This window comes from Arvicola amphibius, chromosome 2 (genome assembly GCF_903992535.2).
Source record: "Arvicola amphibius chromosome 2, mArvAmp1.2, whole genome shotgun sequence".
NCBI lineage: Eukaryota > Metazoa > Chordata > Mammalia > Rodentia > Cricetidae > Arvicola > Arvicola amphibius.
The window spans coordinates 145,612,966-145,901,323 of record NC_052048.2 but is presented as its reverse complement, the minus strand read 5'-3'; the positions used below and the strand labels follow the sequence as shown (position 1 = coordinate 145,901,323).

The following is a 288,358-nucleotide window of genomic DNA, read 5'->3' as shown; positions in this document are numbered from 1 at the left end:
GAAAAAAGAAAGCATATTAAACAAATGTTGCTGGCATAACTAGACATCAACATGTAGAAAATGAAAATAGATCCATATCTATAACCATGCACAAAACTCAAGTCCAAATGTATCAAAGACATCGACATAAAACCAACCATATTGAGCCTCATAGAAAAGAAAGTGGGAAGTATACTTGAACACATTGGCATAGGAGACCACTTCCTAAATATAACCCTGGTAGTATAGACACTCAGAGAAAAAAATTAATAAATGGGACCTCCTGAAACTGAGAAGTTTCTGTAAAGCAAAGGACATAGTCAACAAGTCAAAAAGGCAGCCTACACAATTGGAAAAATCTTCACTGACCTCACTTTGAACAGACAATTTATCTCCAAAATTCACAAAGAACTCAAGAAATTGGTCATCAAAAAACAAACTAACAAACAAACAATCCAATAAAAAATGGGGTACAGACCTAAACAGAGAACTCTTAACAGAGGAATCTAAAAGACACTTAAGGAAATGCTCAACATCCACTCTGTAATTCTATCTTATACCTGTAAGAATGGCCAAGATCAACAACACTGATTACAACTTATGCTGGAGAAGATGTGGGGTAAAGGGAACACTCCTGCATTGCTGGTAGGAGTGAAAGCTGGTACAGCCCCTTTGGATATCAGAAAATTAGTAAACAATCTACCTCAAGACCCAAAAATACCACTTTTGGGTATGTATGCAAAGAATGCTCAATCATACCACAAGAACATGTGCTCAACTATGTTCATAGCAGCATCATTTGTCATGCCAGAACCTGGACACAACCTGGATGTCTCTCAACTGAAGAATGGATAAAGAAGATGTGGTACATTTACACAATGGAGTACTACACAGCAGAAAAAATAATCACAACTTGAAATTTGTGGGCAAATAGATGGAGCTAGAAAACATATTGAATGAGGTAACCCAGAAAGACGAATGTAATATGTACTTATTCACAAGTGGCTTTTTTATATAAAGCAAAGAAAAACTAGCCTACACTTCACAATACCAGAGAACTTAGACAACAAAGAGATCCCTAAGAGCAACATACATGGATCTAATGTATATGGGAAGTAGAAAAAGACAAGATCTCCTGAGTAAATTGGGAGCATGGGGACCATGGGAGAGGGTAAAAGTAGAGCAGGAAGAAGGTAGGAAGCAGAAAAAATATATAGCTCAATAAAAAATTTTTAAAAAGAGAGACATGAACACATACAAGGGAGATAAGAATGTAGGGGGGGGTGGGAAGGAGGAAGAAGGGAGTGAGAGTTGGAGGGAGATTGGGACCAAATGCGGTGACAATGCACTTGATACAAACATGAAGCTGACCAAAAACTGAAATACTAAAAATAATGAGAAAGGGATGGTGTGGAATGCCCTCTTGTAGGCTGCCCATATGTGCTGCTTTTATTGGTTGATGAATAAAGCTGCTTTGTCCTATGACAGGGCAGAATATAGTTAGGCTAGAAAGCCAAACTGAATACAGGGAGAAAGAGGGTGGAGTCAGGGAGATGCCAGCAGTTGCTGGAGAGCAAGATGTGAGGTAATAATCTCAAGCCTTGTGGTAAAATACAGAATAATAGAAATGGGTTAGTTTAAGCCGGGCGGTGGTGGCACATGCCTTTAATCCCAGCACTCGGGAGGCAGAGGCAGGTGGATCTCTGAGTTCAAGGCCAGCTTGGTCTACAAGAGCTAGTTCCTGGACAGGCTCTAGAAACTACAGGGAAACCCTGTCTCGAAAAAACAAAAAAACAAAACAAAAAAAAAATGGGTTAGTTTGAGTTGTAAGAGCTAGTAAATAATAAGCCTGAACTAATAGGCCAAACAGTTTGTAATTACAGTTTGTAATTAATATTAAGCCTCAGAGTTCAGGAACTGGCAGGCCGGAGAGAAACCTCCAGTTACAAATGGTCAAATATGTGAGTTTGATGCTTGATATTTTTAATATTCTGATTTCTCCTTAAACTTTTGCCTCCTGATGTTGGACACAGTCACGAGAACCCATCATCCTTCTCTGCTGAAGGCAATGGGTTCTCTCATTCCAATAAGTGAGAGGAGCCGTATGCTTGCTGCCGAGCTGGAGGTTAGAGGGGTTTGAACTGCTGGGGTCAGGAGCTAGAACTGTGTCGAGGAAGGACCAGGAAATGATCTTTCTGGGTCGCTTCCAGGCAGAAGAGAGTTTTGTCCTACACATGTCCCCCACACTGAAACTACGAGTTTCCTCGGTCTTTGAAGCCCAGAGCTGAAATGCAGGGTGAGGTCTCCTTGCCACTGTCTATGACTGTTTCTGTCTCACGGGGCTCATGCCAGGACATTGATTCCTCACCTCACCTCACTCTGTTCTGGGCCTGGTGGCATTATGCCTTCCCTTCTTTCTTCAATGTATGGATGTTTTCCTTTTACAAAGACTTCTGTGTCTGTACCACTTCCTCATCACAGGAAGCTGACAGCAGCTCCTTCTCGGGAATGGGGGCCAGGCCGAAAGGCATTGTACAAATGGGCTTTGCTCTGTGAGTCTTGCCTCAAACTGGCCCTCTCTTGGGAACAGACCTGACAGGGAAGTGATTCCTGTCTTCCCTCAGTGTTGCTTTATGTATCTAGTGATTATATACCTGGGTGGAACCACGCTAAGGAATGAGGTCCACAGAGAACCAGTAAGTCAGACTGGGAACCTCAGCACTCCATCTCTGAACTGGTGGCCAGTTATGCAATGAGTTGGGTGGTGTGCAGACTGGCAACCCACCAGGAGCCTTGCTAAGCTGGAGGCAGAGCCACTTCTTGCAGATTTCAGAAAGATCCACACAATGAAGCTGTACTTGACATGGCCCAGGTGGTTGACAATGACTGTCATACTGTCAGGGTCTCCTTTGTTGTTATGTGCCATCTGACTGGAACCCATGTCAAATTCTAGAAGGAGTAAAGCCTCTGACTCATGGCTAAGACCTGTGTTTGGACTCAAATAAAACTTGGCCGATCTGTGAAATTTGTCTATCCAGTGCCCTACCCTCTGTGACCACACCTGGGATTTGCCTTGGCTATAGGAAGTCAGTGGTTCAGTAATAATCCTGAGGCTGGCTCCCCTTGCAAGTATGCTTCCAAACACTGGTCTTCCCTAAGCCTGGCCGCCTTCAGGCTGACTCCCCCCTCCAGCAGTACCTCCAGTTCTTACCCATACCCAAGCCCTCCAGACTGTTCTGTCCCCCAAATTACGATTGCCCAAAATAGATCACATGGCCTCCAGCACAGGAAGCAATCTGGAGGAGACCAGAGTCCCTGTCTATTTACAAAACTCCCCTGGACAAATGCTGGCTCTGTTGCTGCTATGCCCACCACGAAGGTTCAAGGACAAATTATTGTCATTTAGCAAAGGTGCTTAGTGACCTTTACAAAATTAATTTCTTGGTTGTTGCTGTGAATTCCCAGGAGGTGTGTTCAGATATCATAACATCATGGCCAAGCCAAAGCTACTGGGGGAAGGGCTGGGTGTCGGGGCCGGCGGGGGGGGGGGGGATCGCCCACAGTGAGGTGCTGAGTCTCTGAGAAGCAATGCGCACATCTGTTCACCACCCTTTTCTGCTCCCCACCCACCGACAGTGAGGCTGAGAGGGGCATGAGGGTCAGAATCTGAAGAATAGCTAGCTCTGGAACTACATGAAGTTTTCTTATTCTATCTGTGCCTGTTTTCCCACATGTAAAACATGAGGAGTATTCATGTTAGTGTGTGTGTGTGTGTGTGTGTGTGTGTGTGTGTGTGTGTGTGTAGATCAGAAGGCCAGAAGAATGACAACCTCAGGTGAGCTTGTTCAGACACCTCTTCTTCTTCTTCTTCTTCTTCTTCTTCTTCTTCTTCTTCTTCTTCTTCTTCTTCTTCTTCTTCTTCTTCTTCTTCTTCTTCTTCTTCTTTTTCTCCTCCTCCTCCTCCTCCTCCTCTTCCTCCTCCTCCTCCTCTTCCTCCTCCTCCTCCTTTTTCTAAGACAATGTTTCTCACTGGTCCCAAACTCACCAAATAGGCTAGTTTGGCTACCTAACTAGTCCAAGGGATGCCCCTGTCTCCACCTCCACAGAAGGACGTGCCACATGACCAGCTTGGGTTCTGTGGGTTCTGGGGATTGAACTCTGGTCTTTGTGCTTGTACAACAAGCATTTGCACTTTACCCACAGAGCCCTCTTCCAGACCAGCATTTTGCATTGCTATAACAAATACTTGAGAAAGATAAGTTAAAGAAAGTATTTATCTTGGCTCATGGTTTCACAGGTCGCAGTCCTGGCTTCGCTGATTCTGGTAAGGCATGGGTCTTACAGCTCATGGTGCTAGAAGTACGTGGAGAGAAGATTACTTATTACTTCATGGCAGACATGTTGTGGAGACCTCCCTCCACCCACAGACCCTCCATTAGCCACCTACTTCTATCCAGACCCCACCTCTCAGAGTTCCCAGAACTGCCCACAATAGTGTCACTATCTGGGAAACCAGTCACCTACTTCCATTAACCTGAGCCTCATAAAACCAAAGCGAGAGCTTTTTATGTCAAGCCATGGAAGGAATGGGTAACCCCAGGTATGAACCCCTAGGGCTCCTGCTTGCTTACTTGCTTCAGATGTCTGCCTCCAAGTCAGGCTGGGACCCCTGCCTGGACCAGATCAGAAGCCAGCTGCATCCAAAGACACCTCCACCTCACCCCACCCCACTCCACCCCTTCTGTGCTCTCTCACTTGGTCATTCTACCTCCTCTCCTACAAGTCACCTCATGGGTCCTGACTGGTTCAGTGAATGACTCCATTGCACGTGACAATGACTGAGACCTGTGACTACATGGCCTTGAGGTCACAGCTTTCCAAGAAAACAAGAAAATCAAGGCAAGTCCTGGGGCTTCTTGGAGGCTTTGTGTTTGTGGGTCAGAGAGGGAGATGTATAAGTCCAAGGCCTAGTCAGCGTAGGCACACTCATGTTTATATCTCTGTAAAGCTAGCATGTGTCAGGAACCGGCTAGAGAAGCAATGACTTAGCCCAGAAGTGTCCTGACCTCTTATGAGTCAGGCTTGCAGCTCTGTGCAGCTGGACATCAGTCAGAAAACCCGATTTCTCTGTGGAGACATGCAGCGGCACCTTCCATGTATCGGCACCATTGCAGCTCTCCGTGTTTCTCCTGGGCATCTGCAGCATGGCTGGTACAGGGAGGAGCATGCCAGTGACACAAGTGTCCTCAGCCTCTGTGCCCATCCACAGGGCCTCAGGGCCATCTACCAGCTCTCTGTACCAGAGGCCTCTCCGCTGGACACTGGGAGAGGACAAGCCCAGGACCTCCTGGCCCCACGATGTGGAACACTGTGTCTGCTGACCTCTGGGTGGTTCAGCCCCACTCTACAGTCCTGTTGCTAAGACCAGAGCCTTACACAACCACATGGCTGCCACACACAACCGAGCCACACTCTTTAAGATCAACACAGAATCAGTTCATTGAGAAAAGAGATTTGCAGGCCTTCTTTGCACCCCCAAATCCCCAGGGCCTGTGGCTACAGTGGGAAGAGGGAGGAACCACCTCCCTGCTCTATTCCCCGCGTAGTCCTTATTCACTGACACATCCCAGCTGCACTATGAGACAGACGGAGAGATGACAGGGCAAGTCCCTACCTACATGGGCTATTACCGTCTTCTGCTGTTGATCTAGATGCTTCTCATAGTGTCAAAATCCACACAACACCAAATTTACCATTATAGCCGTTTTTAAGAGTGCATCTTGGTACTATCAAAGCTCATCCATGTTCCTCTGTGTGACCATCACTGCCACACAGACTGCAACTCTGCACTCTCCACCCCAGCTTGCCACCCGCCTTTCTGCTCATGCTTCTGACTGGCCACACGAGGGTCCTCTGTGAGTGGAGCTGTGCTGGCTGACCTTTGTGTCCAATCAGCTTCACTGAGCAGCACAGATGGACTGGAGTCCAAGCCCAGCAGGATGTGGCCTAGGACGGGGCACCCCGTACCCCACTCTTGCCTCAGTTTCCTCAGATGTACAGGAGAATAGAGGGGTATGTTCTCTCTCTCTCTCTCTCTCTCTCTCTCTCTCTCTCTCTCTCTCTCTCTCTCTGTGTGTGTGTGTGTGTGTGTGTGTGTAGACATGTGGAGGACAGAGATGGACATAACTCTTCTGTTATAATGCTCCACCTTGCTTTTTGAGACCGAATCTCTTACTACGCCTGAGCTCCCCAGTTTGGCCACATTAGCTGCCCCAGAGATCTGCTTCTCTCTGCTTTCCCAGAACTGGGAGTACAGGCCTGTTTTTCACACAGATGCTGGGAATCTGAATCCAGGTTCTTGTTATACAGCAAACACTTCACCGGCAGAGCCACCTCCCAGCCCTTAGGGTAAGATATTTTCATAAAAAGCTTCAGACAGCCCCCACTCGGTCTCCTGCCACCTTTGTTCTCCCGGGAGCCCTTAGCACAGCTCCAGAGCTGCCACTGCACAGGGTTTCCCTCCCCTTTCCCAGGAGACTCTCCTGCAGCCTTTCCTGTCCTAGGCTAAGAAGACACGGTCTGCCATCTGCACCCTCACCTGAGTCTCTTGACACACACTGCTAGGACTTTGGTCCTCACTCTGACTCTCAATGTGGAGGACTCACCTTGACTTGAGCCTCGGTTTGCTTCCCAGAGGTTCACAGTCTAGTGCATCACACCTGCAGAGTAGAGGTCAGTAAGGGGTCAGGCCCCATTGTGCACACTCACCTGTGCTGATCTGATCTGAGGTCTGTTCCTAGAAGCCCCACCGCCAAGGGCAGTGTTTGCGTAGGAATTGGTCTCTAGCAAGGTATGCTGGTCATCAAGGTGAACCATCATCCTTTCTCCTGAAAGCCAGTCTTTTGGTCCAGGCACATGATGCTCTGCGGAGTGGTGGATGAGGTCTGTGGTTCCGCCGGGTACCACAAAAACTCCTGCCCACCTGGACAAAGTTCCCACACTGTCAACAGGTGCTCAGCCATCTAGGCTTCCTATATGCGGCCGGAGTCACCACCCCGGGCTAGGTTTTACTAATTTTTTTGCCATGATATTAGTGGTCATATAGAGTAATAACTAATTCTAGAAAAAGGCTTCAAGCTACCTTCCTCTACATGATTTCGGGTTTGAATCTCTATCAGTTTTCTGCAATGAACCATGAGCACACCTAAAAGCAGCCTATGCGGTCTCCAAAAGAAGGATGGGACCCCAAGACGATGACTCCACCAAGCTATGATAGCACCACTAAACTGAAAAACACCACTAAAGATTGGCTTTGGACTACAAACTGCTCAGGACAATTCAAAGTGGCTCACTGAGATGATCCAGCCTCACAGACTACTCTAGCCAGGATTAGAGACAAGCCTCGCACTTTCCCATTCCACAGAGACTGGACAACAAATGATACAGCTACCTCTCCAGGACTTGACAATTAACCCAAATTTTTCTTCTCAGGATCCCCTAAAGATGCCTTCACACCTAGACAACAGGAAATAAATTTAAGAACATGACGCCCACATTCCCAAGAGGTGAAATGGGTGGCTTATGGTCATTCGTCGGGTTATGGACAGTTGTCATTGTTTAGGGGGGTTGGTTGCAAGTTGTTAAAGATAATGGTCAGTAAGAAAGCTAAGTAGAGGAGATTAGATTCAGGTTTCTTGTTTTGAAAAGAAAGGGGGTACAGCATAGGATAAAAGGGTAGATTATTGAATCTACTTTTAAAAAGCAACTACTGGTTTTAAGTATTTTACATTGGATTGGATTTTTGTATATTGTATACAAATTTCATATATTAATACAAATTTGAGATTAATTTTATTAGAACATATTGCACATACATTTCTACTCTTATTCAATGTATTGGACCTAGACAGCTCAATTAACAATTTGATGCAAAATTTTAATCCTTGAAAGTTATTATTATCAGCTGTTTAGGATAATAAGGAAATGCAGGTTAGTAATTAGTCACTTATTACAATCAAACTTGTAGTCACATTAGGTGTATTTTCAAGGTCAAACAGATATATTTTAGATAGACAGGTCATCTTCAGACACTTCAGAGATCTACAGAATATGGCATTTAGGATGTTTTAATAACACCATTTTTTTTAATGACAATGATACATGTCTGCTCCTGGCAGCACCAATCTACTTTGAAGAAGATGATAGATATCAAAGAAACTCCACATGAAGTTTACTTTCTTGTGACAAGAATAAACCACTGAGCAAGAAAGTGCCCTTGCTTTGATTGCTGGCAGTACACAGTCTAAACAGGACACAAAAAAAGTGACTGTTAAACCTTGTCCAGACAAGGTGGGACAGCCCTTCAAAAATCCTGCTTCATGGAAATGTCTGTTGAATATTCTAGGCCTGTAGGCTGAAGATGAGTGCTCCAACGTTGCAGAGGAACCTTGGCTGACTGTCCAGGCCGCCAATTGTTTCTTTCATTTCTCATAGTTATTTTTTGGAAGTTGTTTGCTTGCATTTCCGGCTTATTCAGTAAATATTATTTCCTTCTTGGGTCTCTGAGGGAGTTGACAACTAGATAGTTACAGTTTTCTTTGTTTATCAGACTCAGAAAAGAAATTCACTAAAAAAAGAAAAGTATATAAGGTTGAGAGACATAAAAAGACACTTTTGAGGGGCTGAGAGATGGCTCAGAGGTTAAGAACACTGACTGTTCTTCCAGTCCTGAGTTCAATTCTCAGCAACCACATGGTGGCTCACAACCATCTGTAATATGATCTGGTGCCCTCTTCTGGCCTGCAGGGATACATGCAGGCAGATGCTGTATAAATAATTAATAAATCTTTTAAAAAATTTTAAAAAAGATACTTTTGAGTTGGTAATGCGGGTTAGAATAGAAAGTGAATTAGGTACAATACTTTGAACTCACCAGCATAGGACAGATATGAAGTATTTTCTCTGAATTTGTCAAATGTAAATGGACTAGACATTGTTGATGTACTTACAGCCTATATATGTCACATATAGTCATTGTACTTATTGTAAATAGTTTTTCTTATATTAGTTATAACCTTTTTTATTTTAGACAAAAAAGGAGAAATGTAGTAATATTTTGTTTGTGTTTTATTAAATAAAACTTGTCTTAAGATCAGAGTGCAGAACTAAGCCACTAGAGGCCAGGCGGTCGTGGTTCACACCTTTAATCCCAGTACTAGGGAGGTGAAGACTGGAAGGGATATGGCTGTGCAAAGAAAGAATTATGAGGAGGGAGGAGACAGGAGCTAGGATGTAGTCTGAGGTTTGGTGAAGGGAGTTGTAGTCTGAGGATGCAGTCTGCTGACAGGATCGCTCCTTTGGTCTGTGGATTCTGTAGAGGTGGAAGGTCTCTCTAGTGGCTGACTGCTCTGCTTCTCTGATCTCTCAGCTTTCCTCCCCTAATATCTGACTCCAGGTTTTTATTATTAAGTGCAATTAGAATCCATACTACATGTTCCTGTCCCCTCCTTGATGAAGGCATAGTGAGTGCCTGGACAGTACAGGTTACACCCTTTGGAACTGTCCTGGGTCCCCAATGCTCCTCAGATATGTTCCCCCAAAGTCAGCTCCTTGGTTTGGGAAGGAGTCCCACGGGCACTGGAACACCAGCCTTGTGGTTCCTTTGTGGTAAGTGCAGGTCCTCAGGATGGACTTTGCTTCTGTCCTTTCCCACTAATGTGGGAGCAGCCCCCAGTCCTGGGAGGGACTGAAGGACAGAATTCCCTGGAAGGGATTCTAGTACTTATGCAAAGCACACAGAGGGTGGAGCAACTGACTGGATTTTCCAGAGATTCTAAATGTATACATTCCTGCTTGGGATCCTCTTGCTAGGAACTGCTCTTGAATCATCATCATGGCAGAACTTGGGGACCCTCTTCTGTCTTGGCAAGCTCCTAAGAAGTCCCTTGAAACCAGGGGTGGACATCTGTAGAAGTGGCTATAAGATGAGGAGCAGGCACCTCTGGGCTTCAGGAGAGCCATTTAGCGGACTGAAATACCAGATGACCTAAGATACTAAGATGACATATAAACACAGGGATGGAGAATGGCTTGTTTGGGTGACATCCAGAGCCATGGGCTGTGTGGAGCTAGGCCCAGAGGCCTGCTTCTGGGGACCATAGTAGCAGATGAAAGAAGAGAGAGAAAGAGGCAGCCGCAACAGGATGCTGGGAAGAAAGGCTGGCACAAAGCATGGTGTCTGAACTCAGAAGCATGTGACAAAGTGGGGATGCTTAGCTGCATCCCTGCTCCTCCGCTGGGAGAGAGGTCATGTCCTGGTGCCCCTTCTCATTTGCTCAGGGAGCAGCATGGGACACCGGACACCCTGGCAATAAGCAAGGATGGCATTTTGTGCTGTGTCACTGGTGTACAGAGCCGCTTGTGAGCAGGCTCTTCCCTCCATGGTCCTGGCTGGCTGGGACACTGTGGGCTTGTGGAGACAGAATCTGTGGGGATGGGGTGCTAAAAGCTCAGGGTTCCTTCCCCACCCTTTGCCAAACTGCCACGGTCAGTACTCCTGCCTAAGAAGCTGCCCAAGCAGCGCCGGCTCACAGAGTCTGTGCAGGACCCTGGGAAGAGCCAGTGCTGAATGATTGCTAGGCCTGCATGCATGGCTGCGTCTTCTGTGTTGTGTGTGACTTTAACAGAGGAAATGCCACAGCCCACAGAGAAAGGGAGGCCATCTCTGGAAGTAGTTGCATCCGCTCCCACAAGAGTCAGGACTGGACTCCTCCCCCTCCCCCTGTAGGCTTGGCGGTGATGGTGAGACTCAGGACAGCAGTTCCAGGGTAGGGAAAGGCTAAGACATCCATGTTGGGGAAGGCCTGGGAGGCAGTCTGACCATAAAGGACATCTTACACCAGGGAGCAGAGGCCAGCACTTCCCCATGTGCCTGTTCTTCATTCAGACATTAATATCTGGCATCTGTGTTCTGTCCATTCTCAGCTCCAAGTGTCACTAATGGCAAGGAGGTGTTGCTCCATGTATCTGAAGTTCCCAGTTGTCCCTTGGGACTGCCCAGCTTTATAGTCTCTGGGGACTTAGTACCTAGGACTCTGAAATAATCTTCCTTTGTTTCCTGGGAGCCCCAAGCTGCTCCTTATTACCCCTTCCCCAAGGAGGGGAAGCTGAGGCAGCGGCTGAGCTACAGACATGGAGCTCCCCTCCCATGCCTGTGGTTGCCATGGCTGGCTTCAGGCATCTGGCACTCACAGGAAAGAAGGCTGTGGACTCTGTGCAGAGGCCAGAATGGCTAAGGTGAAAGACAGAGATTTCTTTAAGTGAGCAAACAGTGTAGAGAACGTTGCAGAAACAAAAGAGGAGTGGGCAATGGAGATACTCTAACAAAGCTTGGAGAAGGGGGGGCAGGATTCTGGGGCAGTGAGGAGCAAGCAGCAAGAAGGGGGAGGCTAAAAGGCTTATAGAAGGGGCTCCAGGGACTGGGTGTGAGCCCCACTAGAGGATGCAAAGGGGTGATTAGGGGCAGAGGCGGGTGGACAGAAGGCCAGAGTGGAGGCAGGAACACAGAAGTCAGAGCATAAAGGGCAGCTGATAAGTGAGGGATAGAATCTCAGAAAACCCATGGCCAGGTTTCTGCCTGCCCATGGGCAGCCAAGTACTGTGATAAAGACAGCTGGAGGAATAAGGGGCAGTGCAGGGAGAGGGGAGCTGCCCTGGGAGAGACCGTGCTGTGGGACACAAGCAGTGGGGGCAGCACTTGCTGAAGGTGCAGCAATTGGAGCTTCAGGTGTCCCATGCGCTTATTCTGTCCTCACTGAGGCTATGGCCACACACCTGGGGTAGGCGATGAAGAGGCCACCCAACCTCTGGTAGGAAGATGGAGAGTAACCGAGTCCCAAACAGCAAGGCCATAGCAAGGCCACAGCAAGCATCTCCTGGGAACAGGGGAGAGCCATGGGAGTGGTTTGGGGAGGGACTCTCACAGTACAAAGGATGCAGAACAAAATGCTGAGACTCTGGGGAAGGCTCTCCTGGAAGGGCGAGAGACTTGCCAGGCTGCCCATCCCAGCACCGCATAAAATCGGCATGGCGCTGCACGCTAAAGAACTCAGGAAGTGGAGGCAGGAGGCTCGGAAATTCAAGGTCATCCTTGGCAACACGCAGTCAAATTATTGGTTGAGGGAGTAACCATCATGGACAGCCATGTTTTGTAGATCTTTCTAGAAATGTATAGTCTTAAAATCTGTGTTTTAGAAATCTCCTTTCCCCAATTCCTCTTTTTTTTCCTTTTTTAGAACATTGATTAACATATGAGCCCAAGACCCAGGGTCATACCTTTTTTTGCCCCCTGACTGTGATAAGTGGAGCCCACTGTTCACTGGTGATAAATATTATTTTCTTTCCCAGCTGGTTGCTGATCTGAGACGTTTCTTCCAGCAAATCCACTGCTTATGTATTGCCCTCCCAAAAAGGAGCGCTGGGGATCGCATTAGCCAGCCTTCCACAGCTAAGAGGCAGCTTCTAAGTCCCTGTAATTGGACAGGTCTCTACGTGGTGTGGATGGTGTAGTATCAGTTATTCTTGGGCATCTTAAAAGTCTTTCTGGATCAGAGCATGTCACCAGCAGCCTGCCAGGGCAGCAAGGGTGTTGTGAATTCTGTTGGCAGCGTCTGGGAGCAGTGTCTCTGCACTCTTGTTTGTTCTAGGACGGGCAGCTCCTCAGACCTCATCAGGGAAGTTTCTTTGTGCAGTGCTTAACACAGAAACTGAGCGGGACCCACACAGACCAGAGACTAAGTGCCCTTGGATAACGACCACCAAAGGGACACTGTATCTATCACCACTTCCTCCCAAGGTCAGGGACCCTTCGTCGGAGATAGCACCGAAAGATTGTAGGAGCCAGACAGATACTGGGGAGGCCTTGACTGAAGCGATGTCTTCTGGGCATCCCAGGACTGCTACACTCAGGACCGGTCCGCATTTCAGTGTGGAGGCGAGAGGGGTGCCCAAGCTGCCACCCCCGAGCTGAGGAGCTACGGACAGTTGATGGCTTCTTTAAAGTCGATTTTCTTTAAGAGTGTGGCCCCCTGATAAGTGGCCCACACTTCAGAAGATGGTCCTACACCTAGGAATATGTGGGCGGCACCGAATGGACTCAATGGGCTATTTTAAAAAAAGAAGAAAAAGACAAGAAGTTGGGAAGGGTAAGGAGATCTGGGGTGATCTGGGAGGAGGCAGGGAGAGGGATGGGAGGGATTATGACCAAACTGTATGCAAGTTTGAAATTCTCAAAGAATTAATAAAAAACATATTTTGAAATAAAAACTGAAGCAAGATGCAAAGTTCAGGGGAAGGAAGTCTAAAAGGATTGTGCATAGGTAGAAGCCTGGCTTGCTGTGTTATCCTGGACAGCAACAGATGGCCTCTCTGTGCTTCAGGGCACATAGGATCCCTAACCTCTAACAATTCAGGACAGGGCTCTTTTTTTTGTTTGTTTGCTTTTTGTTTTTAGAGACAGGATTTCTCTGTAGCTTTGGAGCCTGTCCCGGAACTAGCTCTTGTAGACCAGGCTGGCTTCGAACTCACAGAGATCTGCTTGCCTCTGCCTCCTGAGTGCTGTGATTAAAGGCGTGCGCCACCATCGCCTGGCCAGAACAGGGCTCTTAATGTAGGTTTTGAGAACTTGGGTTGGGGGGATTCCTTCCTGATCTTTGCTAATTGCTCTCTAACTGATCCCAACCAGCTTTTCTCATATGGAAGACATCAGGCAGGGGAGGGACTCACAGTACCTGTGACACTGACTAATGTATTCACAGGTATCTTCATGTATCAGCCTTTATCATGTGGAAGACATCAGGCAGGGGAGAGAGTCACAGTACCTGTGACACTGACCAGTTTATTTACAGGTATCTTCACGTCCCATTGCAAATGTCTTGAAAGGTCATTTTTACTTAAGCCCAGTCAGAAATCTGTTAACTTCAAGACGGTGGCTAGATCTTGTTCTGAGGTAAGGGAGTGGAGAACGTCAAGGAAGGGTTTCCCCAAGCTGCCGTGAGGAACCTTAGTATTCAGGAGGGTTGAGAAGGTTGGGTGTAAAGGACAGCTGAACAGCAGAGGGAGGTTTACTGAAGGGATGGTAGGCTCTCTAGTGCAGTAAAAGGAGAGTGCCCCGTGTAAGCAGAACAATCATTGAAACAGACACACCTGACCTGTTGGAGCACCCTAAAATCATTTTATTTAGGGTGGTCTTTCCCTGTGAGGGTCTGTTTACCACCACCTGGTCATATAGAGTCCCCCTGACTGTAGCCCTCCTGCATGTTCCAACCAATCATGGAAGGATACAAGTGGCATTATCTCCGAGTCTGTCTGGCCTTCCTTCCTCTGGTCAACACACAGGCTCAATCCATCATTTTTAAGAGTAATATGTCCTACGGACAAACCCACAACTGATCTGTTTTAATGAGTGTTAGTTCCCCATTGTTGAGTTCTCAAGGGAAACCACGGGGCCAACATGAGGACTCCTGATGTCTCAGTGCAGGTATCCCAACACTCACGAGTCTCACAGGGACACCTGAGTGCCCCTGCACTTACAGAGCTGGGATCCTAGAGGCAAGGGGCAGGAGATCCTAAGCCTGGAGTCTCTTTCTGAGAAGGAATGCCCAGCTTTGGTTGTGACTGTTTATCTTGCTCCAGACCCTGGACGCTGTGTCCACGAGGTGATTTTAGTGGTGTTTCCATACAGTCTTGTCATGGGGATGAACTGGGATAGTGCCATGGAAGAACCTTAATGTCCATGCTATCTCTGTGACATTGGGAGCCTAAGTACCTGTAGGTGCTCAGACCCACGTGATGGGAGCTTAGGGCTCTGTGGCAGGACCAGGGCAAAAGGTTTCCCAAACAAGGGAGGATTTGTCCAGCTATCCTCTTATAGGGGTGCTCTTCACTAACAGGGCTACCATGTACACTTGGAGGACTAGAATGACATCATGGGTTGACCTCAGGCTGGGTCTCCAGAGAGCTTTCTAGAACAGGACTGTAGGACCTCTCCTGCCACACATTTCCAGGCAGCGTCTCCTCCTTTGTGATGTCATTTGAAGGGAGTTTCTAGAACTTGCTAAAAATCTGGGTACAAAACATTAATCCCTTCATTGTTCATAAGAAGAAAACATTGAAAGCAACCAAAGCGAATGAAGTAAATATGCCGGAGCCAGTGCAGTTTGGTTGTAGACGGCACTGGGAGTTAATTTACATACACCGAGGAAACGGCAGGAAAGGCAAATCTAATTCACATGAGCACACATGTGTGCATCCGTCTATGGGAACATGATGGGACAGTCTTCTGGGTTGTAGGAGTTAGTACAAATTTTTCCTTCTGTTCAAAATCTGCATTTTCTAAAGTTGTACCACTTCTAACAAAAATAGGTAAGTGTCTGCTTTTCAATTTTTTCATTTTGTTTGGTCTGGTACTATTCATTATTTGTTTGTTTGTCTGGTCTCATACTTGAAACGCCCCTGCCCCAACTTCCTGCTGGGATTACAAGAGTGCACCATCATGCTGGGGGCTTAGTCTAAGTTTTTTTTTTCTTTTTTTGCATATTGTTTAAGATTTTATTATTACTTTTTAAAATTTAGATTTATTTTACATGTATGAATATTTTGCCTGCAAGTATGTATGTGCCTTATGTGTGTGGTGGACAGAGGGGGGCATCACATTCCCTGAACTGGAATTTCCTACAGTTGCAAGCCACCATGTAGGTTCTGGGAACTGAATTCAAGTCCTGTGAACCTGCTTACCATGGTGGACACTCTTATGCTAGACCTCAAGGAGGACAAATGACACAGACATGGACATCAGACAAGCTGCTCAAAGGGTCCTGTCCCGTCTTGTGTACTCTCCCACCACCAGGCTGCAAACATTAGGAATGAAAGAACCTCTTCATTGCCAGCCGGCAGAAGGGGTTTAATCCTCCCATCCACAGAGCCTGTGCTCAGTTTGGAATTCAAGCAAAGCCCACTCAGTGCCTATGGGCCACCAGGAGTACTGCCTAGGGGCCAGCCAGCCCCGTGGGAGCTCTCTGCGGGACAAGGGGTACATTTTACATTTTCAATGGTAGACACCTGAAGTCTGTGTGGGGAGGGCTGGATGATGAGAGAGAGGCAGTTATTCTGAATCAATCAGCCACCAGCCATCATGACTAGCTAGGTCCCGAGGTGAGCTGTCCACCACCTTGAGAGGCTGAGCCCCTTCACCCCTGGCTTCTGCGGGGTGGGTTACACTCACAATTTTAAAGAGAAACCTTTCTCTAGATGTGGCCGACTGAAGCTTGGGTTTGCATTCCAGCCTATGAGAGGTGCCAGAGCTGTGTGTCGAGCATTCGAGGTGTAAATCAATGAGAAAGTAATGGGAAGGGACCCAGCCCCCAGCTCATCACTCATCACACAGATAAGGCTTTGTCGGAGACACACTGTTCCCTTGGGATCCTTATTGACTGTCCAGGAAAGCCCCTGCTCAAGGGCATAGGCTGCTCAAAGGGGGCTGGAGGTCGGTGAGGGTATCCAGATGGCCCATACAGCAAAGGGGCTGACCTTACTCTTTACTGTGCTGTGGGCAGGGCTGTGACAGATCCCCAGGTATCCTGACTTCCTGTCCTGACTGCTGCACTGTAGGAGGAAATGACCTTGTCTGGGCGTCAATCAACAGGAACTATAGGAAAAGAATGGGAGTGGAGATCTGCCTGCCGTGAGACCCACTCACCGGGAGAAGGAAGAGCAACACTGAGAAACAGCGTGAACCTGTACTCTGTCATTTAGTCCTATGTGCCCTACTGCTACCCCTCCCCCCTGAGCTCTCCCTCCTCTCTGCTGTGTCTCTGCTTGAGAGCGTGGGTGTCTGCATCCAGCCTTGTGCTGTTGGTCTCAAGAAAGATGTTTCCATCCCGCTGGCAGGTACCCACAAGAAGCTCGAGCCTCCTAGTTGGCTACGAGAGAAGCACCACTGGCCTGTGATCAGGCATGGCTTCAGCCCTAGCTTGGGTCAGGTATGGCTTTCCAGGCTAGGACTCCATCACCCACCGGGGGGAATGATGGAACTAACTGGCCATCTTTTTTGCCCACCATTAGGGAGTGTCGCTTTAAAATGCACACATGCACACAGGATATTCATAGTTAATCAGGGCTTTGATTTCATTTAAGGCAGTTGAAGCATCTGCTTTTACTCTGATTATCTGATATCCTATGTAGGACCTGCATTTGTATCAGAATTTCCTATCTTAATAGACCTTGCATTAAATAGGACCACACAGTCTCTCTCTTAGAGTTGTGCTTCCTTCCGTAACCCAGGGGGTGGGTAAGTGACTCACCAGTGTCTTCTGGTGAAGATGCCACCAGAAAGATGGTTCGCACCAGACTGGTGATTGAAATCTGTTACCACAGTGTCGCTTTGGGATCACAGTCTCCCGTTATCAGCTGATTTCAGACAATGTGCTGTGGAGACATTCCAGCTCGTTCGGAAGGCTGCTATAGGGCAAACCCTCCACAGAAAATGCCAGGAGGACCTTCTGCTGCTTGAGGCACCAGCCTTGCTTTCAGGAAGTTTAAAGTTAGCACCAACATTTTCACTTTGGCCTGACAGGGTCTGAGTCCCATCCACGCTCAGTTAGCAGACACTGGGCCCAGGTATGCGGTGTTTACTCCTCAGGCCTGGAGAGATAGACTGTCTCTAGAGGACATTGCCACTCCCTCAGTAGCTCTCTGGGAAGCAGTGTGCACCCCCCATGTTCTGGCTCTTTCCCGCTTAGTGACTGGAGGGAACAAGACCACCCACTCAGTCACCGGCGCTGCTGGTAAGGCTTCAGCTTTGTGTTGCGTTTGGACGAGACAGCAGACCAGACAGAATGTTCTAGATCTGTGTCCTGTAAGCCTGGCACATTACAAGATTCTACCTTGCACAGCACTTTGGTTTTCAGCAAGCTAGTATTTGAAAATATTTTGCAGCTCCCTTGGTGTTGTAAGATGGGATCACTTCTGTTGTAATTTCAACTACTTTTCTTTTTCAGAAATGATTTTGAAGATGTGGAGCATAAGAATGCTGTGCTTTCTGTAAGGAGTTAAAAAAATTCCAGAAAAAAGCTCCACCTGCATTTCCCATGTCTAAATTTTATTTACCGCCCTCTGTGTTTTAAACTTTGTATCTCATTTTTTTTTCTACTTTTCTATCTACCTATCCACCCACCGACCCATTCATCACCTACCTACTCACCAACATCCATCCATCCATCTACCCATCCACCCAACCATCCATCCATTTACCTACCCACGGACCCATCTATCCACCTACCTACTCACAGGCCTATCCATCTATCCACCCACTGATCCATCGATCCATCAATCCATCAATCCACCTGTCCATCCATCCATCCATCCATCCATCATCCACCCATTCATCTATCTATCAATCTACCAAGTATCTACCCACGACCCATCCTTCTACTCACTTCTGGACTTTCTCAGAGAATCAGGAGCAGAGTGAACCTGACTGACATTTCCATATACTTCCCTTCTGAGGCAAACCTTCTGCTGGTGATGAAGAAGCAATAGGAAGAAGATCAACTAATATTACACAAACACCATCACTATTATCTTTACCACAGGGCAGGCAACGACAAAGCTTGACCACAGCCTCACTGGCAGTGGGACAATGCCATTTCCTGCAGCTCTTCCTAGGTGATTCTTGGGCAGATCAGTTATATTTATTGCATTTGATTTTTTCTATTTACCCTTTTCCTTGTTCTAAAAGCAAATAAATTTATAAAGAGAACTACATTGTAGGCAGGAAGTCATAATAAAAACACACTGGGTTCTCATAAGTATATTGTTATTGCAATGATTTAATGTACTTACTTCTTTACTGTGTCCAGGTACCAAATGATGCTACATGCTGATTGGCCTTTAACATTTCTTTTTTAAAAATATTTATTTTATGTATATGAGTGACCTGTCTTCAGGCACATGATGTGCCACAATATGGTTGCTGGGAACTGAACTCAGGACCTCTGGAAGAGCAGCCAGTGCTCTTAACCATTGAACCATTTCTTTAGCCCCAGCCTTTAACCTTTCTAAGTCTCCAATTAGCTCACAAGTTTGCATCAAACTTAAAAGCAGACCACACAAGCATCAAAGATTGGCTTTTCCCCAATATTCCACCGAATCTGAGTTTTAAGACTGATACACAGCTTAAACTTTGTTACATGGAACTATGCAAGTAAGAATAAACACAATGCCAGCTGAGAAACATGACTGAGCTCCCTCTCTGACAATGTCTTAGGACTTGTCTAAGTGTTCATGTTTCCTGTTGGGACTTTGGTTTAGTTCGACTCTGTACTCTTTCGTGAAACAGGTTCAGGAGTCTTGGCTTGTTTTTAGCAAATAGCGACCTGCAGAGCGAAGATAAGAATCTTGTCTTGGCCAGTTTAATTTGTGGCTTTTGAGGATCCAGGCTCAAGCAATGCTTCCATAAAACCCTAACTCACACTCATGGGACCGGGTCTCCTCTTTTTGCCTTTTACTGTTCACCCTCTCTTCCTAGGAATTTTAAGATTATTATTTATTTTTGAGCTAGATCTATCTTGATTTTTGTCAACTCTCTTTCATCCTGCAGTTTGGGTGTTTTTGTTTTTGTTTTTCTTGCTTTTAGTGGTGACGGTGGCTCTCACTGACCTTGCATCTCATTTTGTATTTGGTGTCATTTTAAAGGCAGGAGAGTGGCCAAGCAACACAGTTTCTCTCCCCTACTATTATTCCCCAACAAAGCAAGCACCTCAGAAGAAGCAAGCAAAGAGACCCAGGGCTCTGGGTAATTCTCAACCAAATTGAAGTTTAATCAGAAACTCAGTAAGCTACAGGCACTCAAATAAGCTCAACAAGCTTGATATAAAAAAAGAATTACGAAAAAATAAGAGTCACTAGATACCAAAACTACTGTAAGATCCAAGATCCTGTTTGGTGAGAAATTCAAATTTGGAAAATTTGAGCAGTGAAGAGTCTGACTGCATAAAGGCCCCACAGAAAAAGGAGCCTGAGGTGGGGCATCTCCTCAGAGTCATTTCTCAGCCTTGAGCCCATGAAGGCGAATTTTAAGAAACAGCATCCTAGTGTACATTTACCATGAAAGTCCAAGTAAGAAAATGCTAAAAAAGACTTCCTATCTCAAAGGCCAAGTTAATCTTTCAGGTTACAGAAATAAGATACAGGGACAAAGACACCATCCCCCTCACTCCTTTGTGGCATCTCCCACTATAGCTCAGGCTATGCTTTAAATATCATTTTCTTCCCTGCTGGGCAGTAGCATCATCATCTGTCCTTGTATCTCCTCTTCCTTGTCTGTCTGGAGCACAGAATCTCAGGGTTACAGTGTGGACACAGAATCTCAGGGTTACAGTGTGCAGCACAGAATCTCAGGGTTACAGTGTGGACACAGAATCTCAGGGTTAGTGTGCAGCACAGAATCTCAGGGTTACAGTGTGCAGCACAGAATCTCAGGGTTAGTGTGCAGCACAGAATCTCAGGGTTACAGTGTGGACCCTGACAGAATCTCATGGTTGCAGAGGGCCTATAATACCGCTAGCCACAGCCACATTGCAAAAGCACACTTTCTCAGATTCCAAGATAAACAAGTGATATTAAGACTGAATAATACTAGGGGGACTGAAAAAATAGAAATCTCTTTCCTTCATCTTGGTAAATTTTTGCAAAGGTAAGGATTATTCTGGCCGAAGAACCCAGAGAATGATCTGAATAGTATAATTTCTGGATGGTTTTATAAACAACCAGTTTAGATCTTCCAGTACAAAATTTGCCTGTTACCCATGCAAGTCTCACTGACAATGAAAATTTCATTAATTAAACAGGTGTAACCTGTATGCTCACATGCTGAATAATTAAAGTTCAATTCCACTGAATGCAAATTTAGCAGAGACAATGAGAACACGCAGCAGTAACTGTTGCTACATTTCGTTACACTGTGGTAAAGGTGAAATTTCCTTCTACATCCAAAAATAAATACATAAATAAAAGTCCCATAGAAGAGTGAGAAATCAGGAGGTAGGAAAATCTCCACACTATGATTGATGAGGGAAAAACAAACCAAGAGAGAGTCAAGCAAGACAAAAAAGAAGGCTCAGTGCTATATCTTTTGAAACCCACTACGAGTTAGCCTTGGGAATCATCTGAACGCACAGTGTAACCAGGAAAGACGGCATGATGGCCAGTCACCATGGCTCTAGCCATTCACCCTCCTCCTTTAGCTGTTTACCTGAATCTTTTCATTTATTTTTAATGAATTAACCAACTTTTTTTGAGACAGGTTCTCTGTGTAGCCCTGGCTGTCTTGGAACTCACTTTGTAGACCAAGCTGGCCTCAAAGTCACTGAGATCTGCCTGCCTCTGCCTCTCAGGTGCTGAGATTTAAAGGCTGGCTTATTCTACTAATCTTAGGGATAAAGTTCTAAAATTTAAGAGTATCTAGATCTGTAAGACCCATTCCTGGTTGAGAGGAGTGGATTTACAAGTACCATACAGAACCTTCCAGAATAACCAACCCATGGTATTAGTTGCAAGTGGATGCCTTGAATTTGTAGTCGAGCAAATATTTGAGAAATCATACCAAGTTCTTTCCAGACAGCAAACCGTATAAGGATGTGTCAGACACATTTGCTACGAAACACTCATACCCACTCTTAACTCCCTACTGACTCTAAGAAATGGCTTCACCTTTTTTCTTCTCCCACAGCTAAATGTAATGCTCTATTGCTGACCCAGCTTCCATCCAGATATGCAGAGGGGTGTTTAGTTTTATAAACTCCTTTCTACCTAAGAGATGACTTGGGGTTTGTCATGATGCCAAGTCAGAGATTTTCAAACCAATATCACGCATGAGACAAGTGCAGCAGACATGAGATGAAATCCCTTATCACGGCAGTCACACGACGGTAGGCACACAGTGACCTTCGGGGCTGTGACTCCACTCCTCACTCCTAGGGTTCAGGATCATTGATTGGAGTGCCACACAGATCTGGAAAAAACGTAAGAGGGTCACTAAGGAGTAAATCCCAGGTCTCTGAGTCATTTTTTTCCTCTACAGAAGGCCCACACCGGTGGCAGCACATTTTAAAGCTTTCCTTGTTAAAAAATAATAAATGTAAGTACACGGAAAAGTAGAAAGGAGCACATATCCAACACCCCCACTGGATCCTGAGCCCAGCTTCCAGAAAGATTCACAGGCCAACCCAACAACTTTCATCTCATCTTCCGGTCTTTAGGACCAAGCATCTCTTGAGGTCCCCCACAGGTGCGGCAGTACTGTAGGGAGATTCAAGCAGGTGTTTCACAGTGAGAATGAGTGAGGATGCTGGCAGAGACCTTGGGAGGCACTAGCTGTTTTGACTCACATTGCTTTAGCTATGTGACTTATCTGAAACATGCTAGCCTTTGAGAGTAATGATTTTTTATGTGATGTTAGAATCTAAGTTTTCCCTCTCGGGTTGAGAAGTCATAAAATTAAGGATATTCATCCACTTAAATGTTGGCTGACTATTTCTAGATCCTTGCTATATTACACCATGGTTAAGATGTTTCTAAGTGTTGTGGTTGGATATTAGCACAGAGTGATTAATATAGAGCACCCTTAGGTTTCCATTTAGACCCTTCCATCTCCAGGATACCAGGGTAGCCATTCACTTGCAATCCACAGCCTTGTGCCCTCTACCTTGTATGGACACAGTTGGAGTTTGAATCACGTTCTATATCATATCACGATTTCAGTCATCTTGATTTCAAGATATCAAAATGACCCTCAGGAGATGCAGGTGTTTTAGGCCACAAGAAGATGCATTGGAAAACATAGGGAAGTTACTTCTTTTTCCTTTTGTTTATGAAAAAAGAGACACGAGGACTAAGCCTGGCTCCTCTGCCTTACACCAAAAGCAGAGTGTGCTCGGTGACCTTTCTTCTAACCAGTGCATGACAACTCAGCGGCACCCACTTGAGATCTTCCCCACCCATTAGGTAACACCAGCACTTATGAGGTTCTCACTGTGTGGTACTTCATAATTCAAACCCGGCCACCCTGTGACATGGACAGGCCTTCTCCATCATTCCCCATGTGTGCCTGCACATGAGGGCGAATGACTGAGCCTTGACACATTGAAGAGTTGGACTGTGTCCTCATCTGCTCTGCTCCAGAGAAAGGGAGGGAGGCAATCTAGACAGAGCAGGAAAGAGTAAAACTCATACGGACAGTGTGTATGTGTTAGGTATGGAAAGTAAGCTTCCCGCAAATCTCTAGCCCTAGAAACATCTATTTTCTAAATAACTATTTATCGCCCTGTGAGCAATAGATGAGTGTTTCTTAGTTCTCGGGATGAAGTCTTCCGTGTGGTGTGCTCCCCACCCCATATACACACTGACATACAGAACACAGCCCTGAGACCCAGTTTACACTGCTGAGACAAGACCACAGCAAAGCAGTGGCCTAACACAGGACACACCGGGTCTCTGGAATACAGCTGGTCCCCTGCTCTGGTAGAAAGGCCACTGCACTGTGCTGTAGATGACACTTTAAGGCACCGGGAGTGAGTGTTTCCATGACACAAATGTCACCTTTCATGCCACGGGACTCTGAAGCGTCCCATGAGTTAAATCATAGCACTTCTTTGTTACGTTTGCATTCACTGCGATTTATTTGCTAATTTGTTTTTCTTGAGACAGAGTCCACGTAGCCCAGGTTAGCTCTGCGGTGTGGTGAGGTGTGTGTGTGTGTGTGTGTGTGTGTGTGTGTGTTTGTGCACGTGCGCACGTGTGTGTGACATACTCCCTGTGTGTATGTTGGACATTAGGCAATTGTACACTAGCCAATAATGACTCCATGAGTATACACTCCATACAAGATGCTATCTTCAGAATAGGGGAAACACTCACCTACTGCTTTTAGGGAGACAAATAATTATTTAGAGAAGAGATGCCTCTAGAACAAAAGATTGGGGTGGCAGCATGGCCTTTGTATCATTGGATGTTGTTTTAACTTCTTCCGGCAATCATTTATGCCAGTCTGAAAGAACAGTCTACCTTGCTTTCACGGTGTTAGCCTGCTTCGGTAGGGTCAAAGGTGCTCAGACTCTGGTAAGCATGAAGTTGCCCCAGTTTTTGGCTTAAGTATAAGCTGCTGTATCCATCACAAGCTTCATGAAGAAGCCCAGCCAGAAAGAGCTCTATCTATATACCAAGCACAGCAGTGGCCTTCGGCTCTGCACAGCCCAGCTGCTGGCAGGAAGGAGCTGAAAAGCGACCAAATGCAGTCGTCTGGTGTTCACGGTTACATTAGCAGCCCGACATGTCTCTCTTAGGTTTATCCTCCACGCTTATATTTTCATTTCTATTTCCAATTACACCTATACAGAAAATGAAGAGGGGGTGCTAACATTTCTGAAACTGAGTCAGATCACTGGACCTGGGAGTAGTCTTCCCTCCCTAGAATCTTAATTCAGGACAGTGACTCCAAGAGACAGTGGCTGACACCCCTCACGTCTTTCTGGAATGTCTAAGTCTTCATGTAGTCATCTCTGGTGTCTCTCATAGGCGACTTGGGCTGTTTCAGGTATTTATAGGGAAAACTAGCAAACAGATTCCAAGCCTTGTTCATCGTATGTGCACTACTAGATAACATGCACTTAACACAACCGAAATGACTGGAAGCCTTTCTTTGGGAAGTATGGCTTTGAACTTGTGTGAATGTCACAATTCCATCATTATATAACAATATGAAACATCTCAGGCTATCAAACAATCCTCTCAATGTTATTTTACTGCATTTTTCTACAAGCTCCCACAAAAATGGACTTTTAGATAGAAAGCAACCTTATTGTCTGCTCAAAGAGAGAAAACAGTCTCGTTAGTGTAAAGTATGTGGCCCTCTTATTTAGAAACCTTTAATGGCATCAACATATAGCTATAAGCACACAGTAATATTCCTTTGATATATCAGTGGCAATATGTCTCTGTGAATATCTGCCGAATTCGACCTCAAGCTTTTGCATGGCTTACAGGGCACTATACTGGGTCAAACCCTTGTCTTCATATATACTCACTCCTTTTCTGCCTAGGACAGCTGAGAAGCCCTGTTCAACAGACTCACTCTGTTCTCATCTCTGTCTAAACGTGTCAGAATGAGGGCTGAGGTGTGTTTGAGCAGACGGAGGAAAGGCTGGCCATCACAGGCGTCACCTTGGTATACAGTAGATAATGTTCTGCTCATTTTTTTTCTTAGCTTCTAAGTAGGCATACATGTGTCTAAAATATGAAGCAAGTATTATTTAAACATGTCGAGACAGGAAAAAAATGTTTTAGGTATAGATACTTAGGTGAAAGAACCTGAAAAAAAAATTCAATATAACCCTCAAGCCAAACAAGCAAAACCTTTCATGCTTTTTCTTTCAAAATAAAAATCTCACCTTCTGTTGTTAGAACAAATACTTAAGCTATTAAAAGCACATCCCTTCCTGGGCCAGGAAAGAAAAATCTAACGTCTAGGACTTTAAAATTAAAGCCATGGGCTTTGGGGGTCACCCAGCTCTGAAAAAAAAAAAAAAAAACAGAGAAGGAAAGTCAGCAGAGGAGACTCCAGCCTGGGTTTTAGTAGCTCTGCTTTCTGGCACAGGGGTCCTGTTCCCAGAAGCTGAGTGGGAGCTGAGCCCGGCTGGCAGGGAGGCAGCCTGGCGAGGCTGCAGATGAGCTGTGCTAGGTGGAGTGAGAGCGGGCGAGTGAGGCTGGGAGCACGTGTTACATCAGACACAGTACCTGATTTTTCACTGCACAGCATGTCAGCTAGATGGTGTGCCTCCTGGGCGATAAGTGCGAAAATCTCATCCTCATACTTTTCAATGATGGCTTCGCACTGCAGAAACACAATAGCAACACGTGTGAGCAGGGGCACATGGGCAGGGCCCCTGATTAGCACAGACTTAGCGACATTTTAGTAGTGGAACACAGGAAAGCATGTAACCAAGAAAGTTCATTTTCCTCGGCCCTTTTGGTTTGATACATCATTGCACAAGAGTAACCTTCCTCTAGGAATGCTAATTGTATCATTTTCCTGAGACTTAACTAAATGATTACTCTGTTGGAAAACCTCAGAGGAGGAGGAAGAGGAGAAGAAAAAAGGAAGAAGGAAAGAAAATGGCTGGCTATGTTTGTTTCTATTCCTGAAGTCTGGAGAGCAGTAGACAGGAAGGAACTGAAAGTTTTCCTCTCCTATTTCCTTCAACATTTGAAAGACCATGTCTCCTGGAAATGGATGAATTGGTTTTCTTACAATTTAACAGAATAACTCACTTTGTGGTTTGAAAATTTGAGATAACTGAGGCTCCTCAGCCATCATAACAACTGCACCTCCCATCACTGGAGAAGTTTCTCTGCAGACCTTTAGGACTGGAGCTCAAGTCGTGCATTTGCTTTCCAAAGCAAATAAAAAATAAAAATAAAAGAAGTTCACCCTTCAGGCAGGAGGAAGCACGAATTTGCTGTGGGGTCTGAAAGTGTTAAATTCTGCCTGGAGTGTGTCTCTCCCGTCAAGAACTATCAGGCAGCCTTTTTTGGAACTGTGGGTTACTGATGGCCATCCACTGGAGACTTGCAAACCATCTCCGAGTTCATTAAGCAAGATGCGAAGAATTTTAAATGGCATTCAAAAATATTTAAATTCCACTATAATGTGTTTATTTAAAACCTGTGAAAGACAAACACACTCCCATCACCATCCGGGTTCCATGGGGCTTTTAGCCTTGAATTATTGCCCTCACTTTTTAATTAAAATGAAATCTCCAAATGTCAGCTACAGCCCCATGTTGGGGCTGCAGCATGCCTGACATTTTGGCCACTGTGTGAACTTAATGCATTTTATTTAAAAAAAAAAAAAAAACAAAAAAACAGTCCTGCCCATCACTGTGTGATTCAACAGCATTAAGTAAGGGAAAATGCATTGTAACTTATTTTGCCAGGGACACCCTACTAAGCCAGAGGCCAACTTTTTTGTAAAATCAACTTTATGCTGAAGGAAATGTGGGGTTGTGCTCTTAACCCTAAGGCTTGATGTAGCCTAGCCTGAGCAACAAAACTGGAATTAACTGGAGGAAAACATTCTTCCTGAGAAGCCTGTGGGGGTTAGAGGAGAGGATCTTGTGGGTACCACTCCAACACGGAGCTATAAATACTTGAAAAGGACTCTTGGCCTCCATTCGGATTTCAGCCTAGAAACCACAACCTCTGCCCTTCCTTAGGTGAAAGTCTGAGACTCAGTCCCTTCAAAACAAGACAGGCTGAGGTCACCCCACACCAGCAGAATGTCCTGATAAACAATGTGCAAATGTTACCAGACAGGGGACACAGGGCACCGTCCATAAAACCCCTTTCAGTCTCCCCACTGATCACTGAAGGCTGCCACGATCCCTGAGATGACTCCCAAGCCAAATCCCTAAGCTTTTAGTCAAGACTTAAGCAGTGGGGCAGCACAGGACACTGGGGTATGTAAATGTACTTGAATGTCCACTGCTCATCAACAGCTCAAGAGTAGCCACAGGCAGAAAAAGGAGACCCCAACAGACTCTTAGGAGGGTGCTTACCGCGAATTTCAAAGGTTTGAAGGCATCAGAATAAAAGAAGAACTTTTTATATTCTTTGTATATTTTGTCTCCCTTTCTCGGAGCGTATCTCCTGAAATACTTCTGCTTGGTCACTGGGTCGTCCTCCAGCTGGTAATCGTTCATTCGCATACACACTTTATCCAAAAGGTCCACGAGGAACGCCTCGGACTGGGCCAGGGGAACCTACAAGAAGAACAGAACCAGCCAGTACACTTGCCTACGCACACTGGAGTCCAGTGAATGCGTGGAAGGTCGGCTTTCCAAAGGAAAGCAGCTGCACCGTTCTTTATGTAGCTTAAAGAGAGCTTAAATTCTAGCGAGAAAAATAATATGCTTGTCAGTGGACAGTAAGAAACTGAACAATCTAGAAACTGTACGTATAGATGTCATTTTAAAAAGTTGAGTAGAGGCTGAAGCACAGAAAATGGGAGGAGATGGGGGCGTCGATAGCGCATCAGTTCTGTGGGGAAGCCACACTTCTGCCCATCCCACGTCGCGCTGCCCCCATCGCCTTCCGGGAATCTTGCGGCTGCTGTGCCCGCTGTGCCGGGTCTACGCCGAGGCGATCGTAGGTAGCGGGACCCGGGGCGCCTCTCATAGGCCCGGGCTTGCTCTGGGAACAGCTGGCGCACGTCCCGGGCGCCCCTCTCCCTCCCGGACCTGCCGGGGCGCGCCGGGCTCCGTGCCACCACCTCCACCCCGGGCGCGGGTCAAAGAGCACCCCGCGCCCTTGGAAACCGAGACAAAACCTCGTGCGGCGTCTAGACGGGTCAAGGTGCAGGAGGCCTGGTCCCCGCGGCTCCTTCCGGAAGGGGCGTGGAGCCGCCAAGGGCGCCCGGCCGGGCCCGCGGCTTTGCGCGCTTTCTCCCTCTCCATCCTCTGCTGATCAAAGAAGGAAGTTTGCATGACAACCGCGCTGAAAGGGGCTGCATGACAAATGAACTCGATTTCTGCAGTGTTGATATATCCAGCCCCCTTTGTCCCTTTTCACACGCAGTGTGAACCCTTCCGGTGCCAACGACTGCGCGACATTCACAGGCGCGCTCAGGGCGCACAAAGGGTCCCGGTGCTTCCCCGCCATCTGGCCGCAAAGCCGATCCGCAATTAACATGAAAGCGCGGGCGGCGTGGCCCGTGAGGAACACCCCCAGGTCGCCGCTACCCTCAGTGTCCACCAGAAACCGACCCTGGGAGTGCGCTTACGCAGAGCGCAGGAACAGCTCCAGGACCGCGCCCGGTCACCGCCCCGCACCTGCTGCGGCCCAGGTGAACCTCAGGCGGTCAGGAACTCTTAAGGCCCTGACTTTGCAAAAGCAATTAATTGAATACGTCTGCGAACTAAAATGAGAACACTCCGCAGCAGGTGTCAAATTCTTCAAATTCACCAAAATATATACAAATATATTGAGAAAACGAAAATTCTACAAGGGCACTTTCAATCACAACTGGCATTTTATTTAAGTTTTTCAAACTTTGTCAGCTACAAAAGAGAAATTCACAGGTTTACTGACTCAACTGAAAATCGAGTAGCTCATGGACACTTCGGTAAACTTGGCGTGGGAGTGGGGCACAGGGAAAGGCAAGAGATCTGCAAAATGGAATTCTTACGTTAATGACTCAAGGCGGGCCTTTAACACAAAGTCTGGCCGGCGTTTTCAGTGGTGCCAGTGTGCTGAGCGTCTTTCCTTAACTGACACAGATAGATGGCAGTTTCTAGTTGTCCACAAAGAAGGATTTTTAAGTCACAGCGAAGGGTGGGATCGTTTATAAATACAAAACAAAACAAAAATCCTAATAGCAATCGGGAAATTCACCTCCTTCCCTACCCCTTCAGAAAAGAAACAGGACTCTATGCATGGGGGTGGGGCAGGGCTTTGGAGGAGGGCCCAGGATGGGGAAGAGGACCCTGGGAAACCCAGTCCTGTTACCAGGCCAAGACGGTCCTCACACACTAACGTTTCTAGTCGCTTCCCTAGAAACTGTTTTGTTTTTCTTCCCATTTCAAATTGACCTAATACTCTGAGCTTGTGCAGAAGATTGCTGAGCCTTGTAAGTCTCGGGCAAAGTCATGGAAGCCTCCTACACGTTACTTTTGAGAACTTTGACAAAATTTTCCTAGGTTGCATTTTTTGTAAAAAGTCTTCCACAGTGTGCAAAACTGTGAGTTGTTTTTAAAGCACAACCTTAAATCTTTGGATGCCCTGCTTTAACACGAATAGGTTGGGGTGTGTGTGTGTGTGTGTGTGTGTGTGTGTGTGTGCGTGCGTGCATTTCTACAGATTTTTTTTTAAAGGCTGAAGATTGACAGGTTTTGAATAGCCTTAGCTAGCTAGTCCTTTGCAGGAGTCTTTAAAACCAGGCGCAGTTGCTGGCTGAAGTCTTACAGGACACTATAAGCTCCTCTGGAAAATGGAAGGGAGCCTTCCCAAAATGAGGGTGCTGAGGTTATTTTACGGAAGAGTCTTCAAATTTTTATCTTAAAATCCCTGAGCACCGGACATTGGAAGAATATTTTTAAAAGATGTTTCTCATCACAGTTCTTTATACATGCATTAAAACCTACAATAATATGATTCCACTCAAATGAACCACTACCTTTAGTAAATTTAAAGACTGTTCATAGAATAATCGACCCCCCAAAAAATTTGTTCCAATTGTAAGAATGCATTAGTACTGAGACAAGTGGAATAAGAACCAAGTCTTTCTTTGTACACAGTGAAGGTTTTGAATGGAACTTGTCAATAAAGCGACTCCCTTTGTGATCTTCCAGGAACCTCGCCTCCGCCAAGCACGGACTGTCTCAGAGATACTAGCCTCATTAAAATATGAATGGAAAGGGCCGCTGTCACCACCCCTGTGTCAGTAGAGAACCCGCTCAGGCTCAGGCTTCTCGAACAGTTTTCTTGCTGATTTATGGCGACTCCCATAGAATGTTAGAAATGTAAACGTGATCCAATATCGTGTCCTCACTATCCTGGGGAACCTGAAAGTAAATCCGACACCTCCCAGTTTCACCTCTAAGTCCCGTGTGGCATATGCACTGCCCAGACACCACCCCACCACCTTAGGCTTCTCCTAACCACGGGCCTGTGAAGCGAGCAGGGGAAGAAGGGGCATAGGAGGTGCCAGACCACAACTTTGAAACGGAAGCAAAGTTCTGGCTTGGGTTTCTCCAGGAGTCTGCAGCGAGGGAGTTCCTTACAGACTTCTATGACTACACTTTAATAACGGCCAATTACAGCATGCTCCATGTTTTTTCATTACTGTGTCTCTGTTAATCTTGTAGCAAATTTCTTGCTTGATAGCTATCACAACCAGGCAGGAATACAATTATGTCACAGCACAATGGACGTGGATCCGCTAGTAGCGATGCGTCCCCTCTCTGCCTTCACAGCCTGACAGTCGCCAATAAACTTCATTCATCTTCATGACTGTTTTTGTAGTTTTCCTTCAGATGTGAAGCTGGCACTTAACCTGCTTAGTGGCTGATCATTTCTTATTGTTGCAAAGGTTTTCCTTTCTCCAGGGTTGGTTAATGTAGCAATTATAAGGGCTTTGTAGCAAACATTGGATCCAGTTTAACTGCTAACTTTTCATCCGTAAAGAATGGAACCACCAGTGGTATTAGCTTAAAGTCAATATTTAGATGCAAAAAGTTACAGCTGCTCACCTTAGGCTTGGATTCAGAAACTCTTGTGGGCTGATGAGACACATAATTAGCTTTTATGTTAATTAACTGCTATGAGTTTGTTGTATGACACTCCTTCATATAATATGTAAATTGGTCTACTGTTTGGTTTCATTAGACAATATGATTACAAATCTGAAGGAATTCAGTTTGATGAGAAATAATAAAAGTTGATGGATTTTCAGCTATATATATGTATATATGTGTGTGTGTTATATAAACATATATATAACTGGAAGTTTTATATGTAGATATATTGGGGGGGGGGGTCACATCCAAGCCCAACTGATAAGAGAGCTTTTTTTTCTGGTAGCCTAAATTTGAAGAGTAACTGGAGCATCACACATTTCTCAGCACTGGTGCTTCAAGAGTCCTCAAACTTCCTGACTGGACAGGTGGGCCTGTGAGCAACTGCTACAGGATCCTTGCTTTCGAGAAAACCATTTCTTACCATCTGAATGATGGAAACAAGCCATTCTGATTTGAAAGGCTATTTTTGCAAGTGTTTTCTGTCCTTATCATTAGAGTATGTGGGTTACGGATTAGTAACATATTCTCAAGGAGTTGAAAATTAGTAGCAAAATGAGAACCCTGTGATTTAGGGGAACCTCCCCTCCAGACTTCAGGCACATTTTTTACTCTGGAGTTATCTTCAACTGACAATGACAGAAGAGAATAGAAAAGAACCACACTGTGGGTCAGCATTAATGATCACGGAGTGGGGGAGGGTTTATCTAACTCAACTTCTCAAGTTAAAAAAAAGCATGTTTCTTTCATTATGAAATATTAAATTGTCATCACTATTAGGTTTATCATTTTTTAAAAAATACTCTGCTTTAAGAATAGTTATTTTAAACCTATTAAGTTTTGAATGTATTATATAAAATGAAAAGCATAGCTACCCATACAAAATACGGCCAATTTCCAACCTCTGTGAAGTCCTGTGAGCAAAGGCTCAGGCACAATGTCTCTATGCGCCTCACTTTGTCCTGCACTTAGTGCAGTATGGAGAGTCTGCTGCTTCAAAAGCTCCTGATTGGAGAAAGCCAGAGCATTCACCAGGGCAGTTGCAGACCAGTGTAGGACAAGACTCAGTTTATTTAAGGCTGAGGAAAGCTGGAAACCAGCCTGGGATACACAGTAAGTTTCTGGGTAGCCTGGGCTACAGTGCTTTGTCTCAAAAAATCAAAATTTAATAGAAATAATAATATTTTTATTCATTTACCAAATAATTACTAGGCCTTATCTACGATGTAGACAAACACATTTGTCAAATACAGACTTTTAAAAAATATATTATTGCTTTATTTTATGTGTATAGATGTATGCATGTCTGTGTACCACATGTGTGGCCCACAGAGGGCAAAATTATGAGCTGCTATATGGGTCCTGGAAAATAAACAGAGTCCGCTGAAAATGCAGCCAGTGCTCTTGACTGCTGAGCCATCTCTCCAGCTCCAAATACATATCTTCTTAAAGACTCTTTATGATTCTGTGGTGTGGGAAGTCATCTGTTTATGGGTTGCTTTTATTGGCTAATGAATAAAGCTGTTTTGGCCAGTGGCTTAGCAGAATAGGGCAAGGGGGGAGTTCCAAGTAGAGAGAGGATAGAGAGAGTAGGTTGAGTGAGCGAGAAGCCATTTAGCCTCACTGGAGACAGACGTCAGACACAGATGCTGGATAGAACTTTACCCAGTAAGCCACAGCCATGTGGCAATACACAGATTAATAGAAATGGGTTAATTTAAGATATAAGAGCTAGCTGGTAATATGCTTAAGTGATTGGCCAAACAGTATTGCAAATAATATAGTTTCTGTGTGATTCTTTCGAGTCTGAACAGCCAGGACCGAAGGAACAGCTCCTGTCAACAACTCTGAATCAACTAGAATATATTCCTAGTGGATATCAGCTGGTGGTAGTGTGGCCATGTCTATGGTGTGGCTGCCAGAGATTGCCTAAGCACTGTTGCTGCTCCTTAACTTACAGATGTCTTCCTGTAGGCAGAGTGTCTCTGTGTCCTGACAGTCACTCTCAAATAACCACACTGAGACTTATTATTAATTATAAATGCTCGACCAATAACTCAGGCTTGTTACTAGCTAACTCTTACACATTAGATTAACCCATATTTCTTAACTACATTCTGCTACCTGGCTTGGTACCTTTTTTTCAGTAGGGCAAGTTCATCTCCTTCTCTCCTAGTCTCCTTCTGATTCTCAGACTCCTCCTCTTCTTTGTGTTCTCTTTTTGTCCGTAAGTCCCACTTCACCTCTACCTGTCTAGCTCTTGGTCAGTCAGCTTCTTTATTAACCCAATTACAGTGACATATATTCACACAATGTAAAGGAATATTCCACACCTTCCAACTAAAACTTGTCTTTCAGTATTTTGTTACTGCAAAGTTCTCTGTGGTTACCCAGCTGTCTGCTAACACAGCTCTGCCAAGTGTGATCCAATGTAGACAATGGGCAGAGGTACAGCTGGGAGTCTACTATGGCATCATTCAGCTTTGTCTTTTGCCTGTCATTGGCACATGGCAAGGAAGTGGTGAGATTGCCTGGTGAAGAATGGGAAGTCTAAGATGAAGAAGGTCTGGGACTTGAGTGATGAATTAAAATGTGTCGCCTCCACATAGGGAAAGCATATAACGTCTATGCACATATCCATAGACATGCCTCACACACATGTAGGTATGCAACACACAAATATACATGTGCTCACACATATCCAACACATTTGAACACACACACACACTCACACGCACAAATTATGCAGAGAACACCAGCTGGCCTCTTAGCTGACAATAAACCTGAGGGCACTGCGAGGCTGGCTTTTGGGTGATGCTAGTGACAACTGCAGGCAGAATGCTTGCGGCAGACTGCTGGAGTCTCCCTCACACTGAGCAGAGTCCCTGATCACCTGGCCTCCACACCACCATCCTGGCCTCAAGCCCTCAGTTCACAGGGCTCTTCCATATCTAAGAACAAGCCTGTGTTCTGTGAATGAGTGGCTAATTCCCAGCTTCCAGCTGAGCCTGAGGACACCAGAAGTTGGAACAGGGCCTTTTTACACTCCTTTTTATTATGTTCCTGTGCCATTCATTTCCCTGTCCAAGGGACCTAGGGACAGCAGGGCTTCTGGGTATTCACGTCACTAACATGAGCCCTGATCCCCTTCACACGATAGGAATCTTGGTAGGCAGACTGAGCAACTTCCCTAGTCCACCCACATACTAATCCTGCCTCTTGCAGACTATCTTCATTAGTAAAAGCAGAAAGCAGATGGAGTAGAGGGCTCAGATTGGGCTGAATTGAGACATTTCTACAGTATAGTAGAGTTGGCCTCTTTGCAAAGGCCAGCCTTGTGTCCTGATTCCCGAAGGTCATAGAAAGAATCATTTCTCTCCTTCCTTCCTTCCTTCCTTCCTTCCTTCCTTCCTTCCTTCCTTCCTTCCTTCCTTCCTTCCTTCCTATCTATCTATCTATCTATCTATCTATCTATCTATCTATCTATTACCCATCAATCCCTCTATCATCTATTTACCTATCACCTATCAATCAATCAACTACCAATCTATCTATTCATCTAATCTATCATCTATTTATATATTATTACTTATATATTAATATTTACTATTTACCTACCACCTATCATCTACCTATCGTCTAGATAGATATCATCTACTATCTATCATTTATCAATCACTCTATCATCTATCAATCTATCATCTACCTGTCACCTATCTAGATATTATCTATCTATCTATCTATCTATCTATCTATCTATCTATCTATCTTTATTTCTTAAAATTTGCCTGTACAGCCTGGCTGCCTCAGCCTTCCAAGTGTTTCTATTTCAGTTCTAGGCATCAGGCCTGGCTGAGACAGTTTTCTTTAAAAAAACATATTTTTTTAAATACAAAGAGTAACACTTCCATTTTATTCCTTTTCAAAAATCCAAAAGGATTAAAAGCATAAAAAATGAGGAAACTAAGGTTAACCCCTAACCCAGACCTCAGGTCTGAAGACTCCTCTAGAAACCTCTGTGATCTGATTGAGACAACTGTGACCTCTACCAAAGCCATGGCTGTGTGGGAGTTCCACGGCTTGGCCCTCAGTGTGGTCAGACGTGTCTGCCTCAGGAGATTCTCTCTCAGGAGGATGACCTGGCAATTCTCTCTGCCCTGACAGCACTCCTGCACTGTGGTGGCACCTTGTTGTCTGGACATAGTCCAGTGTCCTTGAGTTCTGTTTCTCAACCAACCTCAGCAGCCCCTGTTTCTTGTCATGCCCTATTAAAGGGCAGAGTGGGTCTTAGGTGAAGGCTAGATGGTGTTCTCCCAAATTCACACCCCAGGGCCTTAAAACATGACGCATCTATAGATAGAATCTTTGAAGAGGGAACCAAGGTTAAGGGATATATTTGGGGGTGGCCTTTCCCTGCTCTGTATATATGTTTCCTTACAAGAAGAGGAGATCGGAGCCAGTTGTGGCGGCACACACCCTTAATCTCAGGCCCTCAGTAGACAGAAGCACGCGGTTATCTATGAGTTCGAGGTCAGCCTGATTTATACAGTGAGTTCCAGGCTACCCAAGGCTACCCAGTGAGACCCAGTCTCAAAAAATAAAACAAGATGAAGAGGAGGAGAATCAGACACAATGCACTGAGGGGTGACACGGAGAGAAGACAGCATCTGTAAGAGAGGAATGTCAGCGGGCTAGCCCTGCTGCCCTCTCAACTCGCACTTCAGGAAAGCTGACTAGGGACTTTGTTATGGGGACCTAGCTAAGGCACAGGGATCCTGAAGGCCCAGCTCCCACCTCGCTGATTATAACCCAGGCCCAGCACACTGAACAAATCCAAGGGGCAGGTGATAGTGGGCTGAAAAGACTCACAAATGCAGAGGTAGCTGGCTTTCCAGGCCAAGTCCTAGGAAGGCGCTGCTTGCCTCATGAAGCTCTGAGATCAGTCCTTAGTGTAGCCTTGTGGGGAAGGGGCCTTGGGCTGGGGACTGACCTAAATACAAGAATCTAGTCAGACTATACTTACCAAACTGTGGATAAGGCTGCCAGGGACCTTTGGTCTCCCAGAATTCTCTCTGTCAGTGGGGCCATAGCAACACCATTTTGTGTATCTGATGAAACATTCAATTAGCCAGGTACACTGACAAAGGCAGAGTCTTGACAGTCTCGGCTGAGGGCACAGACTGCCTTAGAATTTGCACACTTTAGTGACACGAATTTCAGGAGAGTGGGGGGCTTCTGTGCTCTTCACAGACAAATGGTAGGGAGGGGATGCCATGCCCTGCATCCTGACAAGAACAGCTGTGGGTGAGCTCTAATGAGCACACAGCCACCCTCTGTGCCCCAAAGCTCTCACTGGGAGTGTCTTCTCCCTTCCTCTCTAGCTTCTCAGGGTGTGAGAGTTTCTGGGATGGGTGTCAATCATTGGTTCCCAAGCGTGTTCTGGGACCAGCATCAGCTTTCCGTGAGGTTCTCAGGCATATCAGTCTGTCAGAGCAGAAGGGTAGGAGAGGCTGTCTCTGCTGTGCCTTAAAAATATTGTGCTATGTGTATGTATGTGCATGTTTTCTTGTGTGGATGCACACACACATGGGTAGCCACGGAAGACCGAGGAGGGGAGCGGATGCTCTGGAACTGGAGCTACCTGCTCAACTTAGTGCTGGGAACCAAACTCTGGTCTCTGGAACAATAACAGCACTTTTAGCTACTGAGTCATCTCTCTGGTCTCTGATGTGACTTCATTTACTTTTTTTCTTTCTTTCTTTCTTTCTTTCTTTCTTTCTTTCTTTCTTTCTTTCTTTTTTTTTGGGGTTTTCGAGACAGGGTTTCCCTGTAGTTTCTAGAGCCTGTCCTGGAGCTAGCTCTTGTAGACCAGGCTGGCCTCGAACTCAGAGATCCGCCTGCCTCTGCCTCCCGAGTGCTGGGATTAAAGGCGTGCGCCACCACCGCCCGGCTTCATTTACTTTTTTTCATGTGATGTACCTGGAAAGAGCAGGCCAGCAAAGCCTGGAGGGAGGGCCACTTAGGTCCAGGACCAAGAGGTCCTGAATCCGAACCTTGTCTTTTGGACACATGAAGAAAGATGTCTCAGTTTTGAGAGCAGCCCATGTGGAGGGCCAGGCAACCTACTGTTTTGTGAGTTTGACTCAGGTGAGACACCATAGCATGAGTGAGGTGATCAAAACCAAGAACAAAGAGTTTAGGGTGGCAAGATGGCTCAGAGGTCACAACAAACCTGAAAGCCCGAGTTGGATCCTGCAACCTCATGATAAAGAGAAGTGACTGCTGAGAGTTGTCCTTTAACCTCTATACACATACTATGGCACACGTGTGCACTCATGCACATGTACACCAGGCACGCATGTTCATAAATACAATAATAAAAATCAATTAAAATTTTTTTTTAGAACTTGGGTGTAGCTGGTAGAAGAATATTGCCCTGGATGAGCCAGGGCTTGGGTTCCACTCTCAGAAAGTTGTAAAAGAACAGACTGGGGGTTACTCACGGTTGAAAACAGGAAACAGAGGCATGGGAGGGGTCTCCAGCAGTCCCTGGCCCCTGCAGTGACGTCACTGGTGCCGTTACAGAACTGAACATTCCAGCCCTGTCTGACCTCTCCTCATGTCATCCTGGCTCCTGCCAGTGTCTCGGCTTCTCCAGAGACCACTGCCCTGAGCCGAGGCGCCCACGTGACTGTGCCTTCCTACTGTCTTCAGGAAAGGCTTCTTAGCAGACTCTGTCCTTCCAGACGTCTGGACTTGAGACATGGGTTTGATGTTTAACATTAGGTGGTCATGTCTCCTCTCAGTTCAGACGTTTGTCTCAGAAAGACCAGTACATGAACAGACAGGTTCAATTCCAGATAGGAAAGGGTGGGTGTCACCACCTGGGAGCTGGTGGGTGGATTATTTGTGCTCTCTTGGGCTCTCATACTATTCTAGAAACCATATCCTCTGGTTTGCATAGGGTGAGTGTGAGGTATAAGGAGTCAGCTGTCACACACTGGTCCCAGCACTCAGGAGACAAAGAAAGGTGAATCTCTGTAGATGGAATGCGGGCACATAGACACTCCTCCATCAAATCTCTATTAATTCAAGGCCAGCCTGGCCTACACAGGGAGACCCAGCCTCAAAACAACAACAAACAAAACAAAACAAAAAAAGGGACAAGCCCAATCTATGTCCATGTCCCCAACAAAAGCTAACCTGTCTTCATTAAATAACTTTTGTCTTTGTTGTTTATCTCTTTGGGGGCCATTAGTGATTATCTGTCACACAGTCAATGTGTTCACTACCCAAGAATTTAAGAAAACACAAGCATTACTGCAGTAATGGGATTCAGATTATGCAGTGGTTTGAATAGGAATGGTCCCCATAGGCATATGTATTTGAATGGTTGGCCCATAAGGAGTGGCACTATTAGGAGGTGTGGCCTTGTTGGAAGAAGTGCGTCACTGTGGAGTGGCCTTTAAGGTCTCATATGCTCAAGCTATGCTCAGTGTGGCATACAGTCTCCTTCTGCTGCCTATGGATAAAGATGTAGAACTCAGCTCCTTCTCTGCCTGTGGGCTGCCATGCTTCCTGCCATAATGATAATGGACTAAACCTCTGAACTGTAAACCAGCCCCAATTAAGTGTTTTCTTTTATAAGAGTTGCTGTGGTCATGATGTCTCTTTACAACAATAGACACCCTAACCAAGACGGACATGAAGGGAAAAATCCATTTGAAACTTTAGCATCCTGAGGAGCCAAGCTGTTCCTTCTAAGGCTTCACCTGTAAGTACAAAGTTCCACCCTCCATCCCACACAGAAGCAGTGACCCAGACACTCCCAGCATTCCACAGTCTGCACATGTATCAGCAGAGTGCTTTGTGAAGACCTTGGGCTGGTGAGATGGCTCAGTGGGTAGAGATCCTTGTCACTAAGCCTAACAACCTGAGTTCAGTCGTCTGGACCCATAGCATTAGAAGAGAAAACAGAGTCCTTTGACCTCCTCGTGTGTGCTATGACACGTGTGTACCGAGCCACAGACAGACAGACACATACACACCACAAACAAACAAACAAACAAAAACCTATGAGATGCCCCCCAATAATCCCTAGCTCATTACCCAGTGCCTTAATTTGAAGATATTTTAGTGGGATGATAACATTTAAAAGTTATCAGTAACACTGCTCTGAGTGTTCTGTGCACGCGGTATGTCTTACTGCTGGGCTCTTTTATCAGGGACTATTTCTAGCTGTAGATACCAAAATGGGGGCATCAGTCTCACATGCATTTCCACTTGCACTGCCTCGCATGCATTTCCACTAGCACTGCCTCGCATGCATTTCCACTTGCACTGCCTCGTGTGCTTTTCCACTTGCATTGTCTCGCATGCATTTCCACTTGCACTGCCTCGCATGCATTTCCACTTGCACTGCCTTGCATGCATCTCCACTTGCTCTGACTCACGTGCATTTCCACTTGTGCTGCCTCGCATGCATTTCCACTTGCACTGCCTCGTGTGCTTTTCCACTTGCATTGTCTCGCATGCATTTCCACTTGCTCTGTCTCACACGCATTTCCACTTGCATTGTCTTGAATGCTGTCTTTCTGGGTGAGATATGAGAAGGAACTTGGCTAACAGATGTGGGTAAACAAACGTAAACCAAAGCAGTGAGCAGGTCCTTCCTGATGGCTTCTCTTCGCTCTGGAGAGGAACAGGCACCAGCAGGTCACTGACTGCAACTCCCTAACCCTCCATCTGATCTAGCCAATCAAGCTGAGAAGGGGGAGGGATATGGAAGGAGAGAGAGAGAGAGAGAGAGAGAGAGAGAGAGAGAGAGAGAGAGAGAGAGAGAGAGAGAGGAGAATTGGGTATCATTTTCCATGCTGGCTGGATGGCGGCATGGCCTCCCTGAAGACCTGTCTCAGCACCTCTGGGAAGTGGCCCGAGGTCACTTTCTTTGTTGTCACCCAGCTCCTTACCATGCTTGTTTGAATGTTGGTCTCTTCAGCTGATTCTTCAGCCCTAGTGACCAGTATCGGCTGTCCCAGCAAAACCGAAGTTTAACTTTAGTGGTTTATTTCAGGCAATAGATGTGAAACCATTGTCTCTATTCAAACAACATGCTTTCTGCACTATTTAAGGTTAGCAACCTGGGAAATAATGTTGACTTTTTTCGTGCTGGTTGGTGTTTTGACAACTTAACACAACCTAGACATATCTGGGAAGAGGGGGTTTTAATTGAAGACATGCCTCAGTAAGATTGGCCAGTAGGCAAGTCTTTGGGGCATTTTATTGATTAATGATTGATGTGGAAGGGCACAGCCCATTGTGGGTCTACCCTTGGGCAGGTAGACCTGGGGGAGGGGTCTAGGAAAATGAACTGAGCAAGCTGAGAGGACCAAGCCAGTAAGCATTGGTCTATGGCCTCTGCCTCAGTTCCTGCCCAGGCGCCCTTTGGTGATGAATGATGATGTGCAACCCTGAGCTGGAATAAACCGTTTTCTCCCCACATTGCTTTTGGCCATGGTGTTTTATTACAGCAACAGCCTAGGACATTCTTATTTCTTAACGCTGCATTCGGACAAATGCAATTGCCTTGCTAGCTCATACTCCAGGTAACTTAGTTCAGGTGAGAGAATTCTTGGTTGCAGGTAGAATCATGACTGAAAACACCAAGTGCACTGGATAAATCTCCACCAGGAGCTCTGTGCTATGGATGATGGAGACAGAGATCAGTATCACATTCCTACTGGCAAGACCAAACTTCTTCCCGTGCCAGGAACCAAAGAGTGCGGGGGCAGGGGTGGAAATCTATTCTGGATAGAGAGTCAACCCCAATGAGCCTGAAGGTCGCACCTGGTCACCGCGCTCTGAGCAGGAAAAACATGGGTTAGACAGGAGTCACGGCAGTGGAGAAAATGAAGTGAGTCCTGTCCCCAGCACCATGGCCTGGGCCTGAAACCACATGCAGAGCAGTGGCCTTGAAGGTGGCCTGCAGAGCCCTGGTCGCAGACTGCTTGTGGAGAGCCCTGGGCTAAGAGTAGCCTTTTGTGTTTGGGAAGTGTGCAAAGATCCCATGGTGGCATGGAAGAGGTACTTCACGATAGGAGAGCGTGCAGAACTTACATTTCAGCATTGAAAAGATCTTTTTTGAGGCACTGGGGATTAAAGCCAGGGCCTCACATATGCTAGGCAAGAGTGCTACACTGAGGTACGTGTCCAGTCCACTCAAGTGCGGTTATGTTCACTTGTACACTGCCCAAGGCTGAGAGGTGCAGCGGGGTGTGTCTTGTCATGGTGACACTCTCAGTCTCCACAGGTAACGAAGGCTGAGAGGTGCAGCGGGGTGTGTCTTGTCATGGTGACACTCTCAGTCTCCACAGGTAACGAAGGCTGAGAGGTGCAGCGGGGTGTGTCTTGTCATGGTGACATTCTCAGTCTCCACAGGTAACGAAGGCTGAGAGGTGCAGCGGGGTGTGTCTTGTCATGGTGACACTCTCAGTCTCCACAGGTAACGCTACACACACCGCTCTAACCCTGTGATCCTCTTCAGGGGACTTCACATTCTGCACCTCAACTTCCCCTTACCCCAAGTATAACACGGCCTTGTCCCATGTGTGAGGTCATCCTATCGTCCTGCTGCAGTCTCCTGGCCCCTCTAGATACCAAACAGCAATGCCTTCCTGGAAAACACACCTGTCGCTCCACATGTGTGGAACACACACACAAGTACCTGAGAGCACCAAGCTGCTTATCTTGGCATGGCCTAAGGAATCGTTCCCGACAGCCACAGGCATAGCCCTTAGTATACCTGGAGAAGTGAGGGTCAAAGACTGTGTCATAGACCAAGAAATCAGAGTCATGTTACTGGTCACTCACTCCCCTGGGTGGACCAATGAGACCCTTAGTAGTTTTATTCCATAGACTCTTTCCTTGCTGAAGTCCCCTGCCTGTCTTTTGGGTATGATAGGGGACTGGTAGGACCAGGGGCCTCTGAAGGTCTCCATCCTAACCGTTCATCTTTCTTCACAGAGGGGAAACAACCTCTGCAGCCAAGTTTCTTGCCCATGGTCACAGGCCTAGTTTATATACTAAAAGCAGAAAATGAGCCGGGCCAACCAGATGCCAAAGACCCTGAGCATCAGAGGCCACAGCGGAGAGCACCTCTGCAGATTTGGAAGAAGGCGCCGGGTCCCTCTGTGGAGTGTGGAATGCTCCCTGTGAGGATCTTCACTGCCCTGTTCCCTTCTTGGGCTAGTCACGCAGCAAGCCAGTCCCGGCCATCCTAGTACACTTGTCCTGTGGCCCCAGCTCTAGAACGTCATTGGGGATGCATTCTTCCCTCAGAACAATTAGTACTCTTGTTTCCCTGCAAACAGGCAGATCCAGAGCCAGACTACATCTATTACATGCATATGTGCCAGGGCATGGTTGTGCCCATTGTGCCACACAGCTCCTTTTACCCCGAGGGAGAAACAGGCAATCCTTTAAATGTTTCCCCATTATCCTCCGTTCTTTACCCGATTTGTGGATCCACACGATTCTTATTCTGTGGATAAGGAGCAATTAACAAGACTAGGGATTTATTAAGGATAAGTCATGCCAGACGGTTTTGACAGCTTGTTTTAAGTGTGACAGAATTACCAAATCTGAGGTTAGATGCATTATGTATTTAGACTTTAGTGCAGTGTCTAATGCCAAGCCTGCAGAAGCATTTCTGCCAAATGGCAGCAGACAGTCATGTACCAGAAACAGACTCAAAGGTCAGAGATAAAGGACACATGACATGCAGCCACACACCCAGACAGGTTAGGAATGGTGCGGAAGGGAGTGGCATTTCATGAAGAGTCATCAAGGTCAATGTTAAAGTCTGTTCCCCATGGGGACATCATCCAGAGGGAGGAGGGGTATACTGTTGACCAGCAGAGATGGTGGGAAGCCACAGCCATCATGAGGCAGTGCTCACCCCACAGTACTACAGGAAAGTCTGAGCAGCAATGGGTCTGGGTTCATTTCCCCCCACCTCCCACCCAAGAATACCTTGCAAGAATACACTGGGAGATGAGCCCACTCAGCCCCATGGAACCAGTGTACTGTCTGGGTCATCCAGCTCTCTGATAGAGCATATGCTCAGGTCTTGATGTTTACACTCATGGGTGCACCTGCTTGGGAAAGGGCCTCACTGGCATGGTGACATCGAGGTCCTGTGTTAGGATGCGTTCTGAAGCCAACGTAATGGGTGCAAGAGTGGAGCCACATGGACACACAAGGCCACAGCTATGTGATCACTGGGATGAACCCAGGCAAGGATCCTGCTGAGTAGGGGCTAGAAGATGCTGGGCTAAACTTCCCTTCCCTCTGGGTCCTCCAGTGAGCCACCCTCAGCTCTAATCTTCTGCTTCCGGATCTGGAAGAGGAAGGTGCTGCTCATCTCATTCCCCTTTGCTGTGAAGCTCTGGAGGACAGACAACCCCCTGTGCCCAGAGACCTACACACCTTCTCCACAAGGTACAAAGCCCTGAAAAGCCACACCTTCCCAGACAGTGACAGGGAAGGGGCTTCTCCTTTCCAGGGCCCAAGAGAAGATTTAGGTCAGTGGAGCTGAGCCCCGGCAGCCATTCACACAGGCAGGGCTCAATCACAGCCTTTGTTTGTATTTATAAATGAGAGGCACGCATCGCCAGCATTTGGCTAGTTAACCCTAATTCTGCGCTAAGCTACGATAATCTCTCATTCTCTCTCACTGTTTCAGGCCTGCCGATCATTATTATTTTTATCTGCTCAGGAGTATTGAATCATCTGTCTTTACCGCCTCCCTGAAGGCAGCAGAGCATCTAGTCTTTCTACATGCTCAAGCAGTAATGCCAGGTTTTGTTTCTTAACCAGAGCCCTTGGTTAATGAGGACATTGTGTCTTCAGTGTATAACACACGCCATTACCAGTTTTTATGCTCAGGTTAGCTGATGTGATCCTGGCACCCTAGCATGTGTAGGGATGTGCCCTGAGGTCCTTCTCAGACCTACCCTCTGACAGCAGGGCTCATCATAAGGCAGAATTCTTCTCCGGGACAAAAGGGCTCATGTAAGACTGCGTCACTGCACCTTGCTCATGAACTGGCACCTCCAATCTCACAGGTGGCTCCCTCATTACCCTGGGCATCCCCAGCTAAATCCAACTCACAGCAGCTAGTCACACAGCTGACCTGTGGCCCCCTCCTTCCCCATGATTTGCTGTGCCTTTTCTAAACTTCACAATGGAGCTAGAGAGGCTTCTCAGTGGTTAAGAGGATTGGCTGCTTTTGCAGAAGACCTGGTTTGTTTCCCCACTCCCCACACAGCTGCTCACAGCCATCTGTAACTCCAGCTCCGAGAGACCTGACACCCTCTTCTGGTTTCTTGGGGTACTAGGAATGCACATAGTGCATAGACATACACATAAAGAAAACACCCATATATGTAAAATAAAACATTAAAACCTAGGCTTCACACCACAGTAGAAGTAGCCAGTCCCAAAAGACCTTCAGAAACTGATAAAGAAGTAACAGCCATGTTAACCATTTCTTCCTTCATTGATTTATCTGACAGAACTAGGGGTGCCCTATGAGCAAAATGCTGTGTACTCAAAGTATAAAAATGCACTTAAAAATTGGCTTCTCAGGGCTGAGAGATGGCTCAGCAGTTAAGAACATTTCTGGCTCTGCTGGAGGACCCAAGTTTGATGCCTGACATCTATATTGGGGTGACTTACAGCCACATGTTACTCCAGTGCCAGGGGACCCACAACCCTCTCCTAGCCTCTACGCACCACCCACACATATGGCATATGTTCACACAGACACACATATACATATACATTTCTAATAGATTTCAGGGGGACTGGCTCAGTTGGTAGAATGTTTTACTAGCACATATGAAGCCCCATGTTCAATCCCTAGACCACATAAATCAAGCATGATGGCACACACCTCTAATCTCAGCATTTGAGGGGGGAGGTAGGAGGATGAGAAATTCAGGATTTGAAGCAACTTGGGCTACATGAGATACTGTCTCAAAAAAGCAAAACAAATAATCAAAATTGCAGTATACAAATAATTAGAATAAAAATATAAAAATATCCACAGCATGAGAAAAAATGTGCACAATTCCTCTCTGTCCCCCAGAAACTGAACTTTTAAAGGTGACAGACACTGGGCTGGAGAGATGACTAAGCAGTTAAAAGCACTGGCTTCTCTTCCAGAGGATCCTGGTTTGATTCCCAGCACCCACATGGTAGCTTATAGCCATTTGTAACTCCAGTGTTAGGGAATCTTCTTCTGGCCTCCCTGGGTACTATATATGTAAGTATTGCACAGACATACATGCAAGCAAAACAGCCATAAACTCAATAAACATTTAGTTTTTAAGGTAACAGTAGGGGAACCAGGCTGATTTAGGAAATAGTGCTGGCACAGAGGACTTGCTGGTCACCGGGGAAGAGAGAGAGCTGGACTCAGACCTATGGTGCCCTGTTAACAGATACGCTCAACACAGCCACTACAGGAAGCATAGAAGAGAAGCAGGAATCACGGGAAGAAAACTCCCCAAATGCCCTGTGAAAGGGGTGGAGTCTGTGTGTGAAGGAGCCCAGCCACACGGGCATCATAGTCCTGGAACGACACTGCAGCAGTGGTTCACACAGGCACTGTCCCTAAAGACGCTTTCAAAGTAATAATGTATAAATAATAATCTGATGGAGAGATGGGAAAAGCTACAAATAAGCAGGCATTGCAGGCAAAAGGCAGCTCACTGCCACTCTGGGAAGGGAAATTAAAACAGGAGTTGAAATGGCATTTTTTTTGCTCTTACTATGTTACTCAAACGGTATTTTCCACAGTGGGCACAAGTAAAACAAAGCAGATTCTTTCCTACATTGCCAGTGGACTACAAAATGCTGAGGTCAGACCACTGAAGAATCTAGATTCTATATCTAATCTATTCTATAGGTGTCAGGTAAACAAGGTAGAATGGCGGTAAAGTGCTTGCTACCTAGTACAAGGTTGTGGATCCTCTCAAACACTGAAAAAATGAGAAGAAAATTAAAGTTATATTAGCAATACACAGGACCTTGATTCCAGGAGATTTGCTGTAACTGTGTTGTATGGTTAAAAAATCCGGAAAGAACCAGAATGCACACCTGCAAGGGAAGGAAGGGTCTGAGTTACTGAGGCACATTTGAAAGATTTTGGTAGGTCTCCCGTCAGCTCTGGGAAGGTGGCACGCATGTGTCTACCAAGTGAGGCGGCTCCATCACCACATCCCGCACTGCAGCACTCACCAAGTTGTGAGCCTTACAGTTTGCCCCATTCTCTCCTGGAGGTCAAAAGTCCCAGATTAAAGTTTGGATGGTTTCATTCCTAGTGACGGATCTGTGTCCACAAATGGCAGTGCCAGCTCTGGGGTGTCTTCTTATCAGGTCAGGATCCCACCTGAGGCCTCTTTAGCCACGGTCCCTCCATTTACAGGCCCTTGCCTCTAACTACAGTCATGGAGGCAGAGCTCTGTCCTATGATGTGGGGGACACAACTAGGCCTGTCCCAAGAGGAAAGTATGCATGTTAACAATAAATCAAACTTTAACAGTTCTACATTCTTCAGTGGATGAAAAAATAAAATTTTACTGCAGTTAAAAATGACCAAACACTGAACATCTGTCTGCATGGAGCCAGCTAGAAAGGTGCTGATACTCAGAGAGGGTAGATGAACTAGGGTAGGGTGGGGGCAACTTGCAGAATTTTTCCATGAATAGTCAGCTCCCCTCATTTACAGAGGTGTACTCCAAGACCCTAACCAGACGCTCCCAAACCACAGAGAGTGTTGAATCCTGTTTTTTCCTTCGTGTATGTATATATGAAGAAGTTTAGATCAGGTGAGGTGGCTCAGTGTATAATAGTAATTGCTGCCACACCAGATGACTGAGTTCAATCCCCAAACCCCACATGGGGGAAGGAGAAAACCAACTCCTACAAGTTGTCCTCTGCTCTCTGTACACACACATACACACACACACACACACACACAAATATATGTAGTAACAATAAATTTTTTGAAGTTTAATCGGTATATCACTTGAGTATGAATTAACAGCTGAAAATGAACACACTCCCATTCCATGAGCTCCCTATAGCAAATTACCAAATTGAGGAATCAAAGAGCAATCAGAAGGGAGCGCTGGGTGTTGTGTCACACCTGGAATTCCTCCTACTTGGGGAAGTGACATTGGATCAAAAACTCACGGGCAGCCTTGGCTACACAAGGAGACATCTCTAAAATTAAAACAACCTTCGTGGAGTGGCTCACACCATCTCACCATTCAAGAGGTCAAGGCAGAGGACTGCCACAAGTTCAAGACAGCCTGGGTTTCATAGTGGAATCAAGGCTAGATTGGGCTACAAAGCAAGATCTTACTGCAAAAAACAAACACAAGGGGTAAGGGGTGAAGAGTTAGCAGAAGGAAGGCACATAAAAGCCCATTTTGCTCACAGAAACTACACAAACTATAGAATTTAAAAGATTGCTTTTAAGATAATTCCTCGTAATTTTGACTTCAAAGAGATGTTTTGGTTAGTTCCACTGCTATGGTACAACTCTATAGCCAAAAAACCAAAACCAAAACAAAACAGCAACAACAACAAAAAACTTGGGGAAGAAAGGTTTATTTCATATTGCAGTTTGTAGTTCATCATCCAGGGAAGTCAGGACAGGGGCCTGGAGGCAAGAAGTGATGCAGAGGCCATGGAGGAGCTCAGCTCAAGGCTTGTTCCTCATGACTTGCTCAGACTGTCTCTTTACAGAGCACAGGAGCACCAGCCCAGGGATGACCCTCACAGGACCTTTACCTGCGGTGGGGCCTCTCTCTCACACCAGTCATCAATAAAGAAAAAGCGCCACAGACCCATTCGGTAACAGGATCTTCTCAACTGAGGTTTCTTCTTCCCAAATGACTCCAGCTTGTGTCAAGTTGACATGAAACTGACCAGAATAATATACTAAACAGTTAAATGGTTAAGATCCAGTAAAAATGATTTGCTAAATATCAACGTTTGAAAATGAAAATATTTGGCGTTTTCCTCAAATTATAAGCATTAGGTATACCATTTTGTCTTTATAATATTCCATGAGACACTTCTCCCTAAATTATTTTCTGGAATTTTCTCTCTATTACTTTGGAAACTCAGTATGATAGCAGGAAACTGAAACTTTTGTAATTGGAAGTATAAGAGGGATGTTCCATCTGTAGTCAATGTCAAAATATACTATTATGATTTTAAAATGTCATTTTGTTTTTATTCTATATTTAAAAATTTTTCTGGGGGATGTTGTGGGGGTGAGGCACAGATATAGAGAGACTGGGAGGTGAGAGGGATTGGGGTGCATGATGTGGAATTCCCGAAGAATCATTAAAAATTAAGTTAAAAAATATCACTGAAGCAACACTTGAAAATCCCAAATAGAATCAACTTTAATCCAGTTCTGGGAAGCAAAGATAGGTGAATCCTTGAGTTTGACCTACTGAGACATTTTACCAGCCATGGCCAGACCTTTTCAAAGGGGAAAAATTGGGTTTATTCTATGCATAAACCCTAGATAATCAATTTTTTTTTCTCTATGCTGAATATTTTCATTGTTAAAATTAAATCTCAAGTAATCAGGTCTGTATTTGCTACCAGGCTTAATACTAACCTAATTCTGGGACCTCTTCACCTCAGATTGTGTGCGCTAAACAATAAGCAATTAGACTAACAATGGCATTTAAATTCGGAAGGGCAAGACAAGGAACTCAAATTTAAAATAAATGAATGAAGGCTGGTAAAATATCTCAGTAAAGGCACTTGCCCAGCAAGCCCCTGGCAACCTGAGTTTGATCCCTAGAAGTTAGGGTGCTGACTTCCACATGTCCACATCCTACCCCAATACATATGCACTAATGGATAACAATAATGATTATAAAATAATAATAGTAATAATAATAACTGTATGAGAGGCTGAAGGTCCCGAGTTCTTACAGCTAGGGCATGCTGGGGCTGGGGCCCAAACACTGTCCGGCTCTCTCCACTGGCCTGATTTCTATCTGTCTCCTTTCACCAGGCCCTCCTCCCCAGCTTGCTCTAAACATAGGATGTCAGCACTTCCCCCACAGATGGGAGTATAGAGCAGGGCAGAGTCGGCATTGAGCGGGGATAATTCCTTATTTGTGTTTCTGCTTCCTGAGAGCTGCTCGCTTGACCCTTTGGGAGCTCTGGCCTCTTTCAGACATGGACAATCACACAGGCAGACAGTGAACAGGAAATCCCTGCAGGAATGTCAGGCTCAGGAGGGCAGGCCCAGGGCCAGGGCTCCATGGAGAGAGGATTCTTTTGCTTCATCACTTCCCCTGAGGGACATATGGCTGGGCCCTGTGACCACCACATCCCAGAATGCCCAAGAGCAACAGCAAGAATCTGGCTGAGGATAGGCTTCTCGGTGTGGTTGGTCCTAGCCACCATGTGTGTCCAGAGCTGCGTGTGATCCAGACAGACTTGGGAGCCAGAAAGACCCTAGAGTATGCACACTGTGAAATGTTTGATCAAAGTGACAAGCAAGAATCAGCTTCTGCCGAGGTCTGGATATGTGTTGTATGGTAGAGCTGACACCAGAGTTTAAGAGCTTCTGAAATTCAGGTGACCCACGACAAAGAAGTTTCTGTCTATACCGTTCACAAAAGAGAGTCAGTGAGGTCCCTGTGGGCTGTGTCTCCCTCTAGGGCTTTTTGAGACGGGGTCTCTCTGTATAACTCTGGCTGTTCTGGTCCCTATGCAGACCAGGCTGGCTTTGAACTCACAGAGATCTGCCTGCCTCAGTCTCCCAAGTGCCAGGACTTCACCATCGTGTACACCTTAGCAATTTTTTTAATGGTTATTTTTAATTGTTTGTATGTATGTGTGATGGGGTGTGTGCACATGAGTGCAGGGGTCCACAGAAGCCAGAAGAAGGATGTCAGATAGGTGAGCCACCTGACATGAGTGGAATTTGGGTCTTCTATGAAAGCAGTAGATACTCGACCCCTGGGCCATTTCTCTAGACCCCTCCCTCTAGGTCCTGGCGGTCCCACTCTTGTGGAGTGCTCTCCCTCTCCTCACACAGAACATGTATCAGTCCGTGACATCAGTGGCTTTCTTCTGTTGCTCAAAACCTTGCTTTGTGAGTCAGTGTCACACTGAGCCTGAAGCTCGTGGCTTTGCCTAGACTGGCTGGCAGCAGGCCCTAGGGATCCTCTCTGCCTCCCCAGTACCAGATTACAGGCCCTGCTCAGCTTTTATGTGTTGCTGAGGACCTCTTGTGTGTGCACAAAAAGTACTTTAGCCACTGGGCAGCTCTGCAGCCCCAGAACGCACAGTTTGATTTTACAATACCTTCTGCTTCCTTCTCAAAAGTATTCTGGACTTAAAAAAATGAAGTCTAGATGTACAACTTGAGGTATAAACCCCATGCAACCTTTAGGAGACTATCCCACACTAAGGTGGCATGCAGCCTGCAGCAGGCTGGCTCCTCCGGCTGGGAGAACACTGTAAGCAAGGTCGAGCTCAGGGGAACCAACTCACCCACACACCCCGTCTTCAGAAAACAGAAATCGCTTCTTAACTCCTCATTATCAGATCCCCAATATCCAAACTAGCACCACACATCTTCTTACAAGGGAAAACTGTGATATCTCTAGAGAATGTCTAGGGCGGGTTGAACAGCCACGAATAAACGGCACAGGGATGGCCTTCTATGCACACAGTGTGACAGGTGACTCAGAAGCTGTCTCCAGGTGGCTTCCCTTGTCTGCTGCAGTCATCCTGCGAACTCAGGAAGTTCCACACAGGAGCCTGGCCGAGGACGTGGGAGGAGAGAGCCAGGTACCCCACAGAGCCTGACATTTTTAGCAGGCCAACAAACTAGGCTGCCCTGAGTCTTGGAGTGTGCCATTCTTGAAAAGGGGGAGGTTTCAGCCATTTTCTGGATGGAGCAGAGGGAGGACATGTGGGGTCTACAAAATCAAAGAGGACAAGTGGGGAAGTGAGCATCTTTGACCAGAGAAGAGTATCGGGGGATTAGGGAGTTTCCTCAGAGGAGTTCCTAATTACCTGTTTCTGGTGGTGAAGCTCCTCCCCACGTCAAATGGACAAACTTTGGGATCTGACTGTCCCTGCATTGTTTCAATGCCCATGGGGGGAACTAGGACACTCTTTCCCTTTTAATTCGATGCCCCTCTCTTCTACCCATGGAGAAGGCACAAATGTTAAATTCCCTTGATTTAGGGAGGGGGAGGAGCTTGCTAACCCGTTGAGGTGATCCAGGATGGGAGGCCCTGGGAGAAAGATCCACCTGCTGGTTCTTCCTGGAACAGCACAAGTGTTGCAGGACTATGCTGAGACACCATCCCATGTGTCCTGCCCAGTAAGCAGGAAAGTCCTGGGCTTCCAAGAACTTCCTAATCAGCCAAACTGTCACCATTGTAGCCAGCACACAGCACCGCACCATTCACAGTGATGCTCAGATTGCTGCTGCTCCCAGAGGCAAATAGAAAACCTGTGTTTTTGGTGGTTGTACACTTATTCACATGTGTGCATGCACATACGTGTATACAGAGATTCACTTATACATATGTAAAGAATTAAGATATGCATACACACACTTATGCATGTGCACAGACTCACATACACATGCATGCACATATATACAAATGAGCATACATACAAGGCACACTCGTATGAATATTCAGACTGGGATAATTCATTGCCTGGAACCCCTGCTCTCACCAATTTTGGTTCTCATAATTACCTGTCTGGTGACTTGAGGCTTGCTAGTAAGAAGCTGATCAGGAAGGGAGCCTGGCTGCTGGGATACAGGCTAACCCTGTACTCATCTCAGTGTGTGGTCCAACTGCATTGATTTTGAGGCAACCCTGGTGCCAGGGCCTCGGTACTTTGGAGGTTACCTTTGTGTGATAGCAGGAGATTGGCATGGAGACTTGCAAGTGATAGGACTCTAGAACCAGTGTGGAAGGTGACAGGCACCCCACAGCTAACAGGCTGGACAGGTGCACATGGCTGTGGGTACAGTGTCAGCAAGCACGGGGTGCTCCTAAGTCACAGAGGCCGGCTGAGGGATGAAGGCTGCAGGGAACAGCCTCTGCCTCTTAGGTATTCTTTGGAGGTGGACATGAAGATGCTGCTAGGGGTGTGGGAGGATGGGGAAAAGCCTGGGGTAGCCCTAGCTGAGGAGGGTGCCAAGCTGACCTAAGCAAAGGGATTAGAAGTGAGTTCCCTGTGTTGATATCAGGCATCACATGGATACAAGGTTGGATACTGGTGCTGATCAGTTAATGAGCTACGCCTGTTGGGTCTCATCCAGATGCTGAACACATCTGGGCTGCTGTAGTGGACTGGAGGAGACATCCCTGCTCTTGCTCCTGTTCCTGGTGTGACCACATTGGAAGAGAGGGGATTGATTACAGGAACATCTCTTGGAGGTGGGGAACCAGAGCCTGTAATTCCCATAACCAAGCCCAAAATAAAAGCCCTATTATCTCTGGCATGGAGAGGCCACTCAAGGTGGTGACAGAGGGGTTTTCCCAAGGGGCTAGAGGACAGCGCAGACCCTGAGGGTGATTTTGCGCTCTCTCTGCTACCCATCTTCTCTTTCTTGTCAACTGATGCTCATTTCTTTTGTTCCTGAAGGTTAATGAATATGGAGGTGACATTAGGCTCTTGCACTACCCTGACTTCAGGTGGAACACAACCCTGCTGAGACTCAAGCTCAACCACTTGAATTGCTCACCTTATCTCTCCTTTCCCTGTCTTGTGAGCAGTGGCTGCCCCTGGCTCATCCTAGAGCTGTCTACCACGCTAGGCCTCTGGTATATAAGGAGAACAGCTGAGGAATGAGGAGATGGACAGGCTTTTCTTTGGGTTTGGGGTTGTTCCTGGTTTTTGTTTTGTTTTTGCAAATACAATGACCAAGGCATAGCCCCAAGGCAGATATCCTGGGCCTGAGCTCAGCTCCCTGGCTAGGGCAGGCTACCTCCTAACTCACTCCACGGGCTGTGACAGAGCCTCCCAGGGTCTAGTGGTGCTGGGTGAGTGTCCTGCCCCATGCAGTTTTATGCCCTTCTGCTTATTTGCACTGGGATCTGCCTGGGCAGCCTTTGGGGCAGAAATGACTGACTGAGACCTGAGTTTTCTCCTTGGGACATACAAGGAAAGAACTGAATCCTGCAAGTTGTCCTCTGAACTGAACATACATGCCATGTATATTCTTTTTTTGTTCTTCCTAATCAAACGAACAGTACAATTAAAAATTTTGAATGTTTTCTGTGTAAACCAAGCCAAGGAAACAGAAGCTTTACAATAAAATTCAGTGCAACATTGTCAAATAAGTTCTTTTAAATATTTGCGTATAACCCAAGTTTTATAGTCTTGGAGGTCAGGGGTATTCATCCATCCATTCATCCATCCATTTACCCATCTATCCATTCATTTACCTATCCATACATTGGTGTAGGAGGTCCTTCTGTATTTGTGTTGCTTTTATTGGTTAAATAAAGAAACTGCCTTGGCCTTTTGATAGGGCAGTACTTAGATAGGCGGGAAGACAGAACTGAAATCTGGGAGGAAGAAGGCAGACACAGAGAGCCGCCATGAAGCTGCCAGGTTAGACATGCTGAATCTTTCCCCATAAGCCATGACCTCGTGGTGACATACAGATTATTAGAAATGGGTTGAATCAAGATGTGAGAGTTAGCCAATAAGAGGTTAGAGCTTATAGACCAAGCAATAATTTAATTAATACAATTTCTGTGTGGTTCTTTGGGGGGGGGTTAAGTTAGCTGGGCGGCTGGGAGCCAGGCTGCGGGACACAGCCAGCCTGCTCCTCCTGACAGCAATACATTCATTAATTTACCCATCCATTCATTCACCTATCCATCCATTCATTTATCCATTTACCCACCCATCTATTTACCCATCCATCCATCTATCTATTTATCCATCCATCCATCCATCCATCCATCCATCCATCCATCCATCCATCCATCCACTGGTGTTTGCCCTCTGTGAGGTGAGCAGGAGGTGCAGAGTCAGGAAAAGGAATGGGTTATCTGCTATTTCTGGCTACAGAGAGTCTTGCTTATGCCATGGAAGGTGGCTAAGAGGTGTGGTCATCTTGATTGAGAAGAACCCATCCTTCACCATCTGGAGTAATGGAAAGAGGTGTCCTGATGTCAAGGAAGGCCCCGCCCTCTCTTTTTTTCACAGGACTCGCCAAAGACAACCTATGATCCATTGACCTCCGAATACTTGCAGAGGGTGACACAGGGTGGGTACTAGCTTTCAGCTTCACTCAATAATTGGAACAAGTCAGCACCCTAGCCTTGGCTTAGGTCTGGGTGGTTCTGAGATGGTCATAACAGGCTCCACACTCATGGGTTCTAGTGGGTCTAGGTGTGAGGGTGAGGTTTTCTTGACTGAGGAGGCTGGAGCTGGGGGTGGAAAGTGAGCGCTGATGTCCCACTATTATAAAGGAGCATAAGACATTGTTCCTTTTGCCATAACACTAATGTCCATCAAACTGCCTGTCCCTTCCCTAGGCCATCCTCAGGCCCCTCCAGAGGCCTGCTGTGGCCTTCTGCAGCATGGCATTCACACTAGTCTTGGTCGTGCCTGGGAAGCAGAGTTCAGACCTCAGTGGTTGGTATGAGTCTTTCATGTGATCTACAGTTCTCGGTCTGGAAATCAACTTATGGAGACTTCGAGTCCAGCCCCAAGGATACAGCCACAGGAGCCTGGAGCCAGTGTGGGCCCTGCATGTGGGTGCCCAGTCTGGGCTCTGTCTGTATAAAATTACAGGTCTCTAAACCCAAAGTCACAGCTACCAAAGTCTCTGTACTCAGAGAAGCCTGGAATTTTCTGCATAGGCAGCCAGGAATGGGTATGGTGTTGTTCAGTCTTCTCAAACAAAGTGTCTTCAGGCTATTCTCCCATGCTGGGGACAGCCACCTGCTTTTGTGGCTTTTGGATTTTTAGACTTGGTATAATTTTTATATTAATACTTTATATACAATAACAGAATAGACTTCTCTTTTTCTAGAAGATGCTTTCTGACATTTATATGTTTTCTTTTTTTTCAGAATAGGAAAATTTATTATTGTGTTTCCACTGTCAAAATTTAGGATCTTGGTCTCTCCTTCTTGCCTTTGTACAGAGCCAAAAGGGACACATTGGCTACTTTAACAACCTTAAAGCAGACTCCAGGAATATCACCTACAGCGTGACCCTTTCGACCAAATCCAGCAACCAGAACTTCATTATTTTCCTCAATGAAGTTCAAGCAACCATCATTGGGGACGAAAGCTGTGATCTTCTTGCTGTTCTTGATGAGCTGCACCCTGACACACTTCCTGATAGCAGAATTTGGCTGCTTGGCTTCAACTCCTACTTTTTCCAGCACGATTCCCTTGGCATGAGAGGCACCTCCAAAAGGATTGGCCTTCAGGGCTGTGCCCAAGTGGCCTTTCTTGTATTGTTTATCATGCCACTTCTGGTCCTGTCGGTGGCTGTGGAGCTTCCTGGCAGTATGGAGACCATGACACTTGCTCATCTTGCCGACGCCACGGGCCTGAGAGAAAGCTGTATGTTTTCTTATAACCACCGCAGTGAGCTGATTTAAGGCCCACTAACAGCTGCTAAAGTTCCTGATGGACCGAACCCCCATTTGCCTCGTGTCTGATCCATAATACATGCAATAGAGAGGACACTTTGAAGTTACTTTAAGTCCTGGCAAATCAAAAAAACCTCTTTGGACTAAGCCTACCAAGGTGGGTCAAGCAGGAGAAGGGAGTGGTAAATTGAACTCCTTTTTGATATTAGAAGCCCAGGAGGGTGCAGCGTTCATACACAGACAGCCTTTGGTGAAGTCACTGCAGGATGCTGCAGGAGGGTGAGAAGGGAGATAGATGCTCAGGTCATTACATCCGACTCCCTGAGCAGCTGTGTATCTGGCTTTTCCACGGTGGTCAATATCACAGGGTCTTATTTTTTTCTGGAAGGACATTTCCAGGATTAGAAATTGTTTAATGACTGGGATACTGTGTCTCCCAACAAACAGCTACCCATTTCCTCTAACCCCCTCTAGCCTTGTGCCCTTTGCCTGATCTTCCATGGGACAGTAGTTGCTTCCTTTACTTTTCCTCAGTTGCCCCAATTACCCCATTAAAAAGATCCGTTCTATGGATCCAAGTTATCTAACGACGGATTAGTTAACCCTTACTCAAGTTACTAAAACATGAAAGCTGCTTTTAAAGCAATACTGCTAGCATGTGACCACATGCGCACACACACACACACACACACACACACACACACACACACACACACACACACACACACACACACACACACACACCTCCTGTGGCTGTTCAGCTTTACCTGGACTGGACACCATGCAGGGCAGCTATTCTAAGCTCCGGAATTCACTGTCTGTGCTTGGAAGCAGTGGTATCTCCTAAAATATCTGACCTCCCCTCCAGCAGCTGGCCCTCTTGCATGCAGGTCAAGTCCACTCTCCCTTGCAGCACCTGTCGCTGCAGACCCTTGGGGAGAGCCCCCTTTGAGTAATTTTGAAGGAGGACCTTTCTTTCCCCAGAGCCATGGGCCTGTCTAAGCAGAGAGGAGCATGCATCCTGCTCTCCCCGCGCACTGGAAATCTGTAGGACCAGGAAGGAGGAGGGGTGGAGTGCCCAAGAGGGGCCTGCTCAGCCTTTGAGCATCTGCCCTATCACCTCCCAGGGCCCCCTGCTGGTCTTGTCCAAGAACCATGGACTTGCTATTTTTCATTCTGATGAACGACGGAGCCGAAATGTCTTCCAACTTGACAAAACACAAAATTTAGGTGCTGAGAGAGATACTTCAATTTCAAGCTTAAAGATTACTTTGGGTCCCCCAGGACTCAGAAGCAATTTAGAGCTGACACCCCGAACAAGAGCAAGGTTAGAAGATTAAGACCAACTGCTGTTTGGATAAATGGCTCGTAATTGCCCATATCCGCAATTATATACTGGCACATAATTCCTTTTCCGCTACCTTTTTCCTCTCCTGTGTCCCGTCAGGCCTGATTCGGTAGGAGCCCACCTTGGTTTTCTTCTGTCGAGCCTTGTTGATGTCATGTTCCACCTCATCCATCAGGGCCCTGCATGCTAAACAAGACAGATGGTGTGGTCAAGGGAGGGGAGCAGAATGGGTGGAGGAAGCGCCTGCTGCTCCCCTGGGCACAGAGCTCCTGCGGCCACAGATGTGCATGGGCTCTGGCTGAGAGACAGAAGATTCCTGTTCTGTAGTTCCCAAGACAGCTGGACCATGCTACCCTGGATTCTTTTTTTTTGTTTGTTTGTTTTTGTTTTTGTTTTTGGAGACAGGGTTTCTCTGTAGCTTTTTTAGAGCCTGTCCTGGAACTAGCTCTTGTAGACCAGGCTGGCCTCGAACTCACAGAGATCCGCCTGCCTCTGCCTCCCGAGTGCTGGGATTAAAGGCGTGCGCCACCACCGCCCGGCTACCCTGGATTCTTTATGTCCCTTTTGTACATTGGTCCTTTTGCTTTTCTTTATTAAAAAAAAAAAGATGTTTCTATTTCACGTGTATATGTGTATGTCTGTGCACAATGTGCATGCCTGGTGTGCATGGAGGCCATTGGACTGATGGATCTGCTGGGTGCTGGGAATCAAACTTAGGCCTTATATAGCATTCTATCATTGTATTCTGTCTGTTTCAATTGACAAATGACACCCTTACTAAAGCAAAGCAAAGAGACGTTCCCCAGAATTTAGGGAGCCATCTTTCCTCCTAAAAGCTGGAACCAAACCTGGGTCCTCTGCATGAGCAGCAAGGGCTTTTGACCACTGCACCATCTCTTCAGCCCCTCTATTCTGGCCTTCCAAACCATATGCTGTCCTTTGCACATAGATGGCACTGTAGTAACTGAGGGACCCTGCTAGTGCTGGCAGCTCATCAACCCAGAGCCCCTCTGGTGGTTTTGCTTTGGCCTAAGTAGCCACTTACATCACAGGAAAGCATTGCCCAAAGTTGCCCCTTGCTCTTAAAAGTCCATCTCTGTGAACTCTGAAACACACTTCTTAGGGGCTCTCTGGATGATCTCCCCCACTTAAAATCTTTTTCCCTTCCTCTTAGGTGCTCAGCATCCAGCTTGAGATAGATGAGCTGTTACTGTAATAAAGCCGTTGGTGCCTCCACACCAACCTCCTCAGCTGGACTGGAAGTCAACTTTGGATTTCTTGTCCCTACCTGTCTGTGGACAAGAGGTCAGCACCACAGAAACAGCTTTGTGGACGCTGAAGAAACGTAACAGGAAAAACCCAGGTCCCAAGTACTTTGTGCAGACAGAGCTGCGTGCCAGCCTAGTTGGTTCACCAGGCTGGTGAGTGACTCAGAAGCCGTCTATTCCACCCTGGCTCTCTACCCTGGAGTCTCCTTGCTGGAGCAGTGTAACCCCACACTCCCAGCACCAGCTTTTGGCACTGGAGATATGACCCTGGGTTAGGTGCTCTTCTGAATGAGCATCAGAATGTAGCAGCAGGTGCCACAGGCTGGGCTAATGAGGCAAGGATGGATCGTGTATGTAGCTGGTGGTGGCGTGTTTGCTGCTTTCCTGTCACTTTCTAGGCAGAGGTTGAAATGGTTCTATAGTAGCATGGGTGCTGCCCTGCAGCTGATGCTGGAGCCTCTGTGGTCCAGAGCTGCTTCCCTGGTACCTACACATCCAGCTCAGCAGCTCTGAGCCACCCTCAGCCACAGACTTGGAACTAAGATATTAGTGTCATGCAAGCCCGGCTACCATCTTGAGCCTGCCGATGACAGCCAGGTCAGAATGAGCTGTTGTCAGTCATTATTACCATTACTGGATCAGCATACAGTCATACCACCCAATCTCATCTGGTCTCAGAAGCTAAGCAGGGTTGGGCCTGGCTAGTACTTGGATGGGAGACTGTTACTGGATGGTAAATCCTGTGCAGTTAGCCTGAGGCCTCTAGAGGAATGGCTAGGGTTTCTCCTCAACCATGGTCCACGAGGATGGAAGGTCTGCGTGGCCGTGGTCACAGATGTAACTGGCCATGATTCAGCTGGTACTATGTTGACATAGCCTGTGAGACCGAGAGGCTGCCCCAGGCTATTATCATTACACTCCTAGGTCATGGAATGCAAGCATCCCTCCCAGTGACACATGCTGGCTCTACAACTGTTTGTTCTGGAAGCTCCCAGAAGGGCCAGCTCACCCTTGGTCCTTCTTTTCCTACTACTAGAGTGAGGATGCTGGCTGGAGCTGGTCTCAGGCAGTGAGGAACAGGAAACAATACGATGTCCAGTGATGAACTGTGAGCTCAGCGCCTCCCAGTGGGCTTCCAGATCCCTCCTGGAGGGTTAAAGAGCAGGGGAGAGCAGGGATGGTAGAACAAAGATAAAGGATGGCTTTGCACTTCCCTGTCTCTCCCAGGAAGGACTGTGGTTGTGTCTGGAACCTTTCCAGCCAGCAAGTCTCAGGTCATGGTCACCCTTCCTGGGGCGGGCTGTGAACTGGCAAGGCAGGACAGGAATCCTGGCTATTGAGGCCAAAGAGATCACTGTGGTGTTCACTGTGAGGTGAAGAACTGTCACCGGGCAAATGTTCCTCTCCTAGCCCATTCTGTTCTTTTTCCTCCCCTCCCAGCGACTAAGCAGAGTTCTTTTCTTGTTTGTGACCTACTCACTAACCCCATCCTAGGATCGGGACTTCAGCGTTACTTCTGCGTCTAGGCTCAGCCAGTATGGGACTGGAGCGTTGAGGAGCTACCCAGAAAACAAAACCCCCAGAGGGAGGACCCACAGCCATGGTTTGGGGGAGCTTCTCAGGGTCGAGAAGACACCATTAGGTTCCGGAAAGGACAGGATGGGTGGGAGGGGTTCCTCCAGCACTGCCACACCATCTTCTACCTCCCCAAGGAGGAACAGCTCTTTGAGAAAAGATCATTTTAAATTTCTGCCCCAGGTCACAGAACATGTTAAAGGAGAGTCACATCAGCGACCTGGGCTCCATATTTCAAGTCCAGCATTAATTTAAATGTTAATCTGAAATCTTCACATAAGCCACTGGAGTTTAGAGTTTATTAAAGCAGACGGCAGGAGTGGAGCCTCATGGGGGCACTGGCAGGTCACATTGCCTGCCAGAGGGCAAGCCCCCCGCCCAGCTGGGTCTCCCCATCCTTTCCACACTGCAGCTCCTCCTCTCTCCCTGTCTTCCTCTTTCTCTGACAGAGGAAGATTTGAAAATGGGGACAGGAAATTCAGGTGAGCTCCTGGTTCAGGCGATGGGCCATCTCTAGACATCCACAAGCACAGACCCTGTCCACACATCACCTCCCAGTGCCAGCATGGCACACAGCCTGGACTGGATACGACAGAAGAATTTACACAGAAGAACAGGCAGGTACTGCCTTTCAGGGACTGCTTGCTCTTTGATGCTGTTCCTTTCTGGAAGCAAAGGAATCTGATGCTTGACACTGGCTATCTTCAAGGTACAAAGAAAGTCACTGAGCATAAATCACTGCCCTACCTTGCAGGAGTGCTCATCTGCCTGTGAGCTCAGTCCCAGAAGAAAGCCAGATAGTGAGAGGCATCCAAGGATACCGTTGGCACCCAAGGACACCTGACCCGTCCGGAGACAGGACCCATGGAACTTCCTGAAGCACTCTAGGACAAGGAGCATGGGTTGAGGTGGCTACTAACCTCTGCATGATCAATTATGTTTAAATTGGCATGTGATGTCCCAATAAGAAGGTGTATTGCAAGCTCCACTCCTTTGCAGACATTTAAATGACGGATGGCCTAGCCTGGGTCAACTTCTGAGACAAGAGACACCTGAGCCTTCACTTAGGCTGAAATTACATCTCACTGGGTTGAGGATCACAGCTCACAGTGCGAACACTTCGGGCTCCGCAACTTGGAGTGAGAAAAGCCACTGTCTTAGGGTTTCTCTTGCTGTGAAGAGACATGACAACTCTTAGAAAGGAAACATTTAATTGGGACTGACTTACAGTTTCAGAGATTTAGTCCATTGTCATCATGGCGGGAAGCCTGGTGGCATGCAGGCAGACATGGTGCTGGAGAAGGAGCTGGGAGTTCTACTTCTTGATCCACAGCAGGAATAGTTAGTATGCCACTGAGCCTGGGCTTGAGCTTCTGAGACCTCAAAGCCCTCCCCCCACAGTGACATACTTCCTCCAACGGAGCCACATCTACTCCAACAAGGCCACACCTCCTAATAGTGCCTTGCCACTCCCTGTAGGCCAAGCATTCAAACACATGAACCTATGGGGATCATTCCTATTCAAACCGCCATAACCACCTTCATTCCTCCATTGATGGGCTTACAGGTAACAGAGCTCTGGCATCTTTCAGAAAGGAGGAATTACATACTAGGAGAATGGGGTGGATGGTGCAGGTCAGAAAACAGGACTCACACACACGTAGCCTCTCCTCCACCCAGGGATATTGAAGTGTCTGTTTTGGCAGTCCTGGGTCTAGCAATACCTGCGACCTGCCTTGATATGCATAGTAAAGTGGTACTGTGCAAAGTGTGGAGCCCAAGAACCCCCAAGGCCCCTCTGAGCCTCACCACAGCCATCTTAGAGGGCCCTGGCCACTGTGTAAGGAGTCACACTGGTTACCTCATGGTGAAAGGTTGCCAGGGTCCAGGTCACGTAGGGCTACCAGCCACACTGCACACACAGGCACGGGGAAATGAAGACAAGTGGGAGCCAGTGCCAGGGCCACATCCATGAAGGGCTACCAGCCACACTGCATACACAGGCACAGGGGGATGCTGCGGAAGAGACTGTGGAAGCGAGCTGATGTCTAATGTCTGAGTTTAGGATAGGTAACACAGACAGGTGGGTGGGTACCCATGGAGAAAAGGGGAAGACCCTAAAAAGCCACAGAGACCCAAGAACTAGGCATTGCTGACAAGTCGAGTTAGAGGAATCATATATGCAAATTCGGTGATGGAAAAGTACAAGGTGAGATGGAGGGACAAGAAAAACAAAACAAAGACAAAATCAGGATCTCAGATCCCTGGAGAGGAAGAGGAACTGGAGCTATGTGCTGAGGCAGCAGGATGGGCTGGGGCAAGTTGTCTTCATTCGGAGCCAAGAGTGACCAGTCTTCTGATTTAGTGGCCCTTCAGATTTGTATGCTTCTAGATCATTTAGGCCATAGTCAGGAAGATGCAGGAGGGAGGGTCTGGGTGTATACAGGCGAGTAGCTGACTTTTGAGCTGCTGCAACCATCCTGGTGAGAGATGACTGACTATAGCTTCAGTTACAGCCATGATTAACACAAACGCTAAGAACTCAGTGAGTTTGAGAGCACACTGGGAGGCAAAAAATCAAAAGCACTAGTGATGGGGGCGATGCTCAGGGCAGGGCAGTCACAGGGGCTGCCTCCCAGGTACCATTGCTGCCCACTTGCTTCTGCGATTAAACACTGCTCACTCTACTTGTTGGCCTCTAACTGCATCCTGGTATGGTATGGGATGAGTGTGCATCGTATACATGGAGATGGGATGTGAAAGAAAAAGCTGCTGGAGGTCTTCTGGAAGCTTCTTCTCTTTACAAAACAGAGACCTGTAGGAGACTCAGAGCCAGGGCAGAACAGGGTGAGGGAAGAAACTGGAGCTCTGGAGACACGCTGAGGCCTTTGTGGGCTCCTGACTTCAGGGGTTTAACCCATCCCCTGGTGCTGAAGCCATTTTGTTCGGAAGGATGTGGCTTGTTTCTGAAGCCCGTGGCCTTCCCAAGGACAGTGGTGTTCTAGGACTGTTGTAAATGTTGCAGACAGGACTTGACAACAGAAGTCTCTCATGATTCTGCAGGCTGACGGTGAGATGAGGGGGTCAAGGACAAGGCAATGCCTCCCAGGGCTTCCTTTCTCAGTGGCCTGGCAACAATGTGTCTCTCCGTGGCCATCCCTGTGTCGGGCACCAGTCATACTGGGTGAGGCCTACCCCACAGATCTAGCTTACTTTACCCTCGTGTTTAAAGGGTCTGTCTCCCAAAACAGCCATCAGGGAAGTTATGGTTTTAGTATATGGATGGGGAAGGGCACAATTCTACCCTAACAAGCAATAAGAAGGAAACCTGCCTTTTAGAGTAAGGAAGTCAATAGACTGGCCATTCTCTGTTGCTTGCATCAGCCCCTTGGTGCCCATCTGGTCCACATCTTGGCAATGCTCTTGGCTTTCCCTGCAGGATACTGGGTATCAACCATAGTTCCAGGCCTCAGATTCTCTGGCCCCTGCATCTGGGTCTCCCAAGCCTGTCTACTTGTCACTTTAAAGGAATGTATTCCATTTCTGAAGGCCTGTTGCCTTAACCAGAGCCATCCTGTGGCCTGACCTCAACTTGTCCCCCACATGGAAACAGTCAGGATGCCTGGCTAAGGCAGGCTGTGACCCACCCTCCAGGGCAAGTGAAGGCCTGGCCCATCCTCCAAAGCTCTTGACTGCTCATTAGCTGGACAAGAGCAGGGCTCAGCTAGCAAGTGCGTGTCTAGCCAGAGAGCAGCATCCCGCTCTGTGAGGGTCGGGCACTGGGCAGAGATTCAGGAGGCAGCCGGTGGGGGGAGGTCTGCAACGATGAGGCTTTACCAGCTGGTGCAGACAAAACTGAAGCCCGGGGCTCCTGCAAGTAGCAGCAGGCCTTGCATCCCCCATCCCATCACCACGGCAACCCGGCCAAGGGAGGGGCTCCCTACTGAGTTTTAACCCAAATTATATTTTCCAGGTCTAAAATCAGAGCCACTGTAAGGCAAGAACTCATTTTCACAACTTTAAGATGCTCTTGCTGAGAGACAAAGATGAGGGATGAACGCTGGGAAGGACAAAAAAAAAAAAAAAAAAGCCCTACAGAATGCTGCTTTAAAACAAACTGCATGGAGTCAGAATGCTCCTACCCTTGCTTCTGGGAAGGTAGGAGATTGGCATTAGGGTGCGGAGGCCACTTTTGGGGACTCTCTTGTTTCAATGTCATTCTGTTTACCACAAGCCACACCATCTTCCATGTTTAGGATGAGGCCCTGTGTTCCTAGGACGCAGAGAGCCCTGTTTAGAAAATGCTGTTTGCTTTGGTAGAAATATGGGCAGATGCACAGCGGGAAGACTTTGGGTGCTAATATCAAAGAAAGCCATCATGCCCAGCCTTCATGTGGCTGGAAATGCACTGAGCCCAGTCAGACAACACCACACAGACCTTGTTTCCATACCTTTTTATTGGTCAGTCTTAGTTTGAGGGACTTGACTTCACATTCCCTGCATGCTGAATCCTTTCTGCAAAATATGTGATTATTTAAAGAAAAGTCTGGACTTGGATGTGATCTGGACCTGCGCATGCTTGTGATCCCAAGCTCAAGTGGGCCACAGGAGACTATGCACCTCCCCCCAAAAAAAACAATGGGAGGAAGGAAGGGAGTGAAGGGGAGGAAAGGCGAGACCAGAAAAAGCCACAGGCTGTGTATTGCTTTGCTGTTTCACAAGACACAGGCAGGTACTTCTATGTTATTTCCCACCCCATGGGTCTTACAGGTCCTGTGGGTCTGTGTCAGGAAAAAGAAAGCATTTTGTAATTAGAGGTGCTCTGGGGAGGCTACACCCTGACACTCTTGGGGGAGTTGGAGGCCACATGTAACAATAGCAGCTACTGGCCTTCTGTGTTCTCTGTGTGCTCAGCAGCCTAGGTGAGTCCCATGGTCTGTGTCTCACTCTGTGAGGGCCAAAGGTTTAAAAGCTAGTTGAACTTCCTAACCCTGCTGTCATCTTCTCTGAGGCCCCTCTGAAACTTGTGTGTAGGTGACTGAGGGGCAGAGAGTGGGCGGGTGGAAGCTCTTCCAGGTACAGCCACAAAAGGGCTCTGACAATCAGACTCTCTTCTGAGAGCCCTTTGAGACTCCAACCGCAGCCACATTTGCAGAAAAAGGATCTGGTGAAACCCAGGCCTGGTGGAGCATGCCTGTAATCCCAGAACTCAAGAGGCTGAAGCAGGGGGAATCCATGTCAGTTGGGCTACACAGTGAGGTCAAGGTTAACCTGGAGTACATAACAAGAACTTGTCTCAAAAAAACTAAGACAAAATAGTCTAGGTATGTCTGGCAGTGGGGGCACTTGGGAGGCAGAGGCAGATCTCTGTGAGTTTGAGCCAGCCTGGTCTTCAAAGTGAGCTCCAGGACAGTCAGAGTTGTTACACAGAGAAAACTTGTCTTGAAAACAACAAGAAGAAAACAAAAACAACAACCAAAAGTCTAGTTGTAGAAAGACTCTAAAATGCAAAGTTCACGTGAGTTCTGAGTGACAGAGCAACCACTTAGGTCAGCTTTGTCTGGTGTCTTGTGAGGCAGACACCTCCGCCGATGGATGTCACTATGACTGAACCCCTGTGATCACATCCAAGAGTACTGGGCCTTTTCCAGCGGACTCAGAAACCTGTGCTGCCCAGAAGAAAAATGATGTCTCAATAAAGCCAGTTCCAAAGTACGTTCCAAAGAAGAGCTTGGCTCCCAGCCTGCAGAGCTCAGTCTGGGTAGAGTTTGGCGAGACAGGCAGTTAGCGCTGGGCATTGTGAGAGCAGAGGCCTATACTCCTCTAGCTCAGCTGACTTCCTCATGGGAGAACACCCATCTCTGCTCTAATGCTTCAGCTTTAACAGGGGCCCAGGGTGTCTCTCTTTCATGGCAGGACACAGGCAAGATTGGTGAGCACCTGGGCTTGTTTCAACACACAGCTCAGTTTCCCATTGGCTCCTACCAGAAAACACTGAAGACCCCTAATCCACCAGCCGCAGGCACAAAGTTCACCCACAGTAGCAGCCAAGGCCCGTCTAGCTCCCAAGTCCCCACACCTAGCCCCAAGTTTTCAGATATTGTGAAGGAAATGTGGTCAACTCAGACTCCACCATCTGGGGAGGACTAGGAGGTGACCTTGCAGGAGGAGTTACGACGTGGCAGGGCACTCTGCTTCCTGCTTGAGGTTCAAGAAGTGATCTCTCAGCTTGCTGCTCTGGCTGTGCTTCCCTGCCTCGGTGGCAATGGATTCTTGTCCTTCTGGAACTCCAGCCAAATAAACCCTTCCATCTATAAGTTGCCTTAGGCATGGTGTTGCTTCACAGCAATAGAAAGCACCTAACACACATGGGAACCCGACGGCAAGGGGCTGGTCACATGGGTCTATAGAACAGTGCAAAGTCCGGGTGGGAAGAGGTGAAGCCGTCTCATAGAAAAGGCCCAGAAGTCAGATGAGGAGGTTGCACATCCTACACAGATGCGGTTCAGGCTGACTGCTGAAGGAGAGGAAGAAGAGAGGGACCTGGGGACACAGGGGTCAACTGGTCAGTGCAGTCAAGTCAGAAACCCCAAAGGAAAAGTAAGGAGGCAGAGTCCCTGAGATGTGTGGCTTCTCACTGGGAGTGCTCTGTGGCATGAGTCCATCCATACACCCCCTTGTCACTGTGGTCTCAGCTCAGGTTTCCAAAAGTCACCCCCCTTCCGTGAACGCTATCCATTCCCTAATTCAGAATGAACTTGTTCAAATGTTTTTAGTGTAATGAAAACATTAGCTCTAGTCTCAGCGGAGCGGTTGTCACTAAATCAATAGCCTAGGCTGTCCATTATGCTGAGGGCTGATGGGCTGAGAGGTCTGTCAGCAACGTGAGGCAGAAGAGCCCGCTCTGAGTGACAGACAGGTGGGAAGATATGGAAAGCTGCTGTCTGCAAGCTGCTGAAACCCCATGAAAGGAGGCCAAGGTGGCGGGTGGTCGACACAGTACAGGTGTCCTCAGGAAAGCAGGACCGGCCTTGGAGATGAACTGTTAGACTGCATCGGCACTGTGAGCCCTGCCCATGGGGCAAGCGCAGACCTCACCAGTGTCTATAAGAGCTGGTACCTGCGGGATTCTCACACCATGCTCCCTCTACCTCTTCTCCAACAGACTCACAGACCACAGGGAGAGCTGGTGAGGTTGATGGACGTATTCATAGAGCCTGAGGACAGGAGGCATGGGTTTCCAGTATGCTCAAACCACTCCCTGCTTTGCTTGCTTGTTTTCTCTCTTCCATTTCCTTTAAAAAAATTTTATTTAAACACACAAACACATACACACACACACACACGGAGAGAGAGAGAGAGAGAGAGAGAGAGAGAGAGAGAGAGAGAGAGAGAGAGAGAGAGAGAGAGAGAGAGATCATGTACATGTACCAAGGCAGGCATATGGAGATCAGAGGACAACCTTCAGGGACCTGTTCTCGTCTTCCCCTTAGAGAGAAGGATCTCTCTTGTCCTTGTCTTGCCACATCCATCTTGCCACAGAAGAGTTGGCATTACAAATTCACACCCCTGAGTCCAGCTTTTTACACAAATTTCTGTGGTCAACTTCAGGTCATCAGGCTGAGATTTGAGCCATCTCCCTGGGTCACGATCTAGTTCTCTGAGATGGGATTGATCATTAAGAGAAGACAAGCACATGTGGAGAGGCTGTGGGGTAAGGGTAGGAATACTATAGGTGATAGTGGGGGTGCTGGGGTGATGGTAGGGAGGTTGTGGGGGTGTTGATAGGAAGGCTGTGGAGTGATGGTGGAGTGAGCTTCAGGTTCGTGAGACTCTCACTCACACACACACACACACACACACACACAGAGAGAGAGAGAGAGAGAGAGAGAGAGAGAGAGAGAGAGAGAGAGAGAGAGAGAGAGAGCGAGCACTTCTCATGACTGGCTCCTAACTCCTCACTCAGGTCTTGGGATGTTTGCACACATGACCCTGTGCCCAGCCCCATGCTGGATACATTCAGAACTCATCAGCATCTCAAAATGCTCAAAGCATCCCCAACACACACCTACTTAAAATCCACACCAAGGCTGTGAAACCCTATTGCACACTGCATAAGCTCAGGGCAGAGAGAAGGCAGGCAACCGGAATTCTTATCCCATCCCCTCATCCCTCTGAGCTCCTGCCTCCTCTTGCCAGCCCCCAGGACCCATGCTCTCTGTGCCAGCTGCCCCTTGCACCCCCTTCTTTCCCTGTGGGTATCTTGGAAAGTGGCGCTCTAGGCTTCCTCAGGCAGCCACCTTCACAGGCAACTCCCTCTATGGGCCACCAGCACACCCCTACAGGAGCTGGCCCTGGGCTGAGCCCCCTGTTTGCATGAGAGCTTTATGAAATCAATGACTTGCATTAGAATAAAGACATACACCAGTGTGTGGTCTGTGCAGAGGGGCTGTTGGACGTGGTAGGTTCTCTGTCTCCTCCCTGATGGCCTCTGCCCAAGGGGATGGCAGTGACATGCCTAGGGTGGGACGGAAGGGCTCAGCTGACTCTGAGAAGGAGAGGATGGCTCTAGGAAGGGTGCAACACACCCCCTCCTCATCACCACCCTTCAGCACTCCTCCTCAGTCTCACCCCACCCCACACCCCTGTCAACGCCCACTGGATAGACCAGTGGTTCTCAACCTGTGGGTTGCGACTCTTTAACAAACTTCTATCTCCAAAAATATTTGGATTGTGATTCATAACCGTAGTAAATTCCAGCTATGGAGTAGCAGATAAAATCATGTTATAGTCGGAGGTCACCACAACATGAGGAACTATATTAAAGGGTCACAGTAATAGGAAGGTTGAAAATCACTGGTACAGACCGTCTCCTTGGACTCTGCTCCTCTGTCAATTCTGTGTCCAGTCCCCTGCGCCCCCCACTTGGTGCTTTTGCAACTGCCCCACTCCTGGTCCCAGAGCCAGGCTAGATGCCAACATCATGTCGAGGAACAGGTTTAACTTCTCAGAAAGAGGCAGTATGACCGGGCTGCCCCAAACCCAAGTGGAGATTGCAGATCCCCAGAAACAGACAGATGACACAGCATTCTACTCAAGGCCCAAGCGTCAATGAACCCAAAGCCAACCAGATGCATTTGGCTGCACCTCTGCCCCAGGTTCCCCTCTCCTCCGCACATGGGCAGTCCTCTACCAACGGGGCATTCCAAGCACAGGCATTTTGTTCGGGAGAGGGGATTATCGCCTTCCTGCCTACATCTCCTACAGTTCTATTAACTAGAGGTGCTTACTGTGGATGTCAGAGCTGAGATAAGGTCTGTCCTGTCTTTTGTCCTCTAATAACTGGAGCCACCTGTGAACCCTGTGGATCCAAGGGGTAGAATGACATCCAAAACCACAGCAGCTCTTCTTTAGCCAAGCATCACCTCCCTGGTTCCTGGTACTAGCAGCCCATCAAATTACCCAGTGGTGACCGGCACCTGCCTCTGTCTCTAGTCACACTGGGGCTCCAGCCTACCCCAGACAAGGCTGGCAGAGGCAAGGGACCCTCCTTGTTCACGCAGATTCACACAGAAGCCACATCAGGACAGTTGAAATGCCAGAACAGCAAGCAGCAAGCTGTGCACCCCAAGACTGGAACAGCAGCCACATAGCAGGAACCTCAGAGGGCTTCTTCTGAGTCCCGAGACACAGGAGCAATGGCGAAAGGAACCTGTCAGGCAGCCTGTCTCCCACAGAGTAGGGGCAAGCTGTGTACTACTCCAGAAGCCTGGAGCTGAGACACCCTACATCCCACCCCCAGCACTCACCTCCACAACGCACATTGGGTTCCTCAGAGTCCTGGGCCAGTGTGGGCCACAGCAGTAGGGCAGGCAGGACCAGCAAGGCTGTGGGCAGCAGAGCAAGACCCATGTCTCTCCAAAGATGCCCGCAGCAGCCACAGGTGCAGAAGCAGGGAAAGGGCACACAAAGATCCCTAAGCAACTTTGGCTTCAGGAGACCTGTGCATCCTGCCCCGCCCTTCCCACAGGCCTTGCACCTGGCTGGCCTGCAGGTGCACTGCAGCTGCCTCCTGTTGGTTACCATCGGTGCCCACCCGCCTTCCTCTGGGCCACAATCCTGGTGCTGGCCCCGCCCCAGTGCTTGAGCTGAGTCCCTGGGTACCTCTCTGCCCTCAGCAAGTGCTGCACCTGGCCCCACCCCAGGCCTACAGCTGCCTCTCTCAATCCAGCTAGCCACAGTTCAGACTTAGCACTCCCCAGATCTTCATTCTAACCCTGCTGTTGTCCCTACACCCTTCTCGGCATTCATTCCATGGAACATCACCCTTCATTCCCTGACCTTGTCCACCTGAGGTCCCAACCTGCCCATCCCAGCTCCTTTTGGCTGAGGTCTGGGTTCCCAGCACAAAGCCAGGATGAAAATCTTCACCCTGCAGGTAAATATCAGGGCCCCTTTGGGCTTAACGGGGTCTGAGAAACTCCTGTAGTGGTTACTACAGCAGCGGGTTACTTCTTGCCAGGCTCCTGTCTGGGTGCTTACCCACCTTTCTCCACCCTTTCCCGCCCTGCTCACTCTTCTTCCTCCCTTCCTCTATCTCCTCACAACCGTCCTCCCATCCCTCCTCCCGCAGCCTCCCTGGACTGCCTCTCCTGACCTTGTCCTTGACCCTGTCAGCTCCTGACAGATGCTGATCAACCACCGCCTTGTTAGGACCCTGCCTTAAAAAATCATTCGGGCAAGAAGCTGGAGACGTGGTTCAGCTGAAAGAGTGCTTGCCTATCAAGCATGAAGCCCTGGCTTCAGTCCCCAGCACTGCATGGACTAGACGTGCTGGTGCACACCTGTATCCCAGCGTGCAGCACTGCATGGACTAGACGTGCTGGTGCACACCTGTATCCCAGCGTGCAGCACTGCATGGACTAGACGTGCTGGTGCACACCTGTATCCCAGCGTGCAGGAGGTGGAAGCAACTGAAAGTCATCCTCAGCTACACATGAGATCCTGTCTCACAACAAACAAACAAACAAACCCCAAAATACCCAGGCAGGTCTCCTGCTTCAAAAACAAAAAGAACAGCAGCTGTGACAACCAAGACTGTCATCTTCCACAGCCTCTCCTTGGCTCCCGGGGGCAGGGACTAGCCCACTGTGGGCAAGGCAGCGCCCACTGGGGACCTCCTCGAGTGCCTGGAACCCAGCCCCTTTCTACTGCCCCGCCTCCAGAAGGGAGAACTGCTCTGGCTTTCACAGCAGTTTCAAGCGCTTTGTCCTCCAGGCTCAAAGAAGTAAGTGTAGGTCAAACCCCTTGCCTTCTGTTTACCGGCTTCCGCTGGGAGCCTGGCCAGGGCCTTCTGCGGTACTGGCCACTAATTCTCTCCCAACTCCAAGCACAAAGGAAACTGAGCCACAGGGAGCTTTGTACAAACAACTTTACTATGTATGGTGGCAGAACTTCATTTTAAATCACGATGCCCCTCTGCCAGTCACTTTGCTGCTGGAAGTCGCCCGTGAGATATAAGCAGAAGGTGTTTCATTAAATTAGGAAGACTGAATCCTTCTTGCTTTGTTTTAGAAAAGGATTTGACGGCTGGAATGCCTGCAGGCAGGCATCTTCGAATCTGAGCGTCTCAAGACCAAGAATTTGGAGGTCTTATCTCTAATGACATCATAGAGCGTTTGCTCCAGCCACGGACTCAGCTTTGGACCTTCCCATAGCAAGAAAAGAAAATTAATTTCTACTTGGCTTGAGCCATTGTCATTTCAGGTATTCCCAGAAGCTGAGTGAATTCCCAGCCAAAAAGGCAGAGTGGTGCTTATGTCCCTTCCTATAGGTTCCACAGCTGACATGATGACCCTGAGACCTGATAACTGGGACCAAGGGAAGAAGCCTGGAGGCCAGCAGACAGTGAGGAGCACTCACACAGGACAGTGGGCTATGGAGCACCAGGGGACATGGCCCCCAATAGCACAAAGTACAGAGGGTACACAGCGGGCTGGCCAAAAGCCTTCCAGAGTCTTCTCGCCTTCAGCTGTGTGCTGTGTGCATCTCTGGATATCCAATGAGAAGCCAGTTTTCTTTGCACCTGCAGGACCCACAATATACTGTCTTAGTTAGGGTTCCTATGACTGTGATGAAACACCATGATCAAAATTTGCAAGCTGGGAAGAAAAGGGCTCGTTTTGGCTTAGACTTCCACATTGTAGTCTATCATTGAAGGAAGTTGGGACAGGAACTCAAACAGCACAGAAACCTGGAGCCGGGAGCTGACGCAGAGTCCACGGAGGGTGCTGCTTCCTTGCTTGCTCATCACAACTTGTTCAGCTTGCTTTATTACAGAACCCAGAACTACCAGTCAAGGGATGACCCAACCCACAATGGGGTGGGCTCTTCCACATCAATCACTAATTAAGAAAATGCTTTGCAACCAGAAATTATGGAGGTATTTTTTTTCTGAATTGAGGTTACCTCTTTTCAGATAACTCTAGTTTGTATCAAGTTGGCACTGGTCCATCTTGGAAAGTTGGTTGCCAGGCTCTGTAGTCATCCAGGCTCTGTCAGGCCCAGTTCCTCTTCAGTGCCAGGCTTACAAGGTTGCATCATCTGCATCCTATTGGTCTATACAGCTGCATGAGGGAGAGGATGGGAATGGTAGTGATGATGGTGGTGCTGATGGTTCGGATTTCAATGTGACGGTGAAAGGGATGATGGAGATGAAGATGGTGATGATGGTGATGGTGATAATGATGCAGCCTGACCTCCCCATGGAGCAGCCTTCTTCTCTATTTATTAACAAAAGGACTTCTCAAAAGACAACCTTGGTACCCAAGGAAGAAGGTGATGTCCACCACAAAGTGGTGGATTAGTCAACAAGGGTAGTGATGGGGATGTGCCTCAAGATAGATGGACTCCAGATGAATTCAGAAACAGCAGTTACAGGAGAATGCCTTTATACATATACCCATGTTCAACACACACACACACACACACACACACACACACACACACACACACACGGGGGAGTAGGGATGAACAGTAGTTATTTGTGCAGTGGAACTGTACTGTTATGCTATAATGGTGAACATGTCTCTCCAGGGATGGGGAGATGGCTCAGTGAGTAAAGGTGCCTGCTGCCAAGCCTGGTGACATGAATTTGATCCCCAGACCCACATGATGAATGGACAGAATCAACCCCTAGAAGGTGTCCTCTGATCTCCATAGGCACACTCACAAACATATACATACATGCACACATAAATAAGTATATACATGGACAAATAAGTATAATTTAAAAAATACATTTCGGGGGCTGGAGAGATGGCTCAGAGGATAAGAGCACTGACTGCTCTTCCAGAGGTCCTGAGTTCAATTCCCAGCAACCACATGGTGGCTCACAGCCATCTCTAATGAGATCTGGTGCCCTCTTCTGGCATGCAGGTGTACATGGAAGGAATGTTGTATACATAATAAATAAATAAATAAATAAATAAATAAATAAATAAATAAATAAATCTTTAAAAAATAAAAAAATACATTTCTTAAACACAGGACTCAAATGAGAATCAGGCTATAACTGAGGATTCTAAGTGTTAAGGTGTCTATCCACAGAGAGTCTTCTATTCTAGCGCACACACTGCTCTGGCAGGGGTTAGGGACGGTGGTGGTTGTATAAGGCATTTTTGTAGTTCTGTCAAATAGTGTTGACAACATAAATGTGCTCCTAGAAATGATGTATACTAAAAACAAAATAAAATAGAAAAAAGGATTGGAATTAAAAAATCAGCAATGTTACAAATTGGGGAATGGAATAGGAGAGGACTTTTTTTTTGTTGTTATTCCCAGCACCCCATAGCACCTGACCACTGCCTGTAACCCCAGTGCCAGGGAATCCTGCTTTGGTGGTTAAATATGAATGGCTCCCATGGGTTCATATATTCGGATGCTTAGTCACCAGGGAGTGGCACTATTTGAGAGAATGAGAAGGATTAAGAGGTGTGGCCTTGTTAAAGGAAGCATGTCACTAGGGGTGGACTTTGAGGTTTCAATTTCCGTGCCCAGTCTAGAGTCTCTCTCTAGGCCTATGGATGAGGATGTAGCTTTTAGCTACTTTTCCAACTTCGTGCATGCCACCACAATCCCCATCATGATAATGGACTCACCTCTGAAACTGAAGACAAATCCCCAAATTAAATGCTTTCTTTTATAAGAGTTACCTTGGTCATCGTTTCTCTTCACAAAAATAGAACAGTGACTAAGACAAAGGCCTTCTTCCGGCCTCTGCAGACACCAGGCACACACTGGTGTACATACACACACGTGGGCCACACAGACACCAGGCGCACACATGGTGTACATACACACATGTGGGCCAAACAACCTACACATAAAATCAGATTTTTAAAAAGAAAAACTAGAAATAAAAGCTGGGGAACACAGTAGGATGGCAGGGTGCAAGTGTCGCTATGGGGGTGGGACCAGTGTGGGCTCCTAAATGGGCAATATCCAAAAGACCATTTACAATGCAAATGCACTCATCGGGCCACCCACCTGCTTTGCTTCCAGGAATGTGTGCCCCACATACTTGTGTGGCAGTTTCTCTGTGGCTACTCATCACAATCCTTGTCAGCCAAACAGGAAACAATTTACCTCAACAGCAAACAGGCGAGATTGATGTGCAACAAACTACTGTGCGAGGAGGAGAAGGTGTGTACTGCTAGAGACAGTCTCACACATGTGCACACACACATAGGAGCTGGGGATGGAACCCAGGTCCTGTGGACGTTGGTCAGATGCTCTTAAAATAGTTCTAGGGAGTGATTCCAGGGTCTGGGCTGTAGCTCAGCAGCAGAGGACTTGTGAGATGCTCAGGATAGGTCCCCTCCCTAGCACTGCACATCCTGTGATCCCAGCACTTGGAAGCTGGAGACAGAATGATTATAAGTTCAAGGCCATCCTCTGCTACCTAGGGAACTTGAGCTACGGGAGACTGTGGCTAAGAGAGTATACTGCTGCTCTTTCAGTGGACCCGAGTTCGGTTCTGAGCACCTATGTCAGGTGGCTCACACCCACCTGTAACTCTTGCCCCAGAGGATTCGATGCCTTCTTCAGGCCTCACAGACACAGCACTCTTGTGCATTGTGCGTCCTACCATACAGACACACATGCATGCTGATAGTTCAAACTAAAAAGGCATCTTGCTAGAAGAAAATTTGAAACAGCATTGTATTGAATAGCATGCCACCCTCTGCATAAAGCAAACTTCCTCTGGAGGGCATGAAGGCACACAATGGTACCTTATTCTTTGTTGATAAAAGCTAGCAGCATTTGCCTACTGAGAAACCATGCCTTGGTCCCTGGTCCTAGGAGGGCACTCTCAAGTGGCAGGGCCATCTTCCTTACTGGACGTAGCTGACTCCAGTGTCCTAAGCCACTGGAGTCCTGGCAGCAGGAGCCTCAGGCAGGCTCTCATCCTGCCCTTCAGCATATAGATTGAGTCTCGGGGCCCTTCACTTGGCCAGTCACCTCATCAGTCCTGCCTGGGAAACATCCTACACTACCTGGTTTCAGAATGGGAACCAGTAAAGGAAGAGGGGTATCACTGGAGCCACTGTGCAGCTCTTTGTTGGAGTAGACTGCCTGTTTACAAGCACACAACACACACGATGAAGCTGTTTTAAAAGGATATTTTTCACTTTGAGAGAGGCAAATCAGGGTTGTAATGAATCCACTGTTTTGAACCCATGGCTGAGGCTGACAACATACATTTGGGCTTCACCCAGACTTCTTTACTAGGGACCCCAGTCAGTGCATTTCCTTTTTCTGTGTATTTGTTTGATTTTACCAGCCAGACTTGAGCTGGAAGACCTCCGACCTTGAAGTCAGGTGCACCCCAGTGTCTCCTGTCCAGGCCTCCTGCTCAGGTGGAGAAGGTTCTTTCTTTTCCCTTTACAGAGAGGCACTGAGGGCTGAACATTTTAAAGCCAGAGGGGGCTCATGAGCCCCTGGACAAGCTCACAGGGTAGGGACTTGGGACAATTCGTGGAGAAGGCAGGTGGGTCTCGGTTGCATTTCAAGATCACAGCTTTTCTGTGGCCAAATACAAGGCATCCTAAGATGGTTGCTTGCCACAGGGGGGTTACAGTTGACCCTTCCTACATAGGGGTATGAGTTTGTGCCATGGACCCACCCAGCTGATGCGAACCTTCAGCCCGGGAGCAATCCCCTAAGTATCCATGGTTCTCCCTCTTTGTCCTCCCCAACACCATGTTTACTTATTCCTGGTGCCATCCCCTGTTCCAGCACCCAGCAGGGATAGACCTGTCCAGCCTCCAGCAGGCCTTGGCTTCTATGACTGCTGCCATATTTGTGCTGGTTGGGACAGTGTGATGCAATGCTGTGAGTGGGGGAAAGGTAGGACCTTCAGATCTGGGAAGGCACACATCTCCCTGGTGTCACCCCAGGCCTTCACCTGGTCATCAGGATGCATTATTTAGACCAGGGACACCCTGTGGTTTAAACATCCACCACCCCTTGCATTTCAGTCAGTAGTGACTGAGCATCCACTGTGGGGCCAGGCAGGGCCCTGAGCTCTGAGATAAGCACTGGCCTCGTCCTTGTCACTGTCTGGCCACCAGCCAGGCAAATGAGTTGGGGCATGTCTCCGATATCTATTACATGCAGCACCTTCCACGGCTGCAGTGAGGAGGAGGAGGGCTTTAACCAGCAAGAGGCTCCAGGGTGGGTGTACTGCTCTGCAGGTAGCTTCCTTGGCAAGGCTGGGCGCTTCCTGTGGGAATATATCATGGTTTCAGTGTGAACTGCCTCTCCCCCCCCCTCATGTATTTCCAGTTGTTCCCCAACTGCTGGTGTTGTTGGAATAGGATGTGTGATTTTTAGGAAGTAGAGCCATGCTACAGGAAGCGGGTCACTAGGGGAGGGCCTTGAGGCTTTCTAGCTCTGCCCGAGTGTAGGCGCAATGTGCACAGCCAGCCTCCTGCTCCGCGTCCGCTGCCATCTTGCCATGGTGGTCTTCATCCCTCCGGAACTGTGAGCCAACGGAATTCTCCTTTCCTCTAAGCTGCTTTTGTCAGCGTGTTTTATCACACAACAGGAAAGTAACTAAGACAGGCTGTCCACGTCGGGAGGGACTTGCCCTCTGGACTCAGCTTCCAAATCTGTAAACTGGACTGTTGCAGGATGGCGGTCCAAGAAAGCTTGCAGCAAAATGATACTTGTCCTTCATTCGGCTGAGCTTGCTCACCTAGCCCACCTAGGGGAAGCTGGTCAGAAGGAAGCATGGCTGGAAGCAAGCTAAAGCCTGCAAATGCCTGTTTGACAACTGGAGCTGGAGAATCCAGGGGTCAACGAGGTCACAGGTCCAGGCTCAGGAAGGCTCAGAAAGGGAAGTTCTTCCTACACTTGAAGGCCTTGACAGACTGATTGTGCGACAGAGCCTTTAAGTGCGGGAGGGGCTGCAACCTTTGGACAGTCTGACGTGATGTCGTTTACAGAGTTCCTGCTCTAGAGCTGAACAGTTGAACTATATACACATGCACGCACATTTACATATACAAACACATCCACTCATATGTACACATCCAGAACCCACATCCATACATACACACAAACATATAAATATACAAACACATACATACAAAATCTCAAAACCCTGTGTGTGTGCATGTGTGTGCATGTGCATGTGCGTGTGCGTGTGCGTGTGTGTGTGTGTGTGTGTGTGTGTGATGGCTCAGCAGGTTCTTGCTGCCAAGCCTGACCGACTAAGCTCTATCTCCAGGACTCACATGGTGGAAATATAAAATGAACCTCCAAGTGCAAGCACATACACTCTTTCACACACATGGTAAATTATCGAATAAAAAATTAAATTCTCAGTGTTTTAAGTAAGTTCAGAGCTTAGTGTTGGGCTGAATGGATAGCTATGGTTGCCTGCATGAGGCTAAAGCCTAGGCACTGTCTTTGTTCAGAACACGCATCTCCAGGTCTGGCCCACCTTCCAGCAGACCTCTCTGACGCCTCTTATAAATACGAGGCACAGAGACATTACCTGCAAAGCACAGCTCCAGGCCACACCATTTGACAACCCAGAGCTGGGTCTGAGCCACCTGCAGAACCCAGTGTGCCTGGGCGTGGTGAAGAGGCAAGCAGAAGGGCAGAGTGTCTAAGGCAGGGGCGAGGGAGTCTCTGCTTTTCTACACACACCAGCAGCCAGAGGCTGTTAGGCTGCAGGTACCTAGGTACTGGGACAGACTGTCCAACTGCCCTGCATTCCTGGAAACTATGGCGGGAACTGAGGTGGGGAGTGAAACTGAGCCTCTGAGATTCCCAGGACAAAGAAACCTCTACACTCAGCAGTCCTTCCCTGCTAAAATGGTTAGATCCCCTTTGAAATAGAGGTGATGGGGGTATTAACATAGCAATTCACATTAAAGGATCTGTGGCCAGGTGGTATGGTACCCTCCGGGCAAAAAAGAATGAATAAGAGAAAAAGCCAATAACCTGGGCCCTCTGGGTGGGGAACAGCCTCGTTTAGCAGGAGAAGCATTTTCCTTTCCTTGAATTGTTTTGTCTCTTTTACTTAGAGCCCAAACCTCCTGGGCAGGGTCACATGACCTTCCTGCCCTAAGCATAACCCGCAATAATGGCTTGTAACCATGTGAGGGTCTAAATAGTCTCCAAATGCCAGTGAAGGTGGAGGTGGTTAAGTGACTTCCTGTCCCTGAGCAAAGTGGGTGCCACCTGGAACAGAGAAGAAGGGCAGTGGGTGTATCCCCAGCACACTTCTGGCAGGGCCTAGGAGGCAGCAGAGCCCTGGGTATTAGTGTGGCTGAGAAGTTGAGGAGGGAGCCCTCCCCCCAGTAGCTAGAGAGAAGCCTCAACGCCCCCTCCTCTCCTGTTTTCCTTATTCCCTTTGGTGCATCCTCCTGAGGAAGCTGGGAAGAGATGCCTCATGGGCCGACTCCTGCTGAAGGGTAGAGAAGAGCGTAGAGACAAAAAGCCCCCAAATTCAAGCAAACATCTCCACTCTTGGGCATTCAGACCCTGACTGAGTGGAGCCCTGACCTGAGACTTGTGATGTTTGACATGAACATTTAGAGCCTACCCTCTAATGGCCCCAGAGAGACAAAGAGTGCTTGACAAGTCAGGGAAGTCAGCCTGTCCCTCAGGTACAGACCCATGAGATATTGGAAATCGATATGACAGTTTCTCATAAAATTGGGACTCAATCTACCTCTGCCTCAAGAATCAGATATACCAATCTTGGACAAATACCCAAAGAATGCTCAAACATACCACAAGGACACTTGCTCAACTGTGTTCATAGTAGCATTATTTGTAGTAGCCAGAACCTGGAAGAAACCTAGATACCCCTCAACTGAAGAATGGATAAAGTAAATGCAGTACATTTACACAATGAAGTACTACTTTGCAGCAAAAAAACAATGGTATCATGAAATTTGCAGGCAAATGGATGGAACTAGAAAAAAAATCACCCTGAATGAGGTAACCCAGACCCAGAAAGACAAATGAGTACATGGTGTGTACTCGCTCCTACGTGGATATTAGCTGTAAAGAATAGGATAACCAACCTCGGTCCATAGCCCCAGGGAGGCTGGGTAACAAAGGAGGCCCAAAGAGGGAGACATGGATTTCTCTGGGAAGGAGAAGTGGAAGAGATTTCCTGGGTAAACTGGGGACAGGGAAAGGGGATGGGGGGATTTGAACCTGAAGGATCGGGCTGGGCAGCTTAGGGGCAGGACGGAGTGGGAGAGTAATGAAAGAGGTATCTTGATAGAGGAGGCCATTTGGGAATTAGGAAGAAACCTGGTACCAGGAAACTCCTAGAAACCCACAAGGATGACCCCAGCTAAGACTCCTAGCAGTAGTGGAGAGGGTGCCTGACCTGGCCTTCTCCTATAATCGGATTGGTGACTACCCTAGTTGTCATCCGAGAGCCTTCTAGTAATTGATGGAAGCAGATGCAGAGATCCACAGTTAAGCACTGAAGGGAGGGAGGAAGGATTATATGAGCATGGGGGTGTGGGGGGAGAAAAGGGGGAGTCAAGATCATGACAGGGGAATCAACAGAGACAGCAGACCTGAGCTCATCGGAGTTCACAGACTGGAGTGACCTAGGCCCTCTACATGTGTGTGACAGTTGTATAGGTTGGCCTGTTTGTGGGACTTCTGCAGTGGGGTCAGGACCTGTCCCTGGCACTTAAGCTGGCTTTTGAGAACCTACTCCCCATGCTGGGTTGCCTTGCTCAGCCTTGATGCAGGGGGAGGAGCTTGGCCGTGCCTCAACTTAACATGCCATGTTTTGATGACTCCCAGAGGAGGCTGCTCCTTTCTCGAAGTTAGGGGAGGGAATGGGAGGAGAGGAGGGAGGGGAAACTGTGGTTGGTATGTAACATAAATGAAAAAAATTTAATAATAATAAAAAAAGATTGGCTTTCCAGTCAACTGCTACAAAAGATTTCCATTTGTTCTTAGGGAGTTGGAGCATGAAGCCACAGTGGACTTAATAAACACAATGGACCTAATAAGCTTTCTGGTTATGTGTTTTTGGTAAAGTCATTTACAGCCAATATGTTGCCAGCCCATCACCATTACAGGACAGGCAGGAGCCTTTCTAGACTTTGTATAGGAAGAAGCAGATTGGGGCTGATCATGAGGGACTAGCCAAGGGTGCATGGAGATCTCAGTTGTGCAGGGCTGGGGAGGCAGCACTCATAACTGTACCTGAGATAAACCAGGGATTCAGAACTGTGGAGACTGGGTAGAGAGTAACCCCAACCCCTAGCACCTATCTGCTTCCCGGGCTTCTCAGGGACCGGATGCATCACTCCAGGCAGAAAACGACTTCCTTGCAAACTGAGTAATTCCAGGAAGAATATAGACACTGTTGTTGAAAATTTGGGCAGGGCTCTGGGCCGCCAGGAGCGGGGAGCAGTTACCAGTTATAGGTCCCCACTGGCGGTGGCACCTGGAGAGCATGGCTACTAGAAAGGCTGAACTTAAATTAGATGACCTCGGTGGAGGGACAGAAGCAGTTACTAACAATCCCATGTCCCCTGGCCTCAGGAGCTCTCAGGCCAAGCTTAACTAGTATGGTGACATAGTGTGGTACCTGCTCATCAGAGGTCCTGGATGGGCCTTTTCGCGGACTCCCGGCAGCATGCCTCAGCACAAAGTTCAGCGTGGTACATGTCGGGCACCTGAGGGTGACGGCTCTTAAGCAAATCTGCAACCACCTTCCCATCTCTAAGCAGGAGAGATGGCTTCCAGCCCTCCTGGCTCTAAAGCCACAGGGGAAAAAAAGTGGAATGTGCTCTTGCTTCATCACCCAGGTGACTCGCCATGGATTTGGGCTCCTGAACTGCAGCATTTCTGACCTTGGGACCTGCAATTCTGACAAAACAAATTAACTGCTAAGCATCTCTAACGACCATCGGGCTTCCCCCAGCAGAGCAGCAATGATCAGACGAGACCTCAATTCCAAGCGCGGTTGTAATCGGAGGTTGGAGCCATCTGTGCCATGCTGCCTGAGGCACTGCAAGGCTGTGCTTAACCAGCTCACGCCAGGAAAATAATGTTTGTGTGGATTGTAAACAATATTGTATTTGCATTTTGCATGCCTTTTGAGTTTCCTCTGAAAACAATTGACAGTGTGTGGTATATTATTTGTGTTTTCTACCCCAAACACATTCTGTATGCCATCACAGGTTTATGAGGTGGGGAACCATGGAGCAGTACAGTGGACACTGCTTTCTGGGCTCTAGCTGTAGCCAGGCCACATGGAGGCTGGGAGCCCATTGGTGGGTGGCTCCAAATGGATGGCTTTCTAAGCTACATACAGGTTGAGTATAGATGTTTCCACATACATAGGGATTCGTAATTCAGAGCCCCGAGAACATCATATTTACCTTGCATGTATAGCAAATGTATACAGTGTAGACAGTTCCAAAGATCAAGAGGGTCTGTGAGAAATCACTGGAGAGCGCAGCATGGACCCCACCCCCTGTCCCAGTGCTTGATCTCAGAGGCAATATGAAAATTTTCTGACTGGGTTCCTTCATTATTGAGGCAACTTTTCTAAATACATAGGTGCATACTTCTATTTTGTGGCATTTTGAGGTCAGGTGTTCTCCTGACTTCCTCACATAGGTTAAGGTTAGTGTGGTAGCCGTTGGATCACATACACAGCTGGGCACACACTCCCTGAGGCAGCCTGCTGCTGTTCTTCCCTGTGTCTAGCATCCAGCTGATGATGGTGGGGCCATTAGGATGCTAGAGTGCGCTGCCCCTCTTGACTGCATTTGGCCATCCTGAAGCGAATGAAAAGGCCTTGCTGTTTGGTCTGTTCTCTATTCCCACCTGGAATTCACAACTGACTTCTCTGGAGAACACTTGGCTGGATGAACTGGGACATCACTGGATCTTCTGTGTCCTGGACTCCATGTCCCCATTTTGGTTTATTCCTCTCTTGAAGTGTAAAGGAATCTCCAGAACCTACCTCTAGGTCAGGACCAAACAGAGAAAGCCTATCATGCTCCATTCTCATTCCTTGTCCATCTGCCTCTGGTTTCCCAGGTCTGCATTTGTGTCAGAGCTCTGTGAAGTCTCCCTGCTCCCACCCCAAGGCTTCCCTACCCTATTCTTGCCTCAGTGTCTCAGCCAAATGCAGAGAAGTTGGCCCAGTCCCTTGCATGATAGACAGACCTCTGCTCTCTTCCTTGCATGGTTTCAGGTCTTTGTGGGGGCTGGAGTCTATAGTCAGACTTTCAATTTTTGGGCCGCCAGGTCACAAAAAAATGGCACAGAGACATATTACTATGAAAGCTTGGCCTTAGCTTGGACTTGTTTCTAACTAGCTCTTATAATTAAATTAACCCATAATTGACAAGGGTTAATTTCTGTCCTGTTCTTTTATGAGGCTTAGTTACCTTTATTCTGTACTGCCCATCCTGCTGCCTGCCTCTCCATCTGACTGCTGACTCTACCTTTCTTCTTCCCAGAGCTCTCTCTGCCCAGAGGTCCCTCCTATACCTCCTGCCTAGCTATTGGCCATTTAACTTTTTATTAAAACAATCACAGTAACATATCTTAACATAGTGTAAAGGAATATTTTACAACATTCCACCTTTTTAAATAAAAAGGAAAGGTTTTAACTAACACAGTAAAACTTTATACAATGAGAACAATTATCGAGCAAGAATCATATTCATAATGTCCAGTCCATCTGCATTTGGCATATTCTATCCTAGCTTGATGAATTCAAAGTTTTGTACTTAATTTACTTTCTATCATGGCTAAGAGAAACTGTAACTAAAACTATCTAGTCTTCAACCCCATCAGAGACCCGAGAAGGATATAATATTACCTGAGTAAACAGGGAGTGCAGAGCAAGCAACTTCCAAAACAACAGAAATATCTGGCTGCCTGGACAGTCACCCCAGGATTCCTCTGTAATGTTGAGGCATCCATGTTCAGCCTATGGGCCTAGAATATCTGACAGACTTCTGTGAAGCAGGAAGTTTTGAAAGACTTTTCTACCCTCTCTTGGTAAAGTTTGGAAATTGCTTTCTTTTATGTCCTGCTTGTACAATTTAGACAGTATACTGTCAGCAATCGAGGCAATAGCAGTTTCTTTGTCCAGTGGCTAGCTTTTGTCACAAAGAAAGCAAACTCCATATGGAGGTTCTTTGATGCCCAGCATCCTATTTTGAAGTAAGTTAGTGCTGCCAGGAGTAGGCATGCCTCACTGTCATGAGAAGCCTTATGCTATTAAAACATTAAAATGACAGATTCTGTAGGTCTTTGAAGTGTTTGAAGACCACCTATCTATTTAAAATTTCTCTGATTGACCTTGAAAATATACCTAACATGACTAAAACTTTGTTATAGATGACTAACTACTAAACTATATTTCTTTTTTTTTGTTTTGTTTTGTTTTTCGAGACAGGGTTTCTCTGTAGCTTTGGAGCCTGTCCTGGAACTAGCTCTTGTAGACCAGGCTGGTCTCGAACTCACAGAAATCCGCCTGCCTCTGCCTCCCGAGTGCTGGGATTAAAGGCGTGCGCCACCGCCGCCCGGCTAACCTATATTTCTTTATTGTTCTAAATAACTTTCAAGGACTAGAACTTCACATTACATTTTAAAATGAGCTATATAGGTACAATATCTTAAACAAAAATAGAAATATATAAACAGTATAACAAAATAACCTTAAATTTCTATCAATATACAAATGTTCATACAAATGTAAAATATTTAAGAGTAGTAGATGTTTAAAAGTAGACTCAATAATCTACCTTTTCATCCCATCATTTCTATACTATATCTTCCTTTTTCTTTTCAAAATGAGATTCCTGAATCTAATCTCCCTTGTTTAGCTTTCTCCCTGACCATGACCAGTAACAACTTGTAACCAACCCCCCTAAGTAATGTCAGACATTCATTGAATGACCAAAACTATCCACTCCATCTCTTGGGAATGTGGGTGCCATGTTTTCTAGACTGCTTCCTGTTCTCTGGGGAGGATGACATCTTTGGGGGACACTGAGAAAATTGCAATAATGGAAAAATAGCCACAACATTTGTTGTCCAATATCTGTGCAATGGGAAATTGCAAGGCTTATCAGTAGTCCTGGCTGGAATAGTCTGTGAGACTGGACCATCTCAGTCAGCAGCCTTGAAGCTGTTCTGGATGCAGAACTCTGAGGAAACTTTATCAGAGGTACTCTCGAAGGCTGGATAACCTGGGCCAACTGTTTTCATTGGTGTCTGGTACCCTTGCTCTGAAAATCCATAAACTTTCAAAGGTAACATACACACCGGCATTAACACAAGCGTGCTGTACAGAAGTCAAAGATCATTTTTAGTTTTATGTTTGAGCATATGTCACCTGTCTTGTAGTTTCTATAGATTTATTTTTTTTAATGTCTGTAGCCAGGATTTTCAGGGGGTCTTCCCCAATCAAACCTGATCTCTATCAACCTTGAATGAATATACAACCTTTTGTTTTCAGTGGAAACAAAAGCATAACCTCTTCCCCAAAGAAATTCATTTTCTGACTTACATTTTAAAAGCAAGGCACTCCCAGAGTATGTAGGCTGGTTAAATTCAGCAGTACCTTTCACAATCCAATGTCTTTCAATAGCTTCATCCTTTGCTCATTAGCATTCAAAAATTAAAAATCAATAAAACACAATAAAGGATCCAGGTTCTCTGTAAATTTTCCATCTTTATGTAGCTTATTCTTTTTAAATTATTCTCCCTTTAAAATATTGATTTTATTATTTATAAACTCTTTTTCTACAACTATACCCATTTTATTTTCTTAAATCTATGCACATTTTTTAAACACACTGTAACCTGTTTTTTTCTGTCTGGATCTGTCTTTACTGAGCATCTGCAGCATTCTCTGATTGTAGAAGACAAATCTTAAACTGCTATGTCAGCTGCTACATGCCTCAGTTTAGCTCATGCATTGGTGGCTGGCTCCAGTCCCCAGGCAGCAGGTAGTAGCTGTATCTCTGCACACTACCGAGCCTTTCCAAGAGGCTGTGGTCACCAGAAAGTCGCATTTGACTCTGTGTTCTGACTTTTTTTTTCTTTTTAAGCTTTCTCAGGCCTTATGTGGATACACACAGCCCCACACTGGGCAGCATATGGAGCCAGACTTTCCTTTTGGGCTGCCAGGTCACAAAAAAATGACAGAGAGACATTATTAATTATGAAAGTTTAGTCTTAGGCTTGTTTCTAACTAACTCTTATAATTAAATTAGCCCATATCTTTAAATCTATGTTCTTTTATGTGGCTTGGTTACCTTTATTCTGTATTGCCCATCCTGCTGCCTCTCTATCTGACAGGTGTCTCTGCTTTTCTTCTATACCTCCTGTCTAGCTATTGGCCATTTAACTTTTTATTAAACCAACTACAGTAGCACATCTTCACATAGTGTAAAGGAATATTCCACAACAGGAGCCACGCTGCTCAGAAGAAAACCATGGGTGGGCTCTCCAAATACAGCATGATGGCTCTCTGTCAGCTCAACATCTGCACTGGTGCATCTAGGTCCAGCCAACATCTGTGATCATATTCCTTTCAATATTCACCCTGGGCTAAGAACCATCTCCTACCTGGGCTAGGTGAGGGCTGTCCTCTCTGTGCCTCCCTGCATGTACAGGGTTCTCCTGCATTGGCAATGGAATCCCAGCCCTTTCAGGAAGGACATATTTGCTTAAACATGTGCATCTAAAGTGAATGTCGACCTGGAAACCTGTAGGTTCCTAGGCCAGGGAAGCAGGTAAGCTAACTGCAGTGCTTCCCTTCTCCACTCCTCCTAATCCAGTCTTTGTTTTACCCCCAGCGCTGTAGCAGACCACCAGCTGCAACCGCCCCCCATCTCCAGGATCACACAGAGCTTCCCCTCCAATCACACTTTCTCCCACTCATTGCTTTATCATAGCTCCCAACGCCAAAAGGCAGCCTCTGGGATACCAACCAACCAAGGAAATAAATCCCATAAAGAAATCCATGAAGCCACAAAAAAACATGGAAGGGAATGAATAAAACAGTTCAAGATCTGAAAGCAAAAATAGAACAATAAAGGAAACCCAAACTGGAGAAAATCTGGAAACAAAAAATTTAGGAACTTGAACAGGAACTTCAGAGGCAAGTCTCACCAACAGAATACAGGAGATGAAATAGAGAAACTTGGGAACTGAAGACCTAATAGAAGAAATGGATACCTCTGTTGGTGAAAATGTTAAATCTAAGAAATACTGGCATAAAACATTCAGGAAATCTGGGACACTATGAAAAGACCAAATCTAAGAATAATAGGAATAGAGGAAGGAGAAGAAACCCAGGTCAAAGGCACAGAAAATAGTCTCAACAAAATCAAAGAAGAAATTTTCCCTAATCTAAAGAAGGAGATGCCTATCAAGGTTCAAGAAGCGTACAGAAAACTAAATAGACTGAGCCAAAAAAAAAAAAAAAAAAGAAATTCCTCTCAGTGAACAATAATCAAAACACGTAACTTACTAAACAAAGAATATTAAAGGCTTCATGGGAAAAAGCCAATGTAGCTGATAATGGCAGACCTATTAATAACACCTGACTTCTCAAGAGAGACTCTAAAAGCCCTAAAAATTCCACCATGGAATGCCTACAGCTGATAAATACTTTCAGCAAAGTAGCTGGATACAAAATTAACTCACAAAAATTAGTAGCCCTTCTATATACAAATGACAAATAGATTGGGAAAGAAATCAGGTAAATAACACCTTTCATAAAAGCCTCAAATAATATAAAATATCTTGGATAATTCTAATTAAGCACGTGAAGGACCTGAATGATAAAAACTTTAAGACCTTGAAGAAAGAAACTGAAGAAGATATCAGAATATGGACAGATCTCCCATGTTCATGGATTGGAAGGATTAATATAGTAAAAACTGGCCATCCTACCAAAAGCAACCTACAGATTCAATGAAATCTCAATCAAAATTCCAACACAATTCTTCATAGATCTTTGAAAGAACGATTTTCAACTTCATATAGAAACACACACACACACACACACACACACACACACACACACACTGATAGCTAAAATAATCCTGAATGACAAGTGATCTTCTGGAGGTGTCACCATCCTTGATTTCCAATTGTACTACAGAGCTATAGCAATAAAAAAACAGCATAGTATTGGCGCAAAAATAGACATGTTAATCAATGGAATTAAATTGAAGACCCAGACATAAATCCGCACACCTACTGACACATGATTTTTGATAAAGAAGCCAAACATAAACAACAGAATAAAGACAGCATCTTCAACAAATGGTGCTGATCACACTGGATAGCTGCATGTAGAAGAGTGCAAATAGGTCCATACCTATTATCCTGCTTAAAACACAACTCCAAATGGATGAAAGAACTTAATGTGAAGCAAGATGCACTGAAGCTCTAGAAAAGAAAGTAGGCAATAGTCTTGGACTCATAGGCACAGGAAAAGAATGCCGCCATTAGCACAAGCACTAAGATCAACAAGTAAAAAATGGGACCTCATGGAACTGAAATGTGTTTGCACAGCAAAAGATCATCATTCAGACAACGTGACAACCTAAAGAAAGGGAAAAGAATCGCACATCTGACAGAGAGCTATTGGGGAATATTGTTTTAAGGTGTGTTACTTTTGTTTATGTTGCATTTGTTTAACTCTGTGAAGCTGTGGTTCTTTGTCTAAAACACCTGATGGTCTAATAAAGCATTGAACGGCCAATAGTGAGGCAGGAGAAGAGACAGGCAGAGTTGTCAGGCAGAGAATATAAATAGAAGGAGAAATCTGGGAGGAAGAGCAAGAGAACAAGGAGAGAAACAAGGCAGGGACCAGCCACCCAGCCAGCCATTGAGTAAGAAGGAAAGTAAGATATACAGAAATAAAAAAATGAAAAAGTCCAGGGGCAAAAGATAGAAGGGTTAATTTAAGAAAAGCTGGCTAGAAACAAGGCAAGCTAAGGCCTGGTGTTTATAAGTAAAAATAAGCCTCCATGTGTGTTTGCTTGGAAGCAGTGTGGCAGGCTCCCCAAAAGAGCAAAAACAATCTACTACAGAGGTTCAATACTCAAAATAAATATAAAGAACTCAAGAAACTAGATGTCAAGAAAACAGCTCCATGGAAAAGGGAGTACAGAGCTAAACAGAATTCTCAGAAAGCACAGAGGACTGAGAAACACCTAAAGATTCAACATCTGAATTCATCAGGAAAATACAAATCAAAATCATTTCGAGATTTCATTTACACTCAGAATGGCTAAGATCAATCATATGAGTGACAGCTCATGCTGGTGAGGATGTGGAACAAGGGGACACTCCTCCCTTGCTGGTGAGAGTGCAAACTTGTACAGCTGCTATAGAATCAGTGCAGGGACCTTCAGGAAGATAGGAATAGCTCTACCTCAAGATACACCCAAAGAATTCTTCAACCTACCACAAAGAACCTTGTTCAACCATGGTCATTGCTGCTCTATTCATAATAGCCAGACATTAGAAGCAATGTAGATGTCTCTCAACAGAAGAATGGGTAAATAAAATATGGTGCATTTACACAATGGAGTGATGTAGGTGTGTCTTCTATCTATCTGATGATTTCATTGGATAATTAATAAAGAAACTGCCTGGCCCATCTGATAGACCGGCCCTTAGGTGGGTGGAGTAGACAGAACAGGAAGAAGGAAGTGAGGTAGATGGCTCAGTCAGATGCCATGCCTCTCCTAAATTAGACTGCCGTGCCTCTCCTCAGAGAGAGATGCCAGATGCGATGAAGCTCCAGCCCAAGATGGACGTATGCTAGAAACTAAATGGTAACGCACCACTTCGTGGTGCTACACAGATTATTAGATATGGTTAATCAAGATGTGAGTGAGAGGCTGAAAATAATGGGCCAGGCAGTGTTTAAAAGAATACAATTTGTGTGTTGTTATTTCGCGTGTAAAGCTAAACATGGTGAGAGCAGGGCAGTGGGAAACCGCCCGCAGCCCCTCACTACAGAATGGCGCCCAGATGTGGATAAATGAATCCACAGAAAGCTTGAGAAAGCTTGGGAAAGAATTGAGTAAAGCATGGCTTCTTGGTAGCAGCAATTTCTCGGGTCTGAACGTCTGCTTGTTTGTTTTCAGTTGTAGCAGGAAAAAAGTTGTGCTGTTTTAAAATGCCAGCTTTCTGGGCCATCCTGCCAGGGCAAACTCTGACTCTTTCAAGCAGGCGGTCCTGTCTATGGAGCTTTTGAGTGTTGTTTAACACTGTTGCAGCTTGCTTGCTGGCAGGGACCTTGAACCGCCAGAGTTGTGGTACCTCTGCCATGAGGCTGGAAAGCTAGGGAATGGGCTGGATCTAGCCGCCAAAGTCACGGCTTTAGTCCTACTGATATTGTTTGGTAAAGTAAAGACTCATGTAGTCAGAAAGAGAGATATACAGTAAAAGAAAAATTCAAAGTCGAAGAAAATGTCTAAGTGGTTTACACTGTGTTAAAAATATATGCAGGCTAAAGGTTAAAGTTCTTAAAAGTAAAAAAAAAAAAGGAAGTAGTTTGTTGTGGTGGTACACACCTTTAATCCCAACACTTGGGAGGCAGAGGTAGATTGACCTCTGTGACGTCAAGGTGTGGCAGCACACACCTTTAATCCCAATGCCTGGGAGGCAGAGACAGACAGATCTCTGTGAGTTCTAGGTGTGGTAGCTTACGCCTTTAATCCCAGCACTTGGGAGGCAAAGGCAAGCGGATCTCTGAGAGTTCAAGGACAGCCTGGTCTGCAGAGTTATTCCAGGACAAAGATATACAGAGAACTTGTCAAAACATAAAAAAATAAAAGTAAAAATAAACGAAATAGAGGTTAAAATAAAGCCATACAAAGATGGAAAATACACAGAGAATCTTGATACTGTATGCTATTATGCTCTTTTTGAATTGTTTGAATGCTGAGGAAGGAGCAACAGCTGGTAAAAGATATTTGTTTACAAATGCTGCTGAACTAATCCAAGATAGATATTTTGAAAATACCTTGACTTCAGAATTTGGATCTAAGGATATGATACTTTGGAAAAGAGATTCTTCTTTTGTTTTCACAGAGGATGAGATACTGTGGATTGCTTCTATCCCAGTATGGTATGATAGACCACGCCCTCCTGAAAGGTTGCTGTGAACAACTTCAGAAAATTACTTCACCCAACTGATGACTGAGATGAACCTGGCACACAGGTTACACCATGAAAGATCTGATTAACAGCGTCCCCATTCAGCAGGAAGCAGTTTGGAGAGAAATAACTGCGCCCATGTTCCCAAATATTGTTTATAAGTGTTCTTTTACATTTAAAGGGGGGATATGATATAGATATGAATAACTTGCATTGGTATGGATTTTAAGGTCAATTTTGTTATATGTATATGTATTTCTAATCTTGATTAAGGTATTGTGATTGTGTAGTTCATTTTAAGAATATAATGTATAATTAGGAAATATAGGTTGCTAATGGATAATCATTGATAATAGTAAAGCTTATAGTCATGTTAGTTAGATTTTCTAGATATATGGAGATATATTTAAGTTAAAAAGGCATTCTTCATATCTTTCAAAGACTACAGAATATTGCATTTTAAATGTTTTAATAAGTTAGGACTGTTCATGACAATGAGACATGTCTGCTCCTGGCAGCACCAATCTACTTCAAGAGGAAGATGGGCATCAAAGAGGCTCCTTATGGAGTTTGATAGCCATTTGGGCAAGAAACTGCTCTTGCCTGGACTGTTGCAGAAACTGGATACAAAGAACCCAACGAGAGAGGACTGCTGAACTTGCCTAAATGTGAGATGATTCTTTGGGGTTCCTAATTCAAGAAAGAGTCTGCGAGACATTCTGAAGGACACAGCAGATAGTGACTGAACTACCTTTGAAATTTCCTGATCATGGAAATGTCTGCTGGAAACTATGGGCCTGTAGGCTGAAGATGGATGCCCCAACAGTACAAAAGAACTTTGGGTGACTGTCCAGGCAGCGAGATGTCTCTGTCATTTCTAGAGTTTTGGAAGTAGCTTACTTCTTGTTCACCTAGGTAATATTGTGTCCTTCTGGAGTCTCTGATGGAGTGGAAGAATAGATAGATAGTTATAGTTGTTTTCCTTTGTTATGATAAAAGATAAAGTAGATATAAATATTGTAACTGTAATTCTTACTTGATAACTTGTTATATGTAATTTTACTATGTTAAGGTGAAAGCTTTTCTTTTTTGTTTAAACAGAAAAAGGGGAAATGATGTAGGTGTGTCTTCTATCTATCTGATGATTTCATTGGATAATTAATAAAGAAACTGCCTGGCCCATCTGATAGACCGGCCCTTAGGTGGGTGGAGTAGACAGAACAGGAAGAAGGAAGTGAGGTAGATGGCTCAGTCAGATGCCATGCCTCTCCTAAATTAGACTGCCGTGCCTCTCCTCAGAGAGAGATGCCAGATGCGATGAAGCTCCAGCCCAAGATGGACGTATGCTAGAAACTAAATGGTAACGCACCACTTCGTGGTGCTACACAGATTATTAGATATGGTTAATCAAGATGTGAGTGAGAGGCTGAAAATAATGGGCCAGGCAGTGTTTAAAAGAATACAATTTGTGTGTGCTATTTCGGGGTATAAGCTAGCCAGTGGCCGGGAGCTGGGCAGGATGAAAAGCAGGCCAGCCCACAGCTCAACACTACAAATGGAGTACTTCTCAGTTGTTAAAACACTGAAAATTTTTGGCACTGGTGGTGTACACCTTTAATAAAAGCACTTGGGAGGCAGAGGCAGGAGAATCTCTGTGAGTTTGAGGCCAGTCTGGTCAATAAAGCAAGTTACAGAACCCTTTGATCTACAATTGTGGTACAAAGCTTGTGGGAGTAACCAACTTTTTTTTCCTGGTTTTTCAAGACAGGGTTTTTCTGTGTAATAGCCCTGGCTATCCTGGAGCTAGCTCTTGTAGACTAGGCTGGCCTGGAACTCACAGCAGTCTGCTTCTGCCTCCTGAGTGCTGGGATTAAAGGCGTGCACCACTACTACCCAGCTACCAATCAACTTCTGATTTGATTTAAAGCCCACTCCATGAGATGGAACCCATATCCAACACTGCTTGGGTGACTAAGAACCGGAAACTAGATAACCCAGAGACCTAGGGTAGAACCCAATACTACTACTCTAAAAACAACACGTAAAAGATCAGTGCCTTGCTCAGCCATCATCAGAGACTCACAGTCAGACATAATGTAGAGAGTGAGAGACCTTGAAACACATAGTCCTAAATGGGATGTCTCCATTAGACCCCGCCCTCAGGGCTCAGGGAACCCCATGGATGAAGAGGTGGAGTGTCCTTTGCCCATATATTATGGCTTCCAGTTTAGTGTTTTTATGGAATTCTTCTGTGTGTAAACAAGTAGGTCTCTTTCTTGGGCCCTCTCCCCTCTGTTTTGTCCAATTCTAATGTATTAGATCTTATTAGATTTTACTATTATCTTATTATATTTTATCATTAGCCCAAAGAAGCCTGTTTACTAACTAATGGAACACAGAAAGGGGATGGATCCAGATGGGAGGGAAGGTGGAAAGGAGGAAGCAGAGGAAGGGGAAATCATAATTGAGATATATTATGTGAGAAAAGTATTTTTTCAATAAAAGGAAAAATGTAAAAAATAAAATAAAGGATCACTTCCCTTTCCATCCTCCAGTGGAGAAGTGGTCTGGGTCCCAGGTGAGGCTGACATCTATAGTGTTTTTGTGACACAGTTGGCTGCCCCATGTGTGAGTGTGATTTAACGTATCCTGATGATGAGTATTTTCTCCATCACTCATACAATGACAAGGGAAAGCATTATTGATTCTGCTACATGTTGACTTGAAACTTGACACCTCAATCTAACAGTAAAGTTTTGTTAGATTTAAAATACATTTCACTGAATTTCTTAAACATTTACTCTGCATGTCTATCTGTTTATGTGCGGTGGATATATTTATATCATGGCGTGTGTGTGGAGGTCTGAAGATTAATTTATAGGAATCAATTCTCTCCTTCCACCAAGTGGATTTCAGGTTCAAACTTGGGTTGTCAGGGTTGGCACTCATTGAACTATACCCCCACCTCTCAAGAAAAGATTTTTGAGAACTATTGTTTGAAATCCTGATGTCAAGCTTCTCCTAAAAAGCAACTGTTGAGAAGCAGAAGCAGGGCACTCTACCACAAAGGTAGTTCTTTCTCCTAGCATGAAAAGAGCAGCCGGAAACATGTTCGCAAATGCTTTGGAAGGCATTTTCTTCACAGAGGCACCGCAAAGGGTACCATCCTGTTCCTCAGGCAGGCACTGGAGTTCTGTAGCTCACAGAGGTCCCAACATTTGTATCCCCCAGGAGAGCAGCCGGCGGGGGCCAGGGCGGGGGGCGGGGCAAGCAACAAACTCTTTAAAAATAGCCCCTCATTTCACATCAGGAGCTCGGCAGAGGGCTGGACGTCTTCAGTCCTTCAAAGTGCCAAACAGTCGTGGGGCATGCCCTCCTGAGGCCAGCTAACCCACAGCAGGAAGTCTCCTTAAGGCAAACCAAATCCCTGGTGCCAGATTAGAATCAATACCTAGCTCAGCTAAAAAAAGAAACCAAAGATATTAGGTAAAGGTTCAGAGAGATGACCCAGCCATAGGGGCACTTGCCATCATGCCTGACTGAGCTAACCCCCCAGAACCTACGTTGTGGGAAGAGAGAACCGCTCCCACAGCTGTCCTCTGACTGCCAAGGCACAAGCACCCACACACATCCACAAATATAATAAGATAGATATAAAGGTGCTAGCCAGAAGAGGCGCGCTAAAAGGGGTGTGTCCGCTCTGAGGGTTCCACTTGCAGCCTTCCCTACTTTTATTGCTCAGTGTTTATGACCCCAGAACTTACACACTGGCATCCTTCCCTTCAAGGTCTGTTATGAGGAGCTGATGTGTTCATGAGGTGATTAGTCCTGATTAACGCGATTCCAGAGAGTTGACTTTTCCCAGCCATCATGTGAGGACATGGCTAGACGTAGCATCTAGGAAGCAGGAAGTGTCTGTCCCTTGGCAGACCCCACTGTGCTGATCTTGGGCGTCCATCTTCCAGAACTGTGAGTGGAGGGATGTCTGGCTGAGAAGCCCAGTCAGGAGCTTTCTCATAGCTGCCGCAAAGGCCTCGTAGCTTCCCTCTCCCCTCTCCATGGTCCTGAGGTATTGTAGGATATTTGATCACACTGTGACACCCCGATACTGTGCTAATACAGTTAACCTTGAATCAGGGGCCAACTTGGTGACTAGCTGACCAGAATTAGCCATAGAGATGCCAGGAATATAGATGGAGAATATGCACAGGAAGGAGAAGGGAGGAGCTTAGAGATGGCATGGTCTCTTCAATCTGAGAAGTGTGGAGAGGTCAACTGGTTGCTCCTTTGCTGCTTCTCGGATCTCTCAGGTTTTCACCCCAATATTTGACTCCTGAGTCTTTATTGATAGTAGCACAACTTAGACAAACCCATCACTGAGGCAGAATAGAAAGGCAGGAAAACTCACGGGGACATGGGAAGGGAAGGAGCCTCTCACCACCATCCAATGAAGCCTCTAGTTAAGAATTCCCAAAACAGCAACTGCTAAAGACCTTCCTCCTGTCACCTCAGAAAGCCTGTGCTCCTCTAGCCCTCACGGCAGGGCCTTCGAGCCCTTACAGGGAAAGCACCTGCACTAGACCCCTGTGCAGCACGAGTGGTACCTGGTTCCACCTTGTCAGCTCTAAGGTCATCCAAGGGACTTCTGGGCGGAGCCCACTATGACCATTTATCATAAAGAGAAAAGGGGAAAGGGCTTCTTCACAGCAATGTGAGATGTAAGAGAGCTGCCAAAATGGTGCTTGTCTGCTGCAAGCCAGCTGAGGCTCTCCTTGAGGAGCCTGCCCAGTCCCAGGCATGTCTGGCTTTCTGGGACCCTTCCTTGAGAAGTGTATACTCATACTTGGCCATGTCTTATTCTTTCTCTTAACTGCTGTGCTTGAAATCTCTTTGAAAGAAAGCCCTTTGCTAAACTGACTCTTTGAGGATCCCACAACCACGTTCTCAGTGTGTTTTCTTCAGCACCTTTCTGCTTTTAATAAAAACTCTAACCCTACTTCACACTGGCTAGTCTTAAAATTCTTTTCTGTGTCAAAGGAATCCTGTGTCTCCCTTAATTACAGTTCCTAAAAGCTCAAGGGAACTATTTGGGCTGCTAAAGGAGACAGTGTGGAGCTATGCCTCCATCCCTCACTGCTGACAGTTCCACTGTGCCCTGGCTACTCACAAATTGAGCGAGGCTCCTAGATCTTCAGGAGGCTGGGGACCCCTGGAGCAGCCTGTGCTTGCATCCTAGGAGGAAGGACACATTGAAACAGCGATTAGGCCGGGCGGTGGTGGCGCACGCCTTTAATCCCAGCACTCGGGAGGCAGAGGTAGGCGGATCTCTGTGAGTTCGAGACCAGCCTGGTCTACAAGAGCTAGTTCCAGGACAGGCTCCAAAGCCACAGAGAAACCCTGTCTCGAAAAACCAAAAAAAAAAAAAAAAAAAAAAAAGAAACAGCGATTAGTAGTTGACTATGATGGCGCACACTGTCCTCCCAGCCCTTGGGCAGCTGGGAAAAGAGAGCAAGTTCAAGTTTAGTCTGGGCAACAATACTGAGATTGTCTTGAAACGAAATAAAAATCATGGTTACTAAAAGACAAAGAAAATCCAGTCGAAACCTCAGGCTTAAGAGTTGCAAAGCGTTTTCTTTGAGACCTCTGTGCGTGCAAACTGAGGCCTGTAAAGGAAGCCTCTTGGCACGGCGCCTCTCCCAGGAGCCCCCACACCCTGTACTACCACCAAAGCCACAGCTCTTTCATGTGTTCTAAAGCACGTTATCGGAACTTTAAAGACAGTCTGCTGCCTGCAGAAGAAAAGGAGTTCTTTCACAGTATCTTTTCATAGCTCTGTTCTTTGCTCCAAGCAGATCAATACACGAAGGGGTGTTTAGGGAAACAGGCGCTGCTCATTCTACCAGAGGGAGCTTCAGGCAGCGGCAGAAAGCGAAGCTGTTCTAGAATTGTCCAGACACCCTTCTGCATCCAAACACAAGTACATATTCATTTACTGCATGTTCTGGTTTGCCTCAGCTGCTGTGATGAAACGCAGATGAAGAGCAGCTGGGGAAGGAAAGGGTTACCTGGCTAACAAGTTCCCATCACAGTTCCTCACTGAGGGGAGTTAGGGAAAGGATCCGAGACAGGAACCGAAGCAGAGGCCATGGAGGAATGTTGCTGACTGGCTTCTCCCCATGGCTTGCTCGGTCTGCTTTTTCACACAGCTCAGGGCCATCAGCCCAGGGTTGGCTCCACCCACAGTGAACTGGGCCTTTCCACATTAATCACTAATCAAGAAAATTAAAGGCATTTTCTTATTTGAGAGTCCCTCTTCCCAGATGAATCTAACTTTTGTCAAATTGATATAAAACTAACCAGGATAGTTTAGATCCCTGAGATGATGCCTCTGCAGTTGGCACGGCTTTCTATTTCTTCACTCCTCTTCTCTAGAAGGAGGGGGAAAATTTTTCGTGATGACCAAAGCAGATGGGATGCCTGAGATCACTCATGTCCTGTTTAACCCTTGACTACCAACCTGTCTCTTCCGGGTCATGGTATCTTTTCGGTTTCATTCTCTGTCCCTACATGAGCAGTAGAATTAGGGCCCATGTGGAATCACGCGAAGAGGCAGAGGCTTTGAGTATGTGCAATGTGTCTTTGCTGGGCTCAGCGCACTGCTAGGTTAAGGTGTGTGTGGGGGGGGAGCATGGCCTTGTGAGATTGACTCCTCCTGTACTGGGAACTCCTAAACATCACGAGTGGGATCACACAGTGAATGACGAGGTTCTGCCAACTTGGTCATTCCAAAGTTCACTGCGGTAATTGATTTATTCTTGTGATGGAACTGGAGGAATTCTTATCACCTATTTCCTCCCTATAAGAGTCCAAACATACCTAAATATGATTCACCAAAGTACAACTTGGGGACCAATTTGTTTATTGGCTTAGCTTACAAAACATGGGTAAAGGGTTACTTACAGGAGCATTGGTAACTCCTAGCGGCTGCACCATCAGAAAGTCTCACCAGCACTCAAGACAATTTCCTCATAGCTGCATGGAAAGTGCGCCCTGCCCCTGTGTCTGTGCGCTCTAGCCCCTCCTGGGACCAGAAGGCACATGCAATTAGGGCAGACTTACATGTAAATGGCAGAGGTCGGCTGGGATCTCAGCTGAGGGTCCAATGATCCTTCTGCACCTTCTATGAGGGGCCATAAACAGTAAACAAGCCCTGTCTTTGGGGTCTTGTGCAAGTCATGAAGCTGTCCTGGTGACGGTGCTGGCTGTTACGGTCTGAGAATGGCGCTATATGACAGAGACCCAGAGCCCGGCCAAGCATGGCAGGTGTCTTGTGCTGAGCTCTGTCTGCGAGTGAAAGTTTCTAGAAAGAACTGCATCTCACACGGAACCTTCTGTGAAAACTCATCCAAACGTCAATGCTATGGAGAAGCCGGGATGTTGCAAATCGAGAGCCTAATTTATACTTTATCTCGAGCTAACTTTAGCCCCTTAATTCCTTGACCACCTCTTGCCTGACCTAACATATCTGGGACTAATAAGTGAAAGGTTTGGGGATGTACCAACAGATACAACAGCGCCCATAAACCAAAGGCTGAGAATACCCTCTACTAACCCCGAGGCCTACAGTGGTGCTATTAATCTGATTTGCTTTAATCTGCCCACCTGATGTTCCCACCAATATATTTGAGAATTATCTTTGTTCTGTCACTATAAAAAAAAAGCTTCATGAGACTGTTACCATGTTGGGCCATGAAATCTGGGTACCACAAATCTATATTCCTAGGTCATGGTCACTTTAATTCCAGAATAAACTGTCTCTTCCTGCTTGAGGTGAAAGGGGTGTTTTGCTTTGGTCTTTTCCTTTTTAACACTCATTTGAGGGATTGAGAACAGCAGGCTTAGCTTCACCATCAGGTTAGGAGTGCAGGTGTTCAAACAGGTGCTGTTCTCCATTGCAAATCACGGTCTGGTCCACAAACTTTTGCTTCGCCACGCATATTGCATAAAGCGGCCCAAGCGAATTTGCTCTGCTCTGACAGGTCAGCCCTCGGGCCCTTTCAGCATGAAATCATTGGGAAATACTATTCCTGCCCAAAGAGGCAGGTGGTGGGGGGAGAGGAATGGGTACCTCCTACCAACACTAAAAGGTAAGTGGCTGAGCACAAGTCTTAGGCAGAAACTAATATGTCTCCTCTGGCTTGGTTTTCCTTTTGTCTAATCCAAACAAAATCTGCACAGAAGAATCAAAGAGGACACAGGATTGGTGAGGTTTTGCATTTCAAACTAGTTTTAAAATACTGGGAATGCACTGGAGAAATGGATGACGTGAGTTATGGAAATCCTGTCGGCTGGGCTCTTTTAAATGAAGAAAAAGCTGGGGATATATACACAAATAAAAAGCACTCCAGAAAAGTCCTTGAAGAGATGATCAATTTTTTTGTTGTTGTTAAAACAGCATCGATTCTTTTTAGTGCGGGGTTGGGGCACATGTGCTCCAAGGTGAGCCTTTGGAGGTCAGAAGGCCTCTTGTGTGTGAGCTGGTTCTCTACTTCTGCCGTCCAGGTGCTAGGGCTTGGCAGGCAGCAAGGCCTTAACCCGATGAGTTATCTTAATGGACCCTTCAGAAAGTTTTAATTTTAAATTACTCACCTTATAAGATTGGGCTTTGAAAATCTTGTATTGGGAGACGGGTAGCTGATGATACGGTTCAGCTGGAGAAAGCTCTAGCCACCCAAGGCAGACGACCTGAGTTTGATCCCTGAACTCATGGTAGAAGGTGAGAACTGACTTCTAAAAGTTGTCCTTTGGAGCATTTATTGAACTGTTAATCCAAAGAGCAGGTTGTATAGAATTTATGTTCAAAAAATAAAAAACAGGTGGGGTGTGGTATGGTGGCACATGCCTATAATCACATCACTTGGGAGGCTGAGGCAAGTGGATCATAAACTGAAGGATGGCTCAAGCTACAATAACAAGACCTGTCACAAACAAGGCAATTATGTTGAAACAGGCTTATCCCCTAACACAATTTCATTTCCGCCCAAATTCCCAAACTGGTTCTTTCTCCAGAGCTGCTCACATGCAGTGCCAATGCTTGTCAGCAGGTGGCGCTAGGAAGGCTCAAGCAGGCCAGCAAATGGATGAGAAAGCCAAGTAAGTAAGTGGTGGTCCTGCTCCTACCATGATACATACAAAATGCAAAGAACATTCTCCTGACTTCTTTCTGTTTAGATATATTTGACATCCCATCTTTTATTAACATATTTGTATCTGAGACAATTCTTTGTACACTGCCACACTGCCTTAGCACAGGGTATCAATCACAGGTTAGGAAGATCCTACACAAACATTATGTATGTCTTAATTGTCTTGGAAACTTGGCAGGGTAATTGAAGAATTCAAAGGTCAAAAAAAATTTACTTTGTCTTTCTTATTTTTCAAAAATCAGGAGTCCAGCAACACGAAGATTGATAGGAATACATTTTCCTTGTCTCTTCCACATGTTGTATTATGTAGTCAAGATGTCAAGCTGACATGACTTTGTTATGTCTTCTGTCTGATAGAAAACATGCTTTGGTATGCTTACTAATAGAGACGCTAACTTATAAAGAAAAGCAATGACTGGAGAAACCGAGAAAGAGACGGAAGGTCGACCCTGGGGAAAACGTTTCTCCCGACTGGGGAAAGTCAGTCCCAAGATGCCACGCCACACTGAAATAATCTCCACACTGAGGGTTTGCACAAATGGTCATGTGGGAGAAGATCAATGGGACATTCTTCTAGGGGAGAAAGAAGACGAGGTTCTAGAGTATTAATATTGTTCGTAGCTGTGGATTCATCATACCTTTTTAGAATTTAACCTTGGGAACAAGGCTGAAATTCAGAGACACAGGGACAGTTGTTTACCACGGGCAGGGGTATGTAGCCCAGGTTGGCCAAACCTCCTTCCCGAGTGCTGGGATTACATATGTGAGTTAGCAAGTCCAGCAAGCCGAACTGTAAAATATTTAGGACAGGGTCTCACCATGTATCTCCGACACCTCCCCCACACCCACCATGTATATTTGGCTAAAGCCTCCGCCTGTCCTTGGAGGTAAACATCTGCAAGCACACAGGCAAGCCATCTCCAGGGGCGAGTTCAAGAGCTTTCCACGCTCTTCTCCTGCTTATCCAGGTTCAGTAGGTCTAGGCATTGCATATGTTCTTTTTAGTAATAAAAACCACCAGGAAACTTCATTTAAGCCTGACTTACTTAGTTCCAGACCAGGGCTACATAGTGAGATCCTGTCTTATAGAAAAGAATCACGTTACAGCTGGGCTTGGTGACTTACACCCATAATTCCAGCACTTGGGAGGAAGGTGAAGGAGGGGATCATTAATTTGGCCAACCTGGGCTACATAGTGAGTTCTAGGTCAGTCTGAGTTATAATATGCAACCTGATCTCAAAAGTTTTACTGAGGGGCTGGAGAAGTGGCTCAGGTTAAGAGCACTATCAGTTCTTCCAAAAGACCTGACTTCTATTTCCAGTATCCACATGGCAGCTCACAACCTTCTGCCACTCCAGTTTCGGGAGACCCTGATGCCCTCTCAGGCCTACAGGGGCACCAGACACTCATGTGGTATAGAGACAAATTCATTTAAAATTTACTGAGTGTTTGATGCATGCGCTCATTGATTTTGCCAACTTGACACAAACTTAAGCATATCTGGGACGAGGAAATCTTGAGAAAATGCTCCCATCAGCCTGGACTGTAGACAAATCTGGAGGGCATTTTCTTGATGGATGATTTCTGTGGAAGGACCCAGCTTGCTGGGCAGTGCCACCCCTGAGCAGATGGTCCTCGATGGGCCAAGCAATCTGAGTAAGCAGTGTTCTTCCATGGCCTCTACTTTAGTTCCTGCTTCCAGGTTCCTGCCTTAAGTTTCTGGCTTCCCTCAGTGATGAGAGTTATAAACTGAAAACCCGTTTCTTCCCCTAGTTGCTTTTGGTCATGGTGTTTTATCACAATACAAACCCTACCCAAGACAACTGTTGTGGGATAATCTTTTTTGTACACTGTAGAGACATGTCTTTGCCAAGGCATCTTCTGATTGGTTTAATAAAGAACGAAATGGCCAATAGCTAGGCAGGAGAGAATAGGTGAGAGTTATGAGGTGAGAGAGGAACGGGAGATGAATTTAGGCTTGTGAGAGACACCATTGAGACACGGAGCAAGTCGGACATACAAAATTAAAGAAAGGTAAGAAGCCACATGACAGAACATAGATTAATAGAAGCAGGTTAAGTTATGAGTTAGTTGGGAACAAACCTACACTAAAGGCTAAGCTTTCATAATTAATAATATTTCTTCATGTCATTATTTGGGGGCTGGTGGTTCCCAAGGGAAAGTACTACAGACAACCATGTAGCTATAATAAGAGACTAAATGTAAAAAGATATGTATGTTATATACAGTATGAGAAAAAATTAAATGAAATGATACAGGTACTGGCTAGTTTTTTGTGTGAACTTGACACAAGCTAGAGTCATCAGAGAGGAAGGAGCCTCAGTTGAGGAAATGCCTCCATGAGATCCAGCCATAATGCCTTTTCTCAACTAGTGATCAATGGGGGAGGGACCAGCCCATTGTGGGTTGGTGGTCCTGGGTTCTACAAAAAGGAAGGTTGAGCAAACCAGGGGAAGCAAGCCAGTAAGAAGCACCCCTTCATGGTCTTTACATCAGCTCTTGGCTCCAAGTTTCAGCCATGCTTGAGTTCCTGTCCCGACTTCCTCCAATGAAGGGCTATGATCTGGAAGTGTGAACCAAATAAACCCCTTTTCTTCCAACTTGCTTTTTGGTCACAGTGTTTCATTGCAGCAATAGAAACCTTAACTAAGACAACACACATTAATAAAGGAGATACCTGGGTCTCAGGTTGTTGAGTCTCTCTCTGGGCAGTGGCTTCTGTGGGTTGAATGTATCCCCTCATAAATTCAGATGTTCAAAAAGACTGGACAATGTGGAAGGATTAAGAGACATGCCTTAAGAGAGATTAGGTCTCAAGGGCTCCTCCCATTGTGAATGGGACTGGGATCCTGATAAGAACACCTTTGACTGACTCTTGTCCTTCTCCCCAAGATGTGAGGACAGACAGCCCCTCCCTCCAGAAATGCAGCCACACAGTACCACTTAGAAGCTGAGTGTGGTCCTTATCGGACCCCGAACCTACTGATGCCTTTATCTTAGACTTTGAGCTTCCAGTGTTGTAATAAACTTCTGCTCTTTATAAATTAAAAAGTCAATGGTACTTGGTTACAGTAGCACAAAGGGACAAAGATAAAGGTCAGGTTCATTCTTCTCGACATTTCATGTTTTCTATAATGAGCCTTCATTACCTTTAGTATCAGAAAAGTATTTTTAATGACAAAAATGAACTAGAACTCATGTCACAATCAAAATTAACTGAAAATGGATTAGAGACTTAGATATAAAAACTAAATTACAAAATTTATAGAAGAAATATTTGCCTTGTATTAACCAAAGATTAATAAGACAAAAAATACAAGTCAAAAGGGAAAACTGGTAGACAGACTTCATCTGAACTACAGACTTATTATCTCTTTGAAAGACACTTGCAAATTTGAAGAGAAATTGAGTATGGTGGTGCATGCCTTTAATCACAGCACTCTAGAGGCAGAGAGAGTCAGGTTTATCTTTGAACTTGAGGCTAGTCTGGTCTATAGAACAAGTTCAGGACAGCCTAGAGCTACCTACCTACACACACACACACACACACACACACACACACACACCCCACACTGAAGAGATATGTCTATTGAGGAATATTACTTTAACTAGGCAAAGATGTGCTGTGCTTGTTTATGCTGCATTTGTTTAACTGCATAAAAATGTGTTGCTGTTTCACCTTGCCTGCCTACAGTACCTGATTGGTCTAATAAAAGGCTGAACAGCCAATAGCTAGGTAATAGAAGGATAGGTGGGGCTGGTGGGTAGAGAGAATAGGTAAGAGGAGAAATTTTGGCTTGGGAATGAGGGAGAAAAAGAGGGAGACACCTGGGGCCAGCCAGCTACCAGGCAGCCAGACACAGAGGAAACAGGAAAGTAAGATATATAGAATGAAAGGTTAAAAAAAACAAGGCAAAACACAGATGAGGAGAAACAGGTTAAGTTATAAGAGCTAGCAACAAACAAGTCGTAGCTAAGATAGAGCATTCATAACTGAGAATAAGTCTCTGTGTTATGATTTGAGAATTGGTGTTCTGAGAAAGCTACAGATCAACTGGAGATTGAGCTGTGTATTGGGGGTTGGAGAGCTTCAAGGCGCATTCACGGCAGTCAAAGAATTCATTTATGGGAGTTGGTTCTCTCCTCCCCAAGTGGTTCTAGATATCAAACCCAGGTCACCAGACTTGGTGGCAAGTGCCTTTAGCCTCTGAACCATCTTACTAGCCTTTTATTTTTGAGACAGGATCTCCCCCCATAACTAGTTTGGCCAACTTGAAGCAGTCTTCTGAGCAAACTGAGTGCTGGGATGCCATCTAGTCTAACAAAACTTGACCTCTTGTTTTCTACTCCCATACTGAGGACTGGACTCAGGACAAAAGGTAGTCAAGCATTATATCCCTGAGCTATGCCCTAGCTCTTGTTTCTAATCCATTTTAATCACTAATCCTTCACACAGCGCGTTCACTCCTCTCCCGGCTTAATTTATAGGGATCATTTCAGTGAGTGAAGCCTCTATCCACATAGGTCAAGCCACTTCATCTTCAGTTTGTTTCCCAAATGAGGCACCAGCATCTCTCACTTGAATCGCTGTTTTCTTGCTTTAACTGGTTCATTCAGTGCCTCTTCTTCCCTCGTATTCTGTTCTCTGACATAATTTTTATTGTGTATGGGGGAAGGGAACATGCACTTGTACATGTATGCCTATAGAGGCCAGAAGACAACTTCAATTGTTACCGCCAGGGATTCTGTTAACCTCCTTTGAGACAGGATCTCTTATTGGTCTAGAGCTGTATGCACAATTAGACTAGAGTGACTAGCTATTGAGTCCCGGGTATCCTGCCTCTCCCTTATCAGCACTGGGATGACAGATTTGTGCTACAAATACCTGGCATTTTTATGTGTGTTCTTGGGATTGAACACTGGTCCTTACGTTTTCAAGGCAAGTTCTTTAACAACCAAGCCCTCTCTTAAACATGGTTAGCCTGTGGTGGTGCAGACCCATAATCCCAGTGCTTCAAGAAGCTGAGGCAAGAGAATTGTGGGATATAGAACAATCTGGGCTGTACAATGCATACAGTAAAATAAAAGCCTATATTCTTAGCACTCAGGGAGGTGGAGACAGGAGGGTCAAAGTTGAAGACTGTCCTCATTCACATAGCCAGTTCCAAGCCATCTTGGGCTCTGTCAGACCCAGTCTCCAAAACATAAACAGAAAACCTACTGTAATTGTTGGGACAAATATTTCGATCCTGCAGTTTGAGACTGAAGTATGGCAGAAAGTGCTGGTAATTCCTATTCCTTATAAATTTAGATCTTCCATGATAAATTAGGTGTAGTCAAATGAATTCTTCATGTTTTGGTATGTATGTAAGACTTTGATGGGGGAAAAGAGTTTATTAAAAAGACAAACATGCCAGCATCTGAGAAGCAGAGACAAGTGGATATCTGAGTTAAATGCCAGTCTACATAAAGAGTTCCAGACTAGCCAGAGCTACCCAATGAGACTCTGTCTCAAAAACTAAATAAAAGTAAATTTTAAAAAGTGAAAAAAGCCACATAAGCCTATGTCCATCACATAAAAACATTCTCAAAACTTGGTAAGAGAAGAAAAATCACCTAAAAATGGGCAAAAGGTTTGAACAGGTGTCACCAAAAAAAGTACGTGGAAGGCAGAGTAAAACACATATAGTGTCCTTAGATGTCATTAGGGACATTCAAGTTAAAGCCACAGTACAACACCAACCACTACACATCTATTTTAATAGCAGAACCAATTGTTTTTACAAAGTGAAAGTCCCAAGTGCTGATGAAAGACTGTGACACCGGTGTCTCTCGTGAGCTGCTAGTGCCCATGGGGGATATGGCCTCACTTTGAAAACCAGCAGGCAGTTCCTTGTGGGTGACCCCAGGCTCCTCATGTCACCCAGAAATGTCATGTATAAGTGTCTGCTTATCTGCCTGAGAAAAACAAGAACATGACTATGTCTGAGAATACTTGCCTTTCTTCCTCCCTCCTTTTTCTTTTCCTCATCCTCTGCTTAATTTTTTTTTAATATAGGGTCTCACACTGTATCCCACACTAGCCTTGAGTTAACTCTGTAACTCAGATCCAAGTCAAACCAATCAATCCTATTTTAGCCTTTTGAGTGCTGAAATGACAGGCATGTATTGTGTGATATTTTACTCTTGTTCTTTTGAGGGGCCCGCCACCCAGATCCCAAATAAATCACATGGGGGCTTATTATTACTTATGAACACTGGCTTTAGCTTGGCTTATTTCTTGCCAGCTTTTCTTAACCCAACTACCTTTTGCCCCTGGACTTTTATCTTTCTCTATTCTATATTTCTCTATTCTATATTCTCTATTCTATTTCTATACTTTTCTTTGCTTCTTTCTCCATAGCTTGCTGTGTGTAGTGGGGTGACTGGCCCCTGATGTCCTCCTTTCCTTGTTCTCTCGCTCATTGTTCCCCTCCTCTCAGATTTCTCCTCCTATTAATTCTCTCTGCCTGCTGTCCTCACCTATCCTTGCTCCTGCCTCACTATTGGCCGTTCAGCTCTTTATTAGGACAGTCAGGTGTTTTAGACACCCACAGTAACACAGCTTCACAGAGTTAAACAAATGCAGCATAAACAAAAGTCACACACCTGAAAATAATATCCCCCACAGGCATGTACTTCCACGTTTTTTGTATAGCACTTTCTTATCCCCCAAAGGTGGGACGGTCCCAGACAGCTGGTGAGTGGGTAGGGCGAGGAGGGCTCACGGCTGCGAGGTAGCAAGAAGGGGAGAACACAAACACACCCCGCAGTGGGGAAATTCCAGATGCACTGGTCTGAGGAAGACTGCACAGGGCAAGAGTCCATTTGTAAGACTTTCTAGAAAAGGCAACAAAAAGCACACAGTGGATCGGAAGGGATGAACACCGGGGAACGGGAAGGTAGAAACTGCAGCTCTTGGTACATCCCAGCTGAGGTGGGGTTTTAGCACTTACGCTTTAGCAGGACTTAGAACCAGACTTAAACAAAGCTGAATTTCTCTTTCATTTCATTGAGTTTTCACAGTTGTTGTAAAGATGAAGGCATTCTGGAGATGGGTGGGGATGGTTGTTCACCAACACAGCTGTCCTGGATGCTACTGCACTGCACACTTAGAACTGGTCAAACGATGCATTTTATGCTGTGTGGGTCCCACTTCAGTGGCCCAGTTCCTTAACTGCTTGCTATTCCGGCATTTACATATGTGGAGTAGTTGCTGGCAAAGCTGGTTTGTCTGACACACCATGTGTACCCTCCCCGCCTGACTCACTTCTTGTCAATCATCAGGAGGCCTAGGAGGGAAGCCCTGCTTCATGCCCTTGGCCTGACTCATCTCTTGCTGTTTCCACTGTTGCTGTAAAATGAGGCACCGAGGCTGCTGGAGACGTTGTGTCTTCTTGTCAGAGGTACTGGCCTAAGTGACTGTGATTAAATGACACAGAGCACAAAAGGACCCTGGATCCGGCTGGCAGAGTTTTCATTAGCCAAATCTACGATATTTAGAACAAACAAACCATGAGAAGAAGAAAGTTATACCTCACAGAATTGAAAAAAGAAGCCATGGTTCCATCTGACAAAAAGCAATTACTGAAGACATGAACTAATAGGGAAGAGACCCTCCCCACACACACAAGTTTCACAAGCCATAAACATAGGAGTATGGGCTTCAGGCAGCACTGTTCGATGCTTGTTATAGTAACTATCTATTCAGTCAGGAATCACTAGTGTTAACAAACCTCCTTCAGGGCACTTCATCAGAAAGTCAGACAATCATGTGGTCTCAGTGACTCTTCACAAGATGTGTGTTACATGGGGAGTGACAACTCCCAGGTGAGAAGCAGGCCATGGAATCCAAGCCATCATCCCTATGACTGTGCCCCGCCTATTGGTGATCAATGAGGACGCTGCTCATCCTGTGACGTCACTACCAGCCTAAACCTGTACCAAGCCAGATACATGGAGAAAGATCCTGCCAAGTCCTTTGCCAGTATTCTCAGAAGGAGGCAAGGGCACAAACAACAGAGCAGGGTGGAAGATGTCTCAGCTTAAATGAGATGTAGGAACTTGACTTTTATGTTTGGTTGTAAGCCATCTCTCCAGCCCAGGAACCTGATTTTTAAATGCAGCTTCTGACCTTGGGCCAGAAAAGTGCATGGAATTTCCCACACTGGTGTGTTAGGCTCTAGTCCACCTTTTCCATTTTACAAGTATGTCACAGTCTGCTTCTTCCTTTTTCTCCATCCCCCCTTTTCCTTCTCTGTAGGAGACTGCTTGTTTGTTCCCAGCCACCCAGACCCGGATAATCACACAAAAACTTTTTAATTGCAAAACTGTTTTTGGTCAATAGCTTAGACATTTTCCTGGCAAACTTTTGTATCTTAAATTGACCCATTTCTATTAATCTGTGTATCACCACGAGGCTATGGCCTATTAGTAACGTTCTGGTTGGTGGCTGGCATCTTTCGCCTTCAGCATCTGCATGGCATCTCTCCGACTCCCCCTACTTTCTCTCTATATTTCTATTCAGATTTCCCGGCCTAGCTTTACTCTACTAAGCTATTGGCTGAAACAGCTTCTTTAATAACCAATGCTAATAAAGCATATTCACAACACACAGAAGGGAATCCCATATCACTTCTCCTCTCTACTTTCCTTTCTCCTCCCCCTACTGTGTTTGTTCCTTCTCTTCTTCCTCACACTTCTTTCTTTCCACTTCCTCCTTCAAATTTGGTTTTATATGTGTTTTTATTTGGAAATTTTTTTTCATTTTGCTCCTGTGACCAATGCTGCAAAAACAACTGGTTCATATCTTATGTGCACGATTCTCTGGACGATTTGACTGTATGGAGAGTACTCATTTGATATTGTGAAGTCACTTTCCACAGTGGCTCCTCTATAGTGTTTCCAGCACCATGAACCCTCTCACTGACCCTAGTTGAATGCCTCCACTTTGACTGATTTGAAATGTGATTCCGTTCACCTCTTATGTAGTATGAAGTTTAGCAGCTTTTTGTATTGCTGTTAGCCACAGAGTTTTTTCATCTGTAATCTGTCTTTTCTTTGCCTATTTTCCTGTTGGTCTATTTGTGTGTTTTTAGTAAGAGACTTGTAATATGCAGGGCACAAATTATTAGTTGAGTGTGCTACAAATATCTTTTCTTGGTATATGGCTTGTATTTTCACATTTTAAAATATATGTATATGTATGTGTCCTTGTGTGCATGCGAGTACAAGTGTCCAAGGAAGCCAAATGTGTCAGATCCCTGAACAGCTAATGTTACAGATTACTATAATGCTATTACTATAATATCTAGTTGTGAGCCATCCAACATGGATGAAGGGGACAAAGCCTCTGTCCCTTGTGAGAACAGTACATGTTCTTGACTGTGAGCCATCTCTCCAGCCTCATGTTTTCACACTTTAAATGTGTACAGGTACAGAGCAGCTTCTGTGTGTGCATGTGTTGACATGTATGGGTGCATGTGAAGGCCAGAGGACAACCTCCAGAATGTTCAGTGTCATTCCTTGGGAGCTATCCACATTTTTTTTGAGACAGGGTCTCTCACTGAGACCTGGGACTCACTAAGTAGGCTAGGCCAGCTGGCCAGTGAGTCCCAATATCTGTCTTCTTTCCCTTCAGTGCTGGGGTTACCTGCACATGCCACTATCCTGGCCTTTCTGCATTGGTTCCTCACTTGCAAAGCAAGCACTTTGCTGAGTGAGCTATCTCCCTAGCTCTCTACTCACTCTTAATTTTATTCTGTTAGGGTTTGTTTTGAGAGCTATGTATAACAGACTGGCCTCAATCTCATTATGTAGCCAAGGGTATCCTTGAACTTCTGCTCTTCTCATCTTCCAGTGTGAGGGTTACAGTTGTGGAATGTGATGCCTATTTTATGGTGCACTGAGGGTGGAGCCCAGGGCTTCATTCATGTCTGCTCAAGCACTCTATAATTGCACTATATCCCCAGGCCAGATTCAACTTCAAATGAACTCAACCAATCATTCCATCATTCTCTCTGCCTTTGCTCTGGCTTTTTTAAAAAATTTACTTTTCTGGTAGCATGGCACACATCTTTAATTCCAGCATTGGGAGGCAGAGGCTGGCAGATCTCTGTGACTTTGAGGCCAGCCTAGCCTACATAGTGAGTTCCAGAACAGTCAGGGCTAAAGAGAGAGACCTCATCTCAAAAAAAAAAAAAAAAAAACCAAAATAAATAAAATTTTTAAAAAAAAATTTTCCTCCCTCTCTTCCTTGAAATAGGGTCACATCTTTTATTATTGGTTGCATGGAATTTGCTATGTAGATCAAGCTGGCCCCAAGCTTTCAACAATCCTTCTGTCTTAGCCTCCCAAGTGTTGTGATTATAGGCATGTGCATTACGCTAAGTTTTTCATATCTTCATTTTTATTCAATATATTTTACAAGAATTTATTTTGCATGTGATGGGGTGCACAGGCGTGAGCAACTAGCAAGTGTGATTTTCTTCTTCCACCATATAGGTCCAGGATATAAAAGTTAGGTCACCAGTTTCAATGGCAAGTGACTTTACAAGCTGGCCATTTCTTCAACCATCCCCATATCAATTTAGAATTTCTCTTCCCTATCTACTGAGTTGATATAATTCTACTAATAGAGAGTTGTTTATCCAAACATTGAGATTCCCCCCTACATTCCAAATCAGCAGCATATTTGTTACCTTTGATGATCCTAACAGTATCTGCTAATTGTCTAACATGTTACCACTGGCTCTTTTGAGCAGCAATACAATTTACAATTGTTTTCTAGCTCTGACAAGAGGAAGTGGTTCCCTCTCCCTTGCAGTTTCTATTTGTTAACAATGGTAAACTTCAGTCTGAAAATGTTCAATGGAAAATTCTAGAAGTCAGCAATTTGTATGCTTTAAATTGTACGCATTTCTTTTTTTAAACTAATAATCTTTTATTACTTTATAAATAATACCATTCAAAATTTCTACTTCCTTCCCTCCTCCCACTTCCCTCCCTTCCCTCCTCCCCCTCCAGTCTTAAGAGAGGGCAGGGTACCCTGCCCTGTGGGAAGTCCAAGACCCTCCCCCCTCCATCTAGGCTTAGGAAGGTATGTATCCAAATAGACTAGGATCCCAAAAGGCCAGTACATGTAGTAGAGACAAATCCCAGTGCCATTATCATTGGCTTCTCAGTCTGCCCCAATTGTCAGCCACATTCAAAGGGTCCAGTTTGATCCCATGCTCGTTCAGTCCCAGTCTAGCTGGATTTGGTGAGCTCCCATTAGTTCAGGCACACTGTCTCAGTGGGTGGACCAACCTCTTGTTGGTCCTGACTTCCTTGCTCATATTCTTCCTCCTTCTGCTCTTCAACTGGACCTTGGGAGCTCAGTCCAGTGCTCCGATGTGGGTCTCTGTCTCTAATTTCATCTGTCGCTGGATGAAGGTTCTATGATGACATTCAAGATAGTCATCTGTCTGACTACGGGACAAGGCCAGTTCAGGTACCCTCTCCTCCACTGCTCAGGGTCCTAGCTGGGGACATCCCCATGGACACCTGAGAACCCCTCTAGAGCCATGCCTCTTGCCAACCCCAAAATGGCTCCCTTAATTAAGCTGTCTTCTTCCCTGCTCCCATATCCGTCCTTCCTCCATCTCAACCATTCATTCCCCCAAGCTCTCCCCAACCCTCCCCTTCTCCTTTCTCTCTCCCCATCTCCCCTTCCCCCCACACCCCTCCATGATCCCAACTTTTGCCTGGCGATCTTGTCTGCTTCCAATTTCTAGGAGGATCTATATATGTTTTTCTTTGGGTTCACCTTATTACTTAGCTTCTCTAGGATTGTGAACTAAAGGCTCAATGTCCTTTGTTTATGGCTAGAATCCACTAATGAGTGAGTACATAACATATTCATCTTTTTGGGTCTGGGTTATTTCACTCAGGATGGTGTTTTCTATTTCCATCTATTTGCATGCAAAATTCAAGATGTCATTATTTTTTACCATTCTTCCATTGAGGCGCATCTATGTTGTTTCCAGGTTTGGGCTATTACAAATAATGCTGCTATGAACATAGTTGAACAAATGCTTTTGTAGTATGAGTGGGCATCTCTTGGGTATATTCCTAAGAGTGGTATTGCTGGATCCTGAGGTAGGTTGACTCCCAATTTTCTGAGAAACCACCACACTGCTTTCCAAAGTGGTTGTACAAGTTTAAATTTGCATTCCCACCAGCAATGGATGAGTGTTCCCCTTACCCCACATCCTCTCCAGCATAGGTTATCATTGGCGTTTTTGATTTTAGGCATTCTGACAGGTGTACAATGGTATCTCAAAGTTGTTTTGATTTGCATTTCCCTGACAGCTAAGGAAGTCGAACATGTCCTTAAGTATCTTTTGGCCATTTGAAATTCTTTTGTTGAGAATTCTCTGTTCAGTTCAGTACCCCATTTTTTAATTGGGTTACTTAGAATTTTAATGTCTAGTTTCTTGAATTCTTTATATATTTTGGAGATCAGACCTTTGTCTGATATGGGGTTGGTGAAGATCTTCTCCCAATCAGTAGGTTGCCTTTTTGTCTTAATGACTGTGTCCTTTGATTAGATCTCAAATCACACATCAAATCCCACACACTAATAGTAGGAGATTTCAACACTCCTCTCTCACCAATGGGCAGGCCAACCAGACAGAAACTTAAAAAAATTAATAAGAGAACTAACAGATGTTAATAATCTAATGGACTTAACAGACATCTATAGAACATTCCACCCAAACAGGAAAGAATATACCTTCTCAGCATCTCATAAAACCTTCTCGAAAATTGATCACATATTTGGCAACAAAACAAACATCCACAGATACAAAAAATTTGGAGTAACCACCTGTGTCTTACCGGATCACCATGGAGTAAAGTTAGAATTTAACAATTCCACCCCCAGAAAGCCTATAAACTCATGGAAACTGAACAGTCAACTATTGAACCACCCCTGGGTCAAGGAAGAAATAAAGAAATTAAAGTCTTCCTTGAATTCAATGAAAATGAAGACACAACATACCCAAACCTATGGGACACTATGAAAGCAGTGCTAAGAGGAAAGTTCATAGCTCTAAGTGCCCACATAAAGAAAACAGAGATAGCTCACATTAGAGACTTAACAGCACACCTGAAAGCTCTAGAAAAAAAGAAGCAGACTCACCCAGGAGGAGAGGAAGACTGGAAATAATCAAACTGAGGGCTGAAATCAACAAAATAGAAACACAGAAAACAATCAAAAGAATCAATGAAACAAAAAGCTGGTTCTTTGAGAAAAACAAGATTGACAAACCCCTATCCAAACTAATCAAAAGGCGAAGAGAAAACACTCAAATTAGCAAGATGAGAAATGAAAAGGGGGACATAACAACAGACACTGAAGAAATTTAGAGAATTATTAGTTCTTACTACAAAAGCCTGTATGCTACAAAATTGAAAAATGTAAAAGAAATGGACATTTTTTTAAGATAAATACCATATACCAAAATTAAATCAAGACCAGGTGAACAATTTAAATAGACCTATGAGTCGCAAGGAAATAGAAGCTGTCATCAAAAACCTCCCAACCTAAAAAAAGCCCAGGACCAGATGGTTTTAGTTCAGAATTCTACCAGAACTTCCAAGAAGAGCTAATACCTATACTCCTTAATGTGTGCCACATAATAAAACAGAAGTCATTGCCAAACTCTTTTTATAAAACTACAGTTATCCTGATACCAAAACCACACAAAGACTCAACCAAGAAAGAGAATTTCAGACCAATCTCACTCATGAACATCGATTCAATTGCACGCATTTCTTAAGTGACAGAATCACTTGGGACAAGAATTATGCCTTATATAATGCATCCATGCACTGTACCTACTGCTTGTCAATCACTTAGCCATGTCAGTTAAAGGTTGGCTATCAACATGATGTGTGTTCTACTCACCCTTGTTTTAATAATAGCCTGAGGTGAAAACTTTACTCAGCATATCCTTATAATTTTTTCATCATTAGTTATTGGTGCTCATCTTTTATTGTGCCTATCTTATAAAATAAACTTTATCATAGGTATTTATACAGAGGAAGAGCTTACGACATAGAGAGGACATTACTCTGGCACTTCACTTACCCACTGGGTGTCAGAAAATGAAGAGACTACTGGATATGTTCAAAGATAATGGCTCAATTTTCAAATTACAATAGAGTTTAATATTCACAAGCAAAACCCAGTCAGATGTGGTGGTGCTTGCCTGTAATCTAACAATTTGGGTGGTGGAGATGGGAGAATCAGGAGTTCAAGGTCATACTCAACTACAGAGTCTGGGGCCAGCCTAACCTGACTCAAAAAACAAAATAAAACCAAACAACAACAACGACACAAAACAAAACCAGCACTGTCATAAGACATATGCCCTTTGGCCTGGCTCATGCCACGCAAGCAGCTCCACTTCTTCAGCCCTGCTGTGCCCACAGAGTTGCTGCTGTGTTTACACTGCCCATCTCTTCAACCACGTTCAAACTCTTAGGCAGAGCTAACTCAAGCTGCTGTTAACCATGGTAGGCGTGCTGTGGAGAATGCTATAAATGGCAGCTGGCAGGTGGAATGCAAACAATAGCTGGCAAATGCTTTTTGCACAGGGTTGTTTAGACTTCATGTCATGGACAAATATTTATCCACAGCTCACAAGCCAGAAGTCCACCATCCTTCCTTTCCTGCTGGTGAAAGGCCCACTGTTTGGCTTGTACTTTAGGAAATTGACTTTAAGGTTGCACAATACCTCTAGTCCCGGATCTTATTGCTGGCTATTGCTTCTCTTCCTTTGGGCCACGGATGCTCTGAGAGAAGGGCACAGCCACTGGCACTCTCAGGCATTGCCTTCCCAACTCTACTCTGTGAGAAGATGGACTCCTACCACAGCTGTGGAGTGGAGGGTTCTGGGAAGGTCCTCACTGGATTCATGCCCCCTCTGAAGACAGGCTCTGCAGACACTGAGGTAGTGAAGCCAGGATTCTACCCAGGGCTCAGCTGCCCAAATTCTGCCCATTCTTCAGCTAGGCTTTTTGGCTTGACACAGTCTCCCAGCTGTTCCTGCTAGTCACAAATTGGGTGGGGGGTTAAGAAGACAGCAATTACCCTGAAGAAGGGGGTGATCTCCCTTCACAGAGAGAATGATAACACAGTCATCACAGTCATTACACAGGATATGGATCCTGGTCTAGATTGTGGGGCCTTGGCTAAGCCCTTTGTTATCTTTGATGACAGTTTACTTGGAAGCTACAAGGTGACAAAAGTCCCATTATTTCAAAACAAAAGAGGTCATATGTTTCTTCCATTCTTAAAAGCTTTGCCAGTATATTCATCTGTCCTAAACTTTAGAAGTTACCAGAACTCTACAGCACACTCATTGGGTAGCCATGCATGATTATGTACCTTAGGAAACTTCAGTCACTTTCTCTTGACTTGTTAAATGACTTCTGCAAGGTCATTTAGTGATTCAGGGATTCTTGAGTATAAAAGGTCCTCTCTCTACTCAACATTCTTGATCCAAGGATCTAGGTTTTCAGGTGCTCATAATCACCAAAAAAATGTAATTGGGTCAGGGCTCCAGTTCACGGTCTTACACCGATGAACATTAAAGTTGCACTCTTATGGGACTAAACAAAGTGAAATACAAGATTTACTAAGATATATTAAGGAACAGTAAGAAATTAAGGAAAAGTGAAACTCTGGAAAGTGAGAGTAATTCCCAAGAGAAATAAAAGCCACTGAGCTTCCCTACCTAGGGTCTTTTATACAACATTAGCAAGAAATAGACAAAGGCTGAGGTAATCTTTACTCAGGTTGGTTCTTTGGGCTCTCATGAGCCAAATCCATGAAGGTCCCCCTGGGCCAACTAGAAATGATTATCATGCTCTGTTCAGACACTGCCCACCCAATTAAGGGAGGTGGAAGTGACCCTCTGTCTAACTCTGACTTGTGCTTTGTTAGCTATTGACCCTCATACCTCAGGCCTGGCGGCTGTCTGAAGCCCTTTGTTCTTACAGCTACGAGTACTACTTACAGTCGTTATTTGTTAATGTTTTGTCTGTAGGATGGTCTGGCCTCTTTCCTGAGTAGGTGGAGGCATCTTGTTAGAAGCCGCACTTACTTAGAATATATATATACAATAGTGCCTAGCATATGTTCACTGAGTGTGTGAGTGTGGTGGTTTGGATGAAAATATGACCCTATAGCTTTAGGGAGTGGCCTATTAGGTGTGGCCTTGTTGAAGTAGGTGTGGCCTTCTTGGAAGTGTGTCATCCGGAGTAGGCTTTGAGGTTTCAAATGCTCAAGAAATCTCTCTCCCCCCCTCTCTCCCTCCCTCTTCTTTCTCTCCCTCCCCCTCTCTCTCCCTGCTGTCTGCGGATCCAGACGAAGAAACTCTCTGCTACCTCTCCAGCACCATGTCTGTCTGCATGCTGCACTGCTTCCTGCCATGATAATGAACCAAACTTTTGAACTGTAAGCCAGTCCCAATTAAATGTTTTTCTTTATAAGAGTTGCTGTGGTCATAGTGTCTCTTCACAGCAATAAAACCCTAAGACACTGAGGGTAAGGGAATATCTCATGGAAGTTAGCTAGTTTCTGCCTGTATCTCATGAGGTCCACTTGACTATCTCCTTACTATCTGCAAGTTTCTCTGCTTCTCTAGTCTAGTGCTCCTGGCCTCGTCATTTTAACCCTAAGTTCTTTCTTAATCCTGATGTCTGTTCTCACTGTAATGTGTAAGCAATCTGTTGTTTTCATCATGGGCTCTATTCTCTGACTGCGTACTGACAACTGGCTCCTGTAAACAGAGTCTCTGCTTTGGTTTCCCAGCTTCCCAGCCCTGCATAATCACACAGAAACTATATTAATTACAACACTGCTTGGCCCATGGCTCAGGCATATTTTGAGCTGGCACCTGCATCTTAAATTAACCCATTTCTATTAGTCTACAGACTAACGTGGTTATGGTGTTATCTCATTTTCTACAGGTCTTGTTTCCTCAGCAGCTGGCTGGCGACTGCTTGACTCCGCTTGGATTTCCCGCCTGGTTTACTCTGCTAAGCCACTGGCCGAAACAGCTTTATTCATCAACCAATAAAAGCAACACATATATAGGACACACCACATTAGGCTCCTGCTTCATCAGCATCATAAAATGCACCCAAGGAAAGATCAGGGATGTCGTGGGAGTGACTTCATTAACAAAATGGTAAATTCTGCTTAAATGTTTTCTCTTGAGACAGGGTCTTGCTACACCATGCCTGGCTCACTCTAACTTTTGGTTGGCGTAATCAATGACCAGGCCTATGTATCTAGTCAGTATTTGACATGTTCACATTATGGCTGTTAGAAGGATGGTGCCAGTTTTTAAGTGGAGCATATTGACTTTTTTTTATATCATTAGCTTATTTCAATAAGAATGTTTCAGAACATGACCTTGCTGTTCACCCAGGACCCAACTGTTTTGGTATCAGCCCAGATCTCCAGGCAGATACAAGGCTAGGACTCCCATGTGGAGAGGAATTTTTTTTTCAAGACAGGGTTTCTCTGTAGTTTTGAAGCCTGTCCTAGAACTAGCTCTTGTAGAGAGCTTGTTATTATAAAATTACTGAATGGCATTAACACTAACATTAGGAATTGTGTAAAAGCAAATGAAATGTCGTTTCTGACCCTGAGACAGCCCAGGCTTGCAGCTTTGCAGTGAACCGACTGCACAGGATAAAAGGATAAAAAGAATTCCTCTCTCAGCTGGGTGGTGGCGCACGCCTTTAATCCCAGCACTCGGGAGGCAGAGACAGGCAGATCTCTGTGAGTTTGAGGCCAGCCTGGTCTACAGAACGAATTCCAGGACAGCCAGGGCTATGCAGAAAATCTGTTTCAGAAAAAAAATCAAATCTAAGAGTACAAAGGTGAACTAGTATCATTGTTCCTAGTACCTCTTGAATTTTGTCTCCTGGATCTCCCATGTAAACAGCAACAGAGGAAGAGTAAAGGCTTACGGAGTTCAGCCAGGCTGTCCACAGTGCCTACAATACCTTACCCAAATTAAAGTTCTGTTCTTTGATGTTAAAAAAAAATCTTACCAGAGTAGTGCCAAATCATGTGTCACACAGTAAGTCAGCATGGGCAGAGAACCTCATTCCTGTTTCACAAACCAATACAATTCGACTAGTGTTGTTGCCTTGTCTGTGTCTTAGCTCCTGTCATCTGGATGGGACTCTGCTGAGGAGTGTTGTTAGTATGCTAGAAAGACTGGAATTGGGGTCTGGAGAGGTGGTTCAGTAGTTAAGATTACTTGCTGCTTTTGCAGAGCACCCAGGCTCAGTTCCCAGTACCAACATGGTGGCTCACAACCCTCTATGACTCTAGTTCCAGGGGATTCAACACTATCTTCAGGTTACTTTGGGAGCTGTACTTGTGTAATACACAGATATACACACAGGTAAAAAGTTTATACCAATACACAGAAATAAATAACTCTTTTTAAAAAGAACTAGAATTGCCATTTCTCTGTAGTTAATTTACCAATTATCATCTTGCTTACAATGAGATGCACTTGCTGTTTCAGGGGTTATGAAGCTCATGACCTTGGGCTTGTATTAGCTTACTGTGGATTGAATTTAGCAGGTGGTTCAGAACTGAGCCTGCCATTTCTGTGTGGATTTCGGTTTCCATTTCTAAATACATTATTTAACTGACATGTTTTAGAAATCATCCAATTCATATGGAGTTTTTCAGTCTTATCAGTCCACATTAGGATGATGTGGTTCTAATGGCTTTATAATGACTTGTTCTTAATAATGAGAAGACATAACCAAGCTAAGAAAAAAATCAGAATAATAAGAGATTTATTACAATTTAAAGTAATAACCGAGAAGTAAAAAGGAACATGGATGGTGCATTAGGCAGGGTTTTCTACTGAATGATTAAGTATGAGTGGGTGTGTGTGAGGGTGTATGTGTGTGTACACATGTGTGTGCTCCTCCTTCCTCCACCTCCTATAGACATGTGCCACCATGCTCAGGTGAAGGGACTTTATTAGACACAAAGGGCTGGATAGTCCAACAATGACTGTACTCTGGAGTACCTGAGAATCATGCACAAAGTTGGACTCCTCAGCAGTCTCAATCCATCTCTGAAGGTCTGGATGCTCCCTGAGTGTGTCTGGCATTTAGTCCACATTAGGGAGACTGTAAGAACTGGGGCACCGTGTCAGCAGCAGCGACTGGTGTGCTTTTTTAAGGAAAGAAGCCAGGCTCCTGAGATACTACTTTTCCTCGTTATATCTGGCCTGTCCTTTGGACAGTGTTATTCACTTTGAGGTCAGGTAATACTCTCTGACTCACCCCCAAGGAATGCCTCCTAGGTGATTCCAAATCCTGTCAAGTTGTGTCAGTGAGATGGCTCAGGGGATAAGAGCCTTAGCTGCACAAGCCTGGCAACCTCAGTTTGCCTCTAGAACCGACAGTGGAAGGAAAGAAGTGACTCTCCTAATTGGCCTTCCTCTGGCTTCCATGTTTGTCAATAATAATAATAATAATAATAATAATAATAATAATAATAATAAATTAACCACAGCGGATGAATGAGCATGAGATTCTTTGCAATAACTGTCATTGGAGGATTGCACTCCTGATACCTTATGTATACAAGAACACATTGTAGAAAGTACTTGTGAGGGTTTCTCAGGCCACTTTTAGGAACAGGTTCTTACTGGGGTTCCCAATAACCCCTTGGGTTTGATAATTTCCTGGAATAACTCGTAGAACTCAAGAGAGCACTACACTTATGATTAGAGTTTAAGTATAGTAGGAAAAACAACAACAAAAGAATAAGGCCAGCCAAAGGAGAGCTCTAGGTAGCTACAAGCTACCCAAATACAAAGTCTCTGTGGTCTCTGAAGGACTTTGCCAGCAGTGCAACTGCCTTGTTATCAACTCTTTCATTCCATCTTGCTTTGGTTTTTGTCATCTCCTTCCTCTGCCTTCCCATGTTAATTGGGCTGTGCTTGGATTACAGGTATGCAGCATTACCCTCCATCTATGTGGCGCTGGGGCTTTGTGCATATGTAGGCAAGCAATCTATCTACCAACTGAACTACATCTCCAGTCCCTAATTACTATTGTTGTTAGTGACAGAGTCTTGCTGTGTAGCCCTAGTAGGCTTGCTACTCATGGCCATTCTCCTGCCTCAGACTTTCTAATACTGGAATTTTTAGGCTTGTTGTACCACAATTGGCTTTGAAAGTGGATTCCAAATAACCCAAACTTGTTAGCAATCTTTTTATTAGAAGGCAATTTACATTATGACTGGTAATAACCTGTTAATAGCCAGCTTCTATCATTTTAATGTTAATCCAGTCTCTAATCTTTTCATAGTGTTTTCTGTTCATTGATTTCTACTTATGGTGGTGGTTGTTACTTTTCTGTTGTTCAATTTTCCTCCCTCCCCCGTTTTGGTGAGAAAAATTTGAAATGTATTCAGCGTAACTCTTATCGTCTCTTGTTCATTGCATTTAATGGTGCATATGAAAGAAAAGGTGAAAGTTAATATGCTGAATTCATCCTGCGAGCAACCTAAGGTCTTAGTAGAATTAGTCTGGCCACAGCCTCGTGACTTCCAGTTGCTGTTTAGTTGGTGCTTTATGCTTAACTGTTCCACAAATGAGACACGACCAAAAGTCCACATTAGCTGTGACTTAGTTTTGTGCAGGAATACCACTCTCACATCAACTTTGCTTCCCTTGGTGTTCATAATCTCAGATCTTGTACTGGGGCCACTTTCCTCCCTCTGAAGTACTTCCTTATAGCCTCTTATTCCAGGATTGTGGTTGCAAATGCTGTTTTTCTTCCTCCAAGTGTCTCTTTCTTGTGTCCACATGATTGAAGACAGCACTAGGGGTTTGCAGTTTTCATCAAGAGCTCTAAAGATTCTCTTTCTGTTCTGGTTTCTATTTTTGTGACTGAAAAGGTCTTTTCTTAACTTATCTTCACAAGTAGATGACCAGATTGCTCTCCCGATCTACTAAAAATTTCTTATACTTAAATCTGTTGAGGAACAATTCGTATAGAATGAAACGTTCATTTTTGTGTTTGTGATAAGGGTTTCACTACGTAGCTCAAGCTAGCCTTGAACTTGAAATGCTCCTTCATTAGCCTCCTAAGTGTGAGGCTACAGTCATGTACCACCACATCTGGCTGAACATTTCTATGTAATCATGATTGGATGAGCTTGACAGTTTTATAGGTAATTGTGACTGATGACAATAATATGCTTCATAATGACACCTCCCTCTTTATTCCTTTGCAACAACTTTCCTCACTTGTGACCCTAGCAACCGAAGATCTGCTTCCTGTCACCACAGATGACTTAAACAAATGGATGTGTAGTGTGTACTCTTTTGGTATTTGGCTGTCGCTATGGTAGCTGTGACCTCTACCTATGCTGTGTGCATTAGTGGTTTGGTCCGATGACTGCTGAGTAATGCTCCAGTATATGTACAAATCACTGATTGCTGACGCACTAGATAGAAGCCATTGCACATGGCAGTGTTGTCAAAGATATTTCATGTGCATGTTTTCATTTCTCTTGGATAAAGAAAAGAATTGGTAAATTACAAGTTAAAGGCACTCACCACCTTACTGGAAATTTACCCTAGTACCACACACATGCTAAGCAACTGTTCTACAACTGAGCTATGGATCTATAGCAAGTCTACTTTTACTTTAGAAAAATGCTAAACTTTTTCACAAAGGAGCTGTACTACTTTAATATCTGCTATCAGTGCATGTGTTACAGTTGGCTACACTCAAAAAGCTTATTTTGTCTTCCTAGTTTTAAACATCCTTGTGAATGCATATTAGAATTTAAATGTGATATTAATTGATCACATTGACTAATGATACATTTTCATGTGCTTATTGGCCATATACCTTCTTCTACGAGGTGCCTGTTTATCTTCTTTTTTCTTCTCTATGTTGAAACGCTGGTCCTAAACTTAGAGATCAGCCTGCCTTAATTCCTGAGTGCTGGAATGAGTGATATCCACCATCACGCCCAGCTCTGTTTATCTTTAGTCCATCTGAAAAGAGTGCATTGTTTGTGTTCCTGTAATATACTTTCTTCTTCTTCCTCCTCCTGTTCTTGTAAAAAGATTTTAAAAATGTGTATGTGCGTATATTTTGTGTAGGTATGTGCATGAGTACAGATGCCTGCAGAGGTCAGAAGAGGGTGTCAAATATCCCGAAACTGGAGTTACAGGTAGTTGTAAGCCACCAGCATGGGTTGTGGGAACCAAACTTGAGTTATTTGCAAGAGCAATATGTGCTCAAAACTGTTTAAGCTTCTCTCCAGCTCCTAGCTCGATTTCTTGTCTTTATTTCTGTGCTTTGAAGCAGGCTCTTAGTTAGGTGACACACATAGTTCTTCCTTTGCTTGGCTTGATATCTTTTTTAGTTAATAGTGGTCTTTTCAGAGCCAAAGTTTAAAGATTTTAGGAAACCTACTTTTCAATTTTCTTCTACGTTTACTTTCTTTCTATTCCATTAAAAAATTTTAGTCAAGCGAGGGGTGCGCCCACCCACTGAGACAGTGGGGCTGATCTAATGGGAGCTCACCAAGGCCAGCTGGACTGGGACTGAATGAGCATGTGATCAAACCGGACTCTCTGAATGTGGCTGACAATGGGAGCTGACTGAGAAGCCAATGATAATGGCATTGGATTTTGATTCTACTGCATGTACTGGCTTTTTGGGATCCTAGTCTGTTTGGATGCACACCTTCCTAGACCTGGATGAAGAGGGGAGGGCCTTGGACTTCCCACAGGGCAGGGTACCCTGACTGCTCTTAGGACTAGAGAGGGAGGGGGAATGGGAGTGGGGGGAGTGGGAGGTGGAAATTTTAATAATTAAATAATAAAAAAGAAAAGAAATTTAGTCAAACCAAATGCCATGAAGATTTTTCTCCTAGAACAGTGGTTCTCAACCTTCCTAATGCTGCAACCCTTTAATACAATTCTTCATGTTTTGGTAACTCCCAACCATAAAATTATTTTTGTTGCTACTTCATAACTTCAATTTTGTTGTTGTAAATCATTATGTAAATATCTGTGCTTTCTGATGGTCTTAGACAACCCCTGTGAAAAGGTTGTTTGAGCTCCCAAAAGGGGTCAGGTTGAGAAACTCTGTTCTAGACTATTGCCACACCAGTTTTCATGTACAGGTATATAATACACAGGCTGTTGACTCTTGTGGGGTTATCAAGAGGGTTGAGGTGGGGCTTTTCAGGATGGATATGCAGTCATTTTAAACCATCAATTGATGAGATTAAGCTAATTTCTTTTTTGCATTGATACTGAGGACTGAACCCAGGTTTTACATATGCTAATTAAGTGGTCTACTGACGAGCTAAGTCCCCAACCTTGTACAGTTGCACAGGCTTTGAGAAATGCACAGTCATGTATGGGATGCCACAGAGCTGTATAAGATAGGTAATCATCCTCAATTCCCTTGAGCCAGTTCTTTATAATCTGTTTCTTATCACCTCACTACCTGACAACCACTGACTGGTTTTCCACTTCTACAGTTTTACCTTTTCCAGAACACACATGATGAAATGCTCAGCCTTCTGAAGATGTAGCAAAATGCATTGAAAATCCATCCACGTTGCTGTGTGAATCAACAGTTCATTCATCATTCTGGAGCTGTAGTCCATTACATGAACATATCAATTCATCTAGTCACCAACTGAAGGATGATTATTATTATTTCTGATACAGATAAGCCTTGTACAAGCACTCACATGCAAGTTATAAACACCCACACAGGTTTTTCTGTGAACACAATTCTTTAGTTTTCTTGGGTAAATAAATAGGAGAGGCATTCTGAATTGTATAATAAGTGTACTTTAAAATATCTGCTGTCTGTATGCTCTGGCAGTGCATGGAAGTCAGAGAATAAGCTGTGCAAGTCAGTTCTTTCTACTATGTGAGTTCTGGGAATTAAACTCAGGTTGTCAGGTTCAGTGCGTTTACTTGCTGGGACATCTCACTTTTCAGATAAATGTACTTTTATTTTTTAAAGAAACTGCCAGGCTTTCCCAAAGTAGCTGCATAACATTTTTTATGTTCATTAGCAACTTTAAGGAGTGTTTATTTTGGGTTCAGGTTTTTTTTTTGGGGGGGGGGGTACGGCCAAACTGGCTGCAGGGGCATCATGGCAGGAGTGATTCAGTGGAAGCTTGCTGCCTAACTTACTCATACCTTGGCTGATTAGAAATTAGATATTGGTCTGAATGAGGGTGGGCTATAACCTTCAAAGGCCTTCCCCTACTGTCCTACTTCTGCCAACCAGGCTTCAACTTTAAAGGTTCCACATCCTTGAAATAGAACCTTCAGATGGGATCAAGTGTTTAAACACATGGGGCACATTTCACATGCAAATTATGGTACTAGTTTCTGTGCAGAGATGTTTCCCAACTTCTCTAGTGGTAACGTTTATGAGATATGTGCTTTGGTTTGTTGGTAGATATTTCCTTTGTCCACTCTTTGCCTGGGTTTTGGCTTTTCTTCCTGCTGCATTCTTGACAGAGTCAGCCTCTCGTGACTAACAACTGAATTCATCAGTTACTTGCACCAGACTTTTCCTTCTAATTTTCTATTTTCTTGAGGCAAGGTTTAACTGTAAATTCCTAGCTGGCCTGGAGCTTGCTATATAGACCAGGCTGGCCATTCACTCAACAATCTTCTGCCTCTGCCTCTCAAGGGCTGTTATTATAGGTGTGTGTCACCCTGCCCACATGCCCAGTCTTTGACACTTGTTTAAAAATCATTTGTCTTCTTTCGGTGGTAGGGATGAAGCCACGGCCTCACACATGCTAGACCAGTGCTTTATCACTGAGTCATACCCCTAGCCCTTTACCACTTGACATTTGTTATTTCCATGAAGGAAGAGGGGAGAGGGGAAGTCCACTGGTGATGGCCAGGCTTGATCATCTCAGGCAGCAGTCTTGAGGCTGTTCTCAATGTAGAACTCAGAGGAAACTCCAACAGAGGTCCTCTGAAATGTTGGATCATCTGGGCCATCTGCTCCTATCAGAGATTTTTCAGGGGGGTCTTCCTTGATCAAACCTAATTTTTATTAGCCCAGAATGAATCTACAGCCTCTCATTTCCTGTGGAAACAAAAGCAAAACCTGTTCTCCAAAGTAACATCTTTTGACTTAAAGTTTGAGTCATGAAATTTTCAAAATATAGATGTTACATTAATCCACAGCATTTATAATCAAATATCTTTCCTCAGCCATCAAACAATTTAAAGACAACACATAACATACAGTATCCAGATTCTCTGTGTATTTTCCATCTTTATGTGACTTTATTTTAAACTCTATTTCTTTTATTTTTATTTTCAATTTTTGGTTTTTTGAGACAGGGTTTCTCTGTGTGAACTCACTCTATAGACCAACCGGGCTGTCCTTGAACTCACAGAGATCTGCCTGCCTCTGCCTCCCAAGTGCTGGTATTAAAGATGTGTGCCACCACATCCAACTCTCTCTCTCTCTCTCTCTCTCTCTCAAGGACTCTTTCCTTTTTCTTTTCTCTTTCAAGCCTACATATATTTTTGAACACACTGTAAACCATTTTTGAGTTTTTTGTCTGAATCTATCTTTACTATATATCTTTCTTTTTTCTGATCACTTGAGTCTTTAATTTGCTAAGCAATAGGGCTAGGATTCCTTAGCTTTCTGAGAGTCTAGCTTCATGGCAGAGGTACTGGCAGGAGCCATGTATACTGTCACAAGTCTATGGCGTTTCAAGGCCCTGCCACCACTAAGCAGCATGCTGTATGCTATTTATCAACACCATTAAGTGCTTTGTGGCAGGGCCTCTTAAATGAGCTGCAAGCTTTTTGCAGCTAAAGCTGAGTCAAGAAGCCTCTCTTAAATGTAGCAGGCCTTCCTTTAGTAAACAGAGCCCACCCGAGAAAATGCTGCTACCCAGAAGTCATGCTTAACTTTGTTCTTTTGTGTCTAGAATTACTTTCCAAGTTCTCTCAGGTTTTATGTGGATGTAGTTGCCCATGTTGGTGCCATTTGTAGATGGAGACTGCTTGTTTCCAGACTCCCAGACCTGAAATATGCTGGCTGAGATGATCAGGCCTCCCAGAATATTCCAGTTGGGAACTAACAATAATCCTAAATTTTCTTTAGGTACCCATAAGATTATCAGTGCCCCCAATCAGCAGGAACTATCCTAGAAAACTATGCCCACATTCCCCAAAACTGCATTATGGATGTTTGTCTTTTTTCTTTTTTTAGTGTTGGTTACAAGTTGTTATGCATAATGATCAGAAAAAAAGCTAAACAAAGGAGATTAGATTTAGAGTTCTAGTTTTGAAAAGAAAAAAAGGGGAAGTACTGTGGGACAGTTTTCTTTTACCCTGTAAAGATTTGTCACTTGTATTGGTTAATAAAATGTTGATTGGTCAGCAGCCAGGCAGGAAGTATAGGCGGGGCAACTAGAACAGGAGAATTCTGGGAAGAGGAAAGGCTTAGGCTCAGTCTGCAGCTGTCACCCAGATGGAAAGGAAGCAAGATGAGAATGCCTCACTGATAAAAGGTACCAAGGCACGTGGCTGGCACAGACAAGAATTATGGGTTAATTTAAGATGTAGGAGTTAGTAAATAAGAAGCTTAAGCTACTGGCCAAGAAGTGCTGTAATTCATATAGTTTCTGTGTAATTATTTCGGGTCTGGGTGGCTGGGAAAGGAACAAATAGTTTCTGACTACACAAGTGTCTCTTACCCAAGACGCTCAGTTACTTGGTTGCTTTGGAACCTAGACTCTCTTGGATCAATGGAATGACACTTTTTCCCAATTGTAAACTCTGTCTGAGTGCTGGGATTAAAGGCGTGGGCCATCACTCTTAAACCCCCCCCCCCTTGGCTATTGTAAATCTTTAAAAAATGTCTTTCTCAAGATCGCCACTGAAACCATCTTGAAAAAACCTGAGTTGGGCATCCCATCTTGCACAGTGCAATTAGTGACAGGTAACAAGGGGTTCAAGCAGTTTAGATATGAATTTATTAACGTGCTTTCTGACAGAAACCTAGTTATTCAATGAGGCGCCTGGTTAGGCTTTTATTGGGCAAAGGCTTCATGAGGTTAAATTAAGGTGTTTTTTTAAAAATTGTTTACTTCTGGGGCTTTTTTTTTTTTTTTTCCCCGAGACAGGGTTTCCCTGTAGTTTCTAGAGCCTGTCCTGGATCTAGCTCTTGTAGACCAGGCTGGCCTCGAACTCAGAGATCCGCCTGCCTCTTAAATGCGTGCGCCGCCACCGCCCGACTTTGTTTTTCGAGACAGGGTTTCTCTGTAGCTATGAAGCCAGTCCTGGAATTAGCTCTTGTAGACCAGGCTGGTCTCCAACTCACAGAGATCTGCCTGTCTCCTGAGAGCTGGAATTAAAGGCGCCACCACCGCCCTGATCTTCTGTTTCGTAAATGAACATCATTTATCCACTGCTTATAAAACCAGGAATATTGATCATCTCCAATATTTTATGAGGAAAAACTTAAGTTGAATTTTATAGGACACATTCTTTCAGCCCCCATGACTTCGAATGACACTTGCCTCTCCGGGTCTGCAATGCTCACTGAGCAGTGACCAGCCTCCACCCCGGCCTCTCCAGGAGCGCACCTAAGCTGCCCCTCGGCCTGGCCGGCTATCGTCTGCCCCGAAACCTCCTCTTTTAAGGCGTCGGGCCTGGGCGCTTCCTGGGATGGGAGGCTATGGTACTTAGTGGCGCCCCGGGTCCCCCCACCGCAACACACCTCAGCACCTTTCCCTACGCTACACACGTTCACCGTCTCAGCCGGCTCGCGTTAACATGAGTGCGCGTGCGCGCCGCCGCCGTTCCCGCGCCCCATCTCTGGTCGCGCGGAAGCCAGGCTCGTCCGTTACTGCCGGGGGCTGCGCTTCGGCTCCACTTGCGACGGCGGGCCGGCCGTCGTAAAGCGCCGTCGTGCCGACTGCTGCAAGGCGACTTATGTCAGCCTCCGGTTTGACTTACGGCGTGCGGTCGTCCCCATTCCTCCCGCTGGGATCCTTGCGCTTCTCGCCCGGCGGAAGCGGTCTCCATTAGCGCGCGCCGCCGTGCACTCCCGGGCGGTCGGGCTCCCGGGACCTGGGCGGCCGCCCGCCGCCAGCCGGCTCTTCCGCCCGCCTTCCTCCCGGCGTGCACCGCGGCGCGGCCATGTTGCCGTAGTGTTGTTTTCTTCCTGCGGAGGCGAGGGGCCGCTGCGAACCGCGACGCGCGGGCCTCGCCTCTGCTCGCTCGCGGGCGCCGGCCCTCGCCGCTCCCCCGCCTCCCCGGCCCGTACCAGCGCCGTCGGCCCGCCAGAGGCTCGGGGGACGGCTGAAGGCCGGGCCCGGGGACCACCATGGCGGCCGCCCTGGGCGCGGGCGGAGGAGCAGGCGCTGGAGGTACGTGGGCCGCGGCTGGCGCCGTGGGCCGGGCAGCCTTTGTGTAGGGCCTTCGGGTCTCCCCGTCCCAGCCGGAGCCGTCCTGGGCCTGCCTGTGCCGATCGGGCCGGGAGCTCAGAGCGTTAGGCCCGCGGCGGCGCCGGGAGGTCGGCGGCAGGCCCGGGACGGGGTCGGGGGTCGGGCGGCCCTGGCCATTTCCAGTCTTCGTGCAAGATTCTCCCTGGGCAGCGGCAAGCAGCCCAGTCAGAATGCAAGAGACATTCCGCGGCTTATTAGAGTGCATTAAATAAACCCATTATCATCTGAGGAAAACCCATGAGTGCTTGGCTGTGTGCTTGAAAGGGATTAATACAGGGGTACAGAGGTTTAGTTACGGAACCAGTTTCTTGAGTAAACGTTTTGCAATCGTAAACGGTGTGGAAAGACTAACGAGTTTTAAGTAAAGCCACATTTTGTCGAATGAGAGTGTTTTAGAATAATGTGAACAGTACTTAAAAATGACGTTTCAGGACGTGGATTAAAGGAGACCCTTGGTAAAGTGTGGACAGCAAAAGCATTTGCCTCCAGCTTGCTATAGACACTTGAACTATTCTGCATATTCCAGAGGCGTTTTGTGTTGCTTCCAGATGGGCGGACATACTAAACCAACCCTGCTTAGGGATTCTGGCTCAAATACCAACATATTTGTAAGATAAACGCAAAAATAAAGCGGCAGAGGCTACATGCCAGAATGTCGTTTGTGGGGAGGATGTTGGGGGTCTGTGTCATTGTCAGTTTACATGGGTAATTCTTTTTAAATCATACGAATCTGAGGCTTTCTAGTTAAATGTTTAAATACATTTTATCTGCCTTACTTGATTAGAGAAGGTAAAAATTAAAAGTTTTATATGTGAGTCGCAGTGTTATGGAAGCCCTTAGGTCAAAGCTGTTTTTAGTGAATTTAATTTTTCATTTGTTTTAAACTAATGTGCATTGAGATCTTCCAGAGGCTTTGTGGCATATGAAGACATGACACTGATGATCTAGGGACTGTGTGCTTATATGTTCTTTTAAGTTTCTCATTAAGGATTTTTAAGATAGTAAGTACAGGTCAATAGCCATATAAACAAGATTTTGGGGCTATAAAGTTTTAGACCAGAAACTTTAAGGGTTGTAATTTGAAAGGGCTAGGTAGGTTTTCTGGAAGTTTGGGATTTTTCTTTCTTCTTTTTTTTTTTTATTTTATTTTTTTTAACGGAGCCAGCGTTTGCATTGCTTAGACCCAAGCAGTTGTGTATGAGTTGGTCCCTGGTACTCACCAGCCCTGCAGTCCTGGAACTGCCTGTGCTCCTCACTCCCATGTGCTCTGCTTATAGGGCTGTGTCCTGATTCAGCAGGTTCAGGCTCCTAAGGGAGAAGGCCTTACTGGAGAAATCCTTGACTTATATTTTTCCCATCTCTGAGCCTCCCTTTCCATCTAATAGTACTTGTGTTTTCCCTTGAACATTTAATCTGTAATTTTCAATTTTTCCCCCTTTTGAATAAGACCTGTGAGAAACATGTCTGTCTGCATTGCAGGCACCCCAAGTTCCTGGCCCATAGCATTTGTTCAACAAATACCTGACAAATGAATTAGAGATTGAAATGTTTCCTTAGTAAATCTGGAAAAAAATTCTGTGTCCTTACTTTTGTCCATCAGATCCGTGTTTGCTGTATAACCAGCAAAACCATTACATGGGAAATATTTACATTGTAGATAGTTTCTTTATATATAGATTGCTTACTTGATACCTTAATTTAGCATATTACCCAGTGTAGTGGCTTTCTGGCTTTTTCTAGTTACAGCTCACAATGCCATTAACATCGTGATATAGTACTTGTACAAACTTCATGGCTAGTTCTAGTGGGCACTCAGTGCCAAGCTCTCAGTTTCTGTTTCATTACATTAAAAGGTTGTGTACCTGGTTTGGGCTTTTAATCGCAACACATGGAAAATCGAGGTGGAGATGTGAGTTTGAGTCCAGCCTGGGTTGCATAGTGAGAACCTTTCTTTGCCCTCTCCCTCAACAAAACCTGATTGTAGCCTAATCTAACTTGGTTATTAAACTAAATCCATTAAATATTCCAGAATTGTCAGTTAAAAATCATTTTGTATATTGTAAATAGTTGATGCTTTCGGAGGTCAGTTGGTGGGGGTGGTGATGGTGGTGTTTTCAGTGTTTAGAAAGGAGCCAGAAACTAATAGAATCTCTAGGTGGCCAAAATGGATAATGACAGAAGTGCAGTTCTGTCGGTGTGAAACTTGGTGCTTATTGGTGCACAGAATGCTCTTAACTTTAGTAATTCTGTAAAGGTATTTGCTGTTGCAAGTAAGGGTGGGATAAACATGAGGCCTTGCTGGTAAAGACAATATACCTTACTGGTAAAGAGAATATTGGACATTGGAGGTTTGCATGAATACAGAAGTAGGCTTTAAGGGTACATATTGTAGAGCAAATAATACATTTCAAGATCTAGTGCTTACTTTGTAGTATAAAATACAAAATCAAAATGAGAAGTTGGAACATAAATTTTAGCAACATTCCTTCCAGCTGATTTGTATGCTAAGACCTAACAGTTCATAAAACAGTTCATGAACGTTAGAATCAGTGTCTTGTCTCACAATTTAACAGTATTCTTGGATCTTAAATATACTAATTCTGTAGGTGAGGAAAATGAAATGTGCTTGTAAAATTTTGTTTCTTGGGTAGATCTTACTGAAGAAAAATATTGAATTAGGAATTTTCAGACACAACTACTAGTAGTAGAATAATGAGCCCAGCATCAACATTTTGATGTTCTTTGACTCACAGAACTTACTTTCTTTTATTATTGTTTTTGAGGCAGTCTTTCTGTATAGCCCTGGCTGTCCTTTATATATGTCCTCATTATATAGAGCATACTCACCTTGAACTCAACAGATCTCTCTGCCTCTGCCTTTAAGTGCTCGGATTAAAGGGGTATACTACGACACATAGCCCGATTTATGACTTACATATGTCCCAGTACCAAATATGGCTCAAAATTGAATTTAATGGGTTATCAAGATGGTTCACTGGGCAAAGGCACTTGATGCCAACTCTAACAATATGAGTTCCACTCCTGGAAATCACCTGGTGGAAGGAGAGAACTGACTCCCAAGTTGTTCTGTGACCTCCTCATGTGTGTGGTGTCATGCACCCACAATAAAGAAGTAAACTTAGTCAATTTAAGTATCTAACCTCTGAAACAGCCTAGCTAACTGTAAATGTGCTCAGAAAGCAGTATTGACGGTGCATGTTGTTAGCCTGAGAGACACTAAGAATTCATAGTTTCTGACCATGCTCCCTTTGGGTAGGAAGTCTGTGGAATACATTAATTTCTGTGTGCTGATTGTTAGGTGGTGTGTTATATTCAGCATTTTAAACCCCTTTTTTAAAGATTAATTTTTATTTTATGTGTATGGATGTTTTGCCTCCGTTTGTGAGGAATCTTGAAGCATCAGATTCCCTGGAAGTGAAGTTATGGACAGATTTATGTGAGCCACCATGTAAGTGCTATGAACTGAACCTGGATTTTCTAGAAGAGCTCCCTTTTAAAATGTTTCATCAAAAAGAAATTGGGGAGTAGAGAGGACTCTAGTGTTTTTGTTGTGTAGGCCTGCTAGTGGAAAAGGATCTTAAGGTTTGTTTCTTTGATATAAACTTTGGAAATTTTTAATTTTATTTATTTATGAGACAGTATATCGTGTAGCTCTGCCTGGCCTCTTGAATTCAGAGGTCTGCCTGCCTCCGCCTTCCAGGTGCTGACATTAAAGAAAGGCATGTGTGTCATCATGCCCAGTTATTTTTAAGATTGTTTTTTAATTGTGTGTGTATGTGTGTGCACACGTGTGTGTGCATGTGCGTGTATGCATGTAGCTGTAGGTGTCTGTGAAGGCCAGAGGTTCTGGCTCCTCCTGGAGCACAAATTACAAGTGGTTGCAGGCTGCCCAGTGTGGGTGCTGAGAATCAAATTCTAGTCCTTTGCATGAGCAGTGAACTCTTAATTGCTAAACCATCTCTTCAACCCCTCCAGCTTAATTAGCTTTTGAAGGATAGTTTATCAGATGCAGAATTTCTGGTTTACAGTCTTTCCTTTTTTTTTTTTTCTGCACGTTAAGTATTTCATCTTACTGTATTCAAGGCTTTGGTTTCTGATTAGAAATAGACAAATACAATCAAGGATCCATTGTATGTGAGGAGTCATTTCATGGGGATTTCAGATCCTTCTTTGGCTTTGGTTTTGAGAGTGTTTGGTCTTATGTATATGATTGTTGGTATGGATCTCTTAAGTTATTCCTGCTGGAGTTCACTGAGTTCCTAGGGTGTGTAGGCTCATATCTTTAATCAAATTTGGAAATTTGGAGCCATTTCTTCAGATCTTACTTTACTGTCATTCTTCAGTGCATGTTCTGATACTCTGGATGGTGTTTTTAGGTTCTCTTAGTCTTTCTTCAGTTTTTCTTTTAATAATTATTTTTTCCTTTAGACTATAATTTCAATACTTTTTTATAACTCAGTTTTGGGACTGAAAACAGGTTATTTTGAATGTTATAATGTAGTAGTCTAGGGAATTTTAGGATGTGTCTGTTCCCCTGGCTGCTTATTACTTGTGATTTGTCTGGTTTTTAAATAACTTCCAAACTGATTTCACAGAGACTGCTCTTTTTGTGTAGTTACTTAAGTCTCCACCTGTCATCTTAGTGCTCAGCCAGCGAACTGACATATTTTCTTACATTCCTGGAAACTAAAATAATAAAAAGCACACCCTGGTTTTTTAAATTGGCTGAAATAATTCAGTGTTCATTAGGCCTTCTAGGACTCTGCCTTACTCCACCTCCTGCTTACCCGAACCCAGCCAGCAGTGAGAGATGTAAATCTGGGTTCTCTCAGGTGTTTTCTGAGAGAGTATCTGGACCTGGACACACATGAGGTGCTCTTCGAAACCTTTTCCTTACCCCCCACCTCCTCTTTTCCAGGTGTTTTAGTGTGTGCACTGTTTCCTTTGTCTGCAGTTGGTCACAGTTGCTTTGGACCACTACTGCCTAGATTGCTACTTTAGCTCTGAGCTCCAAGAGGGTAAAACAAAGGCAGCCTCTCTGTTGACCCCAGAGATCCAATGGGCAGGTCTCAGTGCGTAGTCAGATGCTTTGAGGGTGTGAACAGGCACTCTTAGCCTTAGGAAGCCCTTGGGACATTGTGTACCCTGTTGCTGCTGGACTGGGGAATGGGCTTGCTGTTCTGGTGAGGGAATTCACAGCACTCTGTGCTGCAGCTTAGCAGCTGTTTTCTTTTTTTAAGCTTCCAAGTTTTTGCAAGTTTTTTATTTTATTTTTTTATATTTTTAAAATAAGAAAGATTCCAAGGTTCAAGGAAGGTTGATTCTGGCAGTTTGTAGTTTTTGTCAGTTTAATGTTGCATCATTGGCCAGACAGGTTCAGCACTGTCTTTAGCAAGTTAGAAGAATTTTACAGTGACTATAAGGTGTGTTTGTCACTCCCCCATGTGTGTTATATATGTATTCATGTGAGTGTATACTTGTGTGCATGGGTGTGGAGGACAGTGTTTCATGCATCACTCGCCACCTTTTTTGAGACAGGATCTCACTGAACATGCAACTCATCCACTTGACTGAGCTAGCTAGAGCTCGAGGGATTTCCCCGTCTATGCCCCATCCAATCCCCTAGCATTGGGGTTACTATTCAAAAGCTTCTGGTCCAGTTATGTGGGTACCAGGGATCTGAACAAAGTCTTTATGTTTGTGTGGCAGACTTCATCATCTGAGACATCTTCCCAGTCCTTGAATATAGTTTTTCAGATATGGAAATATCTTATTTACATGACCACCTTAGAAGGTAATCCTGTGAACATGTAAGCTACTTTAAAGGGCGCTTTCTCGGTTGTGTGATTACAGATCAGCTCTGGCCTTGTAACTGGACTGCTGTCCTAGACAGTAGTGCTGCATTCCTGTAAATATTTGCTTATAAAATGGGCTGTCGCTAAATTTATATAAACATGTATCAGCTGCTACTTGTCCCATGGCCAAAGTTTGCTGATTAGTAGATTAACAATTACTAGACCCCCTGCCTCAAGCTAACCCAGGGCTCTAAAAAACAAGGAGGAATCGATGAGAAGATTAGGTAAAAGTGTGGTCATTGTAGGTGCCATTTATCATATGCTAGAAACCTCCCAGCAAGGGGCATTCAGGTTTGCTGAGGAGGAAGGGTAGTCCCTCGTTGAACGAATAGCTAGTGCAGGATTTAGACAAGAGCATCAAAATGGGGACGATAATGTCCCTTTTGTTTTATTGGACACTCCCTGTTCTTTTAACATTGTCTAAGGCGAGTTGTCTTTCCTTATTGTTCTTCATAACTGGTATAAACTGGCATGGCTGATACAAACTGGAACTTTAGAAAGAATTTTATCTGTAACCTGAAGAAATGGAAAATGAGTGGAGAAAATATAAGAACAGAGACAGGTTTCAGGGCACTTGGTTTGCTTCTAAAGATTTTGAGTTATAATTCTTCCACTGAAAACAATACCTTCAAGATGGCCGTGTTATAGCAGAGGACAGAATCATCCCCCCCAACATGTGTGCTTGTATACGTGTGTGGAGGCTAGAGGTCATTGTCAATGCCTTAGTTACTCTCCACCTTTATTGGACAGAGCCTCTCACTGAAGTTGGAGCTCCTTCATTGACTAGACTGGCTGACTCTCAGGCTCTAGGGATCTAACGGGATGGATGCTGCTGGGTCTAGCTTTTTATGCTGGATGCTGGAGATTAAAAAAAAAAAATCAGGCCTTCATGCTTGTATAGCAAGGACTTTATCCCTTGAGCTATCTTCCTAGTTACAGAATTTCCTTCCTTTTAAATAATTATATGATCCTCTATTGTGTGTATAAAACACATTAAAAATGCAAACATTATTTTCCCTGACTGTACTTGAGTTTCCACCTGTTGTTACTATAAAGATACTGTTGTGAGCACTGGTGCACAGATAGCTCCAAGCCCTGTGTTGTTTCTTTCAGGTATATGAGAATGGGTTGTCACACCAGTTACTGGTAAAATGACTTTATCTGGACTCATTATATTTGCAAATTCTTTGCTATTTCTAAATAAGGACACATTCTGAGATCCTAGTGATGAAGATTTTTTGATGGGCACTAATTGTTGTATGATGAAAGGAAATCTTGGACTTTGTTTCTGGTTCCTATTCATGAAATTCTTAAAACTCTTGGAATTTTTTTTATCTTTTCATGCTAATGAAGTGAGTGGAGAGGGGTTTCATAGCTGTGGGAATGGGAGTTGGTTGTTTGAAAAACTAAACATGTGTGTTTAAGGAGTTAGGACTTTTCAGCTTCAACTCCTAACCTCCCAGGAATGCAATCCTAGTCATGCCCTTATGGTGGACACATCAGTGAACTGGGAGGGTGGCATACTCTGGCTTTTCACTAACTCCTCACTCAGTTGTCTTTGTAAAATTAAAAGATAGCTTGACTTGTAAATTGTGATAATTTAAACAGTCACTCTGTAACATCACCACTTCCCTTTAATTTTGACAACCTCAGCGTTAGGACTCCATTCCACACACAGTACTGCTCCTTCTGAAGATGGTAAATGAGTCCAGGGTACCCACTGTGATGCTCAGGCAGACTCAGGTTTGCAGTTTAGTGGAATGGTTCACAGGGAAAGAGCTCTGTCGGGCTTCTTTTCATTCGCTGGATTGTGACTTTGGAGGAGTAGATGCCGTAGGTTCTGATGGGGTCCAGTTTGTGAGATCTTCCATTGGTTTTGCTATTACATAAACAAATCTTTGCCTAACACAAGAACAAAGATTTTCTTTTCCTGCTTTTGCAGAGTATTTATTCAGATTCACTTTGTTTAATTTTTATCACGGCCATGCATTATTGGTGAATCTTCCCTTGTATTGAGGTATTTAAAGATAACTTTGTTGGGTCACTGGGAGTAGGGATTTCAGTACCCACATTAAAGAAGGGATAGAATAAATAGTCTTTGCAGAAATGGTTTGGAAGTCATTTAATGGACAACAGCTTTCATGAGTAATAGCAGCAACCATGGTCATGGGAGAGATGAATTGTTATTCTGCTGCAGTATTTAAGATACATAGTTTTAAATGAAAAAAAAAAATCAGTTTGTACAAAGAATCCAGGAAAGTATGACATACAGGAGAAAAGGAAACAGGAACTACCCACTAGAAGGCCCAGAAACACTTTGAAGTAACTGTCTTAAACACTCAGATCTCTTTAAGAAACCCTAGGCCACAAAAGCAGAAACCAGAACAAATGAACAAGCATGCACTAAAGGAATTCTGGAGAACAGTGTGCTCAGAAATGGGACAGAGCAATAAAGATAAATTACAAAGAGGAAGCAAGGGACAGTTATAGAGCTAAAAAGTGTAATCTCTGAAATAATTTCTAGGTAGTTCAATAGGAGAATGAGCAAATGTGGAAGTCTGTGAGAATATCCAGTTAATGGCGAAGGGGGAAAAGCCTGCAGGATCTGTGGATACCATGAAGTGTATGTGCCTGAACACCTGCGCACAACCAGGAGAGCTCAGAGAATGGCAGTCAAAGGCTTAGTACCTCCCAGATTCAGATGGAAGATATAAATCTGCCTATCTAAATAAGACAAAGTTGGGTAGCTTGGTGGGAACTGATTTACAGTCAGGAGACTAGAAGGTCCCTAGGGAATCTGGATACCACACCCTACAGTTTTCCACGGTACTTATTTAGAAGTCTTATTTGACCTTACACGTCCTTTCTCCTGTTTATGTCTTATCTCCAAATCTCTTAACAGGGACACCAGCCATTGATTTAGCATCCTCTTAATGTCCAGTATTATCTTCACTTGAAATCATTTCCATCTTGTTTCAAAAAACAGTGACAGGGAGTCATTTTCACACATCTTTTTGTAGCACATAATTCAATTACTGTGGATCTCCTAGCTACAGAGATCTTGCTTGTGGTTTTCTGTGCATGTTATTCTCATCTCTGTGGAGGATAGCTTTACAGAACATAGGCACTCCCGTTCTGTTATCCCACTGCAACCCCGGCTCCTAGTTCTTATGATGAGCCGCATTTTCTGTGGTTACCTTATAGTGATGAGGCCTCTTCTGCTTTCCAGATTTTCTCATTGCTTTTGGCTTTGGGACATTTTAACTGGTGTGTGTATCTCTTTTGATTGTGTGGTAAATTTGTTGTGCTTTTCTAGATAAGAAAACTGATTTTTTTTTAAAAAAGTAAATTTGGTAAATTTAAATTATATATTTAGATATTTTTCCTGCTCCTTTGTACCCTCTTTCTGGTATTTCTTTTGTGTGTCTACTATTCATTGGATAGTGATGGTGGTCCAAATTTTCTTCAGTAGTGGTTATTTGATGTTATTTTCTATTTTGCCAGCTTGAATCTTTTTTTATGATCCCTGGTTTTTTTTTTTTTTTTTTTTTTTTTTTTGAGGCAGAGTCTTACAGTGTAATCCTGGCTGTCCTAGAACTTCATATTTTTGGGTAGCCTCAAATTTATGGCAATTTATCTGCCTCAATTTCTCGTCAGTACTAGTAATACATATGTGCTACCATGCCTGGTTACTGGTTACGTGCACGCGCACACACACACACACACACACACACACACACACACACACTCACATATGTACCCACAGGCCAGAGAATAATTTGCGAGAGTTGGTTCTTTACCTTCACCTTTATGTGTCTTCTTCTGGGGACCAGTGACAAGCACCTTTACCCCTGCTGAGCCACCTTGCCAGCCTCATATTATTTTTAATTTCAAGATTTATTTGGTCTTGTGCTGGTTTTCTTCTTTATTTGTCCTTTGCTGTGCCATTGCTACCTTACTTTTTTATTCTTCTGGTTTCATTTAGTTCAATGAAGAAATATATGTGATGGCTACTTGAATGTTTTTATGAACCTCTTACAAGTAGTTTCTGCTGCCTGCTTCCTCCCATCCCATACATGAAAGGTTATACCTTTCTGTTTTTTTGATGTCTGCTGTGTCCTGGGGAGAGCGAAGACACACACACACACACACACACACACACACACACACAAACAACAAAAACCACTTACCTACTTACCCAGATAAGAAACTCATAACAGACCAAAGTACAGATACCACCCCCAAAGTCTAGCTTGGTGAACCATTGAGTTTTATAGGGGTTACTTAAAGGAATGTGGGCGAGAGGTTTCTTACAGAAGCAGAAATGACTCAAAGACAGCAGTATCACTAAAGCCCACCCCAGCCTGCGTTCCCAAAAACTGAGAACCTGGAGCTCACTGCACAGCTTGCAGGCATCTTATTGTGTTGGAAAGTGTCTTTTCCAAGTGACTCAGTTGGTCTAAACCTTTTCTATGTAGCTGGTCAGGTCTTAATTCAAGATCTTCTCTTCAGCCTGGCCAGTCTGATTGGCTGAGTGACTTTCAGCAGTCTTTATTGTTTACTCTTAGGAGGGAGGGGCCTGGTGAATCCTGGTCAGTTTTAGGGACTTTCTGAAGCTATTTTGAATTACTTAGCTTTGGCTTAAGGATTTTTTTCTATCTTGAGGAAACTGCTATGCAACAATGTCTTGTGCTCGCCCCGCTCCCCCTCTCCCCGCTGATGATTGACATTTGAGATAATACCTTAGAGTGGCTGTGGGTGCTGGTTTCCCTACTCCGTGTCTCTGGGTTTCTTACTGTTCTTTGCTTGTTGATTCCTTTGCTGACTGCCTATCACCTACCAGTTGTTGAAAGCTTATGTTTCCCTCTTCAAGCAGGGATATCTGGGTTGAGTGTCCCACAGGTGGGACTTAGTGTGGGAGAACGGTTCCTTCCTCACTGGTATCTCCCTCAGCAGCAGGTAGGTTGGGGTGGGATGAAAGATACCAGACGTTCTAGCCCCCAGTGAGAGAATCAGGAAGAAGAAGCTCTGATTTTGAAGGAACAGTGAGTCTGCCATAACTATGAACAAACCTGTAGTGAATTTCTGTAATATACTTGTTCTTAGAATCATCTCAGAGATTTTACAGTCTTTTTTTTTTTTTTTTTTTTTTTTTTTCCCGAGACAAGGTTTGTCTTTGGAGTCTATCCTGGAACTTGCTCTGTAGACCAGGCTGCCCTCAAACTCACAGAGATCCACTGTCTCTGCCTCTTGAGTGCTGGGATTAAAGGCATGCGCCCCCACCACCTGGCACATAGTCATATTTATAACATAGGTTTTGTTTTTGTTTTTGTTTTGTTTTGTTTTTTGAGCTACAGTCTCAATATGTAGCCTTGCCTATTGTGGAATTCACACTTTGTAGACTAGGCTGACCTCATAAAGATCCACCTGCCTTTGCCTCCCAAATGCTGGGATTAAAAGTGTGTACCACTACACCGGTTAAAAACAGTTTTTAATCAGGTTCTCTAAGGAGTCCGATCTGGTAATGGTTGATATGATTGATGGTTTTGTTAGAACCTTAGTGGTTAATTTTCCAGTCTGAACCAGAGAAATACTCTAGGCAGTAGGAATTTATGTCACCTATCCAAGTGTTCTGGGCTTGGATGGACTGAGAACAAACCAACTGCTGCCTCTTTCTTTGCACCCTGTCCCCAACTTAAATTTCAGTTCTTAGTGTTTCCTAACAATAAAAATAACTACCAGGTGCCTCTCCTATTATAAAAATATATTGTCAAATTTAAACTTCCAGCAAATTTGTGAGGTAAAGAATAGGTTGTTGTTGTTGTTGTTGTTTTTGTTTGTTTTTTACAAGAAAAGAAAAAAGAGGGGCTCTATTTCTGTTGTTCTTCTGAGCTATCTTGGTGGCCTCTTGACATGTTGAGATGTGAGCTGTGCTCTGTGTGTAAAATATGCACTTAGGACTTCATATGAAGCAAAACACCCACTGCTGCCTTCTGTTCTGAGCTCATGCCTTAGCAGTCAAACTTTGGATATACCAGTAAAAAACAGTACAATTAAAATTTTCCCCCTTATGGTGTGACAGTTTTTACTTTTTATAAAATGTGGCTAATAAATAGAAAACTTTTTACATAGTTTGTATTCTACTTCTGTTATATAGAAAAATGTGAAGGCTGAGAAATTATTATAGGAGTTTAATTTTTAAGTAAATATTCCTTTTGTGCAGTAAAAGTTATAATTTAAAAATTGCTGTTTTCACCAAATTTTCATACCTAGTATTCAACAAATTTTTGGATTGCTTTTATTTATTTTTTTTTTTAAAATAATGCTTTCAGCATGGCTGAGGATTTATAATTGCTATATATAGAACTTCATATCTGGAGAGTTAAGCTGGATTCCTAAGGAAGCTAGTATCTTAATTGATTGTCTTGATTTAACAAAACTGATTTGAGTGGACTCTTTTTCACAGATGATGACTTTGACCAGTTTGACAAGCCTGGTGCAGAACGGTCCTGGAGAAGAAGAGCTGCAGATGAGGACTGGGACAGGTGTGTGCACACGTGGGCTACCCTAGGGTGTCATTGTGATGCCTGTGATCATTTGATGGATACAGAGATCTTTACCAAAGATAGTGTGCTGGCCCTTTCATGCCTTGTCCTACGCTTGCTGGGCTGATGGGAGTTCTCTTCAGGCCTCACAAGTGCCTGGTCCAAGCTTGTGTTGTAGGTAACTGAGGAGCATGAACTTGCTTTCCTCTCTGTTTATAGAACAACACCACAACCATTTGGATGTCTCAGTACCTTTTGCTGTATATCCTATCCAGTAGTTAGTGAGACTTTAAATTTTTTTGCCATTTTAATATGTATTGATTTTTAATTTTGTTTTTCTACTAGTAGTGTAGGTGAACGTACCTGCTTAGTAGTCCACTCTTGCACACACATTTGCAAACAGTTGGTGATGACTGATGTCAGCTCAGTGTGGGGGGAATCTCTACTTTTAGAGGAGGAGTGCAGGAGGTGCACAGGCTGGCTGTGTTAGGTCCTGAGGCCAATGAACAAAAAAATATACTAGGGTTATGTACTAGTTTTGTTTAAGAGCACATACCTATAGAAGTTTACAGAATGGTTTAAGTGGAGTCTTTCATGATCAACATAAGGTTGGCTAGCCTTTCCTGACTCATTCAGTGCATCAGTCTGGATTCTAGAGAAAGGACTGTTAGGGTGTGAAAGAGAGGTATCTTATTTATGAGGTAGATGGGGGTGGGTATGTATGTATTGTATGGTTCTGACAAAGTTAAGTTTTTAACAGTACAGTTGCCTAAAATTGATTACATCAATTGATATTTAACTTATTCAGGCTTTCAGGCACACGTGAATGAGGTACCTCAGATCCAGAAAGACAATTATCATATGTACTCACTCATAAGTATTTTTTAGACATAAAGAAAAACCAGCCTACAATTTACAATCCCAGAGGACCCAAAGAGAGACATACGTGGATCTAATGTACATGGGATGTAGAAGGCAAGATCTCCTGAGTAAATTGGGAGAGAGTAGAAGAGGAGGGGAGAGGAAGGGAGGGGAGCAGAGAAAAATATGTACCTCAATAAAAACAATAAAAAAGAATTGGTTTCTTATTTTCAAATTCTTTTACGTGTTAGCAAAAGTTGCATATTCTTTGTAGCTTTTTTTTGATGTAATTTTGAACACCTCTTATTACCGTCCCAATTAGTGTGACCTGGGAACATGGTATCACCTATTTTCCATTACAAGCTATGGCATGGAGGAATATTCATTTTCAAAGAGGTACTTGCGTATTTTGCTCATGTAGAATCAGGTTCTCAAATAGGGCATTGGCTGGCAGCCTTTTTTCCTGGCTTCATAGGAGGAATGTAACACAGAAAATAATCAAATCCTAGATGTTACTGGCTTTAAAATGTTGGCAGGACCTGTGAAGAAGTCAGAAAGGTGGATTTTTGTTTGTTTGTTAGTTTATTTTCAAGACAGTGTTTCTCTGTGTAGTCCTGGACATCCTGGAACTCTCTTTGTAGACCAGGCTGGCCTTGAGTTTAGAGAGCCACCTGCCTCTGCTTCCCAGTGCTGGGATTAAAGGTGTGTGCCACCCCATCCAGCCGGAAAGGTGGATTTTTAACTCCTTGCCTTGCATCTCTCTCTTTTGTGTGACCTTTGGCAGGTAATTTAAGGTCTTGTCCATATTTCTATTTGTGAAGTGAGGGTATGAGACAAACTACAGGGTAACTTAGAGTAACTCAGCCTAGCGTGTGAACTGAATGATTTGCCAGGGTGTTTCTAGTTCTGAAAGGCCTTTTCTCTCACAACTCCATCTCTGAATCCTTAGAGCTCCCAGTGTTGTGTTCAATATGCTACAATAGTAAATTAGTGCTGGTGTTAATCTCAAAAATATTGTTTTGACATGTTTTCTCTGCTTTGTGGTCCTAGATGTTATATATACATACTATCACAATATGTACTGGTGCTTAGAATGTAGAAACAGAACTGCTTTGGGAACAAAGAGTACAAATGGGAGTGGGGAGAAGAGGGAATACATTATATACCTGAATGAAAATGGCCCTATATAAACCCTGAATAATAAAAAAACATTTTAAAAATGCAATAGAAGTTATTTTAAGCATCTTGATATGGTAAAGGCACCCTCTGAGGCCTGAGGAAAACCTGTGCCTAGTCACTTTCAGCACAAGAGAATGCTGGGAAACCTGGCAGGTGACCACTGTGATTTCCATGTCACACTCCTTAGATACTGCATATAATTTTATAACATAATTTAAAATTTATTTCTTTAAAAGACTTTTAAAAATTTTATGTGTGTGTGCCATGTGAGTGTATTGCCATTGGAGGCCAAAAGGGAGCGTTTGATCTCCTAAAGCTGGAATTGAAAGTGATTGTGAATTGCCTGACATAACTACAAAATCAAGAAGTGCTGTGAACTGCTGAGCTACTGCTTCAACTCAATTGTTTTGGTTTCTGCTAGTTTGATGAGTATCGGATGATTTCTTGTGTGTTTTTTTTTCCTGATTAATGATATTGAGCACTTTTTCCTTTACATCATAAGTTTTTAAAGATTAGGAGAAAGATTAGGTGCTCCTTTGTATATATTTCATATTTTGCTGATTATTAAGTAGGTACAGAGGGATTAAAGTATTCTACTATGCTGCTAAGCTTCAGCTGAAGTCTAGTAAGCCACCTTGTGTTTTGAACCTGGCCTTAGGTGACAAAGACTTGTCCCTGTGTCCTTGAATAATGTCTTTATTCATTCTGTAGAGAAAAGGAAGTGTGTAGCGACCTGGAAGTTCCCACACCCTGGAACAGTTACTGGGTTTCTGAGTGGCTTCTCCTTTTCTAGGCTATTAGGAGTGACACTTTGCATTTCTCTTTCCCCAGTGAACTAGAAGATGACTTGCTTGGAGAAGACTTACTCTCTGGCAAAAAGGTAAGAATTAAGGTCGCTTAAAAGAATTATCTATTGTAAACACCGTCACTTGTACATGGGATGAATTTCTAGAAACCTGAGCATGGACCAGAAGTTTGTAAATGGAGTGATTGTTTTGTTGCTCTATCAAAATTGCCTTAGCACCTCACAGATGCTCAGCATGCATTCTGTCCTGGAGTTACTCCTCCAGCTCAGCAGAATGGCTGCTTATTAGTAAATGCTGTGGATATTACCATGGGGAGCAAGCATTTTAGTTCCTACTGTGTCCAGTGCACTCTAGCAGGTATCAGAATTGGGATAACAGTAGCATAAAAGATGTGCCTAAAGGAATGTAACAGTTATAGGTGTGATTGTGGTTCTAGACTGCACTTCTTGGGGGGTATTCACTAATAGCTTAAAGGTAAATTTGTCAAACTATATATATAACAGATCTGCATATAAATACAGCTAGAAGTTCTCACGGGAACTTTTCTAGACCTTTTTGACTAAATACTTTGAAGCATTATCTTTAATATGTGTGTATCTGCCTAACATATACTTCTAATCTGTTTCATATATCATGTGGAAAGTAGAAATGGGAAGCAAGGGCTGAAAGTGAGATTTGTTTCCTTTTTGTGTGTGGGGCTTACTTGGTTGGGAATACTTGTATGTTCGTGTATCTGTGGGGGTCAGAGGTTGACACTCTTCATCTCTTAGTTACTCTTCTTTTTAATGAAGCTAGGTCTCTTGCTGAGTCTTAAACTAGCTGATTCAGCTAGTCTAGCTAGTCAGCTTTCCCCATCTGCCAAGCTGTTGGGTTATAGGTGGACCATTGTGCACACTCAGTTTTTGCTTGTGTTCTGGGGTTCCGAACTACAACCCTTGCACTTGATTGGCAATTGCTGAAGTGCCTCTCAAGATCCCCTAAAGTGAATTAACAGTTTTTGGTTCACTAAATAGTTTCAGAACATTTTCTGTTTTCACTTAATATTCACATAATTATTTGAAAATGGTATTTATGAATGTGTACAATGTTTATGTGTGAGAAAGAGGCTATACATATACTTGTATGTACTTATGTACATATATGCATGTGGAGGCCAAAGGTTGCTGCTGCATGTCTTGTTCAATTGCTTGCCACCTTATTTTTTGAGGCAGGTTTTCTCACTGAACCTGGAGATTACCAAAGATTACCATTTTAGCTAGACTGCCTGACTAGTTAGGGAGCCCAAGGGATCATCTGTCTTGACCTCTCTAGTGGTGGAATTATAGGTTCATGCTGCTTCTACACCTGACTTTCACGTAGTGCTAGGAACTAAACTCGGGTCTTTATGCTTGTGTGGAGAGCACTTTGAGCCTCTCCCCAGATCCTCAACATAATTCTTTATACTTCATTTTCAAGTCTTAAAATGGTTAGGACTCATATTCTCAAAAACTATACTGAAACTTACTACACTTGCAATTAAGACTCTTTCAGACAGTATAGTAGACATGGACTGGGGATCTATCCCTGTCCTGCTGTCTAACTGTTAACTCTTAGGCCTCATCAGCAGTTTCTCTAGTAATTGAATGTGACTTAGGGTTCTTCCTCAGTCAGATTTCCTCACTGTGTTCTGCTTCTATTGATGACTAGCCTGTGTGTCCCTGGTTATGATAGCAGTCTTCTCCATTGCAACACATGAGTCCCGGAAAGTACTTAAGCTGTGTCCAAATCATAGAAGCTTTAGAAACACCAACAAATGTTCTTTTAATTTTTTTTAATACATGAGTACTATATATACAGTATTCCCACTCCACCCTTTCCAGCTTCTCTGATATTTCCCTATTTCCCTCAAAGAGATCCTTTCTTTTAAGTATTATTGATAAATACAAACACACATATATATGAACTGCTGAGTTTATATAGCGTGTGTGTGTGTGTGTGTGTGTGTGTGTGTGTGTGTTTAAGGCTGACCACTTGGGATTAAATAACCTATCAGGAGAGCTTGTCCTGTGATTCTCTCTCTTCAGCAGCCATTGCCCTTATTTTTCTGGGATGGGGCCTTGTGAGATATCCCTCATCCACGTTGGGATGCCAACTGGTTATCATTGTGCGGGTCTTATTTAGATGACCATATTGTTAAGAATTTATAGGTGCAGCTTCCTGACGTATAAGGAAGGTGCTGTCTGATTGCTAATTTCCTGGTCCTCTGGCTCTTACAGTCTTTTTACCCTTCTCTTCCCAGTTGTTCCTTGAGCCTTCAGTCTAGTTGTGTTGTAGATGTATCAATTGGAGAAGGGCATTCCACAGTCTTTCAGAAAACAACAATTCCAGTTTTCTGCATTTTGACCAGTTGTAGATTTCTGTAATGGTCTTTTTAAGCTGCTAAAAGAAGCATTCTTTCTGAGGTGAGAGTTGCATTTGCTTATGAATATAAAAATAGGTTTTTGGAATGAAGTTGGGATTTATACTGTGTGCTGTCCGGTCTTGTGTTAATGCAAACTAGAGTTATCAGAAAAAATGGAACCTCCAATACATCCATAAGATCCAGTTGTAAGACATTTTATTTTCTTAGTGATTGATTGGAGAGTGCCCAGCTCATGGTGGGTGGTGTCATTCCTGGATTAGTGGTCCTGGGGCTCTATAAGAAAGAAGGCTGAGCAAGCCATGGGAAGCAAACCAGTAAGCAGCTCTCCTCCATGGCCCTTGATTGTATTTAATGATGAACTATGAAGTGCAAAACCGAATAAATCTTTCTTCCCCAACTCACTTTTTGGCTGTGGTGTTTCATCACAGCAATAGTAACCCTAGCTAAGACACACTGGTTTAGGAAAGTGGCAATAGTAGGTCCTTCTTTAGGTCCACGACCTCGCCAGCTGCAGATTAGTTGTGTAAGTATACAGTTTTCACCTGTATGTTTCCTCTTTTTGAGTAGGCCTTAAGTCTAATTAAGTGGTTGTTGGTTACTTTTGAGGTATAAGTGCCATTTTTGTGCCCTTGGGTTTATTTTGCTGTGCTGGTCATTACTGTAATTTGTAGGCTAACTGGGTAGAATTTTTAATTCTTTTCTCCGTTGACAGTTTATATAGCCCCTATAGATACTGGAAGAACTAATCCTCAGGGAGGGGCTTCCAAGGTCAGTCCTAGCTTGATTCCTTTAAGTTTTCTCTTGGAAGTATATAATGTTTTCAGCAATGGAGTCTTACCATTAAGTTTTGAGAGGCAACCAAGGGTGATAACAGCAGCATATATTGTTTGAGGAGTCTCTTTGGATCCCCAGGTTTCCCATGACTGGCAATATTAGATATCATGGCTCTTGGAGAAGCATTGTTACCCCTAGTGGAGTAATTTCATTCAAATTATTTATATATGTATATGTGTACTTGCTATATATGGATGGTTTTTTTGTTTTTGTTTTTATGGGTTTTTTTTTTTTTGGGAGACAGAGTCTCTCTATATAGGTCCTGACTGTTGTGGAACTCACTATGTAGACCAGGCTGGCTTCTAACTCAAAGAGCCTGTCTGTTTCCAACACACCCAGCAATACATGTGTGTTTTTAGGTAAGCATAAATAATGTGTTTCTCTCTGGCTTTTTCATTCTCCCTCTTTCCTCCTTTTTCAATATTGTCCTCTTTTTCTCCCTTTGTAGATAAAGTTGCCGCCCATTCCCATTTCCCCTTCATAGCACTTGTGTCTACTGTCCTGCTCTCTAGCACTGCCCCTCATCTGATCCCTTTTTCTTTGCTGGTTTCTCTGGCTACTCCAGGTTATGTACTCACATTAAACTTGAGTGGAAACTCAAGGAAGAAGAGAGAATGGTATAGTTGATTCTGGTAGGGCTTTACCCAGCGCCATCAGTGTTTAGTGGTCTTTCTTCAAAGTTACTCGCTCACTCCTTCCTGACTTAATTTGAAGAGTACTTCAGATATGTTGTTTTAATGTATAAATCTTAATGTGCTTAAGGATCTTCTTTGGCAGTCTGTTGGGGGTAGTTCTGGTCTCGGGGTTTGGCATTTCAAGACTCTATATTGCCAAATTGCTTCCTGGAAATGTTTGATTAGCTTTTGTTCCTAATAACAGTGTGTCTTGGTATCTGCCACCTTTCTTTCTCACAGGCCTGATACTGCTTTTAAGAAAGAATCTCTGTCAGTGTGACTGATCTTAATAATTGCTTGTTGTTTAATTCATAATTATTTGATTTCTAGTAAAGATTGGACCTTTCTCAATGTATTTATTTTGCAAGTTTATTGCTCTTGTTTGTGACGACACTGGGTGCCTGCACTCTGCTTTCCACTGGAACAGGTGGGAAGAGGTATGTCTTTGTAGTGACATGTATGCCCTCGTGACAGTGGAGAGTATCTAGGGCTGGGTTTTAATTGTGTTGAAAAGGCATGGCTGCAAACCGAGGAGGAGAACAGGATGACTGAGGTGGAGCTAGGGTGCTAGTTTGTAAATCCTTCTTTCTTCTGTTTTACTCTGGCATCACCTCCATATCCAGACAGGTATTTTGGTCACCAAGGAGTCTCTGTCATAAGTGCCAATGTTGGAGAATGTTTGAGGACCATTTTGTCCCCATCTTTAAACCCCTGATACCCTGTGGAAAGTCCTCATTCTTGGGAGTTTTGGAGGGAACATTTTTCTATCTTCTTGGGAAGGTGAGGCAAAGGATTTCACAAGCACTCACTGCCATTCTTTGTCCTTCTTTATACCTGCAAGTCTTGTTTTCTTCTTGTCAGTTTGAGCAGAATTCTCTCAACCTTTCTGCTTGCCTGAAAAGCAGTTCAGTGGGATTTGCTGAAAGCCATCTCTGACTTGCTGCTTTAGTGTTTCCCTTTAAGGATTAAAGCTTTTCCAGGGAAGTGGACAGAAAAGCTCAATCCTCAGAACTGAGGTTTGACTACTACTGAGACCTATAACATATTTCATTTCATTTTTCACCTGTTTGTTTGCTTGTTTGATAAATTACTACTTGAATGATTTTGAAACTGGTAGTTAGGAGTTTAAACACACAAATGCATACACACAAAGAATCTTCTTGAAGTTTAAATACATGTGTTCCTTCGCACGTGTGCGTATGTACACACACACACACATGCATACACACACTCGCATATACCCAGAAATGACTCCTGCAGTTTAAACATACAGCATACGCACAGGCAAACATACAAATGTTTCACACACACTGAAGCAGCCTTCCTTGAAGTTCACTGAATTACTAATTTTTAAGCATTTCCTAAGGTTTTATTTGCTGAGTTGGAGAGTAAACTTAGGTTTGTCCATAGCAGGCATGACTACTGTGTAGTATCTGCTTCACTCTCAGAACTGACCCTTTTGGATGGTTGGTTGTATCACTAACAAACAGCAAATTTCTTTTGGATCTGTGAGTTACTGTGTTTTCTCATACAAATCCATCCTGCTGTATTGGAAGCATGGCTTTGGGTAGCTTATTTGACTTCAGAAGTAGATGAGGCCTTTTGAGCTAATAAATTTTCTTAGAATTATTTTGACTATCAAAAGTACTGTAATAAAAAATATACAGTCAAGTTTAACTTATTTTGCAAGATGCAGATGTCAGACTGACTGTTCAGTTAAGGAGCAGAAAATAAGTCAGTTTCTTCTCCTTCCCCTCCTCCTTCTTTCTAGAGAGACAGAGACAGAGACAGAGAAAGTGTGTTTACTTGACTACCCTTTGGAAGGGTATGCCCCATTTAGACTTAGGAATGCTTTTAGTAGAGGACGAAAGTTGACCCACTCCCCAGTCTATAATATTGAGACATATTTAACCCAGGCTGGAATTTAAAACTCTATCAAATCACTCTACTGTCTTTGCATATTAATTAGGTTGGTGACAACATTGAAGGAGCTGAGCTGTTACTTGTATTTTCATGTCATCTATAGAGGGAAGCCAAAGATATTTTTTTAATTGGTTTAATTTTCAGTCCTTAAAAGCAGCTTTTATAGGAATTGTATCTCTTGCATTATTTGAAAACTTCAGAATTTTGTTTCTGTCATTGTTAGTCATTTTTATGGCCATTCTTCTGAGTATTTTGGTGGGAATATTGTTTAGCAGATACCCTTCTAGGTATGTATTACTTAATCTTTTTCTTTTATGTTAGAATTAGAATAAATTTGACCATTATACTTACTCCTTGATACTTATTTGCCTGTGGCATTTAAAAATTGCTCAGGGATTAGCCAGTAGTCTGTATATGGGCTCTTTGGATTCTCTATGGCAATGCCAGACAATATAAACCTTCTGGGTGTCAAGAGGTTAGAAACGACCCTCTCGTGGTAAGCTTGTGCTTAGTCTTTTTATGGAAGTGACACACATTAATTAGATTTCTTGTTTTAATTAGAATCAGTCGGATTTGTCAGATGAAGAGCTGAACGATGATCTTCTACAGAGTGATAATGAAGATGAAGAAAATTTCAGGTGCTCAATATTAACTCATGAAAACTGGGCCATATTTAAGTAAATTGACGTGTTTATTAAACTTTATAACTATAATGAGTAATTGAATAATGTGGTATTGGTCTTCTAACATACATTACATTCTGAGTGAGATATTGGTGTATTCTGATATGGAAACCATACAGATTGTTCCCATAAATAGGTAATTGGCTTAAAGTTACTTATATTAGAGCAGTTTGTGAAGGCTCAGTGCTTTGTGTGCATGGAGTGTAGTGGTCTCTCACTTCATGCAGGTTACTGCAGTTTGATGTTGCTCTCTTTATTTTCCTTTCAAACAGTTTTTATTGATGCCATTCTGGAAAGGTACTTGGAAATACTCAGAAAAATTTCCAGTTTTAGGAAGAAACACGAGAAAAATACACTCATCTTTTTGGGTTATAAATATGATTGCAAAACATGAAAAAGGCCATAGATTTGAAACTTGTTTTCTCACATAGTTTGTGGCTAAAACTATAGTTTTAAATTATTTTACCAGTGAGATGCATTTGCCAATTCTCTTCTTTGATATCATGAACTATATTTTGATCTTTTGAATGAAGTTGGCCTTAAATGTATCTTTGGAGTTTGGCCAAAAGCTCGAAGTCTATGGTATGCTCTGTGTTGCTGTGTAGGCTGCCTTTTCTTTTAATATTTTTGTTTAATTAAAAAATTTTTTTCCTGTAGTGTTTTGCCTGAATGCATATTTTTTTTTTTACTACTTGTCTGCCCTCTAAAGTCAGAAGAGGGCATCAGATCTTTGAAAATGGAAGTACAATGTTTGTGAGCCACCTTGTGGGTGCTGGGAATAGAGACTGAGTCCTCTGGAAGAACAAGCCAGTGTTCTTAACAGCTGAGCCATATCTCCAGCCCCTGTATTTGTACTCTCACCTTGAAATGTTTGCCCTTTAGGAGTTAGTGGGTTTTGTGGCTTTAAGGCCTTTTCCTGTCTTACGAAGAAATTGCTGATTTGTTTGATTTAGTTTTTGAGACAAGGATCATATTGTAGTGTTCTGTAACTCATGCAAGTCCCCCTTCCTCAGCCTCCTGAATGCTGGGGTAATAGACACGAGCCGCTACAGCTGGTGGTGTATCAGTTATTTATTTTTTAAATACAGTTGTAATTAATATACATTTATTCGAATGTTGAGATGTACTTTGATACTGAGTTTTATGTTTTGATTTTATTAGAGAAGACCTTACAGTTTGCATCATCATTTTAAAAGGAAACTAAATTGTTCTCAACATTCTAATGGTGGGGGCTGGAGAAACAACTCAGCAGTTAAGAACACTTACTGCTTCTGCAGAGGAATCTGGATTTGTTTCCATCTCCTAAATCAGGCTACCTACAATCACTTATAATTCCAGGGGATCCTATACTCTCTTCTGATCTGTGGGCACCAGGCTACATGCAGTGCAAATACTACATGCAGGCAATCATACAGTAAATAAATTTAAATAAGCCTTAAAAATAATCCTATTATTTTCTGATCATTGAGTAGTACTCATGTTTTTTGCTGACAGTCACACCATCCAGGTTTCATCTATTTAATTCTATAAAAGTAGATACCTTTAATTACCAGCATTCAAATGCTAGAGGCAGGCAGACCGCTGAGTTTGAGGCCAACCTAGTCTACAGAGTCAGAGTTCCTGGGCAGCCAGGGCTACATAAGGAAACCCTGTCCAAAAAAAAAAAAAAAAAGAAAGAAAGAAAAGAAAATTAAATGTAGACGAAGGTTCAAAATGTTTAGGCTCACATCTTGGATGTTTGACAACTAGACCAGCTTCTTCATCAGGCTGACTTCATTCTTTTGGTCAGAAAGCAGAGCTGACAAATGGAGATGCTGTCTGCATTGTGGGGCAGTGGCCCTGGGCCATTTGGAATCTAGTGCAGCTGTATTTTCATGGATTGTTAAGAATGTACTCACTCTTAATCATTGGGATTACTTGTAACCAGTGGTTGTTTGAGCATCACAACTCAATTATGTAATGATGCAGCTTTGTGCTTCCTTTTGATATGTCTTTTTTTTTTTTTCAATATTTCTTTCACTGTGTTTTGTCTTCTAGTTCTCAGGGTGTCACCATCAGTCTGAATCCTACCTCTGGCATAGTTACATCATTTGAACTGTCTGACAATACCAATGACCAATCCGGGGAGCAGGAATCTGAGTATGAACAAGGAGAAGATGAACTAGCTTACCATAAACCCGAGGAGCAAGAACTATATACTCAAGAGTACCCAGAGGAAGGACAATATGAAGGCCATGATCCTGAGTTGACAGAAGACCAAATAGAATATGGGGATGAGCCAGAGGAGGAGCAGCTCTACAATGATGAAGTGCTGGACATTGAAATCAATGAGCCTTTAGATGAATTTACAGTGAGTCTTTTCTCTTTTCAATGGCCAAAGATAACATGGCTTCCTGCACATAGGTTTCTAGACTGATTTGAAATCTATTTACCTCCCATGGGAAGGAGAGAAATTAGACCTTATTATCACTGTCTGCCAGTTTCTTTATCAGAGCTATGACAAAGTTTATGTTGACAGCTTGTTTGGCCAGCATTAATGCTCCTTTGTCATTCTGGAAGGCTGCAAAGAATTGTGACCTTGAGGATTGCACCCTAAGGAAGAAAACAGCTTTGTGTGGTAGAGGCACACTGTCAATGTTAGAAGTACTTAATGCAGAGCTTTTATCCAGGCTTTAGACAAGATCTGATAAAGTCTTTCTAAGGTGAAAAGATTATTGACCTGCTAAAGACATCTTTAAGGTGCTAATATTCCACAGTGATTGATGTCCTGTTTTCATTCATCCCTTTCTTACTAAGAACTGTCTACACCTGAATAAAGAGGTTGAGGTTAGTTTAGAAAATGTCACACATAATTTGTTATCTGTAATCAGCAAGCTAAGATGGTGCTGGTCTTTATTTCAGAATAATGGCTTTGGTAGTCAGTGTTTATTTTTATTAAACACCAGGAAAGGAAGAGGTACTGGTATAAGATTGGCCATCTATCATAATGGTACATTACCAGAAGATGTTTGTGTTTTTAAAAAATCACCCAATGACATTCATGCTGGAAAGATGTTATTGCTGCACTGTGTAATGCCTAAGGGTTTCCTTTCATTGGGGTCCCATGAAGGCAGAGTGGAGATGAGGCTGCTGAGATGCGTTGGAGATGTGTAGGATCAGGACCTATAAAAAGAACTCTTGTTGGTGGGAGTAGTGCTCTCACTTTTGGAGTCTTCGTTTAGCATGTGCTTGCATTTGAGGACTGCAGCCAACAGTTAATGAATTTTGGTCTTTTATGTGTATAGCAGTCTGCTTTACAAGTGATTGATGATAAAGAGCCTGAAAATATTTGGTTCAGTCATGACTGTGCTTTGATGCCTCAGGAGGTAGAGGTTATTCTTCAGAAAGTATGTGTAGTTTGTGGTCAGTAGAGTCATGAGATGCATCATGGAGCCTGATGTCTGTGGTCCTATAATGATGTAGTTTAGTAATCAGTCTTTCAGTAGATGGACAGTGTCTTCTGATACTGGTGTGCTTGCTTATGTGAGACACTGTAGTTTAACATGCTTGTTGAATTAACCAAGGTCTTTTAAAAATGTTGCTGTTTTCTTGTATTTGACTGTTTGCTATTCATTTGTGACATTAGCTATTTACTTTTTGGGTCTTTTACTCTTTAAATAGTCAGCACATCTTTACTAACCATAAAAAGCATGGAAAGTGTGTGCAGGTGAGTTTGCTCAGCCGCTTGTCTTGTGAACTTATAATCAGTGAAAAATTTTCTTCTTAAATATTTTGTTGTCCAACTTAGGACCACATAAAGTCCCAGGAATAATACAAAATCTACCTAAGTAATTCAGCATCCTGTGGTCCAAGATTCAGGTATTGAAAAGAATAAAATATTCCAATTCAAACATTTAAAAAGCTCTTTTACATTAAAATGAATTTTTTTTTTCAAAATTTAAAAACTCAAAAACTTTAATATGTCATTTAGAAATTCTGAGTGTGCTAGTATTTCACAACTGAATGTTCGGTGAACAGTGGCAGCCTACCTTACTATTTGGTATTAGAGCCACAGCTATCATTTTTTTCTTCATGGATACCACAGTGGTAGTGTCTGAAGTGACTGCCCTGGGTGGGAAGAGATCAGAATTAAGCTATGGAATGCTTTGCTCTTGTCCAGCAGCCAGGCCTTGTCTCAGACTGTCTCTGAGGTGCTGTTGTCAGTAAAGATGCTATATTTTATCAGTAAAGATGCTGTAGATCGTGTCCCTATTTACCCTAGGGGTATGGAGTTTCTCGAGTGGTTTAAACTGGTTCCTTGTCCTAATCAGAATTTGTCAGCCTCTTCTCTAAAGCCAGACTTAACTCTGAAATGTGACCCTCACAAGCATGTGCTTTCTTGTGAGAGCCCACCTGTAAAACCATGCATTTGTTAAAGAACTGGCCATAGAATCCTTAAGACCACAGACTTTATAACTAGAAGGGATTGTGTCACCTGTGAAGAAAGGGAGATCCCAGAGATGTTGGAAGACTGGTCAGCATAGTTGTTCTGTTGTGTTAAGTGAATTTTGCAGGCATTATTGTTGATGAACATAATTTCATCTTACAATTTGTACACTGGTAGCAGCAAGAACTATATTGCTCAGTAGCCAACAGAATAGTATTTGTTGGTGACATGGGGGTGTGTTCAATGTGATTTTCTGAGATTTCATAAAACATTGTTTTGTAAAATTGAGTTTAAATTTACAATTTGTGTAGAGAGTAGCAGACTATTCCATTGTGTTATTTGGCTGAAATGTTGATTAGCATCTCCACTTCTTTTTGATGGGATGCTAATAGTTTTTGTGCAAAGTAGAATGCAGTGTTAGGATCGTCTTTAGAAGCAGGTGGGTCGGTTTTCCCTACCTCATTACTTGTTGGTAATGCTAGCAGCAGTCTGCTTTCTTGCCAGTGTGGTGATCTCCAGTCACCTTGCCTGCTACATTGCCTCAGCCCAAAAGGTACAAATTTGCCTACTGATAAGCCATTTCCATTTCATGAAAAATGTGGAATCATCCTTTCACCCAAGGGAAAGAAAGGCCTGATGAGTAGTCCACTGTAGTGTGATGCCTGAAAAATACTTTGCTCTGTCAAATTGCCCTGCTCCTAATGTTTCTGTTGACCTTAAGTTGTTGAGGGGCATAGGTGACTACCTGCTGCTTCCAAGCTCCTCAGTGACCACACAAGCCTGGTTTTTGTAAGGCTTTTCTCATTTGGGCGCAGCAGGGGCTTGGTTATGAAGCTGAGCCATTGTTATTCTCCTCATTTTTGGGCCACCATGTTCGCTTGGTTTGCATAACCTTGCAGAAGAAGCTCCTATGCTGTATGCTCAGTCAGGCCATCACCACAATAGAGTATGTTAGAATAACTCCGCATGAATCGTACATGAAAAGTGGTTGAAAACACCCAAAAGCTTTGTGAGAAAAATGTTTCTTCTCTTTAATGGCCGTTAGGATGAAGAATACTTGCAGGCTTATGGTGGGCAACAAGGGCTACAAGTGCGGGAAGACTGTGAGGCTGAAGATGACTTAGATGAGATTACTGATTCCCAGGTTGCTTCTGAGACCCACGAGGTACTTGTTCAACTTCTACAGTTTCCTGAGTTTCTTTCCTTCCAGATTTAAAACAAGATTTTTTTCTTAAGTATTAGTGCACAGGTGATACATGTGTGAACTGTGCATTGTAGTAGAAACCCAAGCCTGTGCCTAGAGAGGTGAGTTGTGCCTGGTGCCTGCGAGTAGTACATACCCTGGATCAGCAATGCTTGTCTTTTTAAATGCTTGTTTTTATTGTGTGTTTATGGGTGTGTGTGTGTGTGTGTGTGTGTGTGTGGTTTGCCTGTAAGTGTCTCTTCATGGCACACATGTGGTCAGACAGAACAGCTTGGGAATCTCTTCTCTCCTTTTACCATTTTGTGAGTTTGAAGGGTCAGGCCTTTACAACAAGTGCTTCGCCTGCTGAGTTTAGCAGCTGGCCCAAGTGGTAGTGTTGAAAGTGATTTTTAGGGCTGACTTTTGTTATCAGTGCCTTGAAATCAGTGCTGTAATTATTTTAATTAGTTAATATTAGCTAATTTGGATCATTATTCAAGAAACAATGCAAGGTTTTCTGTTTTAGCTTCTGTCTTAGGTGTTGAAGAAACAGTGACAACCCAGGGTTTCTACCCCCATAGGAAGTTGTTAAAAATTACCGTTATGCACAGCAAAAAGTGACAGATCCCAGAAGTACGGAAGGGGCTTGTTGGGGAGGGTCTATGGCTGAGGCTGAATTGAAGAAATGACCCCTGAAGTACTCTTGAAAGAACAGTGGGCCTCTGGTTGGTCTGAGCTGTTCTCTCCTGAGAATTGGTAGGGACTGTGGCTAGGTCTATAACAGGTTATAAAATCTTCTTAGCCCTGGGAACTTTCTTAGAAGTTAACATTTGTTTCCTCCAATAATTTTCTTAATGTTCTTTCCTGCCTGCCGGAGAAAAGATAAGCAGAAGCCAGTGTTTCCTGGCTTAAGCCATTTTATTTGCATTGGGTGTTAATATTAGGGCTTTAAAAGACTCCTCCCAACCTTACCTCGTGAGTGCTAGGTATAAAACAGGAACCTTTCCCTTAAGCAGAATTTGGACTTTTTATTTTGTACTTTGTATCTTATTCTCACTCTTTGAAATAAATTAAAACATAGAGAACAAACTAAGACTAGTGGAAGAGACTATTCACCCTGATTGTGTAGATGTAGAAAAAGATGTCTAATCCACGGTCCCATGGCAAAATTGGAGACCCAGGACAGGCTATGGTTGCCCCATAGCTTTCAATCTTTCTCCCCAGCACACTGTTCACCCAGTTTGCTCAGGCCTACAGAGATGCTTGAGGTAGAAATCAAGACCTGAAAGCAGGTTTCAGAGCAGCTGAAAAGCTGCCAAGGAAGTCTTTACGTGGTCAAAGGTTAGAAAGGAGTAGTTTGGTGCATATGACACACATGTCCCTGTAGGATAAACAAATGAGCTATAAGCACATGAAAATATATTCAGTAAGGTAAGGATTAAATCTATTTTAATATTGGCAGAACTTGAGATTATTGGGAGATGTAGTCTTTGTTGGGAAATGTGTACTAGAAATGTCATAAACCCATTTCTCTGGATTCTGCACATTTGTGAGCAGGTAACTACTTGGTCTTTGTTGCAGAATCAGTCTCTGTCCAGGTGTGCTCCTGTACCCAGTGACCTTGAAAGAAAGGATCTTCTTCCAATGCAGGTCTGTTTAGGTCAGAATAGAGGTCCCACGTTAAGTCCATCCTTAAGCATAGATCCCTTTGGATATGATCACAGGGCCATGCAGTAGGGCCTCAGGGAAGTGCTGTTGCTGGGGAGGTGACTAATGATTCAGCCCAGTTCCACCAAGTCCTGGTCTTTTCATATCTTCCACGAGTCTGTGTTAGACCACTAGTTTTCAACACCCTCACTGTCCTTGACAGACTCAACAACCCTGAAGTATGTTGTCCTTTGACTCAACACTTCTACTTTAATGAATTTTTTTAAAGGGATAGTCTAAGATGGATTCAAAGCCCTAATACATGTGTGTGTTGACAGTGTAAACATTCCATTAAGTTATCATAGTGGCCCCACAAGAGAGGAACTCATATCTTCCTTTTGCTGTCCAACATGGGAAGATATGTCTAATTAAGTAAAAAGTGCTCGGCACTATGTTTTGCTCTCAGCTCTGCCATACTCTTCTGTATCTAAATTTCTTGTAATTCTAAAAACAAATAGTCAAAAGTCTGGATGAAGATAACGTGGCCATAGTGTTTTGCTTTTAGACTGTCGGATTATTTAATCATGACCAGAGCTTTCTGTTATGCCAGTATTGGAGGGTTATAGAGACAAGTGGATCCTCAGAGTTTGCTGGTAAGATAGAAGACCCTGTCTATGGGGTTAAGGGAGAGATTGATAGAAGACACCCAGAGACCTCCTCTGGCATGTGTGTATGTGCATACCACCCCCTCCCACACGCTCACACACACGCATGCAGAGTAATAGTTTATATTCAGTGAGTCAATCATATAGATATCAAATGATTATAAGTTTTTATTCATGCATATATCCATCTTACCATCTTGTCAGCAGCTGTGGGGTGCAAGTCAGGATCACAGCTCTGCACAACCACCTACAGCAGCCTAATTTATTTTCTGAGACTTCCTTCTAGTTAGGTGAAGCTGGGATTCTTGACTTTACCACAAGAAAGAATTTCAGGATAAACAAGTATGAAGCAGAGTTGGTGTTTATAGAGACAGACAGATTGCATGGAATTAAAAGAAAGACTCCCGGCCGGGCGGTGGTGGCGCACGCCTTTAATCCCAGCACTCGGGAGGCAGAGGCAGGCGGATCTCTGAGTTCGAGGCCAGCCTGATCTACAAGAGCTAGCTCCAGGACAGGCTCTAGAAACTACAGGGAAACCCTGTCTCGAAAAACCAAAAAAAAAAAAAAAAAAAAAAAAAAAAAGAAAGACTCCCACGGAAAAGATAAGCGTTAGTCACACTGTATTATATGTCTTTATAAGAGGCATGTATCTGTAAAGACACAGGAGGATATTTCAGGATGCTGAGAAATTTAAATAAGATTGTAGGGAGCTTCCTGAAGTGTTTTGATAGGATTTCAGCTAATGAGGTCATAGGAATTTCTAATTGAGTTAGAATGTTTTCATTGTAAACTAAAGTTAATAGTGGTGTTTATTAGGAGATTCTCATAAAATATCTGGGGAAGGAATACGGACAAACTCAAAAAGAAAAAGATCTAAGTTGTCTTTTAGAGCCCTGATATTAGCACCCAATAAGAGACATTCTTCAACAACTGCACAGTTGGGGTGAAGAGTCTTACACTGATCTCATTCCCCCCCCCCCCCAAGTTTTAATTTATTTCAAAGAGTGCTAGTGAGATACAAAGTACAAAAAGTCACATCCAACTTACGGAAAGACTCAGAGGTAAGGTGAGAGGAGTCTTTTAAAGCCCTGATATCGGCACCCAATGCAAATAAATGGCTTAAGCTCGGAAATGTTGGGCTTTTTTCTTAAAGTCCTGGCTTTACAGAGGCTAATACTATTGTATCTCCCACCCTACTTGATCTAATTATACTAGAAGTTCACCTTAGTGTTTACCTGCTCCCCCTTTTGTTTTTGTAATATTGGGATTGAACATAGAACCTCAAGCATGTTAAACAAGGGCTATGCCACTGAGCTCCGCCCATACCCTCACGTAGCTGTTTTTGCTTAACGTAATTTTGAATTAATTCAAATACTTACATGTAGCAATGATTATTCTGTTTATTGATATGCCTTATTGTTTCTTTTCCTCTTGTTAGATATTTGGATTGTTTCTAGTGTTTTTTTTTTTTTTTTTTTTTTGCTGTGTTATAGATGAATGCTCACTATTTTGTGGATATACATTTTTGTTTTGTTGTTAGGTATTGGTAGAATTACTGAGCTAGACTAGCATGGTGCTTGTTTATCTATTGATATCTATCTATCTATCTATCTATCTTATCGATCTTGTTTATTTTAAGGTAATTACCAAATGGTTTTTCAGAAGTGATTGTGCCATTTTATATCCTTCATCTGGTGAGAGTTCTCATTGTTCCTCCTTGTTTTGTATCAGTTTTTTCCTTCAGCCCTTCAATGACTGCATCATTGTGGGTTCTGTTCACATTTCTTTCATGGCTAATAATACTGAGTACTGTTCATATATTCTTTTCGACCTTATATAGTCCATTGGTTTGGCTTTAGCTGCCTTTTTTTTAAAGTAGGTTATCTCTTATTTATATAAGGTACAGACTGTATAAGGTCCTCAAAATAGATCGCTTACATATTTGTACTCTACATAGACATTATAATTTGTGTTTATTTTCTTAGTGTCAATAATTGAGATAATAGATTAATAAATAGTGTGTATATAGTCTAGATATCAAGTCCATTGGCAGATTGAAATTTTTTTTCTGAACCTCCAAATTATGTTTAATTTTCTTTTTTTTTTTTTTTTTTTTTTTTTTTTTTTTTTTTGGTTTTTCGAGACAGGGTTTCTCTGTGGCTTTGGAGCCTGTCCTGGAACTAGCTCTTGTAGACCAGGCTGGCCTCGAACTCACAGAGATCCGCCTGCCTCTGCCTCCCGAGTGCTGGGATTAAAGGCGTGCGCCACCGCCGCCCTGCTTAATTTTCTTAAATTTAAGTTTTTTTTAAATAAGATTAGGTGTGTTCAGAGTGATATGGCTGTAAACAAATTTAAGTTTTTAAAAATGTCTTTATTATATGGGAGTTTTGTCTATAATACATGCTGATGTGCCATGTGTGTGCAGTGCCTTTGGAGGTCAAAAGAGAGGACATCAGACCTCCTAGGTCTTCTGTTGAGTCATCTCCCCAGTATTCAAATTTATTTTTTTTTAAGTAGAAAATAATTTGAATGATGATCAAGTGGTTTTTTTGACGTAAGAAAATTTTGACTACCCCATGACTATAAAATTGGCTTGCTCTTTTCTTGTGGAAGCTTTGTGTTATTAGCTACTGTTAGTTTAGAGCTAGAAACTGCCTTGTCTAATAGCATTTGAAGTATGAGAGCAATCCATTGTTTTTAAATAAAAAAGGTTTTTCCAGCTCTTCCACTGGGGTGAAGGCTTTCCTTCCCATCCAATGTAGTTTTTGTGTTGTCAACTGACTTTTTACCCTCAGGTGCTTCTACTCCATTAATTTGTTTTTATAAAGTCCGTACATTAGCACTACGGCAGGTTGGAATAATGGAACATGAAACTAGGTAGTACAAACCCACCAATTTTATTCTTTTCTAAGATCCTTTAGTGTATTCGATTTGTCAGTATCTGCTAGAAGTCCTGCTAGGGTTTGCATAGAAATGGCCATGTGTCTCTAGATCAAAATAAACAGGTTCATTATTTTAAGTTTATTTTAATTTTTAAAGGTTTTATTTTTATACTGCTCCGTGTGTGTGTGTGTGTGTGTGTGTGTGTGTGTGTGTGTGTATGGTTATGTACATGAGTGCATGTGCCCAAGCATACCAGAAGAGTGTGTATGGTCTGCCCGTGCTGGAGTTACTGGTGTTCGTAAGTCACCTGATGTGGGTGCTGAAAACTCAGTTTAGATCCTTCAATAGAGCAGTTTGTACTTTTAACCACTGAGTCGTCTCTTCAGCCTCTAGGTTATTTTAATTTTAATAATTTTATCTGTTAAAAACATTTTACTTTTTTCACTATAATCAGAATCCATTTATTTCCTCTGCCTTACTGACTCAGTGCAAGTGCTACTTACAGCAGAAGGCTAGCTTCAAAGCAGACTTTCTTACTGTATATTTAGTGCTGGGATCCAAGACACTAAGAGCTAGCTTAAGTTTTGTTCTCAGATTGAAGATGTTCTTTTTGATACTAGTTTGCTGGTGGTGATTTTCTAATTAGTACCAAATTTTAGTAAACCTTTCTTTATATCTATTGTAATCATATGGTTATTATAACTGCTACAATAATGTTTTTGCTTTGGTGGATATGATTTCTTTGCTGTGGCATATTACTGAGTGTGGTCTGTGTATTCCAGAGTTGGCCTCCCTGGTAGCTTGTGAGGAATGTGGACTCTCAGGTCCCCCACTCTAGACCTCCCAGGTCTGAATCTGCTTCTGAACGGAATTTCCAGTCACTGGGGTACATGTTAACAGAGAGCAGTCCTGCCTAAGCAGAGGTACAACAGGGACATTGTGGCCTTGGTGCCTTGAGGACTCCTCACAGATCCGACTTACTCTATTTTCAGATTTTATACAGTGATGCAGGAAAGGTAGTGTTACACTAACAAGAATGTGAAATTCTGGGGCTGCCGAATTTTCCAGCATGTTGTACCTCACAGTACTGAAAAGTCATAGTCATACTGAAAGTGGCATTTGTATTCCCAGAACCAGTTGTACTATTTGTTATAGATTGTGACTTATAGTTAGCTTTTCACATTGAGAATGTATGGGAAAGGAAATTTACAGTGATTGTCAGTAGGTTTAGCTTCTTAAATATTTTTTAATAGTGTGTCTTTGTTTCTTTTAAGAGTAAGAATCATTCATTCATGACAATGAAAAGCCAACCTGTGTTCTTTTTGTTTTTGTTTTTCGAGACAGGGTTTCCCTGTAGTTTCTAGAGCCTGTCCTGGAACTAGCTCTTGTAGACCAGGCTGGCCTCGAACTCAGAGATCTGTCTGCCTTTGCCTTCCGAGTGCTGGGATTAAAGGCGTGCGCCACCACCACCCGGCCAAGCTGTGTTTTTTTATTACACTGGTAGAGTGTTTAAGCGAACCCTGTGTACTCGGTGCACGCTTGTCTTCACCTGCCAGTGTGCTACTGAGACTGACCTAAGAGGGAGGTACCAGTGCTCAGGAGCTCAGAGGAAGACTTGTAGGAAAAGTGTGCTTTAGTTTAGGTTGGCACTGGAGGGAGTTTTTGTAAGGGACTCTGCTAAAATAAAACTTGGTTTTATTTAGTATAGAGAAGTGGCAGAAGAAATGATTTTGTCTTTTACTGGTCTCAGCACTAAGTGTGTGGTAAGTTAACATTAAACAACAAGCATGAAGTAAATAGGAAGGGAGGGCTCGTGATGAAGTGTTGTGAAGGCTAGCACAGTAGCAAGCAGCCACAAACTCCAAAACTGACAGGGACAGCTGACGAAAGGTCAAAGTTTGTGGTTAGGGACTGTGAACTGTTCTGCTTACATGGCTGAAAGTAGCCACTGCAGCTACAAGATGGATTTTGTGCTGCTAACTCTAGTGTTACAGATGTTAGCTTACATTGTAGTCATAAGCATGTTAAGTTGTGTGGGAATTCTGCTGTGGTCTGGACTAGATGTAAGGCAGCAGGGATATTTAACCAATGTCTGTGTTCTGGCAAGTGTGAGTAGCAGCAGTGTGGAGGTAGGTCCTCATGTGTTAATCACAGGCAGGAATTTGAGGGTTTCCTAAAAGTAAATTTCTTTTAATATTTGAAGTTTTCTTCCCACTGGAGTTGGCTTCATGTTTCACATAGCCTTTTTCTAGGATCTTTGAAGTATACTTAACATTTTAAGTGGCTATGGACTTACCTCTCCCTGTTTTTCCTGTCTGCTTGTAGGGAGGAATGGAAACCTTAGAACTCCAGAAAGACATAAAAGAAGAGTCAGATGAAGAAGATGACGACGATGAAGAATCTGGAAGATTGCGTTTCAAAACTGAAAGGAAAGAAGGAACAATTATTAGGCTCTCAGATGTAACTAGAGAAAGAAGGAACATTCCAGAAACTTTGGGTAATTTTTGGTTTTGACCTGTGGGTAATTTTTTTCTTTTCTTCCCCCCCCCCCCGCCTTTTTTTTCTGGCCTGTTTTCCCCCATCTTCACTTCTACTGCAGATCCTTCCATATCTTCCTATGATTGTTGGTGAGGGTATATGATATATGGGAGGCTGGTGCTCAGATGTGCTGTGTTCGTCATTCTGCCGCACAACCACTTCTGTGTTGTGAGTGTTTGAGTGAAATATTTAAAAGTATTTATTTTTAGCCGGGCGGTGGTGGCGCACGCCTTTAATCCCAGCACTCGGAAGGCAGAGGCAGGCGGATCTCTGAGTTCGAGGCCAGCCTGGTCTACAAGAGCTAGTTCCAGGACAGGCTCTAGAAACTACAGGCAAACCCTGTCTCGAAAAACCAAAAAAAAAAAAAAGTATTTATTTTTTTAGTAGTTTTCTTTGGGAGTATATGGCCTAAAGCTACTCTCCTTCATGCCCTGTTTTCCTGACTGTACTGAGGTGGCATGGGGATGCTTGGCAGGGATCCTGGCTATTATCCACTAGGCTGTCCCTCAGGTAGCCAGTGCTAAATTGGTTTTATTTTGCACTTGTAAAATCCTTGTAGTCATCCTTTTGGGTTCTCTTTGTCTCTTGTTCCTGAGTGTTCAGTGATTAACTTATAGAGATCATTAACTGGATGTTAAAGAGTCTGCTGTTGAAGACCTTCCTCAGACTGTTGCTAGGTGATAGCAGTGACCCTACCCACCTACAGTTTGTGTCATTTTCCACTTGATCATTGGGTTTAATTGGAGTGCCACAGTCACCCCATGGTCTGGAAGTGTTGCTTAGTGATAGAAGCATTTTTTGAAAGTAGCCATTTTGAGTCTTTAGACCCAGGCAGTGCCCGGGAAGATTGTATTTTCAGTGTGCTGCTTGGACTTTATAAGAACAGGAGTACCAGGGTTTGACTTTCTAAGGAGGAAGGCAAGGCTCACAGGACAGCAGGGTCTACCTGCCTTCCTATTTGGGTCAAAGTAAAAATCAAGATCAAGGCCTCATTATTACCTTGATGATGTATATCTGTGTCTTAATTGTCTGTCTGTCTGTCTCTGTCTTTGTCTTTCTGTATATGTGTGTGTATATATAGGTTTGTATTAGTTATTTTCTATTGCTGTGACAATTCTATGGTCAGAGCAACTTAGAAAAAAATGTTGGACTTATTGTTTTAGAGGGTTTGAGCTCATGATGGCAAAGCAAAGACATGATGGCAGGAACAGCTAAGAGCTCAAGTCCTGATCCACAGATAGGAGCCAGAGAGAGCAGCACAGACATATTAGTATGGTGTGAGTAATCTGACACCTCAGATCCTACCCCTAGGGACACACCTGTCCAACAAGGCCACATCTCCTAATCCTTCTCAAACAGTTCCACCAACTGGGTTCAAGCATTTAAATATCTGAGCTTATGTACCTTGTCATTCAAAGCTTGGAGCCTGGAAACCTGGCTAGGAACAGTTAGGGAATGAAGAAAAGACAGACACACATACAGTGAAGCTGGGATCAGGTGAGGTTCTAACATTACCTTGAGCTACCTCCAGCTACTTGAAACCTCAACTTTTTCATTATGTTGAGCACAGGGGAAGGGGCTAGCTAGTCTTGGTAGGAAATCTGTATAGAGGCGCAGTCTCAGGCTATAAATATCTGGGAGGAGGAAGCTGATAGCCTTTGCCCACACAGATCAGTTGTTCATACTTGGACTCTGACTCAAAGGAAGTTTTGCCATTCCTCCTGAGCCTAGCCCACGTGGGCGTAATGATTTTTGCCAACTTTCCCTGGGTCAGTTGGCCCTGGAGTCCTTGAACTGGTCTTGTGCATCTCAGCTCTCAGGAGTTGATTCACTTGGGGCTTCCCCTACTCCTTAAGCTATAAGGGCCATTTTCATTCAAAACATAACATGGTTGTTTTTTGCCACTAAATAGGAGCAAGCAGCATGTTTCAGGGGCACATACAAATTCTCTGGGTGAACACTAAGCTCCCCTCATTCACTAACATAGTTCCAATTCATTTTCATAGTTGTTAGTATTCATTTTACCTCCTTCCGAGGATGTGAGTATGGTTGTCCTGAAGCATTCCATTTGTCTGTATTTGTACTTTTGTTTGGTACATCCCTTCTTCAGGATCTTTGCCTTCTTCCTTTCTTTTCTGAGTTATTTATACTTTCCTTTATTCATAAATCTGTCAAGTCTGCTTTCTTTTCAAGTTACCTGACACCTGTAACTAGTCGTCTTCAGAGACAAAGACTTGGGGTGTTGTTTTGTTGTAGACAAGTTACACCCTTGGAACTGCGGAGGAGAGGGCTTGGAACCCTTAGAAACAGTGCTATAAGGGTAAATAATTGGATTATTTACTGTTCTTCTAAAAAGGACTAGGAGTATTTTTGTAGAATGTGGTAATTGGCTAGGTAATTGGACAAAGAAAAGTTTTGCTTCAGTGAGTGGTGGTGGAACATTCATTTAATCCTAGCACTTTGGAGGTAGAGACAGGCAGATTTTTGTGAGTTCGAGGCCAACCTGGTCTTCATAGTGAGTTCCAGGATAGCCAGGGCTAACACAGTGTTTACCAATAACTTCAAAGTTGGGGTCATCCTCAATATGCAAAGATATCACCACCCATAAGAAGACTGGTTTCCTCAGAGAAAGAGCTTCCTGTTAGGGCTCGCACTTTCCCAGAGTACGTGTATACATAACTTGGTGAGAAAGAGAGCTGGACCTGTTAGCTTGTGTCCCAAGTCCCAATATGGAGTTTATTGAATTGTAAAGCAGTTTGCCTGCTTTTATACTGAGATAAAAGTGTGTTTCTACTAGAGACCCTGTGTTCTCTGGTGATATATAGTTTTTGGACAGTTGATTTATTTATTTTTGTCATTTTGTTTATAAATAAAAACTTTAAAAATTAGATTTATTTATTTTATTTTTTGTGTTTTGAGTGTTTGCCTGAATGTGTGTATGTGTATCATGGGTGTGTGTTAGTGCTTCTGGAGCTTAGAAAAGGGGGCAGAATCCCCTGCATCTGGAATTGGGGTGCTTATGAGTGGCCATGTGGGCGCTGGGAATTGAACCCAGGTCTTCTGGAATTGGAGTTGGAGATGGTGATAAGCCACCAAGTGCTGGGATTGAACCCCAGTGCTCTTGAAGAGCAGCCAGTGAGTGTTCTTAACTCCTGATCCATCTCTGCAGCCCACAAATAACAGCTTACTACTTTAGTGATAGATAGCCTTAGTTAACATTGAGAATCTTTTGTTCTTTAAAAAATAATCAGATGCTGCCGTGATACCGCCCATTTCTGACTCTGAAAGCATGTCTGTGAAGTGATGAGTTCTTTTTGAGATCTAGAAGGGAGTTTGGTCACTTTCAAACACAATGTCGCCTCGTGTGAAGAGCACTAATTCACACACGACTCTCTCTCCATTGTTAAAGAGCTGTATCTCTGTTGTTGATTGGGATATTTGCTTCTGGCTGGGTTAAAAGTATACTTTGGGGCTTTCATTTAAGTTAGTCTTAATTGATTATCCTTTTTCTCAGTCAGGATTCTATAAGTTAACCTTACAGAAAACTGGTTAAGAAATACATTTTTCTGTTTTGCCAAGGATGACACACAACTGTGAATTCAGAACATAATTATTCTGTGCAGGTGATGTCACTGGTGTCGGTGGTAATAGACAGAGCCCAGTTGAGCAAGATTGCTAGACCAAGTGTGTAAAGGGTTTGTTCATTGTGTATGAAAATGCCAGTATGTGTTCTACACATGGACACTTTGACCATTTTTTCTCTAGGCTGAACCTAGAAGTAAAGAGCAGTGGCTTCTCTTGCTCAAGGAAGCAGACGTGGACTTGGGTGGTCTTTGAAAATAGTGTGGGCTGGGAGGGAAAGTGCTTTTTATTTTTTGAACCTAAGCTTTTCGTTCACTCACTTTTTTTCGGTTCAGCCTCAGTGGCCACATACATCATGTTAAATTACTTTTTATTGCTTTAGCTTCAAGAACTGCTTGGCAATCCTTACATCTAGTTCTGTTGAACTAACACCCTAGCTGCCTTCATTGATGACCAAAGACCTTTGGGAAGAACCTTTGATCTAGTGGCAGTGGGAGTTGTTAATGCTAGTAGCCACATACTCACCTGTTAATACTGTGGTCCTTGTTTTTTGTTGTTTTAAAAAAATTTTGGGGGGGTTCAGTTATCCTTTGAGATTTGCCATTTTGATTTGCCAAACTGTATTCCATAAGTATGTATCCATTTCTAGCTACTCTGGTATTTGGAAGCAAATATGTTACTAGTTAAGAAAGGGGATAGGATAGTATAATTATAGTTACTTTATGATATATCTCTTTACTCTAGGATCTGGACATAGTTCAGAAAACACTTATGGGGAAATTAACATTTCAGTTGAAGTTACAAATGTAATTTCTATCCTGTCATATTTTGGTGACCTTTTGTGACAGCTTGTCTCAATTGGAGGAGAGCATTTTTCCTTGCCGATTAAAGATGTCATTTGAAACCATTTTATTACTGAGGATAGTAAAATTAATCTTGACACTCAGAACCACTAGAAAAATAATTGCTGATTCACTGTGTAAAATGTGTGTGTGAAACAATCATGTAGTCAAGATTAAAATAAAAATCTCTGCTGGTTACAGTGAGATTATTACATTTTCTTTCTAGTAGGTTCATATTCATTTGAAAGAGATGGGATACCATGTCAACATTTTCAAAAAAATGAATCATAACTTACAGATTATTAAAAATCTCTCCTCAGTAGAGAAGGAAGGCTTCCAGTAGTGTTTAGTGATGTTTTGACAAAAATACATATTTACTATTAAAAGATGTATTGCCACATTTAGACACTACTGTAAAAGAAAGGGACCTTGTTTGGATGAAAGGGCTCTTCCCCCTTAGGGGCTTAGAATAATGTGCTATTGGAAGGTTCTTAGGGTCTGTGCCCATGTTCATTGTTCCCTGAAGCATGGGAGAGACACATGTGGCTATGTGAAGTTCCTGCAGTGTTTAAAGTAGCCAGCTTTTCTTTGCATGGCTTTTCTTCTTTTTTGACATGGACTGCGTGGACACACAATGGTCTTTTTATAGCCTGACATATATACTAATGAATATAAAAGTTTAAAGTGAAATGCAATGTTCATTCTTTAGGAATTATCTTTAATAATTTTGCTTTAGAAGAAGGTCAGTAGTGGCTTTGATTTACATCAGAACACTCAGAGTATTTTTTCCTGATTCTGTGCCATTGCTCATTAGTAGCATTTTCTTTTCTGTTTTCTTTCTTTTTGTTGTTTTTGTTTTGTAGACAGGGTTTCTCTGGGTAGCCCTGACTGCCCTGGACCTCACTCTGTAGACCAGGCTGGCCTCGAACTCAATGTAGATCTACCTACCTTTGCCTCCCAGGTGCTGGGACTAAAGAAAGGTATGCTCTCCCATGCCTGGCTAGTGGCATTTTCTTACTGGTCTTATTGTATCCCAGCGGTAGAGAGGAGAGTTCCCAACTGTAATGCTCTGTAAATATTGGCTGCTTTTTAGATTCACTTGGCACACCGTGAAAGTGAAAGCATTTTAAGATTGATAGATGATTCATGTTTCAAAAGATTGCTACTTGGTTCTTACTGTTCTCTTTCCACAGATATATGTAGTATGGGCTGCATTTAACACCTGTTCATCTTTTTACATAGAGCTTTCGGCAGAAGCCAAAGCTGCATTGCTTGAATTTGAAGAAAGAGAGCGACAGCATAAGCAGGGACGTTATGGTTCCCGGCGGGGAGGAAGGCGAGGAGGCTCACTGATGTGCCGTGGAATGGGAGAGCAGAGGCGAGAGAATAGTGAGAGGGGAAGGATGAAGGAGCACAGGCCCGCTCTACTTCCTACACAGCCTCCTGTTGTGGTAAGTATGGGGTTTTCTTGCTGTATCTAACAGTTTTGAGTCACACAGTTGACACTCCCCTTTTCTGAAAAGACACTGAAGCAGCTGCAGCAGTGGTTGAAGTTCTTCCTCAGACTGAGGCTGCTGCTTCTGTTTGCCTTTGCCATGGCCTGTGCCGATCTTTTTCATCTGCCATGATGAGCAGTCACTTTACTAGAGAAGACTTCATTGGAGGTTCCTCGCCATGTATGTTGTATTTTTCATTTGGAACACAGAGGCCCTCTATAATTGGGCTTCATCCCCAGAAAAATGTCTAATTAGACAGCTGAATTATAAATATTTTGACTACTAATTGGCAGTATAGCTGATTTGATTTGTGGATAAAAGTAAAACTCTTCATCTGAATCCAGCTTTCTTTCTGGCATTGTCAGGAGTAGACTGCTGCTTCTTGTACAGGCTTCCAATGGAGACTTGAGATACGGCTGCAGCAGGTTGCAGAGCCACTTTTACGCTCTCGTTTATTTGTTTATTTTTGGTTCCAGTCCTCTTAGCATCTCCTTTTACATTCTGTACCCCTCTCTCCTGCCTTTTAACCAAATAGGAAGGCCTTTCTCCTGGTTTTCTCCATTTGTGGTTTGTTTGTTATTCTCTCTATACAATACATTTCTTTTCTGCAATGGAGGTTTGGCCCACATAAAACTTGCTCAAAGCAGCTTCTTGGAACAGCATTCTGTAGTCCTGACCCTTTTTTAAAGACAGACTTCTAGAGTTCTCTCCTGTCTGTCCCCTGTCTCCTCGAGTAAAGGCAGGGCTAGCTGTGCTTAGAAGCTATGGGTAGCTTTGCTTGTTATGGGCAGTTTTGTTTTCTGGGCTGAATTTTATTTTTCAAAATTTATGCTGTGTGCTTTGGGCTGTCATTTTTTTCCTCTCCTTGCCATGGACTGGTTGTGCTGCACCGCTCATTTATTCTCTGTACAAAATTGATATACAGGTTGTTAATGTAAGCTTATTTCTGAGAAGTTAATTGGTATAAGCTTGGTAACACATCAGCATTACTTTCGTTTTCTTCTAGATATTGATTTGTTAATTTTTCTCTTTTGGTGATTTTCAGGCTCACTCTCCAAGATTAATACCTCCTCCACAGCCACAGCCTCCTCCACCACCGCCACCACCTCAGCAGCAGCCAATCAGAAGTCTTTTCCAGCAGCAGCAGCTGCAGCCTCTACTCCCCTTACAGCACCCGCATCACCCCTCCCCACCTCAGGGAGTACACATGCCCCCCCAGATCGAGACTCCAAGGATGATGCTGACTCCTCCCCCAGTGACTCCTCAGCAGCCCAAGAACATCCATATCAATCCACACTTCAAGGGGACAGTGGTGACCCCTGTTCAAGGTGTGTGTTCTTTCCTGGTATGTGTTGAAGGACTTTGGTAGCAGATTTACAAAGCCATCACAGTAGCAGCTAGATTCACGTTCAGGTTTGTATGGATGCATAGAAACAATTTAGCTTGGCTATTGCCTTTCTTCAGAATGTCTGTCTCTTACTTTGTGATTGGATGGAAACACTGTGCCACTGTCAGTATAAGGCCCACCTGGAGGTAGTTGTTAAAGGGTCTGAACGCTTACTTTATGTCTTGTGGCAAGAATGTTGGAAGTGATGAGTATTCTTCTTAGGTCCTCGGTGTGTCTCTTTAGTTTATGTTATCTGGAAAAGAAAGACCAGTCTAGCTTTCATTTGTTAACTGTATTGATATGACAGAAAAGGTACTGGAGCTGGGAGCAGCTTCTCTGAAACAGTTGCCCCTGTGTCTGTCCCATCTGTTCCAGGCACCTTGGCTTTGTTGAGAACAGAGCAGACAAGAGTTCTGTTCATGTTCTTCCTCCTTTGTGAGCAGAGGCAGTTCATCAGCACCCAGGGTTGGTAAATAGGGCTTGTGTGGCATGCTAGATCCAGATGAAGAGGAAGAGTAGAACAGAGTTCAGGAAGGGAGTGGATACAGTTATCTGGGGGTTCGTTGAAAAGATGAGGGAAGATGGTCACAAGTCTTGGAGAGGTACACAACTACTAGGACTGGCTGTTGTTGATAGTGGGCACAAATCTTGCATTTGAAGTGATTAAGAGAGAAACGATCAACACTTTATGGGGTGACAAAAGGAGGGAAGTGCAGACCACCGTCAGGACTTATTTTTTATTAGGAGGAGTGCCTGGGTTACAGTATGTTAAGCTGGAGTAAAAGAGTTGCAGTTCTCACATGGCTGAAACTGGCCCTTTGATAGTAGAATGCATTTTTCTGCGCTTCTGTTTATGCATCATTCTAATGCTTTTTTTTTTTTTTGCTCTGTATTTTTTTTTTACTAATGATTTCATATTATTTATTTGATCCTTATACTATGGAAAAGATGTTAGGCCATAAAAAACCTGTAGTGATTCTCTTGCCTGAGTAAAAAATGGGCCACTGTGGAGACAACTGGAAACATCAACAACACATTTGGCTCCAAAGCCACTAGTCTAGTGACTCTACAGTGTGGATCAAGAAAGAGCACGGCATAAGACATCAGAAGTTACAGTGATGACAGAGCAGTTGTTGAAACGGGTCCTCTTAGAGTTCATTGTGCTGCTCAACAGTCACTTAGCATTTGAGCAAATTGGAAAGGTATAAAGGCTCCATAGATGGGTTCCTCATGAGCTGACTAGAAAAAAAAACACTTCATTCTGTCTCAATTCTATTCAACAACAAACTATTTCTTGATTAGATTACGATGTGGTGAAAGGTGCGTAGTACATGATAGTGCATGAAAATGAGCTCAGTGGTTGGACCGGGAGGGTGCAGTAGAGTGCCCCCCAGCACAAAGGTTATAATCATTGTTTGCTCTCTGTCTGTGGCCATCTGCTCCATTATAACTTGTGAGCCTCAGTGTAGTCATTTTACCTGAGACATGTGCCAGCAAATGTTGAGATGCACTGAAAATGCAATGTCTGCCAGGCAGTGGTGGTGCATGCCTACAATCCCAGCACCTGGGAGGCAGAGGCAGAGGCAGGTGAATCTCTGTGAGTTCAAAGTTAGCCTGGTCTACAGAGTGAGTTCCAGGACAGCCAGGGCTAGACAGAGAACAACCAAAACAAAAACAAAAATGCAGTGCTTACAGCTGCACTGTCCAGTGGGAAAGGCCCAGTTCTTTACCATAATGTTTTGATACTGCACAACCCTTCCTTCCAACGTTGAATAAATTAACCTATGATGTTTTGAGTTGTCTGCCATATTCTCCTGACTTCACCCCAATTGATTGATACTCTTTGAGCATTTCAGTGACTTTTTGCAGGAAAATTTTTTTTCTATAATCTGCAAGATGCAGAAAGTGTTCCTGAAGCATGGAAAGAGACGTGCTATATAGGAATATACACACTTCTTATTGCAAAAAAATGTGTTGATGATGTTAGTCCCCATTTTGATTAATAAGGATGTATGTGAGCTTATTTATGATGACTTAAAATTCATGGTCAGGATCTACAGAGCCTTTTGCACCAATATGGTGTTTAAGGGAAGACTGTGGGACACCTAGGGAGAAGTGTGTGTCCAGCTTGCTGGTGACTGCAAGAACCAGGGGTCATAGGAGAGTACAGAAGAGGCAGTGAGAGGCTGCATGTGATACAGGTGGATTGGATAAATAGGGGAGGGAGGCTGAGAATCTGGGAGGGTGGTGGTGACTAATGAGCAACTGAACAAGTTCAAATGACCTGGGCTAATGATTCAAATTGGGCATTGCTAGTGTATAGAGGGTCTAGAATAGTGGTTTGATGGACGCTTAAGTTGTTCTTCAGATATCCATCCTTACAATTGTAATAAACTGAAAACGTCTTCTGTTATATACAAAGGATGCTAAGAGCCTACATAAATAGTAAATACCAAATTTTTTAGGTTCAAGGTTTAACTAGACTGGTGTAAACATCAGAAGTTTTAAGTTCCCTTCTGCTCCATGTGGTGCCTGGCGAGGGGTTGGGTCTTGATCCTATTGCTCTCTGGATTGGGCTGAAACACACCTGCTTCCATGCCCTGCTCTGCATCTGTGAGTTCTGTATACTATTTATTTCTTGAAGAAAGAGGGCAGAGACTAACTATGTCAGTGTTACCAACTTCTCAGAGGTCATGTTAATAAATCCATTCATTAGAATCAGTTCTCATCTCCTGATTCTTACTGGGCTGTGTTGGAGTTGTTTAGTTCCTATAAATGGTTTGGTAGAGGAGCTCGGTGTTTTATATGTGGTGCTTGATTTAAAAATATTGTCTGTCTGTTGTTAAATGTGTCATTCTTTTCTTCACCTTCATTATCTTCTGAGATGAGAATACTCATTTTTTTTTCCTCCTCTGAATATAGCCTGTTCTTTCCCTTTAGATGCCTAACTTTTGTGTGTTTTCTTACGGTAAGTCTTGTGTTGGAATAGACTCTAAAGGAGGCTTGGACTTCTGCTAGTTTGACATTCTGTAAGAGGAAGTTTCGGTTACATTTGCTTTGATCAAATAGTGAGATGGCCCACACGATCAGTTAACATTTAGCCTGTAAAGTGTGATGTTAATTATCCTAACCTTGATACAGTACAATGTATGGCATTCATTTTGTAACTGTAGAAAATAAAAGTTTGATGTGTCACTATTTTAAAATGATTGGACTTATTCTTCAGGTGCATTTTTGTGCCTGTATTTCTCATTTCCCAGAGTCCTCTTATTAGAGTTGTTCTATATTAAAACTTTAATAGTTTACTGAGGCTGCTGTAACAAGTACTACCAAGAGGTGTAGGCATGGACAGGCTGATTCCCCTGGGCTCAATTCTTGGGTTGCAGATGACTTCCCCATGTTCTCACATGGTGTCTCTGTGAGCATGTGTTTGCATGTTTCCTTTTCTCTATGATGCTAGTTAGGTTGGATTAGTGTTCATCATTCAGACCTCTTTAAAGACCTCTCCAAATGTATCACATTTTAGGTGATCATATGGAGGTTTTCTGGGTGCATCTAGCACCATGTTTGACTGTAAGCTCCTATACCACAACAGTGATGAGTTCTTCCAAATCTTGGTCAGTGAGATCAGTATAATGTGCAGCACATTTCAAAGAGGGCAGCATATGCTTTAGCCCTAAGGGCTTAGCCCTTATTTTTTGCTACCATGCTATATCCTCTTAAAACAAGTGGACTTCTTGATCTAGTAGACCGGCGAGAATTTGACCACTTCGAAAATAAAACCAACCTGCAAGTGTTATCATGGTAATTTGCTTCCTTGTCATTCTCTGTAAGGGTACACAAGCATCATTCCACCCTTCCTCTTCCTGCCTCTTTTTCTTCCTCTTTTCCTCTTTCTCCCTCTCTTCTGATTCTATAGGATTCACATTTCAATTTGTGTGTAACTGGGCAGGGCTTACTATGTAAGCCAGACTGGTCTTATGCTCACTGTAGCCCAGACTAGTCTAAAGCTCACTGTAGCCCAGACTGGCCTCAAACTTTTAACAGCTTTCCTTCTTTAGCCTTCCTGAATGGTAGGTTATAAGAGTACCCTACCATGTCACAACTCATTGAAACTAGGTCTTTTAATTTCAAAAGAAAACTATCTTCTTTTGTTATAAAAATATTTTAATTCTAAATAGTAATTCTCTGTTAGAACTTAAGCTTCATATTGGGCTGTTTTATTCTGGGGCCGAAAATACCTTTCCCTCTCCTCTTATGAAATTATCAAAAGTACCAAGTGTGTGTAGGTATAGTCTAAACTTAATGTTACTGTGTGCCCAGTATATGTATTACATGTTTTGTGTGAAATCTCATGTGTTGTCTTCCTCCCATCCAGTCTGATGCTAAGTGATTGTAATGCAAGGTGTTTTCTTACAGTGCCCTTGCTGCCAGTTCCAAGCCAGCCGAGGCCTGCCGTGGGACCCCAAAGATTCCCAGTGAGTAGCAACTGTTCTTCTTTCTGGCAGGGGGGAAGCACATGCTGACTGAGAGATACTGGTACTGCACTTGCCCAGCCAGATACAGTGTGGGCATTGGTGAATGTTGACTGCAGTTTCTGCAGTGGAAAATATTTACTAAAACCTTAAGGTCAGTGGATGTTTGAGAGTGAAATTAGTTTTAACTATACAATTGCTGAATCAAGACTCGTAGCAGAATTTCTCTCATCTTAAAGAATATGAATTCTGATTTTGTCATGGTTGTGTTGAGGGCACATCTTATAGGCATGTGACATCTGTGAGTTTATGTCAGATTCCAGGAAATAAGAATGAAGTGCTTGGTTATTAAAGAGCTGGGAGTATTCCTGAGCAACAGATTTCCTGTTCTTAAATAAAAAATTTAGATGTGAACCAAAGTACACACTCATGTGCTTCTTGTCATTTATCTGTAACTAAAAGAAAAATGTCCATTAATTGCGTAAATAAATGTATTTTACTTTCTTTGAATTCTTTGTTTATTAAAACCCTGAATACTTGTTCTTCTTAAGAACCATGGGGAATTAGTTCAGGCAATGAAATGCTAATGTCATTTAGATAGGAAAAGGGAAGTGAGTGTGTGTGTGTGTGTGTGTGTGTGTGTGTGTGTGTGTGTGTGTGTGTGGCCTATTGATGGTGAGCAGTAAATAGATGTGTGTGGTAGCCCCAGACAGGTTAGATGGAGAGCCTGCCTACTGACCAAGCCTACTGAACAGTCCATTGTTGGATGCAGGGTTTGAAGTAATTTTTAGACACTCTTGCTTTGTAGCTATTATTTGTGGTACCATCTGAAACTGGTTCTTTCTGGCCTTGTTCTCGTATTTAGCTAAGTTTTTTTCTTAAATTGCTTTTTGCGTTGTATAAATTTAGTTTTTTATTAGTTGTTTTTGGTTACCAATCCCTATTCAGAACGTCTTTATGAATGAATGTGTCCTCCAGGCTGCCATGGTATCATTCCATGTACTTCTGAGGAAATCTTGCTTCTCTTTCCTCAGGCCTGTGTGAAATTTGCTCTTGGTCTTGTTTTCATGTTTAATTCACATCGTGGTGCTAGGATTTGATGTAAAAAACGCAATTCTGGTTTTCAGAAATGCATGTATTTTAATGTTTTTATGAAACAAAGTGCTTGTCAATATGAAATTAGAGTAATTTACAATTTTCACTTTTCAATTGTACAAATAGAATTTTATATAATATTAGAAGGGGAAAAACCTCATGTTTTAAGGATATTACTAGAATAAATGAAAGCTTAGCACTTAGAGGTAAGAGGACAACTTGAAGAAAAATTGGTTCTCTCCTCCTACCATGTCGGTTCTAGGTTGGAACTCCACTTATAAGACTTAGTGGCCAGCGTCTTTACTCTCTGCCTTAGTGACTGTTCTGTTGCTGTGAAGAGACACCATGACCAAGAAAACTTAGAAAAGAAAATATTTAATTGGGGGCTTGCCTACAGGGTAAGTCCCTGATCATCATTGTGGGAAGCATACAAGCATGGTACTGGAGCAGTAGCTGAGAGCTTTACATCCTGATGAGAGAGACAGGCAGAGACTTGACCTGGCCTGGGGTGGGGTGGGCTTTTGAAACCTCAAAGCCCACCCAAAAGAAACACTTCCACCAACAAGGCTGATACTTCCTAATCCTTTTCAAACAGTTTCACTCACTGGTGACTGAGCATTCAAATATATATGCCTATGGGATCAATTCTCATTTAAATTACCACATCTTCTGAGCCTTCTCCCTGCCCTCTAAATTCATTCATTTAATAGTGTTAAGCATTGCTCTTTTGTAATTTTTTAATTGTTTTTTTGCCTGCCTGTTTATATGTCTGTTGAGTATGTTGATTCTGGAGTTACAGATAGTTGTGAGCTGCCATATGGGTGTTGGGAATTAAACTCAGGTCCTTTGGAAGAGATGTTAGTGCTCTTAACTCCTGAACCGCCTTTACACACACACACACACACACACACACACACTTTATTTTTTTAAGATCTAAAGACTACTCTGAAGGTGGCATTAAGATCTCTGAACCTTCCATTTGAGAAGGTGGCAGCTGTACTGGAAAGTAGTTGGGCTAGATGCTGGCTGTGTGTATAGCTAAAGAAACCCTACAGGTCTTTGTTGGTCACTGTCTAATAAATGTCTACTTTATGTGACATGGCCTAGCATCTAGATAAAAAAGCTAAGTCATGGTGAGCTAATTGAAAATATGCAGGGCTTCATCTACTCTTTTAGTCTTTCAGAGAAATCAATATGGGGTTTGTTTTTTCAAGTATAGCAGAGATACCATGGGTTTTTTTTTTTTTTTTTTTTTAAATCCTTCAGAACATGTTTGGAAGGGAGATAAACTCAGGGCTGTTTTCTGGCATTTATTTAAACTGGAACTTTAAAATAACAACCAAAAAAGGCTTTTTTTTCCTCTACCACTATTTTAAGCATGATTGCCATGAATATAAACTTGATATTATAAATATTAGACAAGGATCTGTTTTATGGCAGTTCACAACTAGTACAAACCAAGAAGAATTACATGAAGCCCAAGTTGGATCTTCACTTAATATCTGAGTAAAATGATTAAAAACAGCAAAAACAATAATATGTCCTAATTAAGCCTTTGACCATTTATTTCTGCTGGCCATATGCACTGCAGATCAAATCCAGCCTTCTTAACAAATGAGAGACAGTATTTATTACATAGACTCTTGCTTTATAAAATAACCCATAATCTCTTTACAGTGGCATATGCCTATAATCCTAGCACGTGGGAGACTGAGGTAAGAGAATCCTGAGGTAGGTGCTAGCCTGGGCCTAGATAGCAAGACCTTGCTTCAAAAAAAGAGGAGGAGGGGCTGGAGATTATAGCTCAGTAGTAGAATGTTTGTTCCAAGTTTTGAGTTCTGTCTATAGCATCAAGTCACACACACATGCACACAAAGACTACACAGAAATGATAAACTATTTAGTTAAGAAACCCAAATTCGGACTTTCTAGGTGTAGTGGATTCATTGTTTTTTCATGGTGCATAAAATTAGATTTGAATTTGGAAGTCTTTGTATCAGTTTAAATAGAATTAGAACATAACTGAAGTCAAATTTGTTTTGTTCATCTTTCCCAAGTGGATCTCTTCTATATATGCATTCTCATCTCCCTGAGGATAGATGTTATCTTGGGCAATGCTGCACACACAGTGCACAGCTGCTTCTTCTGTTAGTTAGTAGAAGTTGTGTGACAAAATGTTTCCTGGGGAGATGTAATACATATATCTACTCACCCCAAATACGAATTCCACACAGACCAAGGTATGGATACCATTAATTTCAGCTTTGGTGAACCAGTGAGCTTATTGGGGTTACTTAAAAAAATATGGGTGAGGGGTTACTTACAGGAGCAGAAATGACTCAAAGACGGCTGCTTGACCAAAGTCCACCCCATTATGTGTGACAGCTCAGGAATCTGGGAGCCTGGACCACACTGTACAGCCTGCAGGTGGCTCAACAGATTGGAGAGTTCCCTTTTCAGATGCCTCAGTTAGTCTAAACCTCTTCCAGGTAGCTCTGCTGCTTTCTGCTTCTTCCAGGCAGCTGGTCTGGTCTCAGAGTCTTCCTTACAGCTTTTCTCCTGAGTCTTCCTTGAAGCTCATTTCCTTGTGAGGGGACTCTCAGTATTTATTGCTTACTCTGGCAGGGACGGGCCTACTGATGAATCTGGTCAGTTTCAGAAACTTTGTGAAGCTGTTTTGAGTTGTTTACCTTTGGTTTAAGGAGCTTCCTGCACAATGAAATGTTTCAACTTGAGGAAACTTAAACAACATTTGAGTTGAGAGTTTACTGGTACTTGTGAAAGTGAGTAGTGAGAGAAGAAAGAATGTTTTAAGTTTTTATATTTCTTGCTTTGTAAACTACAGTGATACATTGAACTTGTATCAGAGGATTAGGAGGTACATACTGAACTAAAAACAATTCTTCTCTTTTCCTCACTCACTGGGAAGCAGACAGGACAGACATGGGTAAGGGTGGCCCTAGCTCCAGGTCTGGAAAGGACCGTGGTGCGTGCATGCATTTACCACTTAGCCTGAGCAAGTTTTCTCTTCCCCACTAGAGGTAACAGCACTAGCTTAAAAGGCCATTTTTACTGGCTGTTTTATGAAGACTTCAGAAATAACTAAGAACTAGTATATTGCAGGATATTTGATCACACTGTGAACCCCCAGATTGCGTTATTTACTGGAAAAACCTGTTTCTTGTTGTGGTATAGCTCAGCCCTGGCACACACCTTTAATCCAAGAATGTTCTACTTGAATATTGTAAACAGGATTAAATAAAATCAGTCATAGGTCAAGAAGCAGGGCAAATAACCAGTTTGACAAGAGGTAAAATTTTTAAGAAAAAAACCATAGAGGCTGGAGAGGCTCAGAGGCAAAGAGCACTGACTGCTCTTCCAGAGGTCCTGAGTTCAATTCCCAGTAACCACATGATGCCCTCTTCTGGCCTGCAGCGGACATGCAGACAGAATACTGTATACATAATAAATAAATCTTGAAAAAAAAGAAAAAGAAAAAAACCATAGAAAGTAAGAGGGAGTCAGGAGGACAGATAGACACACAGTAAATAGAAGGGAGGAACATTGGGTTTGAAGAGACTTGTTTGTTATGGTAGGAGAAGAGAGGCTTCTGGAACAAGTGCAGAAGAGGAAGGTCAGCTGTGTGTTTTCTCTTCCTCCCTGAGCTAGCAGGTTTTCATTCCAGCATCTGGTTCCAGTCTTTATTGGTAAAATCAAATGATGGAGATTTGGGTAAAAAGAGATGGAAAATTTTCTTAGTGACAGTTTCCTCTAGATTTGCTGGTGTAATACGTTTTTGTTGTTGTGTTTTGAGTGGTGCTGAGGCTTGAGCCCAGATTACTTCCAGCCTTGCCTCCATTACATTGATGCACAGCCTGCCAATCAGCCTAACAGTCCGTTTGCATGCGATGATTTAGCATTATTTTAGATATTCACTCTTGTTATAGGCGGTTGGTGTAAGATTGACAGTGACTGTTAGGTAATTAGAACAAAGACTTAATTGTCGAAGTGAGAAATGCTCTAAGAAGATCCTGTTGTAAGTAAGTTTTGAGAGAAACTGCTATAGAGGCACTTGGGTCATGGTTTATGCATCATGTTTGTCTTCACACATGGATATGGTTTCTAGCCCTGTCCACACATGTATAGTATTCCTTAGTATTTTGTGATTTAAGCTTCAGGCTAAAAATTAGGTCTGTGCATTGGATTTCCTTTTTTTATTTAATTAAATGACTTTTTTATATTTCCAGACCAGACTTGAGAATGTCTTGCAAATATAAATTATATCTCAATTGTTACAGATCAGAGAACAGCTATATTTCTCCTTTATTTTGAGTCACTGTTAGTCTTTTGAATATAATGTACATCTGTTATTTAAGTGATAGATGCCCATAGGCCCTAGTAGAAGAACAAGAAGCTCAAAGGCAGGGGTCATAGAGTCTCTCTTGTGCCCCCTCCCTGTTAGTAACCACCAATGCACAGACAGTGCTCACTGCGCGGGGCCAGAGCTTGTCAGCGTCAATTCAAAGCACATTTGTTTCTTGTTTGTTTACCTTATATACAGGTCCTGTCTTTTTTCCTATCTTTGTTTCTGTTTGAATTCTACTTTCAACTTATGTGTTCCTGTTTTCACGTTAAAAATCTTTCTGGTTTCACTGCACAGAGACAGCACGCCCTACTTTGTATATCATTACCATGGTTGGTTGTGAGTCTTTAAGTAAAGTTTTTTAGTTGTTTGTTCTGGAAAAGACATTGCTTGCTCACAGCATTGCTAAAATGTCAGTTGTAGTAAATCTTACTTTGATAACTTTCATTTTGAGTCCCATTGCTGTTTTATATATAAATCTCCATTGTTCTCAGCCTTTGGGTCTCAACCCCTTGGGAGGATCAAATGACCCTTTCACCAGGATTGTCTAAGACCATCAGAAAACACAATTATTTACTTTATGATTCATAACAGTAGCAAAACTGCAGTTATAAAGTAGCAACAAAAATAATTTTATGGTTGGGGTCACTACAATATGAGGAGCTGAATTAAAGGGTCTCAGCTTTAGGAAGATTGGGAAGCACTGATTTAAAGCTTCCTGACAGAATAATAAAGCTGTTTCAGTCCTTTGAATTTGCACTGATGTATTAGGCTGATGATGTTTCTGGTGACCAACAACATACGGGTAAGCTGTGGAAATTTTTCTTTATTAAATTTTTTTTGCATACAATATATTTTTATATTCTTTCCCCTCCCCATGATCCTCCCAACCTTCCTACTCACCCAACTTCATGTTCTCTCTCTTAGAGCACACACACAAAACAATAAAACCAGATGTCAAACAAAAACTCAGTAAGAGACAGACAGACACACACACACACACACACACACACACACACACCCCACAAAACCATAGCGTCTCCTGGGTATGGGGCTTGACTGGAGTGTGGTTGATATACCCAGTTACACTTCATTGAAGAAAATTGATTTTCCCTTTCTCAGCAGGTAGCACTTGCAAATAACTTCTTGGCTAGGGGTGGGATTTTGTGTCCACTTTCCTTTCTTCATACTGGTGTCAAATGATTTCTTGTTCTTTGTTTAAATTTAGGATGAAAATGTGTGTACTTTTAAGTTGGAATTAGTCTTTAGTAGTGACTGTATTTCTTGGCCTGACCTGGCAAATGAGGCTGATATGCAGCAGGGCTCTGGGCATACTGTGGTTCGTGGTATCAGGTGCTGATGATCGGGGCTTGCTGGCTGGGTCTTGAGTGCTATTTCATGCAAATCATGTCTGAGAGACTGCTGCAGCAAATCCCATTTCTTTTCTGATTATAGCCTCACTGATGAGAATCAAGACTATGCTCTCCAGGAAGGAAAGTCTTGCTTTTGAATGCTTACAGTTTTTACAACATGGCTGCATTGCCTTATAATTATTACCACTTAAGATAGGGAAGGGATGATGGACATTTCCTCTTATCAGATCTTTGAGTAGTAGCAGGAGAATGTGGTAGGAGATCCTTCCAGCTGTCAGATATTGTCAGGCTTGCAAACAGAGAACACAGTTTAAAATGCAGGTGACATAATACCCAGCATCCTCCACTTGCTTCTGGGTTTCTGATTAATCATGATTACCATACATTATCATACCATCAAATTTAATCATATCAATGAATGCCCATCTGCAGCAGTAACAAGAGCAGCTAAACACAGTGGAAACAGCCATTAAAGGAAGAGATGGTTTATCAGATTCAGTAACCCATTAGCTTGACTCTGCAATGTTGGCATGCCTTATACACAGGACTGGAGGTAGGACTGGGTTAAAGGCCACACTAATAACCCAAAGGCTAGGAAATAGCCATTGAAATTGTTTCGTACTGATTGTGTGTGTGTGTGTGTGTGTGTGTGTGGTGTGTGTGTGCAGTGATCCGAATCCTTGCAATATTCTGTAAAAACATTATAAAATACACTGTCTGCTTTGGGTAAAAGTATTAAATTGGCAACAGCACATCATCCTGAATTGTGCAGTGCCATGCAAGTGGACTTGTATCTTTTTTACATTTGGGGTGCATGTGTGTGCGCACAAGCATGCTTTTATGTGTACGCCTATGCATGCCTTGGCATTCTTACATAGTTCAGAGGACAGCTTTTTAGAGTTGGTACTCTCCTTCTACCATGACGGTTCTCAGGTATTCAGGCTTGGCAGCAAAAGCCTTTACCCAGTGAGCCACTTTCCTATCCCTAGACCTAACTCCTGAGTATAATTTTTCCATCAAAAATATAGTAATGTAGCCGGGCGGTGGTGGCGCACGCCTTTAATCCCAGCACCCGGGAGGCAGAGGCAGGCGGATCTCTGAGTTCGAGGCCAGCCTGGTCTACAAGAGCTAGTTCCAGGACTGGCCCTAGAAACTACAGGGAAACCCTGTCTCAAAAAACCAAATATATATATATAGTAATGTAGCCCACCAATGTTGCAATTTAGTCATGCAACCATCAGTGTTGCAGTTCAGTATGCAGCCATGCATGTTGGACAGTGATAGAAAGTTAAAACCATGGAATTGCCTCCTACACTGAGAAAATCTCTTCATGTTTTATCTTTAATCATAGTGTGCTCTCCAATTATTTTGTTTTATTATGTTTGAGAAAGTACACATGCACATACCTAGGTTATTAGCGATTATTCTTCAGGATCGCTTTATTTCGAAGCAGGATTAATCACTGGGATCTGGGGTTTGTGGGTTTTTTATGCTAGGATGGCTGTCCAATGAGCCATTGGATCCATTCCTGTATTTACTTCCCCAGCACTAGGATTACATGTATGCCACCATACCTGACTTTTCCTGGGTACCCAGAACCAAACTCAGGTCCTCAGACTTGCCTAGCAGGTACTTTCCAACTGACCCATCTTCCCAGTCCTTAGCATTTATTTCCCTAGGGGTTTTTAAGACACTCCTAAATAAGTTCAGGTACATTTTTAAAAAGAAATGTTATCATCACTGTGAGGGGTAGGGCACAAGTGCCACAATGTGTGTGCAGAGGTCAGAAGACAAGTAGTAAGAGTTGATTTTCTCCTACCATATGGGTTCTGGGGATGAAACTCAGATTGACAGGCTTATGCAACATTTTTTCCCCTGAACCATTCTGCCAATCCTTGATACATTTTAAAGATAAACTTGGAAAGATGTCCTAAGACACATTGAAATGCATTTCTTCCCAATGATTAGAATTTTTTCTCCTACTTAAAATAGTGTTTTTGTTATAATAGTCTGTGAGCTCTTTATTATGATAGAAAAGTATAGTGCCATCAAACAGGGTCTGTGTTGTCTCTGCCAGCCCTTAAATGTGTCTGTTTGGAGTCTGGCTCCTTTCCTGGGGCACAAGGCACCTGAGATTCACTGGTTTTGTTGCACCAGCTGGGAACTCATTGCTATGTAGTACTCCAGTACTGGAGTTATTTTATTCACTATCGTGTTGCTGGAAGCATGTGCTTATCTTTAGCTTGTCAGGGAAATGTGTTCACAGATGGGAATTTACGGGCTATACATTTTTCCTCCATGTAGCTGGACCATGACTTTGGGGTTGGTTTTTTGTTATTTGTTTGTTGTCGTTTTTGAGACTTTTGGGGGGGGTGATCCTGGCTGTCCTGGAACAGTGTCCTCAGTACAGGCTGTCCTTGCTCTGTAGACCAGACTGGCATTACTCCCAAGTCCTGGGTTTAAGGGTGTATGCCACCATCATATGGCTATGTCTTTACTTTTTAATTGCTTCTTTTTTTCTTAAAAAAAAAAAAAAAAAGTCTTAACAGCATTATTGTTTTTTTGTTTTGTTTTTTTTTTGTTTTTGTTTTTTTTTTTTTTTTTTTTTTTTTTGGTTTTTCGAGACAGGGTTTCTCTGTAGCTTTGGAGCCTGTCCTGGAACTAGCTCTTGTAGACCAGGCTGGTCTCGAACTCACAGAGATCCGCCTGCCTCTGCCTCCCGAGTGCTGGGATTAAAGGCGTGCGCCACCGCCGCCCGGCCTACAGCATTATTGTTAAAGATGAAACATGAGCTAAAATGTTACTGGTAGATTACTACATTTTAGATTTTTCTCATAGCTTATGTCCAGCAAACTTAGGAAACAGAGTTGTTACTATTTTCTCTGTTTTACAGACTAGGAGGCTGAATATTGGAAGAATTAATTGCTTAAGCTTACATAGCAGTGCAGATATAGTATTTGAACCAAGGGTAGTCAATACCCAGCACTCTTCTTTTCATTTTTATACTGACGTCTTTATATATCAATATGTACTTTCAAATATTATTATAATTTGCATTGATTTTATTATGGTATGTATGTGCTTGCACATGTGTGGAGTTCGGGGGACAGCTTATGAGGCTCAGTTCTCTCTTTCTACCATGTGAATTCAGGGACTCAAACTCAGGCCGTGAGGCTTGACAGCAAAAGTGACCCTTAGCCACTCACCTGTCACACTAGCTCCCAACATGTACTGTAATAAACTTTGCTTTTAAGAAAGAGAGCTTGAAACCCAAGAACCTGAACCAGTTCTGCAAGACTGTAACAGTCCTTGGTATGCTCATAGAGGATTTGCTAGAGGGACCTGCCGGTTGGCGTGGCTGTGACAAGGGCAAGTGCAGGACTAGTGCATTGCCTTATTTTGTGACAGAATGCAGGTTTTTTGTTTTTGTTTTCTTCAAAAGTAGTATTTTAGACAGAGGTTTTAAGCTAACAGTCACTGTTCTAGTTTACTACTTGAACCAAAAGTACCTTGCATAAATTCACTCAGTGTTCCTGAACATAAAATTTACACTTCTTTCTTTGGAATGTTCAACTTGTATCTATAAATATAAAAATACCTTCTAGGAAAATCAGTATATTTAAACAAGTCGCATCTTGAAAAAAAAAAAAAGCTATGGAAAATGCTCAGATAAGAGGATTAACACATTGTGATAGAAGGTTGTAATTTTAATTATGTCAGGGGTCACTGGTGGTCTTTATTCTTTGCTTTTAACCCATTTAATCAGAATTAACCAAGAGGTATTCTTAAGTGTCAATTGGTTTCTTATACAGTTCTTTGCATTTTAAGTGAGATTAATAAATGAAAACATGTTATACAGGAAGGTTGAAATTTGTTGAAAGAGTCACGAAATTTCAGTGACATTGTTAAAGTATTTAATTAGTCTTATTAAAACATACCAACTGACCCTTTTAGGGAAGCTGATAAGTGGCATAATAGTAGTTGAAGCCATTTTATTCTTGCCTTTATACGATTAAGTTTTTGCTAAGCAATTTATGCAAAGTTTCTATCTTTTCTTTTTGTAACTGAAGTTATCAGTTCTTTCTGAATAGGATTAATATAGATAATGTCATGTAATTAACAAGAGATGCAAAAAATGAAAGCACAATCTGTATAGGAATTATGAGAGGATGATAATCTCTTATCTTGGATTTTTAAAGGGATATAAAGAAAAGCAAAACAGTAGTTTGAATGGATTAGACTAGTCTTTTCTTTCCAATGGTAGAAGCGCTTTAACACTCAAAGTTCCATGACAGCACAGTTGTAAAAGAATTCTGCATTTGGTGGCGAGAACTAGTAATCTGTTAACCTTTATACCCTGCAGTGGTAGGAGTCACCACAGGAATGACATGGTGAGTCAGAACTCAGAATTGTGTCTTCTGTGGCTTAAGCATTGAGCTGAGGTAGATAGAAAGAATCTCATGTGTGGGGTTTTGTTCTGAGCTGCCATTCATCTATGGTAGTCTTCCCATACTATTAAGGAGTAGTGGCTTCTTGCACCCGATTCTCTGGATTGTCTGTATGCTAGATGCAATATTGTACCTGATGTGTGTTGGCCAGGGTGTGAGCAATACAGCAGAATTCAATTGGTAATTTTAAGGGGTAAGAAAGTGAAAGTTTGGGTTAATGACAGTTCAAATGATGTTTTGGGGACTCTCATTACTTTTCTGCTCAATTGCTACCTGAATATGTGTGCCTACTTTCCAAACTAAGGCTGGGTTGATGCTGCATGCTAGCTGAAGCACCTAAGGAAATAGATAGCATTGTTGCTGTGGTCTTCTGGGATCCTGGATTGGAGTGATGGCCATGGGGGCTGAATCTGAGGGTAATAGAAACACAGCCTGTCCGGGCACAGGAAAGCAGGACAAAAAGGATATGAAACAAGGCTGAGTTGTGTGGTTCCAGCTAAGAGTCCTGAGCCCCAGCCTGTTACTTAATTCAGGATCTTGACTCCCAGCTGTAATCAGCATGTTAGGCCAGCTTCAGAAAAGCAGCGAGCCTGGGTGGTGTTTGAGACATCTGCAGATGCGGTTTTTGATACCTAGATGACTTCAAAGTGTCCTTTGCAGGAGTACACATTTGAGTGGGCTGACTTCACAGGTGGAACTACCAGGTGTGCTTACCTCTTGGTTTGTATATTGACTCTGCCTCTGATCATAGTGAGACCTCTACATTTGCAGGCATCTGGAAAAAGAACAAGAATAATTTATGGGAAGTTTAGCTTTCTGGGTTAGAGATTTTATTCATTGTATATGTTCTCTGACCACATGGCCTTCAGGAAAGGCTGCATGTCTGAACCTTGCTGGTTTGCAAAAGATGACAGATACACTTGGGGAACTTTAGAGTAGTGAGACTCGGATTTGTATAAAGCAGATGGCACTGGTGTGCACTGGTATTTTATTAGCAACAGGATTTTCTTTTATTTTTTCTGTTAACTGCTATCCACAGACAAAATTGTTGTCTAGCACTTGGACAAATTCAGGAAATTACTTACATAAATACTGTAATGGATGAATAAATCTGCCATGGAGCAGACTCCTCTTTCCTGTTATCTTCTGAAACATACTTGTTAATGTGTGTATGGTAAATGATTAGGGCAGGACTTTGTGTGTCTTAGAGGTGTTTAAGTCTCAGTTCAATCTGTAGCAGAGCAAGGGAGGCTGGCAGGAGTCTTGGGACACCAGACTGTTCAAATAACTTTGACTCTTCACAGAAAAGATGTCTCTTAAGAATTGAGGAGACAGATTCTGTGCTTAGCTCAAAAAATCTTAGTGTGCTATTCTTAATTTTCTTTTGTCTTTAAACCTGTGGTCACCTGCTCTGGGTGGCAGCTGGGAAGTGACTGGGGAGAAGGCGGGGTTGAGGTGACTGTCAGTTAGCACTGGGTTCTTCTACTCTATTCATTGGGGCATGTGCTACAGTTATTGTGATTGTGAGCCTCTGTTTTCAACTGGGCCCTTATAGGTTCATCTTGAAGCCAGAATACTTTGCTTTACTATGAATCTTAAAAAGCATTTATGTTTTGCTGAACCAGAGAACTATCGTGTGAGAATCTGAAGGCTTTGCTGCATACTCCACACATTCTAATGCTTGTGAATATTCATCCAAGCAGCATATGGGTACTTAGAAAAGAAAAGAAAACAGTATTAACATTCCAGGGAGGCAAAATTTGAAATTCCAGTATAGTTTCAGTTAATATAAAAGGTGTCTTTAGAAGTTCTAAAGATTTAAAATATTCTTCTGTGGAGTCTGGATAGCACTTAGAGATACCTGGGGACAGGGGCATAGCTCAGTTGGGAAAGTTCTTGCCATGCAAGGATGAAGATCTGAATTCAGTACCAAGCACACGTAGCAAGGCTGGATGTGGTGGTTTGTTTGTAATCACAACTCTGATGTAGCAGACAGGAGGATCCTTAGGATTTGCTGAGCAACCAGCCTGGCCTACTTGGCCAGAGACCTGTCTCAGAAAATGGGTGTATACTACCTGACTAGGGGAGTGAGAGCTGCAGTTGAACTCCAGTCACCACATACACCTTCACACACATGCATGACCACTGAGAAGCAGTATCTAGTTTGCCATAGCTTGAAGTTTTTGTTGGAAACTGTGTGCTGGTCTCCTTGGTGTCCTGACTGACCACTAGTTGGGACAAAGATATGGGTTAAGAAGAGAGCAGTGCTCTGATCTCTCTGTAACAGTAGAACTCATCATCCCTTCACTCTGGCAATGTGGGAGCCAGTCTGCTCTTCCAGGTACATTGGCCTTACCTATAAGAAAACCTCTCCATGGATGACTCAAAACTGTTTGGAGAGAGGGAAAACAAAAAGTTATAAAAAGCCCTGTGCCCATACTCAGTGCACGTGTGACTGCAGATTTCACATGGGAAGCAACACAGAACTTTCTAGTTCTGTGTGTCCAGTAACAGAAACAGACAGGAATGCTGGGCTTAATTACTCTCAGATGTAAAGTCTGTATGAGGAAATCAGAATAAAGGGAAACTGGAGCTTGCTTCTCCCTGAGATCTGAACAGAAAGGGCAACTGCAGAGGGTCTTATGTCTTGCATTTCCCGGTAATGTAGGAAGTATGTCTAGAAAGCCAAGTGCACCCTGCAACAAGTCACTCTGGTTCTGGAAGGAGATAGGTGCACTCTGTAATGCAGTCAGTCACTCTGGTTCTGGAAGGAGATAGGTAGGGTTGAGTCGGGTAGGGAGAGCAGCAGTGCACTGGCTGCAGCTGCAGCATGTGATGATGAATGGTAAAAAAATTGGGCTTGTTGCACTCTTCATCAGAATTGGTGACAGCTGTGAGTTGATAAAAGTTTGCACACTGAGTGTTGCTGATTTCCAGCTATCAGTACTAGTGTTGTGTAGGTGTTACGTGATAAATTCTCTTTTCAATTCTTCCTGCATCTGCTTTTTGTAGCTTGTTAACATAGCTAAAAATTTATGCTTTCAGTGCTTGTTGTAGTTTAGTATACTGTTTGTTTTTATGAAAAATATGACTAAATGCAGTAATAAAATGAAAACTTAGATTATCTTAAATTGGCTGCTGCTAAAAATTAGCACAATTGTTACTAATGACTGTAGACGATATTTGGATGCAGTGAGGCTGCCCAGACTGCTGCAGACTTGGGAGCAGCTGTGTTGCAGATCAGAACCAAAAGATGATCAGTTGGAAAGTGACCCGGGCAGGGGGAAAAGGAGCTGACTAGGAATAGGAGAAAGACTGCCCAGTCATTATGGACCATTTAAAATTAAATACACTCTTGGTGATTCTAATCTGCTGTAATGAGCCTTCCCATCAGTAGGTGGGAAGCGGGAATGTGGGTCATCCATGGTCTGCACCAAGGTGGGTCTCTGAAACAAATTTCAAAGAGTAGAGTTAGAGTTAGTCAGGGCCTGTCTGGAATGAGGAAGGATGGCAGAGAGTTCCATTTCTACCAGAGAAGTTGTTCCCAGGGGGATTTTGAATTTTTGTCTAAAACAAAAACATGAACGTTTCCAGAGAATTAGATGCAGTGTAGAAGTTGGTTTTGTTTTGTTTTTTCGTAGTAGTTTTGGAGCTTGTCCTGGCAGTGGTGATGGTACTGTCTTTGACAAGAGCATCTCTGGTCCTCTGCAAATGAGTATGAAATAGATGATTTTGAAGCCTAAATTCTGACTGGTTCTTGTTGGATTCTCATGGTAGTTATTAAAATTCTGTGAGAATCACTGTAAGGTAGAGAGTATGATCTTTCATTCAGACCCATTCTCTCAACTCCCCTGACCTCAAGACTAACTGTATAACCAAAGACAACCAACAGTGTATCCAAGTGGCCCTACTGTTTCTGATTTTCCATTTCAGACTGCTCCTCAGGTGGCAATTCTACACATCTTTTGAGGACATTTGTCTAATTGGAAAAGATCAGAATTGCTGATTTGCTTGGTGTGCTGGCGAGTTTTATGTCAGCTTGGCACAAGCTAGAGTCATTTTGGAAGAGCGAGCCCTGAGAAAAATGTTCCTACCATGCCTGTGGATAAGCCTTCAGGGCATTTTCTGATTGATGATTGATGTGGGGGGCCCAGCTTATTGTGGGGTGGTGCTACCCTGGGCTGATATCCTGGATGGCATAGGAAAGCAGGTAGAGATGAAATAAGGCCATTCCTCCCCCAAGTTTATTTTGGTCATGGTGTTTTTGTCACAACAATAGAAACCCTTTATTAGAAGCCACATGATAAGTTAGATCTCTTCACATACCAGAGTTATGTAAATTGGTTCCCATTCATTACTTCTTCCTTCTCTCCCCCTTATCAGCAGATGCTGCATAAAGCATGATTGCTAATTTATCATTCAGGAAGTTTTGAAACGTATTTGGATATACTTATAGGTGTTGAGTCTATCTGAAATGGTTAGGACCAGAGTATTTCAGATTTCAGAGCTCTCTAGTTTTGGGGATGCATACCCTGGATTTTGCCCATTGAGAACCTTTAAGCCAAAATTGAAATCTGTACTGTGAAACTTTGAGTGTGGGTGACTTAGAGAGTTACCCGTTTTTCCTACTAAGGATGCTGAAGTTGTATTTGCCAGAATATGCTGATCTGTGAAACTGAAGCTGGAGTGTTCACAGTGTGCTTTTACACCTAAAGAATATGAGGTACAATGCACATGATGTGTTTCATGACTTCATAGCAGAATAGGCATGCCCATTAAAACTCCTCTTGTAGATGTATTAAGTATAAACTTGCTAACCTGTTTTGATAGAAAAAGCTTTTCTGCATGTTATCAAAGTGAAGATGTTAAAGAATCCTCTCAAAGCATCAGAGTAGTGATATCTCTAGCCAGCACCATTTTGTGCTTGTTCAGTTAAAGAGAAAGTCTTTCTGAGGATGGACAGATATGCTACGTATTCTCAAGTTTCTCATTGTTGGCTGTGCTTTGAGGGTGAGGTATCTTACTTGATGTGGTTTTTGGTAGCAAGAAGCAGTGCTCTTTAGACTTCATTATGGCGAGGGTTGCCTCAGTCTCACTTGAAGTAGCAAGTAACAGCTAAAAAGAATGTAAGCTTTGGGATTTCTGTCTTTTTCAAGAAATCATAATGTTTTGGGTTTTTTTTTTTAGAAAAATGTAATCTTTGCATTTCAAATGCATTTGCATTTTATTGCCATTTTAGCTAACTGGCTTACAGTTTTGTGGTAAATGGGAACATTTCTTTGGCAGTTTTTTTTTTTTTTTTTTAAGGTAGGGTTTCTCTGTGTAGCTCTTGCTGTCTTGGAACTCGCTCTGTAGACTATGCTGGCCTCGATCCGCCTGCCTCTGCCTCATTAGTGCTGGGATTAAAGGTGTGCACCACCATTGCCTGGCGTCAGTATTTTTACTGTGCTCCGAGGTCCTCGCTTGCTCGCTCGCTCGCGCTCTCCTCTCTCTCTCTCTCTCTCTCTCTCTCTCTCTCTCTCTCTCTCTCTCTCTCTCTCTCTTTCTCTCTCTCCCTCTCTCTCTCCCTCCTCTTCTCTCTTCTGTCTCTTTCACTGTGTCTGGTGTGTTTGTGTGGGTGTGTGGGTGTGTATGTGTCTTGTGTATGGTTACACATGTAGAGGCCAGAGATTGTTGCTAGATGTCTTCCTCATTCAGTTTTCCACCTTACTTTCGATAGTTTACCACTAAATCTGGAGCTATTTTAGCTAGACTGGCTGGCTAGTAAGCTCTAGGAATACTGTTTTCCTTTCCCCAATGCTGGCCTTTGAGGTCTGTGCTGCCACATCCTGTGTTTATTTGGGTGCATAGGATCAGAACTCAGGTCTTGATGCTTATACAAGTATCATTGAGATATCTCCCCACCTCCAAAGTAGACTTTTATTTTGGTTTATTTTTTCTGTGTGCTTGTATGTATGGGTGCACGTGTGGAGATCAGAGGACAGTTGGCAGGAGTCAGTTTTTTCTTCCGCGATGTAGGTTCTGGGAATCAGACTCATCTCATCAGGTCTTATGTGAAACATTTTTCACTTACTGTGTCATTTTGCTGTCCCCAGGACAAACTTTTAAAGGCAACAGAAAAAGTATTCTGATGTTATAAAATGGGGTCACATTTAGGGAGAATAGCCAAAATAAGTTTAATAAAATAATTTTTAAAAAGCATTAGAGTTTTGAGTTTATGACAAAGAGAATTCCATTTTCAAAATTTATTTTTAATTATATATCTCTGTCTTGGAATGGGCATGGGTCAGAAGAGGGCATTGAATTTGCTGGAGTTAATAAGTACAGTTATGAGTTGCCTTCATTGGTGGTGGGAACCAAACTCAGGTCCTCTGTGAAAACCACAAGCATCATTAATTGCTGAACCATCTCTCTAGCCCTAGAAGCTCCATTTTTAAGAGGTGAACACTTGGTGGCCTTTTCTATTTTGAGTAGCATTTCCTTAGGTACTGGCATTGTAGTTTAACTATCTCAGTGAGCACACCAGCTCCCAAATCAGGACACAGAGATCTTATATTATGAAATGCTCAGCCTTATTTTGTTTGTCCTACTAACTCTTCTAACTTCACCTGTTTCTCTTCATCTTTGTTTTGCCTCAGGCTTTTTACCTTTCTTTCCTACTCTCCTACTTTCCTGCTGCTTGTTCCTGGCTGGCTGCTGCCTGGCTTCTGACCCCACGTGTGGCCCTCTCTTTCTCCCTGGTCTCATATCACTACCTGCCCTTTTACCTAGATTTCTCCTCTTACATATTCTCTGTGCCTGCCAGCCCTACCTATCTCTTTACTTCCTAGCTACTGGCGATTCAACTTTTTATTAGACCAATCAGTTGCCTTAGGCAGGCAAGGTGAAGCAATGTAACACATCTTTACACAATTGAGGTAATATTCCACAACAGCTTTCTAGTAATGTTAAAAATCCTGAATTAATTTTTTGATATTGTATTTTGAGTTTTGACTGTTTTATTATGCCAAAAATCACTTTTTATGTAAATTCATTTAGAATTGCATATAGGTATTTATATTCATTTATGTTCATGCATAGAGAGACAACAGAAAAAAGTAGGCTGACCATAAGAAATGAGTTATGATATTGTTAAGCTTAGGATTATGTGTATATTCTGAAAACTACATGATTTTTTTTTCTTGTTTCATTGTTCTTTAGGGCCCTCCAGAATTTCCACAACACACACCTGGACCTGTTCCCAACAGTTTTAATCAACCACCACGACTTCCTCTCCAGGACCAGTGGAGAGCCCCACCACCACCTCAGGAACGAGACCCTTTCTTCTTGGGAGGTACTTGAAGGGGTATGATCCACCCAAGATAGAGTGACAGAAGCTGCATTGAATGGTGGACCTGTGCAGTTACTGCTAAAACAGAATTTATCTTCCACTAGGAAATGTGTCATAATGATTCTGCCAATCTTTTCAGTGGCTAAAATTTGATTGTAATTGAATCTGAAATACAACGAAGGAAATGTTTATAGAAAATGACCCATAAAACCATTCCAAGACAGCTAACATCTAGAATTCTTTATAAAATATGCTCCTAACATTTAGGAATGGTGAGGTAGTTCCTGAAAATGATTGTCTTTCTCAAGTGTGGTCTTTCTGACTGAAGATAACGTTGTGTTGCGTTCAGTTTCAGGTGAACCAAGGTTCCCCAGCCATCTCTTCTTGGAACAGCGGAGTCCTCCACCGCCTCCCCCACCCACGCTCCTGAACAGCAGCCATCCTGTCCCCACTCAGAGTCCCTTACCATTCACTCAGCCTGGACCAGCATTTAATCAGCAAGGACAGCAGCCAGTTTTCCCTAGAGAGAGGCCTGTAAGACCAGCCCTGCAGCCCCCAGGCCCAGTGGGGATCCTGCACTTTAGCCAGCCAGGGTCAGCAACTGCCAGGCCTTTCATTCCTCCTAGACAGCCGTTCCTACCCAGCCCAGGACAGCCATTCCTGCCTACACATGCACAACCTAATCTCCAGGTATGCACATGAACCAGCCTTGAGGGAAACTATCTGTGTGGTGCTGATCCTTTGTGCTTCATGAAAAGAAAGTTTCAGGTTTTAATTGTTTCTGCCAACTTAACATTATGTAAAGGGTATGAGTACTAGTCTTAAGAATACTGTTTGTTACAGCCAGCTTTCATGACAGTATTTCTTAAATACTAAGGAATATAAAAAAAGTGGTTCTCATTTTCTTGGAGCTGAGCTTTGTCATCCTTGGAATTTTAAAGGGTGACTTTACCATTAGACTATGAACCTAACGTTACAGTATGCCCTGATGCTGTGTTTGCTCATCTGGGGTAGTATTTTCCCACCACACCTTCCTGCTAGGAAGGGAAAGGCCTTGGTGGGGAAGAACACTACAGCATCTCACTCTGTATATGACAGGCTTGTGCGCCCTCTGCTGGTAGGTATTTCCTGGCCAGTACACGTGTTTGTGACATTTTTCCTGCCTGGTATTTTTTTTTTTTTTTTTTTTTTTTTTTTTCTTCGTTTTTTTTTTTTTTTTTTTTTTTTTTTTAACCTTACTACAAGATGCATAGAGATTGAGTAAGGTGCGGTGGCATTCCTTAATCCCAGCATTTGGGAGATGTTGTCTACCCGAAAAGGTGGAGAGAGAGTTAGGGTAATAGTACACTTGACTCAACTGTTTAGATACATAGAAAATATATAAGAATGTGTACCAAGGGGCTGGAGAGATCTTTAAGTCATAAAGAGCCATTGCTGCTTTTCTAGAGGATGGGATTCAGTCCCCAGCACCCACATGGTGACTCACAACCATCTATAATTCCAGTCCCACATGATCCAAAGTCTTCCTCTGGCTGCGGTAGGCACCAGACGTGTCCATGGTGCATAGATATTCATTCACCTAAAATATCCGTACACATAAATCAATTACTAAATAATATATCTAGGGATGCAGAGATAACTTAGTAGGTGAAAGCACCTGTTATCAAATCTGAGCACCCCAGTTTTACTCCTAGAACTCAGGCGGTAGAAGGATTAGGACTGACTTTAGCAAGTTGTCCTCTGACAACTTGTGCATATTGTAGCACATGTTTGTGTTGGTGCACATATACTCATATACACACAGCTAGTCGAGCAATAAGTAAATGAAATTTAAAAAAAATTAAAGCTGAAATGAGAAGATAACTATTTTCAGTGTTCAAAGAGGTTATTAAATATTTTGAATTTTATCTAAAAATGGAACCTCTGTTGTAGAAACATTATAATATAGGTGAGTTTAAAGAAATTATATCATCCCATTACCAAGCTGCTCTTGCCATGACCATGTGGGTGTGTCTTTTTTTTTTTTTTTTTTTTTAAGTAGGAAAGCAGTGTGTCCTTGACTATGTACTTTTATCTTTAGGTAATTTAGTCACTGTGGTTTTTGTAGTCTAGTGGACTGACTGTCTTTGGTGTACCATCTGAACTTGCTGTAGGAAGTTGCCTTTTATGATGGTGCATATGTTTTAGTCATACAAAGGTAGTGCCACCAGCTGATTGCTGCATTTATGACGCTATTCTCACCATGCATCTTTTTGTGCCGAGATTTATAAGGAAAACATTGGAATGAAATCTGCCTAGCACTGCTTGTAAGCTGTTGTTTCTTTCTTTTGGAATGGAAGGGACCCTTGCATCCTCCGTTGCCGCCACCTCATCAACCACAGCCCCAGCCTCAGCAGCCCCAGCAGCAGCCCCAGCATCACCAGCACCAGCCACCTCTCCAGCCCCCCCTCCAGCCTCCACATCAGCCTCCTCCACAACATCAGCCTCCCCCTCAGCATCAGCCACAGCAGCACCAGCATCACCACCACCTTTCCGCTCCTCCGCCTCCTCTGATGCCCATGTCTCAGCCGCAGTTCAGACCACATGTGCAGACTGCTCAGCCTCAGCCCAACAGTAGTCGGATGCAGTGCACCTCACGTCAGGGCCTACGGCATGTGAGTACTACATGTGGCTCAACTTAAAATTCCTGTGGTGGATCATTTTCCAGCTGTTTTTTTAATTAATAAATTTGCCATATATTTTCCAAAGTTAAACTAATTTTTAATAGCACTTTGGGGAAATTTTTAAACTATAGATACTAAGTTATCCTTTTGAGCCTTACAGGCTATGTTAATATTTACTTAGTTCTTGTATTTGGGTTTTCTATAGTGATTAGACAGTCCTGTAGAGTGGCAGTCATTCCACCAGTGCAAGCAGCTTAGCCTTTATAGGTTATCAGCCTCTGGGGGTTCTGAATAAGAGCTTACATTCAGTTGTGGGAAATTAACTTGCGTTTGTTTGTGGTGGTACATTTGACATACTGTCAGCAAATGTGGCTCTTGTCATGCATCGAAAGGAACTGGAACGTGCTAGGTTGCTGTGAGAGTAAAATGTAGCTACCATTGCCTTGTCCATTAGTAACTGACATTACTGTCTCTTTCAGGACAAAACGTAATATTGCTTACTGTTCCTGCTTATAAGTCTTCTTTGTAGTTCTGTACTTTTATCCTCATAGTTTGAGCAGGTCACCAAACTGCTTTGAACCTATTTTCCTAACCCTGACTCTTTGTGTGTGTGTGTGTGTGTGTGTGTGTGTGTGTGTGTGTGTGTGTGTGTGCATGTGTGTTTGTTTTGCTTTTTTTTTATTTGATTGGTTGGTTTTTCGAGACAGGATTTCTCTGTAGCTTTGGTTCCTGTCCTGAAAATAGCTCTGTAGACCAGGCTTGCCTCCAGCTCCCAGAGATCCACATGGCTCTGCCTCCCAAGTGCTGAGATTAAAGGCGTGCATCTCCACTGGCAATATCTTAATATGACTTAGATGAAAACATCAAGGGGATTTCTAGGTAGAGGAAAGGCATGTGAGATTAGGTTTCCTCTTTAAGGTAATGGCAGCAACTCAGTCCCTCCCTGACTCAATCACCTCTATCTCTTGATTTATGGGTTCTAACCCAGGCATGTCCAGGGGAAGATAACCAAGACTCTCCTTGTGATAGAACTTTGCGGCACCTTTCTCCTCCGGAAAGCTTTTTATAATATTGAAACATGGCGTTAGGTTCTCCTGTTCAATTTTAAACTTAGGTGAAGTAGGAATAACATTGATTATATTTGGGTCCTTGACAGGTTTTTTGTTGTTATTTTAGCCCATACATCTGTTAAAAAATGTTGGTTTATATACTGAAAAAAATCACTGGGTTTGGCTTTTACAAATGAAAACTGTATCTTTATGGAACCAAGTCCTAAGCATCAGGGCACACAGCAACATTTGTATTTGCCAGAGTAAGGGATCTACCTCTCACAAGACAAGGCAGTTACTGATGACAGCGATCCCTCATGTTTTTATTCACTAATAAACTTGTGTTTCTTTTTGTGACAGAATGCAGCATCTCAGAATATAAGCAAACGGCCCATGCAGCCGATGCAACCCACCGCTCCCAGAAACAGTAATCTGCGTGAACTCCCCATAGCACCTTCACACGTATTAGAAATGAGTGGTAATCGCTCTTCATCCACACCTGCAGCTCAGGTGAAGCCCACTGTCAACACATCTCCACCCTCCAGGGCTGTGGTGGCTTCTAGGAGCTCCCAGGGAAAATCTGATGCAAAAGTCAAGCCGCTTAGCCCTGGGGCTCAACCTAAGGAAGAAACAAAAGCAGAACCAGAGGTAGGACCTCTTTCCTGGGACATGTTTGTTATGGAATAGGGAGCCTGACTGTTAATATGTTCTGCTTAGTTTGATTATCCAGAAACTCTGTCCACTTATTCCTCACAAGTAGATACTTTTAACCTAAAAGACACGTTCATAAAAAATACTCTTACTGCCGTGGGATGTAGCTCAGTGACAGAGCACCTTAAGCAGCTTGCATTTTCATTCCTTGGTGTATGCATGAGTACTCTGACATTCTCACTGATCTATTTGTATAATTATTACCTTATTATATAGAATCAATATATACCCAGGTTTAGCAGATATTTTCTTTAAAGGACCCCAAATTTTATAGATATTCTAGATCAGCATAATCATTCGCCTCAGCCATTGTGGCTCAGGCAGTTTGTAAATAGTTCTTACAGGCACAGATGTGGTCTGTACCAGCAAACTTTACTACAAAACCAGCTGGGTCTGTGGCCTTACTTATATTTGGTAATTTAAAATAAGTGTAGACTTTTTGTGGATCAGTATTTTATGTGGTCTTTGATTTTGAAGTCCTTAGTCTCTCACAAGCCTCAACTTTCTTACCTGTTGAATGAGGACGAAACAAAATAGGGTATACCTGGGAGCTGAGCACAGACAAGTGCAGGGAGTTATGTGAGCACCAGTAAAATCCATGCTGAATGTAACAAAGGAGTTAACCAGTTAGCTGATTATTACATTGTTCAGTGTAATGATAGCATGGAGCATTTCCTTAAGTAAGAATTTAAGGACTTCATTCTTTCTTTCTTTCTAAAAACCAGCTTATACTGTTTTAATCTTTTAATTAGGTTTTCGTCATTTAAGTCTTCTGATAAATTATTATGATGGTTTTAATTGTATCACAGCAAAATTATGAAGTCAGATGTTTGGATGTCTTTTAATAAACTGTCATTAAAAGGAAGATTGTTGATTTCATAATCAGTGTATGAAAGAAAACTATGAAACTACTGACTAGAATGGAGTGGTTTGTAAAAAATTCTTTGTGAGCTAGGTCTTGGGTTGCAGTCTTGTAATCTTAGCTACTCTGTACTAGTTCAAGGCCAGTCTGGACAACTTAGATCCTTCTCAAACTTCTTTTTAAAAGGGGTGGAGGGCAATAAAGAGGTATATATTAGGCACACCACAAATAATAAAAAGTGGTTCTTTGCTAAAAATTTGATAGTGCCTTTGGTTTATATAGCTAGCTTAGAACTTGTATATATGTTCAGTCTGGTTCACATACACATTTCTTACGTAATAGCAATGGCTAAATAGCACAAGGAGAGGAACAATCAGCCTTGATTTTTTTTTATTTCATTTTAGACTTAACCACAAATTCTTTTGTAAAGTTACCACAGGCAGATAATTTATAAAGGTAAAATAGAAAATTGAGAGGTTGCAGTGGTATAGGTTGAATGCCTTAATTTATTTTAGTTTAGTTTTTTGTACACATAAGTGGAACCAGGCATGTATTTTCTTCTAGAGAAATACATTTATTTTGCTTAGCTGTGGGTAGCTTAATGACTTTGATTCATTTAGTTGGTATTGGCTTAGAAAGGAATAAATCTAAAGTATTTTTATCTATATCTCTGGACCTGCTTTAACCCTTTTTTGACTCCTTGTGAAACTAATGCTGACGAATTACTCTGTGTTAGGAAATAGTGCATCTGGGTCCTGCTCCTGCATCATTTGCTGGTGGACTGCAGGTTTCTTACTCAGGCCTGCTGAGTAACAATCTCTCACTCACCTACCTTTAGTTTTGTTTGAAATGTACCCATGACTTTGTCCTTAGACAAGAAGCAGGTCAGCCCATGCCAAGAAGTCCATGGAGTACCTACTCAGCTCTCCAGCTCTGGGCTTGTTCTACATTTCTCATTCTTGAGATTTACACAAGATAGGCAAGATTTGTAGTTAGGTGAATTCCAGATAGGTTGAATCTCATTCTTCTGTAAAGACTATGGAGAGGTGATGCATTAAAAAAATTATTTTTAAGTTATAACTTTCTCATTGGATTCTTTAGTAAAAAAAAATATTACTGGACTTTTGAAAGGAATTCTCTGTATTGACATTTAGTATAGTTTGGGCCTGAGATATTCAGGGCATTCACTTACCATTAATATTCCAATACTGCAATTGGCAGCATTTTGATTCTGAGGAGGGTGTGTGAGTTCAAGGTCAGAAAGATTGACTTGTGCTGTTCATTATAACCAATTATTCTGTGACAAATGAGTTTGAGATCAGGCTGAAAATTCTGTACAAAAAATCAATAGTTCTAATCAGGGCCTTTCAGGTCATTTACACCCCACCTTTTGTTGGTTTGTCAGGGAAGAGCCAGATAAAACCCCTGTGACAGCGGGGACTCATGGCTGTTGCCATTCCCATTTGAAATATATTTTGATATCTTAAATGAATAGTTTAATTGGTTTTGAACTTGTAAATGAGTAGAAATTTACATTATTTCATTTTTAATATTCTGATAAGATCTTTCCAAATTAGGTTTAGCTGTATAATTTTTCCCCTCCCTAGAGGAGTTATATATTTTGTTAAGCTGATTTTTGAACGTCTTCTTTCAAATACTGAATTGAAAGGTTTGGGGGAAATTCATTTGTTTGAAATGGCCACCCTGCCCTATAAAGCAAAGTGAATCTTGTTTTCCATTTCAGTTCCCTGATGAAGATGAGGAGACAAGGCTATATCGTTTAAAGATAGAGGAGCAGAAACGCCTGAGAGAAGAAATCCTGAAACAGAAGGAGTTACGAAGGCAGCAGCAGGCTGGTGCCAGAAAGAAGGAGTTACTGGAAAGACTTGCACAACAGGCAGCAAGCAGCAGCAGCAACAGCAGCAGCAGCAGCAACAACAACAACAACAACACAACAGATCTATGGTCCACAGAACCCTGCGGAGCAAGAGGAGCTGGCAGCTACACCATCACCCACGAATGGTAACCCACTGTTGCCTTTCCAGGGACACAGTGCAGGCAGAATGTGAAAACCAGACTTCTTGTTAAAAACCAAGATGTTACCATTGCTAATGTTCAGCCCAAGGCAGTAACTTTGTCCCGCCTGGTGCTAACATGCAGCATCAAGGACAGCATGTGAGACCACTGAAACATCTTCGACAGCTGCCAACACAAAGTCCTCAAGTCAAGCCTATGGACATGGAGGAGGCCCCGCACTCCCCACAGGCAGCCAGAGTGACGTCCCTCCAGGGCCGGCCTCAGGACACCAAGCCAGGGGTGAAGAGGACTGTCATGCACAGGGCCAACAGTGGAGGTGGTGGAGATGGGCCACATGTCAGCTCAAGGTCAGGGTGATTAGTTGTCTGGAGGGGGTAAGTTGACAAATTTTATGTATTTCACTGTAAATTTGTTTGCCTTAGAGGGTTTTAGTCTCCACAAAAGAATTGAACTTGGCCTTTGGTAGAGTCATGTAGATTAGCCAAATTTCAAGGTTGGTATGAGGACTGTCATTCAAAATCTGCCTCTGCCTGGATCTGTATTATGAACACCATTGTGATATCCTGCAGCTACACCTTCTAAGCTTTAGTTTCTTTTGTAAATAACAGTGTACTAAACAAATTTCTCATAATCCAACACTAACTTGAACTTCAAGTTTGTCGTAGAAGTAAAATTTCCTATACACATGATAGTTGTTTATAGCTATGGGGTCCAGTGAGCATGTGTGGTCAGGAGGGGAAGGGACCCACTTTCAAACAGCATGGACTGTTACTAAACCTGTTCTCAAGGACTCTTTCCCTGTTGTATTTTGAAGAGAAACTCTACTCTGAAAACATCATCTTAGCATGTCATTTCAAAAGTGTAGTCACTACGTTATGGGGGTTTTCAATGAGACACCAGAAGTGCAGTTTGCACTGTAGTCAGGACAGGTTCAGTGCTCTAAATAGCAAGCTCCTGCACATAGTCTTCTTGAAGAGGGTACTGGATACTTGCTTTCTTCCAGTTGTAAGAACTTTGTTGCAGTACATAATTCATATCCATTGCATTAATTACAGTGGCTTCTAAAGCAAATGCCATTGTCCATATGTTTGTTGTGCTCTGTGACAATGATACTTATTATATACATTTTCCATTGTAAATTGGGAAAACAGGAACCCTGTGAACATGAGGTTTTAGAATAAACCAACTGTAGCAATTGATTAAAGGCACAAAATTTGTACACAAGAAAGGAAAAAAAACCCCGTAACTTCACCTATGGAAGAAAGCAGTGCCCTGAAGAATGTGAAGTGCCGTGTGGTTTGCATGTCAGCTGAGTGCATGGAGACAGAAAACAGAATTTCTCCCACATGGTATAAGGACACTTTACTGAGTAAAGTTACATATGTAGGATACTCAGTGTCAATAATTCTGTTTTATCTGAATGTTTTCCTCATGTTTTTGTGATTCCGATGCTGATCAGCAGATGAACTGTCACATTTAACATACAAAGCTGCTGTGTTTGTTGGCACAGTAAACTCTCATGTGTTTGTTCTTGTCTTTGGGCCTTATTTAATACTTGAGAAGTTAGTCTGTCTCATTTAGTTAAAAGCTCAAGAGAAGATGGCCACTGATGGAAATAGAACTTTCCGCACTAGTAGAAAGAGCTGTATAGTCCCTCTGCCCCCTGAAGGTTGGCAGTAGAGGTTATTATCTAATCATGCTGCCTAATTGAACAACAAATAGGAAAGACAGTCTTTGGACTTTTCCACTTACATAGCCACCAGTCAAGTGCTTTGGAACCGGTTTTAACCTGTCTTTTTCACTCTTTTGTACTGACAAGCATTTCCAACAGTGTTGGAGTTTTCCTGTCCCCACTGCCAGTTCCCAAATAATCAACCCCGAGGCTGAATATGAATATAAATGCTTGGCCAATAGCTCAGTCTTGTTAAAATAGCTAATTCTTGCCTTAAATTAACCCATATTTCTCATCTGTGCTTTGCCACGTGGCTTGGTACCTTTTCTTAGTATGGCATGCCCGTCTTCTTTCTCTGCCTCTGCCAGTGACTCCTCTGACTATGCTCTTACACACTGCAGCATCCTTAGCTTGGGCACCCTGCCTATACTTGCTTGCCTGGCTATTCGCCAATCAGCTTTTTACTAACCCAGTTTGATTGACAAATATTCACAGTGTACAGAAGAATTTTCCCACAGCACAGTAGCTCTTCTAATTCCGGGTTGGCAACTTTGGCTGACCTGGTGGGGTTCACTCTTCTCTTGGGTAAATCGTGTTTTCCTAATGCCATGCCATCCTTCCCCCAGTGGATAGAAACTATTTTTAAGAGAACACATAATTGTGGGTTATTTGCAACATGTGCCTAATTAAAAAAGTTAAAAAAAAAAAAAAAGTAAGTTAAAAAAAAAGTAAGCAGTTGCATGTTCCAGCATCAAGTGCCACCACATTTATTTGACTTTTAATTTTATTATTGCCCTTAGTTGCTGCTAGGCATCAGTCACAGTTGTCTTCTTTACACTGGAATCACCCTAGGGCTCAGGCCTGTGCTTATGCTCCACCTCTAAGAATCTTGTTTGGAGTCTGCACAGAGCCAGATGTAACAGTTGGGCTACCTGGGAATGTGGGGAAGACAAGCTTGTAACATGGCACCTGTCTTAGTTAAGATTTCTATTGCTGTGAAGAGACACTGTGACCACAGGAAAGCACTTAGATGTGGTGGCTCACTTACTGCTCCAGTTTAGTCCATTATCCCTCATGGTGGAAGCCAAGGCAGCATTCAGGTAGACATAGTGCTAGAGAAGGAGCCCCCCCCCTTTTTAATTATTATTGTTGTTGTTGTTGTTCCCTTTTGGTTTTTCGAGACAGGGTTTCTCGTAGCTTGGAGCTGTCCTGGAACTCACTCTGTAGACCAGGCTGGGTCTTGAACTCACAGAGATCCTCCTGCTCTGCCTCCCCAGTTGCTGGGATTAAAAGCGTGCGCTACTTGCATGTATGAGACCTCAGAGCGTGCCCCCACAGTGACGTTTCCTTTGACAAGGCCTTGCCTTCTCCATCAACACCACACCTCCTAATAGCACCACTTCCTTTGGACGCACAGCGTCTGTGTGGAGTGTTAGCTGTGTGTTTAGTTTGTTCAGTTCACTGTTTGAATTACGACATTTCATTGTTGAATTCTACTTTGCTAGGAGCTATTGAGTTCCAATAGGGTAAAAGTATAATATATAAACTTAGAACCCTAGTACTGTGTTCCTTTTTGATTTTTTTTTTTTTTTTTTTGAGATAGTTTATTACTGTTGCCGGAGAGTGGCTCACTTTGCTATTGGTCTGCTTTCCTCCATTCTGGATGCAGCATGCGCCACATATCCTGTTGGGAAAGATACAGCTATTCTATACATGTATAATATATGTGTGTGAATATATGTACATATGTATGTGTATTTCAGTATATATATTTCATTGTTTAAGATTAACATAGTTTATCACTTCCCCCTTCCATTTGCTCCTTCTAAACCCTCCCTTAGTACCCCTAACTGTCTGTTTTCAAATTCATGGCCTCTTTTCTTTAGTTCAGTGTTTCTTGGACCTTCCCAGTGCTGTGACCCTTTAGTACAGTTCCTCATGTTGTGATGACTCCCAATCATAAAATTATTTTTGTTGCTTCTTCATAACTATAATTTTTGCTACTGTATGAATCATAATGTATCTGTCTGTGTGTTCTTTTAGTCTAGGCTACCCCCTTTGAAAAAGGTTGAAACCCACAGGTCAAGAGCCACTGTTTTAGTTTTTGTGTTTATTATTCCTAAATAAATAACTGCAATTTTCTCAGCTGTATAATATTACTTGTATTTTTATGGGCTGGCCATTGGAGAATATTTTATTATATTCAGAAATGAGCACAGGTTTCCTTAGAGCTACCTCCTTTACTGTTGTCCAATCTAGAATTTATGTCACTCAATCTAAGTGTCTAGTAGTGGTCTCCCTTCTGGTGTCATTCTCTAGCCAGGCTATGGGCTCCATGATCAGTACTGCTCAATACTGTCTCTGCTGGCTGGGCCAGCTGTTCTCACACCTCATTCCAGGAGGGGAATTCTCAACTTCTTCGGGCTTCTCTGAGTGACATTCAACCTGTGAGACTGCTGTGAATCACAGTGGGATGCCTCTTCTCTTCCATAGCTCATCTAAAAATCAAATTATCTTCACATTTGTTTTGTCTTTTGAGACAGTCTCATGTAGCCCTGAGCTTGCTATGTAGTTTGCATTCATGATGTTCAAATTAAAGCCACCATACCTGGCTTTCTTAGGATTTTTTTAAAACTGGATTTTTGTTAAGACAGAGACCTGGTTTAAGACAGTAAGTTCTAGGCCTGTCTGTTCTTTAATTATGTTACCCCTGAAAGGACCCATTTCCATTTGTCCTTAAGGTAATTTCTAGTTGTTGTATGTCAGTCATCTTTATTAAAACTATGCAGTGTGGTGGCAGGAACATTCCTAAAGAGTTTGTAAGAATGATTTTTTGATACTGTTTCTTGTGTAATTTTTGATGGCTGAAGGAAAATGGTCCATTTTATACAGGGCTTGTCGTTGGCATTGTATCTGGCATTGGCTGCTCCGAAACTTCTCACGGCACAGAGCTTGAAGCTCACCTTCTCTAGGGTCAAGCTAACTTTCTTGTGTGACACTGTGACACATAGAAGTTTTCCAGCTTTGTGTGCAGTAAATCCATGTTTGGGTAGTTGCCTATCTTGGCTGCTTCTGTCACACAAAACAATCTTTTTTTTTCCCTTCTGAATCTGAATTTCCTATGAATGGGCTTAATCTGGATGCTGGGAGGAGTTCTAAAAGAAAACTGCTGGCAGGTGGAGATGGCTCACGAGGCCCCGAAGAGGACTGTGCTTCTTGCTGACATTTGTAGTGGCTATTGTTTGTCCAGGGTTGAGCATGCCCACAGGCAGAGTGGCATCCTCATTTCACAGGGAAGTAAACTGAGTCTCAGGGAGGTTATGTGACCCACCTGGTGCCACACAACAAAGCAGTAGGTCCAGACATAAGCTGGATTTAATTCTGAGTCCTGACCTGTTTAATTATTAAAGCTAAGGTAGAAAATATAAAAAGTTTATATACTATGAACTGCTGGAGTCATCAATCGTTCTTTCTTATTAAACACAGAAACAAACAATTAAAATAAGTGTATGTCTGGGGAAAAGCCCCAGGCAGCCTCATCATGGGCTCGTGGGAGGATGGCATCCAGTTCACCACTAAGTGACCTCAAGTGACTTGGATTGATTGACCTATCCATTAATGAGAGGTTGGACGAGAATTAAGTGCAATTTTTTAGGCTATGGGTCATTGCTTATAAACATCATAACACCATCCTGTATTGAAGAAAGAAAGAAGAAGAAAAGAAAGAAAGAAAGAAAGAAAGAAAGAAGAAAGAAGAAAGAAAGAAAGAAAGAAAGAAAGAACTGTTTAGTATTAGGAAAGCAAGCAGATTTTATCATGACCTAGTTTATGAAAATTTTAGAAATTTGGCAGCAAATAAAGAAACAGTTGTTAGTTCTATGGGCACATAGAGAAATGGGGAGAAATGCAGGACATCCCAGCAGGAGAGCCTGTTGTTTGCTTGGTTCTTTTGTATTATGTTTAAGGATGTCACACTACTGCTTTTGGAAGTCCCAGTTTTCCTGTGGGTACTTGAGTTGGAAATTGGGTTGAATTTGTCCATCTCTTGCCCCATCCTTATTGTCATTACTAGGCTTCCTTTAGAGAGGCAGTGCATGGTTATCTCTCTCTCCTCTCCCTCTCTCCTCATCTCTCTCTCCTCTCTCTCTCTCTTCTGTGTGTGTGTGGGGGGGGGCGCGGGATGAACTTTGCTTTGTTTACATCTTCATTGAAGAAATTCTGAGGCCTTGCCCCTTTACCACGCGCTTTCACCAAGTGCTTATGTCTCACTACGTTTGCTCCCCCACCCCACCCTGCCTCTTTTGTCTTTTTTTTTATGAGCTCTACATTTTTCTCTTCTCTACCCCTCCCTGCCTCTCCCCTCCCCTTCACCCTCTCGCAAGGTCCCCATGCTCCCAATTTACACAGGAGATCTTGTCTTTTTCTTCTTCCCATGTAGATTAGATTTATGTATGTCTCTCTTAGGTCTCATTGCTGTCTAAGTTCTCTGGGATTGTGAAGTTTTGTGGGCTGGTTTTCTTTGCTTTATGTTTAAAAACCACCTATGAGTGAGTACATGTAATCATTGTCTTTCTGTGTCTGGGTTACTCAAATGATGTTGTTTCTAGCTACTCCATCCATTTGCCTGCAAAATTTAAGATGTCATTTTTTTCTTCTGCTGTGTAGTACTTCATTGTGTAAATGTCCACATTTTCCTTATCCATTCTTCGGTCGAGGGGCATTTAGGTTGTTTCCAGTTCTGGCTATGACAAACAAGGCTGTTATGAACATAGTTGAGCACATGCCCTTGGTGGTACGATTGAGCATCCTTTGGATATATACCCAAAAGTGGTATTACTGGGTCTTGAGGAAGGTTGTTTCCTAATTTTCCTGAGAAATCACCATACTGACATCCAAAGGGGTTGTACCAGCTTGCACTCCCACCAGCATTGGCAGGGGGTGTTCCCTTTACACCCACAACCTCTCCAGCATAGGTTTGTCTTTTAATGTTCATTCATCATTGATCACTTTGTCTTCCTCAGATGTGTTTATGAGAAGGTTGGAGGCAGAGTGTGTGACTTAGGGCCAAAGACACTAGAGACTGCAGCTGCATACTATCGTTACATCAGCCTCACCTGGGTTTTCACCCAGAATCACATGTTTGGTTTCTGTCTTTTAATCTTAAGCAGTCCCTTGACCCTTGTGTTCCTTGCCTGTTGGCATTTTAAAGGGCAAAACCAGTGATTTTGTGGCTTATGCTGTAATTTGCATTTATCTTTTGCTTTCCTCCTGATAAGTTTGAGGTTGTTTTATGTTTGGCAGGCTGCCTACAGAAAGTAGCCTGTTCTTGGTGTAACTGCAGACTTAGCCTATATTGCTGAGCTTAGCTTTGATGACTTGGGTGAGCTAATGTTTTCCCAAGTCTTTCCTGTAGCTGGCCTCCCCCCCGTTGTTTCTCTAAGTTGTAGTTGGGAAGGAGCTCCACTTCTTATACTTGCTTCTCCCCACGAGCCAGCAGAGCTGTGGCCGATTCCAGCATGCCTTGTGTATTTCTCAGCTCTCAGCGATTGCCTCTTCTTCTTCACCCTCATTTACTTTTTTTTTTAAATCTAACATCAAATTAGGTGTGGGGGCCTTTGATTTTTTTTTTCAATGACTGTCACTGCTGTTATTACTTTATGCTAGATCTAGTCCTGATTGCCCAGAGAGAGCCTCTTCCTGCTGGCTTGTGTGTCCCATTGAGACGTGTCATTGTTCTCTAAACATATGCTTACTTGCTGTACTCAAGCTTGTCTGATGTGTCTTGGCCTTTTTCTGTGTGGCTCTGGGGTAAGTCCTATCTTTATAAGACTTCAGTTCCGCCGGGCGGTGGGGTGGCGCACAGCCTTTAATCCCAGCACTCGGGAGGCAGAGGCAGGTGGATCTTTGTGAGGTTCGAGGCCAGCCTGGTCACAAGAGCTAGTTACAGGACAGGTTCCAAAGCCCAGAGAAACCCTGTCTCGAAAAAACCAAAAAAAAAAAAAAAAAAAAAGACTTCAGTTCCTTGGAGCACAGGTGCCAGAGGCTGCTGTGATCATAAGCTTCCCATTGCTGTGATAAAGTGAGGTTTGAAGGAGGAAGATGTTTACCTTGTCTCACCAGGTCAGAGGTTTTGGTCCACAGTTTTCTCTAAGCTTCACCTCTTCAAGGTTGTTTTGACACATCATGGCAGAGAAGGCCTGGTTGTCTCCCAGCAGCTGGTTAGAGAGGCAGACAAAGAAAAGAGCAGAGGTCCCTAAAATCTCATGAGCTGTTGCATTAATACTGCATTAATTTCCTGGGGAGATAGACCATTTTGTCCCATGGATCCCAATGGCAGACCAAAATAGGTTTCCATCTAGTTCAGCTTGATGGACCAGTGAGTTTACAGAGCACAGGGGAAGGGGAACTCACAATGATGTGAGTGACCCCCGAATAGTGTGTATCACTACTAAGTCCCACTCTATCATAGACAATGACCTCATGGAAGATGCATCATGGGGTTTCCACTTTCAGTTAACCTTCTGTGTTTTGTATCTCTAGCATTTCCAAGATGACTTGCAGCGTCAGAGAGCAGGAAGGAGTCACGGCAGGAATGTCAGATAAGACTCTTATGACCCTCTCCTCCTTTACCATCATATTGACCTGGCTACCACTGTGTTTGCTTTGCTTTTAGTGGCCCTTCCTACTATGCCACAGTATTCTCTACTACCCAAGATAGCCTCATTATGTTTGGAGAGAGAAGTACCATATAACTAGGACGCTTTCCAATGACCTGTCATCACCTTACAGAAACACCACAGATTGGGAACAAAGCATACCTTAACCATGGCCTTTGGAGGTCATGTAAGACCATGACCTTCAAGGGGGTTAGTACATCATTGCTCTTAATGTATATCTGTGCCTTCATCTAGGGGTTGCAACGAGAATAATCATCTAGGCACTGCTGCACCTGCGGGGTTTGCTGAGGGTGTATATTTCTCGAAAGATTATAGCAGGCAATGTATAGATATGTATTTTTTTTACTGTACATTTTGGTTACAGGTTGTTTTGTATTCAAAAGAGAAATTGAATATATTTAAGGTTTGTTTGTTTTGGTTTTCCTAGACAGGGTTTCTCTGTGTAGCCCTGGCTGTCCTGGAACTCACTTTGTAAACCAGACTTCCCTCAAACTCAGATCCACCTGCCTCTGCCTTCCAAGTGTTGGGATTAAAGGCCCACACCACTGTCACCTAGCATGTTTAAAATTTTAAAGTGAGTCCCTTCAGTACCTCAAGGGACTGGCCAAGACATGCCCCTGTGGTACTAGCCAGGAAACAGGACACCTGATGGGAGGAAAGGCTATTTGGGCCTTAACCTTTTGTGGAAAGGTTTCTGGATTCTGGTGTTCGTGTGTATTGGTGAGGCCTCTGGCTTCACCAGTTACTCGGGGAGGAAGTATGTGGTAATGGTGTCAGCAGTGAGGTTTGGTCAGTATCTACAGAGCAGCTGTAGTCTCTGTTATCACAGCACTAGGCCTGCCTTTATGGAGCTTTACAGTGAACTGAGCACTCTGTGGACCCTGTGCGTAACAGTAGGGTACAGAGCATGTTGTCGGAGGCTGCTTGTTTTTGTTTCCTGGTCACCCAGACTCAAAATAATCACACTGAAAAACTGTAGGTAATTGTAATACTGTTGGCCTATTAGCTTATGCATATTTCTGGCTAGCTCTTACATCTTAAATTAAACCCTTTTCTTATTAATCTTTGTATTGTCACATGGTTGTGCCCTACCGGTAAGGTGCTGTTTGGTATCTGTCTGACTCTACCTTACTCCTCTCGTATATCTCTTCCAGCCTGACTATATTCTGCCCTGCTATAGGACAAAGCAGATTCTTTATTAACAATGGTTGTAAAACATATTAACAGCATACAGAGGGGAATCCCACATCACAAGCAGAACTGAAGTGTGGATGAGTAACATAACAGAGAGACCTGAAGAAAATGGCTGTCTGAGTGGAGAAGAAGCAGGGTAAAGGAGTGAGGTCTTGTAGGTATGTGTGTAGGGAGGGTGGGGGAATGTGTGACTGTGGCAGTTTCTAGCTGAAGGAAGGGCACTGGGTTGAGTACAGAGAGTAGGTGAGTTTGGAGATGGGTCTTGCATAGGCTGTGTGGGTCTAATTTGTAGAGCAGTGAGAGCCACTTGAAAGTTCTGGTGAGCTGATATTCTCACTCTTTTTTGCTGGCTTACGGGAAAAAAAAACTAGAAAAATATAAAACTGGCAGTTGTTTGTTTTACAGATTGGGGTTGAGTTCTATTTTAAACATTATACACAGAGGATATAAGACATAACTAATCACCTGAGTATTAGGGTGAGATGAACAGAAATGTTCATTTTATCCTCAAATCTTTGTCACTTTGGGGGAAGTACCAGTCTGACAGAGAGCTAAACACCTCTCCATGGCCACAACCTGATGTAGAATTTGTCACACACCCTTCTTGTTTGTTCTGGAGACACCATGTCAAGCCTCTGTATTGCTCAGGACTTGCTGTTGTGGGTTCTGCCGATGCTGCTGCATGTGCTCTGCCCTGCCTGCCACCCAGAGCTTCCCATCCTTTAGAGCTCTAGCTCCAGCTCCTGGCCCCTGCTCCTTCTTGAAGGGCTGTCTGCCTTCTGTTCTGCATTTGTCACTAGAACCTAGGACAGTTTCAAGGGTGTCTTAGGTAAGGTTTCCATTGCTTCAACGAAACACCACGACCAGAAGTCGAGTTAGGGAGGAAAGGGTTTATTTGGCTTGCACTTCAGCATTGCTGTTCATCACTGGAGGAAGTCAGGACAGGAACTCAAATAGGGTAGGACCCCGGAAGCCGGAGCTGATGCAGAGGCCATGGAGGGGTCCTGCTTACTGGATTGCCTCTCATGGCTTGCTTAGTCTACCTTCTTACAGAATCCAGGACCATCATCCTAGGATGGTACCACATACAATGGGCTGGGCCCTCCCCACATTGATCACTAAATGAGAAAATGCTTTGCTGCTGGATCTCAAGGAGAGCCACATTTCCTCAGCTGAGGCTCTAACTTGTGTCAAGTTGACACATAAAACTGGCCAGTATAAAGGGTATTAAAAATACTTAAGAAACTTAAATGTGAAGCTAAAAATTTCTGCATAGTTGGGTTTCTTGTTTCAGAGCAGAAGTGAAGTAGACACAGTATATCTCTCTGGGTGTCTGAGAATGAGCAGGGCAGTTGTTCCCTAGCCTTGTTGGGAATACCAGGAAATGAGCAGAACAGGGGCAGGGTCCAGAGTAACATTGATCTTTACTGTTAATCCTTTCAGCCACCTTCTGCTTTCCCCAAATCCCTTTTTCATTTGGTTTGCAGAATAGGATTGTGTTGTAAGGTCTGTTTGCTGCTTTTGAGCTTTAAAAACGCTCATAATTATTTATTCTGGTGATAGGTTGTGCCGCAGTCTACGTGTGAAGGACAGAAGACTTGTGGGAGTTGGCTCTTTCCATCGTGTGGTTCCCAGGCATAGAATTTAGGTCATCAGGCTTGGCATCATACACCCTACCCACAGAACTATCTTGTCAGCCTTCTGTTTTGAACTTTGAAGTAGTCGATCTGTCACATTTGCTAGTTTGAAATTGTTTTTTAGGGGACACAGCTCTGCCCTGCCTGGTTCTGGAGAAGCTAGCTTTGTAGGCAGTATGGCAGTATAGGTGGTTCAGGTGGAGGGAGGTAAAGGTCGAGGTAGAATTGACTGGGATCGTAGTCTTCGCAGGTATGAAGGACAGGACCGTGATAGTGTTCTGGGGAGATGGTTGTTGACATGGGTGGGCAGCAGGTAACAGGGTTGTACTGGGAGGCACCTGCAGGGGCAGAGCTGCCTGGTGGAGGCCCCTGCAGCCTCACCTCTGAGCTGAAAAAAAAAAAACCCAGCTTACAACCCTACTGCCTGAGCAGCCTTGGTATTGAAAAGAGCCAGAGCCTTACTTCTGGTTACATTTCCATTTTCACCCTGCCTTGAGTTTGTACCAGCTGCCCCTAGACCTTGTTTCTCCTCAGAAGTTCAAGGCTTTGGTGGTGTTTTTTGGTTTTGAGTTTCCTTTAAAGACAAGCAATTCTTCTCTTAAAGCTTTCTTCATATATACCTAGTCTCCAAATGGAAGATAATTACATGAGTAAGCACTTACAAATAACTGCCAGGTTCTCATGTGATAGAGTGGGACACATGCACGCCCTTCATGAAGTGAGGTTCAGTAGCTAGGTGTGGCTAGTCAAGTGGCTTTGGCCTTTCAGATTTGGTTTGTAGTTGCCCCTCTGGACCCATTACCCTCAAGTACTAATAGTCCAGATTTCTGTCCCCAGTGTGCTTGCTTGCTGGTGTGTAAGCATGCCTGATGATGGGGGGTGGGGGGCTGCAAATGTAAGATGTCTAACACCCCACACAGTACCGGGGGGCAAGGAGGTTAGAGCTGGGTTGTTTCTCCCCGTCTCTCCTGTTAGTCCAGCAGTCTACAGAGAGAAAATAGAGTTCTACACATATTTGTGCTTGGAAACTTCACATAGCTTACATATCATTTATTGTGCTGTTCTGAACAAGCCTCCCAGAGATTGCTGGCATAGGCTTGTATTGTTGTCCTTAATAGAAACCTGCGCAACAAGGGCTGTGGCTGCATCATCATCTACATTGCTGGTGACAGTGAAGTGTGGCCTTATCAGAAGGAGAATTCATAGAGGCTGCCCTGGGGACTCCCACGCCAGTCCTTCTGTGTGTCCTGACAATGTTATCTGTCCTTTCAGTGCTGAGTATCAAATGTCTGTCATGAGTACAGAAATTAATTTAATGTCACCTGAAGACATGCAATTAATCTTTTAGAGGTTTTTATAATACCTTTACAGAAAGAGTTGCCAGTTTGGCGGATTTGGATTTTAGGGTTTAGAAGAAGATAAGGAAAATTAATTTTTCATCAGGGTTAATACAAGCTAGCAGGGCCACAAAGGCTGAGGAAAATGATTGGGGAATTTGTCAAGTGTTGTCACTCCAGAATAATGCTGCTTAATGCCTGATAGGTATAATCAAGGGCTGAGGTTCTATGGAGAGGGATTAATCAATTTGCCTGCTAGTGAATGCAACTCAGCGATACCGCCTCTTCATGGGCTTTGAAGAATGAAAATAAGATTTGATCTGTCAAATTGTAAGAAGCTCTGACAGTATCAGTGAGCATTTTTATCTGTACATTTAAACCATTTGTTATAAATAAATTTGTCCTGCTAATGTTGATGGCCACAAACCTCATTTTTTTTGGTAAGATTAAGCTGATAAAAAGTATTCCCTGGGCTTACTTAATTCAGATAGGTATTTTAAAAACTAAATACTAGTCTAAAGAGACATTTTTATTGTATTCATTAAAGGGCAATCATTTTAGAGCAATTCAGCAGTATGTTTCTACATGGGCACACCTTCTTCCCCTTAACTGCTTTAGAGAAACTGTTGTGCCAGAAGTCACAGCATGCCCCATGATGCCTAGGAGACCGTTCATCCTGAAGACTTGCTTCTGCATTGGAATGTAATCTGCCATCACACTGGCTTGCTTACATCTCAGCAACAGATTTCTAAGATGCCTATTTGAAACAGTACCTTCAAAATACTTGAAGTATTTTAAACCTTGTGTAACTTCAGACTAATAATTACAGTTCTGTTTTCAGTGCTAGAACTGGTTGTACATGCCACAGCAAACTTACCAATGTGGGGTCGATTTAGTTTGACTTGTCTCTCATTCGGGTTTGTTTATGTCCATTACTATGGATATAGAAATGCGTTCCTGAAGATGGTCTTTTAGAATACCCAATGATCATTTTCTAGTGTTAATCCAGAGTAAAAAAATAGCTTTTCATTGGACAAATATCATTCATATTTGTTCTCTCAATTGGGAAAAATGTTTCTTTTCTTTTTTTCAAAAGGAAATAGATTGTTTCTATTTAAGCCTTGAGTGCTTAGAATGATTTTCATTAAGAAGTTAAAGCACAGCACTGTGCTAACTTAATTAGAACAATAGTTGAGAGAAAGTTTTACTAGCTTAGCAGTGGGAAGGCTGACACGGGAGGATCACCACAAGGTCTCAGGCCAGCCTGAGCCACAGAAGGAAATGCTTACACTTGATAATATCTAAGAAGTGATTGGGCTATCTCTTTTTGTACATACTGAAGAATTTCCATGGTAAAATGTTTTAAATGACCTGCCTGCCCTCACTGGGGAGAAGGAGTAGGCTGTTGTGCCCCTCAGGCTGGGGCCTAGTTGTCCTCAACTGGGTCATGTTATGGTTCACTAGTTATTAAAGAGTTAAATTATACTTGGCCATAGTATGAGATGCTTTTTCTGTCAGCTAATATCTTGAAGGTGTTTTGTTTGTTCATGTGTATGTTTCTGAGGCATGTTCTTTAGTAGGTGTCTTGGTATCTTTTCTTTGTGATGTTGGTGGCTTTGTGTTCCGTATGTTAACTGAGTTGGAGAATGAACCCGAACATGGGTCTCTCATCCCCTTTTCTACCTGAAGGAGACTGAAGTAGCTACCAGTCTTACTTTAGCTCTGTGGTAAGACCCCCGGGAGGAGGGGCTTTCTTTGTAAGCAGTGTCTTTTCATTAACTGCACATCCTTTCTCCTTGGCGCTCTAGTCATCACGGTTTGCTGACTCAGTTTGGGTCTGTTTGTGTTTTGTACAATTGGCGCATTTCATGTAAGGTGATTGACGAGATGGCATCATGTTCATGTATTCCTTTCACTACTTGGGGACAGCGTGTGGTCTCTCTGGTTTCCAGTTTGGAACATTTGTCTTTTGCCCATTTTTCTTGTTCAGGATAATCAAAGGAGTGTAGAGTTTGTTCTCAGAGCAGCCTTTGGTACTGATGGAGAAGAGGCTTCTCTGTTCCCACTCTTGAGTATGAGCTTCATTGTCTCTTTCTTCCTGCTTTGTTTGGAAGTGGGACTGATTTCTCTTAAAGTTTCAACTTGATGTTAGGTCTTCTCCCCTTCTTTTTGTTATAAATGTAGTATTTGAATCCCTAAATTTTGATGTATTATATATCTGCTTTACATGTTTTCTCTTCTTTTTAATTATTATGTTCTTAGCATGTCTTCCTTAGTGTTTAGACGGGTACTGCTTTAGCTTAGGCACAAGGCCCCTTCAGGTCAACTTTCTCCCCTAGCCTACAGGCACACTGAGGAAAGTGCCTGGACTCTGTGACTTTTTCAGCCTTCAGACAGGACCACAGCCCTAGAAGCTTGTGGGCCCATGGGTCGAGGAAAGAAAACGGCAGCAGTGCACACACATGCATCCTGGAAAGCAGTACTCTGTCAGCCTGTTTCAGTATTGATTCCATTGCCCGCCCAAATGTTGTTTAGAGGCAAGTTCTGTGGAAGTTTGGAGAGACCGAGACTTGGCAGTTTCTGCAGGGGTTTCTCCTTCCTCGTCCCCCCCTCTCTCTTTGTACCAGTTGTAAGCTTATTTTTTCCTTGGGTTATGACTTCCATTGGTTGTAGTAGGAGGGCTGCTTGTTGTTTGTTTCCCAGCTGCCCAGACTCCTGAATAATCACACAGAACTATCATTATTTAAGTCATAGCTTTGGCCAGTCATTTAAGCGTATTACTAACTAGCTCTTAACATCTATATTAACCCATTTCCATTATTATATTTTGTCATGAGGTTTGTGGCCTCACTGGCAAGGTTCCAGCTGACAGCTCCTGTCTTTCCCTTCGGGTGGTAGTACATGGTTGTTCACTTGACTCCGCCTTCTTCCTCCCAGCATTCAGTTTAGTTTTCTCTGGCCTAGCTGTATTCGTTCTATCACAGGCCGAAGCAGCTTCTCTTTATTCATCTAACCATAAATGCATACACATACTTATGCAGAAGGACTTCCCACACCACATTAGTTGCTTTTCCTTGAAAGCCTGTTTGTCCATTTGGTGGTTTCTAAAGATAAATTTGGAGGTTTTCTAAGTCTTGGTTATACTCAAAATACCACATGCTGGATATAGAAAAGAGGGTAATTTTGGTTCTTGATTCTCCAGGCTGGGAATTCCAGGATCCAATTCTGATGAGGGCCTCATGGAGGAAAGTCGACAGGTACTGTGCAACGAGAGGAAGATAAAAGAAGCCAGGTGCTTTTTGATAGCTAGTGGCATATCTAATCCATTCTCACAGAATCACATTGATCAGTTCATAAAGGTGCAGCCGCTTTGACCAAAACACTTCTGAGTGAGGGCTTCATGGCATTTCTTACAACTGCACTGACAGTTAAACTTCAGCATGGTTGCCGGGCGGTGATGGCGCACGCCTTTAATCCCAGCACTCGGGAGGCAGAGGCAGGCGGATCTCTGCGAGTTCGAGGCCAGCCTGGTATACAAGAGCTAGATCCAAGACAGGCTCTAGAAACTACAGGGAAACCCTGCCTCGAAAAACCAAAAAAAAAAAAAAAAAAAAAAAAAAAACTTCAGCATGGTTTTGGTGGGGATAAACTACAATACACCTACAGCTGAGTGGGAATTGGAGATGGAAATAGACATGTACCTCTTTTGAAATTGTTTGCTAAGTCACCACCCATTACTTTCATGACTGTGCAACCTGTGTGGGAAGGTTATCAACCACCACCTGATATATGCCTCTTCAGGTCAGGAGGAGTACAAGTTTAGTGCTGCTTCTCAAGGCCCAGCATTCGTTTCTACTAAGATTGCATAATGTAACAGGGCAGAATTCTTTTCATCTGTTCTTTCTGTCCTGCCCACCAGTCATTCTTTGAAACGTGCTGAAAACTCCAGATTGCCCATAGGTGTCACCCACAGGCTGTCTTTATGCTGCTGCTTGTTAGTACAGTAGACTCAGATGCCAGCTTAATGTGGGCATGCCTCACGTGCATTCCTCGTGGTCTAAGGAGCAATTGAGATTGGGAGTAGGAAGAGCAGAAAACAGGTTGTGAATGTTTCCAAAGCTCTTAGCCCAACACATATGCTACTTCTCTGGCATTCACTCACTATGAAACCTGCTGGTGATATACATCCTCAGATGGGAGTCTCTTGCAACAGACACTGGAGCCAGGCAGCTTCCCCATTGTGGTGGGTTTGAGCAGCGTCTACAAAGTTTTAAGACCACTACCGACACATTATCAGGTTTTCAAAAAAGTGTTCTTGGCAATAAAAAGTGAAGTGTTTTACAATTTAACCAGTACAAAATTAGGCAGTTACCTGTAGTCGTTGCCAGCTCATTAAATGGATATATTCATTAATAGAAAACTTAATGTTTTAAATTTCAAAAATACTGTATTTAAAACCTTAACCCACTGCCCCAACTGAGAAGTTTCCCTTACTGGCTCCAGGGAAAAGGCAGCTTTGGTATTATTTATGTCTGAAACGTTCTGCCTCGGTCAGCAATCGCAGTGGGTGCCAGTGCATGGCCAGAATGGTGAGCAGACACTGATCCTCCTGCTACCTTGTTGATTTCAGCAGGGAGGAGAGAGCGATGGCTTTTCTCACACAGAGAGCCAGCCCCAGCGGCTTCCCCAGCCTCCGGACATGAGACAGCAGCCTGCTCGCAAGGTGACGCTGACCAAGGGGGGTCCTCAGCAGCCCCAGCACCTGCCTGTTGGGCCCCACATGTACCCGGCTATTTCTCCAGGGATCAAAAGCATCCAAGGGATTCACCCAGCCAAGAAGGTACTGAATGGAAGGGCCCTGCCTCCTATAGGTTTCCTGGTCACTGGCTGAAAGAAGTTGGAGTTAGGTGGTTTTTTTTTGGCATTTGCTAATATTCACATTGGTAAATGAGCCATTGTTTTCTTAGTCCTGGTTTAGAAAGCTTTCCCTCCAGTCATTTCCTCCATGGTACAACTAGAGAGTGTGGCTGTCCTGTATAGACAGTACTGGGCTCCTGTGTTCCTTCTACCCACTTGACACCAGAGATGTCCCTAATGGAGAACTAGAACTGTGTCCTTCCTGCCTGTAATTACCCATCAGCTCAAGAATAGAGACAAAGTCCTGTGGAGGTGTGAAGGTGAATGAAGGTCATTTCCTCTGGGCCCAGCCTACCTGTGGGCTCCTTACCCTTCTTGAGGAGGACAGTCCAGTCATGTTGCAGGCATTGAAGTGACAGTGTACTCAGCTTCTGGAGGAAAGGCAGCCTTCTAATTTTCCAAAGCAGATGGATACAAAGTCATCCCTACAACAGTAGCACATGTCTAAGGAACAGGTGAGACCAGGCAGAGGGAGCCTGGTGCTGGCACTGCCCCTCTTCAGATGTGGGGTCTGCTCATGCAGTGTTCCTTTTCACCTTGTGTGTCCTGTCAGTAGATGACTCTGCTGCTGCAGCAGGCCAGATGTGCACATATTAGTGATAAATCCAGCAATAAAATGGTTGATCTCACAGCCTGTTCCAGGCTGCATTTCTTTTTCAGACCTAACCCCAGGCTGCATTAAGAACATAACTTTAGAAAATTACATGCGGGTGTACTAGAGATGCTTCACCCACCCTCAGCCCTCTTAGCTCTCCTTTAAGAGGCCGGTGGTGTTTCTCTCTTGTTAGAGCTATTGTGAGGCTTTTATAAGATAATTATGGCAAAACCTACTATCTGGCTGAAATTTGTACAGAGTGTTTATATTGTGACTTCCTGTAATGAAAGCAGAAGCCTGGTTCACTTTGAGTTGTCTCCTGTGTGGATCCTGGAAATTTCCTCACTTCTCCACAGCCTGTCTCACAGCGGTAGCGGCCGTCTGTAGATGAGCCTCTAGCTGTACTCCTTTAGAGTTCCGTACTTGTAGCATTGCATATCCTAAGGATCAACTATGGCTTTCTACCTTTTCTTAGGAGGTGGCAGCATTTGATGGATTGCTCCTTTTAACCAAACGCTGGTACAGAATTAGTGTAGGACACGGGTGAGGTCCAGTGTGCTTCACTTCCACTGTCTCTGCATTTCTAGTTAGATAACTGCAGAATTAGGCCATCTCTTTTTAATTGTCGTACTAGTTGAAAATACTGGAAATGCCAGATATCTCTTTTTAAAGGCTCTTCATTGAGGTTCCGACACTTGGGTAGCTTTGAAAAATGGTGCTTTTGAGGTTCTTTTACCCCTTTTTGGTATATGATTATGTAAGAGCTCTGGAGGGGATTGTCACAGAAGACCCCGTGAAGTTCTGTTTCAAAGGGTGAATATAACTTGTCCATTTGAGTTGGATCCCCAAGCTGTGTATGACACATTATTAATGTTAGCAAGCTAGCACTGTGTATACCATGTGTCCATTGGCCTTTGCCACGGTGGGAAAAGTTGTGTGTTTGGGGCAGTTAGAATGGGTTCTGAACTCCCGCCCCATGCTAATTGCAGCCAGTGCCTGTATTCTTACAGTGTTTACATCATGAATGAAAGTAACACCAGAATCCCTTCCAGTTATAGCTGTATAACTCTGGGCTTCCATCTTAGCCTCATTGCACTTGCTGGTGTTGCTCCAGTTAGCTATGAGGCCACCCTCTAATGGTTGATTAACACACAGAAGATTCTATGACTCACAGCATGTCCTCATGGACCCTGGGCTCATGCTTGCTTTGTACTTTCTTAGCTACTACAGGAAGAATCCACTCAGATACCAGAATACATCTTCTTTGTCATTACCAGGCCATCATGCATGGACGAGGCCGAGGAGTAGCAGGTCCCATGGGCCGAGGGCGCCTAATGCCAAATAAGCAGAACCTTCGAGTGGTGGAATGCAAACCACAGCCCTGTGTGGTGTCCGTGGAAGGACTGTCCTCATCTACCACTGATGCCCAGCTGAAGAGCCTGCTGATGTCTGTGGGGCCAATCCAGGTGGGTTGCCTGCAGGTGGTGACGATGCCAGTGAGTCATCTTTCCAGCTAAAACTACTGTGTCATACGTGAGCACAGTGGACCCTTGTGGGTTACGTTGTATTAAGATGGTACTGGAGAAGAAAGGTGCTGATGCTTGCCTCATACTGAGTTCAGATTCTCATTTTCAAAGTTTAAGAAGTAATTACTCTAGTAGAACATATTATCCTTTGAAATCTGTTTCTGAAGTTCACATGTGTACACATACCTATCCTTTTTTCTCAAATCACATTTGTGATAATTTCTCAGAATTTCAAATCATTAGCTACCTTGTCTTATTTTTCTGAAGCTCTCTCACATATTCACAATTCTGGTGCTCATTTTAGTATCTACAGGACAGATGCAGCAGTAACTTGCACTTTGTTGTCATGTCCTTTCAAATGACAGAGTCTGATGCTTCAGGTCTGAGCTTGTTACCAGTGATATGAAGGATGGAGACAGACACCATCCCATATCTGCTATAGGCAAGTTTACCCTGCATTCTCTTCTGCAGGTGGTCTTCAGTGCCTGGCCAGTGAAAAATGCAGGTTACCCAGAGAATGTTACATTTCTGAGCAGAATAAAGAGCCTACTTTTACTTTAGTTCTTGACTAAGGTATTTCAGACCCCCATTTACATATAGGTGTGGTTTCTCAGGCCTTTAATCCCAGCATTTTGGAGGCAGAGGCAGGAGAACCTCTATGAGTTTGAGCCCAGCCTAGTCTACATAACAAGTTCTGGGCCAGCTAGGATTATATAGCAAGAAAGATCCTACCTCAAACAAACATGTTTCCTATTTACTATTAAGAGGTCTTAAAGTGAATAGAAGAGAAAGCTTTCTAAAACTGAGCCTAGTGTTTAGGTATTTGAGTTTAATAATAGCCACCTTTATTATGGGATTCTTGAGAGGCTGTTAGATTTAATTTAATATTTATCATTGAGAAGTTAACCTCCAGACTTTGGCTCCCACGTGTACCAGGTGTTGATAATGCTTTGTCTTTAAGGATAGATGGTTTTAACCACTATGGTGGTGCACACCTGTAATCTCAACACTGAGAAACTCACACAGAAGGAGCACGAGGCCATCTGGGGGTACATATTGAGACTGTCTAAAAGGGGATAGATACTTTCTGAGTAGTTGATTGTAAGCGTGGTTTATTTGTAGAAACAGAATTAATAATAGAGAATTGTAGATGTATTAACATGTGAGACAAAATAACTAATAATTGAAAATTCTGGTTCACATAATGGCCCAGATAACCCAGATTCCAACACTAGAGCCTGGACCACTGTTAAGCACCATGGCCTCAATGGGTCTTGTGGGTATTCTCACTTTCCAGAATTTATGCCCTAAGAGTGAGGGCAGCTGTAGCACTGTTGCCATGTGCCCTGGCTTCAGCATAAGCAATCCTGGGTTTCCTGTTTACTCTGGTGATCCCTAGCAGATGGTCGAGTGGGACTCACAGGCTGCCTGGAGATAAACAGTTGTTGAAACGGTGTGACTTCTGTCTTACTTGTCTCATACACTAAGTTTTGTACTTTGATTAATATAAACCTCTTAGGTGGCTTTCCCCTCCTTTTATTTGCCACTTTGTGTGTGTATGTGTGTGTGTGTGTGTGTGTGTGTTCTGAAAACAATCAGAATAATTGTGTTTTAAATAAAGTTTATTGTAGCCATCCTCAATCCCAAGCAGAAGAGATGCTGCTGTTGATAAATGGCATGTGTCAGAGAGGAAGGCCTGAGAGCCAATGGAGAGTTTTCTAGGTTACACCAGTGACATGCCTACCCTTTAGATGAGCTAGAAGCTTCAGTACGGCACCCTGGTCCTTGAGGAACTGATGGGCCAAGGCCTATTCACCCTGGAAGCAGAGCAGTTTGACTCCTACTGGTCTTAGGTCAGTGGGATGGTTTTGAGTAGGATTGTGTGAATTTTCTCAGCATCTGTGAAATTGCTTCATTTCTTTTCCTCCTCCTCCTCCTCTTCCTCTTCCTCCTCCTCCTCCCTCCTTCCCTTCCTCCCTCCCTCCCTTCCCCCATCCCTCCCTCCCTCCCTCCCTCTTCTCTCCTTCCTTCCTTCCTTCCTTCCTTCCTTCCTTCCTTCCTTCCTTCCTTCCTTCCTTCCTTCCTTCTTCCATCTTCCTTCTTCCATCTTCCTTCTTCCTTCTTCCTTCTCCTTCATTTGGCTTTTTCGGACAGGGTTTCTCTGTGTAACCCTGGTTGTCCTGGAACTCACTCTATACATCAGCCTGGTTTTGAACTCAGAGATTCAACTGCCTCTGCCTCCCAAGTTCTGGATTAAAGGTGTGTAACAACCAAACAAAACAAGGTCTGGTAGTATTTAATGGGTAAAGCAGTGACTGAGGGCTAGAACAGTGGCTCAGCAGTTAAGAGTTTGTATTGCTCTTCATGAGGACTAGAATTCAATTTCCAGCACTCACATAAGGTAACTCACAACTGCCTGTAAACATTTGATACATCTGACATCTGACCTTCTTGGGCACCCTTGTGTGCGCACATGCACACACACACACACATACACAATTTTTAATAATTTTTTTAAGTGATAGAAATGTGATTTCAGGAGTGCTTGATTACTTTGACAGGTTTAAATACAGATATCAAAGAAATGGTGTTAAGTGGTAGAACTAGATCTCCAGCACTGTTGTCCTGCTTTGAGAAGAAACTGTGTTTTTTTCTCTTTGGGGAATTATACATTATTGTTTCAAAATGAAATGTAGGGTCGATGTGCTTTGGGTATGGCACCACCTAGTGCTCACTTGCTTAGTACCGGTGTTGGCCAAAAGGATACCTGTTCTTTCAAGCCTTTTACTTGAGAGAGTGGTGGTAAACCATACTTGAGTACCTGTCAGAACTGAGAATTGTGTTTGGTCAAGCAGTGATCCCATAGAAACTACTGATCTCCATTAGCATGCTTCTGCCTAACACTTTCCCAGCTCTTTTAGACCAAAGGAGACTGGTGAAAGGTGGAGCAAGGGATAGATGAGGTGTAAGGCTCCTGGTGTTTAAGTTTCAGATGGAGAGGGTGCAGCTAGTTGAGACCTGTGAGTCAGAAGAAGTCACTCTGCTCTGAGAGCAGAGCCAGGTTAAAGCTTAGAGCCAAGGAAGTAAGTTCATTATAACTTCAAGGCCCCTCTGCTTGAAGAAATCTGTTTGCTAGGTTTTGCCTGAAATTGTTTTAAGAAGAAAATTAAGTTTTTACCCCATGAACCTGAGGTTACTGAGAACAAAGAGTCACTCCTCCCCGTGTGGCTCAGTGACAGTGACTTCAAGACAAGTACTGGGTTTGAGCCATGATGTAGTGATAACTGGCATCTGATTCCTGCTCTGGCCAGATTATCATTTTCTGTGTTAGCATGTTTCTTTGTTCTAGTATTTCTGTGGACTAGATTGAAATGCCCAGCCTTGTGAGTTTGTTTCTCACTGCCACATTGACTATTGGAAAGGTAGCTAGCCAAAGCAGTGAGGTAACAGGCTCTGGGGCCTGCGTTGACTTAAAATCCCCGTTTTGCCATTTCTCAGTGTGCAGCTTTTGTCAGCGTTCTCACTTGCAAGCCAGGTTTGCTACATCTGTAGAAATGTAGAGCTGAGAAAAATCCAGAACTCTGGGGGTACAATGTGCCATCTGTGCATAGGGCTTCTCTCCCAGAGTGGACACTTGGTGAAGATGTTATGTGTCCAGTGCCCTGTGGCCATAGCCCATTTTCCCCTGTGGTAGACCAGGGATGAGAGCCATTCTTCAGACAGATGAGGACACCGTCAAAAGACATAGGGAAAGTTTTTACCCGTGGGTACCTGTGTTAGTCTCAGAGGCTGCTGTGGCCGGGCGGAGGTAGATCTGAATATCATACTAGAGGGTAGACGTGCTACTCCCCAGCTAATCAGCAGCATTGCTTTGCACAGGTGCCCAGGGAAGCAAAGAAGGACAGGTAGCTTGTTTCCATGTTCCAGGTGACAACCTCGCCTGCTGCTTTGTATAAAAATTTATAATATGTAATTGCTCATATTCTGTCATAATTGGCATTAATTGTCTTTGTTTTCTTCCCATAGAGTTTACAGATGCTTCCTCAGCAGCGGAAAGCCATAGCAAAGTTCAAGGAGCCAGCCCACGCACTAGCATTTCAGCAGAAATTCCACAGGTAGCCTCTGTGTTCTGTAGTTGTTAACTGCAGAGGAGGGGGGAACGATGGGATGAGGGGGTGCTGTACTGTACTGATAGAGGTGCAGAACATGGCTACACATCTTTTCCGTAATCTGCTTTTGTTGTCTGGAGAAGGCCCGTTCTGCTTTCATACACCTTGAGTTTTTCTCACTAGGTTCTACTTCACTTCTGTGCATGTTGGTGAATTGCTGTCAAGAGTTTGTGTTAACTGTTTTTTTCAAATTTCTACAGGCACATGATTGATCTGTCCCACATAAATGTGGCCCTGATAGTGGAGTGATCTTGAATGGGAAAACCTGACCTCATGCTGCACACACTGTGGAATTTCTTCAAGGAAGCTCTAGGTTGGCACAGGATCTCCAGAAGTGTAGGTCTCTCCGGTCTGCAGTTTGCTATCTTCTCTGCACGCCAACCAGCCACAGGGTGATTCCAGAAGCAAGTTAAACTGGTGGACATGGGATTGGAGTCTGGTGTTAGATCGCTTTGAATTCTGTCGTCCACAGAACTCTGTCCTCGTGTTCTTTTGTTTCCAAGTGCTTACAATGCATGTAGACCTTGTTCTTCATGATCCTACTGTGTGATTGGTCACAGTCTTAGATTCAGGAAGGAATGTTACCAGCTCAAATTCCAAGGATTTTTCCACAGTAAAGAATATTTGATAATGGTTGCACTTATCTTCAGTACAGGCTAGAAAAGAGTTCTCAACCAGGCTTAACTGGAGTGGTCTCAGAAAGCCCTCACAGGCTCTGGTAAAACATAGGTAAAAATTCGAGTGATTATGATTGACACTCACCTGCCCTGGAAAGCCAGGGTGTGAGATGGGTGACTGGGAATGTTGCCATGGAAGTGGCAATTCTGCTTCTTGCAAATACCTCCAAAGTGCTGCCTGTTTCAGCAGAGACTCTCAGGTGGGCACAGTGCTAGCTAAGCAAGCGCAGGAGTTCCAGGCCCAGTGGCTCTGTCGCCCTCACAGGCAGCCCTCTTGGCCTAGTTTCTTGGCACAGGTTGAGGCACAGCTTGAAAGGTGGTCAGACCTACTGGGCCTCTGCTCTTTAAATGCCCTAGCTCTGTAGTGTGTGCTGTCATTGCTTTGATTACCTCACTGTCCTTCAGGGCTCTGAGTTTCCTTTGGGTTACCCTTCTATCACATATGTGAGGGATGGATTTCTCAGCAGGGCTGATGCTGCCCAAGATAAGTGTGTCTGTCCACATTAGTCATTTTGGTCAGTTCTACCAGGCAAGACTCACTTTCTAAAAAACATCCCATGGAAGTCCATGCTGGGCAGACACTGAACACAGTGCCTTATTATGTTTCCCCCATGAACGCTTCAGTGTTTGGGACATACTCTAAAATGGGCAATGACACTAGGACACACTCAGGACTTTTTAGTTGTATTTTATACCTGTAATTTTATCGTTCATATCTTAATAGGACCGAGGGAAATAGAAGTCTGCTGTCACTTACTGTCGCTGGGTAATGAGGAGTAGGTGTAGGATTTGAAGTAGCTGGCTTCCACAGCTGAAGTTTTACATTACGTTCTCAATTAAGTTGCCAGTGTTAACAACTGGAGAATGGTACTCCAGGCCCTGTGAAACTTCATAGGACCAATTCTGAGATGACATTATATGCTGGCAAGGAGCACTGGGGGCAATGTGGTAGTTATTTGGGTTCCAGGCAATTGAGGTGAAGCATTTATAGGATGTCCTAGAAAACCTTGTGGCTATGGTGCCACCTCTGACCACAATGCCTCTGCCTCAGCCCTGGCAGGAGCATTGAGGGCCAGCCCCACTGGGCCTTTACCAAGCTTGCCCAGTCCATCCAAGTGCTGTCTGGTCACCCCACTGTCTCTCCCACTCATTTCTCTTAGACACAGGGGTCGTTAAGATATTTCACTAAATTGGTGAGTTTGATAATATGTTAGCTCTATTTGGACAAGATAGAGGCCTTGTAGGAGATTGAGGATTAGGACACAGTAAAAGAAGTTTAAGATGTTTGCTTCTTTCTGAAATAGTTTTGAGTGCTGGGCCTTTAAAACCCAAATCTACATTTTTTTAAAATTTGTCTGAAAAGTAGGCACTGACTCAGTGCAGTCATTTAAGGAGACAGCCTCCTCAGCACCACTGCTCACCTCAGGCCTCGGGGCCACTGTGTGGTGAGGTGTCCAGAGCATGTGTGTCCCTTAACTGTCTACACACATGAGCTAGCTTTCTCTATGTTGCAGTGTCCTGAGAGACCAGCTCCAAGCACTGCTTAGAACAGCCGCTCACTCTGGCCGTGGTACACATCCACCTGGTGTGGACTGTCAGACCAGGCAGGGCCAGCCTTAAAGGCTTAAACTTCTGTGAAGGAAACCACAGAAAGTGAAAGAAGCAGAATTAGAAAGAACGTTCCCCACTCTCAGTGCACTTCTCACAGTGAAGTCAAACCACCACCCGAACTCAACCCGTGGAAGATCTGCTGCAACCATTATCTCTGTTCTTTCTTTATCATGCATTTAAAATGAGAAGGAAAAGCATTAGCATACTGTGTAAATATGGACCTTCAAGATTAAAGTGTTATTGGAGATGCTTTCAACTCACAGCAACATCTTAGCTATTTGTTAGTTCTTTTTTTTGTTGTCTTATCAAAGTTTAATGGAGACACTTTCATAATTGTTGTTGTGTACATTCGATTTTCATAAAGATGGTAGTAAGTCAATACATTAACCCTCATCTGTGTATTATTTGTTCACAAGTTCCAGAAGGTTGAAGGAATGACTCTCACATCTGTCCTTAGGTGGAGAGTGGGGGGGGGGGGGGGACAAATAACTTTCCCTCTTTGCCTTGTTTATTTTGTGCTGTAATGATTGTGAGTTCACTTAGCTGCTTACCTCAACATAACCTTGTGTTGCCCTTGGCTTGGCCACATTTGTTAAATCCTTATATTGAAACTCTTCTTGAGGGGGAAAATCTTACCTTTTCTTTTTCAAAAGAGATTCTGAGGTAAACTCCCACCCTGCCCCCCCCCCATCCAAATAGGCAGCTTCTTATGCAGGTCCTGCGCCCATACCTTGCCGTGGAGGAGTGTGGTGGATGGGGTGGGAGGTGGGTTTTCCATAACCATTTTCATCTGGATAACTCTCATGTGATGTGCAAAGGTCCGGGATGGTTTTCTGAATCAGGATGGAGCTTAGGTCCTGCACCCAGGGATGCCCCCCGCCCCAAGCAACATTCTGCCTGAAGCAGGTAGAAGAAGACTTCGCTGCTCACAGAAGCTGGCAGGGAACCTAAAAGGCATGGGAGAGAGGACTAGACAATGGTCCGGTGGGCGAGGAGCGAGTCTTAAGGATGGGAATGTCAGTGATGTACACCTCCGATGGGATCCCCAGGGTGGTCCTTTAATAAGGCGAAGAGCCCCACAGATGAGTATGTGAGGGAATTCTTGGAGTGACATAGGCCAGTTGAAGGGTCTTTCTTGGAGGACTAGGCTTAAAGACTATACCTGTCTTGTGTCTTTTGGTTTTTGTTTTGTTTGTCTTTTATCTCCTTGTGGCAATATTGGGAAGGTAAGCTTGATGTAGACCATTGGCTTCGATGCTAGTCCAAGATAGGTCCTAGTGATGTAAAGGCACTAACCCAAGAGGTCTGTGCGGTAGCTAAGTATTGTTCTTGGTCATCATTGGGTGCTCTGAGGCTCTTTTCTCTGTATCCTCTGACCCAAGACAAAATGAACGAGTCAGTAAGCACATCCCTGTGCCAGGCTTTGGGCCACAAAGGGCTACTCCATTGCTTGCTATTTCCTTTCCTGGGAATTAGCTTTAATTCCTGCCTCTTACTTGTTGGACTCAGCTTTGACTTTGCATCCTTAATCTGCCCACTTGTTTTTGTTTCTCAGAGAGGGAGAAAAGGCCTGGGAGAACTAGTGGGAAAGGTGTTGGCCATCTGAGACTGTGCCTTGAGGCACTCTGCAAAGGAACTAACTAATGGGGCACAGGGTGGGCAAGAACAAGACCCCTCCCCACAGGGGAAGCCATTAGAAGCTTAGCTCAGTTATGGGAGAGTCTTTAGATACTTTACCATGTTTAATAATACTGCCATGATGGTTTACGTATTTTAAAATTTGTCAAGTGTTATTTTTATATTCTTAGTATAAACTTTGAAAGGCAGTTAGCCTTGACTTATTAAATCCTAAGGATTTTCTGTAAGGTTTTTTGTAACCTGTTTAGTTGTGTCATTCGAAATGCCTAACCTCTTAGGTACACAAGCCCATAGCTTCGTGTACTGGAACCAGAGTAATCCGCTGATTCATATTGGATCCCAGGTATACCTTTTGATGGTATCGAGTGTTAACGCACCTCCCCTGACTTCCCTAGAGACTGTTGATTATCTGCTCTTTCTGTTGTGTGACGGTAGAACAGCTGAAAGGACAAGCATTTTCACTGAGCAGCTCTCTCCTTGTCCCTTAGACCTACCGTAGGGAGAGTTCTAAGTGTTCTCCCGGGTTCAGTTTACTGATTTGAAAAGGTTTGTGGGGAAAGGCAGGCGATTTAGAGAGAACCTGTATAATTTTTGCCTCACAAGTCCCACAGGTGGGATGGGCAGGTGCATGTTATTGTGTTCTGTGTTTGAAAGTTTAGTGTGCTCTAGACAGTAGACCTCTTGACCTTCTTACATGACTTCCTGCTAAACTGCTTTTTATTTTAAGGACACATGCAGCGGAGGCTGGTTTGGGGACTAACACCTTTTGCATTCTGCACTGTTGTCTTAGAACACACACACTGTAGACAGCATGTTGCACCCAGACCACACTGACTGGCCCCTGAGGAGCACATAACCGCTCATTCTTTACATTTCACAGGTGTGGGATCCAGAGCTGTGTCCTCTGTGAGGACTTCCCTCCTAGGCTTTAATTTTGCTGTTTAATTTGCAGGTGCAGCAGTGATGGAGAGTGGCTTCCTTTTGCTGTAAGAGTGTCTGATATTATGTTCTCTTCTCCACTCTTGGCTCCACTCCCCTGCTCTGGCCAGGGCTCTGGCTCCCTCCTCACCTTCTGCTTTCTTCCCTCTTCATACCTGAGGTATTGTCCCTGCTTCCCCTCCCAGCGATTCTCCTGTTTGCATGCTCTCTCCCTCCTCTTCCATGGTTTCCACGCTTGCAGTGGCCACTGATACTTGAGTCAGGTTCCCTCTGGCAGGAGGGAACATTGTGGATGTCTGCACCAGGGCCACATCTCCAGTTTCTCTTAACCTTTTGCCTCAACAGGTCTTTCCTTGGGATTTGCTCCTCCAGAACCTGGATTGGAGAGCCTGACCTTTTGCTTGTTATTTTGCAGTTTGACTCTGGGCCTCTCAGCTGTGGTCTGCACGTCATTAACCAGCCCTCTCTGTTTTTACTCCTCTACCTTTGCAGGACCCAGGGCGTGGGTCAGTGTTAGTGGTAGCGTGCTCTCATTCGCTTGGAAGTGGTGGCCGTGTGGCCGTTACACTGCCCTTGCAGATATGGCCCTCGTCGTCGTGTAATGTGTGTGCACCTCCCTGCTGTGCAGGCAGCTTGGAGTGCAGGCTATGTTGCTGGAAGTGCGCTGGCTGCTTAGAAACCACGAGACACCGCCTTGCTTTCTTCTGGCCTCACTGTTTCTGCCAGTCACGTGCTCTTCCCGAATGAGTGACACTGCTGTGCTTTCCTCCGGTTTTCCTTGGCATTGACCACTTGGGAACTCTTGCAGGCTGTATATGTGAAAGATAGTAGTGACATAGGTGGAAAGAAATGTACTGTTTGTGTATCATTTGTGTGGTTTCATAGCAAACAATGTGTTTGAACTGTACTGTAACCAAAAAGTCTGTCAATAAAACATTAAGATGTTCTCCTGACTGAAGAATTTTACTTTCTCTTGCGTCTGTCGGGCCCCACACCGTGTTCTGGGCAGTGACTAGTCCTGGGTCGGTGGGGTTGGGGAGAGCTGCCCCTCAGCACAGCCCAAAGCTGCAACATAGGTTTTTCCTTAGTAGGACCATGAAATCGGGTAACCGCTCTCCAACTGTCCTGTTTTGTAGGATGACAGATGATGAGAGGACATTGCTGGGCAAGTTGGGGAGTTCGTCTCTCCTTAAAACTAGCATTCATATGTCATTGTACAGCTTGCAAGAAATGCATATTTTGTTGCCGTGCTCTCAAGAGCCGAGACATGGAGACATCAGCCACAGCGCCACGTTGTCCCACCCCTCCTCACAGCTGCTAGCTTTGTTCCATGCAGATCTTGTATTCCCAGTCTGTTTTGAGAATGCAGCCTTATGAACCTGCACTGCTCCTGGGTACGGGTTCAAAGAGTAGTCAGACAATGTTGTGCCCTGGGGCTAGGCTTCATCCTGGCCCCGGGCCATTGCCCTTCTCCCATTACCCTGTGTAGCTCTCCCCTTGTCTGGGCCAGCTACTCTTCTGCACAGAAGTGCTCATACCTGTTCCTTAGCTTTCTTGAGAAGGGAGTGCACGTTGCACCTGACCCAGACAGACCTCCATCGGCCAGTGGCTGTGAGTGAGGATAAGACAGGCTGTACACACGCAGCCATGCCTTGTCTGTCAGGCCAAGGCTGTGTGTTGGCAGTCAACGGAGGGGACTTGGGGCCAAGCTCCAGTTATCTGAGCAGGAAGAAAACCCTGTCCAGCCTTACATCCCACATAGCCGAGTTGTGGGTCATCCTTAGTTTTGGCTATCAAAGTAGCCCGGGGTTCATAAAGGGCTATATATCCAAGCATCAGCTGGAGGACAGGACCAGAGACCCATTCCGAACATGTTCCTGAAGTGTGCCCATTCTAGTCGTGCCAGTCAGCCAGCTGCAAAAATGTTCCCTTTGCCTGCAGAGCAGACCACTCAAAGGAAGCACTTGGAGTGGAGATCCACCATGCTCTGCAGAGAACCTGGGTGTTCTCAGCTTCTAGTCATTGCTGAGAATGGTAGCTTGATTGGACTACATTTTCTTCTACTCCTAACAAGTGCAGAAACCCTTGGTCTTGGTCAAGAAGAAAACGTTTTAATAAAGTAAAAATAAAATCCTGTTTCTCAAAAAGTCAAAGTATGCTGACTAAGAAAAGAAAAAGGAAGCATGACAGGTTACTGATGACTCAGTAGAGAGTGTCCTTAGGTTTGTGTATGGTTGTGATCGTGTGTTCTGTCCTCGGAGGTATCGCTTCACACCTCTGCAGCCCTGCCATGGTGCAGAACCCTTTTCATCCCTGGCAACTTGGTTCTGTCCCCACTGAACACCTGACTCCCAGCAGTTACTATTCTGCGCTGTAAGGATTTCGTGGCTAAGGAATCATGCAGACTTTTTCCTTTTGTGACATTTTTGTTCTCAAGGTATTCATACAGATCATTTTAGAAATTTCTTTGTAGTCTGCTCGTTAGCCACACCTTGCTTCTGGGTAGCTTATACTTTGTTACTGTGAAGTCATGAACATGAGCATTTAGATGTCTTTAAATCCTGTATTCAGTAATTTTGGCTGTGCATCCAGCAATGAGTGGTGGATCACATGGTAATTCTGTTTTAAGTTGAGGCACTACTATCTTGGTCTCTGTAGAGGCTTCATCACTGTAGAGAATCGTCAGTGCCATCTGGGGCTCCCACCTGCTTCTCGCCAGCATGTGTTACAGACAGCTGTCCTATCAGGTAGGCAGTGATGTTGGTAGTTTTGATTTGCATTCTGATGAAGCTGAATACCCTTTTGTGCTTATGGCCGTTTGTGTTATCTTAGGAATAAAGTCATCAAAGCCAGCTTTGCAGATCTGTTTATCCAGTTTATTAAGAGGCCGCAGTGGACATCTAGCTTAAACTGTTCTGTGGGAGCAGCAACATGATGATCTCGTCATAATGGAGATGCAGTCGTGCTGCATGCTGTGTCCGCACAAACCAACCCATCACTGTTCTGATCATCAGTGCAACAGAAATCCTAAAGAAAGTACCCGAGACCAAATACTGCAGTGAGAAGTACGATACTGGGCTGGAGAGTTGACTGACTTAGTAAAGTACTTTTTCTTCAAGCATGAGGACCTGAGTTTGGGTCCCCAGCATAGACATAAAAAGCTGACTGAAGGCATATATCTGTAATCCCAGTGGTGGGGGAGGTAGAGATAGGTGAGTCTGCTTTTCAAAGCAGATTTTTACAGAGTTCTGGAATCTTCCAGCAGCCTGGATTGGGCATCACAGCCTCACAGTTTTATGCATTGGCCCCCAAAGGAGCTTTTGGTAGGGACACTGACCTACCACCCATTGCCTGGACTTTAAAGCCTTCCCCCTGGAAACTAGTTGAAGCCTCTGACAGACAAACTGGCATGCCTGGGAGCAGACCCATCCCTGTGTGGAGGCCTGCAGAGCAGGCTTTCAGATCCCTGGGCCTAGTCGCCAACCCATGTGTCAGAGAGAGTAACTGTAACTGCAGGAAACAAATGATAGAAGTTCATTGCTCACACTGGGGAAACCGTGGAACACATTTGGAAACCCCATGGTCCTCGTGGGCGTGAGCGCTGGTGATAAAGCACGCAGTGTCCTTGCTCCTATAGCTTCTTACTGGTGGGGGAGGGTATACTCTGAGGTCACAGAATGTCCTCATGGTAGTGATGCCATGACAGCTGTAGCCACAGCCCAGAGAGAAGGGCAGTGCATGCACATGGGGCACACTAGGGAAGAGCATCAACTGCGTGGGTGGGTGGGGGGGGGCAAGCTGTGTTCCTTGTGTCATTTTTCTAATTGCTGTGGCACAATATCTGATAAAAGTGACTTAAGGTAAGAAGAGGCTCCCAGTTTGAGAGTGTGGTCCACGGGGAGGACCATGCTGGCAAGAGCTGACCTAGCTGGGCAATGGGACCATGGGGCTGAAGTGAGACACAAAAATCTATTTAACAATTTATTAAGGGGTGCAATGAAAAGCAAACTCACAAATACAGAACAAGGCAGACGCTGATGGTCCAGTTGCTGCTGTCTCGTTGCTCTCCCAAGGGAGATGAGGACCAACCGCAAGGCTTGCTCTGGCTCCTACCACCCAAGAGAGGATGCATGACCCTTATCCAGAGAAAATCACACCCATGGCAAAGTCACCCCCAGATGTCATTTGGTAAACAGAGCTCCCACAACATGGGGCCACTCGCTGGTTACCTCCCAACTGCCTTCAAGAAGCAGAGAGAAGGCTTCTGTCCTTACTGTCTGGGGTTGGTGCCCAGGGCTGCCCACCTCTAGGGTGGGTCTTCCCTCCTCAGTTAAGCTTGTCTGGAGACATTCTCACAGACATGACTGGATGTGTCTCAGTCCAGTCAAGCTGACAGTGCACGCCAGTCACCACAGCATCCTAGAGCTGCTAAGACCAAGCCTGGGGCCGCACTGCAGCTTGGGACTTCATCAGAAACTAACTGTCTCCTAATCCTGAAGGCTGGACATCTGAGATCAAGGCATCTTAGGATGATGAGAGAGGGTGTTGTGTGGCAATGTTCCAGGGAGACAAAATAAACATCTGACCACCCTGGATAGGTTACTAGAAACAGACCGAAATACAGATTCCACCTGTCCTACCTAGGGATTTGTTGTTTTTATCAGCCCAACACAAGCTAGTGTTATCTGGGAAGAGGAACCTCAATTGAGAAAATACCTGCCTCAGATTGCCTACAGGCAAGTCTGTGGGATGTCCTGGGCTGGTGGTCCTGGACATTATAAGCAAGCCAGCTGAGCAAACTGATTAGCAGCACTCTTCCATGGTCTCTGCTTCAATTTCTGCCTCTAGGTTCCTGTCCTGGCTTCCCCTGATGATGGACTGTAACCTGCAAGCCAAGTAAACCTTTTCCTTCTCAAGTTGCTTTTGATTGTGGAATTTTAGCAAAGCAATAGAAAGCAAGCTAAGACACTATTGAAGTCCAGCTGATAATGCAATGAGTTTTATTGGGTTACTTACAGGAATATGGGTGCGTGAGAGGGTTACATACAGGGGCAAAAATGACTCAAAGACAGTTGCATCACCCGAAGTCCCCCTCCCCAGCATGGGTGGGTGGCCACTCCCAAAAGCTAGGAACCTCGGGTTCACTGCACAGCCTGCAGAGAGCTCAACAGGCTGGAGAGTGTCCCTTCCAGGCGACTCAGTTGGTCTGAGCCTCTTCCAGTCAACTCAGCTGGTCTCTGCTTCTTCCAGGGAGCTCAGTGGGTCTGAGTCTCAGTCGTCCTTATTGTGTATATATACTTGGGGAGGGAGGGAGTCAGAGGAGACAGGGCTAACAGGGATGGGAAACGCCCTTCAGAGGCATTTCCCTAATGACTATTTCCTGAAACCAGCTCCCACCTCCTGCTCAGTATTAATTCATTGTTGGGGTAACTCATTAACAAAATCAGCACTCTTGGCTAGGCTGTCCCTTCCGCTGTGACAAATTCTTGGGATATGCCTTCTAAAGGAGGTAGGATTGGGGCTCATGGCCTTAGGGTTTCACACCCTGGCTGGCAGCCTGTGTGGCAGAGCATCATGGCTGAAGGCTGTGGTCAGGGAAAGAGCCACCTCCCTTGTGACAGCCAGGAAGCGAAGGCAACAAGGAGCTCTGGAAAATATGTGGCTCCAAGGACAGCACCCACTAATCTCCTCCCTTCATCAAGGCCCAACATCCTCATTTCTATCGCTCCCCAATAATGCTATCAGATTAGGATAATCCACCGTGGAGGGCAACTCCCTCCAGAGAGTATTACTTACCAAAGATATCAGGTGGCAGCTACACACTCCTACGAACCTTGGATGGGGCCTTTCAAAGCCACAACATAGTGGCCTCAGATCTGACCTCTTCACAGCATCAATCCCCCCAACCACCAAGCCTTCAGCATTTAGAGGAGACACTATATCCAGATCATGACACTCTTGAGCAGTTGTCCTCAGTCTTCCTAACACTACAACCCTTTAGTACAGTTCCTCATGTTGTGGTAACCCCCAATAATAAAATTACTTTCATTACTACTTCATAACTGTAATTTGCTACTGGTCTATATCATAATGTAAATATCTGATACTTAGGATGTCTGATATGTGACCTCAGTGAAAGATTCATTCAACCGCCAAGGGGTATGCGACCCCAAGGGTTGAGAACCACTGCTCTAGAATGTTCCCATCTAGACTCCTTTCTGCCTATGGCCCCTCCTGGGTCGCTCTGGCCCGAGGCTCTGGTGGCTGCCTGTAGCGCCAGCAGCTGACACAAGGTCTTTCTCTAGTGATCGGGGTGAAAGGGTCCAAAGCAGACATGGCCTCTTTCCTGCTCACCTTGTGGCCGCCTGGGAAACATTAAGAAGCTGGAGCGGGGACTGGAGAGATGGCTGAGATTAAGAGCACTGGCTGCTCTTCCAGAGGTCTCATGTTCAATTTCCAGCAACCACGTGGTGGCTCACAACCATCTATAATGAGATCTGGTGCCCTCTTCTGGTATGCAGGCACACATGCAGATAGAGTGCTTGTATACATAATAAGTAAATACATCTTAGAAAAAAAATTAAAAAGAAGCTGGAGGGGAGAGTGTGAACTCCCAAAGGGCCTCCCAGCAATGGGGAGAGGGGATGCTCGCTGCATCTGGTCCCAGGTGTTATTGACCCCCTGCCCCCAACTGCTAGGCTCCACACCTCTGTTGCCACAGGGCTGCCCCAGACAGGAACTCTCCATGGCCAGCACCACTCAGAATCACTCCCCAGGGAGGATATGGTTGTTAGTGATGGCCTCTGCTGGCATGCTCACACCTTGCCCCACCTCTGTCCAGTGTATGCACATGAGCTCACCGTGATATGTAGCACATTTAGAGACCCACATACAAATAGCACATATTCAAAGGCAGACACAAACATGGTCCCACTTCTCTACACACATCCATATGCAAGCACTTTTGCACACCAGGTGGTAGGTAAGAACATACTTACACAGCTCCCTCTCACATCAGCCAGAGCCCGTGTGGTCAGCAGCAGGCCCACGTCTCTGTAATAGGGAGAAAGCAGCCTCGCTGAAGTCACTGCTGGAGAACCTCTAAGGCCAAGGGCTTCACGGCCTTCATGAGTGTAGAGGTCATCGACCCCAAGAGTTACCGGAAGACTTCTGGGGAGTCTGCCCCAGAATTTAGGAGTTGTAGTGTTTATGACAGCAGTGGCCAGTTAGTGGATGCACTGTGGTAGGGACATTCAAGGTGGCCTGCAGCTGCCAGGGGCTGGCTCTGGCAAGTCCACCTAGAGGAAGTCACCAGAACTGCTCGTGACAGAAAGTCTCCTCATCCCCCACCCTCCATCTAACACATTTGTAGACAGGCCAAAGCATTTTAAAACTCATTTCCCTGACCTAAAGAAAAGGATGTTTTGATTGAATACCTTGTCTTGGAAGACTGACTAGGGACCATTGTCTATAAATATCTTAGGATGAAGATGGAGGGCATGATACCAAGGCTGCTGCAGCCGGACAGACCAGAGCCACCCTGCCTTGAACTCCAGAACTGGGCAGAGTGAGATGGTTCTGGGTTTTGCATTCTTCTGAGCAAGCCCAGAGGTGTATCAGAGACACACTTCATAGTGTAGGGACTTGCAAGGAGTCTGGGACCTACAAAATGAGGTGTGAGCAGGACCCAGAGCTACCATGATATGGGGTGGCTTGGGTGCTGAACTCTGTACACTTTGAAGTAGGTCCTTTCCTTTCTTTTGTGTGTGTGTGTGTGTGTGTGTGTGTGTGTGTAGATATATGCATGTGTGGAGGCTGGGTATCTTCCTCAGTTGTTCTCCACCTTGTTTTTTGACACAAAGTCTTTCAGTGTCCTGAAGCTCGCCGATTCAGCTAAGCTAACTGGTCAGTGAGGCCCAGGAATCCTTCTGTCTCTGCCTCCCCAGCACTGGGATTTCTTGTACATGCCACTTTCATGGGGGTATTAGGGATTGAACTCAGGTCCTTATGTTTGCACAGAAAGCACTTTGCTCACTGAGCCATCTCCCCAGACCAAAGGAAGTCTATTCTTTTTGTCCCAAGGGACTCCTTGAAGCCAGGAGGATGGGGCAGAAAGAGCAGAGTCCTCTATACCCTCCACCTTAAAGCGTGGTTTACAGGTGCTGAGCTGTCCATAGGGTGTGTGACATCCCGCACGCAAGAGTCCATTACCACTGCTCTTTGGTTATTCTGTCCATTATGGCGGTCTGTAATAAGCAGCCTTTGTTACTTCTGTATTTAAATCTTTTAAAATTGAACGTGTGTGTGTGTGTGTGTGTGTGTGTGTGTGTGTGTGTGTGCACATTGAATGTCCATACCATGGCATGCCTATGGAGGTCAGAGGACAACTTGGCGGGGGGGGGGGCTATTTTCTCCTCCCATGTGGTTTCTAGTAGTTGAATTCAGGTCATCTGGCTTGATTGTCAAAGGCATCTCTCTGATCTTCACCTTGCTATTTTCTGAGATAATAATATTGAAATCAGACCAGTTAATCACTGTGTGATTATTAGCGTCTAAATGTCCAAGTGCAAGCATGAGCCTTTCAGGTTAAATAAAAAGTTGAGGTGATTGGGCTTAGCCAAGAGGGCTAAGGTCAGCCTAAAGCAAGGCCTCTTGCACGGAGTAGATAGCCAAGTCCTGAATGCTGAGGAAACCTGGAAGGGAACTGAAAGTGCAGCTCCATTGAGCACACTAGCAATAAGAAAGTGAAGTAGCCATGTTGCTGATGAGGAGTCGCATTGGAGAGGTCAAGCCAGCCTCAGCTTTCCCTCCAGCCACTGCATGATCCAGAGAGCATTCCGATGCTCTCTGTCTAGCTCGGAGATGCAGTGAAGCTGCAGAAGTTCACAGAGAGTAGTTGAAGAGGTGACACTCAATGACATGCTGCCAGTGTAGAGTAAACTGGCTTTCATCAGACAAAGCTTCTCCTGAGGACATTCATGGCTGGAAAGAAGCCAGTGCCTGGAGAAGGAGAGACAAACACTTGACAGGAGCTGCCATGGTTCTTAGGAATTGTGGATGGATGGCCCGTTCTCTGGTAGAACAGGAGAGAACAGCAGAATAACAGCAAAGCCAGGGGGACCATACCCGCCTCTGCTTACCTTGTGACTAATATGGCTACTGCTCAGACAAAAGGCTCCCCTAAACAGAATAGTCCTTCAAAATGTTGCTGTGGCACATTGAGATTTCCATACCACTCACAATAGCTAAGCAGTAGAATAAAGTGTCCAACAACAGAGGAATGGGAATGTGTTACTATGAGCACCAGCTAAATGGTTCCGCAGCCAAGCCTGATGATCTGACTTCAATCCCTGGAACCCAGCCACATGGTGGAAGGAGAGAACCAACTCCCAAAAGTGACCTCTGATTTTCACACATGCACCCTGGACAAGCATGTGCCATCCAAAACAAAACTAAATTAAGAATAAATAAAATTTAAAATGTACAAAAGATTTCTCTCTCTTTCTCTTTCTCTCTCTCTCTCTCTCTCTCTCTCTCTCTCTCTCTCATACACACACACACACACACACACACACACAATGGATTTTTTTTCACAAAGAAGAATGAAGGTATATTACCTGCAGGAAAATGGACACGACTGGAGACTATCACATGAGTGAATAAGTCAGCCACAGAAAGACAAGTAAGTCTCATTCCGAGATTATCTATCCACGTTGTGTGTATGTATGATGGAAAAACAGAAGTGAAACTATCTAGGGGGACAAACGGGAGGGTGAGAGAAGAGAGTGGAAGGAAATGGGGGAATCTGTTCAACCTACAAAATATTCTTGAGTATAAGTGTTTTCGGGTAAAGCAAAATTCAAAATGGATAAATAATAAAATACTGACAGTATCATAAGTAGAGGCACACAGGTCGTGTTTCCATGTCTGTGGTCACAGTGCAGCCCACAGAACAGGGAGGAATCACGACTCTGGTCTGATGAGAAGCCCATTTGCAGGGCTGTCTCTCTGGTGGGCAGAGGCTCCCGTGATCCATCTGAGCAAAGGGAGTTCACAACCTTCTGGAAGGGACCTGCCCTTCTAGACATCATTTAGAACATTTCCAATTCCCGGGAAGGACGGAGTCTCTGCACCGGCAGACATTTGGAAGGCAGTTATAGCCCACAGGGGAGGAGGAGGCTACGGTTCTTGGAACAGCAGGCAAGCTTGACTTGACCTGGGGACAAAAGACTAGTTGGTCACTGTTAGCTAGGTTGCCTGTAGATATCTGAGGAGCTGGGCTTAGGGCTGACCACAGGAGGGCACTTCTTTCTTTTAAAAATTTTAAAAAATATATAAACCCTGTACGTACTTTACTTTTTAAAAGACTTTTTAAAAAATTATGTGTGCACATTTATGTATGTACACAGATGTGTATGTGTGTATGTGTGTGCTCACTGGATTTCCTTATGACTTCATGAGCGGCGTCAGACACCCCCTGGAGCTATAGTTACAGGTGGCTGTGAGTTGCTGAACAAGGGTCCATGGGTCCTGGGAACTGAACTCAGGTTCTTGCAAGAGCATTACACACTTTTTAAAAGAATGTGTGTCTGTATGTGGTTATATTCCCAAGAGTACAGGTGTCCATAGAGACCAGAGGCTCCAGATCCCCTGGAGCTGGAGTTACAGATGGTTGTAAGTTGCCTGATATGGGTGCTGGGGATCAAACTTGGGTCCTGAGGAAGAAGACCCAAGTACTTTTAACCACCGAGCCATCGCTGCAGCTCCTGTACTTTATTTTTGTAATTAATTTTTCAGTTAGTATTTAAAATAATAAGTTTTCTTATGAAATTTTCACACACTCACATCATTTGTAAGAACAAACCCTGCCCCACTACCTTTTTTAAATCTCCTCTTGCTGGCCCTTGTCAACAAGGAAGTTTCTTTCGGTGTGAGTGTTAGTTGTTCTGTTTCATGTGTCAGCTTGACCCGTGAGAGTCACCTGGGAACAAGGAACCACAACTGAGGAACTGCCTCCTTCAGACTGACCTGTAGGCAAATCTGTGGAGAGCACATTCTTGACCAGCGATTGGTGTGGGAGGATCTAATCCACTATGGGTGGTACCATGTTGGGCAGATAGAGAGCAAGACAGCAAGCCATGTTCCTCCATGCCCTCTGCATCAGTTCCTGTCTCCAGGTTCCTGCCTGGAGTTCCCGTACTGACTTCCTTCAGTGCTGGACTGTGATATAGAAGTGTAAACCAAATGAACCCTTTTCTCCCCAAGTTGCTTTTGGTCATAATGTTTTATAATAGCAATAGAAGGCAAGCTAAAACAGAACGCAATTGCATGTCTATGTGCACACGTGCATATTGAAGTCAGAGGACAACCTCAGGCATCATTCCTTAGGGTCTCTTTCTCTTTTGTTTGAGACAGGGTCTCTCAATGGCCAGGGCCCAGCCTCTACCCTCCCTCCAGAATGCTGAGTTGATTGGCTGGCCATTTACTGCAGGCATTCACTTGTTTTTGCTTCTTAGCATGCCATCATTGGGGTCAAGGGCACCCCATCATGTGAGCTCATTTTTCCCATGTGTATGTGGGTTTATTGGTGTTTGTGTGTGCACACACACACACACACATACACACACACGGAGGCTAAATGTTGATATCAGGTGTCTTTCTCAAGCATTCTCCACTTTTTATTGAGGCAGAAACTCTTGCTGAACCTGGAGCTTGTTGATATGGGCCAGTGTGGTTAGTGTGCCCAGGAAATACACCATCTCTACCTCCTGAGTGCTGGACTTATAGGTAGTTGCTGCCCGCGTCTGTTTTTTTATGTAAGTGCTGGGCATTTGAATTCCCATCGTCACACTTTCAGGGCAAATGTTTTATCTACTGAACCATCTCCCCAGCCCAAGCTTGACTCTTCACATGGTTTCTGGGAGTCCAGACTTGGGGTCTTCACACTTCACACTTCACTGCCTTACTGAGGAGCCACCTCCTCAGCCTCCAGGAAGGAGGCTTCTTGAGAAGAAATCCACCCCTGTGACAAAGTGACAATAGATGAGTCACAGTATCCAGTATTGAGAGAAATGTGTCACAATCTACAGGGAGTGCCACAGAGGGAGGCGCGAACAGATGTGGTACACTCCACTATCTCATTAAGATAAAACGTCACGTTGTCCACCCCAGCCTTCCACAGCCACCATCCTGATCAGTCAGCAGCCATCTACAGTCGTGTGTGCGTGTGTGTGTGTGTGTGTGTGTGTGTGACTACATAATACGCTACACTTCCAATAGACCTTGAGGAACAGGCCTGGCAGTACATGCCTGTAAACCCAGCTGAAGCGGCTGCAGCAGGAACATTGCCAGGTTCAAAGCCTACCTGCCCTACAGACAGAGTGAACTCAAGGCCAAGGGAGGTAACTGAAAGAAATTCTATTTCAAAATAAAAAGTGTAAAGAAGGCAGTTCCCACAGTCCACTGGCAGGTCCTGAAGTCTGTCACCCAAGGGAGAGAGCTGAGAGAAAGTCAGAGCCAGGGGAGCTGGGCATATGCATGCTTGGTCTTTGGTCATGTGTACAGGTGCCAGCCCGGAAGGATGGAGCTGCATGAGGCTTGGTGGCAACACTTGTGTCAGATCCCAGCAGAAAGGGGGCATCCATGACCTGTTATATTTGCTCCCTTCAATAAATGTTCATTTAAAAGAAAGGGAGGAGGGTTTGAGAGATGGCTGAACCGTTAAGAGCACAGACTGCTGTTCTAGGGTGTTCAGGTTCAATTCCCAGCACCCAAAAGAGGGCTCACAATTGTCTGTAACTCAAGATTTAGGGGATCTGATGCCTCTTCTGGTCTCTTCAGGCACTGCATGCATGTGGTACATACATGCAGGAACAACCCCAAAACATGGAAACAACAAACACAAACAAGAAGGAAATGAGGCTGATTCTTGTTATGGGACATAAAAGATGGGCTGACACACTGGTGTCACAGAGAGCGTCTGCCACCGTGGAATGTGGAAGGAGGTCCTGACTATCTCGGGACAGAAATTCCTGCTGCTTAGGCAGTCTTATCCCCACACTAGGTCTTTCCTGGCGTGGGTCTCAGGTTGCTACCCAATCAGGGCTGGGCCTCCTCAATGGACCATCTTATGTGGTAGGATATCATTCTGGGTCCAGTAGCTCAGGCTTCTGGCTTTCCTCCATTTCTTCATCTGGTCTCTCCTGACTCTCAAAACTGCTTCTGTAAGAGCTGGAGAGATTAAGAGGGCAGTCTGTCCCTTACTCTCTTCCTCCCAGCCCTGTTGACAGCACTTGCCACCCACACAAGCGACTGCTCTCACTTGGTGGGTCCTGAGTGCTCTTAGCTCCACTCCGGTGACTTGATGCTGAAGGCAGGCACTGCTTCTGATGTGGCTGGGAGATTGCCAGTGGGCAGGCAGAGATAGGGGCCTTGCCCGTGGTGTTGGGCATGTCTTTTCCATGCCTTCCATGTGGCTCTGCACACTTGTACCCATATTTTTCTATTGGCATAAAAAACAAAGGTCGTGTGCTCACGGGTGTGCGGAGGAGCTGCAATAGAGGGCGAGGGTTGACAGGCACCTATATATGTTACAGCAGTGTGGGTATCTCTGCCCTCCACCCTTGGTCAGTAGGTGGCTTCCATGTCTAGATTGCGCCTTTCCTCCTTGCTTGTCTTCATGGCTAGCATGACCTTGGACCTTTCCGTGTTCCTTCCTCAGGGGCCCATCCCACTGTGGGCAACACTGTTCTTGGGAACACAGTTCCGGGCTGCATGTGGAAGTCAGAAAAGCATGAGCCAATGAGCAAGCCAGCAAGCAGCATTCTCTGTGGCTTTTGCTTCAAGTTTCTGCTTGACTTCCCTCAATGACGGGCTGTAAGCTGTGAGTTGAAATAAACCTATTTCTCAAGCCGGGCGGTGGTGGTGCTCGCCTTTAATCTCAGCACTCGGGAGGCAGAGGCAGGTGGATCTCTGTGAGTTCGAGACCAGCCTGGTCTACAAGAGCTAGCTCCAGCACAGGCTCTAAAGCTGCAGATAAACCCTGTCTCGAAAAACCAAAAAATAAAAATAAACCCATTTCTCCCCTGAGTTGCTTAGGTCAGAGCATTTTATCACAGCCTCCAAATAGAAACTAAAACATTGTGGGTCCCTTCTAGACTTTCAAATTCTGTGAGGAAGTGGTACCTTAGTCTCTCCTACCTGGCCTGAAGTCATTCCCAGCCCAACTTATCTCAGTCAACCCTGAACCCACCAAGCGCTCAGATGGCTGGACAGACAAGAACCAGCATGTCCACTGTCACAGAGAAGGGTTGGTACAGTGCTCCTAATTTGGCTTTTTTTTTAAAACATTTTTTACTTATGTGTAACTATATATCTGCAGCTGTGCACTGCCTGGCCATCCGGTTGTCCATAAGACTTTCTCCTAACTTGGCCAGCAGAGGGCGCGCGGCCTCCACGCAGGGAAGAGTGATGTCACAGTTTGGGGTCTCCTTTCCCTCCTAGCTATCAGGCAAGGCTGGAGGGCGGGGAATTCACAGCACCTAGAAAATGAAGAGCACACCCTCACCCATGCCTCAAGGCCCTGGTACAAACGAGAGTCAGAAAAGGAAGACGGTCTAGATATATGTGAGTTAAAGACCCAGAACCAATTCTTCCACAACGAGCATCTTTTACACTTATGTCTGAAGGAGAGCGGCTGGAGCGTCCAGAAAGTCAGCTTTGTGAACTTACAAGGAGAAATGGAACCACCTGCATCCCCTCCGAGGCTGCCTTTGGACAGCCTGTCTCCGCAGGTGTTGATGGTGCTAGTGGGGCTACTTGCAGCTGACTGTGGAATTTGACCTGGTAGACTTGGAGATTCCTAGAAGGCAGATGAAGAACAGATAGAGCAAGATACCTGATGTTGACCTTGGCCTCCACATGCACACACACACCCATACACAGTGAGCACAAAAACAAACATATAGATACACATCTGCCACACACAAAATAAATAGATAAATCAATTCACTAAAAGCAAAAATTGGCTTTGGGAGCTGGAGACGGGGACTGAATTTCAGGGGCCTGCTACCATCAGAAGTAGGAGTATCTTTTATTTGAATTTTCAGGGCTGCATGCAATGCTTCCCTCCCTGAGAACAAGAAAGGACCTCAGAGGGCTTTTGGTCCAGAGCAGTGGACAGTCATTTGTATTGTCTCCAATGCGCAAGCGCACATGCACACACGCGCGCACACACACACACACACACACACACACACACACACACGCACACACACGGGGGAAGGTACACCAGATATCGTCCTGTTTATTTTCCATCCATGCCTTTTAGGAACCTCTAAGTCTATTTGCTCTAGTGATGTGAACTGCTCAGGTGGTTGCTGTCATTCTCCTGGGTCCCATTCCCTTGCCCCACTGCCTCATCTGCCCTCTTAGTCAGAGATAGGTGGCCGCAGGAGAGTTGTCAGCTGGAGCCCCATGGACTTGGTAGACAGACATCAACATGGGTCTGAGCCTTGAGGCTCCTCTCAAGGATGTGGGTTAGCCTTTAGGCCACGGAGACCTAAAAGCCAGTCCTTGAACTACTGGGCTCACTGGAAGCAATTCCGGCTGGAATGAGGCTGAGTTGGGGGAAAGAGTGTCATTTCTCTGGAGAAGCTACACACAGGTCCTCACCTCGCACACAAGACTCCATTAAGAAATCAGTTTGGGGTGGGGCAGTTTTTTTTTTTTCCTGTAATTTATGTTGTGTTATCATTTCTCCCTCTGTGGACTCCTCGGCCTGCTAAGGTCAAACCAGCTTCCCATCTGGAGACATGGCTGCCCTGCTGAACACCAGAGTGGACAATGGCAGTGAACTCCATGCCAGAGGTACGCCTCCTTCCAATGGGCCCAGCACTTTTAATGTGGTAAAATGTGTGTTGGTGATGCATTTTCTTAACTTGAGAATCAAGCACTAGGAAAAACAGGTATTTCCTTCCTGATCCAGGCTCCTGTTTGGGGGTGATTTGGGAAGTTTCTTTGGGGGAGGGTGCCCCTGGGCCGGGGCTGCTCTCTCTGACCAAGCACATCTTTGGTTGGCATTCAGTTTTGCTGTTTCGCCACCAGGGGGGGTGCTGCCCACTGCCCTGGACACACCCCCTCTGAGGTCCTCTCTCGCTCTCACGTACAGTCCTGTGGATTCTAGTGAAAGATACCCCTACTTCTGATGACAGCAGGCCTCTGCAGCCTGGTCCCTAGCCCCCAAGCCAATTTTTTAAAAAAGATTTTATTATTTTATTTTATTATGTGCATTAGTGTGAAGGTGTCAGATTCCCTGGAACTGGAGTTACAGACATTTGTTAGCTACCATGTGGGTGCTGGGAATTGAACTCAGGTCCTCTGGAAGGGCAACCAGCGCTCTTAATGGCTGAGCTATCTCTCCAGTCCCAATTTTGTTTTTCAGTTAAAGCTGAAGCTCACCCTTTGGCCATGCTAGCTGGCCGGCAAGCCCCTGTCTTCATTGCCCCAGGGCTGCAATCACAGGAAAGAGCTGTGCACCAGCCTCTCACATGGGTAAAGCTGGGATCACGCTTGGTTCCTCAAGTTTGTCTCATAAGCACTTCGCTGACCAAACCACCATCTCAGCCCTGGTGTGGAACCCACGAAGAGGACTAGGAACAACCTTGTCTAGAGCAGTGCATACCCAGGGCTCCACAGGCCTCATCATCTCTGCTGTATCGGGAAGCTCTGTCACACAGGCAGGGGGGAGGCCCTGGGCAGTGTGCTGTGTGCATGCCCGGCGTGTGCCGGGAAAACTTTACTGATGGGCTGAGTTTCATGTAGTTTTCAGGCGCCATGAAATATCATCCTTTAGATTCTCTGTTTCAGGCATTTCAAGGTGCTAAAAACAATTTAAGCTCATGAATTATGCAGAAGTAGGCCTTGGACTAGATTTGTCTGAGCCATAGCTTGCAGCTTGCTACCTCTGTCTTTGAATATATTCCCAGCAGGGTGCTTGAACCAAGCCACGACCTGAGAAGCAGCTTGTGATTTGTTCCTATGGAGTCACGTGCTGGCCACATCCCTGGACAGCCACAGAGAAGGGTGGCCTAGCTTTCCTGGGTCTTAGGAAGCCCAGAAGGCTGAGTACAGGTCAGCTTCCTTGTGTCAGCTTGAGTCTCTGGCAGGTACTTTGGGTATTCTAGCCAAACCTTGCAGCTACCCGGCATTCTTTGCACGTGTGCCCAGCATTTCCCATTTGCGTGTGATGCTGACCACAGAGTGAGTCCAAGGGGGGTGGGGGCGCGACCATTCTGCCACCCTACCAGCAGCTCATTCACAAGTCTTCCTGAGCAGGAGAAATCCCCACGGCTTGACTCAATCCATCTATTGAGAGAGTGACACCCACCTTCTCAATGGGATTTTTCTTTCACATTTGCAGCCTGCTCCCGTGGAGGGACGTGAAGAATGTGACTGACAGCATGGGACAGGAATTCTGACACATAACCAACAGTGCGAGGAAGTCTCTATGATTTCTCCAATTATTCAAACTATATAGCACAAAGATGCCAGTTCTGAGAACATCCTGGTATCGTTTTTCTGTAAGAACAGATGAGCACTTGCGTATTGGGGGATGGCAATAAGTGTCACAGCGCATTTTGCACAGATTCTTGATACTACCAATCCCGAAGAGAGACGTGGTGCACGGTGGTCAGGGCGGGGTGGACTGCACTTTTTCAGGACCTCTATTTGCCGCCTCTGTGTGATGCCTTTCTTTCTGTCAGGTTCAGGACTGAGGGAACTTGGGAGGTGGGCAGCAGGACTGTGCCACCTGGCCCCTCCAGGTGTGGGAACTGATCTGAGTTTAATAGTCTGTGGTGCCCTTGTTTGCAGAATTCCTCTTAGGTCATGGCTAATGGTAGGGCTGGGTGGATGTCCAGCTCCTGCCTCTCTGACCGCTGCACGGGCAGTTTGGTCAGGTTGCTCGGCAGAGTCGGGGTAGTTGGTGTGCACAGTCATTCTGGTTTGCCTTTGATGGACTAACCAGAAAGGACAAAAAAAAAAAAAAAAAAAAAAAGAGCAACAGCCAAGTCCAAGAGGCACCGTGGACACCAGCCTTGAAACTGTTTACTACCTATGAGACCAAAGAAAAATCTTTTGTGGAGCGAAACCAAGGCCTGCCTGGGAGGTTGGTGGGACAGAGGACAAACCCCTGGCCCAAGGCTATCATAGTGGGCACAGTCTCCTGGGCAAAGCTCTGAGGTTAGGCTCTCATCAAGAAGCTCCTCGGGACTGTAGGCACCCATAAAGGCCTCTCCTCAGAAGTCAGGCCTGCCAGGCGCTTGGAAAGTCTCACTGAGTGCAGTCTCTTAAACCAGGGCCAGCTCCTGCGCTGCTTCCATCTGCCCAGAGACCCCTCCATCTGGTCAAAACTTCTTCAGACAGTCCTCTCCAAGTCACACAGTAGGACTTATTTGGGTACACTGAAGAACCAGGAGTGATCCTTGGCCTGGGCTCTGCCCTGCTTCAGGGCAGAGTCCTCTTGAACACAAGGCTGGGCTTCAGTAAACGGGAAGGGATCCGCCAATCAGACCTAGCTAACACTGAGCCCTGAGGATAAACTACAGGCTTTGCCATTGTTACAGATGGACATGGACCAGCCATACTAAAGAGGCCCGAGGACCCTAGCAACATCCACCCTCTAGCAGGTAGCTTACCAGGCCCAGATGGACAAGTTATTCCAAGGATCATGCTAGGAGGGTTGAAAGGGATAAGCTCCTGTGGGACCCTGCCTGGAAAGGACACAGTATCTTAAGCCTGTTCCCTTCATGTAGATGGGAGACCACAAGGCCAGAGAAAGGCTCCGGGTTACCATGCAAAGGAGTATGTAGAAGCTGGGCATCTCCTCTCTGCCTACAAAGAAGGCTTTGCTGGTGAAGAGATGGGGCTGGGGTAAGACTGTCCCCCAAACACCACCAACTCTGGGGACTGTGGACAGAGCTTTGCATAGCAAGTACAGGACTGAGGTCTCTCCATGGAGGGGAGCAGACAGTGGATTTGTTCTGTTGACTTTGGTTTCCTAAGCCAGAGGGTTTGAATTCACAGTAGAAGCATTACAATTCCACAGAATACTGGGACTCCAGATTTCCCAGAAAATGAAGCCAAAAAAGAAAACAAAAAGGGCCGCAACAGGAATTCTCAGGAAATATCTACTAACCACTGGGTGCGTGGCACACTTTATTTCTATAAAACTATTACAAAATATTCAAAAATACATTTTAGTAAATTTACAGCAGTTATTTCTCAGTTTATTAATGCAAAAACATCCTTTTTCTCTGTACAAACTACAGGCTCCATCCTCGTGGGCTTACCGCTATGTGCGCTTTTAAAAAATATTATTTTCTAATAAATTCTTTGAAGTTAAAAATAACAGAGTTCTTCCAGTTTGTCAAAAAAAAAGTGTGTATGTGTGCGTTAACAGTCTTGGTTTCCAAGAACGTGACCAAAGTGGCGGATACAAAGCAAATACAAACCATGAAGGCAGTACAGAAGACAGCTGTTACATTGGAAAATAGTTAAATTAAAATAATATATTTTCATATTTTACACTATTTCAAAAAATGAAATGTCATTTAGTTAAGTATTGATCTCTCAAAAATCTAATTTACAATTCTGTGTATAAAAATATAATTTGTGGACCCCCATGGAGCATGTATTAGTTTACGCTTGCCGCAAAGCAGGAGCCTAGCAGACGAGGGATGCGGAGTTTTGCCTTCTGATGCGCAGGGCGAGGGAGTGTAGAAAAATAGACTCTCAGCAGGTTGCTTGGCCTCACAAAATAATCTTTCCCCCCCACCCGTGAGAACAGTTCACACGATAATAAATTATCCAAGACACAAACTAGTTAAGGCTCTTGAAGGTCCATTCATATTATTTAAAACATCTATTCATAGCAAACAAATAAATAGCCAGGAGAGGAGAAAAAAAATAACCCAAATAAGACAATAACGAAAAAAATTCAAAAATATATATAAACTAAACACAACAACAGAACTTCCCGGGGTCTTTGCTTCCTTATAGTCTACTTTGGACTGTCCTACTTATTATTATTATTATTTATTATTCTTATAATTAAAAGTCTCCTTCCGTGCGCTTTCCCGCGTCGGTTGCTTATCTCGCAGTCGCTCCCCACCCGCCCGCCCCCCCCACCCCCTGCCCAGTCCCCTCCGACTTCAGCTGGATTTGACCGCCATTCCCAAGGGATGCAAGGTCTCGCTGTCCAACAGCCAGGTGCCAATTTGGTAGAGCAGCTGCGAGTACCAGTGGATGCCCGAGGCCGGCCCTGAGCCCCTCGTCTCCGCTGCGGGTTGGGGTGCGGGGACGCTGCCTCCACCCCCGGCGTCCGTGCGGGCGGGCGCCAACGCGGTCAGGAGCGCGTGTGCCAAGCGGAAGGGCGCGAAGGCCCGGTGTGCCCAGCTGTGCTCCTCAATGACGGCGTAGCACGAGGCCAGCACCCGGTTGATGAGGATGGTGCCGTGCGCCGTGAGCGGTGCGTACGCGCCCGCGGCCTCCTCACGCAGCGTCACGCTGTGCACCGCGGCTGGCAGCAGCCGGCGGTCCCCGTTGCGTTCCGCCACCACGTACACACGCTGGCCGGGGCGCACGCGGCTGGCGAAGAGCGCGCTCGGTCCCGATCCCGGCGCGGGCCCCGCGGCTCCCGAGTCGTTGTGTGGTGCCACGAAGAGCAGGTGCGCGGCGGTGAGCAGCAGGCGTTCGCGCGGCTCCCGCGTCTCGATCACGTAGAAGACCTTCTTGGCGCCTTCGTCGCGGTCCAGGAAGGTGAGGAAGTCGCTGTACAGCAGCCGGCCCTGGTCGTCCGCCGCCAACACGCGGTCTCCTGGACGCAGGTCCTTCACCAGCTTGGTGCCACCCTGTTCCAGGTGCACTGTGGCGGATCCCGGGAAGCAGCCCCCGGATTTGGCCGCCACGGAGTTCTCTGCCGGGAAGAGAGAAGAGAGACGGGGTGTTGAGTGCCAAAGGAGACAGGTATGCCCGGAGTGTTTACGTGCGTGCGTGCGTGGCGGTTCACGTTCAGGCCCCACTCGGTCGGACCAGGGACGCGAGCGTGGTGGTGAGAATGGAGAGCTGTAGGGGAGGGGGGAATTGTTGCCGATCCAGACTGGTCTAGCGCAGACCACCCTGTGCCAGCGCCTCTGTGACTAAATTCAGACGCAGGCGCATTCCTAAACGACCCTTCAAGATTGCACCCGCACCAAGAAGTTAGCCGACTTCTCCTGCAGGAGGCGGGGGACACTCCCAACCTTCCTCCTGCCTCTGGTCCCATCCCCCTCTCCTGCACCCAGCCTCGCCGCGAACCCAGAAAGATATTTACTCTCCACTTGGATTCCTCAGGAAGCCTCCTTGAGCTCGCGCGGGCGCCGAGCGCCTCTCGCTCCCGGACAGTAGGGCGCGGCGCCTCCCAGTGCGCGGTTGTGAGGAGGCTGCACCCGGGGAACCCAGGCCGCCCCCGCCTCCAGCTTCACCAGTGAAGGCCTTGGCGTTGGCCAGTGGATGGCCAAGGGTGGGGAGCGAAAAATAGCTGTAGTCGTTGTAGCAACTGGACAAACATTCCAGAGGCTTGCCCGAGGTGTAAAAGCCCAAGACTTGTGTGGATTTTCTAATTAAAATCCAATAAAGAGCATGGTATTGTCATTGTGATTTGTGGGATAAATGGGAAAAGGGGACACTTCCATTTCTCCCTCCTCCCCATTCTCAGCTCACTCTTCAGCTCGCTGGCCGCCCCCTCCCTATTTGCTCAGGTGCAACCTTCCTCCCCCCTCGTACAGTTCACACACAGGGACTCTCCAGAAGCCCGGGCCTCACAAGGCACTATTTGCACAGCCTGGCCTCTCTTCCAAGCACTCGAGATGTATATTTGAATTTTAAATGGCCAGGCCTGCCTGCTCAGAGCGCTGGAAGCGCGGGTTCTCAAGGCCCCTTGACTACCCGCTTTACCCAGCCCTCGGTAGCTCTTGGAGGCTCACTGTCCAAGAGGACAATAATTGAGGATGGGGCGGAGCGCAGGGGGCCAGGGAGGAGGGGTGGGGAGGTCCCAGTCTTCTTTGCATTCCAATCTCCAGGATCATGCTTTTGGCAAATAGAGATTGCCAGAAAGAATCTTCCTGCTGGAATTACAGAAGGCTTTTAATCTTCTCATCGGTTTCTCCGGCATGAAGTGCGGGACGGGCGGTTGGAAGCACTCCATAGCCCCCCGGAATGCGACCCGGGGCTCTAGCGCGCTGGAGTCGTCGAGTCGCACGACCCCGCTTGACACACACGGCGCGGCGTCCCAGCCCGCGTGCGCAGAATGCCAATGAGCTGCCCTTCGCGGCCGGGGTCTGCACTGCCTGCGAGACCCTCGGGGCCGGATTACCACTGCTCATTTGGGAGGAGATCCCCTAGGGACTCCCGCCAGAGGGGCTCCGCGAACCGGAGTGACTGGGAGGCCTTGTGTGTCCAGTGCAGACTTGAGGTCCAGGGAAGAGCTTACTCAGAGCCTGGGCCACTCTGCCACCTGTGTTTCTCACCCTGACTTGAGCGCCCGCACGAGGCGGGAGAGGGAGGTTCCAGGAGCTGACACCTTCCTACAGGCCTTTCAGTCTCGCTCCTACACATCCTAGTCAGGACCACACTTTTCTTTACCTTCTCAGTGTTTCTTGATGTTTAAATAATTTCCTACTAATATATGCAGTTAAAATACACTTTAGGAAACTTGGGAAGTTGGAGTGGGGGAGGGCGACGCCAGAACTCTACGGAAAGTCACCGTAGTAAGTTAAGCTGCCCAGCCAGAGTACACAATCCCTAGAGGCTGAGCAGGCTGCCTGCCTTCCTAGCTGTTCCTTCCTGCAACAGAGTGTGGCGTTGCAGACCTAGGGAACTCCGCCTCGCACCGGCTGGGGGCAGCCGCTCCGGGCCGGAATCGCTTTCCGCAGTCTAGCCAGGGGCTTTCTGTATCCCAGCTGGGCTCCTAATAAGAACGGATGCTTCTGGGCTTGCCACCTTCCGAAGTTGGAAGTACAGAGTTTATTACCTCCCACCAGGCCTTTCCCCCACAGGCTTAGCAAGTGAGTTAAGTTAGTTTTGAATCCACAGGAGCCCAGCGTGGAGAAGCCAGTACCTGGGTTTATGCCCTGGACAGACCCTTCTGCCTATGGTGTGTGTGGGAGGGGGGAGAAAGGGGGGAGGCTGGCAGTAGGTTAAACCCTAAATGAGTGGGAAGATTAAGGCAAGCGCTGGCTAAACCAGGAATCACCAGAAGGGTCCTAGGACCCCATTCCACAATGCTCCAGACACCTGTCTACTACCTGAAGCAAGGGGCTCTGAAAACCACACAGCCTAAGAATCCATAGAGATGCTGGCCAGTGGCCTAAAAGGTTGCAGAGGTACCTGGCTGGGGTGGAGTGATGGGGTGTCATAGGAAATTTCCCCACAACAGAAATCTCATTATCAAGAGCATTTCCCTCTTTTCATGGCTTTCATCCTCCACTCCCCCTTTTCTTCCAGACCTTCTGATGGGAAGGGTTGTAGGTGGAGGGCGGTGGAGAAAGGCCATGGGGAGGCTAGCTTACCCGCTTTCACAGAGCAGTGGATGTGTGCTTTGGATTCATAGTAGACCCAGTCGAAGCCAGCTTCCACAGCCAGGCGCGCCAGCATGCCATACTTGCTTCGGTCCCGGTCCGATGTGGTGATGTCCACTGCTCGGCCCTCATAGTGCAAGAGACTCTTCGGAATGATGGCCATCCTCATTGCCCAGCCATCAGTCCACGCAGCTTCAACTCCCGGCCACTGGGGTCATCACAGAGATGGCCAGGCATTCAGCTTGTCTTTGCACCTCTGTAGGGAGAAGGGAGAAACCAACTAAGTGACAGGCACACCTGAGTTGTGGTTTCTCTACCAACACAACATGCCCAGGACCCACGGGTTGTATGAATGAGATGTGGGTGAGAACATAGCAGCTGCTGAGGGGGCAGGTTCGCCATGGAACCAGCTGAGGGCCTGGCTTCAGCCCGAAACTTAGATGCAGCTAACCTGAGGAATGAGTAGACGGTTTCTTCTTGGGTGAGATTTCAGGTGACATCTCTTTGGTGGACACGAACTACAGATGCCTTTAAGGATTGAAAGCCCTACATTAAGTGTGGAGGCTGGGCCTTTCCTTTATCTGCCTGGCCTGAGGAAGCCCACAGCAGCTCTGAGGGGTGAGAAGCAGCGCCAGGACGAGCAAGCAGGTGAATGCTGATGTCCGGCATAGGCAGGGCCAGAGGACAAACATTCTTGGTTCAGGCAGCCACATTCTTTCCCCCAAGGAGCTCCTTTTTGCCAGGCTTGTCTGGGGCCTGATTGTATTCGTGTTTTCTTTGACCGGGTTCTCTTCCTCCCCTCTTGTTTTCTTGGCCCTGCACAGAATGGTGTCCGGCAAGTTTGAAGAGCAAACTTAAGAAGTGGATGGGGGTGGGGTGGGAAAGGTAGGGGGATGGGGAGCCAGAAAGGCCCAAGGCTTCTGAGCCCTGTCCAAGAGGGGGTCTAGTGTGAAATTTCTGTTACTCCACCTCCTCCCTGGCAGGACAAAGTGGAATTTGGGATAGTGGGGGCACTCTTGGCTCACATTAAGGAAAAAATGTAGTAAAAGTGAGGGGGGCTGGGTCAAGCCTGTGAGGGGGAGCCCTAACTCACTGCTGAGAAGTTTGTGCTGCTGATGGTGGCATGCTGACTGAGAGTCTGTAGCAGAGACAAAATGGTAAGGACACCTTACTCAGAGAATTGGACCCCAGTGAGGCAGGAATAATTTCAGATTGACTTCTGCAGAGGGCAGGACTAGTAGCTCCTGATCCCTCAGGGGGAGGGGATTTCAGTCAGGTTACAGGGATGGGAGAATGACCCTAGGTGGCAGGCTCTAGCTGTAGCCAGGACTCTTGCAAAGGCTTCAAGGACAGACAAAAGGAAAAATCACGTATACCTGGCATCAATAAAGCCCAGGAATACGACTGTAGAGTTCAACACACTGCAAAGAGGAGGGGTGTAATAACAACAGGTCCGCTCTGGCAGGTTTTGGGGCCTGCCAGCGGTTTTCTTTAGGAGAAAAGTCCAAAGGACAGAGTTGGAGTGAGGTCATCTTAGGGACTGAACACGTTTTACACGAAAATCAATAAGTAAACTAGGGTCAGTTTAGAACTGAGATTCAAAGTCAGTGCGCGCAGGCGCACACCACGGTACGCACTGCTTATCTCCTCCTTCATTCCAGCCTGCACTCCACCCCGCTCCCTTTTCTCCGGAGTGGGAAGCTAGCGCTGTGGCTCTAACTAGCTTTCCATCCCGCAGCAGGGGTGAGCTGGGGTAGGCTGGAGAGGGCTCCGGAGCCGGATTCCCTGAACTGCGCCACTAGGGCAGACACGGAGGACCCCAGGAAAAGAACTCCGGTCTGATATAGGGCCTCGGCTGGGACAGGCCAAGGCCGATGGTCGCCTGAGTTGGCACCCGGTGCCCCAGAGCCCTCCCCCGCACCAGGCCCGGCGAGGTTCTGCTGGCAGATGCAGGGTACTCCCCCGCCCGCGCTGGAAGGGAATGTTGCAGGCAAAGCCCGCAAGCTCAGCCCGGTTATTAATTCATTGGGTCGTGTGCCGCTAATCAAGCCCGACTCTGTGCAACCACCGTGAAGCCCGGCAGGGTCACTGGGGCCCGGCTTTGTGTCTGCGGAGGCTAAGTTGTTCCTGGGCCTCCGGCCCACCTCCCGGATCTGCACACCGGCACAGTCCATGAGCGCAGAGCAGGCAGGGACTGTCGCCTCCAAGAGTGGGCTTCCCACATTGTGAAGGAGGTGATGTCCCACTTGAAGAGACTCTACTCTCAAAACACACCTCACTCCATTCTTCCCCTAACTGGGACGGGGACAGACCCCACTCTTGAAAGCAGAAAACCCTCTTCAAACCCACACCTGGGCTCCTTTTCCAGGCTACCCCCTAAACACGTAGGAACTCTATTCAACCAGGTTCCTCAGGTGGTTTCCTCCCCCTTCATCCTGCAGAGCCTGCAGATCAGGCCCCTCGCGGGCCGGCCTCCCACCCCAGCCCCCTGGCCGCGGGCACAACAGCCTGGCACTCTCTGGGGCCTGGCCTGAGCAAGGAGAGTGTCTGTCTGCGCTTCCCTCTCCGGAGTTAATATTAACCAGGAGCTCCTGCGGTCCAGAACTGCTCTGAAAGTTCCACTGGGGACGATCCTGCCATGGTTGAGGGACTTGGGCTCAATCACCTTAGAGAGACGGACTGAGAGGCCAGCTAGACTGAAGAGAGGGTCCCAAATCAGGTGGTTGGGTTAAAGAGGGGCTGGCCCATGGCAGGTTCCCAGGGAATGCTCAAATCGCCTGACTTAATTCCTTTACTTCTAGCCTAGGCGTCTCCTTCATTTCCTCTTAACTCGGGCCAACCCGGAATAAGAAGCTGGCGAGGACTGTGTCAGGGGAGCTTCCTGACTGCCACGCTGTACCACCATCTTCATGGGGGGGGGGGGCGTCTTTACGGGGTAGGCGAAAAGATCCTAGCCTGGTTTTTCCTCAAAAACCCCCCACCCCCCATTTTTGCTGTCTCTATACCCTCGTCTTTTCGTGTTGGGAAAGCAGAGGAGCCACTGCCTAAGGGAAAAAAAAAATACTTGGTTTGTTTCCTTCGTTTGAAGGAACTTGACAGAAGGTCAGAAGTTCAAAATGCTGCTGGCGCGCGCGCGCACGAGCGGCGGTGCGGTAGCAGGCGAGAGTGACCGGCTGTAGGGCTGCTGTGCCTTGGGGTCCCTGCACGGGAGGACCGAAGCGAGTGGAAGGGACGTAATTGGGGGGGGTTGCGCCTTTAGGGTGCTGAGGCCCGAGGGCAGAGAAGGGCAGCAGAAGGGTTGCAGGTCCAGGTCAGGCCCGCAGAGGCTCCCTGCTTCGGCGACTCCTGCCCAGCTCAACCCCTGCCCTGCGCGCCCAAGGGAATGAGCGCCGATCGGAAGGGCCCCTGCGCTCCGCGCGTGCGAGTCAGGGACAGCCGGCACGCCGCCCGAGGACCCAGCCCCGCGCGCGCTGAAACCCTAGGCCGCGGGATCGTAAACGCAGGAGTAAGTGGAGCTGAATGGGCGTCTGCCGCGCAGCACGGCTCGGCGGCTCTGGCAAGCTCTGCAGCACGCAAGGCCCGGCTCGCTGGTCAGGGGAGACCGCCTGGGGACACCCTCGCAGACCCACCAGGGCTGAGGAACCTTGCGGTGTCCTCGCCAGATCTCTTTGATTTAGCATTGGTCTCCCACCTCACGCGTTCACAGCACCCCCTCACCCTGAGACGTACACCCCGGGGGGGGTAGGGTAACCGGGGGGGGGGGATAAACGCCTGGGGCTGGCGGGAGAACTAGCTCCTGCCAGCTGCACCAGTGCCCTGCGGGCCCGCGCAGAGTTAACTGTGGGCTCGCGCAGCTTCCCCGGCTCCCGCGCGCGCCCACACTCGCGTCCGATTTAGGTGTCGGGAGCAGATGAGGGATATGGTGGTGTGTGGTGGTGTGGGGAGATGGCACTGTCCTCAGCCTCCAAGATTCATCTTTGCTCCATCTCGGGCGCCTAAGGCTATCTTCGTATGTTCCTCAGTCAGCAGGTACCCGGTGGCTAGCTGCGCGACGCGTCGCAGGCAGCTCCACGCTCTCTCTCATCCAGCCCCCGCCCCCTGCTCTTGCGCCCCGCCAGCGCCGCCTCCGCCAGGCCGCTTGGCGCACCTAGCCCTAAGGTAGACGTGAATATTTTAATAGGGCAGTAAAAGGATGCTGACCTATATTTGCAAGGAACCCATTTCCAGCTCAGTCATACGTGCATGGAGTTTCAGAAGTCTCGATTTGGGCTGGGAGATTGGCAGCCTAGAAATCTCAAAGGAGGTGGGGTGGGAGAGAGGATCATGTGTTGCTTTGCCCTCTGGTCTATCCACCCTTGCCGCTACTTGTCTACTAATATTTCTTCGCTTCTAATTCTTATGCAAGCAGGTTGAAAATTAAAGCGATTGAAAGCCAGCAAGTCCCAAGTCCCTCCCCTAAGGTACCTCGGGCTCTGGAGAACAGAGGAGCATCCTTAAAGAAATATCAATACATTCACTCTGACCGGCACAATTGGGGACGCTGGGATCGCAGTCAGGCTACGTGATACAGTGGGGACAGGACGAGCGCCTCTGGAGCTCCTGCCTTTTGTCAGAACTGCCCCCTGGCTTTCCCAGTTAAGAGTTCTTTGGTGGTGGCGGGGTAAAGGGTTGGGGGTGGTATTGGGAGAAAAATACAGAAAGGGAAAGGTAGGAGCTAGGAGCTGAAATGCTCCAGGCTACGTTTGCAATGATCTGGAGGCCCCTTGAAGTATATAGGGTCATCCCCGCACCCTCCATTTTCTGTCCCTGCTGGGAAAGGGCAGACACCCCAAGAGTGAAGGTCTTTCCAAGTTACAAGCTATAATAGAGACAGATGGAGGAGACCATCCCGGGAGACTAACTAAGTGAGGGACATAGCAAACCCCATCTTCTGGTGCCCCCACACTACCCAAACCCTAAACTTCCTGCTGGACCCTTCACCTCCTTTCTCCTCCCGGAAGAGGAGTGCTAGGTGGGCAGGTGGGTGGGGAAGAAGAGGGCCAAGCCGCCTTTCTACCTGCCCAAAGAGCAAACAGAGCAGGGCTGATTGCTTGGTCACAGGCAACCCCCCCAGGGGAAGGAGCCCTTTTCCCACCCGCAATGGGTCTCTACCTGAGTCATCAGCCGGTCTGCTCCCGTGTTTTCCTCATCCTTAAATATGATGTCGGGGTTGTAATTGGGGGTGAGTTCCTTAAATCGCTCGGAGTTTCTTGTGATCTTCCCTTCGTATCTGCCGCTGGCCCCTAGGGTCTTCTCGGCTACGTTGGGGATAAACTGCTTGTAGGCTAAAGGGGTCAGCTTTTTGGGGTGCCGCCTCTTTCCAAACCCCCTACCGGGCCCGCACGCCAGCCCGGGGCACACCAGCAGCGAGGAAGCGAGGACCACCAGAAGACATCTCGCTAGCAGCAGCATCTCGTCCGCGGAACCCGAGGACTTGCGAGCTGTCCCCGCGCGGTCTGTGCGCGAGCGGGTACGCGCGGGTGTGTGCGTGTGCGCTCCTCCTTGCGCTCGGCTCTCCCTTCCTCGCTCGGCTCGTTCGTTCCCTCTGGCGCTGCCATGGCTCTTTCTCTTCCTATAAACCTTGCCTGCCGCTGCTGCAGGGGACTTGTCTCCGATCGCCACCCAGACAGGGGGCTGCGATGGCAGGCTGCCGGTCGCTGGTAACGGAACACATCGGAGTTGGGTCTCGAGACAGCAATTAAAAGACAAAAAGAGCCTGATTTTAAATGGTAGCAAGGCTGGAGAGCTTGTGAGACAGGCTGCCTTTCGCACTATATTATAGCTGGCAGGGGCGCATCTGATTGGCCAAGCCGTACAAGCTTGTCTTCTGATGTTAACCCTGAGAAAGACTACATTTCCCCCCCCTCTTGCTGCTGTGGCTTTATTTTCACCTGAAGCCTTCCAGTTTAAAAAAAAGAAAAAAGGGCTTTACTAAGGTAAAGGTGGGCGGGAGGGAGGAGGCATGTTTATTGGAATAATAACCTGCACTGCCTGCTTTGTGTGCATGGTTGCTTCCCCCTTACTTCCTCTAGAATGGTAGCTGCTTTGGTTTGAGCCAACATAAGTTTGCAAAGGACAGTCCAGATGCCCCCCCCAAGCTTCAGCCATCAAACATTCTCTCAATTGTTTGAGAGCAAAGCCGCCTCACTCTTATTTACACTCCCACCCCCAGATGTGAGTGTACATGCTAGATGTCACTGGGTTGCGAAGAAAAGCTCGCCCTGAGTGTCTCCTGAACAGTTAGCATCTTAGGCTAGAGGGTCATCACAATGGTATGACCATAAGCATTTCTGTTTTAAGTGCCTTAGGGAAAGTTAAAAATACTGTGCTCCACTGTGTTTTCAATGACGCATCTTAGGCAAACCTCTGCAGATGGATGCTGAGGGGTGGGTACGTTGTGGGCTGCAGGATGGCGCAGGGCACAGGCCCAGTGGGTCTAGGTGCTGCACCTCAGCGTAGTGAGGGGAGGAGGCCAGGCTGGTGTGGGCTTGGTGGGTGGAGGCCATTGTGTCTGGGACAACTCAGAGTGGGTAAGGCTACACACATGCACCACCCCCACAATCCATCTCAGCAAAGAGCAGGGCTGGGATAAGCTGAATGTGGAGTTCAGGTTCCTTAACACTCTGGCCTTACGCTGGAGTTTTGCAATCTAGTCTTCAAGACAGAAGCTAGCCAGGTGTAGGGGCTGCAGACTGAGGCTGGTAGGGACCTAGGGGACAGTGTTCTGACCATAGACAGGTATCTGAGAAGAGGACAGGCTGTCTAGAGGCCAGTATTGTTTGAGTGTCCAATCCCCTCCCTCTTTTTTTTTTCAGAAAAAGAAAAATCTTAAGAATAATCTTAGTTAAACCAGAGACATAAAATATCGAAGTCCCACCCCCCTTTTAATGGATCATAGGCTTCTGCTTTGGCCCTTCCCCCACCCTACTCACAAGCAATAGTTCCTCTAGAATGGAAAATGGGGGTGAGCTATTCATGTGGAATGGAACACCCATCTGCTTGAGGACTAAGTCCTCCAACGTTGCCACATCATGGGACAGGCTTCTCTCTCTGATTCTGTCCCAGTGCAGGGGAGAGGTAGCAAGCCAGAAGCTCAGTCCTCAAACAATGGGGTCTTCCAGCAGTTCCTTTTGCTGAGAAACTTGGTTGCATTGGGGCTGGTGGTGGTGATGGGGAAAGGGGTTTGTTACTGTCTACTGAGAGTCTCCCCAGGGAGCATGGAGAAGGCATCACTATCCCAGGGTGGGCTCTAGGTTTTCTATCCTTAGATTTGTGAAGAACAAGTGCAGATTCCTGGTGGGAAGTGGTCCTGGTTTCATGCAGGCCAAGTGAAGAGACAGGTTCTCAGCCTGGGTCCTGTGTTGCATGTCTCCAGGAAAAGTAGATTTTAAAAAAGAGAGCTGCTGTTCTTGACCTAGAGGGTAGGCCTGCGTGGTATGGTGGCTGTCATATCACTGGGTGGTGCTGGGCCAGAGAAGAGCAGAGCATCTCAGAACCTCTTCTTGCCTCAATCTTGTCTTACTCTCCACGCATGCTGGCCAGCACCCTTTCCTCCATGTCCTCGAGTGTAGACCGGTGAGTGGCTCCTGCACCTGCAGACGGCTCTCCTCAGAATCACATGGGGTAAGTGGATGTGGTCTGGAAACAAACCCTTAAGCCGCCAGAGTTCCACATGCACACGACTGGCTTTGGGGTTCCCAGATGTGCTCAGCTCCCCCTTGGCTGTGGGAAAGGAGAGTGACTCGGTTCTGCACTGGCTATTGCCCACCCCACTCCATCTCTAGGAACAAGGGATGCTAGTTCAGGAGAAGGCCTGGTTAGGGCTGGTCTTTCTGAAGACAGGGAGGATCTTCATAAGAAAACAAAGATTCATTATAAACCCTGTTGTTTTTCACCTCGCACCTACGGGCAGCTCGCTACCTGCTCCAGGCTGCAGAAATGTTGGATAAAAAGCAATCACTGTCCATATTTGTTGTCTTGAAAACAAGGTTGTGAGCCTAACTGTTGGGGGATAAGTGCGGCTGCTGTCCTCTGCCCTCTTCCCTGTGCATCCCACCTACTCCCCACTTCCCAGACACCAGATACCCGCTGCCTTCCTCCTCCAGACACCAGATGGCTCCCTCTCTTTGCCTTTCCCCTCCAGACCATTGGGGCCCCTCCCTGTGCCTGCAAGAGGTTCCAAAGCCCAGCCTCTGCCTGGCGGGGCCAGCCAGCCCTTTACCTCTCAGGGCTACTCCTTATTTATCCAGGCTCAGCTATTCTTCCTGCTGGGCATTTGCATCCTTCTCACACTTCTTCCTCCTTTCCACCCACCTTTCTTTTCTTTACTCTGAGGAGGAGAGGCCGGCCTGTATGTCTCTCCCCCCCAACCCCCAGGCGCAGTTCTGGGCATGGCCCCTTCCCCCTTCTGGCCCCTGCCACTAGATGGCGTCCTCACTCTGCCTTCAGCTTTGGCCTGCCAGGTTTGGGAAATTCCGCTGTCTCCAGTTGGAAAGACCTGAATGCAGGGCAAGGCTCTTTGGTTCACCCTCCTCTTGACTCTGCCACCTGTCTTTCCTTCCAGACCCTTTCTCCCCTTTCCCCCAGTTTGAGACAGGGATCTCAATGCCGCCTCGGACTGCACTTCCAGTCCTTGGCAGGGCTGGCCTCTTTTTTTTTCTTCCTGGTGACAGCTCTGCACCATCTCGTTCCATCCAGTCACCCAGTTAGTTCCATTTCTCTTCCTGATTTTTTTTTCAGTTTTTGGCAAATAGAGTTTCTGCTGCTCCGTTTTTATCTCTAGGGTGACAGGTAGGGGAGAGGAAAACCCCGAGGCTAGGAAGCAGCTTCTGACTTGACTTAATGATCAGGGAGTCACATGGCTGAGTGACACCGTGTCCATACCCCCTTGGTCCTTCAGTGGCATCTGCCAGTCCCCACACCTCAGTGTAAGGCATGGGTATCTCCTCGTGGGTTCAAATAGGCCTCAGCTCTGTGGCTCCTTACAGTCTCTAAGTGGTTTCTGATCTACTAGAAGTCCACCAACCACGTTTGTGACTTGGAAAGAGGAACTCAACGTGTTCAGGTGGCCTCAGAACCGCCTCAGAACCCAGAGGACCAAGGGATGGCTTGGGATGTAGGACCCAGTTCTTCTGAGCCTGGTGTGGGCATTTCTCTACCACAGCCGCTTTGCTACTCCACCATGCCACTGCCATTTCTCCAATCTTGGAGCTACTGAAGCGCAGATGCCCTTGGGAAAGGTAATACATTAAGCCTGTACATTAAAATCACCTGGGGAGATTTGAAAAAAAAAAAGTATGCCAGCCAACAGCCACGGGGCCTTGCTCCCAAACAATCAAATCAGAGTTTCTGCTTTGCTGACTTTCTTGATGGGAATCCCCAAGACCTGGGGCAGGGGAGGGGGAGCCACCTGGCTGCAGGTTTCAGCTGGACTGGGGATGTTCCCCAGTCCCATGAGGATGTTCCTGGGTCCCCAAGAGACCCTCTGCTATGGCTGCTCCTGGCGGGAACAACACACATAGATTCCTAGGACAGAGCAAGAGACTGGAAGTAAGCTTAATGAGTTTCTTAGTTTTTCTAGAGAGCAGTGCTGAGGTGTAGCGAGGGGCCAGTGTGTGGGTGAGGGGATATATGAGACCAGGAGATCTGACATGCTACAGCAAAAACTGGTGGATGGGGGGGGGGGAAGAAGGCATGAAACTGACAAGCCACTCTGTCTAGGGTAACCATGGGCCGAGATGCTCAAACGCTGCAGGGCGTGGAATGGGGTCCCTGTCTTTGGCTGCCACATTGAGGAATGGAGAATCAGACCTTTTTACCTTCTTTCTGATTCTGGGGATCGTCACTACCTGCTTTGAGCTACTCTGGCCAGAGCTGCTTGCCAGACAGGGTGAACAGTAGAGCATTACGTCATCTGGGCACCTTCCGTACAGAAAGAAGAAAGACAGGCTAGATGCTGTTGTGCCAGGTGTAGGACCAACTCTGTATGGGAGGGGGCACCCAGATTCATCAGGCCTGGGAGTGGGTGCTCTGGTGTGTCCTGGAAACTTGTTCCGTGTGGCCATTCATCCTGTTGAGCTCTCACAGTGGCCTCAGAGTCACTGTGACTCCTATTGTGTCTGGAATCTATATTAGTTAGAATGTAGATTCCTAGTGTGCTGGTTGGATTTTTTTGTCTACTTGACACAAACCTAGACATATCCAGAGAAGAGAGACTCCCAACTGAAGACTGGCCTCTGTCAGACTGGCCTGTGGACAAGGCTGTGGTGTGTTTTCTTGATGGATGATTGATGCTGGAAAGCCTACACTATTGTGGACAATCCCAACCCAGGGCTGAGCAAGTTATGGGGAGCAAGCCAATAAGCAGCACGCCTCCATGGCCTCTGCTTCAGTTCCTGCCTTTAGGTTCCTGCCTTGACTTCACCTCTGAAGCCCTGCCATGTGGAAGTGTAAACCAAATAAGCCCTTTCCTCCTTCGAGTTGATTTGGTCATGGTGGTTTATCACAGCAGCAGAGAAGCTAGCTAGTCTTTCTGGAAAGTCTTGGAACTCAGGTTAGGTAAGGGATTCCCCGGAGATCTCTGTCATCGTGCTGTGGAGAGAGAGACTGGCGTCTGTGTGTGTAACAAGAAGGGGCTCCTGCTAGTCCTCTGCACTCCATCTCTTTGAAGTCCTCACTTGTAAAAAGAGGGTCAGAACCCTAGCGCTCCCTACTGTTAGCCCTTCCAGTACTCAGTCCACTCAGCCCACCTGGGAAGTTGTGATCCTAACTGCAGAAAAAGCTGCTGGCCCAGGCCGCAGCCACAGTTTAGACGAGGAGATTGAGAGCAAAGCCCCGATCCCTTCCCCCCTGGACACAGAGGATAATGCAGCACCGTTCTGAGCCCCTTCACAGACTGTGTCCTGAGCAGCCTGATCTCCCCACACTGGAACCAACTGCTGTCCAGGAAGGACCGTATCACCTGTAGCCTGGGTAGGGCTGCATTACAGCTGCAGGGTCCATTCTGAGCCCAGGGCAGGAACAGGACGTCCAGGAGCTGGGGGAGCATTAACCTCTCTCCTGCCTTTGAAGGACAAGCTTCTGTTTTTGCTGTCTTGAGAGAGATCTGGCCTTTCTTCTCCTTCACAGTGAAGCTAAGAGCCAGAGGGAAGAGAGGCTGGTGGTTCAGGTCTGCTGTGGTATGGAAATGGGCAGAAAGAGGGCTGGAAGGAGGTGTTGAACTACAGGCACGGCCTGGACTGCCGAGACTGGCGGGGGTGGGGTGTGTGTGTGTGTCTCGGGATTGAGACAGGGAGGCTTCTTTTCAGGTGGAAGAACAGCAACCTTTATTTTGCGTCAGCTAAAACCTTTTATCCCTCTACTGCTTCTGTGGAAAACCTCCGGCCAGAAAGAACACAAACATTCTTGTCAATTACAGACCACTGTCAGTCAGGGGGGAGTGAGGGCAGCTGGATCACAACAAGGAGGGAACCAGATGGGTATGGAGGGGAGATGGTGAGGGGAAGGGGCTGGGTGTGTCAAGAAGCGGGAAATAAGTACAAAAAGGGAAATCAAGGATGCTCAATGAACCATTGAGTTGTCCAATGTTAGCCAAGCTATGAGAACCTGACTCACTCAATAGGCTTCTTACCCCATAATGTTCCCACGTCCTAACATATAGGGGGCTAGAAAACCAGGTGGACTGCTCTGGCTCACTTCTTCCGGTGGCGGCTGGGGGGGAGGAGGTTGGAGAGGATCCTGCTTGCCGAAAGTGGTTGCTCCATGCAAAGCCACTTTCATCAGGGGCTGTGTGGTCCTTCTGAGTGCTATGTCAATCCTAGGAGTCACGTCAGAGTGGACAGCAGGAGCCTAGGGCCGGGCCTGGCGGGTGCACAGTGGGAAGGATGCTGAAGTAGCCAGCTTGAGATCAGGGGCAGAAGTTTTCTCCAGGGAGAGGGTTTCTCCTCCCCTCTTTGTCTCTCACCCACAATCCCCTCCTTCAAGGGACATGGGATTTTATTTCTTTGGGGAATGAGCTCTTTATTTTTGAGTCATACCCAGAGAGGATTTCCAGGCCTGAAGTCACATGTCACTTAGAACTCGGGTTAGTAGCATTTTCTTGCTCAGTGTTGCACATCTCTTTCAGTTGTACTTGGATCAAGTGTCAGTTCACCCACACAAAGAACCCTATCAAGGAAGCTGAGGCACAGAGTTTGTGCATCCTCTCTGATCCCACAGGGAATCTGTGGCAGGAACATCAGCAAGCACGGTCCCCTAGACCCAGAGCCTGCCTGTGGGTCTTATGATCTGTTGGGCCTATGACTGCGTCAGCAGAGAGGAAGCAGGTGGAATGAAGGTCCTGGGTACCACAAGCAGAGGAGGAAGCTTGAATGTATACTTGCAAAGATAAACTGCAGAGGGATGTATGAGCCTTGGGGTGCAAGCAGAAAGTGACCCAGGGATTTAGAGGAGAGAATGAGGGGTGTCTGAGAGTGGTTTCCCTCTGCTTCTTGGTCCTGGGCACATGGAGTCCCTGGGAGAGAAGGAACTGTCCATTTTCTGAGAAGCCTCCATCCCCAGACTTGTCCTGGAGGAGCATGCCTCCTCCCAAGGGACAGGCGACCTCACCCAAAAGCACAAAGGCATGAGTGGTCTGTGTGGCCCTGACCCTCAGCTTCCTTCCTTCCCAGTCTGATGTAAAAGTGGTTCTAAGGAAATTACTGTGTGCCAAGAGTGGGTGGGCATCCAGGTTCAGGAGCAGACAGTGCGAGTCGAGTTTCTGTGGTTCTTCAACCACGAATGGAGCCATCTCCCTGCTGTCCGCGAGGCCAGCTTATTCCAGGGGCTCCAGCTTCTCTGTGGCGGTCTAGATGGACACAATGGCTTACAAAGGAGAGATACTTTTAGACATGGCTTCTAGTTCATTTTCCTGTTGTTGGGATAAAATACCCTGACCAAAGCAGCTTCAAGGAGAGGTTTTTTTCATTCAGTTTGAGGCACTGCCCATCATGATAGGCAAGTCCTGACGGCAGGAGCACAAGGCGACTGGTCACACCACATTTGCAATCAGAAGGAGGGGGGGGCAAGTTGCTGCAAGGCTCCCTCTCTCCCTTTTATGCAGTGTAGGACTCAAGCCCAGGGAATGGTCCCGCCAACAGTGGGCAGCTCATCCTCTGTGTGATTCTAGTTCTCAGTAAGTTGACAGCTGAAATTCACTGTCAGAGCTTCCTGCCACAGCCTCATGGACAGGCCCTTGTTTAGGGTTCCTTGGTGCCCTCTAATCAGAACCCGGGGTGTCAGATCCCATTGCCTTTGGCTGGTACCTCTTAGAAGGAGGCATGGCCAGGCTTCCACGTGTCACATACCTGCTAGTATAGAGAATAAACAGTGAACCTGGAGCATGTCCCTGTGCCCAAGGTGTTTCTTCTTTCTCCATCGGCATGTTGCAGTTTTGGCAGAAAGTAAAACCTGTTTTATTTCCAGATTCCTGGTGTATGAAGTTCAGGTGACATGTGTGTCCAAGCGGATGTTGTGACTGCTCAGGGCTGAGTCTTGGTACCATCCTCCCTCAGGGCAAGTTGCTTCTGTCTGTGAGTCTAGGAGCTGGTCTCCTACATGTTGGGCACTGAATGATCAGCTAGTCTGGCTTCGTGCTCGCTCTTGGCCTGTGTGCTTGGTCTATGTGCTGTGCACAGTGGGCGACTTAAAATAAGGGTCTCATAGAGGGGAGGCTAAAAGTGTGTGGCTTTCTGGTGTCATTTGTTTACTTTGAAGGACTAAGCTGTGCCCTAGCTTTCTTCTGGTTGCTGGGATGACACTCAACGCCAAGAAACCTTGGCCCTACTTAACAGTCTGCAGTGTGCCTTCCCATTGGGATCTCATTGAGTCCTCAGCACCCCTAGTATAGGGCAAAGTGGAAAACCAAGTTCATTTCATAACTGGTGTTGAGTGATTTCCAGAAGATTCCCAACCAGAGGACCAGGTTCAGACCTGGGAGCTTCTGATTGGCTCCAGGTTGATATGGCAGAGATGCTGAGAACTATGATCAAAGCTTTTGAGTAACTTCAAGAGGGAAGGTTCTAGATGTATCCTCCTCTCTCTATTCCTGACCTTTGAAGACAGAACCCCTGCACATACCTATAGAACCCTCTGCCTTTGCCATAGATTCCTTGGCAGGGGATCACTCCTGTTGCAGTATGTATGTACTTCTGCCTACTGCTCCGAAGGCGACCTCTAGCCCTCCCAAAGCTTGTTCATCTCTAGCCATCATTACCTGTGGTCCCCAAACCAAAGCTTATTGTGCTGTGGGAAATTTAACCAACAGCCTGTGTTGTTTCTTATATCCATAGTTTATGCCGTGGAGTTGATACTTGCATTCTGACTTCTAGGCTGTTATCAACACATCGACTCACTTCTAGAAGAGTCTTTAGGGTATTGGTTTCATTCATAGGTCCCCCAGCTAAGATGATATTCAATAAATATTGATCATTTGATGAAAGTTTCTTATCAGTGCAAGACACATCAGTAGTTTCTGTTTAGACAGGAATCCGACCAATATAAAGTGAGGAAACCAGTATATAATAACAACCCCGGGCACCGCACTGGCATTGGCTTCCCTGGGGCAAACAAGCGTGAGGCCAAAGACAACTCAACACAGCCAGTTGATTTTTCAAGAAGCTTTTTCTTTAGTTTGGTTAAAAAGGACATTCAACCAAATTGAGTTATTAAAAAAAAAAACTACTCTATTTCTTGTATTTCCCATATTCTGTTGAGTAGCAAACAGGACAAGCCATTGAGAAGTCACCATGTGACTTAGTGGGGCTGACCCTTACGAAGAGGCTGCCCTTTAGAAAGCAACCTCTTACCTCCTCCACCTTTTTTTTTTCTGAGACAGGGTCTCACTAGGTAGACCTGACTGTCCTGGAACTATGTAGATCAGGTTAACCTCTAATTCCTCTTCCTCTTTTTTAAAAATTTGGCATAGAAATGCTCTGTGCATGTGACCCCTTCATCCAAAGGAGCTCCTGTAATGACCCAGTCCCACTCAAGAGCAGCATGACTAATAGCTACTTGTTCCCAGGGGGCACTGGGCCCTCTGGGTAATACTGCCAGGTGGGCACACACCAGTCCTCATGATAGCCCAGGGATGGGACATTGAATGTGGCTGGGTTCTTAGTCTCTGCCACAGGGGTCCAATGAGATCCACAGCTCATTCCCTTTCTCTGACTTGGAATTTAGGACCTCAGTGAGCTGTGTTCATTCACTTCCTAAGTCTTGAACGTCTAGGAAGTCCAAGTGTCCAGGCACTGTCCTGTGCTCATGCACAGCTGTTTCCTTCCCCAGTGAGGACTACCAGAAACTGGCACCGTCTGAGGGAGCTGGCTGTTTCCACCAGCAGCCTGTCCACAGAGAGGAGATGGCCTGTTCCCTGGAGAGTCTTCAGTACCACTTTTCCACATATGGGAGGGCCGAGGAAGAGCCTGGAGGGTGTCTTGCTGGGGGAGGGCAGGATGTCAAGAGAGACCCAAAGGTATGAGAGGGAGCCAAACTCCACACTTCTCCCCTGGCCTTTTCAGTGTGAGGTGGCTTGCCCCAAAGTACACAGACCCTCAGACTGAATCCAGCTCTCTGTTTGAGTAGCACCCAGACAAAGCCTGCCCTCGGGGATGCTCCCCTGCTCCCTCCCACCATGGTAACCCCGGCATTCACTGGACCATGGGAGCAGGCCAAGTATGCATGCGATTGTCTCGGATTCTCTTGTTTCTTCACATTGGCAGACGGTGTTTGAATGTTGCGTACATGTTTTTCTTTCTCATCGTGACATATTTATACCCTAGTTTTGTTTTGTTTTATTTGGCCCGGTAGAGAAGGGATGTGTGTGGGAGGTGACAGAGTGGCCAGGACACCCTTTGTATTAGATTGGTTGTGAATGCCCATCTATGGGTCTTAGAATTTGACCACGGAAGCAAGGGACTTGGAAGCAGTCTTAAAACTGCATGCCAACGTGATCGCGCGGTGTTTTGATTCAGCTATTAATGAATCAAATGAAGCAGGTATAAAGGCTTCACATACCTCAGGCAACCGTTCCATAAAGAAGGCAGTAAAACACGTAATTAGGCAAATCAAATAGGGCACGGAAACAGCTTTCAAATATTTAGTCTCATGCCATTTCCCATTAGTTTACTGTGTGCTTAAATGAGCCTGTGGTTTTATGGCCTGGTTAAAAAGAGAAGCGACTGCAGAAGCATGGCATTTGAAGGTTGCTTCTTCACACATCAGGGTGCTAAGCAGGGCTGGTTACACCTAACAGAGGGGAGAATGGGGATAGGACTTTCCAAAGACGGCCCTGGAGAACGCGGGGTCACATCAATAGCAAGTTCCGGAGGCTGCAGCCAGTGGGGTCCTTGGGGGGGGGGCTCATCCTCCATTCCTGTTTCTGTGAGGTAGATGATCTCTTGAACAATTACAGCAGTTTTGTCCAAATCTGCTGCAATGTGACAACTATCGGTCAACCCTTCGGTCGCCTTTCTTTGTATAAATAATCAATTCTAATCAGTAATTGCATCTGGGCAACAGTTCAACTCTGCTGTCATCTTTTGGCTCCCGGCATCATGACTCCGAGGGCAGCAATACACTTTACTCTTATAGGACTCAAGGCCAGACTGCATTTATTCTTCTGCTTAACCATCTGGTTAATACACTGTGTAGTTCCACGTTTCCATTCCATCCCCATTGTGCAGAAAAGAGAGGCACGTCAGAGTCAGAACCTTTAGAATCTGAGTTCCTAGGAAGGACGGTCCTTCTCTTTTAGTTTTCACAGCTACAGCCTGGGATTGCTGAAGAGTTTCTTTTCTAATGTAATTTTTAATTGTTTTTTTCACTAAGGTGCTGGATACTGAATAGGAGGAAGGACTGAGGGAGGAAAGCAGGTGTTAGGTCAAAGATAAACCAAAGCTCTTATGCCAAGAGCTTGCAAACCCAACCCCTATCTGCATGAGTGAGTGGCACGTGGGAAGGGAAATGGGCCAATGCAAACAGGTGTGGATGCAGGGCTAGAATTAGCAAAGGTGGTGCTGTGCCTCACTTAGCTGTGCCCCTGGCTTGCAGCCTGGACCCTGAAGCACAGCTCAGTGCCTTCTCTTATTGTGGTGTGGTCTTGGGGTATTTTAGACTTAACTGTGGCATTGCTGTCTAATTTAGCCTTACATGTTCTCAAATCGGATGGTTCAATATCCACTCATCTGATTTATCGAATAAGACATTCCTTAAGAACCTTAGTTAGCTTGAGGCTTACGATACACACCTCTAATCCAGCTACTGGGGAGGTTGATGTAGGAGGATGGCAAGTTCAAGGCTAGCCTGAGCTACAAAGTAAGTCCAGCATGGACAACTTAGTAAGATTCTGTTTCAGAAAATATTCCCAACAGCGGGGCTATAGCCCAGGGGTAGAGCGCCCACCTAGCATGCATGTGGTTTTAGGCTCAACCCAAGGAGCAGAGAAAAGAAAAGTCAGCTTAATTAAAATAAAGAATGTCTGTTCTTAACTGTTCCCTTAGGGTTGGGTAGGAACAGGGACCTGCAGGAACCAATGGAGGGTTCCCGACATCAGCGCATAAGGGAGCTGGCTTAAATCAGACGCGACTATCACATGCTTTTAGGGATATTCACAGTGTGACAGTTTCCCCTCTTTTTTTATTCTCTCTCTCTTAAGATGGAGAAGGAAAAAAGCCATTGTTTCATTAGAAGAAAGTATGGCATTTGCTCTTGGAACAAAGGTTTGTGGGAGATGTGCTGTGGAGGAATACGAATCCTATTAAAATATTTATAAATTGAAACAGCCCCAGAAGCCACATGCTCTATTAGGCCTTTCAGTGTTCTCTTCTGAAAGCCAGATAAATCATCATTCAGAGAGCAAAGATGAGAAACCCAAGCAGACACAAAGAACTCAGAGACTGCTCTAAGAGGTGACCATCCAGGCTGGAGCTCAGCATGGCCACAGACAGCCCAGGAAGCCTTGGCATTTCTGACTCATCAAAAGGCAAAAGGTGTGTGTTTGGTGCCTACAGAGAACATCAGGAGGCACAGGGTTGTCTGCTGTGGGCTGCTGACACTTTGCAAGAGAGTGAAGTTTGCCTGGCCTGAGCCTGGAGGAGGTGGAGGTGAGGCAGAGTAAGACCTCACCCACCCAGACCAGAGACCCCACTCTGGCCCTGTGTGGACTCCTTTCAGCCAGCTCATGGGCTTGGAGAAAGACTTGTGGATCAGGGACACATTCCTGGGTGCTCAGAAGCCTGTTTGCTCACAGGTATAGCTGCCATCACTTATTCATACAGCCATTTAGTTCACTGCACTCCTGGTGCGTGTCAGCTCCATTTTTGGGTGCAAACTCAAGGCACATCCTGTGCTGGGAGAAATATCACTATCCAGATAAGGTCCTGTTTACGTGTTTGATTGAAAGTTCTATCTTATTTTGGGGCAACTGAGGTTTGGTTTTCTTCCAGAACCATGTCAGACCTCCAGACAATGATAAGCTACTGTGGAGTATACTTGTAGTGTGGGTGTGTGGTCCCAGCTCATGCCATGGTGATCAGCTCTCTATCTGGTCTATTCTCTGGACAGAGTGCTTATTCAAGATCCAGGGGCGCTTGCTACCTGGGAGGTGACGGTGGAGAACAGGCTGTTGCATTTTCCCATGTCATCAGTATCGTGGGTGTTTGGACTTACTGAGGAAAATGTCAGGTGTGCAGCCATGATGGAGACTGCATGGAAGCTTCTGAGAGACCCAAACTACAACCACTTTAATGACTCTGCAACGCCAGTACTGGGAAATGAAGTCAGTATCTTGAAGGGATATATGTCCTGACAGGCTCATCCTAGCACTGTTTATACAGCAAAGATGTGGAGAAGCAAATGGATTTCATAAAAGAATAAAGGAATAAAATTTTGTATATATGCATAGTGAGATACCTCTCAACCTTTAAAAAGGAGGAAAGGTCTGGTGTTTTCAAGAACACAGATAAGCCTAGAGGAAACTATACAAAGGGAAGGAGACCAGATAGAGAAGGACGCTGAGTCCCATTTAGATGGAGTGGTTTGAATGAGACTGTTCCCCAGAGGCTGACATTTGAATACTTAGTCCCCAGATGGTGGCACTATTTGGGGAGGCTTTGGAGGTGTGGCCTCATTGGAGAAAATATGTCACTAGAGGCTGGTTCTGAGAGCTTCAAGACTGGAGCCATTTCTAATTAGCCTTCTCTGTTTCCTGCTTGGGGAGAGGTGAGATCTCAGCTCTTTGTACTGCTGTGACTCTTGTTTCCTGCCGCAGTTCCCTGCCATGATGAGGGACCGTGAGCCCAAATAAACCCCGTCTTCTATAAGTTGCTTTGGTCATGGTGTTTTATCACAGCCATAGGAAAACAATGGAAGACAGAAGTGAAATCTAAAACCAGCCAAATTCATGGCAACAGAGGACAGAATGGTGATTGCCAGGGGCTGGGTGGAGAAAGGGGGACAAAGGTCACTGCAGCCTTAGTAACATGTCAGGGTCTATACAGTCAAGAGTCATGTTCCATGCTTAAAACTGACTCAGGGAGTCGACAAGGAAGTGATCTCAAGACCAAAAATGTAACCAGGTGAGAGGATACACCTACGAATTGATGCCATTGCAGTGGCCATTTCACACAGTGAACAAGCCACGAGAATGCTGGCTGCCTGCTCACCAAGACTCCAGTTTGGATCCCCAGTTCCCATGTAGAAGCCAGGCAAAGGCAAACTCTTCTCCTGGCAGGCAGGGAGGGAGGAAATGGGAGCGAGGTGGCTCACTGCAGCTTGCTGGCCAGCCAGTCTAGCTGACCCAGTGATCTCTAAGTTTCTGCCTCCAAAACTAAGGGGGAGAACAACTGGGGAAGAAGATATCTAATGCTGATCTCTGGCCTCCGTGCATGTGCACGCATGCACACACACACACACACACACACACACACACACACACGCACGCACGCACGCGCACACACACGCACGCGCACACACACACACGCACGCACCCATGTGCACATCATACAGAATAACGGAAATGTGTCATTTTATTTGCTGTTCATACCTGGAACAAGAAAGGATGTCTGTAGGTCTGGTGCTCAGGACCCCATAACCTCTTCTTGGAAGGTGCTTGTCTCGGCCATGCCTCGTGCCCATCCATTCCTGAGGAGAGAGGGCATTCTTCTTTCTCTTTTGCTGTCTCACTTTGGATGCCTCCTGCTGACTGAATACCCTGGGGGACAGCTGCAGGTAACTCTTTCCGAGAAGAGCTGATTGCTGGAATCACCATCCTACTCAGTCCCGGCCTGTCCCCCTCCCCCATGACCTAAATTGTGCCACCGGAGAGTGGTGCTCTAAGAGCACCTCCATGCATGGTCAGCAGCAGCTCCTGGCACATCCTCTGGGAATCCAGCACTCAGGGATAGTATCACAGAAAGATGGAGAATGCAGTCCACCGGTGAAGTGACCAGTGGGCAAGTGGTCAGGAGCAGCCTGGGTTTAGACACGGCCCCTCCTTCTCTCGGAATATCTGGCTGTGTCTGGGATGAGAATCTGAGCGCTTTGTCTCCTGTGGTGTCAACAGACCTGGAATAACTTGTTGCTGGCATTCCCTCAGCCCAAGACTGCTGGCCCTTATGTGTGGCAGTGATGATTAAGGAGGAAGCCAGAGCTGGTGAGGCCCTGTTTGTCAATCACAAATGAAAAGTTGCGAGCAGGACTTTAGTGTAATTTCTGGGACAGTCAGGAGACCTGCAAAGGGAGGCTTGGGCTAAGCAGCGGGTGGTAGAGGAGCTGGTAGGGGTACAGGGAGGTAAGTTCTGGGCCACAGAGCCTGGCATGGAGGCTGAGTCAGAATCTTTCTTTTGCAGCGCGGAGCTACTGGTGGCAGGTCATACTCTGTCCCCATCAGGGCTCACTTTTATAGTTAGAACGTCTTTTGCTGTGATAAAACCGAGCAATTTGGGGAGGAAAAGATTAATATCAGCCTACAGCTTATAGTCCATCATCCAGAGATGACAGGGCAGAGACTCAAGGCAGGAGCTTGAAGGCAGGAAATGGTACAGAGGCCATGGAGAGGTGTGATTTATTGGCTTGCGCCCCATGGCTTGCTTGTCTGCTTTGTAATAGCATTCAGGACCATCAGCCCAGCAGTGGCATCACACTGTGTGTTTGTTGGACCTTCCAACACCAACCATCAGTAAGAAAGTATTTTTTGGGGGGGTTGCTCTGGAGTAACTTAAACATCCCTAAGCCCGTGCTAGAGAGATGGCTCAGTGGTTGCTATTCTTGCAGAAGACTCTAATGCAGTTCCCCAAATCCACCCATATGGTGGCTAACAACTATCTGGGGGTTCAGCTTCCTCTTCTGGCCTCTCTGGGCACTGCATATATACAATGCATGTACATACATCCAGACAAGCATCCATACACACAAAATAAAAATAATAAAATCTTTCTGTGCTGGAGAGATGGTTCGGTGGTTAAGAGCACACACTGCTCTTGCAGAGGACCCGGGTTTGATTCCCAACCTCCTTACCAGGTGGCTCACAACTGTCTGTAATTCTGGTTCCCAGGAGAACTGACTTCTCTGGTCTTCTTGGGCACCTGCTCACACATCCATACAACTTAAAAAAAAAAAAGCAATGACATAATAACAATAAAATCTTTTAAAATGCCTAAGTTGGAATTTGTGAGTTCGTGGAAAATGCCCTCAATGGTGTCTATGCAAATGTCCAACTCACAGATAGTAGGATTTGTCTTATCTTCATCTCGAGGTTCTCCTGCTTCATCTCGAGCGCTGGGGTAACAGGTGGGTACCACCGGGCCAAGCATTTGTTTAAGTTCTCGGAGCACTTGCAATCTTTGCTAATTGTATGGTTTTTTTTTTTTTTTTGCCCCCAGAGTGTCTTACAGCATGTTAGTTAGCACTTTGGTCAGTCCTGGGAGCCTGGTGGCAGCCCTGATTCTGTCCTTTGGAGGCCTCTTTGACTCGCTGCCCATGCAAGATAATTGGGAACCAGAGTCCGTTCCCAGGGCAGAATTCTTTGGCAGTGTCCTGGGAACGTGGTGGCCCCTGGGCTTCATGGTGACAGCTGGTGGGCTGTCCCTCCTGTTGTCCTGAGACAGCCTGAGACTGCTGAGAAGCAACAGTGTTTCTAACAGAGGAGACTGGAGGTGCAGTTACCTGCTTCCCTGACAGGACCACCGGGCTAGTGTTCAGAAAGTCTGGCTTCTGTTCTTAACCAGGGAGGCCTGGCAGGAGACAAGGGCCCCAGGAGCAACATTCTGATGTTGGAGAGTGTGTTCTGTGCTTGTTCTGTAGGGAGGACCAGATTTCCAGGAGAGATGACCCTGTGTGTGTGTGTGGAAGGAGTGCTTCCCAGGGTGAGAGGCTACCTGTTAGGAGGATGGGTGGCAGGGAGCCTGCTTCCTCTACCTGGATTGTGCTAGCTTGGCTTCTCTAAGTTCAGGATAGGAGTGAGTTGCAAATTTTCTGACTCCCCAAGGGGGAAAAAAAAATCCATCATTGATATATAATTCACTAAATATATGATTTCTTATTTAAAGTATAGAATTCAGTGGTGCTTACCATCTTCAGAGATAAGTACAGCTTTAGAAAATTTAGAAAATTATTTTTGTGTATATGTATGTGTCCGTTCATTTTGTGTAGACATGCACTTGTGTGTGCAAAGGTGTGTATATGTGGAGGTGAGAGGAAACTTCGAGTGTTGTTATTCCTCCAGCACCCCTCCCCCGACTCCTGTTTTGAGATAATATGGTCTTTCATTGGCTTGAGGTTCACTGATTAGGCAAGGTTGGCTGGCCAGCAAGCCCCAGGCATCTGCTTGTCTTTGCCTCCACAGCACTGGGGTTACAAGCACATGTCATCATGTCAGGGCTTTTTAACATGGGCTCCAGGTCCTCGTGCTTGCACAGCAAGGACATTACTGAGCTGTGTCTCCGTGCTTGGCAGATTACCTTTACCTGGAACTCTTCTCCCTGACCCTGGCTAGGCAAGCATAGATCTTTTCTGTCCACCCCAACTTCCTGCTCTCTACGAATCGCAAGTGGGGCAGCACCTTGTGTGGGCTTGTGCTTGCTCCTTCCAAGTAGCGTGGTATGCTCTAGGCACACCTACCACTGCGGCTTCGCTTTCTGCAACTGAGCGATGCCCCATTGTGCAGACAGGCCACCTGCGTCCACTCCCTGATCAAGATCAACTGAGTTTGTATTGGTGGCGGTTTTGACTATGGTGGATCTTGCTGCTGCGACCTTTCTGTTCTGTTTCCTATGCTGGCCTGAGTTCAGTTCTTGTGACCGTTTTCTAGATGGCTTTTCAGGAGCTAGGTCGAAAGTGAGAGGCAGTGTAAGAGATGCCAGGAAAAATGCTTGCCGGACGGAGAAAGGATGCTTGCTCCTTGATGGTGGCCCTGGACCAGGTGGCAATTTGCAGAGCTACCCTTGGGAGAGCTAGCCTTTCAGTGTGCAGCATCCTGTGAAGGCTGTGAAACTGTCTCCGTCCCTTCCCTCAGCAGTGGTTTGTGCTCTTTCTGTAATTCTTGAGATTGTCATGTATAATAAAAGTTACAGTGGAAACCATGTGTGTGTTCTCTGATCTTTAGGAATGGGCACAGCCACATAGTTAAGAAGGATTTGTGAGTCACGAGAGGGTATTGACATGTTCAGGTGAAGAATACAGACCTTGGGGAGAGGAACAAGGACTCTAGCTTGGCAGCTTTCCTTGGCCTAATTTCCTCTAGACTTTGGGGTGTTTGCCTCTGAGGAATTTCTGTTGTTTGCTGTCTTCTGCCTGAGCCTGGGTGTTTTCCAGCTTTGGTATCTCTGAGGCAGGTAAGAGAACCCTACTAATCTGTGCACAGCACACGCCTACTGCTTGGAATTAATCATCACTGTGTGCACACAGGTGTGAGCCGGATCATGCCGGCTGGCATCCCCATGCCTATTCTCAGCCGAGAGCTGCAGTATGGAGGCCCAGGGAACTCAGTGGCCAATCAGGATGAGTGTAGATGGCGAATCATCTGAGCAGAGCTCCTACCACAGAAACTTCAATGGATGTGTGTGGTCCTCCAGGGCAGGGACCCTTGGGCTGGTCTCCCATGTCTCTCTCTGCTGGGCCTGAGTTTCCTTGAACTTGATCCTTTCCCTGGAGTCATCGCATGGGTCTCTGAGCTCCATGGAGGTCTCTGCTTGGCTGGTGACCAGCAGCATATGGTCTTGGAGACAGAGGAAGGGCTTGTGTTGGTATCTAGAGGGGAGAGGTTTGCAGAGGAGAAGACGCTGGCCATTGGTAGCTGGCCACTGACTTCCTGCAGTGTGGGAAGCTCTCTGTCTTCAGGCAGGTTTTGTTTCCATGTGTGGACTGCAGACAGAGACTTCTTGGGCTGCACTGGAAAGGGGTGGGGCAGCCTTCCTGGAATTTAGGTTTAGAAGGTGCCTTGGCTTTGTTCCTCCAGAGGAGGGGCTTACATGTCGTTCACAGTCTAGCCCCCTTCCTCGCTGTCCCTGCAGGCACAGGACAGGTTTAAAGATGCTGGTAAAGTGCTTGAAGAATTTGCAGTGGTCATTCCAAAGCCTCACCAATGAGGGTGCAAGGGGAGATGGTCACACCATTTGCCACTTAGGCCAGAGGGACACTATTATTTCTTCATGCTGGCTACCTGGGCCTTGGTTGACAGAGATGGGAAGTGGATCAGGGCAATGCCTATTCCAATGTGGAGAAACCCAAGGCTCCCAGCTGTACTGGGCCTTCAGAAGCTAGTTATCCACATAGCACCTCTTTTTTATTTAGTAAAGGGAATGGAGCCAAAGGCTTTTAAGACATGCCTATTAGGGCTGTCTTGTGGCTTTTGGTGACCCTCACATCCCATTTCTTTTCATGAACACTGATCTGGAGTCAGGATAAACACTGACCTGCTTTCCCTGGTCTCTAGAACCCTCGCGGCCATTCTTAATTCCTGTTTTGTCCTTAGCAACGAGAGGGTCAGGTGACTTTGTATCTCACATTTACCTGTGGCTTGAGCCCTACATGGTGATGGGGATGTGTGAGAGAATAAAGAAAAATAGTAAAAAAATAAAAGAGAATAAACAAAAGCCCTGTGTGGTGGTGCACACCCTCAATCTCATCACGCGGGAGGCAGAGGCAGGTGGATCTCTGTGTGCTGAGGCCAGTCCGGATCACATAGTGAGTTCCCAGACAACCAGCGCTATACAGTGAGACCCTGTCTTGAGAACACAAACCAGCAAATAAATGAACACATTAAAGCTTCGAGAAGGGAAGAGAATCAGACAGAACCGACAGCCCACCCACTCTCCTGGTTGTATTTACATGCATTTGCCTCTGACAGACACTGTCTCCTACTCTCACAGCAGTGTCCTCATGACCTTCTCCCTGAAGAGGTAGCAGAGCAGATGTCACTGTTACGGAAGGCTGCGTCTAGTGCTTTGTGTGGCAGGACGTGGAACTACAAGCCCTGATGTCGTGAAACACTGTGGTTCAATGAGCTGATCCGAGGGACCCTAGATTTGAAAATAAAGTAACTTTGGCTGTTTTCTGGACTGTTCACTATCATACAGACTTGAAGCTAGATCAGCTGAATTAGAGAAAAGTGGGCTAACCCAATACGTTGCCCTCCACACTGGGCTCTGGCTCTGACTATGAACTTACAGGACTTTGTGGTAGTCTTTGGCAAATGCTGGGATAATAAAGAAATAGGTGGTGGGTGGAGAGATGGCTCAGCAGTGAGGGGGCTTTGCTGCTCTTGCAGAGGATCTGAATTCTGTTCCAAGCACCTATGGGGCAGTTCAGAGCCATCTGTAACTCCAGTTCCACAGGATACTTCTCCCTCTTCTGGCCACTGTGGGCACTGCATACACATGGTGCATGTACATACCTGCAGACAAGCATACTAGAATAATAAAATAAAGCAAAAATAAAATAAAAGTCTTAAAAAGAAGTAGGTAATAGTGACATTTAAAAACAACATATAGCATAAACACCAAGTAAGACTCTTTCCAAGAATACTGATTTGGCTCGTGGACTTCTTTCCGTGGTGTCTCTGTAAGCTTATAGCGTCGGTCCTTTAGTGAGTGACCCTTCTCATTATCAAGGTTGCCCTTGACAGATAAATTTGTCAAGATTGGTTCAGTAAACTGCTATATCCATAGAGGAAGCCCTGAGACCAAAGGCTTTTGGGTTGAGAGCACCAAACGAGGAAGACTTAACTTTGAACACCAGTGTTACCATGAAACCAAGAAGATCTACTTTTTGTCCCATGGCTTAGGGTGTGGAATCCAGCGGAGGTACTCTTCACTCCGTAACATTGGAGTCTGCTCTCAGAGATGCCCTTGTTGGTCGATACATCTCAGCTGCAGCACAGGCGCCATAGAGTGCTGTGTACTTAGCCTTCTTCGAAGGCATTAGGTCTTGTTTCCTGTCTCCAGATAACAGCTGTCTGCACAAAGCTCAGAAAACAGGTTCAGCAGGTTGTGTGTTCTGATCAGCAAGGCTCTGGCAGTCTCAGGTCCCCCAGTGCTGACTTCACTGGTGGGAGAGAGGGGCTCTGGCTGCCTTATGGTCCTGTTACTCCAGGGAGGTTAGACCCTGTCTGGTTGTGGCTCTAACATCGGGTTTTCTCTCTAGGGACAGTCTCCTAGAGCAGCCTGTTGGTGTGGCTGTATCTGCCATGCTGTCAAAGCAGAAATCATAACCTCTGCTCATGACTAAATATACAAAGGGCAGGAGCTCCACTTGGCAAATAGCCCTGTTTACTTGGGGCTGCCTTCCCTGAACTCAGCCAAAGTTCATGTGCAGTTGCTTGCAGATATGGGGGGTTTTGAACCCCCAGAGCGCTTTACAGCCTGCAGGCTCAGTTCTGATCTGCACCAGTTGGACTTCCCAGACACCAGCAACTCAGCTGAGAACTGGAGGCTTCCTGGTAAAACTTCTTTCCTCCCAGGAGTAGGCCCGATGTCTACTCTGTGGCCCTGTAACTTCTCATGCCTCTGTCTCTTTTCTTATCAAACAAATAGAATTTATTGGAGGTTGTGACCAGCTATCCATGGGGAGATCTTGGACTTTATTGTACATAGAAGTGTGTTTCAGCCAGGTTCAGGCAGGTCCAAACAGGGCCGACACATGGCATGACAATGTGACAAAGCGCTTTTATCTGGAGAAGTGTTTGTTCCTCAGAATGATTGGTTATGAAGTGCCTGTGTTAGTCAGCTTTCTATCTTAGTGCCAAAATGCTGACGGAGATGCTTTGGAGGTGGGAAACTTGGCTTTGGCTCATGGTTTCAGGTGTTTCAGTTCACGGAGCCTTGGTAGTATAGTGCTAGTGTGCATGGCAAAGGAGGTTGCTTTCACTTGGGGAGGGAGGGAGGGAGGGAGGGAGGGAGGGAGGGAGAGAGAGAGAGAGAGAGAGAGAGAGAGAGAGAGAGAGAGAAAGAGAGAGAGGAGCGAGAGAGAGGAGCGAGAGCGAGCGCGCTGTGCGCACTGGGGCAGCCAGTGATGTCACTTCCTCACATTAGGCCTCATCTCCTAAAGAGCCCATCACTTGAGAACCTGTGATTTGAGGATCATGGCCTTGAGGACATTTCAGATTTGAAGCCAAGCAACACTTGTCCTATTTTATTCATTTATTATTAGCATATATTAGCCAGTGATGTTCACAGTTCATAACTCATAGCATTCATTATGACGTCTTCATACTTTTATATAATGCACTTTGCACACGCTTGCTCCTATTATGCTCTCTTGATCTCCTCCCACCACCTGATAGTCCCTTTCCTCTTCCCAGGTAGCCCTCTTTGAACTTTCATGTCTTAATATGTATATATACATATACATATACATATATATATATATATGTATTCTCTCTCTCCACACATAAGATAATGAAACTATAACGGGAAGCTCCAAGCTTCAGAATGGCTCTTCTTACTGTATAGAAATTCATTGAGATGTGTAGATTTTGGATATGGTTAATTTCACTGCATGATGTTTTCATTAACAAATTCTTTATAATAAAGTTTCAATAAATTTGAAAAATATGCAATATGACATAATTTTAATATTTATGTCTGAAGAGTGTGCATATATAGCTATATACATCTATATCACATTTTCTTTATCCATTTGTCTATTGCTGGGCACCTAGGCTGATTCTGCACTAGGCTACTGTCACTAGTGCTACAATCAACATGGGAACGGGGGCTCTATGGTATGCTCACCTGGAGTCCTACAGGTGTATCCCAGGCCTGGTCTTGCTGGGTCACATGATGGCTCTCTATTCGGTATTTGGAAGATCCTCTGTACTGCTTTCCATAGAGACTGCTTTAGTTTACATTCCCACCAGCCGTGAATAGGCTTCCTCTTTTCCCACATCCTCACCAGGATTCGTTGTTTGCTTTCTCCATGATAGCCAATCTGCCTAGGGTCAGATGGAATCGCAGTGCAATTCTGGTTTGCATTTCCTTGATGGCTAAGGATGTTGAACACTTCCTCATGTGTTTACTGCTCATTCATACTTCTATCGAGAGCTGTCTGTTCAGTTCCTTTGTGCACCTGCTAACTGGATGTTTGGTCTGTGGTTTTTCTGAGTTCTTTACAGATTCCATAGCAGTAGCTTAGGCAGTAGGATCCCCTAGGCAGTCATGTGTCGGTCTGTTTGGAAACATGCTATGGTGTAGACCAAAACGCTTAGCGAGGGAAAAGGCAACTTCCTTTTCTTGGCACACTACCGCACCCATCTGGACTCTGGGATCTCAAGACCCCGCTGTACTCAGACGCAGCTGGACGCCCTCCCCTTTCTGGATTTGGTGGCTGTCATTCCTGGTTGTTTGCACTTACAAAGTTCACCACTGCAAACTCATGTTTCAGACAGAACCGAGGGCTTCTGGGTGCGCAGTTCAGGGTGGAAAGTGATGGGGGGGGGGCCTCATCTGTAGGAACACAGCCACCATGGGTACACATGTCAAATTCTATGCCTCTTAGCCCTGGGAGTATGTTCCACTTGGGCCCCTAGCCAGGTAAGTCACTGAACCTCAACCTCCTGGTCACCGAAGGCTTAGGAAGTGTCAGTCTTGCAGCCTGCCCTTTGGAGAATATTTCTGCTCCTTTCCACCAGCTTTGCTTTTAGAAATGCCTTGTTTGTGTCCTTTCTTACAGATCTAGCGTGCTGGCTTCTGCACTGACTTCTGAGTTTTGCCTGCCTGGTCTTGCTTCATTTGGGACCAGTTCCCGACTTTGTAGACTTGACATTTTTTCACTTGTAAGATTAGTGACATTCTCTCCCCTCCCTGTCCCCTGCCTTGTCAAAGACAGGGAGAGAGCCTCTAGGACACAGATGTCTTAGAGCCGAAGTCCTTAACGTGTAGGTTGAACCCCTTTGGGGGTCAAATGACCTTTTCACAGGTGTCACCTAAGATCGTTGGAAAACAGATATTATGATACATTATGATTCATAGTGGTAGCGAAATTACTTATGAAGTAGCAATGACAACAATTTTATGATTGGGGGTCACCACAATGTGAGGAACTGTATTAAAGGGTTGTAGCATTAGGAAGATTGAGAACCACTGTCTCAGAGCTAGCATTACCTCATGAGCCAACATCTACACCCCGTGACTATACCTATGCTGAGCCATTTATGTCAAAATGATGGGTGTGTGTGTGCTTAGATGCACCCAGGCATCTCTTTCTTAGGGTCTAGGCTGTCATCCAGCTGTGCTGATGTTTTTCTCTGTTGCCCTCTGTGGCTCAGCACTGTCCCAGTGATATCAACTGCTTGTATGGGGATAAGGAGGCTGTTAAGCATCCCTCTATTACCTGCTTGAGGAACCGGAGGTAGACAGAAATGCACCTTCGGATGCACCGTCCCCTGGGCCTCCCCGATTCCCTTCCGTTTTGACTTGCACTGTTGATTTTCATTCTCTGGGAGCTTTGCCTTGACAGTGGGCCAGAGGGCTCCGACCACAGCTCACAGATCTCAGCTATCCTGTCCTCACCATGCTCCATCTAGGGCTGATTATGGCTGGGCCAGAAACAACCCCACCGTGATATTGAATCATCTGCAATAAAGTATGGACATAGTGGTACCTGGGGCCTTTCTTGGCTCCTTTGTGTGAACATGAACTTATCAGAGCAGCATCCTTCCTCCACTGGCTGGCAAGGCGTGTGAAGAAAACACTGAGATCCACACAGAGCTGTCTGTACCATGGTGGAGTGGGGTGGCTGTATAAAAGTCCACAGTAGTTCCTTCATTTTGGTCTCTTGCAGCTCATCTGTGCTTCAATGGTGGTGGGGCAGAATACATCCAGTGCTGTCCTGTGTATCCCCACAGGCTTTTGGGAAATGGAAGAGATGTCCTGAGGTGGCACAGAAAGGGACTTCTCTTGAAGACTGGCCAACACTGAGATGAAAGAGGAATCCATGTGAAGTTGCTGGAAGAACAAGCCCAAAACGAAAGCTGAGAACTCTGGGCTTAGGTTCTAGGTCATGCTCAGTAGGGCAAGCAAAGGCCAGACCACTAACCAGGGAAGGTTGATCACTACAGGCCAGGGCCACCGTCTCCCTTCACCAAGCCTGGAGGTCCCTCTGTCCAAGGGATTTCCTTGGATGTGGAAACATTTCATTGCATCTGAAAGCCAAGAAGTGCCCCTCCTTCCAGTCGAATCTGAGGGCAGCTCAGCCAACAGCTGGGTAACGCAGGACGGTAATGGAACCCTGAGCCTCTGCAAGTCAGAGGCTCTTGAGTGCTGTTTCATTTGATTTTTGCATGCAGGCTCTGCTTAATACACATGTAAGATGGGAGGATACCTGCCTCCTTCTCTCAAGGGCAAAGTCAAGTGTGCCTCGTTCTAGGCTAGCCCTCATTTGGCCCTTGGTAACGCTGTGCAGACTGAATGCTTGTGTCTCCTGGGCACACAAAAAGGTGACAGAAGACCTGCTCCCTTCACCATGGTCATTGTAGGCAGAGGCCCCATGGTGCCTGGAATGGGGAGATACCTGTCAGGACTAACTGCAGTCAGGATATGGGTCAGCTGTTTTGGGCAGCATGGCCCCCAGAGAAAGTGTCAATCAGGAGACTGTCCCAGGCTGCTGCATGTACCCTCTCCTGCTTCACTGTTACCTCTGCTGGACTCAGCCAGCCAGGAAAGTGCATAGGTCTGACTGTTCCCAGGAGAGGCTTTTCTGCAGTGGCTGCTGGGGCTGGGCTCCCCTTTGCTACTTCCTTAAAAGCTCTGGGCCCGCAGGGCTCTGGCTCTCCTTGGGCCTAGAAGCTGTTAATGATTAACTTGTGAGCCTCTGGTGCTCAGTGTCCCCTTTCTGCTTGCACATCAGCAGCTCTTGCTCTTGAACTGAAGCCAAGGGAGCTGGGGAAGGGCAGCAGTCTGTGAGCAAGAGAGGGTGGGACCCAGGCTGTCCCTATAATTCTAGGAAGAGGCCAGACTGGATCTTTCTTAACACATCTCCACCTCTGAATTTGGCACCCCGGTAGCACCCTGGAAACCAAGAGACACTGGCAGCCTTTAAAAGAGTCCATGTAGAGGACTCTGGCCCCCTAGCTCTGAACTGTGTGAGGATGCAGGTGTCCCCGGTGGCTTCCCTGTAGAAACAGCTACTTTGCTTTTTGTGACCACTGCCTGTCCTCTCTTGGCTGCATCCCTGCCACCTCCTGTCCCCTCTGCTCACCTCCAGGGAGTGGAACACTTAGGTGCATGGAGCCTACTGAACCTGACAGAACAGTCTGGCATGGGGGACACCCTATACCAGGAACCCTCTCTAGCTGGCATCAGGCTTCTCCTTGGCAGGCAGCCTTTCCTTTTACCCTTGCCCTGGAGGGTTTCCTCGAGGCTAGCCAGGCCTAGAAGCCCTTGGTGTCCCCACTTTCATTGACTGAGGTCATCTGCTGTGTAGTATAAAAGATCGGGGAACCAGTGAGAATCCTTTCTGTATCTCCCACAGCTGCCTCAGCCTCCTTGTCAGGGCCTTTGGCTGGGTGACAACCGCCCTGGCTCAGCGGGAGGTGACGAGCTGGCTCAGCAGGTTGTGCTTCCTACCTCCTTTGCTCCGTCTCCAGTGCCCCTCACTGCTCACTCAGTGGACATATGTGGTGTGGGTGAGGACCAGTAGTGTGATGAGGGTATAACGGAAGGGAATACGTTACATCAAGTACCATGGTGCATCGGGGCTTAGCTGGGCCACGACAGAGTTCTTTTCCAAGACCTAAAGCTCAGTCTTCACTCTCATTGATTGTAAACAACAGTTCCCTTCTTAAGGGTACTTACATAGTCCTCCATCCACTGCTGGTGACTCCCAGGTTAGATGGGGTTTTCCTGGGTCTCCATCAAAGCCAGTGCCACGACTGTACAGAGGTTCCAGAGGGTGAGTTTATATGAGGCTCTGCCTCTCTGCTTGGTACTGACAATCACCAGGGGCAGATCCAGATGTGGTGGGCACTTGGTTACCCCTTCTCTCAAAGACAACCTCACAGTAGGGGTTAGATTCCAACTGTAAATGGAGAAAGCATAGGGAAGCCACAGACGATCAAGGGCTCTGATGTTGCATCTTTACATCTAGCGGCTCCTTCCCAGATGTTGGTCTGGCCCTTCTGAGCGGCATGGGTAAGCAGAGGTTGAGATGTGCTATCAATGCCCTGAGAAGCCTTGTACCGTGAGGGCCGGTTGCTCCTCTGAGCCTGTGAGACCAGCTGGTGACAATGAGTCGCAGCATCTCTCAGTGTTGCTCAGCTCTTCTATTCAGCCATCCCTTGCTGTTTGTTCAGTCAACCATTGTGACACCAGCCTTCACAGGTTCCTCTAGCCTCCACCCCGGCCTCCAGTCTCTGGTTTGTGTTCCCACAGTACTTTGCTCTTCCTTCCAGTATGGGCAGGGTGTGAATGGCTTTCCCTACCAGGCAGGTTCTTTGTCGTTTTAGCACTGTGGATGCTTGCACAAAGCAGAAACAAGCTTCAGGCATGTTCTAGTAAACATACTAGTTATGTTCCAGGGAACATACTAGATATTCAGATGTGAGCCCTGACAACACACAATACGAGGAGATGTTGGGGACATTTCAGGGTGAAGAGAATCCAGAGTTGTAATAACACATTTTGGAAGCAAATGTTAGTGGGCAGAGGATCTCCTAGCTACAGTGTACTTTAAAGTAAAATTTCAAAGTTCTACAAAGGCAAATTACTGTGAATACAGGTGGGGCCCTTATTATTAAAATCTTCCCTGTGGACCATCCTGTCATGACGTTATTCTTTTAATAAAAAAATCCATTCTTTTAATTTTATTTATTTACTCTATTATTACTGTGTGTTTGTGGGCACGCGTTATGTGGTCCACGTGTGACATTGGTTGCCCCCTTCCACTTTCGCCAGGGCTCTGGGTATTGAACTCATGTCAGGCTTGCGTGACAAGCGGCTTTATTTGCTGGACCATCTTGATGACCCTAAAACCATCTCTGAGGGTGGCATCAGAAAGATGGGAGACTGGAAGTTCCCAATAGTTCTTTGCCCCATAACTAACAAGCATCCTATGCCAACAAAATGGCTGCAGACAACCTGTGAATGGCACAGGAATCTCAGAGACTTTCAGAGTGGAGAAACTGGGTTTTGCTGCAGAGAAACACACGGCAAGGGCCTTTGCACAGTCTCTCTCATCCCTCGTTGGCAGCAGCTTGGATACAAATGAAATTCTTTCAGAAGGACCCCTCCTACAGGTGTGCCTTTATTACAGGTGCCCCCAGCCTTCACCACTGATTTGGAGCCTACTAACGGGGCTCCTCATGGGCCATGCCACAGTTCTCTCTCAGAGAATGAGCTCCTACTATACTATACCCCACATTTGGGTCTCTACTACTGCTGCATCCGCTGTCCCTGGGGATTAGGCTGCTACCCTCCACTATCTGGATGATGGCAGTTGCAGCAAGCTCTCCCTTACTCTGCTCTGTTTTCTCTATGTTGCCTTATGGCTATGCTAGCCCCAGAGGTAAATCACAGCTCCGCACTGCTATCCATGGGACACTCTCATTTCCTCTTCTTCCCTGTCCTTGGGATGCCACAGACCCAACTGTGGAAAGAACTAGAGTCATCTTTGTGCTGTATCCTTATCCCCTGGCCCCAGTCACTGCTGTATCCTGTCATCTCTTTGGGCCTTGATTCAATGGGCCTTGACATTTCTTTCTGTGACACAAAGACTCTTGCACTGTGCCTCCAAATTCTGCACCACAATACCGATGTTCCACTGGAGGGGCCTATGATAATATTCTGATTATTTTTAGACTCTGAGTGACAATTGTGTACCAGCATTCTCGCCACGTTTCCATGGTGATTCACCTCTTGGGGTCAGAATAGCCAGAGTCCCCTTTATCATCAGGAATG

At 45.0% G+C, this 288,358-nt stretch overlaps 4 protein-coding genes across 4 annotated transcripts; 1 reads left to right on the top strand and 3 right to left on the bottom strand.

Annotated features, from left to right (window-relative positions):
• Positions 1-22,007: 22,007 nt before the first annotated feature.
• Cnpy1 (canopy FGF signaling regulator 1) lies at positions 22,008-57,605 on the bottom strand. Its single transcript, XM_042054591.1, has 4 exons — positions 57,507-57,605; positions 27,645-27,848; positions 25,825-25,921; positions 22,008-22,045 (listed from the first exon to the last, which is right to left on the bottom strand). The coding sequence occupies exons 1-4, from the start codon at positions 57,603-57,605 to the stop codon at positions 22,008-22,010; spliced, it is 438 nt and encodes a 145-aa protein (XP_041910525.1).
• On the bottom strand, positions 55,594-56,025 carry LOC119808038 (40S ribosomal protein S23-like). The gene has a single exon (XM_038320356.1). It carries the CDS (start codon positions 56,023-56,025, stop codon positions 55,594-55,596), a length of 432 nt encoding a protein of 143 aa, XP_038176284.1.
• A 70,931-nt stretch (positions 57,606-128,536) lies between the features above and the next one.
• Positions 128,537-231,236, top strand: Rbm33 (RNA binding motif protein 33). The gene is given in 22 exon segments (XM_038318277.1): positions 128,537-128,779; positions 141,200-141,278; positions 144,150-144,198; positions 150,518-150,594; positions 152,677-152,989; positions 163,769-163,940; positions 169,648-169,856; positions 170,947-171,229; positions 175,708-175,766; positions 194,243-194,375; positions 194,722-195,062; positions 196,712-197,026; positions 198,445-198,732; positions 201,402-201,553; positions 201,606-201,694; positions 201,697-201,780; positions 201,783-202,041; positions 216,772-216,799; positions 218,845-219,051; positions 221,001-221,189; positions 225,276-225,364; positions 225,619-231,236. Coding segments are annotated over 22 exon segments (3,507 nt in total). The 5' UTR covers positions 128,537-128,736; the 3' UTR covers positions 225,668-231,236.
• A 19,257-nt stretch (positions 231,237-250,493) lies between these two features.
• Shh (sonic hedgehog signaling molecule) lies at positions 250,494-259,349 on the bottom strand. The gene is given in 5 exon segments (XM_038320578.1): positions 250,494-251,257; positions 253,890-254,037; positions 254,039-254,068; positions 254,071-254,154; positions 259,050-259,349. Coding segments are annotated over 5 exon segments (1,326 nt in total).
• Between the last annotated feature and the right edge of the window lie 29,009 nt (positions 259,350-288,358).

Bases quoted from the DNA above. Each gene is read 5' to 3' on its own strand.
- LOC119808038 (XM_038320356.1), bottom strand. From the start codon at position 56,025: ATGAGCAAGTGTCATGGTCTCCATACTGCCAGGAAGCTCCACAGCCAC.
- Cnpy1 (XM_042054591.1), bottom strand. From the start codon at position 57,605: ATGGATGAGGTGGAACATGACATCAACAAGGCTCGACAGAAGAAAACC. The intron at 25,922-27,644 runs GTAAGCACCCTC...GTGTTTCTGCAG, and splicing joins TCAAACCTTTGAAATTCGCG to TGCGAAGCCATCATTGAAAA. The intron at 22,046-25,824 runs GTACTGTGTCTG...CGTTTTTTCCAG, and splicing joins GCTGTGCAGTGAAAAATCAG to ATCTGTGTGGCACTCCAATC.